The 288,358-nt window shown below is 42.0% G+C and overlaps 1 protein-coding gene and 1 non-coding gene across 2 annotated transcripts; one reads left to right on the top strand and one right to left on the bottom strand.

Moving 5' to 3' along the window:
* The first annotated feature begins 55,922 nt into the window (after positions 1 to 55,922).
* PIP4K2A (phosphatidylinositol-5-phosphate 4-kinase type 2 alpha) lies at positions 55,923 to 234,133 on the top strand. The gene is made up of 10 exons (XM_061126188.1): positions 55,923 to 56,240; positions 162,491 to 162,588; positions 164,250 to 164,346; positions 180,394 to 180,546; positions 194,831 to 194,977; positions 199,640 to 199,678; positions 220,379 to 220,492; positions 227,630 to 227,870; positions 229,293 to 229,396; positions 231,926 to 234,133. The coding sequence occupies exons 1-10, from the start codon at positions 56,097 to 56,099 to the stop codon at positions 232,004 to 232,006; spliced, it is 1,218 nt and encodes a 405-aa protein (XP_060982171.1). The 5' UTR covers positions 55,923 to 56,096; the 3' UTR covers positions 232,007 to 234,133.
* Positions 136,735 to 136,807, bottom strand: TRNAG-CCC (transfer RNA glycine (anticodon CCC)). The gene has a single exon. It is a non-coding gene; the product is annotated as a tRNA-Gly (tRNA).
* Positions 234,134 to 288,358: the final 54,225 nt, after the last annotated feature.

Genomic DNA, 288,358 nt, shown 5'->3' with positions numbered 1-288,358 from the left:
AAGTGCTCTGAGCATGTTTAAGGTAAGCTGGGTTAAGCCTTGGCGTCCTAGAGAGTAGATTAAGTGCATTTTCAACTTTCGGTCATGATCAGTTTATTGGGACGTGACTCCATTGTAAGTTGGGGAGGATCTGTACATTTTATGTGCCAGATAATGCATTAGCTACATTACATGCCTATCGAGAGGATTCATATACTCATAAGGGGAGTATAGTCTCCCTTATGAGTTCCCCTAATGGGGAACTATAGTCTCCCATTTTACAGAGGAAATACTAAGGTGTCAAAAGGCTGAGAATTAATAAATAATTTATAAATTATTAAATTAATAAATAATGGTCAGTCTGTCTGACTCCACACCCTTCTGACTCAACCACTGTATTATACTGCCTCTTTTGCTCCTAAGTATCTGGATAATTATATATATACATATATATATGTATATATATATAAACTATATAAGTATCTTGGGAGGGGGAAATTTCCTTCTCTACCCTTCTTGAGTTTTTGTGGCTGGACTAATAATAAAATTCATACAAGACAGATTAACAGGAGAAAAAAACAAATTTTCATTTGTGCAAACGGAGGCCTCAGGGCAATAAGACTTCTCAGGTGGTCCAATGGTTATGAATCTGCCTGCCAATGCATGGTACCTGGGTTCAATCCCAGTCCAGAGAGATTCCACATGCCTTGGAGCAACTAAGCCCACAGGCTCTAAGGCCTGTGCTCCACAACAAGAGAAGCCCTCACACCACATGTAGAGAGTAGCCCCAGCTCACCACAGCTAGCAAAAGCCTGTACACAGCAACAAAGACCCATACAGTCAAAAACAAATAATAAATAAATGTATGTATATATAATATATATACTTATTATATATTAGTATATATTAAAGTGGTCAAAGCAGGCAGCTTTTATACTTTTTAGACAAAGGAACAATAAATTTGTGAGAAATTAACAAAGAAGCTTAGATTTTGGGTGCCCAAGGAGTGAAGAATTTAAACAGAGTTTGGGCTTGGGGTCATAAATTAAAGAAGTGATTTAATTTGTTTATACAGGCTTCTTGGTCTGAATTCCCCTCTCTGGAAATAAGGGTGTCCTTGCTCCACAAGATGCTGGGAGAGCACCTTTCTTATGGGAGATCAATTTCCTGCTTTCAGGGAGACAGCAAGGAGGGTCAGAGTGTCCCTCTTGCATTAGTCATTTTTAAAGTAATTTAATTCAAAATAATCAATATACTATTGTGGCATATTTTGGGGCAGCCCACCCTGAGCTCCAATAAGTGCAACATTTGATATTACTAATTTTGAAGTATTTTTCAGTTGCCAAATCCATATTCTAAGAAACATTTATAGATTTACTAAATGTGCTTTCCCAAGAAGGCCTGTCCTTCTAAGATGACATCTTTTGTACACGCGTGGACTAAGTGCCCTTCTGAAACATGAAATAGTGATCTCAGGCTGTGCTATAGTCAAGAATGTTTCTGTCCCTTCAAAATTCATACCTTAAAATCCTAGCCCCTAACTTAATGCTCTTAAGAGGTGGGGCCTTTGGGAGGTGGTTAGCTCACGACAGTGGAACCCTCACAAATGGGATTTATACCCTTATAAAACAGGCCCCGCCCCCTAATACCATCACATTGGGGGTTAAGTTTCAACATAGGAATTTTGAGTGGAAACATTCCGTTCATAAAACAGTGTTTTGCATGCTTCATGCTAAGTTGCTTCAGTCGTGTCCGACTTTTTGCAACCCTGTGGACCCTAGCCCACCAGGCTCCTCTGTCCTTGGGATTCTCCAGGCAAGAATACTGGAGTGGGTTGCCTTGCTCACCTTCAGGGGATCTTCCCAACCCAGGATCAAACCTGCGTCTCTTATGTCTCACATTGGTAGGCAGGTTCTTTACCAGTAGTGCCACTTGGGAAGCCCCATAACATGGTGTTATTAGATAGTAAATTTTCCTTCTTTTTAAAGAGAAGAAAACAAAAATAACTTCTTAGGGATCTTCCCAATTATTTCTTTTAATTGATAGGCTATAAAATTATTAATATTGGAACATCTTTTGAAAAATCTTCACTAGTATTTAGACTGAAGACCTCATCTCTCTTTCACTGCTTTATTTTCTGAAATCACAAGAACTTGCTCAGACATTTTATTAAAGTGTATGCTCATAATTTGGAAAAGGTAATGGCACCCCACTCTGGTACTCTTGCCTGGAAAATCCCATGGATGGAGGAGCCTGATAGGCTGCAGTCCATGGAGTTGCTAAGAGTCGGACACGACTGAGTGACTTCACTTTCACTTTTCACTTCCATGTATTGGAGAAGGAAATGGCAACCCACTCCAGTGTTCTTGCTTGGAAAATCCCAGGGACAGGGGAGCCTGGTGGGCTGCCGTCTATGGGGTTGTACAGAGTCGGACATGACTGAAGTCACTTAGCGGCGGCAGCAGCAGCATGCTCATAATTTGACTTGAGCAAACCAAATGAAAAAAAGGTATTTTTAAAGCAACTAGGGAAATTAATTATGGACTGACTCACATGATGCCAAAGAATTATTGTTACTTTATAAGGTATGAGAATGGCATTGCTTTTTGTTTTGTTTTTTTTAACTCCATAGTTTTTGGAGACAGATACTGATGTATGTAGGGGTAAAATGACAGATCTGGGTGTTTCTTCAAGTTATTTCAGCAAACCGAAAAAGTAAAAGAGAAAAGGGAGAGAGGAAGCAAACATGTTGGTCTTGATAATTATTTAATGTGGTTGTAAGGAGACATTTGTGATTATTTGAACTTTTTCATAATAAAGATGAATATCCCTGTGTGTGTGCCAAGTCCTCCAGGGGATCTTCCCGAGCAGAGATCAAACCTGAGCCTTTACCCCTAGCACCACTTGGAAAGCCCAGAGATGAATATAATCATGTGTAATTATTCAAATCCTATTGTCAGGTGCCACTATGTTTTTTCTATTATTAGCTTTATGGACTTGAATGATTTCCTCTTCTATAAAAATGAGGTGAGGGACTTCCCTGGTGGTCCAGGGGCTAAGATTCCAAACTCCCAATGCAGGGGGCCCAGGTTCCATCCCTGGTGGAAGAACTAGATCCCTCATACCACAGCTAAGACCCAGCACAGCCAAATAAATAAAAGTATTTTAAAATAAAAAAATTAAAGTGTTGCTCAGAAATTAATTTTTAAGAAGTTCTGAATCCTTTAAAAGTTTTATTAAAATTTTTGCAATAAGTGTATTTTATTAATGTTTATGCAACTAAAGTAGAGCTTATTATGTTGCACTGGAAAAATCCTTCAGCCTGTATCACAATTAAATTGATTAAATTTCTTCTTAATTTAATACAATTTTATGAAATTCCTTTGAAATTGTGATACTGAAAATTTAGAAATTTTTCTATAGCAAAAAAGGTTTCTCTATTACTATAAATTATTAGTAATTTTTACAGGTGTATTCACTCTTTTACTGGTATACTATGTTAAGATTCTTAATGAAATAATAAAGAATAATGTCTAAATTAGAGAAAAAATTTTTGAAGGATGTGATGAATCAGAGTTGAAAGGGACATGTTAAGGAGAAAAATTATCCAGAAGGCATGTTTTTTCCTAGCTTATTTCTCAGATCATCCTATTGATTATTGAGTGTAAACACAGCGTCATAAAAGGTACTCATTTTTTTTTTTAATTCACAGAAGAACCAATATGTTGTCTATACTTTTGCCACATGGACATTTTAAAAATTTCAATTAAGACCTAACATTTATCTTCACTAGCACACTCATGTGCCCAGACCCTTTTAAAGGGCATTGGAACAATTTCATAAGTTAAATCCTGTCAAAAATAACCTATCAAGCAGATGACAAAAGGAACCCTTGCTTTGAAGCTTGGGGGAAAAAATTGCCTTTCACTCTGAAAAATCATCTGTCTTTAGGATCTGTTTCATGTTTCTTCAAACGTTTCATGTCAACCTCCCTCAGAGCAAAATTTGAGATGAAACTGAGTAATTTATTGTCATGCTTTAAACATATTATATTTATTCTTCCCTTTGATACCTTTTTTCTCTGAGGTCCTTGGAAACATTGAGATCACAATGAATTGACTCTTCCTGTGGGTATTAGGAAAGGGAACAGGATTAGCAGTAAGTGAGAAGATGGCGGGAATAGGAGGTGGTAGACCAAGAATGGGGAGAGTGGAAGGTAAAGTTTCTAGGCCTAAAAATAGAAGGTCAACCCAGAAGAGTACAATTACAGATACCAACAGGGGTATGGTCTTTGCATCTTCAAGAAACCAAGCCAAGTCCAATAGTCTGTTTCAAACCAGACAAGGGAGGAAAAGGCCTATTTAATGGTTGTCACGAACTGTGGTCAGTAGGTTCTTTCCATGTTTATCTTATGTTATCCTCATGACAACCCCGTGAAATAGCTGCATATACAAACAGAGACTGAGACTCAAAGCTCTTAAGTGACCTTTGTGCCACAGTAGAACTCTGTCTGCTCATTCTAAAGCCTGTGATTCTCTCCCAGCAGAAATCACCTTGCTGCAACATCAAAGTCCTATTCTGTCTATGACTTGTCATTTTACTCAATTGTCATCCCAAATCAATCAACAGAGTATGAAAGAATGGGTGTAAGAAAAACCTGAAAACTGAAGTCTTTTAAGCCAGTAAGTTAAAGAAAATCAATGAAGAAATGCATCCAAATGGAGTGGAGACAAATGTCAGTAAATTTAGTCAGATGCTTTAAATGACCCATTTATTACCCAAATTCATGGTTCCTTTTCTTTGCTTGGATCACAGGGCCCTTGGAGAGTCTGAGGACAGCTATGAAGCTGCGTGTTCCTACAAACTTTCATAGGACTTAAGGACCACCACTTAAGTTTATTTGGGTTAATAGCCCTATTTTATATTATTCAGAGTGTAAAATTCATTTAAATATGATAATGTTTATGCATACAAATGAAGGACTTTGCAGATACTTTTATGTGCTCTGCAACGCAAATTGCCTGAAGCTTGACTACTAGTAATTGTACAGCTTTTGAATGGACCATTGGTGACTGGCCTAATTTTGGACCCATCAATGTCAAGTGTTATTTGAGATTTGAACCATAAATTGATCCATCTTAAGGAAACTGCATTAGAAGGGAGCCATCTAAGAAGGCTGCCTTTGGTATATAAAAATAGTATCATACCCTCAAAGTTCTAGGGGAATATACCCAAGAGTGAATGTGAATTCAGTTGTTAATTTCATCTTCACCTGTTAGATCAAGTGACATCCTAATTATTTCATGTAAATTAGTACATGACAGGGCAGGCCTGACCCAAGAGTCTAAAACCAGACATCGATAGCCCCCAGGCATTGAATGTACTAGTTGGCTTTCTCCCAAAGGAGAAGGAAGTTGTGAGAGGAATAGGAACTTCACTGCCCACCACCACCTCTCTTCCCCAAAAAGTGAGAAGCAGCTAAAAAAGCACAGGAGAAAAGTAAGACAGCAGATTGAGACAACAAGACAGCCTCCACGCACAAATTTTTTTAAAAAGGATGGTGGTGGAACTTCCATGGTGGTCCAGTGGATTAAGAATCCATCTTGAAATGCAGAGGACGCAGGTTTGATTCCTGATTGCGAACTAAGATGCCACATGCATTGGAGCAGGTAAGCTGGCACTCTGCCATTGGAGAGTCCATGCTCCACAACAAAAGATCCCACATGATCCTGTGTGCACAACCATGACCTGATGCAGCCAAATAAACAGCTTAATAATTAATTAATTTAAAAAAATACCCTCTTGCACTGTTGGTGGGAATACAGTGATTATGGAGAACAGTATGGAGATTCATTAAAAAAAAAAAGACAAAACTAGGAATAAAACTACCATGTGACCCAGCAATACCCTGAGAAAAACCATAATTCTAAGAGACACATGTACCCTGATGTTCATTGCAACACTGTCTACAATAGCCTGGACATGGAATCAACCTAGATGTCCATCAACAGATGAATAAACACAGAAGTTGTGGTACATATATACAATGAAATATTACTTGGCCATAAAAAGGAACGAATTTGAGTCAGTCAAACTGAGGTGGACAAACCTAAAGCCTGTTACACAGAGTAAAGTAAGTCAGAAAGAGAAAAACAAATATTGCATATTAATGCGTATAAATGGAATCTAGAAAAATGGTACTGATGAACCTATTTGCAGGGCAGGAATAGAGATGCAGACATAAAGAAAGGACTTGTGGACACGGCAGGGAAGGAGAGGATGAGAGTAAATATATACACTACCCTGGGTAACATAGATAACTAATGGGAAGTTGCTGAATAACACAGGGAGCTCAGCCTGGTGCTGTTTTGACCTAGAGGGGTGGGAGGGAGGCTCAAGAGGGAGAAGATCTATGTGTACATACAGCTGATTCACGTTGTTGTATGTGAGTCTGTTGTATGTAACTCTGGGAGTTGGCAATGGACAGGGAGGCCCGGTATGCTGCAGTTCGTGGGGTCGCAAAGAGTCGGACACGACTGAGTGACTGAACTGAACCGACAGCAGAAACTAACACGACACTGTAAAGCAGTTATCCCCCAATTTTAAGAACAAGTAAGGGAAGAAAAGGATGGTGGTGAATAAGGTGGGGCTTGTCAAACAGCTCTACAGTCATCATACGCATTCTTAGGTTAGAAAAACTCCAAAAACTGGTTTACAAACACAGCACTTGAGGAAAATGAAACTAGCAAGTTAAGTTAGTTTACCTTCATTCACTGTTATTACTTAGCTTTCCGTATTTTTACACAAAGCCTCTAGTATTTAATAGTACTACCAGCCGGGTAGTTTCTAGCTTTGACTCTGCCACCGGTTTGCTCTGAAAACTCAAGAACTTCTTTTACAGGACTCTTCCAGTTTCTCTAGTTGTTCTGAGAGTCTGTAGTCTGCTGCAGATACATATGGAAAATTTTCCAGTGATACAACAAAAACAGGAAATAGGAAACTGCTGGGCCAATTCAGATGAAGATTATTCTCTGCCCCTCCCTGCCTGAACTAAGGGGACAACCAGAAGTTGGTTGGTGCCAGTGGGAGTGGGGTGGGGGCGGGAGGGCGGGAAATGGATGTGTGAATGGGTCATTTTTTCCCATCTAAACTAAAAATTAAAGCCTTGAGACAAATTCTCAAAGTAGGCAGTTTATTCCCGGCACCACTCGACTCTCTGCCTCTCTGTCCTGACTTTGGAACCCCTGGCTGCATCTTTTCTCCAATTCTTCCTACCACCCACCCCCATGAAAAGCATGGGGGCACTTTGCAGACTCAGCAAGCCCAAGCCCTCTGAAGTCTTCCAGAACGGCAGCAAACTTGGTACCCTGTATTTTTTAGATACTTTTAAGACAAGCAACCTTCTTGAGCCCATTTACATCAAGATATGAATGACTTAGACTCTTGTAACATTCAAAGGTATTTGCGTTTTTAAACACTATGGTTTAGACAGTAAAGAATCTGTCCACAATGCAGGAGACCCTGGTTCAATCCCTGGGTCAGGAAGATCCCCTGGAGAAGGAAATGGCAACCCACTTCAGTATTCTTGCCTGGGAAATCCCACAGACAGAGGAGCCTGGCAGGCTACCATCCATAGTGTCATAAAGAGTGGGACTCGACTGAGCGATTAACACTTTCACTTTTTACTTTCATCCTAGAGAGGAAGAGAGAGACAGACAGACAAGAGCAAGCCAGCTTTTCAACAGGTACGATGTCAGGAAAAGCCTTTAGTTTGAGAGAGATCTGAGCACATGAATGTACCAGAGCTGAAGTATTAGATTCCTATACCTGCTTCACAGGGCTCCTTTTCTGAAACTGGAAAAACTAAATGCTCCTTCCTGACCCCCCCTCCCCACTGCTTGACAACTGAGGCTCCATTGGGTAGATAAAGAATAAACATTTGCCATTGTCTGTTATTTATAAGTTAGGAAATGTTTATAAGTGTTCTAAAATTTCACTTCCAAAATTGTGACTAATAATTGCTTTCTCAAACAGCATGTTAACATTCAAACAGCAACTCAAAGAGTGGAAAAGCATACCTCTTTGAGTCATTTTGCTCTTACACTGTTTCTGGTCTTCTGAAATAGTCAAAGGTGGAAGAGGGAAAAACACAGAAATTAAAAGAAATTCTTGGTGTATGATTAGTTAAGAATTGACGAGTGCACAATTTGGGAAATCACCCAAATTGCAATGTTTCTATGTCCCCTTGAGATTTATAAAAGTGATTTGGAAGCACATATGTGTGTGCTCAAGTCACTTCAGTCGTATTCCGACTCTTTGCGACCCTATGGATTGTAACCTGTCTGGCTCCTCTGTCCGTGGGATCCTCCAGCCAAGAATATTGGAGTGGGTTGGCATGCCCTCCTCCAGGGGATCTTCCCAACCCAGGAATTAGATCTGCGCCTCCTGCACTGCAGGCAGATTCTTTACTGCTGAGCCACCAGGGAAGCCCTGTGTATACGTATACATGTTTGTGTATATATCCAGACACACATCTAAGTCTACATGTTTTATCATCCAAATTATCCCACTCATATTAATGGATAACATAATTTTGTGATCCTTTGCATTAGAATACAAACATTTAAAAACTATTGGTCACAGAAGATGAAAGCAGCAAATATGCTTAACATTGGGCTGAAATGAAAAATTCTAGCTTGCATCCTTACCACACAGTTCTATTAACATCCAGACTTTTAAACTATTATGTAAATAACTGTCAACAGAAATAAAATATGTGATTAATATTGCTCATGGCCTATTTTGAGATCTGATTCTATCTGTAGTCTAGCAAAGGTTATTTCTATTATAGGCCATAGGCATAATAACCAGAATATCAAACACATACACTGTGTTTCCAAATATTTGGAATTGTCTTAATCTGAACTTTTAAAGGGCCCTTCTCTACTGGATCAGCAAAAAGTCAAGTTGCTAGACAGGAAGACTGTTTAGGTGGTAGAAACTTCATTAAAAACTTAAGAGAAAGCAATATAGTTTTTTTATTATTATTATTGTTTTTTTGGTAAGATCTCATCCTCAATGATAGAAACTACATTAAAGAGATTTATAAATTGTTACTAGTATGAGAACATTTTTCTTACAAAAGGGCAAAGAAAAGTAGAAAAAGTCCCTAGGCTTCCCCTTGTCTATGATAAGCTTTTTTTTTTTTTTTCTTTTTTTCTAGTTATGTAACCTTCCCCTTGACATTGGGCTAGATCACCATTTAGTACAGTGACACCACCCCCAACCTTTTTGGCACCAGGGATCAGTTTCATGGAAGACAATTTTTCCACAGGCTGGGAGTGGGGGCGGGGTGGGAATAGGGGAAGGTGATGGTTATGGTGCACTTTATTTCTATTAATATTTTTTTAATCTTTTAAATTTTTTATTATGTGCTTTTTTTTTATATTTGGCTGCACTGGGTTTTTGTTGCTTTGCATGGACTTTCTGTGATTGCAGTGATCAGGGGCTGCTCTTCACTGTGGTGCTCGGGCTTGTCTTACAGGCTGTAGGCACTTGGGCTTCATTCCTTGCAGCACACAGGCTCAGTAGTGTGGTGCATGGGCTTAGTTGCCCCATGGCATGTGGAATCTTCCTAGACCAGGGATTGAACCCATGCCCCCTGCATTGGCAGGCAGATTCTTATCCACTGAGCCACCAGAGAAGTCCTATTTCTATTATTATTACATCAGCTCCATCTCAGGCCATCAGGCATTAGATCCCAGAGGTTGGTGACCCCTGATTTAATGAGCATATAGCCCCCTATCCAGCAGTCTGAGGTGCTCTGAAGTTCACACTGGCAGCACTAGGAAGACACATGTTTTCTCTGCACAATCTAGACCCAGATTGGATCAAGGGTGGCAGCATCCAGTAGGAGTAAGCATCTGGAGTCAGAGATGGCTGAATTCAGATCCTGCTTTTTCCACTCATGAGCTGTGTGACCAAATGCACTTCCCTGAACCTCGGTTTTCTCATCTGTATAATGGGGATAAGAGCCTGGGTTGCGTGTTTGTTAATATGCATGGTGCACCTAACATATAGCAGTAGGGTGGCTGTCGTTCTTGGAATGGCATGATATGATATAATGATACAAGCTCTCTAGTCTACCCTAATCCACTCTCTATAATCTGTGAGGATTTCATGGCCTTTGTGCATAGGACCATTCTGGGTGAACTGTCACATGACAGAATAACTGAAGTGCCCTTCATAGGCTCTTCAAAGAGTCAGCACAATGAATAGAAATGGGACAATGTAATATTAAGTTTGAACTGTCACCTAATAAATTACTTTTAAATGCTAGCAAAGTGGTGTAGCAAAGAGTATGGAATCTGTGCCCTCTTGTTTGGCTCCCATTAGAAGTTCTGGATTTAAACCCAATTCCATCCACTACCAGCAGAGTAACATGGAACAAGTTCCTTTACATTTTAAAACTTCAGTTTCCTCATGTGCAAACAAGCCTGCTGTGAGCATTCAAATAAAATAGTGTAGATAAAAGAGCTGTGTAAGCATAGAGTTCTAAACACACATGATTACCTTTGAACCAAAAATTAGCCATTCCACAATGATATTCAAACCTTGCTATAAAATTACTCCCTAATCACAGAAGTTAATATAAGCCAGATCTTTCTCAAAGCTCATCAAAGATAATTGATGTAAAGAAGTATCTCATTGACCCCATTTTAAGGGGCTATGGAATATGGATTAGGATTGTTGTATAGGAAGGGTCTTCTTATTTACTGTGCTATGTGACACAAGTCTTTTTCATATTTGAATTTTAAAAGTAATTAGTACAAGCCCAATAATGAACTCATTGAATATGACTGCTAGTTAAAATGATTGCCTTTTTAAAAATGCTTTTTTCTTCATTTCAAAAAGCATATGTATGTATATATCTACATACACACAATTTTGGAAAAACACTTTAGAAGTTACAAATAAGCAAAAATTTTTAATCATTTGAAATCTCACTACTCAGAGGGTAACCATATTAATATTTTAAGTTATAGATTTCATATCTTTTGATATATATAAAAGTTTTTAGAGAGAGAAATATAGATATAAGCTATAGAGATCATTAAAATGTTGTCTGAACTTTATCTCATAATATGACTTTTTTGTTCAATAATTCAACCCAAATATTTCCATACCATTGCATTTCCATTTTAGTAGTTTTCTAATATTTCATTGAGGGCACAGCCCACAATTATTCAGCTTGAACTACACTGTGAAATGTTTTGTTTATTGTCATTTCTTTCTGTTTTGAACAGCAATGTCATAAACATTCTTACAGCTATATTTTTCTTACCTAGTCTTGGTTATTTCTGTAGAAGAAATTGTGAAAAAAAGAAATTACTGATTCAAAGTGTGTGTGAAATATTACAGCTTCTGGCAAGTATTGCTAAATTCCCCTTCTGAAGTAATATGCCAAACTGATGCCTTCATTAGTGTTTTATTAGAGTGCCTATTTCCTCCTATTCTCTCTCTCTCTCATTTTTTTTTTTTTTTTACTATTACTGTATATTTTTATAACATACTCATTGAAGAATGCTTCAGTTCAGTTCAGTCACTCAGTCATGTCTGACTCTTCGCGACCCCATGGACCACAGCACACCAGGCCTCCCTGTCCATCACCAACTCCCAGAGTTTACTCAAACTCATGTCCATTGAATCGGTGATGCCATCCAACCATCTCATACTTTGTCATCGGCCCCTTCTCCTGCTGCCTTCAATCTTTCCCAGCATCAGGGTCTTTTCAAATGAGTCAGCTCAAGCATAAGTAAACAGAAAAGATTAAAATTTTTATAATCTCAAGTACATGATTAACCACTGTTAACATTTTGCCATATATCTTTTTAGTCTTTATAAATATTTATACTTACATTTATGTTTCAGTGTGTATATTGTGACTTTTTATTTCTTTGGTGTATTTATTTTTCTTGTGAATTCATAAAAGCCCTCTTACGAAATACAAGTTACAGTTTTTTTTTTCCTGTTTTTTTAATCCTCTGAATTTTGTTCATGGTATATCTTGATGTACACTGAGTTTTTATTTTCATTATCCATGTCTATCCTTTAACCTTTTGTGTTATGCTAGAAAGGCCTTCTATATCTGATAAAAGTTTCTTTTTTGCTATTTCTTTTTTTTGAGTTAGCTTCTTAATCCACCTGGAATCAATTTGACATCTAGTGTGAGGCTGAGAAGCATCAACAGGCAACCCACTCCAGTATTCTGGCCTGGAGAATCCCAAGGACAGAGGAGCCTGGCGGGCTACAGTCCATGGGGTCTCACACAGTCGGACACAACTGAAGCGACTTAGCACAGTGAGGCTGAAAATCAGTTTTTTTCTTAAATAGCTAGCCAATTGCTGTAATACATTGATTTTTTAAATTTTAATCATCCTTTTGTGATCAGTGGAAAGGTCTTCATCTTCCTTGGACTTTTATGCTGTGTTACTTTGTTTAGCTGAGCTTTCTGGCTAGTACTGTGACAATACCACTGGTTTAATTATTTCAGCTTCATCATAAAATTGTCTGCAGGAACATAGCAAATTTTGCCTTATTTCTCCTTGGGAATTTTTCTTAGCTTTGCTAGAATGCTAGTATTACCAATATAATAATTGCCTTTAGAAAATATTTTGACAGCATGTTTAGAGCCTTATGATGTCACACTAATAGAGAAAACCTTTTTTTCTAATTAGAAATAAGTGTGTAATGTATGCTTTGTCCTCTGTCCTCTACTGTGCCCTGTGTGTGATGCTGACGGACACCTAGGTCTTTTGTGTTACAGTTTCTTCATGTCGTTGTCTCCCCTCCAGGATGACCCTCTTGTGGGAAAGAGATTTTGCTTTGTTTCTGGTCATGAGTTCCCCACCACCTGGTACTTCTCACATTGTAGGTAATCAAAAATTTTTTATAAGCTTGCTGAATAAATAAATATCTAAGTAGAATACATCACTTGAAAATATTTCATTACTGTCTAAGAGAGCTAACTTTGTATCATAAACTCCACTTCTATTTCCTTCCTTTAAAAAAATAGATGTAAACACACACACACACATACTCCAAGAATTATACAGAAACAGAACTGAGGGCCTCAGGGAGTCACTCCAACTTCCCAAGTGAAAAAAAAAACAAAGGCAGAGGGAAACAGAACTTCCAAAATATGTGGGAAACCAATTCCATGTGGAAAATAGCCATTTTTATATTTTCCCTGATAATTTGCATCATTTGTTTTCATGAAGATAGAAAATAAAGCAAGGAAAATCTGATCTCTTTGTTGTAACTTAACTGCTGATGACGCTTCAGTTGCATCAGCTCTGCTCAGCCGGTGTTCTGCCAACCCCAAGACACTTATTGCCTCATGTTGGTACATGCAGTGTTGGCACTAATTGGCTCATCGCTTCCTTACTCTTCTTCAGTGGTTCTTACAATTTCTTTATCAGTAACTCTAATTTTTGAAAATTATTTTTAAAGAAATGATTCTACCCATTTTCCATCTAAGCATTTCTTCTCAATCCCACCCTCCATCCATCAAGTGGAATTCCAAATAGTAGGAGCATAGAATAATTTAGCATTTCATTTTCTTCAATAACTAATCATTACACATCTATGATTAATACATATTAGAGAATTATGCAATTAAAAGTCAGGATTCTGTCCATAGTTTGAAATTCACCAAAATAAATGATGGATAATATCAAACAGAATTTACCTACAAAGTACAAAAGGTTTTTTGCAACTCAGAAACTTTTTAAAGCTTTGATACTTAGATTTTTTTGTTTGAAATACCATGTTATACATAAAACCAGCACTTAGATAGTGTTTACCATGTGCCAAAAATTGTTCTAAGTGCTTTTCTCATCCTAATGACTAATGCTAAAAATGAATCCTAAGATGCCTATACTGTCATTATCCCAATTTTACAGATGAGAAAATTGAAGTACAGAGAGATTAAATAACCTGCCCAAGGGCACACAGCTAGTAAGCATAGGCCTGGGGTTCAAATCTAGGTAGTCAGGTTGAGCTTAACCATTACACTATTTACCAGTTCTGGCTTTAAAATACAGAAACATTCAGAGACCATGAAAGCAGGGACTGTGATGTGAAATTACTGCATGGTCGGCCTGAAGGTGGTCATGAAACATGACCGATAAATTTGGAAATTAGAGTACCTGAAACTCAGAGCTAAAACTTTTTCTATCTTAATCTAGTGTTTTACTGAGAATAAAAGTAATAGGTTGGAAATTGGGAATAATCGAGAAAATAAAAATAGATACATATTCAAATGTATGAGTTTTTGAGGTATATTTGGAATAATAAAGACAGAAATGCCGCAGAACATCATCAGTGAACTCAGTGTTCTTGAGTTTATTCAAAGAAATGTGATGGGAGATGGATGGCAGAATGCAAGAACAGCTGTCAATGTGTGTAACACACACCCAGAAAATATCCCGGGCCACATTCAATAAAGCTCAGACTTTAAATGCAACATGATGTGTCTGCTCTACAAGGCTTGACCTCATCGACAGCAAATCAGACTCGGTCTGAATTACGACAGATGGCCAGCCTAATGAAGGCAGTGCCAACGGGAGGGAACATGTTAGATTAAGTGTGGTGAAGAAGAGCCAAGAATGTTAAATGAACACCGTCAATCGATGGGTCTGATGATCACCAGGATTTGTGACTATTTTAAAACTTAAAAATACTTTCAATGTTACTAAATCTATATACAATAGAATTTGCCCATCTGTAAAGAAATTACCAAATTTTTTAAGTAATTATATGTGGAATATAGGTATAAAAATGTATAATTTATAAAAAAGTACATTGGACTTTACACTATATTTTATTAGCTATGGCTGAGAAGTTTCTGGAGATTATTAGAACACTGGGAATTGTGTCAAAGACTTTTTCACACAGGTGAGCAGCGAATCCAGTGGTTGACTGATAATTGCCTTTCAGATTTGGGTTTATCCTTTGCTTCCAAATTTTTATTATGTGCTAACATTACAGAAATTCTTTCTGAAGAACTTCAAAATGAAGCCAAAGATATTTTTCTTTGTCTTCTAAACCTGAAGCAATATTCTGTTGTTTATCATCTGAATGAAATGATGAATATTTTTAAAGTCATTTAGAAGAGAACTGATGAATAATGCCAAAGTAACCTCAAAGAGTTTCAAAGTGAAATAAACCCTTTCAAAGGAAAAGAAAAATTCTAAGAAAAATAGATAATGGCTATTTGTATCAAATATTTTTTTACTTCCTAAGAAGAATAGAAAAAAATATTAGTCATAACTAAGAACTGAGTTCTCTATTATGGAATTTAAATATTTTTAGAAAGCAATTATAGTGACATGCAATAAGTTCTAGTTTCACTACTTAAATGGAGTGAGCCATGAAATATAGCAATAACCAGACATGGATAACTATTTTACAAGCATGAGGCAAATATGATCCTAGAACTTCAACTTGAACGCAGCTACCAAAAGCTCAATTTCAGCTGCCATAGTATCAGCCTAAATGATCCTGGCTGGTTATTTAACATAATCTTTGTTATAGTGCTTTTGTGCCTGCTCAGAGTTATTATTTATTGCTTTGATTTAGCCAGTCACCAAAGCAGATGCAGCCCATTTTTAAAGCTTTTCTTCCTTAAGACCTATTTTGAAGATTTACAGTACAGTCGAGGAAATGAAAGTATTTCCATAAGGGTGGCGGTGGGGATGTCAGATTAGGGAAGTCCATGGCTACAGGCAGAAAGCTTTTGAAAGTTGTCACTAGGAGCTGGTGCTTTATCCTTAGAGTACTTTGGGATAGTGATATTGTCAGATAGGCATTTAAACAAAAGCACTCTGACAGCTGTCTAAAAAATGTATTGGGGGGAAAATAAAACTAGAGGCAAAGAGGTAAATGAGGAGACCAGAAATAGAGCAAGAAAGACATGATGAGGGAATGGAAGGCATTCAAGAGAAGCGCAAATGTTAGGCAGCTCCTAACAGTTGGAGACATAAGCTGAAGAGGAAATAACTTCCGAGTATTTAAGTGCATCGTTGTAAGGAAGAGTACAAAAGCCATTATTTCTGTGTACCCTCAAATAGTTTCAAAATCACTGGTTGCCAGGGGTTGGGAGGGGAGAGAGGATGAAGAGGTAGAGAACAGAGGGTTTGTAGGGCAGTGAAAATGCTTCGGATGATATTATAATGATGGACACACGTCAGTACATCTTTGTCCAAGCCCACGGAATATACAGCACCAAGAATGAACCCTAACGTAAACTATAGACTTTGGGTGATTATGTTGTGTCAGTGTAGTCTTATCAATTGTGGAAAACATGCTACACTGGTTAGGGGAGTATTGATAATGGGGGAGGCTATGCGTGTGTGGGGGTAGAGGGCATAAAGAATCTTGCTGTAAGCCTTAAATGACTTTTCAAAACACAGATTCTAAGGACTTCCCTGGCAGTCCAGTGGTTAAGACTCCATGCTTCCAATTCAGGGGGGCACAGTTTGATCCCTGATCGGGGAACTAGGATCCCACATGCCATGTGGCACAGTCAAAAAACAAAAATAAATAAATAAATAAAGAATAAATCCTAAAGCAAATTTTAAAAAAATTTTTAATTAATCATGATGCTCTTTAGACTTTATAGGTATGAAAATACATAATTTGCAAAAAAAAAGAAAAAAACCTAGCCATCACCTTTGATAAGCCCTTAGAAACCTTCGATTTGCAATAACATATCAGTTAGCAACAGGGACTTCCCTTGTGGTCCAGTGGTTAAGAATCTGCCTGGGGCAACACTGAGGTCCAGTCACCATCCACCATCCTAGCATGCACTGATATGATCTCTGACCTGATTGCTGCAACACTTTCCCTGTTCTATTCTGGCCCCCTTGAATCTGTTTTCTGTACTTCAGACAAATTCCAAAACCCACATCTAGCTATGCATCCTTCCTGCTAAAAACCCTCTTGCGTCCTTCCATTGCTTGTAGAGTCAAGACTCAAGCCCTTAACACAGTCTCCCAGGTGTGCACAGCCCCACCCCTACCCACTCAGCCCCAAGCTGTTTCTGATCCATCCCCACCATCTTCTTTCCATCCCAGGATCTACCGTGCTCCTGCTCACTCGGCTCATCACAGGACAGGTCAATAAATCCTGGAGACGAGGAGTTGAAGCAAGGGATATGGCTTTATTCCAAAAGTCTACTGACCAAGAAGATGGCAGGCTAACTTCCCGAAATAACTATCTCGTTGGAGTCTGGATGCCAGGTTCTTTTATAGAACAGAGAGAGAGGGGATGGGGAACTAAAGTCAAAATGCAAAAAGAATAGAGGGAGAAGCAATGAACTTTGCAAAACATCTCCAGAAATAGTCAGCCTTTGGAAGAGATGTGTTCATCTCTTCTTTTCATAGGTGGGCCAGGTCCTCTGAGGCAGCCATTATGTATATTTATAATAACAACAGCAGCAAAAAGCAAGTCAAAGATACAGCTCCAATATGGAGTCAAAATTGGTTCATCTCTGCAACACTCCCTCCACTCCCCGGGATTTGCACATGTGGTCCTCTGTCTATAATATAAAGCTCTTTGCCTGGTTAATTTCTATCCATCTGTATCAGCCAGCCATTATGGCTGATAAATACTTCAAAATTCAGCCTCTTAAAACCACAAATACTTGATCGTGGCTCAGATCATTGGGTCAGCTGATGGTTCAGCTGCTCTGGGCCGGGCTGGACTGATCTCAGCTGGCTCGCATCTGTGTGTCTGTGCTTGCTTAACAGGTCAGCCGGGGCCTGGCTGGTCTTGGGTGGCCTCATTCACATGTCTGGCGGTTAGCTGGTTGTTCGTTAAAAGGTCAGGGTTGACTGGGCCAGGTGTCTCTTAATATCCAGGAGCCTAGCTCAGCTTATTCATACAGTGATGTTGGAATTTTTAGAGGGTGAACCATGAACCCCCTTAAGGCCTAAGTTCAGAAATGACTCACCGTCATTTCTTCCTCTTTCTATCGGCTAAGAAGCATCACAGAGTCAGCTCAGATAAAGACAGTTATGGAAAAAATTCTCCTGATGGCAGGAGTTGCAAGTCACCTTGCAAAAGGACAGAAATAATTGGGACAATTTTGCAATCATCTACCACATTATCTTTTAGATATTGGCTCTGGCTAAGCTTCCTTGGGGGGAAAGCCCAGATTAAATCACACCATTACAAGCTCGCTCCAGGAACCACTGCTTCACTGCATTTGTCACAGTTGGAATTTCACATGTATTTGTGTGATTTTTTTTTTTTTTTTTTTTTTTTTTTTTGCTTAAGATCTGTTTCTCCCCATCTCTACCCTGCTTCTGCCTAGGCTTAGAGACCAACGTCCATTTGTGCTCCCCATGATGTCCCAGCATCTAGCACACAGAAGGTACTCAATAAATATTTGATTAATGAATTATTTTATTTCTCATTGTGCTCATTTTAGAACAGATTCCCTGTCTCCTAATAAAATGCTTTAAAAATGTGATCTTTTGCTTATTTGGGGGAGAAAGCCAGAGGGCATTGAGTCCTGTCCACAGCAGGACCCCTCCCCCAAGTGATAATGTGAGAATTATCACCCTTTGGGGGCATGTAGTCCAAAAAGAAAGAACTGCATGGGAAGCCACTGGGGGCTACAAAGTAGTTTCAGAACTTAGTATATTAAGACTCTCAGGTCTCGTTTAGGCAACACACATGCATGGACACGTGTGCGTACACACACACTGGAAAAGCAGCAGGTTATTGAGAAAAGAAAATTAGTTTGACACGCCCAGAGAACATCCAGGAATCTAACACTTGGCAGAGAGCTCAAGATCAGGGAGGATGTTGGTGAGTTTACAGTGTGGACACTGGTGGTAACTGCAGCTGGCAAAGTGGATGAATTTGGGCGGGGAAAGAGAAGAAGGCTAAGGATGGATCCCAAAAGACGATAATATTTAAGAGGCAAGAGGAACAAGCAAGGAGCATGAGAGACACTCAGAGAAATGAAAGCAGAACTAAGAAACAACCAGTATCAGAAGTTAAAGGAGGAAAGAGCCTCAAGAAGGAAGTGGCCTCTAGCTCCAAATGCAGTTGAGAGGTCACGAAGATAAGACGCAAGAAAAACTGGTTTCCAAATGACAACTCCTTTAAGGTTATGAATTCTTTTCCTTCAAAGGATTATTTGCACTGATGTTTATATTCTAAAAATCTTAAATGTTGTGTAAGTTGCAAGAAGACAATTTATAATCATTGCAATTCACATACTGTCATTTTGTGGACAGATTTCTACTTTTGGTGATGAGATAAGCCCTGTTCAAATTCCTTTCCCCTTCCCCCCATGCTGTTTTGCCTCTCATTTATACACATAGGTGAAATAAGTTATTTTGGAAATGTTCATGGCCCCCATGGCAGTAAAAACTACTGGTATAGCATAAGGATAATTTATTCCCATATTCCACTTCAATTAAATATCATTGTGGCAAAATGTCTCTAAGAACACATTTTTTTCATTTATTTTTATTAGTTGGAGGCTAATTACTTTACAATATTGTAGTGGTTTTTGTCATACATTGACATGAATCAGCCATGGATTTACATATGTTCCCCATCCCGATCCCCCCTCCCGCCTCCCTCCCCATTCTGTCCCTCTGGGTCTTCCCAGTGCGCCAGCCCTGAGCACTTGCTCATGCATCCAACCTGGGCTGGTGATCTGTTTCACCCTTGATAGTATACTTGTTTCAATGCTATTCTCTCAGAACATCCCACCCTTGCCTTCTCCCACAGAGTCCAAAAGTCTGTTCTGTACATCTGTGTCTCTTTTTCTGTTTTGCATATAGGGTTATCTTTATCATCTTTTTAAATTCCATATATATGCGTTAGTATACTGTATTGGTCTTTATCTTTCTGGTTTACTTCACTCTGTATAAGGGGCTCCAGCTTCATCCATCTCATTAGAACTGATTCAAATGAATTCTTTTTAATGGCCAAGTAATATTCCATGGTGTATATGTACCACAGCTTCCTTATCCATTTGTCTGCTGATGGGCATCTAGGTTGCTTCCATGTCCTGGCTATTATAAACAGTGCTGTGATGAACATTGGGGTGCACATGTCTCTTTCAATTCTGGTTTCCTCAGTGTGTATGCCAAGAAGTGGGATTGCTGGGTCATATGGCAGTTCTATTTCCAGTTTTTTTAAGGAATCTCCACACTGTTCTCCATAGTGGCTGTGCTAGTTTGCATTCCCACCAACAGTGTAAGAGGGTTCCCTTTTCTCCACACCCTCTCCAGCATTTATTGCTTGTAGACTTTTGGATAGCAGCCATCCTGACTGGCGTGTAATGGTACCTCATTGTGGTTTTGATTTGCATTTCTCTGATAATGAGTGATGTTGAGCATCTCTTCATGTGTTTGTTAGCCATCTGTATGTCTTCTTTGGAGAAATGTCTGTTTAGTTCTTTGGCCCATTTTTTGATTGGGTCATTTATTTTTCTGGAATTGAGCTGCAGGAGTTGCTTGTATATTTTTGAGATTAATCCTTTGTCTGTTGCTTCATTTGCTATTATTTTCTCCCATTCTGAAGGCTGTCTTTTCACCTTGCTTATAGTTTCCTTTGTAGTGCAAAAGCTTTTAAGTTTCATTAGGTCCCATTTGTGTATTTTTACTTTTATTTCCAATATTCTGGGAGGTGGGTCATAGAGGATCCTGCTGTGATTTATGTCGGAGAGTGTTTTGCCTATGTTCTCGTCTAGGAGTTTTATAATTTCTGGTCTAACATTTAGATCTTTAAGTTGTTTTTTTTTTTTTTTTTAGTTTATTTTTGTGTATGGTGTTAGAAAGTGGGAGACTTTAATACCCCCACTCACACCTATGGATAGATCAACTAAACAGAAAATTAACAAGGAAACACAAACTTTAAATGACACAACGGTCCAGCTGGACCTAATTGATATCTATAGGACATTTCACCCCAAAACAATCAATTTCACCTTTTTCTAAAGTGCACACGGAACCTTCTCCAGAATAGATCACATCCTGGGCCATAAATCTAGCCTTGGTAAATTAAAAAAAATTGAAATCATTCCAGTCATCTTTTCTGACCACAATGCAGTAAGATTAGATCTCAATTACAGGAAAAAAACTATTAAAAATTCCAACATATGGAGGCTAAATAACATGCTTCTGAATAACCAACAAATCATAGAAGAAATCAAAAAAGAAATAAAAATATGCATAGAAACGAATGCAAATGAAAACACAACAACCCAAAACCTATGGGACACTGTAAAAGCAGTGTTAAGGGGAAGGTTCATAGCATTACAGGCTTACCTCAAGAAACAAGAAAAAAGCCAAATAAATAACCTAACTCTACACCTAAAGCAACTAGAGAAGGAAGAAATGAAGAACCCCAGGGTTAGTAGAAGGAAAGAAATCTTAAAAATTAGGGCAGAAATAAATGCAAAAGAAACAAAAGAGACCATAGCAAAAATCAACAAAGCTAAAAGCTGGTTTTTTGAAAAGGTAAATAAAATTGACAAACCGTTAGCCAGACTCATCAAGAAACAAAGGGAGAAGAACCAAATCAACAAAATTAGAAATGAAAATGGAGAGATCACAACAGACAACTCTGAAATACAAAGGATCATAAGAGACTACTACCAGCAGCTCTATGCCAATAAAATGGACAACTTGGAAGAAATGGACAAATTCTTAGAAAAGTATAACTCTCCAAAACTGAACCAGGAAGAAATAGAAGATCTTAACAGACCCATCACAAGCACAGAAATTGAAACTGTAATCAGAAATCTTCCAGCAAACAAAAGCCCAGGACCAGATGGCTTCACAGCTGAATTCTACCAAAAATTTAGAGAAGAGATAACACCTATCTTACTCAAACTCTTCCAGAAAATTGCACAAGAAGGCAAACTTCCAAACTCATTCTATGAGGCCACCATCACCCTAATACCAAAACCAGACAAAGATGTCACACACACAAAAAAAAGAAAACTGCAGGCCAATATCACTGATGAACATAGATGCAAAAATCCTTAACAAAATTCTAGCAAACAGAATCCAACAACATATTAAAAAGATCATACATCATGACCAAGTGGGCTTTATCCCAGGAATGCAAGGATTCTTTAATATCCACAAATCAATCAATGTAATACACCACATTAACAAATTGAAAGACTTGGTTTTTTTTAAGAAAAGCGAGACTGTTTAATAAAGCAAATAGGACATGTCCCGTTTCTACCACCAAGTGAGAAGTCTCCTGCCAAACCTGATTAAAATTCACTCATTTGTTTAATAAATGTTGGCTGCTGCCTGTCAACTGAAAAATGTATAGAATGTTTCCCTAAGTTCTGTCTTTTCAGAGAATTGCAGTACAATCCATGAAAAGAGAGGAAACAGTAAGCAAGAAATACTGAACATTCCAAGTATTAAGGAAGCCCATGTCTTCCTTTGTAGAAAGGTTTCTAATGTTGAGCTAATCGGAAGCACAATTGTTCAGCAACTTTTTTTTTAAAAAGGCTTTTTAGAAGTTTTATCAAAAGGTTTTCAGGTGGGACTTCCCTGGTGATCCAGTGGCTAAGACTCCATGCCCCCAGTGCAGGGGGCCCGGGTTTGATCCCTAATCAGGGAACTGGATCCCACAAGCCAAAACTAAGACCCGGTGCAGCCAAATAAATAAATAAGTTTTCAGATCTATTATTTCATTTTATTATATTTTTAAGTAGTATTGAGCTGTAACAAAATGAGACATGTAGTAAAAGGGAAATAGCCAGACTTCCATCTACGATCGGGTAGCTACACAAAAATTTTTCCAATAATTGAGCCTCTAACTAGACTTTGATATTTCTACTCTTAGAGAGACCTGGGTTTTGGTTTTGGCATAAATTTATTCCTGAAAAAAATTTTTAATTTCACTGTTGAAATAAAACAGTGATTTTGTTCCCCAGAACATCTATCCTATAAGGAAACTGAGCCTTCAAAAGATTAAGTGATTTGTCTAAAATTGCAAAGAGTAGAGACAAAATTAAGATTAGCCCCAAGTCTTCTACCTCCTGGTTTCCTCACTCACCAAGTAAGTGTTTATGCAAACCTGTGTGCTCAGTCGTGTCCAACTCTCTGCAACCCCATAGACTATATATAGCCTGCCAGGCTCCTCTGTTCATGGGATTTTCCAGGCAAGAAACTGGAGTGGGTTGCCATTTCTTCTTCCGGGGGATCTTCCCAACCCAGGGATCCAATTCAGGTCTTCTGCGTCTCCTGCATAGCAGGCAGGTTCTTTACTGCTGACCCTCTGGGGGAGCCCCATAAGTATTTATAGTAATATGTAAGTAAATTTAATAAATCAAACATTATTTTAATCTAGTAGGATAACATTATCTAAGAAGAATAACTTTTTAAACAAAGAAGACTTTTACAATGTTGCTATCTTGTTCTTGAGGTTGTTGTTACTTATTTTAACAATGTATATCAGTAAGAGATTACACAGTATTTGTATTTCAAAGAATTTATTAGAAAACATTTCAATATTTACACTCAACCAGAGATTCTGATAATATTATCTCGCAATGAAAATGTTAATGAGAACGATGGTAAATAATACTTCCTATCCATGTAATGTGAATCTTTAGAGAATGGATAGATTGTGAAAGCAGCCATGGATTCTTCCCTCCCTGCATGCATACCCTTGTGAGGTGACTTTATAGATTCTCCAGATGGGACGATGGAGTCTGTTTCTCCACTCTTTTACTCTGGGGTTGGCCATGTGTCTTGCTCCGGGCAATGTAACATCAACAAATGTGATGCAAGTGGAGACTTGAAAAGCACTTGTACCTTAGATTCAGCTCTCTTTCACTGCCTGGGGGCTCCACAGCCTTGTGGAAAAGCCTGGGATATTCTACTGGTGAGTGAGATTCTAGGTGGTGTGACTCCCAGCTAAGAGATGAGCCTCCAAGACTACCGAGCTCCCAGCATATCGGGATACTGACCACAGATCCATGCGTGAATCCAGCCAAGACCAGTAGAACTGAACTCAGTGCAAATTACTGATCAACAGACTTGTGAGCTAATTGAAGCCACTAAGTTGTGGGGTGGTTTCTCACCCAGCAAAACCTAACTCATACAGGGAAAGAGAACAGAAATCATCAGAGATAAATTAATGCTTGGTAAACAAGGCTAAATTGGAAAGAAAAGCATTTTATCCTTTTTATATGACACAGGAAACTAAAGCACAGTGAAGTCCCACAACTTTCTCAAAGGTTTTATTTCTTTATTTATTTTGTCACCCTGTACAGCATGTGGAATCTTAGTTCTCCAACCAGGGATCACATCTGTGACCCCTGCATTGGAAGCACAGAGTAATGACCTCTGGACCACCAGAGAAGTCCCCGCGTTTTTAATATAATAAAGATTCAGTTCATTTCAGTCACTCAGTCCTGTCCGACTCTTTGCGACCCCATGGACTACAGCATGACAGGCTTCCCTGTCCATTACCAACTCCCGGAGCTTGCTCAAACTCATGTCCATCAAGTTGGTGACGCCATCCAACCATTTCATCCTCTGTCATCCCCTTCTCCTCCCACCTTCAATCTTTCCCAGCATCAGGGTCTTTTCAGATGAGTCAGTTCTTCACATCAGGTGGCCAGAGTATTGGAGTTTCAGCTTCAGCATCAGTCCTTCCAGTGAATATTCAGGACTGATTTCCTTTAGGATGGACTGGTTGGATCTCCTTGCAGTCCAAGGGGCTCTCAAGAGTTTTCTCCAACACTACAGTTCAAAGGATCAATTCTTCAGTGCTCAGCTTTCTTTATAGTCCAACTCTCACATCCATACATGATTACTGGAAAAACCAAAGCTTTGACTAGACGGACCTTTGTTGGCAAAGTAATGTCTCTGCTTTGTAATATGCTGTCTAGGTTGGTCATAGCTTTTCTTCCAAGGAGCAAGGGTCTTTTAATTCCATATCTGCAGTCACCATCTGCAGTGATTTTGGAGCCCAAAAAAATAAAGTCTGACACTGCTTCCATTGTTTCCCCATCTATTTGCTATGAAGTTATGGGACCAGATGCCATGATCTTAGTTTTTTGAATATTGAGTTTTAAGCCAACTTTTTCACTCTCTTTCACTTTCATCAAGATGCTGTTTAGTTCTTTGCTTTCTGTCATGAGGGTGGTGTCATCTGCATATTTGAGGTTATTGATATTTCTCCTGGCAATCTTGGTTCTAGCTTGTGCTTCATCCAGCCTGGCATTTCCCATGATGTACTCTGCATATAAGTTAAATAAGCAGGGTGACAATATACTGCCTTGACATACTCCTTTCCCAATTTAGAACCAGTCCATTGTTCCATGTCCAGTTCTAACTGTTGCTTCTTGATGTCTCAGGAGGCAGGTCAGGTGGTCTGGTATTCCCATCTCTTGAAGAATTTTCCACAGTTTGTTGTTATCCACACAGTCAAAGGCTTTGGCATAGTCAATAAAGCAGAAGTAAATGTTTTTCTGGAACTCTCTTGCTTTTTCAATGATCCATGGGATGTTGGCAATTTGATCTCTGGTTCCTCTGCCTTTTCTAAATCCAGCTTGAACATCTGAAAGTTCACAGTTCACATACTGTTGAGGCCTGGCTTGATAAAGTTTATAATAAAGATTATGGAACAAAAAAAGCAAAATAGCTTATATACCAGCTGTGTTCCCATTACTATTCTGTAATTGTTTCAGATCACCTCCAGTATCTCCTCTGTTAAGTGTATTGATTATGTAAATTTAATTCCCTACATTTTAACTTATTTTCTAATCTATTTACTTCTAAGATTTTTTTCAAGTTTTCTTTTATATTAAAGCAGTTCTTACTTATGTTTTTGAGAAATAAAATGCTACAAGTACAGCAACTTTTTCTTATCCTATTTATCTCTGTTTCTTTTGACTCAGGGAACCCAAAAAGGGGCTTGGTAACAACCATTTATCTTAACAATTATCCTTACTACAATGGTGAATATCCCTCTTTTTATATTTTTATTTACCTATATATATATATCTACATAAATAATATATAGGATTATTTTATATATTTTTTAAATATATAAACTATAGGAGAGAAAAAAACACAAACTTTTCTTCTGTCTTCCTAGGTTTTGACTCAGCTCAGTTCAGTCCCTCAGTTGTGTCCGACTCTGCAACCCCATGAATCGCAGCATGCCAGGCCTCCCCGTCCATCACCAACTCCCAGAGTTTACTCAAACTCATGTCCATCGAGTCGGTGATGCCATCCAGCCATCTCATCCTCTGTCGTCCCCTTCTTCTCCTGCCCCCAATCCCTCCCAGCATCAGGGTCTTTTCCAATGAGTCAACCCTTCGCATGAGGTGGCCAAAGTATTGGAGTTTCAGCTTCAGCATCAGTCCTTCCAGTGAACACCCAGGACTGATCTCCTTTAGGATGGACTGGTTGGATCTCCTTGCAGTCCAAGGGACTCTCAAGAGTCTTCACCAACACCACAGTTCAAAAGCACCAATTCTTCGGCGCTCAGCTTTCTTCACAGTCCAACTCTCACATCCATACATGACCACTGGAAAAACCATAGCCTTGACCAGACGGACCTTTGTTGGCAAAGTAATGTCTCTGCTTTTTAATATGCTACCTAGGTTGGTCATAACTTCCCTTCCAAGGAGTAAGCGTCTTTTAATTTCATGGCTGAAATCACCATCTGCAGTGATTTTGTAGCCCAAAAAAATAAAGTCTGACACCACTTCCACTGTTTCCCCATCTATTTCCCATGAAGTGATGGGACCAGATGCCGTGATCTTAGTTTTCTGAGTGTTGAGCTTTAACCCAACTTTTTCACTCTCCTCTTTTACTTTCATCAAGAGACTTTTTAGTTCCTCTTCACTTTCTGCCATAAGGGTGGTGTCGTCTGCATATCTGAGGTTATTGATATTTCTCCTGGCAATCTTATTCCAGCTTGTGCTTCTTTCAGCCCAGCCTTTCTCATGATGTACTCTGCATATAAGTTAAATAAGCAGGGTGACAATATGCAGCCTTGACGTACTCCTTTTCCTATTTGGAACCAGTCTGTTGTTCCATGTCCAGTTCTAACTGTTGCTTCCTGACCTGCATACAGGTTTCTCAAGAGGCAGGTCAGGTGTTCTCGTATTCCCATGTCTTTCAGAATTTTCCACAGTTTATTGTGATCCACACAGTCAGAGGCTTTGGCATAGTCAATAAAGCAGAAATAGATGTTTTTCTGGAACTCTCTTGCTTTTTCAATGATCCAGCAGATGTTAGCAATTTGACCTCTGGTTCCTCTGCCTTTTCTAAAACTAGCTTGAACATCTGGAAGTTCACAGTTCACGTATTGCTGAAGCCTGGCTTGGAGAATTTTGAGCATTACATTACTAGCGTGTGAGCTGAGTGCAATTGTGTGGTAGCTTGAGCATTCTTTCGGATTGCCTTTCTTAGGGATTGGAATGAAAACGGACCTTTTCCAGTCCTGTGGCCACTGCTGAGTTTTCCAAATTTGCTGGCATATTGAGTGTAGCACTTTCACAGAATCATCTTTCAGGATTTGAAATAGCTCAACTAGAATTCCATCACCTCCACTAGCTTTGTTTGTTGTGATGCTTTCTAAGGCCCACCTGACTTCACAGGTTTTTCTAGTCAAAGGTTTTGACTGCTACTGCTGCTAAGTCACTTCAGTCGTGTCCAACTCTGTGCGACCCCATCCCTGGGATCCTGCAGGCAAGAACACTGGAGTGGGTTGCCATTTCCTTCTCCAATGCATAAAAGTGAAAGTGAAGTCGCTCAGTCATGTCACACTCTTTGCGACCCCATGGACTACAGCCTACCAGGCTCCTCTGTCCATGGGATTTTTCCAGGCAAGAGTACTGGAGTGGGGTGCCATTGCCTTCTCTGAAGGTTTTGACTCAGTCCTAGCAAATTAAACTGGCAAAAATAGATCAACAAGAGAAAAAGCAATTTAGAAACTTAGTGATGAGAAATTTGAAGTGCTATTAGAACATGGGGATTATATGGCATCTTAACAAATAATAATACATTTGTGGAGAAAATTGATAAGACAAAGGAAAAGGGGTTTAGGCTTTTAGACCTGGAAAACTTTGGGAATGTAAATATATGGGGAAACGAATGGAAGACAGGGCTTCCCTGATAGCTTAGTTGGTAAAGAATCTGCCTGCAATTCAGGAGACCCTGGTTCAATCCCTGAGTTGGAAAGATCCACTGGAGAAGGGATAGGCTACCCACTCCAGTATTCTGGCCTCGAGAATCCCATGGACAGAGGAGCCTGGCCTCGTGGGCTACAGTTCATAGGGTCACAAAGAGTCTGACACGACTGAGGCAACTAAGTACAGCATAGCACAGTGTTTATTTGAAAGTTGCTAAGAGAGTAAATCTTAAAAGTTTTTATACCAGAAAAGAATTATATCTATGTGGAATGACAGATATTAATTAAACTTTAGTCATTTCACTATATATACATATATCAAATCATTGTGTTGTACACTCCTTAAACTAATACAGTGTTATATGTCAATTGTATCTCAATGAAATAAGAAGTTGCTCAGAATAATAAACTAGCAACAAGAGTTTTCCTCTTCCTGGTACTGGAAAGAGAGACTCCTCTACAAACAGATTGTATGTCCTGCTTTTAGCAGACATGGGGAAGGCAGAGAGCCTTTTTTTCCCCGTCTATGTTTGCTGCTGCTTTCTTCCTTTTTTTTTTTTTTTTAAGATTTATTTTTATTATTTTTTTATTTTTTGGCTGTGCTGAGTCTTCATTGCTGCGAGGACTTTCTTTAGTTGTGGGGAATGGTGGCTACTCTTGATTGCAATGCACGGGCTTTTTGTTGCCATGGCTTCTCTTGTTGCAGAGCACGGGCTCTAGGCACATGGGCTTCAGTCTGAGGGGCTCTAGAGTTCAGGCTCCCTAGTAGTGGTGCCTGGGTTTGCTTGCTCTGTGGCATGTGGGATCTTCTCCAACCAGGAATTGAACCCATGTCACCTGCATTGATAGGCTGACTCTAAATCACTGGACCACCAGGAAAGTCCAACTGTTTCTTAATTTATTTAAATGTATATCTTTTTGAGATATTTTCTAAATTCAAAAAGCAGTGAAACTATATCCCTCTATTTTTTTCCAGCTTTACTGAGCCATATTTTACAAGGGATATATCCATTTAAATACATAAGACCAAGTTCATTCAGTTTAGCTACTGTGAAATCTTCAGTTCAGTGATCCATTCTCCTACTGAGAAAATTTAAATTGCTTCTAGTTTCTTGCCATTACAGTAATTCTTCGGTGTACACCTTTGTGTGCACTTCTATGAAAGTGAAAGTCACTCAGTCGTGTCCAACTGTTTTCCACCCTATAGACTATACAGTCCATGGATTTCTCCAGGCCAGAATACTGGAATGGGTAGCCTTTCCCTTCTCTGGGGGATCTTCCAAACCCAGGGATCGAACCCAAGTCTCCTACATTGCAAGTGGATTCTTTACCAGCTGAGCAACTAGGGAAGGAATATGTAATAGCATTTACCAGAGAAGTTCAATTGCTGAGGCACAGGAAATTTAGGTCATCAGCTTCCCTAAATATTGTCAGATTGTGCTAAGAAGTTACCCTAATTTACATTCCACCAATTTACATTGACAGAAATGCAGTGGATAAGATTTCCGATTTCCTCACATCGTGACTAATTCTTTGCATAATTAGATTTTTTAATTGGTGCCAACCTGATGGATGAGATATAGAACGGTTTAGTTCAGAATAGATTTCTAGGTTGATAGTTAACTTTTACTCAGTAACCTGTTGTCACATGGCAGCTGATGTTGCAACTGAGAGACAGATATCAGCTTAACTGTCATCCTTTTTAGGTGACATTTCTGTATCTTTAATCTTTGTCTTTGACATTAGGGAGTTAACTATAACATGCTTAGGTGCTGATGTTTTAATTCATTCTAGTCTAGACTAGGTGTCTTTCTTACATTCAGTTCAGTTCAGTCGACCAGTCATGTCTGACTCTTTGCAACCCAGGCCCTTGAATCGCAGCACGCCAGGCCTCCCCGTCCATCACCAACTCCCAGAGTTTACTCAAACTCATGTCCATCGAGTCGGTGATGCCATCCAGCTATCTCATCCCCTGTCGTCCCCTTCTTCTCCTGCCCCCAATCCTTCCCAGCATCAAGGTCTTTTCCAATGAGTCAACCCTTCGCATGAGGTGGCCAAAGTATTGGAGTTTCAGCTTCAGCATCAGTCCTTCCAGTGAACACCCAGGACTGATCTCCTTTAGGATGGACTGGTTGGATCTCCTTGCAGTCCAAGGGACTCTCAAGAGTCTTCTCCAACACCACAGTTCAAAAGCACCAATTCTTCGGCGCTCAGCTTTCTTCACAGTCCAACTCTCACATCCATACATGACCACTGGAAAAACCATAGCCTTGACCAGACGGACCTTTGTTGGCAAAGTAATGTCTCTGCTTTTTAATATGCTACCTAGGTTGGTCATAACTTCCCTTCCAAGGAGTAAGCGTCTTTTAATTTCATGGCTGAAATCACCATCTGCAGTGATTTTGGAGCCCAAAAAAATAAAGTCTGACACCACTTCCACTGTTTCCCCATCTATTTCCCATGAAGTGATGGGACCAGATGCCGTGATCTTAGTTTTCTGAGTGTTGAGCTTTCAGCCAACTTTTTCACTCTCCTCTTTTACTTTCATCAAGAGACTTTTTAGTTCCTCTTCACTTTCTGCCATAAGGGTGGTGTCGTCTGCATATCTGAGGTTATTGATATTTCTCCTGGCAATCTTATTCCAGCTTGTGCTTCTTTCAGCCCAGCCTTTCTCATGATGTACTCTGCATATAAGTTAAATAAGCAGGGTGACAATATGCAGCCTTGACGTACTCCTTTTCCTATTTGGAACCAGTCTGTTGTTCCATGTCCAGTTCTAACTGTTGCTTCCTGACCTGCATACAGGTTTCTCAAGAGGCAGGTCAGGTGTTCTCGTATTCCCATGTCTTTCAGAATTTTCCACAGTTTATTGTGATCCACACAGTCAGAGGCTTTGGCATAGTCAATAAAGCAGAAATAGATGTTTTTCTGGAACTCTCTTGCTTTTTCAATGATCCAGCAGATGTTAGCAATTTGACCTCTGGTTCCTCTGCCTTTTCTAAAACCAGCTTGAACATCTGGAAGTTCACGGTTCACGTATTGCTGAAGCCTGGCTTGGAGAATTTTGAGCATTACTTTACTAGCGTGTGAGATGAGTGCAATTGTGTGGTAGTTTGAGCATTCTTTGGCATTGCCTTTCTTTGGGATTGGAATGAAAACTGACCTTTTCCAGTCCTGTGGGCACTGCTGAGTTTTCCAAATTTGCTGGCATATTGAGTGTAGCACTTTCACAGCCTCATCTTTCAGGATTTGAAATAACTCAACTGGAATTCCATCACCTCCACTAGCTTTGTTTGTAGTGATGCTTTCTAAGGCCCACTTGACTTCACATTCCAAGATGTCTGGCTCTAGGTGAGCGATCACACCATTGTGATTATCTGGGTCATGAAGATCTTTTTTGTACAGTTCTTCTGTATATTCTTGCCACCTCTTCTTAATATCTTCTGCTTCTGTTAGATCCATACCATTTCTGTCCTTTATCGAACCCATCTTTGCATGAAATATTCCCTTGGTACCTCTGTTTCTCTTGGAGAGATCTCTAATCTTTCCCATTCTGTTGTTTTCCTCTATTTCTTTGCATTGATCGCTGAGGAAGGCTTTCTTATCTCTGCTTGCTATTCTTTGGAACTCTACATTCAGATGGGAATATCTTTCCTTTTCTCCTTTACTTTTTGCTTCTCTTCTTTTCACAGCTATTTGTAAGGACTCCTCATATGACCATTTTGCCTTTTTGCATTTCTTTTCCATGGGGATGGCCTTGATCTCTGTTTCTTGTACAATGTCATGAACCTCCGTCCATTGTTCATCAGGCACTCTGTCTATCAGATCTAGTCCCTTAAATCTATTTCTCACTTCCACTGTATATTCATAAGGGATTTGATTCAGGTCATACCTGAATGGTCTAGTGGTTTTTCCTACTTTCTTCAATTTCAGTCTAAACTTGGCAATAAGGAGTTCATGATCTGAGCACTGTCAGCTCCTGGTCTTGTTTTTGCTCACTGTATAGAGCTTCTCCATCTTTGGCTGCAAAGAATATAAACAATCTGATTTCGGTGTTGACCTTCTGGTGATGTCCATGTGTAGAGGCTTCTCTTGTGTTGTTTGAAGAGGGTGTTTGCTATGACCGGTGCATTCTGTTGGCAAAACTCTATTAGCCTTTGCCTTGCTTCATTCCGTACTCCAAGGCCAAATTTGCCTGTTACTCCAGGTGTTTCTTGACTTCCTACTTTTGCATTCAAGTCCCCTATAATGAAAAGGACATCTTTTTTAGGTGTTAGTTATAAAAGGTCTTGTAGGTCTTCATAGAACCCTTCAACTTCAGCTTCTTCAGCATTACTGGTTGGGGCATAGGCTTGGATTACTTTGATATTGAATGGTTTGCTTTGGAAATGAACAGAGATCATTCTGTCATTTTGAGATTGCATCCAAGTACTGCATTTCAGTCTCTTTTGTTGACCATGATGGCTACTCCATTTCTTCTAAGGGATTCCTACCCACAGTAGTAGATATAATGGTCATCTGAGTTAAACTCACCCATTCTAGTCCATTTTAGTTCGCTGATTCCTAGAATGTCAACATTCACTCTTGCCATCTCCTGTTTGACCACTTCCAATTTGCCGTGATTCATGGACCTAACATTCCAGGTTCCTATGCAACGTTGCTCTTAACAGCATCGGACCTTGCTTCTATCACCAGTCCCATCCACAGCTGGCTATTGTTTTTGCTTTGGATCCATCCCTTCAATCTTTCTGGAGTTATTTCTCCACTGATCTCCAGTAGCATATTGGGCACCTACGGACCTGGGGAGTTCCACTTTCAGTATCCTATCATTTTGCCTTTTCATAGTGTTCATGGGGTTCTCAAGGCAAGAATACTGAAGGGATTGGTTCGCCACTCCCTTCTCCAGTGGACCACATTTTGTCAGACCTCTCCAGCATGACCCGTCTGTCTTGGGTGGCCCCACACGGCATGGGTTAACTCATTTCATTGAGTTAGACAAGGCTGTGGTCCACGTGATCAGATTGGCTAGTTTTCTGTGATTGTGGTTTCAGTGTGTCTGTCCTCTGATGCCCTCTCGCAACACCTACCATCTTACTTGGGTTTCTCTTACCTTGGACGTGGGGTATCTCTACGGCTGCTCCAGCAAAGTGCAGCTGCTGCTCCTTACCTTGGACAAGGGGTACCTCCTCACGGCTGCCCCTCCTGACCTTGAACGTGGAATAGCTCCTCTCAGCCCTCCTGTGCCCGCATAGCCGCCGCTCCTTGGACGTGGGGTTGCTTCTCTTGGCTGCCACCCCTGACCTCGGGCGTGGGGTAGCTCCTCTCAGCCGCTGCCCTAGAGCCTTTATAACTTACCATGATTGAAAATTCTCAATCATTATCCTTTAAAAGATTGTCTTCTGGTTTCTCTTTCCAGCAATTTGGTAAAATTTGGTGGAATCATCCAGGTACAGAACCCTTTTTAAAAAATAAGTAATTCTTTCTTTATTTGGTTGCTTTGGTTCTTAGTTGTAGCACTCAGGATCTTTGTTGAGCAGGTGGGGTCTAGTTCCCTGACTAGAAATCGAACCTGGGCCCCCTGCATTGGGAGTGCAGAGTCTTAGCCCCTGGACCACCATGGAAGTGCCAGAATCCTTTTTAAGTGATGGATAAAATATAGGGAAAAGTATATTTCAAAAAGATGTATCTCTGCTGTGGAGAAAGTAAGGGAAAACAATCAGGCTGTAAAGCACTTGAACGCACTATTTCAAATCACTCAAACCAGCAGTTAACCTGAGGGCATTTGCAGATCCCTGATGGCCCAGAATCCCAAGGCCAAGCAGAGTAAAGGCCAAGCAGGCGGAGTCGAGGATACCCATGAAAGTCAGAACCTTCACCTAAAAATGATTTTGTAAGTGGATTAACTAGAAAAGATATACCTTGAAAAAAAAGAGTATTTGCCTGTGTTGGTCTTGACTCTAGGTGAGGTAATAAGAGGGGACTGACAAGTCTATAGCGTTTTAGCCACTGTGTGTACTCACCCACCTTGGGGAGCCAGAGTCCTGTTATTTGTATGGCAAAAAAAAAGGTCCAAGTTGCATCCTCTCTAGAGGAACATACTTTAAATGTAGATCCCAAGGAATGCCAAAGTATTAATACGAAGTTTCAAACATACAGTTCTGTTAACACCTTGAGTTTAGCCCATTGAAATCCATTTCAGACTTCTGACTGCCATAATCGTAAGATAATAAATTTTGTTGTTTTAAGTTGCGTTTGTCATACACCTTACATGCCTAATCCAGGCTCTCTTGGAGGGTTCCCTGGTTTGGGGGTGGGATGAAGTAGCCCCCTGACATGTCACAGTGTTCTGTCCAATTTACTGTAATTTGCACAGCATCAACAGGAAACTAAAAGCCTGGCAAAAAGCCTTAAGTTTTCCCATGGACACAGTATTGTAGATGTGCAGAAAATAGCCTGCCCAGTACTTACTGAGATGCATGGCAAACTTCTTTGCCCCTTCCTTAACCAGGCAGAGGGGCCCAGTTCTTTCTAATGGCCTTTCCACAAGTGGGGCTGACTTTTGAGCTCAGGTTTATACACACAACTCAGTTCTAGTTTTCAAACCTGTGCAGTACCCAGGTCATGAGCCCTCGGATTTGCAACCCCTAGCACAGGGGTCACCAATCCCCAGGCCACGGACCGGTACCTGTCTGCTGCCTGTTAGGAAACTGGCTGCACAGCAGGAGGTGAGTGGTGTGCTAGGTGAACAAAGCTTCATCTGCTGCATCACTGTCTGAACCATTCTTTCCCCCACCCCCCACCTGCGGGAAAACTGTCGTCCACCAAACCAGTCCTTAGTGCCAAAAAGGTTGGGAACCACTGCCTTAGCAGACCTGATGGGGAAAAGATTTCCATTAGGAAACAGGGCCAACAGGTCATCATTCCCATCGACTTCTAGCACTTCATTCTTTATTTCTGGCATCTTAAGATCTCAATTAAAAATACTTTTGTTATTTCATTTCCAAATAATATTTAATCAAAAGGACATTCAAAGTAAAATTACCAACTTTTTAGAAAAGAGAAGAAAATGAGGAAACTGTAAACCTGTGAGATGCAGGCAGAGTGGTGATTAGAAAAAAATGGTATGTACAATTTTTTTTTTTGGCCGCACCCCTCAGCTTGTGGGATTTTAGTTCCCCAACCAGGGATGGAACCCAGACCCTTAGCAGTGAGAGCGTGGAGTCCCAACCACTGACCCACCAGGGAACTTTGGAAAAAATTTATGGACATAAAGGTATATGTTAGAAAAGAAGAAAGATTAGAAATCAATAAGACATATCAATCATTCAATTTAAGAATCTAGAAAAAAGAATAAAATAATCCACAGAAAGTAAGAAATTTAAAAACTAAAATTAAAACTATAAGATTAGCTTAATCAATAAAACCTTTTTTGAAAGGAAAAATAAAACACCTGGAATTTTGTCAAATAAGGTAAAAAAAAAAAGCAAAAATGTAGCTTGAAATTGTCATAACAGGAGATTACTATGTAGACATTTATAGCAATAAAATATAAAACCTAAGTGGTTAATTTTCTAGAACAATGTATATTATCAAAATTGAGCACAGAAGATAGAAACCTGAATAGGAAAATAAATAACTACCCCAAAACCCTGAAATAGACCCTAGGACAAAAGGGTTTTGAGTGGCTTCTGCTATACCATAAATGAACAGATGGCTCATATTTTTTTTTTTATTTATATAAATATGATAGGCAAAACAGGTAAAGTTTCAAATGTGTCTGTTACCAAAACTATGTAAGATTTATTAATAGAATATTATCATAAACAATTTCACCTATGAACATAGGTATAATAAATTGTTAGTAACTAAACAAGCAGATTGTTACATGCATAGTATAATACATCAATGAAAGAAAAAAAAAATGGATTCCATTGACAAAAGGGAGGGAAATAAGCAAAACACTTAGAAGTAAACGTAACAAGAAATTTATAAGTCCTATATGAAGAAAATTATAAAATTTTACTAAAGGTAATTTTTAAAAATGTTTATTTGGTTGTGCCAGATCTTAGTTACAGAATGTGGTATCTAGTTCCCTGATCAGGGATCAAACTCAGGCCCCCTGCCTTGGGAGCATGAAGTCTTAGTCACTGGATGACCAGGGAAGTTCCTAAATGTAATTGTTTTTAAATCTTAAAAAGAAAGAGACAGAGAGGTGTTCTTCATTGTGAAGTCTCAATGTTTTAAAGTTGTAATATTTCAGTTTAGTCTATACATTAAATGTAATCAATAAGACAAGTTTATTTTCAAGTTCATGAGAACGAGAAAATGCTTAAGTACAGATAACAGATTACTGGAATTGCAGAATCAAAAAATATTCCCATTTAAGTGAAAATTTTAATCCTAGGATGTATGTCCATTTACATCAGCCTATAGAGAAGAGTCTACTAAGTATTATATATGATGTTGGACATTACCTCTTACCATGAACACAAATCCAGAGAAATCAAAGAGCTTTAGACATTTCTTTAAAAAACATAGAACTATTCAAAGAAAATATAAATATTTCTATAGTCATGTATGGATGTGAAAGTTGGACCATAAAGGAGGCTGGGTGTCAAAGAATTGATGCTTTTGAACTGTGGTGCTGGAGAAGACTCTTGAGAGTCCCTTGGACAACAAGAAAATCAAACCAGTCAATCCTGAAGAAAATGAATTCTGAATATTCATTGGAAGGACTGATGCTGAAGCTGAAGCTCCAATACTGTGGCCACCTGATGTGAAGAGCCGACTCATTTGAAAAGACCCTGATGCTGGGAAAGATTGAAGGCAGGAGGAGAAGGGGACGACAGAGGATGAGGTGGTTGGATGGCATCACCGACTCAATGGACATGGGTTTGAGCAAGTTCAGGGAGATAGTGAAGGACAGAGAAGCCTGGAACGCTTCAGTCCATGGGGTCACAAGGAGTCAAACACGACTTATTGACTGAACAATTCAAAGAAAATATAAATATTTCTATAATCTTGGAGAAGAGAAATGGACAAATTTGATTATCTAAAAATGTAATAGGTCTTCAAAATAAATGACCTCTTAATGTTGAAAACCAGCAGGGGACTGAGATAAAATATTTACAACACGTGTACTGTTTAAAGGATTAACATCCAGAATAAAGTACCACTACCAATCAATAAAAAAATTCCAGAAAGACTATGAACAGGCAATTCAAAAATTAATAAATATAGTCAGTGTAATGTGTGCCATGCTATGTCCTAGTCCTGAAGGATTTATATCCCCAGCTGCTGAGAGGGCTGCTGGCTGACTGCCTTCAGCTGTCTGTCTCTCTGGGAATGAGCCTCAGTGGAAAAGAGTGGTCTCATGAAAGGGCATGTGCCTTCCCAGGGCAGCCTCTATTCAAGGACTGGGGGCACATGGCTGGCCACTGTGCACTAACTCAGGACAACTCCAAAGGGCCATCCTGGCGTCAGAGATCACCAAGAGTTCAGCTGAGGTTGTACAGCCCAACTTGTCCCTCTGCCTCATCCCGCCTTCCTCCTTTCCCCCATGTACCAGTGCCAAGTCACTCAGTTGTGTCCGACTCTTTGTGACCCCATGGACTGTAGCCCACCAGGCTCCCTGTCCATAGGATTCTCCAGGCAAGAATACTGGAGTGGATATTCCCCCATGGAAGGTAATCAAAAGAGCACTCCCTAATAACTTTCTGCTCCCTGATCTCCATCTCAGCATCAGCTTCCTAGGACTCAACCTGCAACAGTCAATGAACATGGAAAGATGTCTTGCTCCAGTTCTAATTCATTCAAGACATGAAAAAAAATTAAATCAAAAATCCTATTTTGCTCATTAGATTAGCAACATTTTTAAAAACACAGTGTCTAGGGTCAGTGAGGGTGTGGGAGAAAGAACAATTCATACACCATCAGAAAGTATATTATCTTTGTAAAGCAATTGGCTATAACTTGTTATTTCTACCTTGTAGGTACCTATCTTAGAGAGATTCTAGTACATTCATATAAAAAGATATATATATGTAAATATTTCTTTGAAACATTGATAGTTTGGGATGAACACATGCCTTTTAGAAAGAGATGGGCAAAAACCCTTTTGGTGCAGCTGGGAGATTTTCTCAGAGTAGGAGAGCAGCAGAATCAGTCCTGCTGTGGGCCAGAAGTCCCAGATCAGAGATCTAGGCCTCGATGACTGGGTGTGTCCTGGGAGGCTGAGAGCCTCACAGAGAACAACCACGAAGGGCCCTGGGCATGGAGCAGGGCTGACCGCTTGAGGCTCCAGGTGGCAGGACGAGGACGCCCAAAGCCCCAGGGATTCTCTTAGGGAGGCTGAGTGGCTGAGGGGAGAAGGGCAGAAGCAAAGGGAACTAGAGTCAAGCTGGGAAGTTTCCTGAACCCAAAGGCCTGAGTAGAAGAACTGTGGTCTTGTAGAGGTCATCCTGGTGGATCCTAGGAGAAGGGGCCTCCCAGAATCCATCAATGGTCTCTATCACCAGGCCACAACACAGAAGCCCCCTGTCCCCATCCCAGGTCACTTCTAGGCAGAGGGCCACCAACTTTCACTGAGGATTTGCCTAACAGCGATGGAGAATAACTCAGAGTTGACCAAGTTTATCTAGAAGGAATTCGACCAAGTTCTCTGCTGTTCAGCTAAGAACTGAGCTAAAAGCTCAATGAAGTACACAATGGACTAAAAAAAAAAAAAAAAGGCAGTTTTGTATCCATGAGATTTGTGATAATGAGATGAGCCTGTTACTAAAATAAGGAAAGATCTCCACGGCATTGTGTCAAGTAGAAAGGAAGCAAGTCATAAAACAATATGTAAGGAATGGTCTCCTTTACTTAGTCTCCCCTACCTTTATCCTCAGTTTTGCTTCTTGCTGTTTCAGTTACTTATGGTCAACCTGGGTCCAAAAATGTTAAATGGAAAATTCCAGAAATAAACAATTCATATGTTTGAAAGTGTGCACTGTTCTGAGTATCATGATGAAATCTTGTGCCATCCCCCTCTGTCCAGCCCAGGACGGGAATCATCCCTTTGTCCAGCATATCTAGCCATCCCGATTATCAGATGGACTGTTGCACATAGCAGTGCTTGTGTTCAAGGACCCATATTTCACTTGATCATGTCCCAAAGAGCAGGATAGTGATGCTGACAATTTGGATTATGCCAAGGAGAAGCTGCTAAGTGCTTCCTGTAAGTGAGAAGGTGATCATTCTCAACTTAATAAGAAAAGAAAAAATATCATATGACCAAGTTGCTACAATCTACAGTAAGAACAAATCCACCCATGAAATTGTGAAGAAGAAAAAAGAAATTCATGCTAGTTTTGCTGTTGCACCTCAGACTTTAAATAAGGACTCAGTGGGTGATAAGTGCTTAGTTAAGGTGGTAAAGGCATTATATTTGTACAATAATATTTTTTGAGAGAAAGCACCGCCACATAACTTTTATTATAGCATATGGTTATAATTGTACTATTTCATTTTTATTTATTTACTTACCTATTTATTTATTTCAAGTTCCTATTGCTCCATATCCTTACCAGCATTGGGTCTGTCAGTGGTCCCAAATTTTGATCATTCTAATAGGTGTGCAGTGGTATATTATTATTGTTTTAATGTGCATTTTCCTGATGACATTTGCTATGAGGCATCTTTTTATATGCTTAATTGCCATTTGTATATCTTCTTTAGTAAGGTGTCTGTTAAGGCCTTTGGCCCATTTTTAACTTGGGTGTCTATTTTCTTACTGATGAGTTTTAAGAGTTCTTTATGTAATTGGATAACAGTCTTTTATCAAATGTGCCATTTGCAAATATTTTCTCTCTTAAACTGCTTTTCTCTCCAGGTTTGTTGAGATATAATTGACATACAGCATTGTAAAAGTTTAAGATATACAGCATTATGATTTGGCTTATATACATCATGAACTGATAACTACAGTAAGTTTAGTGAACATCTATCATCTCATATATACACGAAATTAAAGAAATAGAAAAAGCTTTTTTCTTTGTGATGAGAACTCTTAGGATTTACTCTCTTAATGGTCCTATAAAATGTTTTTTAGTTGCTAAGTCATGTCTGACTCTTTGCGACTCCATGGCCTGCAGCACACCAGGCTTCCTTGTCCCTTACTATCTCCCAGAGTTTGCCCAAGTTCATACAGCAGCATTAATTATATTTATCATGTTGTACCTTACATCTCCAGTACTTATAACTGGAAGTTTGTACCTTTTAGCCACTTTCATCCAATTCTCTCTCCTCCCACCCCCCCCACCTCTGGTAACCACAAATCTGATCTCCTTTTTCTATGAGTTTGTTTGTTTGTTGAAGTATAATTGACTTACGAAATCATGTTAGTTCCTGGTACACAATTTGATAATTGTGTTCCAGTGATTTGATAACTTGATAATTATCTATTTGATTTGATAATTCTATACATTCCAAATTGATCACCATAATAAGTCTAGATTCAATCTGTCACTATACAAATAAATTGCATAGTTACCGCATTCCCTACACTGTACATTTCAGATCTGTGACACATTTATTTTGCAACTGTAATTTCTATTGTACTATTAGTTATTGTTCCTAATCCCTTACTGTGCCTGATTTATAAATCAAACTTCATCATTGTAATGTATGTGTAGGAAGAAGCACAGCATATACAGGGTTCAGTACTCTCTGAGAATTTGAGCATCCTCTGGGGGCTTTGGAACACACCCCCCAGCATAAGGGCACATCACTGTAAACAGAAGAGAGCAGAAGGAAGTGGGAGGGGGAAGGGCATAAGGGAAGGATGGAGAAGGAGAGAGAAGGGGAGAGGGGTAGAGGGGTGGGAGGGGGACTTTCTCCTTTTAGTTCATGACTTTCTGTATATCTTAAACTTTTTACAGGACTGAACTTAACTACTTTTTGTGTAACTACAACAATGAAATGAAAAGATGCAGTGATTATGTTGCATTTTTTTTTCTTTTTTACTCAAGTACCATAATTTCAGTACCACCCAGTTTCCTCTCCTTCCTCTACCTGCACAGTCTGATCCAATGGTCTTCCTCTGTGTACCCCTTGGTCTTGCTATAGTGCATGTATAGTGTTGGAAATGATTGGTTCATGGAATTATCTTCTCTACTAAGCTCTGAGCTCCTCAGGGCAAGGATGCATCTTAGATCTGCTTGTGCCCAGAATCTTCTAGGACCTCAACACATAAGGAAATGGCAGCCCACTCCAGTATTCTTGCCTGGAGAATCCCAGGAACAGAGGTGATTGGTGGTCTGCTGTCTATGGGGTCTCACAGAGTCCGACACGACTGAAGCGACTTAGCAGCAGCAATACATATGTGATGTATGAATGAGGAAAAAAATGATCATAGACCTATTTCTGGCTTCAGATTAAGTTTTTTTTTAATCAAGTTTTATTTTTATCAAGTTTTAAAATACTACTATTATGATCTACTTAAAATTTGAATGTGAAAGCTAAAGCAGAAAAAGCCTAAATGAAGACTGGAAAAGCAGGATTCTTTATTGAAACTTAGTTCTCTGCCAGCTCTCTAAGTGCACACCATGTCATATTTAAGATGAAAGCATGAATAAAGGGCATAGATATTATGATTGATCATCACTCTCCTATCATTAAAATTCAGGCCTGGAATTTTATGTAATAATGATTTCATCAATAGCCTTATTTTAGTACAATGTTTAAATGTTAGCTGGCACAAAAATATTTAGGGGAATTAAAAGGTACTACTCTTCTGCATCTAAGCAACCCAGGAAGTCCAACCCCACCTCTCTCAAATTTAAGAGACATGACTAAGGCCCACTGGTGGTGACAGAACAGACACTAGATTATGATGGCAGAAATTAACCAGCACTGTATAGGCACCCAAAACTGAAACAGTGAGAAAACTCAGGCATAGAGAATTCTGAATCTTTATACAGGTGACAGAGAAGGTTCAATAGATTTGCAGACTTCTCTATAACTCTCAGGGGCACAATCGGGTGTGAAAATGGAGGCTCCCGGGTTTGGGAGAAGGGATGTGAGAACATAGATGTGTCTAAGGGATGCCCATACAGTGCACCTCCCAACTCAGTGCTCTGGGCCTGCTTCTGCTTGTGCAGGAAGCAGGAACAGCTAAGTTCAGGAACTGAGAGTGGCAAGGAGGAAGTGGAAACAGCCTGGGCAGGACTTGGGAATCTCTTAGGAACCCCTTGTTCCTCTTCCCCACTTCAGTTCTTCCCCACGGGGGCTGGAAGACTAGACCTGCCCAGAGTTAACCAGCTCAGACCCAGGGTAGGAAGGCTTTTGTCCTTTGTTGACTCTCAAGGCTACTGTTTTCTATCTTCCGTTTGATCCTCAAGAGCAGCAAAGACCATGGGAAGCATCCCATCTCTGACTATTGGACACAGCAGTACGAAGGCAGCTGTGATCATTTCCCGTATGGTGATTTCGGGTTGCATTTCTTTGAATGAGTTTCAGACATACACATCAACTCTTTCTCTAGGTTTTCTTTAGTGTAGCATCAATACAGCAGATATTAGATGTGAGAATCAAAAATACGTTCATTAAAGCAGACTTTAGGGTGCCTCTTCATGAAGAGCAGTAAGCACTCAAACCAGGGTGCCCTTTGGTTGTTCAGTTCAGTTCAGTTCAGTCACTCAGTCATGTCCGACTCTTTTTGACCCCATGAATCGCAGCATGCCAGGCCTCCCTGTTCATCATCAACTCCGGAGTTTACTCAAACTCATGTCCATATAGTCGGTGATGCCATCCAGCCATCTCATCCTCTGTCGTCCCCTTCTCCTCCTGCCCCCAATCCCTCCCAGCATCAGGGTCTTTTCCAACGAGTCAACTCTTCGCATGAGGTGGCCAAAGTACTGGAGTTTCAGCCTCAGCATCAGTCCTTCCAATGAACACCCAGGACTGATCTCCTTTAGGTTGGATCTCCTTGCAGTCCAAGGGACTCTCAAGAGTCTTCTCCAACACCACAGTTCAAAAGCATCAATTCTTCGGCACTTAGCTTTCTTCACAGTCCAACTCTCACATCCATACATGACCACTGGAAAAACCATAGCCTTGACTAGACAGACGTTTGTTGGCAAAGTAATGTCTCTGCTTTTTAATATGCTGTCTAGGTTGGTCATAACTTTCCTTCCAAGGAGCAAGCATCTTTTAATTTCATGGCTGCAATCATTTTTGGTTGTAGGAATGATTAAAAAAAAAAAAAGCAAATGAGGCAGTGACTGAGATCTTCCACTAAATTCCCCTTTAAGCAGCGAGGCCAAGTCAGCACTTTCTCCATACTTACTGATGATAAAACACGACTGCCCCTCTTTGATGATTTGCCCAGTTTTCCTTATCTTTATTGTCAAGACATTAGTCCAGGGACTTCCCTGGTGGTCCAGTGGTTGGGACTCCATGCTTCCAATGCATGGAGGCATGGGTTCAACCCCTGGTTGGGGAAATGAGATCCCACAGGCCACATTGTATGGCCAAAAATATACATATACATATACATAGATTGAAGTATAAAATAAACATTCAATAGAGAGGATCAACAAGACAAAAGTTAATTAAATCCAAATCCTAATAAAAGTAGAAACATCAGGGCTGGAAAATGGAACATGCCTAAAGATGCTGCCAACATTAAAAAGATACTGTGAAACTCATCAAGTCTACATTAAAGTGTACAACAAATCAATCATACCTCAATAAAGTGTTTTGTTTTCTTTTTTTTAAGATGTTTAGTCCATTCTTTTACAAGTGGTTGACCAGTTTTCCCAGCACAACTTGTTAAAGAGGTTGTCTTTTTTCCATTGTATATTCTTGCTTCCCTTGTCGAAGATAAGGTGTCCATAGGTACGTGGATTTATCTCTGGGCTTTCTATTTCGTTCCATTGATCTATATTTCTGTCTTTGTGCCAGTACCATACTGTCTTGATGACTGTGGCTTTGTAGTAGAGCCTGAAGTCAGGCAGATTGATTCCTCTTGTTCCATTCTTCTTTCTCAAGATTGCTTTGGCTATTTGAGGTTTTTTGTATTTCCATTCAATTGTGAAATTATTTGTTCTAGTTCTGTGAAAAATACTGTTGGTAGCTTGATAGGGATTGCATTGAATCTATAGATTGCTTTGGATCGTATACTCATTTTCCCAATATTGATTCTTCCAATCCATGAACACGGTATATTTCTCCATCTATTTGTGTCCTCTTTGATGTCTTTCATCAGTGTTTTATGGTTTTCTATATATAGGTCTTTTGTTTCTTTAGGTAGATATACTCCTATGTATTTTATTCTTTTTGTTACAGTGGTGAATGGTATTGTTTCCTTATTTTCTCTTTCTGTTTTCTCATTGTTAGTGTATAGGAATGCAAGGGATTTCTGTGTGTTAATTTTATATCCTGCAACTTTACTATGCATTGATTAGCTCTAGTAATTTTCTGGTAGAGTCTTTAGGGTTTTCTATGTAGAGGACCATGTCGTCTGCAAACAGTGAGAGTTTTACTTCTTCTTTTCCTATCTGGATTCCTTTTATTTCTTTTAACACCATACACAAAAATAAACTCACAATGGATTAAAGATCTAAATGGAAGACAAGAAACTATAAAACTCCTAGAGGAGAACATAGGCAAAACACTCTCTGACATAAATCACAGCAGGATCCTCTATGACCCACCTCCCAGAATATTGGAAATAAAAGCAAAAACAAATGGGACCTAATTAAACTTAAAAGCTTTTGCACAACAAAGGAAACTATAAGCAAGGTGAAAAGACAGCCTTCAGAATGGGAGAAAATAATAGCAAATGAAGCAACAGACAAAGGATTAATCTCAAAAATATACAAGCAACTCCTGCAGCTCAATTCCAGAAAAATAAATGACCCAATCAAAAAATGGGCCAAAGAACTAAACAGACATTTCTCCAAAGAAGACATACAGATGGCTAACAAACACATGAAGAGATGCTCAACATCACTCATTACTAGAGAAATGCAAATCAAAACCACAATGAGGTACCATTACACGCCAGTCAGGATGGCTGCTACCCAAAAGTCTACAAGCCATAAATGCTGGAGAGGGTGTGGAGAAAAGGGAACCCTCTTACACTGCTGGTGGGAATGCAAACTAGTACAGCCACTATGGAGAACAGTGTGGAGATTCCTTAAAAAACTGGAAATAGAACTGCCATATGACCCAGGAATCCCACTTCTTGGCATACACACTGAGGAAACCAGATCTGAAAGAGACACGTGTACCCCAATGTTCATCGCAGCACTGTTTATAATAGCCAGGACATGGAAGCAACCTAGATGCCCATCAGCAGACAAATGGATAAGGAAGCTGTGGTACATATACACAATGGAATATTACTTGGCCATTAAAAAGAATTCATTTGAATCAGTTCTAATGAGATGGATGAAACTGGAGCCCCTTATACAGAGTGAAGTAAGCCAGAAAGATAAAGACCAATACAGTATACTAACGCATATATATGGAATTTAAAAAGATGGTAACGATAACCCTATATGCAAAACAGAAAAAGAGACACAGATGTACAGAATAGACTTCAGGACTCTGTGGGAGAAGGCGAGGGTGTGATGTTCTGAGAGAAAAGCATTGAAACAAGTATACTATCAAGGGTGAAACAGACCACCAGCCCAGGTTGGATGCATGAGACAAGTGCTCAGGGCTGGTGCACTGGGAAGACCCAGAGGGATGGGATGGGGAGGGAGGTGGGAGGGGGGATCGGGATGGGGAACACATGTAAATCCATGGCTGATTCATGTCAATGTATGGCAAAAACTACTACAATATTGTAAAGTAATTAGCCTCCAACTAATAAAAATAAATGAAAAAAGGAAAAAGAAAGCTGTGGTACGTATAAACAATGTAATATTACTCAGCCATTAAAAAGAATTCATTTGAATCAGTTCTAATGAGATGGATGAAACTGGAGCCTATTATACAGAGTGAAGTAAGCCAGGAAGATAAAGACCAATACAGTATACTAACGCATATATATGGAACTTAAAAAGATGGTAACGATAACCCTATATGCAGGACAGAAAAAGATACAGATGTATAGAACAGACTTTTGGATTCTGTGGGAGAAGGCGAGGGTGGGATGATCTGAGAGAATAGCATTGAAACATGTATGTTATCAAGTGTGAAACAGATCGCCAGCCCAGGTTGGATGCATGAGACAAGTGCTCAGAGCTAGTGCACTGGGAAGACCCAGGGGGTTGGGATGGGGAGGGAGGTGGGAGGAGGGGTCGGGATGGGGAACACGTGTAGATCCATGGCTGATTCATGTCAATGTATGACAAAAACCACTACAATATTGTAAAGTAATTAGCCTCCAACTAATAAAAATAAACGAAAAAATAAATAAATAAAATAAAAAATAAAGATGTTAGTCCAAGCTCCCATCATCTGTTCCCTGGGTTTTCCTATAATAGTTATCTCAGTTGTCTCCTTACTTTGACATTTATGATCCTTCAATCTATTGGAGCCACGGAAATCTTTTTTATAAACAAATCCTCAGCTTCCCAAGGGCTCCCATTACACTGAGAATAGAATTCAAATCCTTGCCAGGGTCTCAGTGTTGAGGAGCCCTGCCAGCCTCGCTAGGCCTCCTTTGCATCCTAGAACAGGGCTTCTCAGGCTGATGGCCCCTCTGTCCAGGTTGCTCTTCACCCCACTCTTTCCTCATCTTTCAGGCTTAAGTATCTTTTCCTTGGAGAGGATGCCCCCGACACTCTGCCTATGTTCCATAAAGGTCCCGGGTTTATTACCTTCAGACCCTTCACCACAATCTGTAATTGTCAGGTTTTCTGTTAACTTGCTTCTACTCTATCCTCTTGGACTGTAAACTCTATGAGGGAAGAAGTCATATGTAGTTCCTACAGTGGTACCTGGCACTTAGTATGTACAATCAATAGATAGTAGTTTCATGAATGCATTTTTTCTGAAGTGTCAGTGAAAAAATAAATGAGAATACCAACCGTCTTTAACAATGGTCAGACTTAACTCGTGCCCCAGCCATAAGGGACTGGGGCAAGCTCATAGGCAGCCTGCAGGGTTTGCTACCTTCATAGTAGGGTCCTTGCCGGCCTCCCCACAGCTGGGGTCCCCTTGCTTTCTGCCTCTGGACACTATGGACTTTTCCCTTAGCCAGGACTGAAAACTCAGGCTAAAATCTGATTCTTCTGGTCTTTTCATTCAGCCTTGACTCCTGAAGGTCACACTGACTGAGTGGCCCAGAGTTATCGACAAAGAATGGAAACTTCCTGCCTCCCCAAACTTAAGTGTCAGGCATCCTTAATTTTTGGATGCTCTACCCACTCATGGTATCAAGCATACTAAAATGAACTCATATCTCACATTTAATACAATACTAATACAATTCTCTTGCTGTAAAATGTGTTAAAAAATATTTATAATTTTGCTCTTAGAATCTTGGGCTATGACTGACATATTTGACTGGCTATTTAGTATCTTTTGAATCAACCATTAGGTATACTTGTAACATGAAACTAAACTCACAAATAGCTTCTGTCATGTGATTTTTATATAAAATTTAATAAACTTGATAGTATTATGTTATGCATGGTGCACAGTTAATAAAAATCTTTATTAGAATATTAATTTTGCAGTTTCCTTTTGGAGTCCATATTTTTTCCCAGTTTCATATTTCTTTTTTAAATTAATTTTTAAAAGTTACTTTATTTTAGGCTGTGCTGGGTTTTCATTACTATGTGCAGGCTTTCTCTAGTTGCAGTGTCACGGGCTACTCTTCATCACGGTGAGCAGGTCTCTCATTGCAGTGGTTTCTCTTATTGCAGAGCATGGGTTCCAGGGCACACAGGCTCAGTACTTGTGGTGGTACACTGGCTTAGTTGACCCATGGCTTGTGGGATCTTTCTAGACCAGGGATCAAACTTGTGTCCCCTGCATTGGCAGGAGGATTCTTAACCACTGGACTACTAGGGAAGTCCAACTTCTTAAAAAGAATAAAAATTCATTGACCCTACGCATTGGGAATTGGATGTCTAATACAAAGAAAAAACATTATACTATTTTCCACATATTTGTAGCCTTCTTTTCTCTTAAGGAGTCTTCATGAAGTCAGGAAGGAGCTTCCCTTCCTCCTGCATGTAGAAAAATGGCCTGTTCCACTAAGACTTATTTTAACAATAACTGTAATAAATAGCAAGGAGTAACTTACAAAGCTGTTCTTTTACAGAATTTAGGCTACTATGTTAAATGCCATTACTGTGTTATTTATTTAATGAGGGAAGATGGTTACATCTTTTAAAATTATTATAAAGACATGCAAATTTTAGAGAACGCAGACATATACTTTAAAAATCATCCAAACTGCACCATACACACACACACATACACAACACACACAGTATGATGTATTTTCTTCTAGTGTTTTTAAAAAATATTTATTTATTTGGTTGTGCTGGGTCTTATTTGTGGCATGCAAACTCTTAGTTGCTTCTTCTAGTATTTTACATGTATACATATACAAACTCATTTTATAATCTTAAAACCATACCTATAAATAATTTCCACTCCACTTTTTCACTTACTTTAATATCATAATTATTTTCTGTCATTACATTTTCTGTGAAATTATCATTTTTATTGGTTGCACTGTAGTCTGCCATATGGATCTGCTCTAATTCATTTCATTGCTCTGTCAATGTTGTAAATTACTACTTCCGTTATAAATGTGTACACAATAAAGATATGTTGCTATCAGAGGTTGATTACTCTCCTCCACTCCACTTCCTGTTCCTGACTACAGTTCTCATCTTCTGCTTGGGGAGTGGAATGAAAGGTGAGGCAGGCTGAGAAGTGGTCACCCTAGTGTTGGCTTTTTTATATTCTGTCTTCTCCCAATTCAATCTGCCCAAGTCAGGCCAACAGAAGAGCTGCCAACCAAGAGGAAGATTCCTGGAATTGCTGCCCCTGTCCTGGAAGTTCCAGCCAGCTGCAGAAGCCAGAAGAATCACCACTAATATTTAAAATGGGTGGACAACCCCTGCCAGCTGGTGCCAAACCACAGCCAGTCAAGGAGGGGTTTGGATGCCACAGCCAGACCCCCAGAACTCCCAGATGGCAAGCTGTGCTGCATCATGTCAACACCCTCCCCCTGAAAATAACTCATATGTTGCAGTTGAATTCTTGGATCTCATTTGCTCAGCTGGCATTTTGGCTGGGTTTGACTGTATATGCACTTTAGTAATAGTCTTCCAAAATAATACCATTTTGAATGGCAAGACTCTGGATATCACTACAGAGGATCAAAGGGCATTGTCCCACATTCTGCTCTGATCTCTTCATAGAGCAGTGGAACGAATAACAGCTTCCAAATAGCACTAAGGAAGGTAATGAATTCCTTTTCTCAAGGAAAGATTCTAATTGGAATTATTCAACTGAGGATATGTATTTTGATTAAAAAGGTAATAAAATAAAATAAATCAGAGCATCTACACTATTTCAGCTTCCATTTCTGGTATTGCATACTTTCAGTCAGTTCAGTTGCTCAGTCGTATCCGACTCTTTGCAACCTCATGGACTGCAGCACGCCAGGCTTCCCTGTCCATCACCAACTCCCGGAGCTTACTCAAACTCATGTCCATTGAGTTGGTGATGTCATCCAACCATCTCATCTTCTGTCATCCCCTTCTCCTCCTGCCTTCAATCTTTCCCAGCATCAGGGTCTTTTCCAATGAGTCAGTTCTTTGCATCAGGTGGCCAAAAGTATTGGAGTTTCAGCTTCAGTGTCAGTCCTTCCAGTGACTATTCAGGACTGATTTCCTTTAGGATTGACTGGTTGGATCTCCTGGCAGTCCAAGGGACTCTCAAGAGTTTTCTCCAACAGCATAATTCAAAAGCATCAATTCTTCCATGCAGAGCCTTCTTTATGGTCCAACTCACACATCCATACATGACTACAGGAAAAACCATAGCTTTGACTAGACGGACCTTTGTTGGCAGAGTAATGTCTCTGCTTTTTAATATGCTGTCTAGGTTTGTCATAGCTTTTCTTCCATGGAGCAAGCATCTTTTAATTTCATGGCTGCAGTCACCATCTGCAGTGATTTTGGAGCCCAAGAAAATAAAGTCTGTCACTGTTTCTACTGCATACTTTAGTCAACCTAATATTTTCACTACACTCTTCTAGGATAGTAAATAAACTTGGTTACAGTAAAAGAAAGTTTTTGTTTTTTTAAAGAACAACAATCAGAAGCAAGTCAGTATTGAGAAACTTTCCATCTTCCCAACGTTTCCTTCCTTCTTCTCCATGAACTTGGCTGCTGGAGTATTTCTGGCACCAACAGCCCAACAGGCCAAATGCAAGGAGATGGGAACAGCCTTCCCCTTGACTGACATGACCACATGTCCATCCAAAATAGAACTTCCTTCCTCTTCTTTCTCTAGCCCCACCCCTCATCAAGACCACTGTGGAATGCTGATGGTTAGGTGCTTCCCTCTTTGACTATAAAAGCAGCCTGAATTAGGTGCTGAACCAAAGACACATTATTGTTTCCTTATCACACAAACTCCAAAGGAAAACAGTGATCAAACTGCTAGGTTGTTAAGTCCACATGACTTTACTGTCATTGGAGATGAGTCCAATTGTCCAATGGTTTGGACGTTCTTTAGTCATGCCCTTCCTGTGAACTGGGATGAGGACTGACCTTTTCCAGTCCTGTGGCCACTGCTGGGTTTTCCAGATTTTGATAGCATCATCTTTTAGGGTTTTGAATAGCTCTACTGGAATTCCATCACATCCACTAGGTTTATTGACCGCAGTGCTTCCTAAGGCCTACTTGACTTCACACTACACTATGTCTGGCTCTGGGTGATTGACCACACCATTGTGGTTATCCGTTTCATTAAGATCTTTTTTTGTACAGTTTTTTTGTGTATTCTTTCCATCTCTTCTTGATCTCTTCTACTTCTAGTAGGTCTCTACATTTCTGTCCTTTATAGTGCCCATCTTTGGGCAAAATGTTCCCTTGATATTTTCAATTTTCCTGAAGAGATCTCTAGTCTTTCCCCTTCTGTTGCTTTCCTCTATTTTTATGCATTGCTTATTGAAGAAGTCCTTCTTGTCTCTCCTTGCTAATCTTTGGAACTCTGCATTTAGTTGGATGTACCTTTCCCTCCAGTATTTTGGTCACCTGATGCAAATAGCTGACTCTTTGGAAAAGTCCCTGATGCTGGAAAGATTGAGGGCAGAAGTAGAAGAGGGCATCAGAAGATGAGATGGTTGGATGGCATCACCAAGGCCATGGACATGAACTTGGGCGAACTTTGGGAGATGGTAAGGGACAGGGAGGTTTGGGGTGCTGCAGTCCATGGGGTCACAAAGAGTTGGACACGACTAGGTGACTGAACAACAACAACTAAGTCCACATAAAGTAGTATCTAACCCTCAAGTTTAAACATTATGTCTACTGCTAAGTCACTTCAGTCGTGTCTGACTCTGTGAGACCCCATAGATGGCAGCCCACCAGGCTCCCCCGTCCCTGGGATTCTCCAGGCAAGAACACTGGAGTGGGTTGCCATTTCCTTCTCCAATGCATGAAAGTGAAAAGGGAAAGTGAAGTCGCTCAGTCGTGTCCGACTCTTAGCGAACCCATGGACTGCAGCCTAGCAGGCTCCTCCATCCATGGGATTTTCCAGGCAAGAGTACTGGAGTGGGGTGCCATTGCCTTCTCTGACATTATGTCTAACCTAATCTAATTTCCCAATAAGGTATTTCTTTCTTTCTGTAATAAACTGTATTTAGTTTAGATGTGTTTTGTTTTGCTTTTGTTTTGGTTGCACCCTGTGGCCTACAGGACCCTAGTTCCTCTACCAGGGATGGAACCTGTGCCCCCCACATTGGGAGCAGAGTCTCAACCACAGGATCATCAGGGAAGTCCCCAGTAAAGTATTTCTAAGTGGAACACTCCATACACCCTTTGTGGGTATAGACTCTTGTAACTTTGACGTGAGAGATGAAAATTTCTTTTTCATCCATTCACCAAAACTTGGCCATAGGTGCCAAGAAAAAGCCAGTATGTTAGGTTCATTGGAAGATTACAGGGTAAGTATAACATGGACCCTGCCTTCAGAGTCTGTTGTCTCCCCCACCAGTCAGGAAATCACTTAAACCTCTCTAGATCTCCATTGTCTAATGTAGATAATTTGAGAACTGGGGTAGGTACTTTCTGAGGTCATTTCCGTGACTTGAGAACTCTGACACCGCACACATCCTCCACAGAGTAAAAAGGTCGTGTGAAAGGTCATTGGCAAAAGTCAACTCATGACCTATTTACAAATGACAGTACCTTAAATGCCATTCAAAGTGAGTTGTTACCAAAAACTCTGTTCCTTAATGATACTATACTAAAACTTAAAAGTTTCTAAGACAATAAATCTTAAAGGTTCTCATAACACACACACACACACCCACACACAAGTGGTAATTATGTGTGATGTATGTGTTAACTGAATATATGGTGGTAGTCATTTCACAGTGTAGATGTGTATCAAATCATTGAGTTGTTCACCTCAAACTTACCCCATGTTATATGTCAATTATATCTTAATAAAGTTGGGGAAAAATTCTGTCCTTTAAAAACTACAAGCCTCCTCACTGTGCTATATAGAGTGGCTCGGGAGGTAAAGAATCTGCCTGCAATTCAGGAGACCATGATTCAATCCCTGGACCTGGAAGATCCTTTGGAGAAGGGAATGGCTACCCACTCCAGTATTCTTGCCTGGAGAATTTCATGGACAGAGAAGGCTGGTGGGCTATAGCCCATGGGGTCGCAAAGAGTAGAACTCAGCTGAGCGACTAACACCTTCCTCATTATGCTATCCGAAAATATCACGTGGACCTACATCTTCATACCTATGCCACTGTCTGCCCCTAACAGGGATGACCCCTGCGCACCCATCCAGACCTTGCTGCCCTCCTGAGTGAGACCTCAGCTGACAGTGGTCACAAGTATCCATCTTTCCTTCTTGTAGGTTCATTCAATACTTTGTCATCACTAAATTCAGCTTTTAAGCCTTCACAGCGAGCCTATCATCTTGCATTATTAATATACAGTTAAATCCAATAGACCCATCATAGAACAAAGTGCTGTGGAAGCACTGAGGTCGAATGGATTAATTTCAACTGGGAGGACGGTGAGGCACCAGGGAAGAGATAATATTAGAGCACAGTTGTTTTCATGAATAGGATTTGGTAAAGGGGTTAATGTGGAATGGTGATGAGAGGCAATAATCGATGATGATTCTAAGCTTTCATGACTGGGTCGATGATAATTTGTTAAACAAATGAACTTCTAGCTGGAGTAACTCAGTGACATGAATGCCATTTTCAATACAATAGAAAAATGAACCAATATATGAGATGGAGGACAATGTTTGACTTGGTTTTAGACAATTTTTTAGGTGTCTGTGGGCAACTGACGTAGAGATATTCAACCAGGTACTTCTCTGAGGCCGGGGGAGAGTTTATGGGTTATTCACAGGAACTCTCTGTTCCCTCTTTGTTGTATACAGTGCTGCGTTAACAAAGAGTGCTTTGCAGAGCCACTGTCTCAGCGGCTCAGAGAGGTTAACTGTTTTGCTCAACTGGTGGCAAAACTGGGCAACACTACCTCTTCTCACTGAAAATTTAGGGTTTTTGTTTGTTTGTTTGTTTAACCACTAAGAGAGATGAGGGTTGAGGCCAAGGAAGCAGATTACATTTTGGACAATAGTATGAAACAAGAGAGAAAGAATAAAAGGACTTTAGGGCAACCCTTATGTTGAAGGAATAGTCAAAGAAAAAAGGAGCAAGTGAAGGCGACCACATGACCTGTCACTTCCTACCCCATGAGGCTCATCAAGCTCCTTAAGGGATGGGGTCTGTCATCCTTTCTTTCCCTGAAAGCAGGTTACGAGAGTGCATAGTGGAAACTGCTATACTTGAGAGGAGTAATAATGACAGTAGACATTAATGACATATAATGACTCTCCAAGTGGGCTGAGTAAGGTAAGTGCCTAGGACAGTATGATAACTAGGGAAGATGCAGGGACAGTGGGTTTTTAGACATGCTTGGAATGGCAGCTTCCTGAGATGGGTCATTAAGAAGGGTTAAATTTAGGTATATGTGGATGAAGACAATGAAAATATTTCTTGGAAGGTGGTGGTGTTCAATCCCTCAGTTGTGTCCAATTCTTTGCGACCCAATGGACTGCAGCAAGCCAGTCTTACCTGTCCTTCACCATCTCCCCGAGATTGCTCAAACTCATGTCCATTGAGTCAGTGACGCCATCTTGTCCTCTGTTGCCTCCTTCTCCTCCTGCCTTCTGTCTTTCCCAGGATCAGGGTCTTTTCTAATGGGTTGACTCTTCGCATCAGGTGGCCAAAGTGTTGGAGCTTCAGCATCAGTCCTTCTAATGAATATTCAGGACTGATTTCCTTTAGGATTGACTGGTTTGATCTCCTTACAGTCCAAGGGACTGTCAAGGGTCTTCTCCAACACCACAGTTCAAAAGCATCAATTCTTCCACACAAAGCCTTCTTTATGGTCCAACTCTCACATCCATACGTGACTACTGGAAAAACCATAGCTTTGACTAGACAGACCTTTTTCAGAAAAGTAATGTCTCTGCTTTTTAATGTGCCGTCCAGGTTGGTCCTAGCCTTTCTTCCAAGGAGCAAGTGTCTTAATTTCATGGCTGCAGTCACCAAATGCAGTGATTTTGGAGCCCAAGAAAGTAAAGTCCGTCACTGTTTCCATTGTTTCCCCACCTATTTGCCATGAAGTGATGGGGCCGGATGCCATGATCTCAGTTTTTTGAATGAGTGGAATGGATAAAAGGAAGGGGTATAGGAAACAGTGCAGAGGATTTGAGGTCGAAGGTGAAATTCAGGGTGTGATTCTCCTGGTCAGACTCAGGGCTCTGGATGAGGAATGCTGGGTCCTGTCTAAGAGACGGTGTTAGTGGTGCTGGGAATGACAGCGCAGCAGCTTAGACGGGAGTCCCGCTTCTGCAGGCTTGTGGGAAGGCCCAAGTTCGGGGTCCAAAAGGCCCGATGGGTAAAGGCACAGGAGGATCAATAAGGTCACTGCAGGGCCACTTTGGGAGGCGGCCAACGCTGTGCTCTCTCCCTCGGTGCTAGGGAAGCCCTGGTCTCCACAGCGTTCCAGGTCTCATTAGCTTTCCCCATTCCCGGCACGGGTCAGCGGCGCTGCACGGAGCCTCATTTCTTCGCCTGACAACCGCCTCTGGGGTGCTCCTGTCCTCTGATCTCCCCACTCTCCCCACCCTTTCCCCTTTTCTCCAGGACTCCGCGCGGGAGTCCTCACGCTCCCCGCGTCGCACGCCCACCCCGCGGCCTCCTCGGCCCGCGGGGAGCTACCGCCCCGAGCTCGCCTGCTCCCCCGGGGCTGCCGGGCCGCTGCTGCCGAGCCGGAGCGCGAGGGCGCAGCTTAACGGTCCCGCGGCCGCGCCCCGCCTGGCGGCGCCGCAGCTGCTGCCCGCGCACCCGCCCCCTGCGTCATGACGCCGGCGCCCAACGCGGAAGCCGCTCGCGGCGCGCCTGGTCCAGCCGCGGGCTGAGCGCCGAGCCGCGGGCGGGCGGGCGCGGGAGCCGAGCCGGGGCGCGAGCCGAGCGCAGCCTTCTTCGCCAGCCGGGCCGAGCGGGCACCGCGGGCTGAGCGGGACGAGCGCACCGGCGGGCGGAGCGGGGACACGGCGCGCCCGGGCCGCCGCCGAAGGGGATGCGGCTGCCTCCCCGGGCCGGCGTGTAGAGAGGGCGGGTCCCCGGCCTCGGGAGCGCGGCGGTGGAGGGGACAGAGGCGGCGGCCATGGCGACCCCCAGCAACCTGGGGTCCTCCGTCCTGGCGAGCAAGACCAAGACCAAGAAGAAGCACTTCGTCGCGCAGAAAGTGAAGCTCTTTCGGGCCAGCGATCCGCTGCTCAGCGTCCTGATGTGGGGGGTAAACCACTCGGTAAGGGCTCGGGCTGCGGCGCGCAGTCCCTTTCCTCCTCCTCTTCCTCCTCGCTCCCCTCCTCCTCTCGCTGCAGCTGCTGCGGGGCGGGGAGCCCGAGCCGGGCCCCGGCCCTCCGGCTACTAGCCCTCCGGGACTGCCCGTTCGCCGCGGCGCTTGGGTGCCCCCAGCCCCGCGCGCTTCGCGCCCTCCCCTCGGGGCCGCCCGGGCGCGCCTCCGGGATCCCCTTGGGACCCTAGGGCCGGATGCGGGACGCGAGGGTCCAATTTGCATTTGAGCTCTGCGGCGAGTACCGGTATCGCTCCGTCCGTCCGCTCTCCGGCCGATCTGTCCCCGCAGCCCGGGAACTGGGAAGTTTGTGTGAGGCACGACTCCGCCGGGGCTGTCACCCCCGGCGGCGGGGGCTTCTGGGGCCAGAGTGCAGGCGATCCCTTCCTCTGCGGGGGCGGCCCGGTCCTCCGCTGTCGGGCAGGTGTACCTGTCCGAGGCTGGGAGTGTCTGGATCCTCCCGGCACGAGGGACGGGGGCGAGAATACTGGAGATCGCGGAGCTTTGGGCAGCGGCTTAATGCTTAGGTCCTTTCCCCCCACCTTTAAAGGAGATATTGTTGGAGACAAGGAATCTTTCTGGCAAAGAAAACGGCAATGTAAATATGGCACTGGCGTTTAGCATCTTTTCCTACTCCCCTCCTGTCTCGCCCTGCCTCTGTGCCTGCTGAAGAGCTGCTTGGCGGGGCGTCTTGCTCCGCACATCTCCTCCCCCACTTTGGGGAGCCAGGCCGAAGTCGCCGCCTGCGGAAGGGCGGCCTGGGGATGACCGCAGGAGAAGGGTCTCGGCGGGCGCGGTGGAAGGCGGTCTTGAGTTGACCGCACCGGTTTGGGAGGTTTATTTCAAAAGCTGGAGGAGACGGCCTGGGAAGGTTGGCTTGGAAAGGTTAGCCTAACACACAAGCCAAGGTGCTGAAGATGCGCGGCTGCGGTCTATGCGGACTGCGGTCTGAGGGTCCCAAATAACCTCCTGCTGATCTTAACAGCGAGAAACTCTTGCAGTTTTAATCACCTTAGGATCCAGAAACCCGATAGGAGCTGTTGGCTGAGCCGTGAAAGTTTAAATGAGCCAGTGAATTTTGACCATGACCTCCCCACTGCAGTCAATCGGCGTCTGGGGATAAGTGTATGTAAGCTTGTCTTCCGTACTTTTGATTTCGATGGATGTCTATGGGCCCTTTACACCATAATAGAAATGACGAAAAACGATGCTGGCCTTTTAAAAGAACATTCTCAATGTAATGAACTTAGTTGAAGTGGTTCAAAAACATCGTATTTGTATTTTTCTTCCCCTAGCTGAGCTGGGGAAAAGGTGAAACTGTATTAGAATTGATTGATTGTGTTTGCAAAGAGTGACTGTTTTTGAGAAGGTGGAGACATGATTATTTCTATCAAGCCTAATGCCTGATCCACTGAAGTTCATTTTAACTTCCTCACAACTTCTTTAGCCGGCTTTTGCAACAGCAGACACTAGGACATCATCCTCCACCCCCCCCCCCCCCCCAATTTTATTACAGTAAATAAAATGTTATTTTTCCTATGTAATACATGTACAGTTCAGAGTTGTTTTAAATTTGTTAAGCTTTTTAAAATTATGTTGTTGTTAGTTGCTTTATTTTAAAAAATGTTAGTTCTGTATGTATGGATACTTTTATCTCCTTTGAAGTGCTGGTGTTTTGATCAGGAGAGTGTTTGTGTCTGATGGTTTAACTTACTGAACTAGTAGCGATAACATGCCACTGAAAGAGCCTGTTCTCTGGGAATTTAGTCCAACTCCAGTTTACTTTAGGAAACTTGTAATTGTGTGTGTGTTACTGTAACCACTTCTGTTGGTACTTTGTATTTTTGAATTGCTACATTTGTTTTAGAATTTCTTGCTAATTGGAAATGTTTTGAAACTATGTAAAGTATGTAAAAATAATGTGTGATTTGTAGATAGTGCATTTTCTTTTGCTTTCAAGAAAGTTTGCAAGTCTAAGTGTAGTCATCCAGACAAGTCAAGTTTCCGTAGTATGAAATATAACCATGTTATTCATTCAACAAATATATATCATCAGGCATTTTATGGTAGTTTCTGTGCAAAAGACTGATAAAAATGCTCCTCGTGTTTTTGTTCAGATATCTTTTTTTTTTTTTTTTTTTTTTGAGGGCTTCTGAGTTGACATAAGAAAGGTCTGTTTCACAGCCTTCTTTTTAAAAATGTTTCTTTTTTTTTTTTTTTTTAAAGAAAGGAAGTGTATATAAAGATGAAATCTAAGCACTCAGATGCCATGTGTTTCTGGTTGATTTCATTTTAGGTAACAAAGTCTTAGATAAATGTTTTCATATGACCTTGTATGCACCAAATTCTACAGTATAGTATGAGAATAAATTTGTCAGTTGTATTGTGTATGAATGGAGACTTTTGGGAAAGCCTAGCGGAGCAGGAAGAGATCATTCAAATCAGTCCTTCTCTATATTTCTTCTTTTTTTTTAAATATAATTTTATTCATTTATTTTATTTTATTTTTGGCTGTGCTGAGTCTTCATTGCTTTGTGCGGGCTTTCTCTAGTTGTGTTGAGTGGGAGTTACTCTTCATTGGGGTGAGTGGGCTGCTCATTGTAGTGGCTTCTCATCTCATAGAGCACAGACTTGAGGCACTCGGGCTCAGTAGTTCCAGCTTGTACGCCCTAGAGCACTGGCTCAGTGGTTGTGGTACATGGGTTTAGTTGCTCCTGGCATCTGGAATCTTCCCGGACTAGTGATCAAACCCATGTCCCCTCATTGGCAGGTGGTTTCTTATCCACTGCACCACCAGGGAAGTCCCCTTCTGTACATTTATAATGTGATCAAAATTAGTGGGAAAAGATGTCAAGAAGATTGCAATTTCTTGCTTTTACAATTTGTATTTGGAGCACTAAAGGGGAAACTATTACTCTGTAGTCATCTGCTACATTGAGAATCTACATTATAGGCATCTTATAATGTTGGGAATCATCTGCATACCACAGTAAAATGCTCATTGGATCTGTGTTCGCATTCTTTTTCTAACTCTGTTGACCTTGGGCCTATTAACTATTTTTGCGTAGATATTTGTTCTGTGTGAAGTAAGGTTATTGAACTGGATAATTTCCAACTTTTCCCCCTAACTTCAGGATTCAACTACTTTTACAGTCAGTTAGGTTCCTAACATTGAGTTAGGGTCCCCAGACTAGAAAGAGTAATAATACACGACGAAAGAATAATGATAGAGTTGGACTACTATAGAAAGAGTAATGATACATAACAATAGTTACATGACTATTATAACCTTGCAAATGCAACCACTCTCAGGGAATTTTCAAGGCCATGGCTAGAAGCTAGGAAATCTGTGGTGACGGCAAGAGATGTGTGAACTAAGAGTTTGTGGGATTGATTGTAGTTGGACTGCATTGCAGTCTGTTATGTCCAAGTCTATTTGATCGAAATGTAGAAACTTGAAATTAAGGTGGAAAATTTCAAGTCCATTGTGGTGCTAATTATCAGTGACAAGAATAAGCTTGACTTTATGTGGTTAATTTGATATGTTACTGCTTTCTGACTTAGAATACCCATCAGTGAATGGACCACTGCCAATTTTTATTTTAAGTATTTTAAGTGGAGAATATAATCGAATACATAAAGGAAAAGACGACTTAAGAAGGCAATTTTGTCTTGTTACATTTGGAATTAAACTAAAAATGATCAGGCAGTTAGCTTCTTACAATATTTTTAATAGTGTGTGGAACATATAGAATGATAGGAGCCAGGGCTTGTTTTAAATAGGTATTCTAAAAGATTTTTATGGGAGTGAAATAGCTTTTTAGAAATGAGTATTTAAAAGCCATTTAAATATCTACAGGAAGAGCTTTTGGACAGAAAAAGTTTAGAGGATGTAAAACTTGCTTAAAACAAATGCAGTGTTTAGAAGTAATCAACATTAATGTTAATGTTTGGGGTTTTTTTCCTTTTTTTCTTTTTTCTTTTTCGGTTGAAAGCCATGGAAATGTGGATGAAAACAGGCCAAATTCTGAAATATTAGAAGGGTTTTGGAAATCACAGTGGAAGGATGAGTTGGTAAGCAAACCAGGAGAGCAGGGCTAGGCTGGGCATTGTGAATGATTGGAGCCAGTACTTGGGTACTCTTGGGACTTTTCTGTCTGTTTTGGTTTTGTTCTTGCTCAAAGCTGTCAGGTTTCCTCCATGAGCAGAGAACTAATGCTTCTGGAATCTCACTGTTTGTAATCTTCCCCTCCCCGCAAAGGGGTTTTCTCTCTCTGATTCTGTTAATAAAAATCCCATGGAAGGATTCTGACTGGTCCAGCTTCCGTCAGTGGTGGCATTTCTTGGATCGAGCAGTTGTGAAAAGGTGACAGCTCTTGTTCATTGGGGTTGAGGAAGAACAGTTCCCCAAAGAACGGGCAGGCAGCATCAGGCAGCTGCCCATCCCAGTACTAGAGCTGAGGGATCGTCTTGGTGCCCAGGCACCATGTTTTGTGTGTTTTGGCAAATACGCCGTTTTCTGAGCTGAGCATTGTAGCCTTTGTTATGTTCTCATCAAGATCCTAGACTTGCAATGATATTGGAGAAATAGTGATGCCTTTTAGGTTCATGGGTTTCTATTTGGGCACCAAAGAAGATAAAAGAAGGAAACTAGCGTTTAAAAGTGAAGTGAATAACTGTGAAATGTTGACTAAATTGAATGGAATGAGGCAATTAAATGAAAACCATAACAAGTTAGACAATAGGTGAAACCCAGTGAATGGAACCCAAATAACCATTCAGTGAAGAACTAGTCTCAGACAATTGTTTTTCCCCCTTCCCTTTACTTTATAGAGAAAAGAATAATGCCAGGCACATACATGCAAATGTATTATTAGGGAAATATTTTTATACCCGCTAAAACTTGGGATTATATCCTGAGAACAGAATACATTTTCTTCTCCATTTATTGACTACCTTAGAGTGAACTTGAGTATTCAGAATGATGCTCTTGGCAAGACAGTGATCTCCTCTTTCTATGACAGGATTGTCTGCTATGTTTTTGCTACAGCAAGAATTGTAATAAACAAACAAAACCTACCTTATGTTGATTAGAAAATGTGGTCAACCAGAGTGGTTAATTCTGCCAACATACCTTTGGAAGTACAAATTTTGGAATTTAAGGGAATTGGGACAATTTGGCCAAATGTCTTGTGCTCAGACAGATTAGGTTCAAATCCTGCCTCAGTTTACTCATTCTTACGATGGAGATGATGATGGCTATCTCACAGGATTATTTGGGGTCAAGTAAGATAATGTATTTGAAGCCAAGCACTATAATTGGCACATGATAAGAATTCAGTAATTGTACCTTAAAAATGAACAAATTCAAATGCCGTTAGGCCGGTAGCATATTAATCAGCATTAGACAAGTACCTCTCAAAAATTTGTTGTGTGTTTGAATCATCTGAGGACATTTAAAAACTGCCTCCTAGCTTATTTCCCCATATATACTTTTATTCACCTTTCAGTTTGTGTGTGTGTGTGTGCGCGTGCGCGCGCCATGGACCGTCCCACCCCCCACCCCCACCCCCAACCATAGCAGTCAAATGAAGGCTGTGGATCCCTTCTCAGAATAATGTTTTTGAACAAACGAATGAAAATGGATAGGGTACATCCTACCCTTCACAGATCTGCTGAATTCTATCCATGGACCACTTCAGGGGTTTGGAGAACCCAGTTAAGAACCATTCCATTAGTAAGTTGAGGGTGCTGTGGGGTGGGAAGCCAGGAGAGCATGCAGCAGGTAGGAAGAATCGTACATGGTGGGAACAGGCAAGTGTGAATGAATTCCCTGCTGAGATCATAGTGCTAGGAGGTGGTGGGATTCAGCCCTATACACTTCACCACCATGGAGATGTGCTGCTGGGCCGGGGCCAGAACTTACTAATTTCTTGCCCTCTTTAGTGATCTTTTCTTTCCTTCTTTAGCCTTAAAGGCTTTGACTAGGTATTGGCTATTCATAAGGTGGAAAACAATTTTTCTTTTACAGAAAGTCATTACTTATATTCGAAGCATCTAAGAAGAGAGCATATGGAAAATTTATTCATGAAAAATCTTACAGGAAGTTTTAAAACAGGTTTCCCTATCAAGTGCTCCAGAGCCACCTATGGGTGGTGGCCACTGAGTTGGAGAAAGACTTTTTTTTTGGCCATCGTTGTCTCACTTTGTATTGGACAATGCTCCCTACTCTGGGGCGCCCCTTCTTGGCACCATCATTTTTTTTTTTCTTGTTTTCCTTCACTCCTTAGGTGCCTCATGGGCACCTCTCCCCCTCAGTCTCTCCATGTTGAGATGCCCCAGGACTCTGTTCAGTGTCTGCTTCTAGATCTTCAGAATGTGTTTCATCTGTATGACCTTATTTAGTCCTGTGACTTCCCATGCTGATAACTGAGAAGCGTGTATCTTCCCTTCTGACCGCCCTGCCAGTTCCATATTCAGTGTCTTATTCGATGTCTTCACTTGAATACCTAATGGGCACTTCAGATGCGTCCCCACCAGGGCCCTTGGTTTCCTCCCCCTGCCCTGTCCTACCTGCCCTGATCCAGTTTCTTCCTCGTCTCAGTCAATAGACACCATCTACCCAAGTGCTCAAGCCCCAAACCCAGGAACCAACCTCGATCCTTCTCTTTGCCTCACCCCCCCCTCACGACTCCCATCTCCGAGTCCTGACTCTGCACACTTCTCTCTCCCCAGATGAATCCTCTTCCTCTAGAACACACAGGAGGCTTCAGGTCTGCCTGTGGTCACCCTGCCCTGTCTCAATCCAGTTCTCAACAGCGGTGGCAGGTCACTCATCTTTCTGAGACGTCAACGATGTCCTGTCACTTCTTCACTGAAAACCTTCCAGAGGCTGCCCTATGCACATTTAACTGGATCACTTGGCTGTATACCTGAAACTTACAAAACATTATAAAGCAGTTATACTTCAATAAAAAATAAAAACAAACTTGAAGAGGAAAAGAAAACTGAACACTTTTCAAGTGGCTTGGAGGTCTTACCTGCCTTGCCCCAGCTTTCCCCTATGCCTTCTCCCTTCTGGCCACACTGGTCTTTTTCTTTCCTTAAAAAAACCAAGCTCAGAGCAGCCCCCCTGCCCCCCCGCCGCTCCCCCCCCCCACCCCCCCACCGCTCCCCCCCCCCCCCCCCCCCCAGCTTCCACACTGTGTTTCTTCTTCGTCTGGAATGTTTTTCCTTGGGTCTCTGAATGGCGGGCCCCTGCTCCTCATTTTACTTTCTCAGCTAAAGGCTTGCCTTCTCCTAGGGCCTCTGTGACCTCATCTAGAGAAGTCTCTCTGTTCTCACACGGCTCTTAGTCTTTCCGTGACACTTGACACTGTGGGAAATGGAGTTATTTACGTGTTTATTATTTCTCTCCCCCAACTGGACTGTGAAGCTGTTAACATCAGTTCTCCAACAGCTGAAACTTGGTCTTGTCACTGCTCCCTCCCCGCATCCAGAACGGTGCTTGTATGTAGTAGGCGCCCAGTAAGTACTGTGGAATGAAGAGTGGAGCCACTGAGTGTTCCACAGGGGTATCAGAAGCCCTTCCGCATTGGATTTTCATCAGCACACAAGCTCTGTTTTTGCTAGGACTGAGCAGAGTGTTTAGAGCAGTTTGCTGAGTGGGTTGAGCAATGCCTGGGGGAGTGGGGGAGGCCTGCCTGCAAGCTGGTGATAAGAGATGTGGGGTAACCACAAGCTGATGACAAATCAAGGAGCCTGTGTCCACAGCTGCCAGGGAGAACTTTGCCTTGTGAATATGGTGGAGAAGGTTCCGAGTCAACAGCCTCTCTCCCAGAACGTCACCAAGTCAACTGTGTTGAAGACTACGGAAGCATTGCTGAGCAGTCTGAGACCCTGATGTGTAGAAGAGTGCACTGCAGGGTCATGTCTGGTCTAACCCATGTGGTGGGAGTCTGTTAATGCAGGAGTCCCCAGCCTCCAGGATCGTTAATAATGCCTGGTGATCTGAGGTGGAGCTAATATAATAATAATAGAAATAAAGTGCACAATAAATGTAATATGCTTGAATCATCCTGAAACCACCCCCTTGCCCCCCATCCTGCCTCACCTCATGGAAAAAAGTATCTTCAACAAAACCAATCCCTGGTCCCAAAAACCTTGGGGGCTATTTTGTTAATGTCTTCCGGTATGCCTCTAAAAGATCTTGCATTCAGAAGCATGCCAACCGTATGTGAAACTGAAGACTCTACAAACGTTATGGAATCAGTGATGATCCCTGTGCCTCGGATCTTTTTGGGTATCTTTCTACAGTGTTACGTTTCTGCTGGTTCTTCGTCATGGTGCCCGCTTCCCATGTTTGCTTGGTAATTGTCGCCACGAGCTGCTCATTTCCTGTGGACAACATTTGGGGAGGATTTTTGAGTCTTAGGGTGAAAGTGTGTCCCTCTAATGAGGATCGTTTCTTGTTGCCAGGTGGCTAGGAGCACTCCGGACCAAGGCCATTTTAAACTAAACTCAGAGGTTGGGATTTTTTGGACTTGCTGGTGATATATGTTTGGGCTGTAGTCCCATGGGGGTAGAATGGGTTTATTGTGGGATCACCTTTCCCCTGAGGCTGTAACCCTTTTGGATCCTGGCCTTATGGAGAGAGGATTTCCTGTTAGATCCCCACTTTGGGTGGGCTCTAGGCGCTGACTTCTGTTTCTCTTCACCCATGGGACCATGAAAGCCTTCAGAGTGCAGTGGCTCCCATGGGAGCTGACAGCTCTCGCATCCTATGTTCACTCAGATTTTGGCAAGATAACTCCTGCCTCCTCAGCGCTTTGATGCCTTTAAGATGTTTTAAAAATATATTTTATTCAGAATGTTTAGTTGTTTTCAGTGGCAGATAGTTCCACCTTATCAGCAGATATGGAAATCAGCATCAAAGTTTCTGAAGAGAGGGAAGGACAGGGTACAAGCGAGGGTGAAGTCTGAGACCCCAGGGTGCTTGGGTGCTGCTCTGTCCACCCCAGGGGTCAGTCAACGAGGAACTCAGTGCCACCAGAGGAGACCCTGAGAAAGTCATTGCTGTCCTCCAGGTACGAGGCAGCCAGAGTCTGAACCAGGGCAGTTCCCTGGTGGGCGAGAGAGGGTGTCTTCAGAGATGTTTGGGAGGTTGACTTGGCTGGATTTGGTAACTGCGTGAGGGAATGGATAGGAAGGCACTGAGGGTGACCCCGGGTTTTCTAGTTTGGGTACCTAAATCATTCTCTTCCATTCATTCTCCATTACATTAATGGTTACTTTTGGGCTATTAGCCAAAAAGAATCCATATCATCTGCACTTAGATTGCTCTTTTGTAGAAATGATTATATTTGCAATTTTGATGTTTACATAAACCTTTACAGTTTATAGGTAAATCTAGTATTTGACAGATAATTCAGCATTTGACATCTTCAATCTAAATAAATTCTACCTCCACAACTAGGAGATGTGGTTTCATGGTCTACTTTTAACTAATATGTACTCCATTTTGTAAAAAGTGTCACTTTAATATCTAAAGTTCTTCTACTAATAACGTGTAATTGGTCTAGGGTACTTTTTTTTTTTTCTTTTGAGGTGTTTTCTTTAAGGCCTTAGAGGAAGAAGTATGAAAAAGACAGGTTTTTTGCTTGTAAGGAGTTCATAGGCCTACTGGGAAGATAGGCATGTAATTATGTAAACAAGGTGCTAAATTGGTGAATTAATAAAACTGCCTTCAAAGTTCATTTGGTTGTAAATGACAGTCACACAAATCAGCTTAGCTAGAGGAAAAAACAGGGAGGGGTGATGGGGTAGCTCCTGGAACCACAGGGCCCTGAGAGCCACACATAGACAAGGATCCAAAGTGTCTGCTTCCTCACTTTCTCTCAAATCTTTGCAAGACTTTTCCTGAATCTTTTCTCTAACAACATTGTCTTTTCTCAGCTGCTTTGTACAAGCCTACCCCACACAGCAGCTATGCTTATTTGCCCCCAGGTGCAAGTCCATTCAGATGGCATTTAGTCACCCTGCACCTAATTTCAGATTTCTTAACAGTGAAAAAAAGGGGGAGTGACAAAGAAGAGAGTCAGTGACCATCGGAGCAGCTGGCTGGGGTCTCCCACGGCACAGGTTTGGCACCTAGATGGAGGGACAGTGACAATTCTCAAACCTTGGAGTCTTTCTGGGTGCACCTCTCCCCGGTTGTGTGCACAGAGCTACAGATGACAAAGGCTTCATAAACTACCCTGGGAGAGTTAGTGCTACTGGAGTTGGATTTTGAAAACTGTATTGGAGTTCTCCTGGTAAAGAGGCTGTAGAGGACAGTTACAGGCAGACTAAGAAGGGTGTTGCTGCTGTTGTTTAGTCTAAGTCGTGTCTGACTGCTTGCGACCCCGTGGATGAGGCTCCTCTCTTCATGGGATTCTCCAGGCAAGAATACTGAGGTGAGTTGCTATTCCCCTCTCCAGGGGATCTTCCTGACCCAGGGATCGAATCGGGATCTCCTATATTGCAGGCACATTCTTTACTGTCTGAGAAGCGTGTACAAGAGCATAAAGCGCCTGTGTCATTTTAGGGACCTGCTGAACCTTTCTTCAGGTGCTGTTATGCTTCCCATCATCTAGTTTTACAGTTTTGTTTCCATTTTCTCGCATGCATTCCTGTTTAAATTCCTTACTGTTTGCATTGATTCTTTTGAGCTTGGTTATATTCAGATCCTGCCTGCAAGTTGCTGGACACCCTAACAATCAGAGCTTAGTGCTGTTTGTAATCGTAAAAACATAGTTTGTTTTTGTTTCCACCTGCACATTGAGGAAAGCATTATGTATTGTACTAATGGACCCAAGATGAGAGGCCTGATGGCACTGCCATCACGTAACCTGCACAGAGATGCCCGCGTGGGAGGGGTGGTACTGCTGCCCGCATGCCCTCGCAGCCAAGGGCTGCAGCAGTCAGAGCCAGGCTCACTTTTTGTAATTTGCCTGCACAGAAAAAGCTCATCTTCTGATGTACACAGAGGTGGCCTGTGTGCCAGCAGCCTCCCTGCTTTTCTCAGGTCAGGCATCCCAAATTTCATGTCGAATTCCTAAGGAATTCCTGGAGGAAGCCTTCAGGTGGTGATTAGGCTGGACAGAAGAAAAGAAACCAGGGCTTCCTTTACAGATTTAAATCTACCCCAGAAAAGGCACAATTACGCAGGCTTTTCTGCTGGGTGCAAGCTTGCATTATGCAAATTAGTTTGCACAAGTTGGGCCGATGGGGAGTGATGACCTTTGAGGCAGAAATTGGTCTGTACCCAGTTGTTCTTTGGGCACATTACTGTTTAATGCCTCCAGGTAACAGGATGCAAAAATACCTGACAGGACCAAAGGCAGCAGGCCAGAGACACTCTGTCCCCTGGTCCTTGCTCTTTGCTTGAGGCGGGTGGCCAGATCCTTGGCCTTGGAAGAATGAATTTCATGGTTCTGTCCGGTTTTCGTGCATTTGGTTCTAGTCTGTATAGACTCAGTGGTTCCTTACATTCTTTCCACCACGTGATCGTCACAATTGACTTTTTAAAGATAAAGTCCTTTCTGTATTTCATAGAAATTAAGCACTTCTGAAGATGGGCATGAAAGGCTTTTAGCAGTTTATTTTTTTAAACGTTCTACAGGTTTTGAGTGGCCTGCCTAAAATCCGTATTTAGTGTGTAAATAGAATCTAAAGCTTTTCAGGAATGCATCTATCAAAGTATAAATAGAAACATTTGTCCTTATAGTTTATCTTGCATACCTGCATGCCCAGATTGGAATCCCCCTACTCCCAAACACAAACACCATCATTGTCATTGTTTCATTTCCGGGGATAACCAGGTGTGGATGGTGTTGGAAGCCTTGCAGACTAAGTTATTCCTAGTCTTAAAAAACTTGAAGACACTGATCCAAATAAGCAGAAACTCAATTTCTTTACTGTTGAATTTTCCTGAGTAATTCTCCTCCAGCCCCACCACATTTCCCCCGCTGTCTGTCACAGTCCCGGGTATCTGGGGTGTTCATGCATCTTTCACAAATCTGCCCTGACTCCTGAAGTTTCCATGCTCCCAAATGACTGGTTCTACTGTGCTGCTAATCAGCTTTATCTTTTCTAAAATATGCTCTAGCTTTTTTTCTGTGCCCAGGAGCCTGAGAAGAAACTTTCTTTCCAACTGACCCCCTCCCTCATAGAACCAAGACCCCAGGCTTTTACTCCATTAGGAATTGAAATATGTTTCCCCATCAAAACAGCCAGTCAGCCACCTTCCAAATGAATGCTTGGAACATTGAAACTCAACCCATTCGTAAAGTAGATTCTGCTTGCACACGGCTGAAAAGTTCAAATGCTCTGGCATAGAAAAAACTGTTCAGAACAATTATGATAAATCCAGATGGCACTTTTTTTTTTTTTCTTGAGTACCTTGAGCCAAAGTAGGAGGACAGGAGAAAATTTAAGAGACATTTTAAATGAAGAATATAAGTTAGGATAAGCTAGTATATGCATTTGACTTATTCACTTTTCTTTTGTAATTTTAGCATCAGATATTCACAAATTTAAAACATGTCAGTAAAGATTTGATCCAGTAAATAGGCCATAGTGAATATTTTTATTTTGTGTTATATAGAACTCTTTTTTCCTTATGTCTGTTTAGGTGAACTAGAGTTGTTCATGGTTTCAGTGGAACTTAAATTCTAATAAGAGGAGAGATGTGTGTATGTATGTATATTTGTGTATGTATGGTATGTCTTCTGTTTGAAAAATACTGACAAATATGGTGAAGAATTAACATGATCATTTTATCCAAAAGCAATCATTATATATCTTTTTGAAAAATCTCTTTGAGATTATACTGTCTATATATTTTCTCATATCACTGTGTTCTTCACAGTGACAATTTTTAATGACTGCCTAATGAAGTTTTAATAGTCTATACATTGGTTCCAGTTCTTTACTACCATAAATAATGCTGCAGTCAACATCTCTTTATATAAAACTTCTTCCTATATTGGATGATCTCCTTAGATTCCCCTTTGAGGGAGTTGATGAGAGGGTATGAATATATTAAAGCTCTTGGTCCATTTTGCCAGGGTGCTTCCTGCGAAGCCTGCCCTAGTTTATAGTCCCAGCAATGTGGGTGAGAGCCCTTTCCCACATCTCCTACTCTGAGTATTTCTAAGTTGAGCAGAAAAAGACTAGAGTAAAATGATACAATTTTCTTTATATATGTCTTTTTAAGAGGATGCTTTAAACTCATTTCAAACTCTGTTTAGAGGAGTTTTGTTGTTGTTGTTCAGCTGCTAAGTCGTGTCGGACTCTTTGCAACCCGTGGACTGTATTCGTGTCAGACTTGACCTATGGGTGATTCAAATGCATCTGTTCAGAAGGTGTCATGGATGTCCACCGGAGTCCACAATCTGTATGTGTGTGTGTGTGACCCGTCTGTAGTCCTGTCATTGGCTCACAGCTTGGGTCTGTGTGCATCCGCTCTGCTCTGCCCCACCTCATCTGATGTAAACATATCAGTCACCTGTGCTGATCTTCCAGCCAACCTGCCACCTGGCCAGGCCTGAGAGGGAAGGTTGAAGCTTCACTTGGTTTAAATTGTGAGCGTCCAGCTCCCTTCTGTTTAGATAACTGGGATTTAGAAAGGAGAAATCGAGGTAGTTTTTCCTTTCAGCAGAAGTGAGTGAGTATACTGTGTATTTTCATAACATAATAAAATTCCCTGTTTTATTTAATTAACTCTTTTACACAATAGAAAAACTAACATTTCCCTTTTACTGAAGGAGAATTCCTGAGAACATTGAAGAAAGCTGAAGAAACAAAGGCAGAACTCTTAGAAAGAAAGAAAAGCTTCAAAGCCAGAGCCACCCAGATCACCGTGATTTCCACTTCATGTGGATGTGTTTTATTGTGACAGTAGCAACTACAGTTGCCAATTTTCGGGCAGCCTAAATTACTATTTCAGATGGATGCAGGCTTTGAAATTAGCCCCTGGAGAATACATTTGTTTAAAAATTGAGCCTTAATTGAATTTTTTTAAAGCTTGAATTAAATAGAAAATTAAGGGCTTTTTATGAGAGATGGTAATATATATTTAACTTGAGTGATCAATTACCTAAGAGAAATATTTCTATCCTATTACTATTTTAAAATATTAAATGCTTGACACAAAAAGGAGAAGATATTCTATCTTATTAAAGAAGTCTCTTTAATTCATGTGTTAGGGGTCACAAACTATTCTGAATAGGCTTTGGGATGTGTGTTGAATGAGAACCTAGTCAGTATGACTTCAGTTAAATAAACAATATCAATTTTTCATTAATTCAAAATGAGAACTTTTAGAATTATGAATATAAAATTTTTTATACCCCTTCTGTTCTAAAGAGAATACATTGTTTCCTCATGTGAAAAGTTTCTGTAAGAGTTCAAAAAAGTTTTAGTGCACAGTAATATTTTGAATGGAATTGTTATCTTCCACTTAGCCAGAATGGCCAAAAATACTATTGTAAAACAAATTCATTCCCATTTCTGAATCTCCAAAGCAAAAGACCAGTTAAGAATTCATTTCAACTTGGTTATTTATAAGAAGAAAAAACTTTTCTGATGGTATGTAGAATAGTCCTAAATAACAACTTAAAAGCTAGAAATATTTACTTGAAACTATTGGATACACTAACTGAGAAGACATCTAGCCTATGTTTCCTTTAAAAAAAAAAAAAACAAGACAAAGATCTTTCATAGTAAGACACAAACTGGAAATAATATGACTATTCATTAGTGTGAAACTTGGGCTAAATGAAGTAAGATGTATCTGCATATTGAAATATGTTGTAACTGTTAAACATATTTATGGAGATGAATGAAGTGCTATAGAGAAGTGCATATTGAGTAAGAAAGTAGCCAGTGAGTTTTAAAAATATTCAGTTCAGTTCAGTAGCTCAGCTGTGTCTGACTCTTTGCGACCCCATGAACACATGAGCATACCAGGCCTTCCTGTCCATCACCAACTCCCGGAGTTTACCCAAACTCATGTCCATTGAGTTGGTGACGCCATCCAACCATCTCATCCTCTGTTGTCCCTCTCTTCTCCCACCCGCAATCTTTCCCAGCATCAGGGTCTTTTCAAAAGAGTCAGCTCTTTGCATCAGGTGGCCAAAGTATTGGAGTTTCAGCTTCAACGTCAATCCTTCCAATGAACACCCAGGACTGATCTCCTTTAGGATGGACTGGTTGGATCTCCTTGCAGTCCAAGGGACTCTCAAGAGTCTTCTCCAACACCACAGTTCAAAAGCATCAATTTGGCGCTCAGCTTTCCTTATAGTCCAGCTCTCACATCCATATATGACTACTGGAAAAACCATAGCCTTGACTAGATGGACCTTTGTTGACAAAGTAATGTCTCTGCTTTTTAATATGCTGTCTAGGTTGGTCATAACTTTCCTTCCAAGGAGTAAGCATCTTTTAGTTTTATGGCTGGAATCACTATCTGCAGTGATTTTGGAGCCCCCAAAAATAAAGTCAGACACTGTTTCCACTGTTTCCCCATCTATTTGCCATGAAGTGATGGGACTGGATGCCATGATCTTAGTTTTCTGAATGTTGAGCTTTAAGCCAACTTTTTCACTCTGCTCTTTCACTTTCATCAAGAGGCTCTTTAGTCCTTCTTCACTTTCTGCCATAAGGGTGGTGTCATCTGCATGTCTGAGGTTATTGCTATTTCTTCCGGCAATCTTGATTCCAGCTTGTGCTTCTTTCAGCCCAGCCTTTCTCATGATGTACTCTGCATGTAAGTTAAATAAACAGGGTGACAATACACAGCCTTGACATAATCCTTTCCCAATTTGGAACCAGTCTGTTGTTCCATGTCCTAACTAACAGTTCTAACTGTTGCTTCCTGACCTGCATATAGACTTCTCAGGAGGCAGGTCAGGTGGTCTGGTATTCCCATCTCTGTCAGAATTTTCCGCAGTTTATTGTGATCCACACAGTCAAAGGCTTTGGCATAGTCAATAAAGCAGAAATAGATGTTTTTCCGGAACTCTCTTGCTTTTTCGATGATCTAGCGGATGTTGGCAATTTGATCTCTGGCTCCTCTGCCTTTTCTAAAACCAGCTTGTACATCTGGAAGTTCACAGTTCACATATTGCTGAAACCTGGCTTGGAGAATTTTGAGCATTACTTTACTAGCATGTGAGGTGAGTGCAATTGGGCGATAGTTTGAGCATTCTTTGGCATTGCCTTTCTTTGAGATTGGAATGAAAACTGACCTTTTCCAGTCCTGTGGCCACTGCTGAGTTTTCCAAATTTGCTGGCATATTGAGTGCAGCACTTTCACAGCCTCATCTTTCAGGATTTGAAATAGCTCAACTGGAATTCCATCACCTCCACTAGCTTTGTTCGTAGGGATGCTTCCTAAGGCCTACTTGACTTCACATTCCAGGATGTCTGGCTCTAGGTGAGTGATCACACCATCGTGGTTATCTGGGTCATGAAGACCTTTTTTGTACAGTTCTTCTGTGTATTCTTGCCACCTCTTCTTAATATCTTCTGCTTCTGTTAGGTCCCTACCCTTTCTGTCCTTTTCTTTTTTTTAACTTTTTTAGCCACATTGCCCAGCATGTTTGATCTTAGTTCCCCTACCTTGGATTGAATTTAATCTTTTTGTGTCTGTGATTACTTATATCTTTTTATAGCTTGATTTTCTCACCCCCTCCATGCATTGCAATGCTTTCGTGGTTGGGAAAACCAGACTTGTACTAAGGTGTGATGGGTGGAAAAAAAAGTTTTACATCTTGAATTTGATAAGGCAGAAATAACTTGTAAATTTTTGTTTATGAAATATATATACTTCCTTGATACAAGAGATTGTTTTCTTTGGGTAGCCATCTCAGGAAATCCTTTGATTAAAGGCATTACTGACTATATTGAAGAAATGATTAAATAAATAATCATTCTAAAAGTTGTTACTTTTTGTGAACTTAGAATAAACAAAGATAATCTGGGATGGTTACCACATATTTAATAGGTGTCCAAATTTTTATTCTGGATCACATCAGTGAAAAAAATCTGAGCACATGCCCTCCATATTTGAATTTTTATTTATACATTTCATATGTGTACTACTGCATCATTTTATGTTTTATAATATGCAGATGTTTTAAAAGGTTGCACTAAAGATAAAATAAATTTTAACAGATAAGAACTTGCTCCAGTTAAAAATAACATTAACATGTTGTGTTTTTTTTTTAATGAAGGTACTATGGATGAATTTATATTATTGTTTTTAAAAATCTTGGTGAATACTTTGCAGTAAAGCAATTTGAAAGTCTGTTCCTACATTCAACTTATTTTGCTGTTTGTTTTTAAAACTTAGAATAGCTGAAAAAAGAAAAAAAATGTTACTTTACAAATGTTTATTGATCCAAATGGATGAAAAACATTATTGAAGAATTTTATTATCTAGTGATTTTCATTTTCAAACCATCTACCAGCTATGCAAGAGTTTCGGTTAAAATCTATCTGATAAATTTCTATGTTCATAGGTATTAGAGTTTACATTAATAAAGATGGGGGAGTTCAAAATAAAAAACCTCTTCATATTTATTGAAAATGTTATGAGAGTTTGGAAAGTATTTCTAAGTTTTCTGTAGATACAGAAACACATCTCTTTTCAAAATGTGTTCTCCACAGCATGTTTGTTTCTTTCCAAAAGGCAGCTATTTTCTTGCACTAGTTAAAAAAACCTCATCTTTACCTTGAAGGGATTGATTTAGTAACCTCACTAATAAAGAAAAATCTGCCAGCCCACTTGTGATCATAGAATAGGGCAATAAATTTAAACAGATTCTTCTATGTATTTTGCCATACAGTAACTATAACACCTCTATTTTGTACAAAATATTTTTATGGTCACTCTTCACCTCAGTGCTTAAAGGTTTGTGTGGTTTTTTTTTAACAAAACCACAAAGATGACATCCTACTGTAAATAAACCAAATGCTTAACACAGGGCCCTCTAACATGAAAACCCAAATGAGGGTGCTGATGTTGATATAAGATGCATTTCTTTCCTTTTAAGGTAAAAAGAACCATAAACTGATGCTCTGGTCTTTTTTTTTCCTTGCACCAGTAGGTTGTCTGCTCACTCCTCCCCCATACACATGCCTTAGGAGAGTCTTAGAGTCCCTTATGTGAATGAAGGAATGGAGGGGACTCCAGATTTACTTCTCTTTCATTAGATTCTTTTCATTTCTTAGATTCCATCTCAAAAATCATAAAATGTTAGAACCAGATAGAACTTGTGACTTTTTTCCCCCTAGTGACAAGGAATTTAGTCTTGACTCCAGTTCTGAAATGCTTTCAGGAGCTCTTCCTTTCCAGTAATTATTAGAAATGTGACAAAGAAAGCTCACTCATTTCTGAGACATTACAGATGTGCTGCTTTGAAGTGTGTTCTCAAGCCACTTACAAAAGCCCTGTGGGTCCACTGTTTGCTGAGAACTAGGTTTCCCTTCTGTCAGGAGCTCACAACTGAAAACACAGGAAATAGCATCCAACAGTCGAAGTCATGGACAAGCCCCCTCATCCTTTGTAGCACTGAGTGGGGCACACATCAGTAAGGAACAGTTCTACGTCCCAGGTGGCACTCGTGGTAAAGAACCTGCCTGCCAATGCAGAAGGCATAAGAGGTGTGGGTTCAATCCCTGGGTCAGGAAGATGCCCTGGAGAAGGAATGGCAACCCACTCCAGTATTCTTGCCTGGAGAATCCCATGGACAGAGGAGCCTGGTGCTACTATCCATAGGGCTGCAAAGAGTTGGACATGACTGAAGCAGCTTAGCATACACTATACTGTATTAGACTACTTGTATTTTGCACAGATGATGGTGTAGGGACTTATATTTGATGATGAAAAGAAAAGTAAGGAGTAAAAAAAATTTAAAAACTCAGTATCCAAAAAGTTCTGTAAGTCCTTCTGGAGGAAATAAAAGCCCAGCACCCTCTTTCTCCTGTGACGATGCATCTACACAGAAATACACTGAGACAGAAATCAGTCCTCCTGAGAAGGAAGAGAACGTGCGAGAGAATAAGAAGAAACTTGGGGTGAGGAGAACAGGACTTCCCCGCTGGTGCAGTGGTTAAGAATCTGCCTGCCAACACAGGGAACATGGGTTCGATCCCTGGTCTAGGAAGATCCCTCATGCCACGAGGCAGCTAAGCCTGTGCACCACAACTGCTGAGCCCATGTACCTAAAACCTGGACTTAGATTCAGTGAAAGAATCACTTAAGGATTTGTCCATATGTCTGTCTACAACCCCCTCCCTGCTTCTCCTTTCTGGGCAAGGTTTTCCTTCTAGGAGAGTTCACAAGGCTGGGCTTGCTGGAACCCTTCCAGGGGCTGCTGAGGTGGGCACCGCTGAGCTCGGGGTCTGCAACGAAGAGTAGCCCCCCAGCTCGCCGCAACCAAAGAAAGTCCACGTGCAGCAACAAAGACAAACATAGCCAAAAATAAATAAATAAAAATATTTTTAAAAATCCTATTGAAAAAAGAAGAAAAAGAAACCTTGGGTTCTGTCATATACAGATGTGAAGAAAAAAGTGACGGATCTAGAAAAGCACTCCCGGTTTTTGACTTCTGAGCTCCCAGGAAACAGTGCAGGAGGGAAGATGACAAGGACGCAGGAGGGCACGAGCTTCATGTCACCGGGCTGAGGGCAGGTTGGCCAGAAGACCTCTGGGATAGGCGGAATCAGAGCCACCGTCCTGAATGCTGCTAGTGAACAGTGTCGTGGGCAGTGTGGACAGCTGCTGTGACCTGGGCACGCACACAGAGCACCTTTCGTGGTGGTCACAGGGGAATGCCTGTGTGTGTTTCATCTGAGGGATCGGTGACATTGCAGACCAGTTGGCTTGTTGACATTTCTAGGTGTGTGAAAGGGGAAGGGCTCTGGGTGGAGAGACCTGAAGCACGTTGGGGAGGGAAGGGGGAAGGAAGGACCCGGAGCTCAGGGGGGTCCCTGTCCCAGCAGTCCCCGGAAAGGTTCCTGCAAGCCCAGCTTTGTGAACTCTCCTAGAAGGAAAACCTTGCCCAGAAAGGAGAAGAGGGTGGGCTGTAGACAGATATATACATGAATCCTCAAGTGATTCCTTTCTTGAATCTAAGTCTTGATTGTAATTGATTATTTGGAGATGTATGATAAATTATAACAAAACCAGATCTTTTGCTCTGGATTCCGGGTACGCACATATGTAAGGAACTGAATGGAAATAGGAATAATGCCTCAGCTTTTGTGAGTAAAACACTTCATGCTTTTGGAGACTGTGCAGTTTTCCCATCATATGCCAGCCGTACAACAGAAAGTGTATATATAAGTAAATGCTATAAGGTGGTTTTTAACTTTGCTCATGATATTTGAGACTGTGTATAGGTTGATTTGGTGCAGTCCTTCATCTTAAGTATGTACAGAATCCTTTTCCCTATTGATAGCACATTTTAACTCTTTTGTGTTATGTGATCAACTTCAAATTTTTCTATTCAAATTGCTTCCTTAATGTAGTCAGAAAATTTTCTTAAGAATATTTCATATTATTTTAATTTTGGTGGGCCCATTTACTCATCTCTAATAGGATATGAACTGTATTCATTTTCAAATTTAAAATATTAAAATGGTATAAACCTACTCATTACCACACTGACCTTTATTCATGGATTAAAACCGAAAGAAGAGCTGCTGGCGCTTCAATTATTGATTGGCTCTTTAGGATAACTGCCAGGAAGAAAACAGTCCTTTTTTACACCTGTTAATATCACTTTTCAAGTCTCTGAAAGGAACCCAGGAGTTCAGTGTCCTCTCCCTCCATTCCTTTGTGGGGTTTGATTAAGATATAAAACTATGTATAAAATAGATAACTAATAAGAACATATTGGGGACTCTACTTAATGCTCTGTGGTGACCTGAATGTGAAGGAAGTCCAAAAGGGAGTTACATGCATGTGTGTATGTATGTGTGTGTATATATATATATGAAAGTGAAAGTCACTCAGTCGTATTTGACTCTCTGCAGCCCCATGGACTATAGCCCACCAGGCTCCTCTCTCCCTGGAATTCTCCAGGCAAGAATACTGGAGTGGGTAGCCATTCCCTTTTCCAGGGGATCTTCCTGACTCAGGGATCGAACCCGCACCTCCCACATTGCAGGCAGATTCTTTACCATCTGAGCCACCAGGGAAGCCCATGTATATGTGTGTGTATGTGTATGGCTGATTCATTTTGCTGTACATAGAAACTAACACGATATTGTAAGGTAACTATACTCCAATAAAAATTAATGCTCAAAAAAAGATGTAATACTTGGAGCTGATTAGATTTCCTGCAGTAGATAAAAACAACTGTCTAGGAGTTCAAGTTGTCCAAGGATGATGCAGTCAGCTGCCTGGGAAATAATGAGTTTCTTATTCCTGAAATTCTCTGACTCTCTGCTAGGTCAGCACATTTCAAAGTTTTATCCATGGTGCTAGACAAGACGCGTAAACATTCACACCCAGAGCAACTCCCACAGGCAGACCGGACTTGGGCAGCCTTCCTGATCCCCTAGTTCTAAGCCTACCTCTCGTCCCTCGGTCAAGAATGAGGCAGAGAGATACAATGGTCTTGAGTCTACTTACGATCATATATAAAAAGTAATTTATTACAAAACCATGTTACAAAATTCTTGTTGGTGTCAGATGACCAAGAACACAGTTGCTGACTGAGTACTGACAAGTTACCAACGTTGGAGCTGACAATGGCTACGCAAGGTCTGTCTTTATCCAGGAGTGCCAGCCCCAGGTGGGTGATAGGATTAGGTAGCTTTTAACTTTCTTTTTTCTTTTTCATTAAAGTATAGTTGATTTACATTATTACATTAGTTTCAGGTGTACAACATAGTGACTCAATATTTTTCAAGATTATACTCCATTTCAAGTTAATATATAAAACATTGGCTCTATTCCCTGTTCCCTAACAATCTGTCCTTGTGTCTAATTTTATATATTGTTGTTTGTACAACTTTTAGCTTTCTTGACCCTGGGGCTTCAATTCTGTGTCATGACCAAAAATTCACAAGGAAAATTTTATTTTAATGACTCACTTGTCTTCTGAAATTTATTACAGTTGACATTATGATTCAGAGACATAGACTGATGTCCTCACCCATTCCGCCTGTGTACCTGTGTAGCAGTAAATACTTGACCCAATATTAAGAATAAAATCACTGGGTAAATAAAAGAAGGTCAATTGAAAGATAGGCACAGATACTTTGTTAAACCCCTCTTAAAAATTACAGACATAAAATCTCTTATGCTATGTAATTATACACTTTTCATTTTCATTCTACATCATTTAACACTCTCAAATGAAAGCAGAACCTTAAGAATCAAAATCCTTTGGAAAATGTAAACCTTAGTATTCCAGAAAAAAACATACCCATGGCTGATCTGCCATAGTTGACATGAAATGACAAGATTGTCACCAGTAATGAGGGCTTTTTTCTTGGCATCTGTCACACAAGCATGAAAGTAATCCATCCTAACCCAGTGTTTTACTAGGCTGGACACTTGCCGAAACAGCCGACAATACGAGCCGTCAAGCAGCTGTATATGTTGGGCTAAAAAGAAACAGCTGCAAGCAAGATGGGTGTAAGAAATGCTCAAAGGACCCACCAGAGCACAACTTGAAATGATTTGGCTGGGTGGTGAAATGCTGGGAAACAGCAGTAATAGACTGGGCTTTTTCTCAGACGTTTTCCAAAACTTGAGGGTACTTTATAAGTGGTCCCTCTGCCATCTGCCTAAGGCATCATAACAGTTTTCAGCAGGTGTCTCTGCTTCCACGGATGATGCCCCAGTGACTCTGGTGTCTGTGGACCAGGGAGCTCATTGATAACAGGAGCTTGAGCTGATAGCATGTATTGGGAGGGAGCTTCCAGTTTTCTGATAGCTATAAACGGTGTTTCACTAATATAGTTTCCTTTTGAGGTAAGAAGTACCTTTAAAGGGATAAGGAGAGCTGGTAGATATATATAAACATATATACATATATATGATTATAATATATATTATTGTAAGCATATGCACACAAAAGAGTATAATGACACAAGCAAGTATCGTTCAAAGAATAATCGTAAACACACTGGATGTGAGCTGGGGCAGGAGGGTAGGCACAGAGAGAGACACTTTAAAAGTTTTTAAAATAGTCTTTGATTCCATTTATACGAGGTACCTAGAGTAGTCAAATTCATAGTCAGAAAGTACATCAGTAGATGCCAGGAGCCAGGCATGGGAGTGTGGGGGGAGGGAAAATGGGGACATAGTGTTTAATTTACAAGGAAAAAAAAAAAAGTTTTTCAACAACTTTGTCTGGCAGAAGATGTGAAGGGTCTAGCTGTGAGAGATGGAACAGGGGCGGGACAAAGGATATTAGTGTTAAGACCACATATGTTGATGCTGTTTTTTAATAAAAGAAGACCCGGTCTGTGCTATCTTTGAGATGGCCTGAATGTACATTTTGAGATTAAGCATTTACAGATAGGAAAACAGCAGACTAATGGGCAAAATGAAGCAAAAGATGATCTGCCCCAGATCTGAAACTGAAGGAAGGAGTGGGCCAGCCAGTCTGCTACCGCGTGCGTGTACAGAAAATGGTAAAGTAGTGCATTTAGAACCACCACAAAGAAAGAGTCTACACTATACAAAGCAAGTTACTGGGCTCCACGCTTGTAGTTCAGGATCATTCAGACTATTTCTCGTGGGTGTTTGGCTAATGTGCTGCCTGATGTAGCTGATGACAGCCAGGAAACACGGGGTGGTTCTAGGACAGTTATAAATACTTGAAGATCTTATGCTTTGAACCATAAGCATGCTTACGTGTGTGTGCGTGTGCACTGTTTGGTAGAGGGCTACAGAGAACTGGAAAGGGTTAAGAGGAATAACTAAAAGACATTCCAAGCCAGGAGAAAAAATTAAAAAGTACTCTTCAGTCTGGAAAGACAAAGCTGTGCTTGCAAACCTAAACAAAAACCTAGGCTCAACTGACTTCTTTCCCAGCCCCTGCAGAAATGAACAAAACTTTACTTGTTGATACGTGAGGAAGGTTTGTGATAAAAGAAAATAACCTCTGTTTTAACATTTACGAAGCAGCTGTACCTCTGTCACTGGTTTGACCTTTGCACAGCCCTGAGAGGTGAGGGCATGGGTCATCATTCATGTCTGATGGTTGAGAAAACAGCCCAGAGAGCCAGTTGGCTGAGTGGACACTATTGGGGTGAGTCAGGAGCAAACCCGGCTCTGACTCAGGCCCCAGGCACTGGTCCCACCTCTGTGTTTGAAAAAACTCAGTGTCAATATGCTCCCTGTGTGAAGTCTGTCTCTTCAATGACTTAAAATGGGACAGCAAACTCTAGGCAATGAAGTACAAGTGTAAAACGTGACTTGTATTAAGATCCTAAAGGAAAGCCTTGACTGTAGTGGTATTAGCAGCACTTTGGAAAGTCCAGGGCATAGACAGTGACCTGTCATCTCTTAGCTCCCCTGGTGAGAAGCTGGGGACTGAATAGGATAAGGTTACTGACTTGTTCCAATATAAAGTCTCATTTTTATTTGTACTGTACTATCATGTAAAATAAACTTCCCCTCCCCACCCCTTCCCCTGCCTTAATATCAGAGATGGCCTTTGCTAGGCAAAAAAAAAAAAAAGCTGAAGGATCCAAAAGATCAGTCTTGTGTGAAAAAAGGACCACAGGTAACAGGGGAGATGATGAGATGCTGCGTGTTTCCTGGGGCGGGGGTGATGCCGGTGTTTTCAGAGGCAGATCATGCATATTTAAAGATTATCAGACCATCTGTGCCTCTTCAGATGCCTGGTGAGAGGACCAAGTGTTCCGAGCAAGGGTTAATGTGGTCCATTGACCCCAGTGAACATCAAGTTAGAGTCGTCCCTCCCTGAATAAAGACTAAGAGCCAAATTCAAGTATGAGGAGTTTGCAAATTAGGCTTAACATCAGAGCAGATACTCTTAGCATCTTAGAGGCTGTCTTTCTCTCTGTCCTTATCAGCTTGGTGCAGCTACCACCACCACCACCAATACTGTTGTCTGTTCCTTTTGTATGTTTTTAGCTAAACTGAGAGGTGTCTTGTTGCCTGCACTTTTTTTTAAGGTTCCCGGATACTGTTAATGTGATCATCAACATTTTTTTCCAATTGAATAAAACACTACACTAGGAATAAAATGATCAGAATACGTAGTTTTCTAGTTCTTAGGTAGCTGGCATTTTCTAGTATGTGGGCTTACCTGAGATTGGAAGGCTGGCAGAGGAAACAAACAGCATTTTCTGTTGTCAGTAACAAAACAAAATTGAAGTAATAAGAAAAGTCGAACAGAAGGTAAAGTGGCTCTTCAGTAGAGCAGTTTGAGGGCCTTGAGAAATTTAGTAGCTGCAGGTTGAATGTTCTACACAGGAAACGCATGTGGCTGTGTGTGTGAGGTACTCAGCAGAGTATTTCCTCTTTGGGCATTTTTATTACAGCTTTTGAATTAACTCTAGCCCAGGGATTGGCAAAGTATAGCTTGTGGGCCAGATCAGGCCCCATTCCTGTTTTGTATGGCCCTTGAGCCAAGCATGGTTTCTACATAAAACCCAAGAATGGTTTTTTAAAAAATTAAAAGAATATTTCATGATGGGTGGAAATGGTATGACATTCAAATTCCAGTTGTCCATAGATGAGTTTTACTGGAACACAGGTACACTCGTTTTGTTTGTGTACTGCCTGTAACTGCTGTTGTGTTAGAATTAGGCCGAGTTGACTAGTCAAAACAGAGCCCGTATGACCTACACAGCCTAGAATACTATATGTCCCCATTGTAGTCAAATATTATTAAGGTCAGAAAGTAGAGTTTTTTGCTCTTTTTTTTTTTTCTGTGATTTTTTTGGAATAGTTAAGTTTCAGCAAGCAATGTGATTTTTATCAGATGAAGGGGCCAGCGTGTTTTCAGTAGAGTGCATCTCTTATAAGAACAGCAAAAAACAGGAACCAGATAGCCTTTCGCCAAACACAAAGGTTGTCTGTTGTGTTTCTTGCTCGAGGGTTGACTCTTTTAGAAATGGGTTTCTTCTGGGTGTGTCTCCAAGCTGCCTACAGGTGGGTCCCCCAAGTCTCTCCCATTCTTGCGTCACTGCTTCTCTCCTTGCAAGCCAGGGTCTGCTGCTCTTCCCTCTGAACCTGGCCCTTCTCACTCGCTATGACCAGTGGGATACGGGGTTTGTGATGCCGGCTGCCTGCAGCCCAGTTTCACCCTCTTGATTATCAGCTAACCAGGAAAAGAGGTCTCAGCTGGACTTCTCCCATGATGAAGAGGGACGTGGTGAAGGAAGGCCCTCCAGCTGACAGCCGTCACCAAGACGCGGAAGTCAGAGTGGGGTCACCTTAGGGTGTTGAGATGAGCCCTCCTTGAACTGTGAGCTGACAAAGCTGGTGCTTTTAGGCCACTGTGCTTTGGAGTGCTTTGTTATGCAGTATTAGCCCATGGAAAAAGTCAGGGCATATATGTAGGCTTTTTACTATGAAAGATGAAAGGAAAAAAATATTCTCTAATGTAAGATACTAATAAAGGTTCTGTAGTTAACTACAATTGCATGCTTGAGTTCCTGGTATGTGTGGGTTCGTCTGAAAAAGTAAATAACTGTTTTTATGGCTGTAAAAATAATGTATACTTGTTGGAGAAAATTTAGAAAAAGGATAGAAAATCCTAAAGCGTGATAATTAAATTACTCACCATTCTGCCATCTAGAGAGAAAATCCCTATTCCAGCTTTTTTTTTTTTTTTACAAACATATTCTTATTTTATAAAATTATATGTTGTTTTGTACTCTGCTCTATTTCTGTAATATTATACCACCATTAAAGTACTTCAAAAACATGACTTTTAATGACCACAGCAGCCTGTTTAAATGTTATGAAAAATTCACAGAACTCAAAGGTATTTACTATAATATCTTCATTTTCTTTTCTAGATTTGCTAGAGAATTTTTTTCTTAAACAGCTATACTGAGCTATAATTCCCGTACCATACAAATGTACAACCTAAATACCATTTAAAGTGTACAGTTCAGTGTCTTTTAGGATATTCACAGGATTCTGTAATCATTAGCACAATCTAATTTTAGAACTTTTTATCTCCTCTAAAAGAAACACAACCTCATCACCCTCCCCATCCCCACCCCCAGCCCTTGTTGTTCAGTCGCTAAGTCATGACCGACTCTTTGCAACCCCGTGGCCTGTAGTGCACCAGGTTCCACTGCCCTGCACTATCTCCCAGAGTTTGCTTGGATTCATGTCCAGTGAGTCAGTGATGCTGTCTGACCATCTCATCCTCCATCGTCCCCATCTCCTCCTGTCCTCAGTCTTTCCCAGCATCAGGGTCTTTTCTAATGAGTTGGCTTTTCACATCAGGCGGCCAAAGTATTGGAGCTTCAACTTCAGCAACAGTCCTTCCAATGAATATTCAGGGTGGATTTCCTTTAGGGTTGACTGGCTTGATGACTTTGCAGTCCAAGGGACTCTCGAGAGTCTTCTCTAGCATTACAACTCAAAAGCATCCATTCTTCGGTGCTCAGTCTTCTTCCCCAGCCCTAGGCAACCAGGAATCTCCTTCCTGTCTATACATTTATATAGCCTTTTGTGACTGGCTTCTTTCATTTAGCATAATGTTTTCAAGCTTCATCTATGTTGTAGCCTATTCCTTCTTCTGGTCAAATAATATAGCTTTGTATAGATACATCACATTTTATTTATCCATTCATCAATTGATGGTATTTGGATTGTTTCCACTTTTGGGCTATTATGAGTAACACCGCTATGAACATTCATATACAAATTGATGTGTGAACATATGTTTCTGTTCTCAGGTATTAATCTAGAAGTGGAATTTTGGGATCATGATGGTAACTGTCTAACTTTCTGAGGAATTGCCAAACTGTTTTCCAAGGCAGTTGTATCATTTTGCATTCTTGCCACCAACGTACGAGGTTTCTAATTTCACTACCTCTTTCCCAACACTTAATACCATATTTTTGATTACACACAGTGGGTGTGCAGTGGTATCTCATTGTGATTTTGATTCATACTTCCCTAATGGCTAATGATGTTAAGCATCTTTTGGTGAGATTATTGGCCATTTTTATATCTCTCTTTTTTTTAGAAATCTCTATTCAGACATTTTGCCCATCTTTCAATTAGGTTGTCTTTTTATTACTAAGTTGTAACAATTCTTCTGAATAAGTCCCTTATCAGAGATGTACTTTGCAAATCTTATCTCAAATTTTGTGGGTTTTCTTTCCTTTTCTTGATAGCATTGTTTGCAGCATTAATATTTTCAATTTTGATATTAATCTGACTTACCTGTTTTTTGTTGTTGTTGCTTCTGCCTTTGGTGTCCTATCTAAGAAATGATTGCCTTCTAAGAAATGATTACCTAAACCAAGGTTACACAGATTTTAGAGAATTTTATTCAGTTATTTTCAACTTACAGCTAGTACTGCCAAAACTTTTGTTTTTTGTTTTTAATGCTTACCCCTTTCAGATCAATACATATGAAGCACATTCTTTTTAACTGCTGCATAATATTCTATGGTGGATGAATAGACTATTTTCCATAAAGCAAGAGAGTGAAATTAATGCAGAAAGGTTTGGAAATAGCCACTAAGAAAAGTATCTCAGTGTGCCCCATCTTCCATTTGGATTTATTTGGGGGGATCACATGAAGATACACACACACCAGAGTATGTCCATGAATAAACTGATGGGAGTGCCCTGGGAAAGTGGAGCCCATGCAGCTTCTTTGCTGAGGTTCTGTAATTGGTATTGAAGTTCTTCTGTATTGTTGAAAGGGGGGTTGGCAGGGCTAAGAAGGATGTACCTGATGTTTTTCAGGCACTTGTGACAAAATGAAAATATTTTAAAAATGAAAGTCAAGCAATTAAAGTCAAATATAATTTTTTGGTATCATTTATTCCTACCAGTTTAAAAGGAATGAAAAACCTAGAGGAGTCTGAACTAGTGTTCTAGCCCTGTAAAATCTATTTTAACATAATTACTGGTCAGCTTTTCATTTTAAAGAACTAGAGTGGCAGGGCATGTTTTAGTGTTTTTAGATTCTTTCATGAGTCCTTAGTGGCCTATCATATTTGACTGTATGATGGAACATACTCGGCCTCCTTTTAATAAATCTTCATATCAAAAAATAAATAAATAAATCTTCATATCATTGTTCTTATTTAGACTCCCATGACAGGGCCATTTTGACACCTTAGTGACTGACTGAGTTATATTCTAGCTTCATTAAAATTTTTTTCTGATGGTTTTAGGATCTCTGTTTGGGATGGTTTTAGGATTCCCTGTTACATACGAGTTAAACTAAGTAAATAATTTGTAGTCAACTGGCAACTAGAGGTGATTTTGAGGGTATTTTTTTAAAAAACTTTCTATTAATGGAAACTGTAAGACTTTTCCAAAGTAGAGAACAGTGTGCTGAAGCCCCATGAATCTATTCCTTATCTCTAGCATTTAGCTTCTCAGACCCAGTTCTGTCTTACTGTTCTGTGTATTTCATCCCACGTGGCAGCCCTTAGGGCTGAACATGTGAGCTATGGCAAGTCCAAGGTGAGAAGCACTTGTGTGTAAAACACCACCTACAGCCCCTGTGGACATTCTGCCCCTCCTCCCTGAGGCTCCTCAGGGAATCCCTCCCTGCCCCCGTGTCTGAATAAACATCCCCCCAACCCTGTTCCCTGTAAACCCCTGGTTTGTTTCCTTTATAACCAAAACTTGACAACTGGTCGTTAGTTAATTATTTGCTTGCCTGGTTAAGTTTCAGTCTGACTTCCCACCACAGTGTAACTCCCAGGAGAGGTCGGCCTGGCGTGGACTCGCTGGTGACTCGCCAGTGACTACCTGGTGAGTGAGCACACCCGCCACGGCGGGAATGTGCAATCCAGGTAGCTGCCACACCTCCTATTTTGCAAAAACGTAATTGTCGTCTCCTTTACTATCTTGATGTGAAATTCACAGATTATAGAAACTGTCAACACACGTAATTATTTTTAAAAGTGAACAGAATGCTCTAACTAGAATGCCAAAGAGAAATGTAAGTGATTTGCAATAAAATAAGGTACTTTTCTTTTTCTGTTTCTGGTATTGTCAGTGTGACTTGTATCAGACAAACCTTCTGCCAGATATAGTTCTGAACTCTGGTTAATACCCTTATAATATACATATACATGTGTGTGCATACACACAGTAATGACAGTCCTGAATTGCTTGGTCCTTCAGTTACTTGCAGTCTCCCTTAAAGAGTTACCAAAGAGGCCCGTCATGTCTGAGTCCCTTATACAAAAGCATAACCCTCTTCCCCCCATCCTCTTACTTCAGCTTTCCCCCCGTCACTTAGTACCATCTGACATTCTCTTTTTTAATTTAAAAAATGTTTTTATCTGTCTCCTCAACTGAGAAGCTCCATGAAGGCAAGAGATTTTTCTCTTTTGTTCACCATATACCCCCCCACACCTAGAACAGTGCCTGCAATGTAGTAGGTGCTCAGTCCATTTTCATTGAACAGATGAGTCCTTTCCTTCTTGCTCTGTGATTTTTCAGCAAGAAGGGCCTGTGAATAGCTGGACTGTGGGCAACTGTCCAGAAACCATGTGCCCCTTATCAGCCCATTTCTGAGCCCTCTGGGTAAGGTCTCATCTTTGTCCTGGACTTTGGGAAGTCTCTTTCAAAGTGAAATAATGTATCATATGGAGACTCACTTGCTATTTTTCCTGCTACATTCAGACTTTTATAGAATACCTCTCTTGATCTGGCAGTGTGTGCATTCAGTGCCTTTTGGTTGAGGAAGTGAGTCAGATGGCTGAGAGGTGATCAGTTTGATGTCTGACCTGTAGATTCTGATTCAGACTTACTAGTCCTTGACATCTAGGAGCCATCACATCGCCTGTTGGGAACAATACCTTGTTAGTGGAAAGTTCTGTTGGTGCTAGTTTCTGAAAGAGGGGGATATGTTTTGATTAGTTTAGATGCGAACTTAACCTTTATTTGCTTTTTTTGGCTGTACTGGGTCTTCATTTCTCTATTTGCAGGAAGCGGGGGCTACTCTCCAGTTGTGGTGTGCAGGCTTCTCAGTGCGGTGGTTTCTCTTGTTACAGAGCGTGCTCTCTAGGGCACACAGGCTTCAGTAATTGTGGTGCATGGGCTTAGCTGCCCTGTGGCTTGTGGAGTCTTCCCAGACCAGGGATCGAATCCATGTCCCCTGCATTGGCAGGTGGATTCTTAACCACTGGACCACCAGGGAAGTCCCTTTATTTGCTATTGAATGCCACTTAGTCAAGAATTTTATCAAGTGGAAGAAACTTTGGTGAAATGAAAGCACATATTGTCTGGAGCATAGTCTTTGAGCTGATACTGTCGGTGAAACAAGACATTGGGAAAGTGCTGTACACTGAACCTCAGGAGGAAAGAGGAAAGGCGTGAAGAGGAGGAGGGGCCCAACTGCACACGGGCGTGTCACAGAGCGTGGGGCTGGAGTGGTGGCGTGAGGTGCCACAGTCCGCCCATCTGCTCGTGAATGGTAGGTGGGAATACTGACCAGCGTTCTCAGAGTATTTAAGTAAAAGATCTTGTAAAATAAATCGTGCTATTTTACCAAAATGGAAATCAGTTTCCTTCTTCCAAGTCTTGAAATAAAGAGCATTCGAGGATGATGACCAAGACTTTAACACTGCTGGCCTTCTCTCTCTTCTCTGGATAGCATGTAGGATGGACATGATAGCCCATCTATGACATTATAGTTCTCTTGTCATAAGAAACGTACTACAGTGACCATTTAAGGGAACCCTCCTGTTTGTTACTTATGATGGCTTGTTTATTGCCCTTCCTTCTTTGCTGTTTTTTTCCTAAGAATTAAAGCAAAGGTGTCGGGCAAATAATTAATTGTCATGGTGGCTCTTATACAAGAAGTTCATTTGCCCGTTACTTTCTCCACTCTTGTATTAGTACTAATGTTCCCAATAACCAGTGTATCAATCAACATTGTATGAATAATAAACAATGTAAATTGTAAGAATGAAGGACCAGAAAGACATCTCATACCAATGATGACCATCCTGAGCTGTGTTCTCTTGAGGCAATTAAATAAGTTCTCTTTGATTAATGGTTATAACCTTGGCTATCTTTGAACAGCCCAAGTAAAGCGTAAAACAAAATGTCTTAATAAAACTGGTTGGTTGTCCCAATAAAATTTTGTCCTGCTACAAGGAATCTATAATTATAAAATTACATTTTCAGAAAATATTTGCATCCGTCCATTGTCAGCTGAGGCTTAGAGTAAGAACTGCACCCAGCTTAGTGACTGGCACAAAGTAGATGTATAGTAAGTATTTGTTGAACACATAACTGAATGTTGAAAGAACAGAATTTGAGTAGTAAAAGCAACTAACCTCCCCTTCTTTTGCTTCCAAGTCTGTCTACCTGTCTGTCTGTCTCTCTTTGCCGTAGCATGATTCTTGGGAGTAGAGGTGTATGAGAAACATGGAAACTGCTTTTAATTAATTAGCTTTTTTGGCTGCACCTGGATGCAGCGTCCTGGATCTCAGTTCCCCAGCCAGGGATGGAGCCTGCACCCCTTGCAGTGAAAGCACAGAGTCCGTGAAAGCTCTGGACTGCCAGGAAAGTCCCAGAAACAACTTTTAAAGGGACAGTTCACCAAAAGAAAGCGATATGAGATGAAAGGGATTGCTAGGGAGACTAATGTTGATACAGATGTCAAGGCTAGTTAATGTTTTATAAATACCCACCACGAGCAAGACAGTATCTCAGTGGCTTGAAGATGTTAGGGAAAGTGAAAGTCCACGTCCCTGTGGTTAAATGTTTGGCTGTCAGCATGCACAAAAGAGACATGACACCACATTAGACACAGGAAGAAGCAGAAGTAAAGACTCTGTGTTGAACCAAGAGGGTGGAGTAGAGAAGGCTTGCTTGCACAGCACATTTCTGCAGAAAATAAGCTGGTCTTATAGTTGGTGAGATGACTTTTCATTTGGCTGTACTATTCCTCTGGGATGGCTCTGTGAATTCAATAAAACAAAGCTAAAGAAAAACCTATTCTGTTTGAGGGAATATATAATTAACCCATAGAAATTAGTGCCATCCAGTATATTACTGAGGAAAAAGGATTAAATACTGGTATGAATAAAAATAGTGTCTATTATTGTTCTCCCTGGGATAAAATTACAGAGACTGTCAATCATCCTGCGTAAGGGTCTAGTTTATTATTGGCTGGGTTGGGAACAGTGCCTTCTGTCTCCCTATTACATAATAGTCCACAATTAGGTGAATAGTGGGGTTCCCCGCCCCCCCCCCATCTTTTCTTAAGGGTCTGGTGTGAGGTGCTACAGGAACAGAAAAGGCAGTTGTGGTTGTTTTGGGATTGTGTTCGGTATATGGTTCTGTGCTGTTAGAATGATTTGTATACCTTTTAAAATTTCTTTGTGGGTACTGCATGCTACTTTTGAGTTTAGTATGCCCTCGACTTGAAACAAGACCCCCAGACCAGAACTGGGACACCAGGTTCTAGTTCCAGGTCTGCTTTTGACTTTTGTGGGTCATTTTAGTTGATTGGTGAACACTGATTGCATTTTCTAGCATTACTTTTTTTCTGTGAAAACAAAGGAATGGAACCCAGTTCCTGCCCTTAAAAAATCTGTTTAGCTGAAGGCTCATCCACATACACATAGTGATGATGTGTATGAACTATTATTTTGTGACATAGGGAAGGAACCCATACCATCCTTGATGGGGAGCAGTGAGGAATATTTCCTGAAGGAGGTGATGTCTAAGTTCGTTTGAAGTTTCCACGCTGGGGGAATCAAGTGATTTGTAGGGCATTTGGGCTAGGATCTTCCGGTCTTGCTCTGCCCTGGTACCTACACCTGGAACTTCTCAAGTTGAGAACCATCCATACTGTTGCTATTCTCTGAGCTATGACCTCCTTTCCAGCAGAAGCTTTGCCTCTTTCCACCACTAACCTTGTTCTAACTCAGTGGAGATGGATTATCCAGCCGGAGTTGTCCTTTCTTCTTCTTTCATAACAATTTCCACTTTAGAAAGGTTTCTTTTTTTTTTTTTAATCAGTTATGCAAATATACCTTCCCTTCCCTCTTTTTTTTTTTTTTTTTGATCGTCAACCTCTCATCTTTTACTTTTTATTTTTTCTCTCTGTGTACCAAAAAGATCTCCCCTACTTATAGCTGAAAAACATTTGTTAACACTTTTGTTACCCATCAGAGAATTTCAGAACAATACATTTTGAACTAAAATGAGACTTAAGCAGAGTCCTCTATCTTCAGAGCTCTTGAAAGCTCCATGAGTGCATGCATGCATGCTAAGTTGCTTCACTCGTGTCCAACTCTTTGTGACCCCATGGACTGTAGCCCGCCAGGCGCCTCTGTCCATGGGATTCTCCAGGCAAGAATGCTGGAGTAAGTTGCCATGCCCTCCTCCAGGAGATCTTCCCGACTCAAGGATGGAACCCATGTCTCTTACATCTCCTGCATTGCCAGGCAAGTTTTTTACCACTGAGCCACATGGGAAGCCCCGAAAGCTCCCTAGAAATGTTTAAATCATCTTTCTCTCTAGTTAAACATGTTTTTCCTAAATAAATGTAAACTGATAATTTTCTATATAATATTAGTGTATTATCAACTAACAAGAAAAGAGTGGGTATTGAAACCAGGAATGCTTCACTAAAAATGAATATATAGAACAGATAATACAGTTAACAGAAGCTAAACTTGAAGATACATCCCCAAAGTAGGCTATTAAATTTTTGCTATTAAATTATCTCATTCATTTGCTTTATAAAAATAGCCCAAACTATGTTTTTGCTTCAAACACCAAGAGGAGTAAAAATTTCTTACATAATTTCCGTTAATGTTTTGTTTTTGTTTAATGTCGAGTGTTGATGGTAGAATGGGTATTGCAAAGGAAATTATTTTCTGATATTTTTCTGCCCTGAAGCTGATATAACAGTATTTCATTTACAGATGAATTTCACTTGCATAGACTCTTGTGGACTAGTTTAGAAAACCAACTTCTGTTTGTGACATTAAATTTTAGAGAAAATGTATTCTGAATTGGGAGCTACCTAACTTGTAAACCAACAAAAGGCTTTCACTTTCTACCATATTGAATGCAATCCAGAAACATCTAGTTCCTCCAGCAGAAGGAAAGCTTTTTTTTTTTTTTGCTAATTAGCCAGGAAAGCCTAATTTTCATTGAAATCAACCCATTGTCTTTTAATTAGTGATAGTTGCTGATGAAAAAACACCTATCGAGAAACTTTCAGAGAACTTTGAAAATTTTTAATGCAGAGATTTTAAAAGAACAATTTAAAAATATTACTAATGTAAGTCCACTGACAACTTGAGGATTTTCCATGGCTGAGAGTCATATCAATTCATGAAGGCATGACCTACTTTTAAAATATTTCAGAGGGGTTTTAAAACTGATGTTCAAAGTTTTCTTTCCAGTGTTCTTTTTACAAGTGAGGAAAAGTGTCTGAAATACACATTATTTTCTAATTAAGAAATACAAGTAAAGGATTCAGTTTTAGAAGAGAGTTTTAATCATATAACCCACCCATATTAATGTTCTGGTGTGAAAATGTGTGTTCAGGGAAACACATGTAACATGAGAATTCATTCCTTTGTTAGGTGTTAATTGTTTTTATGACCGTTAGTTTTATAAATGATCCTTTGTTTGTTGAAGAATGATTAAAACCACATCGATGTGACTTTCTCACTTAAAACTTTTGGATGAAAGCCAACACACTCAAAGCCAAAGAGCTTATAGTGAGATCTTAAGGTATTTGCTGCCATAATTGTAATTTCGTTTTCTGTGAAATAATCACACAGTATTTCAAGAGTAGTATGCTGTATTTGAATACACACATCAAAATTTTCTTTTTCCTGTATGGGAAATTTAATTTAAGGCCACCTAATGGAATGAAATTGAACTCTATAGTTATTTTATTTTCCTTGCTACTTGATGGAGATCTTGCTCTTTCAAGCATTGTATGAAACCATTAGTACCCACATTCTTACTTGGTAAAATAAGGTGTTTTACATGATGTGGAAAATATTATTCTGAGTCTGATGAAGCATTTCTGTACCAGTCACACGTTATTATTTTTTTTTTAATTAATACAAAGTTACAGTCTGAGGGTTAGAAATATTAGTATTTTTTCTTCTCCTTTTATTCAGTATAATTATTAATATTGTCAAAGTCTTTGTTTTTTAATTGTAGATGATGTTTAATTTCTTTTTTTTAAACTTTTTATTTTATATCAGAGTATAGCCAATGTTGTGGTAGTTTCTGGTGAACAGCCAAGGGACTCAACCGTACGTATACCTGTATCCATTCTCCCCCACACTCCTCTCTCATCCAGGCTGCCACTTAACATTGAGCAGAGTTCCCTGTGCTATTCAGTAGATCCTTGTTGATTATCCATTTTAAATATAGCAGTGTGTACACGTCCATCCCGAACTCCCTAACTATCCCTTACCAGCATCCTACCCCTTCCCCCCAACCATAAATTCCTTATCTAAGTCAAAGTCTTATACTTTTTTAAAAAAATAAGTTTTCCTAAAGCAAGTAGTGAATTGTATCCACCTGCCCTTTTTACAAAAGCCTCCTTGGTGGCTCAGGCAGTAAACAGTCCACTTGCATTGTGGGAGACCCAGGTTCGATCCCTGGGTCAGGGAAGATCCCCTGGAGAAGGGAATGGCAACCCACTCCAGCCCTTTTTACGTACGGCCCATAGAATGGCATCAGCCAATGATGAGCTTTCTTGTAGAGGTGAACGCTGGTTATTCTGATGCTGTACTGGCGTATCACCCACCCATCAGTATAGAACTTTTAAAACCTTTTTGAAAGCTAATGGGAAAACGTGTATTTGGGGAGCAAAGGAGTGCAAGCGACCACTTGAGAAGTTCTGTTTCAGCTGGGGCTTAAACTCCATGTTAGGGCCTGTAGAAAAGTAAGTGCCCGGAAACAGTGCAGTAAGCCCTTAGGTCCTTAAGAAGAACCGCGGCTGGGGTTCTGTGGTGGCTAAAGCAAGCATTTGATGATAAATCAGCTGCAAGATGTTGGCAGAAGACTGTGTTGGCCTTTGGGTTTGGAGTTGCCTTCTGAGTAGAATTTTAGAGCTGCTCCTTGTCTCTCTCTAAGTATTTGGTTATATCTTTTTGGACTGATAGAATTTCAAATCAGACTTCCTCAATGAATGCTTCCCTGCTGCATAAAAAAGCTACCCTTAGGTAAATTGGGGAAAGAGGCTTTGAAAGGTCCTGGTTTCCTTTATGACTCTGGTCAATGTATTTTAAAGTCTTTATAGCAGTCTGCATTTTTCAGATGTTCATTTTGAAATCAATGGTAGAAAATTTTATATTATTTTCTGTGTTCCTTAAGTAGTATAAATAATTAGATACAAGTATTAATGGGAAGCAAAGTGTTAAAAATAGCACAAATCATTAGGATTTGGGGAGAATGATTAAAATGTGGTCAGTGGGAATTTAGTTTTTTTCCTCAGGATATAAATGATAAATCAATCTTCACATGGTCAGGTTTATTAGAAACCTGTCTCAAACATTATAAGAGAATGTTACATGTTTATAGTCTTTCTGGAAAATAATCTAGAGATATCTATCAACATTAAAAGTGTATATTTATCAAAGGCATGCTCCTAGTCTTGATCATCCCTCCCCTAGAAATAAAAGCACTGGGTAGGAAGGTTTTATAAATCAAATACATTTTGGCATCACTGTATATTGTATCAAAATACTGGAAACAAAAAGTGAATAACCTTCAGTAGTGGAATGGACAAATAAATTGTAATACATTCATACTCTGGGATATTAGGTAGCCATTAAAAGTGAGTTAGACCAGTAGGGTGAACTCTGGGATGTATTTTAGGGAATGGAAGTGTCAGCAAAGTATATGTAATAAGAGTCTTCATTTTAAAAACACAAAGTATTTCTCTGCATTGCTTTAAAAAAAAAAAAGATCTTTTTTTTTTTTCTTCTCTGCTTTTCTTTGCTTTGTCATATCTTCCAACGAGGCCATCAACATTGGCTGTGAGGTTTGGGAGGGGCCAGAAGGTTAGGGGGAAAAAGTGAAGTTTTTCTTTTCTTTTCTGATAAGACAGATACATAGTCAGTTGTTTAAGTAAAAGTAGACATGTGTGTTGTTGTTTATTTGCTAAGTTGTGTCCGACTCTTTATGGCCCTGTGACTGTAGCCTGCCAGGCTCCTCTAATGGGATTTCCCAGGCAAGAATACTAGAGTGAGTTGCCGCTTCCTTCTCCAGGGGATCTTCCTGACCCAGGGATCGAACCCTCATCTCCTGCATTGACAGGCAGATTCTTTATATTGCTGAGCCAGTATAAACCCAAAACCTTTAATGAAATGTGCTACCTTTCAAAGAAATGCAGAAATACATTTCTTTACAAATGAAAATAATCTGTGGCCCTGGGATAGTAATTTGTGTATATCACAAAGCTGTTTCCTCTTGTGTTAGACCTGTGACATTATTAGTACTAAAAACTAAAAAGGAAAAATTTCAGAATTGTAGCATTTTTGTTTAAAAACACATAGACACCAAACCAAAAACAGAACAACTGATGGATATAGCCACATAAAAATGAAACTGTTTTATAATCAGTGCTTATTATAGGAAAATCAAAAGAAAAGATGGAGCAAGTTTGGCAGCCACAAAGGCACACTGGTCTGTGTGTCTGTGATCAAGAAAAAGAGATTCAGTGGGAAATAACATAAATATGAATAAGAAAAACCACAGATAAAGAAACATAAATAACCAATAAACTTGAAAGCGTTCAACTACAATGCATGTGTGTGTAGTTACTCAGTTGTGTCCGTCTCTTCACGACCCTTTGGACAGTAGCCCACCAGGCTCCTCTGTCCAGGGGATTCTCCAGGCAAGAATACTGGAGTGGGTTGCCATGCCCTTCTCCAGTATACAATGTATACATACACACAAATATGCATATCTCTGACCCAGTAATTCCACTCCTAGAAATTCATCATTATTTAGCTAATTAGAAACATCTTTCAAAAAACAATATGATGATATTTATTATGCAGCTTTGTTTATAATGGCCAACTATGCAGATTATAAATGCACAGTAAGAATAGTTAAATTATGATACGACTATACAATCGAGTCTTATTAATACTAATGATGTAACTGTATTTATATGGAAAATTAGTAAAAAATATTACAAAATAATATATATTATTATTTCCATTTTTATAATATATATATATATCTAGAGAGAGCATTGCCTGGAAAAAAGTCTGGAGGAGTATATATCAAAACATAATGACATTCCTGGGATGATGGATTTTTTTATCTTCTTCTCTTTGTATTTCTTTTTTTTTTTTAGCGTTCTGAGATAACCTCCAACTTTTGATGAAATGGGGTACCTACATACAAATATATATCTCAGTTTTCAAATATAGTATGTAATATGGTCACTTTCTACAATGAACATGTATTACTTTTGTAATTAAAATGACTTTGTTCATTTTAAGATTAAGAAAACGCCAAACAGAAATCCACCCACATGGAAAATAAACAGTTCAAAGTTAGAGGAGAGGAAGGTCAAAGTAGTAAACATTTATTAAGCACCAACTGTGTGCTAGTTCTTTGTATACATTATTTCAGTTAAGCATTCTTTTATTTACTAACTTAGCAAATACATATTAAACACCTACTGTTGTGTTACAGTCACAACAAACAGACCTCTTTGCAGAACCCGACTCGGAAATATATCCTTGGAGATCACGCAGCTTGTTAACTGGAAAGCCAAGGACTTCTATCCAACTAGAAGTGCCAGGATCCTCTCAATTTACGGCTGACCCAAATCTGGAATGGTCAATCTACCAGTGATCCTGGACTTTTGGTAGGACTAACAGAATATGCGTCCTGATTATAGGCCGATCCCAGAATGCTGGGAGTTTACCAGCTCCTCTCCTCCTCTCCCCATCCTGGACAACGTATTCTGGATGTTGGAGAACCGCGTGTGGGCTGTACTCCGGGCCAGAACTTCCTCCATGTGTGCATCCCACTCCATGTCCAAGCATGCAGATTCCTAGCATTGTCAGATGGCCAGATTTGAATCACTGTCATTAGATGTCCCTGCCACTGGCTTTTAGCCATTTCTCCTCCCCCACCTCCCGGCCCGAGTGCAGATATGTGTTGTTATTTGCTCAGTCATGTCCGTGCTCTTTGCAGCCCCATGGACTGCAGCCCGCCAGGCTCCTCTGTCCGTGGAATTCTCCAGGCAAGAATACTGGAGTGGGTTGCCATTCCCTTCTCTAGGAGATCTTCCCAATCCAGGAATCAAATCTGGGTCTCCCACAGTGCAGGCAAATTCTTTACAGTCTGAGCCACCAGGGAAGCCCCTACTCCGTTACTATTATTTCTCCATTTCTTGTTGGGGTGCTGTGCATTTCTAAGCCATTCAAGTGGTCATCAGATCAACCAAAGATTCCTTATACATCACTTGACTTCACATCTTGTCAAATAAGCTTTTAATCTAGCTCAGGAGTTTATTTTTCTCCTGGATAAACAATGATGTGCCTTGCATATTAAAGGGCAAAGCTGAACACTGGAGTCCAGAATCCTTAATTACATGCAAAATGTTTTCAACTGCATCTCCTGGCATGCTCACAAGTATCAAGTTGAGGTTGCCTTTTGGAAACCTTGTGGCATAGCATTTCAGAAATCCTCTTCAGCCTTTGGCAGAATCTCACTGCGATGTGGAAACCAAATCAGAGAGAACCCTTCTGATCTTACAAAAGGCTCCTGGTTCTCTGGGTTATATTTAGAGAAGTGGATGAAGTAAGGGTCTGGAGTATGGGAAGAGAGGAGATAGAGCTGATGGAACAATGCAGTCTGATAGAAAAACCAGATCAACCAATTTCATCTGTGTATAAAAATGAAAGTGTGGAAGAGGAGATAAGAAGTAGTGCAGACCTGACATTGACCCAGTATTGATCTGGTGCCTCGACTAGATCCGTCTTCATTTCTGCTCCCTCCAGTGTAATACATGGTTCCTTACTGGGGTTTTCTTGTTGTCACGCCTCATGCCCAACTTTTCAGAATCAGATGCTGTATCTATGAAAGAATTAAAAAAAAATAATTTTATTTATGTATTTTTTGGCTCTGCTGGGTCTTCTTTGATCTGAGACCTTTCCTCTAGTTGCAGCAAGTGGAGGCTACTCTCTAGTTGCGGTACTCGGGCTTCTCACTGCCGTGGCTTCTCTAGTAGCGAGCATGGGCTCCAGGGCACGTGGGCTTCAGTCGCTGTGGCGCGTGGGCTCAGTAATTGCTGCTCCCAGGGTCTAGAGCACAGGGATGCGTAGTTGTGATGCACAGGCTTAGGTGCTCAGCAGCATGTGCAATCCTCCTGGACCAGGGATCGAACCTGTGTCTCCTGCACTGGCAGATGGACTCTTCACCACTGAGTCACCAGGGGAGCCCAGTTATTAGGAATTTTTATTCTCATACACCATGAGCTCCATTCTGGCCTCTGACTGAATTGCAGAGGAGTCTTGTCACATCCCATCCCCTTTCCTCATCTTCCCCAATGTTTGTCTGTGCTTTTCCTCTTGTGACTAGTTCTGTCATTTCAGCCTCTTCTTTCTAGTCCTCATTCTAGATTCTGCTTCAAGTATCTGCTCAGAAATACCAAAATAAAAATATACTTGTTTATTGACTGATTCATTCAGAGAGCACCTGTTAGGTACATACTGCCTATTACCAGATATTGAGAAAGGGGGAAAATAGCACTAAAAAGCAAGTCCTTTGCCCTCAAGGAGCTTATGGTTTAATTTAAAAGCTTATGGTATAATTTAACTTAAAGGTTTAAATTAAAGGAGTGTGAGGGGAGGGATAGTTATTGAGTTTGGGATGGACACATACACACTGCTGTATTTAACATAGATAACCAACAAGGACCTACTGTGTAGCACAGGCAACTCTGCTCAACGTTATGTAGCAACCTAAGTGGGAAGCTGAAACTCCAGTACTTTGGCCACCTGGTGCAAAGAACTGACTCATTTGAAAAGACCCTGATGCTGGGAAAAATTGAAGGCACGAGGAGAAGGGGACGACAGAGGATGAGATGGTTGGATGGCATCACCTACTTGATGGACATGGGTTTGAGTGAGCTCTGGGAGTTGCTGATGGACAGGGAAGCCTGGTGTGCTACAGTCTGTGGGGTCTCAGAGTTGGACATGACTAAGCAACTGAACTGAACTGAAATGGGAAGGAATTTGAAAAAGAATAAATACATGTGTATGCATAACTGAATCACTTTGCTATACACCTGAAACTGTCACAACAGTGTTCATCAACTAAAAGCACATATAGATTTAGGCCGCAGATGTAGATGATTAGAATGAGGTGCAAAGAAAAGTGTTCTAGAATATGAAGGGCAGTGGGCTGGCTGCTTGCAAACCAGCAAGGGAGCAGCTGGAGAGGGAGAGAGGGCTAAGTGTCTGAGGGCATTCTGTGAGCCTTGAGCTCGTGTCCAGCTGTGATCTCCTCACCCCGTTGGTGGGATTTTTCCCTTTCTGGAAAGGAATCCCTTTACTGTCCAGGCACACTGCTTCTCTGTTTCCTCCTTTGTGTCATCAGCCCTGCTCCTCCAGTGTTAGGACACATTGCTGTTATAGTCTGCTCCCTCTTACCTTCTGATTGAAACTTGGATTATAATGGCCTCTTCTCAAGGCTTCGTGTTTGGTTCTACCTCTGGGATGGGGCGTGTCTGGAGACGGGAGGGCATCCTTGACAGTGGGGTTCCATAGCCCACTTCAGAACAGGTAATATTGCTTGTCTTTGTTCTCAGGTATTAAGAGCATCCATACAGATAGGTATAGCCTAATATACACAAATCCAAATGAAAAACAAGATGAGTTTGGAGAATAACTAGGTATCTTTCATGGGAAAACTCCATCTGATTCATCTTAGGTGCTTGCACATAACAAATGATTTTGTCATGTTATGGTTTGCAACTGGAGACAGAAACAAAGGGTCTGTGAAGTCGCTCAGCTGTGTCTGACTCTTTGCAATCCCGTGGACTGTAGCCTACCAGGCTGCTCCGTCCATGAGATTCTCCAGGCAAGAATACTGGAGTGGGTTGCCATTTCCTTCTCAATGGGATCTTCCCGACCCAAGGATCGAACCCGGGTCTCCTGCATTGCAGGCAGATGCTTTACCCTTAGAGCCACCAGGGAAGCTTTTTTTTTTTTTTTTTTTTTAAACAAAGGTTCTAAGTTGTATAAAACACTCAAGTCGTTAACAGTGTAGATTAGCTGACATTGGCGTCCGGATTCCATGGCATGTTTTTTGCTTTAAAAAAATCCTGCAAATTTTCTTGAATTATAGAGGGGCTGTCAAGTATATTTAAATGTTTATTGTTGTCAGGAGTTTGGAGGATGTCCAGACTATTAAAGAAAAATGTAAGGAAATGCTGTCTGAAATTAAGATTAAAATTCATGGAAATCATTAGCAAGATGAATTCAAGGTATAAATCTCCTTACTTTCAGGAATAGGTCTTTTGTACAAAATGAGGCAGGCCTGTATTCGGTGTGGGTTGAATGGGATCCTGTGAGTCATAAAGCATATAGATCACCTAGATTCTTTTCTCTCATCTGCCTTCCTGTCTGCCTTAAAAAAGAAAATTGAATATTCAGGTGAACATTTGTTGAACACTGAATATGTGCCCTGCTTTGTAGCAGGGAGTGGATGCTGAGGATGTAGGGATAAGTGAAACCGTGTTCATGCTGTCAAGGAGCCCACATCTTGCAGGGCAGACAGTCATGGAAACAGCAAAGCTTGTGAGGTGTGATAAGGACACAGCATGTGCTCTTTGCAGCTGGGAGGGGCTGAGCTCTGCTGTGGGTGGACAGTGTGTGGGTTGGGAGGGTGAGCTTCAGAAGACAGGGACGATTCAGCTGCATGAGATCTCCGGCTCTACCACAGCCCGTCACATGAGAGCAGCTTCTAGAAAGATCCCCAGCAGATCTGTCATGGTTTTCTGTCCAGTTTTGTCCATAATTGAATCATTTTGTGGCTAAAAAGTGTGGAGTGACGTTTATTATATGTTTGAGTATGTTGGGTTATGGGCTTCCCTGGTGGCTCAGCAATAAAGAATCCGATTGCAATTCAGGAGCCACAGGAAACATGGGTTCGATCCCAGGGTCAGGAAAATCCCCTGGAGAAGGGTATGGCAACCCACTCCAGTATTCTTGCCTAGAGAATCCCATGGACAGAGGAGCCTAGCTGGCTACAGTCCATGGGGTCTCAAAGAGTGGGACATGACTGAAGCCACTTAGCAAGTATGCATATTGGGTGATACATGCTTAAGAAGAAAATAAGAAATCATGGACACCTGGTTAAAGCTAGATTTCTCAAACTGAATTCAACTGTTGGAATGAGAAGGAGCCAGGACACTCACCCAGCCCAGCCTCCTTGGGAGCAGAGGCCCGAGGGCTGGTGAGGGCTGGTGGCGGGTCTGGCCCTCTCCAGATCACTGAGATTCTGGTTGGTGCACATTCCACAGCGCTGAGCTGCCCCAGGCAGCCTCTGGGAACCTGGAGAGCTGCTCTGGGGCTTTCTGGAGCCCTTATCAAAAGGATCCGAAGAACTATGGGTTTTTTTGCAGGATTAAATACGACCTTGTGATCTTGGGCAAGTTATTTATCTTTTCTGAACTGGATTTCCTCTTCTTTCAAATGGAGACAAAAATTCATATCTAATGGAATTGTTCCGCAGACATTATGAGATAATATATGTAAAATGCCTAAGATATTACTGGGTTTAGGATAGCAGCTTAGAGTTAATTAAAAAGGAAGACATTCTCATTTGCATTCCTTTGAGATCTTTTGCTACATAGCAACTATATAACCCCTGTGGGTTGATGAGATAGAGGAGAGTTGGTAAAAATCTGCTGAAAGAAGCTTCTCTTTTTTTTCAAACAGATAGGTATGGAATTTCTTCTAATTGTGGTTCTTGAATTTGAGTTATTTTATCTGTCTCACTGTATTTTGACCTTTCTGTGGTTTGTACCAACTATCCTTGTTTTTCTTCCCTTCAACATAAATTTTATAAAGTTCTCAGATTCCTATTTGTATGCAAAGCATGAATGTACCATGGCTGATTTCTCCACCAGAGCATGGACTTCAAGTGTTAGTGATGGTATTTTGTTGCAATTCCTTCCAGGAAAAAAGAAAATCTTTCCTTGCACTTTATGTCACATTCAACACTTGGAGTCATTTTTCAGAACTTGTTGCATTTTCTAACCTGCAATATTTTTCTAAAATGATTTATATTGTGGCATGACATTTTGTTGCCACGTGTGCAACTTAGAGCAAACCTTTGAAAGTCTAATTCTGAAAAGATCAACAAACATTGACAGAAAACAGTTTCCCTCTGGGGTGAGTCAAGTATCAATATTTTTGCATTTCACTCATAGCTGATTGCTTAGAAAACAATTACATGTTTCTTTTTCTGGCTGTACTTTTGGTGCCACATATTTCTGTAGTACTGACCTCAGGATGGTTTGTAACCCCCAAAATAGGTTGATCCCTTTTGTAAGTCCATTGACAATGATCTCCCAGTAGTACCAGCTTGTGGGATTTCTCAGTTGGCACTAGTGGTAAAGAACCCCGCCCGCCAATGGAGGAGATGTAAGAGATGTGGGTTCCAGCCCCTGGGTTGGGAAGATTGCCTGGAGGAGAGCATGGCAACTCACTCCAGGATTCTTGCCTGGAGAATCCCATGGACAGAGGAGCCTGGCAGGCTATGGTCCATAGGGTTGCAAAGATTCAGACATGACTGAAGCGACTTAGCATGCACATCAGCTTATATCCATCAAAGAAAAGTAAAAGATGCTGGTTCCGAAAGTTAGCATGATTGCAGCCATTTAAAAAGTCATAGTGGGCCTTCCCTGGTGGTCCAGGGCTTAAGAGTCCTCCTTGCAATGCAGAGGATGCAAGTTTGATCACTGGTCAGGGAACTAAGATCCTACATGCTCTGGAGCAGCTGAGCTCACACTTGGGCCCAAATTGCTGAGCCTGAGGGCCATAACTAGAGAGTCTGAAGGTCCTGCATGCTGCAACTAAGACTGGGCACAGACCAAAAAGAAACATAAAAACATAGTAATAGTAATATTTCCATCTACCCTCTCCTATCTCATGCCTAGGCTTTTAGCTCTGCAGGTTGACAGGCCAGCTATGCTATATACCTTTCAAAGAGTCATATCTGGTAAAGAACACATTTCCGAAATTCAAGTCTTCTTTTCCTTGGTGGGCATATTCTGTTAGAACACATTTACGTAAAGAACAAAGAACAGGATGATTTAGTTCTAGAGATCTGTTGTACACCTCTGTGCCTGTAAATTAACGATACTGTATTATACACTTAAAAATTGGGTAGATCTCAAAAAAAAAAAAAAAAAATTGGGTAGATCTCACGTTAGGTGTTCCTTCCACAACAAGAAAAGAAAGGAAGAAGGACACAATGTTTAGCACTGTAGACTCTAAATTAGTTTTAGTTTTTAGCCTTTTTTTGGGTTTGTTTCTGTAAAAATAGTCTTTTTAGTGATGTGATGGGCCTTTTTCTTTGCTTTGCAGTGTGGAGATTGAAGTCAGTCTTTTGAGGGAGTTTCCTGGTGGTCCAGTGGTTAGGAGTCCCTGCTCTCACTGCCAAGGATGTGGGTTCAATCCTTGCTCAGGGAACTAAGATCCTGAAAGTGGAGTGACCAATAATAATAATAATAAAGACATCCTTTTGGAATCCTTCAGGTGAAGAGAGAAATCTGAAATTGCTCTTGGAGGAATTGTTATAGCCACACAAAAGTAAAAAAGAAAATTTAAAAAGTTCCTTGAAAAGGCAAATATTAGTCCATTTAAATTTGGAGGTGTTGGTGGAAGACTGGTGCTTTGCTCCTAAAAAAATCACTCATCACCCTAAATGATTTTGGGTTATTCTCACCTGTTCTTCCTGGATGTCCAGAGGGATGGGCAGAGGACAGGAAGCATTACCATCAGCATTGCCTCCACCAGCACGCTGCGGTGGGAATGATACTCAGGAGAGTGTCTCATTCCATTTGGAAGCCTGAGTTCCAAAAAGTAACAAACAGATGTTTGATGCGCCCATCGCAGTATTACGTGCTGGGACAGAAACAAAGTAAAATAAAACATGATCCGAATGTGTCCATTAAACAGGGAACACCATTCTCGATATCGTTGGTAACCAAAGGACACTTATTTGGGCTCAGGGAGTTTGAAATCCAATCGGTAAATCATTTAGGACTCAAGACTGGTTTTAATAGCTCAAGTTGGCTTGGTCAAGAAAGGAACTTACTGACCCACATGTACAAAATCCAGGTGTCATTCCACCTCAAGGCTCCCAGGGTTTCCCATTCCCTGCCATTTCCTTTTTGTCTCAACGTCACTCGCTTGGCATTTGCTTTATCTTCACCCTCGTGGTGGCAAGATAGCTTGAATTACTCCAGCTCTACATTTTTCATCATTGAATCCAACAGGAAAGCGTCTCTTACCTTCATACAAGGTTGAATAAAAGTCTTGGGCCTGACTGTCACTGGTTCAGACTGAGTCCTGATTCTGACCCTGATGGAGTTCACATATTCCACTTCCCGGGCTGGGCTGGGGATCAGAGAGGGGCTGGTTTCCCCAGGTAAGGACACAGGATGTCGTCACCAGGAGCTGAATAGGTGCTGAGTGGTGAGAACAGCAGGTGTTCATCACTCGGGGCCAGGACTAATCCAAGAGGAAAAGAAAAATAACACGACATTGAACACTTAGGGGTGGTTCTGTCATTATTTCATTAAATGTGCTATAGAAGTTGAGAGTAGCACAAAGTGAGAGCTCGAGTGATGAGGGCAGGAGCGCTTCTTAGAGCAGATGCACATGAACTTGGTCCTTAGGATGGGCAGGATGCTCAGTGTGACTCTCCCAAGACTCTGATGAGGCCGATGGCAGGGATGTTCGTGTGGTCAGAACTGATGATGTCCCTGCCAGTCCTTTGCGAGTCTCCAGGGGAACCAGGCAACACTCCGTAACAAACCCAGCCCTTAGCCTGGTAAACAGACTGAGAAACCAAACCCTCCACCTGAGCTGAGCACAGGTGTGACAAAACACAGGAATCAACAATATTTTTTTGAGAAAGGAAAAAATAATGAGTTATGGTTCAGATGCATGTTAGAATATTTTCTAGCCATCTAGTCACCTTTACCTTTCAACAAATAGTTGCTGAGTACCTATAAACCAAAATATTTTGAAGAATTTTTTTTTTTTTTTTTTTTTAATTTGGCTACCTCGGATCTTAGTCGTGGCATGGGGGATCTTTTCCTTGTGGCGCACAGACTCTCCAGCTGTGGCTCAAGGGCCCAGTAGTTGCTGCACAAGGCTTGGTTGCTCCAAGGCGTATGGGATCCTGGTTCCCTGGACCCATATCCCCTGCATTGCAAGGTGGATTCTTAACCCACTGGACCACCAGGGAAGTCCCCTATTTTGAAGAATTTTTAAAGGAGAAAAAGTAGGCTGCAGAATGGCTTACTGTAGGGGCTCAGCCATCTGCAAACAACTGAAACCAAAAAACCTAGAAGAAATCCATCACAATGGTATGTGGTTGCCTCTGTTCTTGAGAGCCCCCTGTATTGTCAAAACAAATAAAACAGACTGAAACAAATAAAACAGACTGCACAGCTGTGAACTGATCGGCTAAATCAAGAGACAGTGGTGGCGTCTGAAAACACGGAGCCTCAGGCTTCTGCAGAGATAGAGCAGGAAGCACCGTGGTTGTGAAATTCAGGGCAGCGGTCACAGGCAGGCCCTCCACTTCATGGGCGACTCCAGCCTGGAGGATGGCGTCCAGATGTGCAGACACGATGCAGTGTTAGCGGGCAGTGCCTGACCCGTAGGTTTAAGAACTCCTCTCCCCTAGAAACCTAGGGAGCTCTGCTGCCTCAGTGTTGTTCAGTTACCAAGTTGAGTCCAACTCTTTGTGACCCCATGGACTGCAGCATGCCAGGCTTCCCTGTCCTTCCCAATCTCCTGGAGTTCGCGCAAACTCATGTCCATTGACTCAGTGATGCCATCCAACCATCTCATCCTCTCTTGTCCCCTTCTGCTGCCCTCAGTCTTTCCCAGCATCAGGTCTTTTCCTCAGTGTTGGGTCTGATTATTTTTCCACCTGGTAGTTCCCCAAGACCTCCATCACTTATCTTGCATGTGCCCCATCTCCTCCTTCTCAGGAGGTACTTTTTCCTCCATCCACTCATTTCTTTCCCCGGCCTTTTCCTCAGTGAAGCTCCAGACCCACTCCTGTCAGATCCTTCCTCTTTGGCTTTAATTTGAAGTGTCACAGGCTTAACCTTTCCTAGTTTTCAAAACAGTCCCACACAGCACATCAGATACTTTGTGAAATAGCTGGATGGAGTTCTAACCCCTATTTCAAAGTGTGAGGAGAGGGTCAAGGGGTTTGCACCCTCCTGGAATTACCTAAGCAGGTCATGTGGCTCCAGATGACATTACTTTCTGTGACACTGGGCTGATTCAGACTTTGGGGAATGCCTTCAGCTCACCAACAGCAGGACCGGATTCTCTGCTGGAAATTACATGATGCCCACCCTTGCATCTCTTTATAACTTACCTTGCTTTGAAGGCTTTGCTTCTCAGAGGCAGCTGAACTGTTCAGTCTAGCTAAACCATCTTCCCTCCCACCATCCTTTTGTTCTTCTTGTTTTTGTTAAATCAATTTTTTTTATTGAGGTGAAATTCACAAAACATAAAATTAGTCATTTCAAAATATACAATTCAGTGGCATTCAGTGTATTCACAATGTCATACAAACAGCACCTCTATTTAGTTCTAAATTTTTTTCATCTCCCCCAAATAAGACTATATCCAGTAAGCCATCATTCCCCTCAGCCCCTGACAACTAACCACTCTGTTTTCTGTCTCTGTGGATTTGACATTCTGGACATTTCATATAAATAAAATCATATGTGATCTCTTGGTGCACATGTAATTTTTATTAATTTCATAAATGTTGCTCAATTGCCTCCATAGCGGTTGTACCCATTTTTTTCATTTTTTTCATCTAATCTATTTAATTTAAAAAAAAAAATTTTACTGGAGTACAGTTGCTTTACAGTGCTGTGTTTCTATTGTACAGCAAAGTGACCACCACCTTTTAAATTATAAAATCTTAGTCCATGTCGAGAATGCCTTTCACAGGCGTAGTTGTTACTTGTTGTTTAGTCGCTAAGTCGTGTCTGACTGTTTGACGACCCCATGGACTGTAGCCCACCAGGCTCCTCTGTCCATGGGATTTCCCAGGCAAGAATACTGCAGTGGGTTGCCGTTTCCTTCTCCAGGGTATCTTCTCCACCCAGGAATTGAACCCAAGTCTCCTGCATTGGCCGGTGGATTCTTTACCACTTAGCCATCAGAGAAGCCCTATGTAGCTGTTAATAGAATTCTCTAATTTGTAAGTTTTTATACTTTGTGATTGGAACCATTTGGCCACTCTAAGGCTCTGCATTTCTCCATTTTCCCCCCTCACCTTCACACTGTAAATTCTTGGAAAGTGAGGGCTGTGTTTTCCATTTCCTTAATGGTTGATGTTTCTCCTAGGGGAAGTTCAAGAAGTGCTGAGTGACTGACCGGCTGACCTTGAGGAAATAAAATCATTTTCATCCTTCAGAAACATTTTCATGGCATTTCTGGAAATAATTATGAGATTAAATTTTCCTGAAAAATTTACTGAAACATCTGTTTTCCAAAATTGAATTGGAAATAGGATGGCCTTGGGCATCTTTGCCCAGCAGAAAGTCATTTACCATTCCAGAACCCCCGAGCTGGGGGGTTTCCTTTCTTGCCCGTTATTAAAATCTATGGCCCTTGGCAAGAAGGGACACTGATGCGCTTGCCAAAAACCCTCCCTTTACAGAATGTACAGTCACTTCAGAGGCTACAGCTGCTTGGTCTTGGCATTAATACTGACCTACATATTATTCTCACCTACAGTTATTCAGATTGCAGACTTTCACCAAAGTCTCCACTAACTTTGGGAGTGTCACACTGATATCTGTTGGAGCAGCTGTGGGAACCTCAGAGCACTGCCTCCCAGCAGGACTCTTTAACCCGACCGAGGAGGTGTCTGTACAGGTTTCCCCTCTGCCCATCTCTGACCACTGGATGTTAGGAGCTGCTGATGGGCACACAGTATCTTCCCCCTTTCTCTCTGTCTCAGGGCAGCGTGCAGTTTATCTGCCGAACTGAGCCACTAAGAAAAGGTGATGATCAGTGGATGGAATGCGGAGTGTGTTGGTGCTAACAGCTCACCTCCCCAGTGACACTGGCCCGTGCAGAGAAGACAGGAGCTAGAAGTTTGAGAGTCAGTTTTCTCTGTCAGCCTGGCTCAGGGTCTCAGGGGACCCCCTCACTGTGACTGGGTGGGGAGAACAAAGAGGAAGTGGCTTTGCTTTGCAGAACATCATCTGCCCGCCTTCCGCTCCTTCTCTCCCGCACGTCTGAGGCTAAAGGAAGGACGCACCTCCCTTTCCTTACCTTCTTATCTGCTTTTCCTCCTCAGATTTATCCTTGGAGTCGCCCTGAGTTTCATTCACATCCAGTAAGATTCATACCCCCAGGCATGGCCTTTCTCATCAACATTTTAAAAGCAGCAGTGAAGTAAGGCATAGAGCAGTATTTTCCACTGAGAATTATTTGTTCAATGTTCATTGAACCAAATATCATTTTCTCTTTCCCTGTGTTGCACATAGTACATAGAACCTGAGTTAAGACTGAACTTAGATACAGTAATTGACTTTTTCTTTTCTAAAACAAAATTTTTGTCAGAGTATAGTTGATTTACAATGTTGTGTTAATTTCTGCTCTACAGCGAAGTGGTTCAGTTATATGTGTGTGTATGTGTGTGTGTATACACACATATGTGCATTCTTTTTCATATTCTTGTCCTTTATGGTTTATCACAGGATATTGAATACAGTTCCCTGAGCTCTGCAGCAGGACCTTGCTGTTTATCCATCCTCTGTGTAATAGTTTGTATCTGCCAGCCCCAGACTCCCAGTCCATCCCTCCCTAACCCTGCCTTCCCCTTGGCAACCACAGATCTGTTCTCTCTGTGAGTCTCTTTCTGTTTCATAGATAAGTTCGTTCATCCCATATTTAGATTCCACATATAAGTGATATCATATGGTATTTATCTTTCTCTTTTTCATGGCATACCATGAGTCATATACCTAAACGAGAGACTATACTTTTGAGACCAGAAATCCAGATTATTAACAAAATCCAGCTCAAATATGGCCTCACACTGATAGATCACTGTGTCCTGATATATCACGGTGCCTGTTTCCATTTTATAGTAGAGAAAACTGAGGCTGGGAAAAAAAAAAAAGAGTGACCTGACAGCCACACATTGACACCCACTAATAAACTCCTCCTCTGGATCATCAGGTCAGGTGCCTATCACCTGAGACGTCCCCAAGGGATAACTTAAAGTGAGACCGGGGGTGCTCTTTTCAGCTTCCTGCAGCCAATACTGGGGACCCTTTGTGACCAGGTGGGTGGGGAGGGTGGTGTAAATGACCTTAAGGGAAACACAGAAAAGAGGAGACTGGTTGCTGAAGAAAAGATGTACTTAAGCATTTTGTTCCGGGCCAGCCCTCCCTCCTACACTGCATAAGGGGTCATGTTTTGTTCCTCTGATCAAGTTAATCCTGTGTTCCGTTGTATAGCCACGGGGTCCTTGGCCAGACAAGGTACCAGACGCAACATGGCGCTTGCGTACAAAAGAAATGACAATTTGGCTCGTATTTCGGCTCAGAATATTTTCTCTCATTCAACAGTGACTCCTGTCACTGGCCTTTTTATGTGGAGCATGAATCATTTGATAGCCAAGTTAATATTTTCAAAATGTGGACCTAACAAAGAAACTTTTCTTGAATCGAAAAATTATAGTCAAAGGAGAAAGAAACTTAGAGACATCTTAGATTAATCTGATAGTAGAATACGGGAAAATGTTAAATTATTCATAAGTTGCTTGATAACTGGTGAATAAATGCATGACGGAACATTTAGAATTTGGCAAAGCCTTCTAGAGAATCCATTAAATAAACGCATGCATGCTCAATCTCGCATTTGCAAGAATTTATGGAGAAATTTTCTGAAAAAAATGGATGACATATAAGCTAAACTCCAATTAGCGCTATGAATGAAAATGTTCCAGTGCCTATGTTAGTGTTTTTTCTTTTTAAATCAGGGTTTTCTGACTTGTAAAAATGAGACTTTTGAGGGAAGTCAGGTCGAGTGCTTCTTGATGGCAAGGTATTAATATCAAAAATGTGCTGTTGCCCCCAAGCAAATATCTCTGGGCTACATTCTCATGATCAGAAACATCTCTCTGCTTTCTGATTTCAAGAATGTGTATCTCCAGCTTTTGTTGGCCACATTCATTTCTCATAGACATTGTGGTCTGGCAGAAGCACTTCTTGCTAGTTAGTCTTGGAGTAGGTTTTAAATCATTACATTCAATTATATTTGTTGCCTTGAAGCATGGGGGAGAAAACACGCCTGTTTCAGACCACAAAGAACAAGAAATTTTTGTAATGTTTGATTGTGGTTAATCAGTTTTCTGTTCTTCCTGGAGATAAACTGCACTGGAAACAAAAACAAACAAAGAAAAACAACAGATAAGTGTTTCAGGGTCCCCTCCCATAAACTCTGAAAGATGTATGAAAGAAAAGAATCAACCCAAATTAATAAGTGTTTTTCAATCTGCAGGGAAAATACTTAGAAAAGGCAGAGAGTTCATTGTCTGGAACAAGTGGTTAAAGACTTTCAAAGATATTCATAAAAATTTGAATGAGAGGAATAATGAAGAGAAGCTGTTCCATGGAAGAAATTTCTGTGGTATTATTTCCTCTTCTTTGATACAATGATAACCTGCCTGCTTGCATGCATGCTAAGTTGCTTCAGTCATGTCTGACACTGAGACCCTGTGGACTGTAGCCCACCACACTCCTCCGTCCGTGGAATTCTCCAGGCAAGAATACTGGAGTGGGTTGCCATGCCCTTCTCCAGGGGATCTTCCTGACCCAGGAATCGAACCCATGTCTCTTATGACTCCTACATTGGCATCCAGGTTCTTTACCACTGGTGCCACCTGGGAAGCCCAGAAATAACCTAAGGGGCGTTTAATGTCTGCTAACAGCAGACAGATAGGATGACTGCATTATATGTTGATTTACCCCTTAATTTAAATGAGTGTTAGTTGTTGTGTTGTCTGAGTATTTTCTATACATAGTATCACCCATTATTTGTTGCCTAATTTTTTTTTTCTTTTTACTTTATTCAGTATATTTTAAGATACAGCCTTTGCAGAGAAAGAGAAAGCAAACTGTATCTATAAACACACAGAAGGGTCTGTTAATATCCTGCAGAGGCTTCGTAACTGGCAGAAAGATGTCAGACTGGGACATCCCAGGATGGCACTGAGGGGGAAGAGATCAAATTTGACGACCCTTGGAAGATGGGTAAATGTAGGAAGGGATTCAAGAGGGTTTTTAAATAAGAATGATTCACCGTGAAGAAAAGATATGGTTGAAATGTTCCCCTGGATATTTTTATCTTCTAAATGTTTTTCTTGGAACATGAATAATTCTTAATTATTTTTCTCACACTGTTTTTGTTTTGTTGCTCTCAGCCCTTTGTTTCCAGGGCTGACTTTGCCGTGCTGCTCATGGGGGATTTACTGCACAAAATCCCAGAGGGTCACTCCGCATGTACTTGCTGTCAGTGGCATATTTTCATACGGTTACTCACTGTGGCTTAATTTGCCAACTTCCTCCAGGGACCCAATGCACAGAACGTCTTCACAGTCCCGTCCTCCGTGACCTTTCTGGGCGGTTCCCTGGTTACTTGGAACACAGATGCCGTGGCTGATTGTGGGAAGAACCATTCTCACACCAGTCACTTCTTTTTTTCCCCCCTATCGTTGAAGACACGCTGAATACTTGCCACTTTTTTGTTTCCGTTATTGTCCTTCATATTGTCTAGATCATGTGGGTCTCAGGTGGGGTTTGAGAGGGGATGTCTCAAGCATGAAATCTCAGGAGTGTATATTTATCCTTAATGAAAACCTCCTGATGTTCCTTTCATTTTCTTGTCTGTATCCCTGCCTCTGTCTCCATCCCAAAACCCTTGCACAATATAATGGCGCCTCTACTTTATGACCAAACAGGAAAACACACTCAGTGTTTAGACACTGAATAATCTGGAATAGAATAATTATCCAGATAATTATTTAGAATGTGATTCTCCTTCCCTGTGGGTGCTGCTGAGTGGCAGGCGTTCGTGGACACACATACACACTCTCAGAGTTTGGGAAATAATGAGAAGAATAATGATGATGGGGGTTATGAAACCTTGTGTTTTGTGTATGTTCATTTATTTATTTATTTATTTTGGCCATGCCTGGAGGCTTGTGGAGTGTTAGTTCCCTAACCAGAGATTGAACCAGAGCCCTCAGCAGTGAAACCTTAGAGTCCTAACCACTGGACCATCAGGGAATTCCCAAAATCTTGTATTTTTGTAATTCTACTTTTGCCAGAGAGCCATAGAGCCTCTTTTAGAAAGTGGGTTTCAATCCTGGTTTGAAAAAACATTGTAGTGTAAGTCAACAATATTACCATATTGCTTATTTATTTTAAGGAGAGAAAACCTCTATGAGCGTCAGCCGAGTTGACAACCCGGTCAGCTTTCACACACACACACACACACACACACACACCCTTTTTTTTCCTGCTGATTCTTTTCTGTAAGGAGACTCAGTCTATATACATTGCAGTCAGTAGTTAAAGAATATATCAACCAATATATCTTGAGAATGATCTTGCTAGATAATCCTCATCTTTCTTTGATGTGTGCATCTAACCCTGGGATTGGTCCCACTCTGCAGGGTGGGTTGTAAAGAGGAGCTTCCTAGAGATTCTTCTAGGGAGACTGCGTTGGCTCCCACCCCTCCCCGGGTTCAAAAGGGGAGGAAAATGTGTCCCTCGTAAGTTAGAAACTCAGTGTAGAGACAGTAGCTTTTACTCTGATAAACAGATGGCATTCCCAACGATTATTCTCTGCAGAAGTAAGGGTGGTCTTGATTTCCTGTCGCCCAAACTCCTCTGCTTCCTGTCTGTCAGAGCCCGAGGCTGTTTGTAAGAAAAATGTGTGTACTTAACCCACCACGTATTAAATAATGAAAGATACCCAGAAGCAAAATGCAAGCAAAATATAGTTCTTAGTTAAGTTCTTTTGCGTGAGGTGGAAGAATAAAAACACAGTATCAGACAGTCTGAATTATTTTTTTTAATTAAAAAAAATTGTATTGAAGTAGATTTACAAGGTTGTGTTAATTTCCTCTGTACAACAAAGTGACTCAGTTACACACACACACACACACACACACTCGTATATATATTCTTTATCTTATCCTTTTCCATTATGGTTTATCATAGGATATTGAATATAGTTCCCTGTGCTATACAGTAGGACCTTGTTGTTTGTCGAATTATTTTAAAAGTAAGAATAGAACTGGAACTCCAAGAAAATCGTAACCCTCCCTGCTCTTGGCTCTTTCTCCAGCTACATTTGGGGACAAGCCCTGTCTTCACTGAGAGAAATGTCATGACCCTAGAGATGGAGCCCTCATGACCAAAGAGCCAGCCTGCAGAAAGCAGAGAAGTGGTTTCTTCACAGTGCCTATGGACAGCTGGCCTTCAGATGTGTCCTGTTTGTTGATCTGCTGTGCGCTGCCAGGGCTTTCGATTTCCAAGGGGAGCTGATCATGAAATTAAAAGCGTTTTACCTGGGTTAATGATTTCCCTAAGTATTACACCCAGCTTACCCCATTCTAGCTGAGCAGAAAGAGGGCTCCGTCGCCAGGATACTAGGGTGCTTTCTGGAGGCCAGAGCCTGCAGCGTGGTGGGGACCAGTGCTGCCCTCACTGTGAGGACCTATTTCATCTTCTGCTTCAGCCTCCTCCAGGCCGGATTGTGGAGGACGATGATGGCCTCCATCCTTTATATCCTGTCAGTCAGCTGTGGGGAGAGGCCAGGGTGAAGGTCCCCAGTCCAACTCAGGAAAGAAGATTCAGTGCACCTGCGTGGGGCTGGGGCCAGCCCTAGCCCGGGCAGCTTTGGAAGGGAGTAGAGAACTCTGATGACCAGGGCGTAGGGTCCCAGCGTATAGACTCCTGGGCTTCCCAGGTGACTCAGGGGTAAAGAACCTGCCTGCCAATGCTGGGGACACAGGAGATGTGGGTTCGATCCCTGGGTCAGGAAGATCCCCAGGGGGAGGAAATGGCAACCCACTCCAGTATTCTTACCTGGAGAATCCCATGGACAGAGGAGCCTGGTGGGCTACAGTCCACGGGGGTCTCAAAGAGTCGGACATGACTGAGCAACTGAGCACGGATGTAGAATCCTTACTCCTGTGATAACCTAGGTGGGTGTGGGGAGGGATGTGAGTGGTGAGCAGGGCATTCAAAAGAGAGGGTTGAGTGTGTGTTAAATGAGTAAATATGAGATTTCTGGAAGAGAACATCCTCACTTAATGCCAATGTCACCACCTTAATGTGATCTCTGAGGATCCATTTCTGAGACAGACTGTGTTTTCGTGATAGAATGGCCTTGGTAATCTCAGGACCACTTCAAAAGGGCTGTAGGCAAAAGCAGAGGCCTCTGGGCAGCGGGAGCCTTTGGGAGAAAGCCTCTTTCTCCCAGCTTTCCCACAGATGCCCTGAGCCTGTTTTTTCATTTATAAAATGAGGTGGAGGGGTGGATAAGGGGGTCTTGTAGGGTACTAGGTACCCTCCGAGTCTAAAACTGGTTTTCTGCCTGCAGCATCATTTGTCATAGAATATAATAAATTTTACCATAAGATTTGACGATAAATTTTAAAAACACTGCTGTCCTACAAGCATATATTCCACTTGTTTATTGATGAGGTTTGATCATATAAGACAGAGGCGTTAAAATATTTTTTTCAAAATGGAATGTGAAACATATTATGTATTTTTTTCCCCCAAGTCTTTCTCTTGCTTCTTAGAACTGTGTATTGCCATTTTGCTTGATCATTTTCCCCTATATCACATCGGGCTCCACATCTTTGCTACATGTTTATATCAAGAATTAGATATCGTTCTCTTTCATCTAACAACTGCTTGTCCTCTATCTCAGCCTCACTTTGTTTCCACTTTGCATAAGGGAATACAAAACCAAGCCATGTTTAAGCAACTTAGTTTCAATCACTGGGGTCTAGATTCCATTTTCCCACAGGCTGAGAAGAAGGTAAATAAATTGGATCTAGCAAGAAGCCTGAATATTAGGATGTGCCCATAATTGTCTTTTTCAGCAGAACTCCATGAAGAGGGCTGTCAAGTCCCCAAGGGAGCGCCCAGGTCACTGGGAGCGCTGCCTTATTACACAGCATCAGCGTAATCCACTCCCGGGGCCCTTTGTGGGGTAGGGGGTCCCTATCTGCCCGCCACAGCTGCCATCCTGCCAGCCAATTCTGCTGCCCCTTAAACCCTTTCAGTGTAATTTTTTATTCCCAAGAAAAAGACGTATTGGCCAACAAGCTGACAGATCTACGACTTGAATCTCATTTTGCCCCACCCCCAGACCAGGATGCTCTTGTGTCTGTAGAAAGAGCTCTTGATTGTTGCCAAGGCTTCTTTTGGTCCTAAAATACCTAGTGCTGCTACCCAGGGAGAGACTGAAGTCGTGAATTTCCCAGAGGTAGCACCGTCGTCATTCTTCCATGATTTATGAGTCCCCATTGTGTTAAGCCAAACAAACATTTTCTTTCAGTATTCTAGAACTAATAAAAAAAAAATCCAGTGAGCTTCATGTAAAGGATTGTGTTTTAATAAAAGTGGTAATTCAAAACACCTGTTTAACTCGTGGCTCTCAATTCTAATCAAAGCTCTGTTAATCCTTTGCATGGGAGATCTTGATTTTTCTTTTGCTTTTTCTTTAAAAAAAAAAAAAAGATGACATACCCATTTGATTGAAATTTGATTCCTCTCAGTAAAACTGCCAGTTTTAATTAAGTTAGAAAATTGGAATACGACTGTGAGTTGGATGAAATTCAGCATAATAATTTCCTTCTCGTGTTCTGCTTGGAGAGACTATGGATTTGTACAGATGAAGACATTACACATCTAATTGTTTCCTCCTCTATGAATTAAATACAACTTTTTATTTCTTTTAAAGATTATTTCTTTTTGGCCGTACGAGGTCTTCACTGCTGCATGCAGGCTCTCTCTATTTGTGGGGACACAGGATTCTCACTGCGATGGCTTCTCTTGTTGTGGAGCTTGGACTCTAGGGCGTGGGCTCAGTAGTTGTGGCACACAGGCTTAGTTGCCCCTCGGCATGTGGAATCTTCTCAGACCAGGAATTGAACCTGTGTCCCCTGCATTGGCAGGCGGATTCTTAACCACTGGACCACCAGGGAAGTCCCAACTTTTTGGTTTTGTTGATAGTCATAAAAGTTCTTTTATGTGTATTGAAGTAACAGATCACTAAAAAAGATGTTTAGTTTTAGGCTATAGGTACTACTTTTTGTAGCTATAGCAAATAAGGGTTTTGACTGGGAAGATTAAAGCAGTTTTGGGTTGTGAAAAATGATGTGCTAATTTTAAAGACATTTTAGACAGGTTATTCGTCTGTGATGGTGTACACTTTGTTTTTTCTAATTTGCATTCTTGAGTGTATTATCTGCTTTCCCCCGCTGTTCATTTCCCAGTCTGTTTGGACTTGATAAAAGTTGAGGATATACATACTTCTTTTAAAAAAAAAGTTCTTCGTCATGACTCTTGAATGGTACAAGTAAGAGAAATGCATTTATTTCGTGCCTCTCAATTAGTTAAAGTCTTAATTCTTTTAAAAACCTCTGTTGATTTCTCTTAAATATAAACAGGGGAGACCTGGGGGGTGTTTTTGGCAAGCTGAGCTGTGATGTCTCTGAACACTTTTTGGTTTGCTTACTTTCATGGTAAAAGCTGACAATGACCTAAATGTGCTTCAGGTGTCATTTCCTGGTCTCAATGGATTATCTGTATTTGGCTTTTAGTTTACTTTTATTTTTTTCCTCTGAAATCTTTGATTTGGGGGGTGTCCTCTTACTGAGGCTCCCCCTCCTTCCTGATCACATGTTTGAATTGTTTTTCCTCTCAGTGTAATCAGACTGTTTATTTTTGAAGAATAGTTCATGTACAACGTTGTGTTTCTGGTGTGCAGCAAAGTGACTCAGATACGTATGTGTTATTGCAAGATACTGAATATAGTTCCCTGTGCTTTCTAGTCGTCACTGGCATTTATCTATTTTATGTATAAAGTGTGTATCTCTTAATTCCATGCTTCCAGTTTACCCCTCCTGACACACACTCACACCTTTCTCCTTTGGTGAGTGTAAGTTTATTTTTTTCTGTATATTAATCAAACTACTTTGATTTTGCTCCCTCCAGTTGAAGGTATGGGCTAGTACCTCTGGCTCTGGCATCAAGAATATATTAATGCCTTCCAGCTTAACCATCCCATTAGTCACAGCACACCCTCAGAGTGTTGTTAACAAAAATACTTTATTTATTTTAACCAGGTGCCAGAGAGCAGTCAAGATTTTAAAATGTGGATAGTGACAAGAAAGATTCTTACTTGGGTATACTACTGCTAATCTTTGAGAGAAAAACTGTAATAAATATTCCAAGACACAGTGATTTGTAAACCATCTCCTTCTTTGAATTTCAGGGTCCCCCAAATTCCTTTAAAACGAAAACCAAAAAAGTGTGTCAGAGAATTTATTGTGATTGAATATAGAATTATATAATAGAAAAGTGTCCTTTCTATTAATAGAACATAATAGAAAAGTGTCCTTCCTCCCCTTAAAAAAAAAAAATCCTGTTCACTTAGGGAAATGGTAGAAGACAATTTCTATTTTAAATGTTTGCTTTTTAATACTTATTTACTTACTTGGCTGTGTTGGGTCTTAGTTGCAGCATGCGGAATCTTGCTGCAGAACTTGGACTCTAGAGCTTGTGGGAGATGGGTAGTTGCCTGGTGGGTTTTGTTGCCCCAGGGCATGTGGGATCTTAGTTCCCTGACTGAGTCCTCTGCAATGGAAGGCCCATTCTTAACCTCTGGACCATAGAGAAGTCCTTAAATGTTTATTTTGAAAAATATTTAGATGGATCAAGAGAAAGGAGAGGAAAAAAGAAAAGGGAAGGAGAGACAGGGGATGTGGTGGACTCTTCCTGCCCTTCCTTTTGATTTCACTCTGGAATATGGGATACTTTCAAGACATTCTTTAAGGATAATTGAAAGCAGGAGATCAGGAAAATTGATTCTTGGAGAAGGGAGGAGAGAAGTTACTGAGAGAGGTCGTAAGTTTAAGTCAAATTAATCAAAGGCCATGGCCACCCATATATTGTTGTTGGTGCTATTCAGCCTCTCAGTCATGTCCTACTTTTTGTGACCCCAGGGGCCCCACCCCAGGCTTCCCTGCCCTTCACTGTCTCCCAGAGTTTACTCAAATTCATGTTTATTGAGTTAGTGATGCCATCCAACCTTCTCATCTTCTGTCATCCCTTTCTCCTCCTGCCTTCAGTCTTTCCCAGCATCAGGGTCTTTTCTTATGAGTTGGCTCTTCTCATCAGGGGGCCAAAGTATTGGAGCTTCAGCTTCAGCATCAGTCCTTCCAATGAATATTCAGAACTGATTTCCTTTAGGATGGACTGGTTTGATCTCCTTGCAGTCCAAGGGACTCTCAAGAGTCTTCTCCAACACCACAGTTCAAAAGCATCAATTCTTCAGTGCTCAACCTTTCTGGTTCATCTCTCACAGCCGTACATGACTATTGGGAAAACCGTAGCTTTGCCTTTAGGGACCTTTATCAGCAAAGTAACGTCTCTGCTTTTTAATATGCTCTCTAGGTTTGGCATAGCTTTTCTTCCAAGGAGCAAGCACTTTTTAATTTCATGGCTGCAGTCACCCTCTGCAGTGATTTTAGAGCCCAAGAAAATAAACACATATATAGAAACTGTATATAAAGCTATATATAGCTATAAAGAAACTGTAAAGAAATTATTCAAAGGAAAGAGACAATGTAGTAGAGACAATGGAGTTCATTTAATATGATGTGCTTTTAATATTCCTCCACTGTAGCTCAGCTGGTAAAGAATCCACCTGCCATGCAGGAGACCCCAGTTCATTTTCTGGGTTGGAGAGATCCCCTGGAGAAGGGATAGGCTGCCCACTCCAGTATTCGTGGGCTTTCCTGGTGATTCAGACGGTAAAGAATCTGCCTGCAACGTGGAAGACCTGGGTTCAATCCTTGGGTTGGGAAGATCCCCTGGAGGAGGGCGTGGTAACTCACTCCAGTATTCTTGCCTGGAGAATCCCCATGGACAGAGGAGTCTGGTGAACTGCAGTCCACGGGTCCCAAAGAGTCAGACATGACTGAGCAGCTAAGCACAGCACACCGAACTTTTTTATTATATCGTGTTTTTAAAATCAAGACCTAATGCTTTTTATTTTAATATTAACGTATTCTCAACAAGTACAGTCAACCAGGAAGATGAAACCTCATTCAAAAACCCGAGTTATTACTCAAAATGCAACCCTCCTGAAGCCCCACTGGGGGATCATTAGTGCAAATTCCACTGAAGGTTTTGGTCCCCGGGGACTGTTCAGGAGAGGGGTGAGGAGAGAATAAGGCAGCCAAGTTGCAGAGCACTGGGTCTCCAAAGGGCAGGTTTTCTGGAGGTGATGTTTGTGGATCCATCACCAAACCACCTTCTCGCTTATTTTCAGATTATCCATTCATGTCCTCCTGTGAATGAGGAATGCCTGTTTCAAAGTGCACTGCAAAACCCTCTCAGTAAAAAGCGCCCCGCATCCTGGCAGCCGGCGCACATCAAGGCTGACTGTTGCAGCAGCGTGGTTTGCGATCGCTCCGGGTGCTGGTGGCGGCCGGGGTCCTGGGCTTGTCTCAGCCCCGTGGTTACTGCCACCCTCTCGCCTTTGCAGTTCATGCTCCTTCCCTGGATGATTCCATCCAATCATTGCACCTGACTTGACAGAGAGGAGAAGACCATGCACCTCGTGTGCCCTAGGACATGGGAAAGGCTGGCTTTCTTGAAGACAGTGAGTCTGACCTGTGCCAAGAGTGCGGTTACGACCAGGCTGGTCTGTATGGCCCAGAGCACTTCGGGCTGAAGGGTGGCAGTTCTGCATTCTGGTTTTGACGCGAGGAGTAATTAGTTTGCGGTTCTTTAGAAATGAATCACTTCTTTGGTTTTAATTCCGTCTTTTGGTCACCTCTAGGGCCTTTCTGCTCTTAAATTCTTAAATCTGTATTTGTAGATTATTAGGGGTGGAAACAACAGGTGGGAAAGTAACAGTTTAAAAAGAGCCATCTGGGAATTCCCTGGCGGTCCCTTGGTGAGGACTCGGCTCTTTCACCGTCCAGGGCATGTGTTCCATCCCTGGACGGGGAACGAAGGTCCTGCAAGTCCTGTGGCACAGCCAAAAAATAAAAATAATAATAAAAATTAAAAAAGAGCCATCAGGAAAAGGTGCTCAGAGGGATGAGCCCCTATCTCAAATCACGGGGCCATTTTCAATTTTCTGTGGGTAGAGAGTCAACTTTTCACTCTGAACCTCAGTCTTCTTGCACATTTGCTTTCTTGTTTCCCCACATGTCTATGCTTCGCCCCCATGTTTAAAATGTTCTGCAGCACTTAGTTATTGCTGTACAATAAATCACGCCATAACTTAACGGCTTAAAAACAACAACTCTATATCTGGTCGTGATTCTGCAGTTAGGGCCAACCTCTGCTGGGCAATGCTTCTCGTCTCAGGTGGCTGGCCCTGGGGGGCCCGCGAGGGCTGGCTGACCCCCGATGGTTCATCTCGGGGGTCTAGCAGTCAGCTAAGTCTGTTACGTGCCAGCAGCAGCCCAGAAGGAGAAGCCCAGGACCCAGAAACCTGTCTTGTCAGGCTTGCACCCATCGTCTTGTCTCCTCTGCTGAGGTCCCACTAGCTGGTGCATGGCCAAAACCAGAGTCTACGTAAGGGTGTGGATGCGGGAGATGGGATTCACTGGGGATACCAGTATGCAGTCTCCCACACATTTATCCCCTTGTATTTTGGAAGTCTTACTTCAGATTTGAAGTACACGTCTGTATTCCTTGTTCTAGATATTAGTGAGTTTTCACAAAGTAACAGTGTAGTTTCTGCTTAACAGATTATTGACCAGAGACGTAGCAATAGAGAGAGTGATACAATTAACACCACCGTGGGAAGTTGTTAGAGCTTCAAATTGATCTAGGGTCCATTATACAACAATGATTGTCATTATCATCCACATTTTGCTCCATTAGGTTTTTGTTCCAACCTTGTTGGAATATTATAAACGTAAAATTTTCAAAAACGATGCACTGCAAAATTTTGAGTGAAGAATTTATCAGTGAATTTTATGCAGATACTTTCTGTCATTGTCTGAGCAATGTATATACTAGTGTCTCAGAGGGTAATCATTCTTCAGAATATAGTTCTGATTCAGACAATGTGAAGATCAGACCAACCAAAAGACAAAAAACCTTAGTGATTGATTCTGATACGGAAAGTGAAAATGAAACTCACGGTGCTAGAGGATGCTCCTCCGCTTCTACAGACGAGTGGATGGAAGACAACATTTCACGAAAATTAGAAGATGTTACAGGTGTGTCAGGTGCAACCATTGAATGTAATAACCAGCAAAGTGTTAGTTGAATAACAGAATTTATTTCTGGCCAACCAAAATAAAAATTGCTGACCATGGGCATTAGTTTCTGCTGAAGTCTCCCAGTCAATATTGACAACATATATGCTCTGCAGTGACATGGGGAGGGGCTTAATGAATGATTTGTGATGGTAGGGGTCGCTGTCTGCACGCTTGAGTGGGGCCCGGAGGGAACGTGGCCTGCTCCTTCTGGTTCCTCTGTCTCTATAAATACTCCTTTTCAGACTCCTTGGCCAAGTCCTCTTCCTGAGGATTCTTTGACCATGCTCTTTTTTCCCTCTGTCTGAGCCCCTTTGCAACATCATCAGTTTCTACAATGGCAGCTCTTCCTAAGGCTTAATGACTCTCTCTCTGCAGGTTTACTTCGAAACATTTTTGGCCTCAGAACCGCATTTGTAGCTGCGTGTTAGACTTCTCCACATGAATAATCTGCACACACCCAAAATAAGACATCTTCTATGTACCCCAAATCTACTTCTCTTTCTGTATTTCCTATTTTCGGTAGTGACTTCACTGTTCTAGTCTCAAAGGCCCAAAATCTCTTGGGCGTTCTGAGCTCCCCGCCTTCCCCCTTCCCTTCTGGGTTCCCCCCACCACATCCTGTGCCCCAGCCCGTTGACTCGGGCCCACACTGTGGCCTCCAGACTTCATCGTCCCTCCAAATTCCAGTCCACACAGCAAGGAGCTAAATCCCTAGATGCTGCTGCTAAGTCACTTCAGTCATGTCTGACTCTGTGCGACCCTATGGACAGCAGCCCACCAGGCTCCTCCATCCACAGGATTCTCCAGGCAAGAATACTGGAGTGGGTTGCCATTTCCTTCTCCAAAATCCCTAGATGACCCTCGTCTAATAAGCCCCAACTCAAGACCTTCTATAACACCACCTCACTGCCCTCAGAACAAATACCAGCCCTGCCCACCTGGCACTCAGAGTCTTGTCAGTTGATCCCTTGAAGTCCTCCATGTCCCTGGTAGTCCAGTGGTTAAGACTCCACACTTCCACTGCAAGGGGTGGAGGTTCGATCTCTGGTCAGGGAACCAACATCCCGCGTGCTGCCTCACCCCACCCAAGATCCATGCCTTTTCCCAAGTTAGTAACACATTTTCTTATCCAAACCCAAGTCCTTTCCCTCCTCCAAAGTCTATCTCCAATATCTCCTTAAACTCCACGGATAACACTCTCTTCCTGCTAGATGCTAGCACTTAAAAAAAAAAAATCATAGACTATATATTTTAGAAATGTTTTAGATTCAGAACAAAACTGAAGGAAAGGTGCAGAGAGTTCTCAGCCCACCCCCCACCACCATCAACATCCTGCACCAGGCAGTCTGTCTGTTCCAATTGATGAACCAACATTGACACCTCATTACCAGCCAGAGTCCGTAGTTTACATTAGGGTTCAGTTCTGCATTGTACATTTTATGGGCTTTGACAAATGTATGATGACACTTCTCCACCATTAATTATCATCCAGAGTATTTTTCCTGCCCCCCGAACCTCGTGTGCTCTACTTATTCCTCCCTCTCTCCCCTGAAAGCTGCTGGCAGTTTTCACTCATCTTACATGTCTGTTTTCATCACTTGGTTTTGAACCCTGCTCATCTTAGTCTTGGGCTTCCCAGATGATACTAGTGGTAAAGAACCCACCTGCCAAGGCAGGAATCATAAGAGACACAGGTTTAATCCCTAGATAGGGAAGATCCCCTGAAAGAGGGCATGGCAGTGCACTCCAGTATTTATGCCTGGAGAATCCCATGGACAGAGGAGCCTTGTGGGCTGTGGTCTATAGCGTTGCAAAGAGTCAGACACGACTGAAGCGACTTCACACACACACACACACACACACACACACACACACGTTAGGTCTTCACTACATAGGTCTCTAAAAAATATGGATACATAGATTACATGTTTAAAATCTCACTTAGGAACTTCCCTGGCAGTCCAGTGGTTAAGACTTTGGCTTCCAGTGCGGGGGGGTGTGGGTTTGATCCCTGGTCAGGGAGCTAGGATCCCACATGCCTCACAGCCCCCCACAAAAAACCCAAAACAGAAAACAGAAAAAAAATTTGTAACAAATTCAATAAAGACTTTTAAAAAATAAAATCTCACTTAAAGAGCAGTAAATATCTCCTATGGAAGGTCTGGATTATACTCAAGTTAGAATTGTTTGGTGGGGCGGGGCTGGTGGGGGGACATAGCATCGATTTTAAGAGGTTGCTTTTGGAATGAACCTTAACAGTTAGGGAAACATTCCTCAGCTTAGTTCAGATCAACCATTATTTGATGAAATCAAAGATGACTTTTGCTTCATGTAGCTGTTGTCTGTGCTCCTTCCTAAATGGTTCCTCCATAGACTGAAAAAAATCTATGCTTCCTAAAAAACTTTGCACTGTACTGAACGGAGAGACAGCGAGTTGGGAGGTAGGAAAGAACACTTCAGTGAATCCTTCTTTAGAGCCGTCTCCTTTTCTAATGTAGAATAACTCCCTCTTGATTCATTTTCTAAATTTGGACTTTATAAGGATGCTCTTTCATTTTAATTAAAAAGCAAGTCCATGCCAAACAGGTTAGCAGGAAGGGACCACAGAGCATGATACTGTTGCAGAGAGCTCAACAAAATCGCATACGGTTCTAAAGTTGTGTGAACACCTCTGTCAGCAAGTGTCTGCATGTTCTGCAGATCTGCAACCACTAAGGAAATGAAGGTACACGGTAAACAAGAGGTGCTATAGGAAAGGAAGGGGAGACACCAGAGAAAGACATCGTCACGGTTTCTCAGAACACAAGGTGTGATGAACCGTTGTCTTAGGTTTCCTAATGCTCTTGAAGGAAATGGGCAGCGCTACTTCTGGAATACAGTCCTGTTTTGATCATGCCTCCTCCTCCCACCCCCCATCCTCTGGGGCTGGCTTCTTTGGTCCAGGCTGTAATTTGTGGCCAGATGTCTTCCAGGCGCTCAGGGTTGCCTCGGACTCTCAGCTGCAGTGCATCTGCTCTGTGGAATGTCAGCTATAGTTTCTCACTTCAGTTGCAGGCTCATCAAGTCTCTAAGCCAAATAAGCATTTCTCCCCCCACCCCCCAGGTTTACTGAGATATAATTGACATATAGCACTGTATAAGTTTCAGATGACTTGACTTAGATCATGAAGTGAATATCATAAGTTTTGTGACATTCATCATCTCATATAGATAAAAAATTAAAGAAATAGAGAAAAGTTTTTTCTTGTGATGAGAACTCTTAAGATTTACTCTCTTGACAACTTTCATTTATAGCATACAACAGTGTTAATTGTATGTATCATGTTGTACATTACATCCCTAGTATGTATTTGTATGAATAATCACATTTTGATGTAACCACATTTGTTTTAAATGAAAGTCAGCAAAGATTTACTAAGGGTTTTCTCTGGGACAGCACCCTAGGGATATTGATGACGGTGACAGCCAGGCGCACTGACCAAGTGCCAGGCAGTGTTGTGGACTCAGTGCGTGCTCCCAGCAGCCCCAAGCACATAGGCTCTGCTCCAAACACTGCATCCGAGATGCCTTGAAAGATACACTGCCTTCGTCTCCGTGTGGAACTTTGACTTCCTATGGCCAGTCGCCTCCAGGCTGGGGCAAGGGTTTGAGAAAACAAAGCGACCCTCAAGTGCTTAGGATCCACGTTTGTTGTCTTGCTTCTTCAGTTGTCACTTGGATGAAGTGTTGTTGGAATGTCAAATTATGAACTTCTGGGTGTGGCATCATGGAATGACAACCCAGTTGAGAAGGATTCAGCACCATCCGGGAGGGGGATGTAGCCCCCCTCCCCTGCTGGGCTCTTGGGGGCTGCACTCAGAATAAAATTGACAGAAGACAGATTGACCAGAGAGACAGAAACGATTGACCAGAGAAACAGAAGCATCTTTTAATTCATGGGCACAGAGATCTCATGGAAATGGGACCTTAGAAGTGGGGCCAAAGCAGGCAGATTTTACATGTTGTAGACAAATAGATTTTTGAGGAATTGATGGGACAAAGAGACTTAGGTTTGGAGAACCCAATTAGTGAAGAATTTAGGCAGAGTTTGGGCTTGTCAATTAAAGAAATAACCAGGCTTGTTTATTTAGGCTTCTGGCATGAATCCCCTGTCTTTGATGATAAGGGTGACTATCTATCTCTAAATGCAGAGAAGGCACCTTTCACGTGAAATTGATTTCTTGCTTCCAAGGAGACAGGAGAGTCAGAGTGTCCCTCCTCCTTTTATGTATATATGTATATAATTTTATTTATTTACTTATTTATGGCTGTGCTGGGTCTTCATTGCTGCGTGGGCTCTCCCCTAGTTTCGAGGAGTAGGGGTTCCCGTCTAGTTGCGGTGCGTGGGCTTTTCATTGTGGTGGCTTCTCTTTTTGTGGAGCACGGGCTCTCAGACCGGAAGACTTCAGTAGTTGCAGCATGTGAGCTCAGCAGCTGAGGCTCCTGGATTCTAGAGCACAGGTTCAGTAGCTGTGGCACATGGGCTTAGTTGCTCCGTGGCGTGTGGGGTTTCCCAGATCAGGGATCGAACCCGTGACTCCTGCCTTGACAGGTGGATTCTTTACCACTGAGCCACCAGGGAAGCCTGGAGTATCCCTCTTAGGCTGGCTGTTTCTTAATTAACTTTAGTTCAAAATAATCACTCTGCCACAGAGGCACATTTGGGGATGGGCTACCCAACAGCTCCCCTTCCCCCTTGGGCTTCTTGCCCCTATGTCCCTCTGTACCCCAGCTCCCCTCTTCTCCCTATGTCCTTTCCCGCAGGCTCAGAGCAGCACCCAGAAGAAGGTGGCATTGTATTTTCCCTCTCAGACCAGGCAAAGCTGGGGGTTCATCCATGAAGAATTTTTACCGTGGGTGACAGGGTAAACCAGAAAGAGCAGAAAGTTGTAAAAGCTTAAAGTGGACAATTGTCCTTTACGTGAGTGTTTGGTTTGCTTCATTTAGTGGTCATCTGCCCCTTAGGCAGTTTTCCTCTGGTTACTTTAAGTAACTGGACAGGTTTGTTTATTTTTTTCTTTTATAATTTATGTCCTTTTTATTTATTTATGAGTATGAGACAAGCGGCAGTTGACTGCCATGGCTGAGTGCCCAGGTTCTGGAGCCGCTCTGACCAGGTGAATAGAATCAGGCCACGCTGTGTAGCGGTCACGATGACCTTGAGCCAGTCACTGAGCTGCTTGCAGCCTCAGTTTTCTTATTTGTTTAGGGCTGGGGAGTGGAACAGTCCTGTTCATTTCACAGGGTTGTTAAAACGGTTACCTAAGAAAGACTGTAAAGCATTTTGCAGATACCTGACTCATTTGTTTATTATTGTTTAGTCTCTGAGTTGTGTCCAATGGGCTATAGCCCACCAGGCTCCCCTGTCCATGGGATTCTTCCCGGGCAAGAACACTGGAGTGGGTTGCCATTTCCTTCTCCAGGGAATCTTCCCAGACCAGGAATCGAACCCACATCTCCTGCATTGGCAGGTGGATTCTTTACCACTGAGCCAGCAGGAAAGCCTCTAGTTAAGTCCTACATAAATGTCAGCCTTGAGGATGTGTTGTTATTGTTAATTTTTAGAAATGATGAATGCCGAAGACAATAACGTGCTGCATAGATAGAAAACTAACTAAATAAAGAAAAATAGAAAATAAAACCCAGCTACTTTCCGAAAGTAAGGCATTCCCCCCCTCCTTGACTGGGAATTAGTCATAAAACTTGATAATGTAACAGAGTCTAGAATATTTCATGTCCTATTCCCCTTATCTTTTTCCCCATAATTTTAATTTTTAAAAAGTAAGCCTTAAAGATTCATTCATTCATTCAGCACTGAGCCTGGTGCCTAGGCTGTAGGTATATATCCTACCCCTGAGGGTTATGCTTCTTGCTCATAGAGTAGAACAGATGGTACTCTTTTCCCTATGGGGCATGAGAGAAATATTCCAGTTAATACTATATAAGATGCATATGTGGCATCAGTAAACTTCAGTTGCTCCGTCATGTCCAACTCTCTGTGACCCCATGGACTGCAGCACGCCAGGCTTCCTTGTCCATCACCAAGTCCCGGAGCTTACTCAAACTCATGTCCATCAAGTCAGTGATGCCATCCAACGATATCATCCTCTGTCGTCCCCTTCTCCTCCCGCCTTCAGTCTTTCCCAACATCAGGGTCTTTTCCAATGAGTCAGTTCTGCGCATCAGATGGCTAAAGTATTGGAGCTTCAGCCTCAGCATCAGTCCTTCCAATGAACATTCAGGACTAATTTCCTTTAGTATGGACTGGTTGGATCTCCTTCCAGTCCAAGTGACTCTCAAGAGTCTTCTCCACACCACAGTTCAAAAGCATCAAATCTTCAGCCCTCAGCTTTCTTTATAGTCCAACTCTCACATCCATACATGAATACTGGAAAAACTGTAGTTATGACTAGACGGACCTTTGTTAGTAAAGTAATGTCTCTGCTTTTTAATATGCTGGTCATAGCTTTTCTTCCAAGGAGCAAGCATCTTTTAATTTCATGGCTGCAGTCACCATCTGCAGTGATTTTGGAGCCCCCCAAAATAAAGTCTGACACTGTTTCCTTTGTTTTCCCATCTATTTGCAATGAAGTGATGGAACCAGATGCCATGATCTTAGTTTTTTGAATGTTGAGTTCTAAGCCAACTTTTTCACTCTCTTCTTTCACTTTCATCAAGAGGCTCTTTAGTTCTTCGCTTTCTGCCATAAGGGTGGTGTCATCTGCATATCTGAGGTTATTGATATTTCTCCGGGCAATCTTGATTCCAGCTTGTGCTTCATCAAGCCCAGCATTTCTCATGATGTACTCTGCATATAAGTTAAATAAGCAGGGTGACAATATACAGCCTTGACATATTCCTTTCCCCAATTTGGAACCAGTCTGTTGTTCCATGTCCAGTTCTAACTGTTGCTTCTTGACCTGCATACAGATTTCACAGGAGGCAGATCAGGTTGTCTGGTATTCCCTGTTGTTGAAGAATTTTCCACAGTTTGTTGTGATCCACACAGTCAAAGGCTTTGGTGTAGTAAATAAAGCAGAAGTAGATGTTTTTCTGGAATTCTCTTGCTTTTTTGATGATCCAGTGGATGTTGGCAATTTAATCTGTGGTTCCTCTGCCTTTTCTAAATCTAGCTTGAACATCTGGAATTTCATGATTCATGTACTGTTGAAGCCTGGCTTGGAGAATTTTGAGCATTACTTTACTAGCGTGTGAGATGAGTGCAATTGTGCAGTACTTTGAACATTCTTTGGCCTTGCCCTTCTTTGGAACTGGAGTGAAAACTGACCTTTTCAAGTCCTGTGGCCATTGCTGAGTTTTCCAAATTTGCTGGCATATTGAGTGCAGCACTTTCACAACATCATCTTTTAGGATTTGAAATAGCTCAACTGGAATTCCATCACATCCACTAGATTTGTTCATAGTGATGTCCTAAGGCCCACTTGACTTCACATTCCAAGATGTCTGGTTCTAGGTGAGTGATCACACCATCGTGGTTATCTGGGTCATGAAGTTCTTTTTTGTATAGTTCTTCTGTGTATACTTGCCATCTCTTCTTAATATGTTCTGCTTCTGTTGGGTCCATACCATTTCTGCCCTTTATTGAGCCCATCTTTGCATGAAATGTTCCCTTGGTATCTCTAATTTTCTTGAAGAGATCTCTAGTCTTTCCCATTCTATTGTTTTCTTCTTTCTTTGCACTGATCACTGAGGAAGGCTTCCTTATCTCCTTGCTATTCTTTAGAACTCTGAACTCAAATGGGTATATCTTTCCTTTTCTCCTTTGCCTTTAGCTTCTCTTCTTTTCTCAGCTATTTGTAAGGTCTCGTCAGACAACCACTTTGCCTTTTTACATTTCTTTTTCTTGGGGATGGTCTTGATCACTGCCTCCTGTACAATGTCACGAACCTCCGTCCATAGTTCTTCAGACACTCTGTCTATCAGATCTAATCCCTTGAATCTATTTCTCACTTCCACTGTATAATTGTAAGGGATTTGATTTAGGTCATACCTGAATGGTCTAGTGGTTTCCCCTCCTTTCTTCAATTTCAGTCTGAATTTGGCAATAAGGAGTTCAAGATCTGAGCCACAGTCAGCTCCCAGTCTTGTTTTTGCTGACTGTATAGAACTTCTCCATCTTTGGCTGCAGAGAATATAATCAATCTGATTTTCGTATTGACCATCTGGTGATGTCCATGTGTAGAGTCTTCTCTTGTGTTGTTGGAAGAGTGTGTTTGCTATGACCAGTGCCTTCTCTTGGCAAAACTCTGTTAGCCTTTGCCCTGCTTCATTTTGTACTCCAAGGCCAAATTTGCCTGTTACTCCACGTGTCTCTTGACTTCCTGCTTTTGCATTCCAATCCCCTATAATGAAAAAGACATCTTTTTTGAGTGTTAGTTCAGGAAGGTCTTGTAGCAGGTCTTCATAGAACTGTTTAACTTCAGCTTCTTCGGCATTAGTGGTTGGGGCATAGACTTTCATTACTGTGATATTGAATGGTTTGCCTTGGAAACGAACAGAGATCATTCTGTCATTTTTGAGATTGCATCCAAGTACTGCATTTCAGACTCTTCTGTTGGCCGTGATGTCTATTCCATTTCTTCTAAGAGATTCTTTCCCACAGTAGTAGATATAATAGTCATCTGAGTTAAATTCACCCATTCCAGTCCATTTTAGTTCACTGATTCCTAAACTGTCGATGTTCACTCTTGCAATCTCCTGTTTGACCACTTCCAATTTGCCTTGATTCATGGACCTAACATTCTAGGTTACTTTGCAATATTGTTCTTTACAGCATCTGTCTTTACTTCCATCATCAGTCACATCCACAACTGGGTGTTGTTTTTGCTGTGGCTCTGTCTCTTCATTCTTTCTGAGTTATTTTTCCACTGATCTCCAGTAGCATATTGGACACCTACCAACCTGCAGAGTTCATCTTTCAGTGTCCTATCTTTTTGCCTTTTCATACTCTTCATGGGGTTCTCAAGGCAAGAATGCTGAAGTGGTTTGCCATTCCCTTCTCCAGTGGACAGAGTTTTGTCAGAACTCTCCACCATGACCCGTCCGTCTTGGGTGGCCCTACATGGCATGGGTCATAGTTTCATTGCGTTAGACAAGGCTGTGGTCCATGTGATCAAATTGGTTAGTTTTCTGTGATTGTGGTTTTCATTCTGTCTGCCCTCTGATGGAGAATGATAAGAGGCTTCTGGAAGCTTCCTGATGTGAGAGACTGCCTCAGGGGGAAATTGGGTCTTATTCTGATGGGCAGGGCCATAAATCTTTAATCCAGTTTTCTGTTGATGGGTGGGTCTGTGTTCCCTCCCTGTTGTTTGACCTGAGGCTAAACTATGGTGGAGGTAATGAAGATAATTGTGTTTAGAATCTCACCTCCTTCAAAAAAAAGGTGCCCCCTGCATGCACTGCCCCCAACCCTGCAGCAGGCCACCACCAACCCACACCTCCACCAGAGACTTCTGGACACTCACGACACATCTGGGTCAGTCTCTTGTGGGGTCACTGCTCCTTTTCCCTGGGTCCTGGTGTGCACAAGGTTTTGCTTGTGCCCTCGAGCAGTCTGTTTCCTCAGTCCTGTGTAAGTTCTGGGGGCTCTATGGTGGGGTTAATGGCGACCTCCTCCAAGAGAGCTTATGCTATACCCAGGTCTACTGCTTCCAGAGCCCCTGCCCTGGGTGCAGTCCACTGCAGCAGTCCACTGCTGACCCATACCACCACGGGAGACACTCAGACACAGTTCTGGCTCGGTCTCTGTGGGGTCTCTGGGTCCTGGTATGCACAAGATTTGTTTGAGCCCCCCAAGCATCTCTGGCCGATTTGGGGTTTGATTCTAAACATGATTTCGCCCCTCCTATGGTCTTGCTGGGGCTTCTCCTTTGTTCTTGGACATGGGTTATCTTTTTTTGGTGGGATGCAATGTTCTCCTGTTGACAGTTGTTCAGCAGCAAGTGGAGTTCTCACAGGAGAAGATGAGCACACATCCTTCTACTCCGCCGTCTTGGATACAGCTTGGCTTTGTGGCAGAGGGCTGCAAATTGACATGTAAGACCAAGTTAATTTCAGTGAACAGAGTACAGATGATTGGATAGAGAAACAATGATGGATGCTCTCTACTAAAAACACAATTTTAACTTTGTTTTAAATTTTTATTTTGAAATAATTTTAAACATATAAAAATGTGACAAAAAATAATATAATGAATTCCCATATACCTTTCATTTAGATGTTACCATCATACATAGCCAAGAATACATTAATAAAATCAGAACATTAGCACTGATGCAATATTCTTATGAACTGATAGATCTTATTCACATTCCCCCAGTTGTCCCATTTATTTTGGTTTCCTTTCTGGTTCCAGGATCACATGTTGCATTTGGTTATTTTATCACCTTAGCCTCCCTTCATCTGGACCAGTTTCTCTGTCTTTATATATCTCTCTGGATCTTTGCACTTTTGATGAAGAACACTGACTGGTTGTTTTATGGAACGGCTTCAGTTAGGGTTTGTGTCCTAATGATTAGGTTTAGATTGTGTGTTTTTTATCAGAGTGGGGTCCACCTCAGTGCATCATATCAGAGGACACATGATGTTGATTTATCTCATTAGTGGTGATTTTGACTTTGACCTCTTGATTATAGTGATATCAGCTTCCTCCACCCTATGGTTATCTTTCCCTTTGTTCTTTTTTTTTTTTTCCCCCCATTTATTTTTATTAGTTGGAGGCTAATTACTTTACAATATTGTAGTGGTTTTTGCCATACATTGACATGAATCAGCCATGGATTTACATGTGTTCCCCATCCCGATCCCCCCTCCCACCTCCCTCTCCATCCCATCCCTCTGGGTCTTCCCAGTGCACCAGCCCTGAGCACTTGTCTCATGCATCCAACCTGGGCTGGTGATCTGTTTCACCCTTGATAGTATACTTGTTTCAATGCTATTCTCTCAGAACATCCCACCCTCGCCTTCTCCCACAGAGTCCAAAAGTCTGTTCTGTACATCTGTGTCTCTTTTTCTGTTTTGCATATAGGGTTATCGTTACCATCTTTTTAAATTCCATCTATATGCGTTAGTATACTGTATTGGTCTTTATCTTTCTGGCTTACTTCACTCTGTATGATGGGCTCCAGTTTCATCCATCTCATTAGAACTGATTCAAATGAATTCTTTTTAATGGCCAAGTAATATTCCACTGTGTATATGTACCACAGCTTCCTTATCCATTCATCTGCTGATGGGCATCTAGGTTGCTTCCATGTCCTGGCAATTATAAACAGTTCTTAATAAGTTTGTCTTTGTTATTAATAAGTATTTTATGGGGAGATACTTGGAGACTATGTAAATATCCTTTTCCTCACCATATTTTTGCTCATTAATTTTAGCATCCATTGATCATTCTTGCCTGAAATAGTTATTACTGTAAATATTTGCCAATTGGCAATTTTAAAATATTGCCATAATTCCTTTTACATTTATTAGTTGGAATTCTATTGTAAGGAATCACTTCCTCTCCTCTTCTGTCTGTCTCAGCACAAACTCATAGGTTCTTATTCTATGGATTATAATCTATTATTACCATTATTTATAAAAAGGTTATTTATTAAAATCTATTTGGGAGCTGCTGCTGCTGCTGCTGCTAAGTCACTTCAGTCGTGTCTGACTCTGTACAGCCCCATAGACAGCAGCCTACCAGGCTCCTCCGTCCATGGGATTTTCCAGGCAAGAGTACTGGAGTTGGGTGCCATTGCCTTCTCCGCTATTTGGGAGAGGGATTATCAATACCAAGTGCAAGTGAATGTCTGTAGGACCACACCATGGTCTTACTGGGCTGCCTTCTGGGCAGCATACATGACTTGGCTCCTGACCTGTGAGAAGCTGGCATCTTAGTTCCTGCCAACGTTCCTACCATTCACTGGTATTTACTCTTATAAAAAGAGGGAGAGAGTTGATGTGTTAAACTTGGCCCAAGTCTTCTGGCTTAACTGGGATGGAGGGCAGAGGAAGGTGAGAGGACTCAGAACTCAGGTAGGGCCCAGTAACTGGCAGGTGATGAGTCAGACCTCAAATTTGCACATCCCGTTTGAGTTTTGGTGGGTGTTGTGGTTTCTGAAACTAAGACTTGTAGAACATGAGTTTTCTGTTAGTCATTTTGAGTTTCTTACTCTCCTCTCTGGCTCACTCTAAAATGTTGCTGATAATCACACACTTGCCAGTGTTTTAAAAAAGAACACCCCGGTCACTGGTGTAAAGTGAACAAATACAGCAGTTCTAGAAGCTGCTGACTCGGTGGACTCACATGGATAAGGTAAAGCAGTTTCGCTATCAGAGCCCCATTCCATGTTATCAAGATCGACTCCATCCTTTCAGACTTTTAACAGTCATTTAGTAAATCTGTATTTTAATATCTAATAACAATGTGTGACATATTCCAAAATGACTATGAGATGGAGCACTTGAAGCAATCTTTGTAGCATCAGAGTGTATGATACAGTCTGTCAGGACTCTCAGTGTTAGTGTTCTTTGTCGTAGGGTTAGAGGAAAGAACATAAGCTGCATAATTAAACCATTAGGGCAATCATCAGGGTACTGTAAGTCATTGTTACAATTGGCAGTTGGTGGAGGAAGTGGCATGGTATCGTTAACAGCTTCCTATCAAACAAGAAGGCAGTCTGTCCTCTAGACTCGATTCATGCTGTGGCCTCTGGTTGGAAACCTACTTCTAGTGGGCAGGCGATTAGTCAGGAGGAACCTGCTTATCAAGTACAGAGCATCGTGTACATGGTCCAATCAATTGAAAGGTCAGACTTTTGGGGAGAACATCTGTCTCAGTCCATCTGGGCTTCTAGATCATAACACCATAGACCGCATCTTTTAAACAGCAAACATTTATTTCTCGTGTTCTGGAGGCTGAAGTCCAAGATCAAGGTACAAGCATAGTCACATTTGGGTGAGGGCCCTCTTTCTGGTTCATAGCTGGCTTCTCTCTCTGTGTCCTCACTTGGCAGAAGGGTGTGGCCATCTCTATGGGTCTCTCATAAGGGCAGCAGTCTCATCCATGAGGACTTGTGCACCTCCAAAGGTTCCTCTACTACCATCATATTTAGGAATTAAGATGTCAACATATGAATTTTGAGGGGACACAAACATTCAGACTATAGCAATACCTAACACCTCTGTTTTTCATCATTTAGTGAAAGTAAAATATCTTTTTTAAATCCCACTTTGAAACAAATCTTTCAGAAAGGAAGGTTTTCCCCCCACTCTCTAGAACTGAGCATATTTATCGCTATCAGGGGGCTTCCCAGGTGGCTCAGTGGTAAAGAATCTGCCTGCCAATGTAGGAGACTCAGGAGATGCAGGTTCAATCCCTGGGTCAGAAAGATCCCCTGGAGGAGGAAATGGCAACCCACTCCAGTATTCTTGCCTAGAGCATCCCATGGACAGAGGAGCATGGCCGGCTGCAATTCAGGGAGTCACAAAGAGTTGGACTCTGAGTGGCATACACACACACAAACACACACACACACACACACTGCTATCAGTAATTACAGGCTCTGTCATCTTTGTTGTGAAGTAATACTTTACATAGGAGTTATGTGTCCTTCCAGAGTATTTTTAAAAAGGTAAGAGAAAATAGTAAGACTGGATTAACAAATCAACAATTTGGAAAATGTCATTTTCTAAAGCTTTGGTGAGGGTAAGCCTATCTTCTCAGTGAAAATTGTAAACCACCTCAAATATCATATCTGGCTATTTTATTATTTGTATTTATCTTCAGTGCTGTTTACATATTCTCTAAAAGTCACCCTTGCTTTTTGAAATAAATCATAGTGTTTTTCTTTTATTTATTTTTTAAAATGTTTATTGATGTATTTAGCTGTGTTGGTCTCAGTTTTGGCAGGTGGGATCTACTTCCTTGACCAGGGCTCAAACCCAGGCCCCTTGTGTTGGGAGTGCGGAGTCCTAGCCACTGGGCTGACAGGGGAGGGCCCTGTGTTTTTTTTTTTTTAAAACGGGCAGCCTATTTTATAGTTAATTTGGTTGATATTTTGCTTTCCTTGAAATTAAAAGTCATCCGCTTCTAGCTTACTGCATCATTTGGAATATCACTGTCCTTGTCTTCGAGTCATTCTGGGTCTCGGTAGCTCTTTATGAATTCACGTTTTTGAAGAACACAATAGGTAACATTTAACCCCATGTAAGTAAGGTCTTACAAAGCATACTTATAGTATCTGGTTTCTTTTTTCTTTCTTTTTTCCCCCTAGGGCTTTCCATAGTGTTTATTTAGAGATGGTGAGATTAAAGGTGCCTGTGTATTGAAACAATACGTTCTTAAGCTTTATTGAGCTAAGTCTGCTTACTGTTCTGTTCAGTTTGATAGGCTGTGAACAAATTACATGGGAGTGGAAGAAAGGCTTTGTCAGTATGAGGAGTTATTGTTTCCTTAGTGTAGAGCAGCGCTTTAAAGCGCTCAGGGTATCATTGTTTTTGTGGTTTCTGGGCCTTCGGATGGTGTCAGAGGTTTGATGATTTTAGTAAGGAATATGGACATTCTTTGTAAATTTGAAATGCTATGCAAATGTACAAAAACAAACATCATCTTCTCAAGAATAGCTCAGCTGGTAGAATTAAGGGCCACTCCCTAGATGTTTTCGGCTTCCCTGGTGGCTCAAAGGTAAATATAGTGTTGGGGAATATTTCATTTATTTTATTTAATACCAGTCAGTTAATCTTACCATAAGTCATCTTGCATGCTATCAGCCCAAATGTTGGTAACTTGGTAAATAGGAATTTAGTTATTGGTTTTGTAGCTTTTGGTGTTCTGAGTGATTGATAGAAATATCAGGATTTATCTTTGTTAGATAAAATATAGTCAAGTCCCTTTTAAGTTTATAAGCGAAGGATTTAGCTTACAATTTGTTTCACAACTGTTTCTTGTCGTTGGTCCCTTTGGTGGGCAGGAATATACAAAGATGAATAAAATCTAGTTCCTACTCTTAACATGCTAATAATCTATTAGGGAAAAAAAAGATAACTATAGGCCAGTTTTTCTTATCATAAGAAATTTTGTTTTATTCTTTTCTTACAGCAAATGCCTAGAGTCTCCTAGTCTCCTTGGTTTGTCTTTAGATAAGGGGTCATTAGTACTCTGGAATAATTGCTATCAATGAATATCATGGGGATTCTTTTTGAAAAAATATGTATTTACTTTATTCTATTTTATTTATTTGGTTGCACTGAGTCTTAGTTTCAGCATGCGAGATCTTTCTGTCTTTGTTGCAGAATGTGGAATCTTTAGTTGCAGCACATGGGATCCAGTTCCCTGACCAGGGATTGAACCCAGGCCCCCTGCATTGGGAGTGCAGAGTCTTAGCCACTGGACCACCAGGGAAGTCCCTCACAGGGATTCTTAAATTCAACAATAAAATGCCTTGTTTATAGTTAAAGGGCAGCTGTAGAAGCACAATTTGTCATGTATCATAGTAGGGCTTTACATGACTTTCCTTCTTTTTGTCCACATATTTGACTTTAGTTTAAAAAATGCAGGTTTATTTCAAATATTTTCAGTTCTCACATCCTTGATGGGCAGAAAAAGGCAGTGTGGTAGCTTTTGACTGCCTTCCTGTTCATGGTCTACCACAGAGAACCTGATTTTTGTTTTCATTTTTATCTTGAATTGGTAGCCGTGAGCATCAGTAAAAGCTTTCATTCTTCACTTTCAAAGGTATAACTGGTTCCTGTGTGTCACCACTGAACATTTCTATCAGGTCGAAATGACTTATTCGTGACCAAAAGTGTCCTTTCCTGCTACTGAGTTGTTGTTTTGTGTCCAACTCTTTGCAACCCCATGGACGGCAGCACAGCAGTCTTCTCTGTCCTTCAGTATTTCCCAGAGTTGGCTAGATTCATGTCCATTGAATCGGTGATGCTATCTAACCATCTCATCCTCTGTCACTCCCTTCTTCTTTTGTCCTCAGTCTTCCCCAGCATCAGGGTCTTTTCCAGTGAGTCAGTTCTTCACATCAGGAGCCCAAAGTATTGGCAGTTCAGCTTCAGCACCGGTCCTTCCAATGAATATTCAGGGCTGATTTCCTTTAGGATTGACTGGTTTGATCTCCATGCTGTCCAAGGGACTCAAGAGTCTTCTATAGCACCACAGTTTGAACGAATCAATTCTTCAGTTCTCAGCCTTCTTTATAGTTCAATTTTCACATCCATACATGCTACTGGAAAAACTGTAACTTTGACTATATGGACCTTGGTTGGCAAAGTTTAATGTCTCTGCTTTTTAACAGGCTGTCTAGGTTTATCACTGCTTTCCTTCCAAGGAGCTACTGTCTTTTAATTTCATGTCAATAGTCACTATCTGCAGTTATTTTGGAGCCCAAGAAAATAAAATATGTACTGCTTCCACTTTTTCCCCTTCTATTTTCCATGAAGGAATGGGACCAAATGCCATAATCTTAATTTTTGGAATGTTGAGTTTTAAGCCAGTTTTTTCACTCTCCTCTTTCACTCTCATCTAGAGACTCTTTAGTTCCTCTTCACTTTTTGCCATTGGAGTGTTGTCATCTACATATCTGAGGTTGTTGATATTTCTCCCCACAACCTTGGTTCCAGCTTGTGCTTCATCCAGCATGATATACTCTGCATAGAACTTAAATAAGCAGAGTGACAAGATAGCCTTGTTGTACTCCTTTCTCAGTTTTGAACCAATCCATTGCTCCATGTCTGGATCTAATTATTGCTTCTTGACCCACATACAGTTTTCTCAGGGGACAGATAAGGTGGTCTGGTATTCCAGTCTCTTTAAAAATTTTCCACAGTTTGTTGTGGTCCATACAGTCATAGGCTTTAGCATAATCAATGAAGCAGAAGTAGATGCTTTTCCGGAGTTCTCTTGCTTTCTGTATGATTCAGTGAATGTTGGCAATTTGATCTCTGGTTTCTTTGCTTTTTCTAAATCCAGCTTGTGCATCTGAAAGTTCTTGGTTCATATACTGCTGAAGCCTAGCTTGAATTATTTAAACATAACCTTACTTGCATGTGAAATGAGCTCAGTTGTATGGTAGTTTGAACATTCTTTGGCATTGCCCTTCTTTGGGATTGGAACAAAAACTGCTACTGAAGAACACAGGCAAATTGAAGTCCTTTGGCCTCTCCCGATATACTGAGATGACATGTGACAAAAGAAGAATAAAAGTAGACCATGAGAAAAGTTAATAATTAACAGCAAAACAATAAAATTTTGGGCTTCCTCTACTAGAAATAAAAAATATTCATAATTCTTGTCGAATTTCACACAGTATCTCCTTAAACAGGTTCAGGAGTAGAAAAACACAAATCATCAGAAATATACTTACTCAGAGCTGACAATGCATCAATTTGGAGTTATCTGTAAGTCACATTTCTCTTTTGTAAGTATGCCTTCTACCTGAGAGGTGGCTGATAAACTTTGTTCAGCTCTTTAAATCATATTTTCAAAGGCAAGTGTGCTTCAGACACTGAACCTTTAGGCTTCATGATCAAAGAGGAAGATGTATCTGAATGCAAAAGTGGACTCTTGAAGTTAAGGGAAAAAAGACATTCCTGAGAAAATATTAAGATGTTAACACACTATTTGAGACCTGCCTTACCTCACACCTCACCTTTAGGGGAGGCCTGCATCCTGTGTCGTCCCTGGGAATGGACTTGTAATGCTGGCACAGGAGAGGGTTAAATGCTCAGTCACAGGCTATTCCTTATCACAGTGAATACTAGTAGCTTCAAACGATTGAGAAAAAAAGATGATTGAAATATAATGATGGACAACTCCCCCGCATTCCAGTGGTTAGGACCCCATGCTTTCATCTCACTGCTTTGGGCCTGAGTTCAATCCCTGGTCAGGGAACTAAGATCCCACAAGCTCACCTTCTGGCCAAATTTTAAAAATCAAAAAAGAAATATAATGAGGAAAGAAACATTTGGATCTTTTGTAACAGCTGAGAATACAGTTTCCTGTGCAGCCTTTTAGAAGTTTCCAGGTTTAAAATCCAGTGAGAAGTGCCTGAGTTAAATCTGGTGTGTTGCAACCTTGATTCATCTCTATAGCTTATTAATATTATTTGATCCAATTAGGAATTAAGATTCTCTGTCATCTAATCTCTGGTGGTTTTTGCTTATCTGTTTTTATAGCTGGTAGAATACATAGACTGTAGTGGGAGGAGGTGGGGAAAGGAGAGATTCATTTATGCAAAACTTATGTGATGGTGAGTGCTCTTTTTCCTAAAATAATGAAAACAAACAGCATTGTTTGTTCTTTTGATAACTTGTGAATTAGTATTTCTGGATAAGAGATCTATACTCATTGGTGTGACATCTTTTTCAAAATTAATGAATTATGAAATGGTGACAGTTCTTTTTTAAAAACAGGTTTTTAAAAGTGCTTGTTATTTGCATTGTTTGTAAAGTACTTGAGGACATTTACTTGTGAGTATATATGCATCTAAGTAAAGGATTTAAAAGATCCTTTCAGCCATGACAAAGAAATTAGACCAGCTAAAGACTATTTTTTAAACCACACCCCTGTGCCTTACAGCAAAATAGAAAATAAACTCGTATATGTACAAAAAAGTGATTTTCTACATTTCAGTGTGATGGAAATGTAGGAATTTTAACTGAAATCTAAGTTGAGCTTATCCTTAAATTTCAGAAACATTGTCAGTGACAAAAGAAACTTATGTAAGAAATGTAGTTTGGTATGTCTCAGAAACAATCTCCTCTTGTTCTGAATAAAATAGCTTTGGACTATTGTTTGCTAAACAATTATTTCTCTTTTGGACAAAACTTGAGTTGCCTGTTGGCTTTCATTTTTTAGAAAGTGCATTTATACATGCTTGAAATAATCTTTTAGACTAAAGAATGTAACTCACCAGGAAAACATGACTAATTCAGCACATCAGATAAAAAGGCTCAGAAACAAGTCACTCTAAAGTTTTGGAACAAAATGTATTTTGGAAGTGGGGGAGGGAAGGAGAAATTAACCTAGAAGATTATGATAGAAGATTAGATACTAAAATTGCAGTTAATCCCTTACAATCATTTGATATAAATTTATATTCCCAACTTTCAGTGGGCTTCCCTTGTAGCTCAGTCAGTAAAGAGTCTGTCTGCAATGTTGGAGACCCAGGTTTGATACCTAGGTCGGGAAGATCCCCTGTACAAGGAAATGGCAACCCAACCCAGTATTCTTGCCTGGAGAATCCCATGGACAGAGAAGCCTGGCAGGCTATGATCCATGGGGTCGCAGGAGTTGGGCACGACTTAGTGACTAAACAACTACCAACAACAACTTTCAAAAGTTGACTCCTGGCATGCCACCTCCCACCTGTATTAACCTGGTACGTCCTCCGGTAGACCCACAGAATGGAACTCAGCCAGACCCCTGCTTCCTTGTAAACTATGGGGCCACAGGGGAACTGAAGTGTCATCTCTTTCCATAGGGCACCCCCTTCAGGACTGCAGTGTCCAATGTCAGAACTGTGTGTGTGATGTTGATGCAAACATAGGGCTTATTAGCACAGAGAAGTCGGTAACTCTGCCTTTTCTCATGATCTAAGGGAGGCTGTTTAATGTCTCTGCTGAGCTATTTATTTCTCATCTGCCCAGTGAGAATAATCCTACATCATTTTTATGAGGGAAATAGCAGGTATAACAGAAAGTACTGGGGGTAGGGACAGTTTTTAAAATCGCTGTTGTCCTGGCTAAATGAATGCTGTATGATATGCCCACCTCGGGTGGCATGAATATGTGAGGATTAAGTTTCTTCCTCAGTAGTGACCACTAAGGGCTTCCCACGTGGCACTAGTGGTAAAGAACCCACCTGCCACTGCAGGAGTCATAGAAGACATGGGTTTGATCCTGGGGTCCGGAAGATTCCCTGAAGGAGGGCATGGCAACCCACTCCAATGTTCTTGCCTGGAGAATTCCCATGGGCAGAGGAGCCTGGCAGGCTACAGTCCATGGGGCTCTCAAAGAGTTGGACACAAATGAAGCGACTTAGCATGCGCATGCACGCACGCGCACACACACACGCACACACACACCACTAAATGCTCTGAGCAGCAGAGGCTGGGGGTAGTGTTGGGGGAGCAGATGGGGACAGGATTCCTGTTGAGGTTTGACAGGCAACAACAAAATTCTGTAATGTAATTATCCTTCAGTTAAAAAATAAATAAAATTCAAAAAGATACCTGGGGACTTTTTAATTCTCCAAAATAAAACACACAGCCAAATTCCTGTTTGCTACCACAGGGCTAACAGATAGGGTATAATGCATACATTTTGAAAAATTCCCCATAGAAAGATAGACTCCAGTTATTTTTGATCACACATCATGTCGGTGAAATTTAAGCATGCTAATGTGTATGAAAAATGGTAAGATTAAATATTTTAAAATAATTTTAATACTATAAAAGTCTTTTGCCCTCATTACAAATGATGATTACAGATATTTTCTTGGGTTCCAAAATCACTGCAGATGGCGACTGCAGCCATGAAATTAAAAGATGCTTGCTCCTTGGAAGAAAAACTATGACCAACCTAGACAGCATATTAAAAAGCAGAGACATTACTTTGCCAGCAAAGATCCATCTAGTCAAAGCTATGGTTTTTCCAGTAGTCATGTATGGATGTGAGAGTTGGACCATCAAGAAGGCTTTGCACAGAAGAATTGATGCTTTTGAACTGTGGTGTTAGAGAAGACTCTTTAGAGTTCCTTGGACTGCAAGGAGATCCAACCAGTCCATCCTAAAGGAAATCAGTCTTGAATATTCATTGGAAGGACTGATGCTGAAGCTGAAGCTCCAATACTTTGACTACCTGATGCGAAGAATTGACTTATTGGAAAAGACCCTGAAGCTAGGAAAGATTGAAGGCAGGAGGAGAAGGGGGAGTTGGTGATGGACAGGGAAGCGTGGCATGCTGCAGTCCATGGGGTCACAAAGAGTCCGATATGACCGAGCGACTGAACTGAACAAATGATTAATTTTTTAGTGAGAGCAGTATGCTTTGTGTATTTGAAGAAAATTTTGTTTTAATATTGATTTTTTTAAAGCTACTTCTAAGATTCTATATATTTTGATTCTTGAATTTTTAAAAAAATTTATTTTACATTGGAGTTTATAGTTGATTAGAGCTTCCCTGGTGACTCGATGGTAAAAAATCCACCTGCCAATGCAGGAAACAATGGTTTGATCCCTGGGTCTGAAAGATCCCCTGGAGAAGAAAATGGCAACCCACTGCAGTATTCTTGCCTGGGAAATCCCATGAAAAGAGGAGCCTGGCGTCCATGGGGCCTCGAAAGAGTCGGACATGACTGAGCAACTGAACAATGACAACATATAGTTGATTAACAATGTTATGTTAGTTCCAAGTGTACAGCAAGTGAAGTAGTGATTCAGTTATATATATACGTGTATCTATTCTTTTGCAAATTCTTTTCCCACTTAAATTATTGCAGAATATTGAGCAGAATTCTCTGTGCTATATATAGTAGGTCCTTGTTAGTTACCTGTTTTAAACATAGCAATGTGTACATGTCAATCCCAAACTCCCAATCTATCCCTCCCCACTGATTCTTGGTTTTAATGGCTTTTGTTTACTGGCTGAAAACTATACTCACAAAGATTTATAAATGTAAGTAGAAAAAGTGTATCAGTGGCCACTTTTACTAAATCCTCATATGCCTCTTCTTAGCTCATCCTGCCAGTTTCAGTTGACTTAACAAAACTTTTAGTTCACTTTCAGATGGTAAATTTTGGTGGTGGTTTAGTCGCTAAGTCATGTCCAACTCTTGCAATCCCATGGACTCTAGCTTACCAGGCTCCTCTGTCCACGGGATTCTCCAGGCAAAAATACTGGAGTGGGTAGCCATTTCCTTCTCCAGAGGATCTTCCCAACCCAGGAATCGAACCCACATCTCCTGCACTGCAGGCAGATTCTTTACCGACTAAGCTATGAGGGAAGCCCTCATAAATTTTAGTTTTCCTGAAAACTTCTACGTTTACCGGAAGTTATTGTTGTTTTTAAAGTTTCCACAACTGGATTCAAAACCCAGTAACAAATGAGCTTTGAAACTCCTTGGCAAGATTTCTAACAGGCGAGACTATTCTATTTCTGAGTGTTTGGATGTGCTGATATAGGAGTTTTCAGATGACACAGTTACATTGTTTTTGGCTAAAGGTCACAAAACAGGGGATGCATTCCCCAACATCTGTTTTCTTAGAATCCTCTCTTTTCAAAGCTTTGGTTTCTCTTAAAAAATAATGATTTTCTTACATGATGTTGGGTCTCACCTCTGCTTTGAAAGGAAGCTTAACATGTGTTTGTTTGTTTGTTTTGCTGCTCAGTAGCATGCTACTGACAGTCACCTCCGATCCCTGCAAAGGTCCGCGAATTTGGAACACTTGTGTTTTTGCAAAGGAGAATTACATGCCTTATGTTTTACATTCCACAACGTTTGAAGTACTTGGGCTCTTCTTCCATCTCAGCCATACACAGTAGTTCTTTGAATATATGGGATAATTTAGCAAATACATGATTCTAGAAACATGATAGAATCCTCTTCACTTTGATGCAACTATAAAGCCAGTCACCTAGGCTACATAATTTCTTCTCAACCTCAAGTCTTCAAGTATTAACCAGTGTTTTCTATGTGTCTGCCAGCAGTATTCACTGACAAAGAAACTCATTTGAATTTGGTGCCATATTGGTTTTTCATGTACTTTTGGCTATTTTTACTTTAAGTGGGAATAATGAGTGGTATGAGGTTTTTGATAGCTCAGTTGGTAAAGAATCCACCTGCAATGCGGGAGACCTGGGTTCCATCCCTGGGTTGGGAAGATCCCCTGGAGAAAGGAAGAGCTACCCACTCTGGTATTCTGGCCTGGAGAATTCCATGGACTCTGTAGTCCATGGGGTTGCAAAGAGTCGGACAGGACTGAGCAACTTTCATTCATTCATTCGTTTGGTTTTTAGTCCTTGGCTGTTAAAGGAACCTAGAAAGAAGTGTCTATATGTTAATCATTAAATTATTAACACTTTGGGGAGTCCTAAACTGGTAATTTAGTATTACATGATGCTGAACATCACTGAAAAAACTATAGCTGTTCGATTTTGTTTGAGTTCTTAGTTTTTAAATGACGTGCCCATTTTGATAGCTGTCCTGCATCCGTCAGCAGCTAATGTCTGAGGGTACAGTGTCCTAAGACTCAGGGAAGTGTACTCATATCAGTTAACCAAAATGGATGGGAGTCCATATTTTAAAGTCTTCTCAGTAATTTCAGTTGTTCTTGAACTATTCTTGTCTTATCCAACTAAATCATCAGTTCTTTGAAAGGATGTATTAATACTAGAAGCACAGCTGTTAGCACCGCTGTATTCTTCTTAACTGGTGCTTATGTTTTTAATATTAGCTTCACTTGGTGATTTCTTTTCAGGTATCCTGTTAAGCACAGGTACATTTTTCAAGGATTGATTTATTAATAGCTTAGTCAAATCCAGATGGTATCTTCTGTAAATCTACCCAGGTGGGGACATGTAAAATGCAAGCATTATAACACACCAGGTATAGACAAAGCTGGGGGTATTTTCCACTGCCAATCCCTCTAAGACATGGGTTCCTACTGTTTCTTCAGGTTATCTCCCCTACAGTATAGAGCTAGGACTGTTTGACATATGAACTGCTGAGGCCATATGTCAAACTGTATAATAAGTTTTGCAAAGTTTAATTTTCTTAGATATATGATAGATAGAAATAGAAACGCTCCTACCTCCTTGCAGAGGAACAGGTACTCCTTACTGGGAACCATTAACTTGAAGTTATATGATATGCCTCTGAGGTAGATACTTCTTGAGTGCTTTGGTTTTCACCTCCATCATTATTATGACAATAAATGTATGAAGAACTTTACCTCCACCTCCACCCCAGCTGCTCCTCCAGCTTTTAGATACTTCCTGAAAGTTTCATATACAAATATATGTATACATAACATTAAAAAAAAAAACTGAAGTGGGAATGTATTAAAGACATCTTGCTATTTTCACTTCATATTGTTTCTTAAAGAATTTTTCATAGTAGCACACACAGATATACATAATAATAATTTCCCCTGGTATTTAACCCTGTATTTCTAGGTAATAGGCCTATGCTGTTGTTTATGAATTTGTCAATTATAGATATCACCTGTTGAGTTTCTGCCCTGATCTATGATGTTATATAGTTTTACTACACCTTTTCATGCCTCCTTTTGGCTAAAATAATATACAGCTTTTGGTTAAAGTAATAAATGTTCACCTTACTATGCTGCAGGGTTTTTTGGTTTGTTTTTTTTTTTTTTTTTTTTTTGACCACACTTTGAGGCTTATGGGATCCTAGTTCTCCGACCAGGGATTGAACCTGTGCCCCCTGCAACGGAAGCACGGGGTCCTAACCCCTGGACTGCCAAGGAAGTCTCTGCCTCAGTTGCTTTGACTACTTCATGAAGTACTGAATTTGGTGATTTAATATTATGTGATGTTGACTATCACTAAAAATTATAGACTTCATTCAGTCCTTTTCTTCCATGTTAGAAGCTTTCCTCCCGCATCTGCTGGTTCACTGTCATCCATGCAGATTTCAGAATGAGACGTGGGAAAACAGATCCCGAGCTCTGGGCACATGGGGTGCTCAACCTGCTGGGCTTTCACCTGAAGGCAGGTGGGGCGGGCCAGCCCGTCTCTGGGGCCTTTCCTCCTGAAAGGTGTGCCCCAGTTGTCCCCGCAGGGAGCGGCCCCCAGCTGCCAGTGTGCCTGGGGCGGAGAGGAGGGTAAGGGCTGCGGACCCAGGGCTGAGGGTGGAGATCACTCCTCCAGTCCCCTGCCCGGCCGTGCCCTGGGCCTGCCGTTCCCAGCTCTGAAGCCCCATGGCTTTGGTTCTCTAAGGAATCCATCTGGTGTCGGGGGTTGGGGGGAGAGCAGTGGCTGGCAGTAAGCACTGTGCTGTCTATTACCTGAAGCCCAGGTGCCAGGCCTCTGCAATGGGGAGGGCAAAGTGGCCACGGTGCTGAGGAGCATCTTTTTCTCCTCTTTTATTAGTTAATAACCATCTTTTTTTTTTTTTTTTTGTCTCTTAAAGATTCGTTGAAATTTCTCCTCTTCTATTATCTGGGCTACAGTTTTCATTGTCATGCCTTTTTTTTTTTTTTTCCTTCATCTCAAGCTTCCTTGATTGTCATTTTAGCAGAGTTTCTGGAAGGGAAGGAGATAAAAATGCATGGTCAATTCATCATTTGACACAGGAATCTGGGAAAGTTATATAAACTGCATAAGGGTAACCTTCGTCACATTGTTCTTCCTTGTGCATGAAAACTAGCTGCCCCTCTGTTCTGCTGATGGAAAGGAAAGCACAGGTTCAACTCTACCTGAATCAGGAATTCAGTGCTTCCCTTCTGGAATCTTAATATAGGTCCCAACTGCTAAAAAAAAAAAAAAAAAATTCCTCTTTAAGTAAACAAAAATGCTGAACTATATGTGTTCATCTCCTTCTCCGTCATCTGGTAGGCATGGCGATCTCTTGTTGATTTTTCAGCAGATGTGGTCCCATGGGTGTGCTGGGGAGATGGCCATCTTCCATACTGGACTCCTCCCTGTCTTCTCCGTAGCCAGCCAGGCCCCGCTCCTGGAGGGCTGTGGGATTTAGGGCCTCCTGCCAGAATTGCTGGCAGCATTGAGTCCTCCAGTGCCCTATGGAAGCCTCTCCTTCACAATCCACCCGGGGGACTCTCTGTTTATAGTGACCTCATTGTAGGATGAATATACAGAAAGCCATCAGGAAGTATTCAACTTTTGTGGCACATTAGATCTCTGACTGTGAAAAGTAAAGTCTGTTCGTTTGTAACTTGGAAGGTCAGTGTGGTGTCTTCGCTGCTAGCATTCATGCCCCTCAGAGGAAGGAGGTCTGTATTCATTCTCCACTAAGTGTTGGGGTGTTGTAGTTGGATGTCTCCAGTGGTAAGTGTCAGAAACCTAACTCCTGCTGGCTTAGAGGGTGGACTGATGTGTATATCTGAGAAGGATGGCAGGGCTAGACTGGCCTTAAGATCCACTGGGTCATCTCCACGTGGCTTTTGTCTCTCTTTTCCCAACCTTCCTGTGTGTCCACCTTGATGCCCCTCTGGAGACATAATCACTGGCAGTTCCAGGCGTACGTCTCTGTTCAGCATCCCTTCCACGCCTTTATGTTGATTTCAGGGAGGGCCCAAGATCCTGCCAGGTCCTTGATTATAATATTGGAGTTGTGGCCTCGCTTTCTGTGTTGTCTCCACCCTCCTGCACCCATATTAACACCACACTTCACGAGATCATCTGTTTCTTACAGGAATTAAGAGAATCTCTTCAGACAGTTGTTTCATGATTCATTTCTATTTGGGAGACTGTCTTCTGCATGCCAGGCACTGGAGCTCAGGGCTGTCTGAAACACGGGAATGAGCAAAGACATCAGGCCCAAGACTGTAGGGAACGGTGGGGCCTGTTCCCAACTAGAGGGTACATCTCCACCGCTACTCAGCAGTGGTGAGTGGTGCCAGGCAGGATGCCAGGGCTTTCCATTTTTCAAAGGAGCCAGAAATCTAAATCCGTATGTAAATTTTCTCCAGTCTGAAAAAAAATTGGTAATTAATTCAGGCATTTTCTAAATCACAGCCTAGGCTAAACAATATATCATTTGCAATCTCTTTATCTTCTCCAGTCTCCCCCCCCCCCCCCCAACACCTTTTTTTTTTAAGTATAAAGCAAAATCAAGAGAGCTGGAGCAATTCGCCCAAGGGTAGGCTGTGATGAAGTAGCACAAGCATCAGGGCTCTGGCTCTGTCTCCTGCCTCCAAACACAGCGTCCTTCTGAATGGACCACTTTCACATTGTTCTCATCACCAGATTTTTCTTAAATTTTCTTTAAAGCCTGCATTACCTTTGTAGCAGCCCATAAATCTTTGGTTTATTTCAATCATTTCTTGTCAGATTCTTTGGGAGGTAAAATTTTCATGCGACTTCATTCTTTTGGTTGAAGTTGGCCACAGGCCAGCCAGTGAGAAACACCATCAGAAGTGTCTGATTGAGCTTGAAGATACCCCAGGTTGACAGATGGTCTACAGTAGAGTATATGTCTGTGTTGCAAATTAAAGATTTGAAGCAAGAGTTTAAGTACTCCTGACGATGTTTTAATTTTAAGTCAAGTAGCCATTAATCAAAAGATTGATTTAATGATCCTTGTTCAACAGAAAAACCCCCTTAAGGGTATTAACTTGGGCTTTTGAGTGTTATCAATGCTGGAACCGCAGGTCTTTGTGCTCAGATTCTCATCTCCATCCAGTTTTGCTATCAGAACACTTTTATTTGGCTCATCAAAATAAAACATTCCTTTTCTAGACATCTGAAGGTAGCTCACATGTCTAAAGAAGTGTTTAATTAAAATATACTTGTTTTGTCTTATCTGCAGACAGAAAGATACTAACTTTTAAAATACGGTCTTAGAAAACGAGTGTGATGGAGCAGGTGTTGAAAGTTGACCTCTTGCCTCAAGACAGATAAAAATACAATTCACAAACATTTCAACTGCCTGTTTTTTCCTGCCTCTATAATTGGTTCTAATTTACCATGTCTGCCCCTCTGAAACCTCAGAACTTTCAAATTGCTCTTCAATTTACAATCTAAGTTGTAGTGAGAGCCACACCACTCCGAGAGCAGGCTTTGTGCTAGAATCATCGAGACATCAGCTTTGAAAATTCTGCATTATTTCAGCCTATATTCGTTACAAGATTACAAAATTGTTTCCAAATAAGAGCCAATATTCGTTAATATATGTATTTTAAAATATGGAATAAGAAAATAGATATCAGATAGTAAAAAGCAGATACAATTTTTAGGTGATCTTCCCTACCACCACAAACTTGCTAAGAAAATCAGTAGAAAACAGTAAGAAAAAAAGGTATACTGCCTCTATCATATTCTTTGTTATTAGAAGGTTAGGTTGCTACCACCATCATAAAATAAGAACTTAAGTATATAAATTGGGGCAGTATCCCCATTTTACAAATAAGTTGATGTAATTCAAACAGTTCTTAGAAAGCTTGTTTAGAAGGTACTTGAACGGGGTGGTTATAGGTATTGCACTAATTTGGACAAATCGGTATACTACAGGCAGTCTACCTAATTTCTTTCTTTGAAAAAAAAAAAATCTTTATTTTTTAACTAGATGTTTTTTATTTATTTATTATTTATTTATTTTGGCCATACCAAGAGGCATGCAGGATCTTAGTTCCCCAACCAGGGATCAAATCCATGCCACCCCTACCCCCTTCTCCCCCGCCTGCGGTGTAAGTGTGGAGTCCTAACCACTGGACTACCAGAGAAGTCCCTACCTAATTTCTTAAAGTTTATTAACCCTCAATGTTATTATATCTCTTTGCTTCCTGGCTCCCCACAAGCTCTCACTCCCTACCCTTTCCAGAAATAGTGAGGTCTGGACAAGAGCATGAAGAGACTTGTAGAATCTTGGTGACCTATTCTGGGTCACATTATGGAAAATATTTTCTTAGAAGTGTGCCTGAGGCCATTTTGTACATCTTTGGGGGAGAACCAGGGAAAGTTCCAGTTCACATTTAAACAGCCCCTGCACTAGACTGTCCAGCTGTGATTTGTCCCAGTCGATCCTGGAACACCCTTAACTCTTATCTCATGGTGGTAGTAATTTTCATTTTTGACTCATTCACTTTCTAAGGCCAATGAACTCTAGGGCAGAAATGTGCAGAGTAAATTATTGGGTGGGAGGAATCCTATGCTTATCAACCAGAGAGTCACAAAGGAATTTTTTTTAAAGGATGAGTCCAGTAAGTGGAAAGAATGTATTTTCAGACACTGATATGAGAGGAGGGGGGAAAAGAGGCTGTTTTGTTTTTTCATCATGAATGGTGAATTTGTATCCCTTTTTTTTAAGTTGTAAAGTCAGGATCCTTTTGTAGAAGCTGAAGCAATTGCAAAACTTGTTAAGTGTTGGGGATCTGGTATGACATAATTATTGTTTGGTTTCCCTAAGAAATTAATTAAAGTTAAAATAGTATCCAAAATTACATTCGTGTCGAATCACGCACTGCAGTTCTTTTACCCCTTGGGTCTTTACTGATCTTGAATTCTGTGTGCTTATCTGGCCTGTTCTCATTGTTCAGCCTATCCTCTTGATTGTTATTATAGTCGAATTGTGTTTTAAAATATGCATTCATATTTAAGTGGTAAGAAATGTTCGGGAGATAAACTAAGCCCTTTTCAATCTGTGTCTTGAGATTTTGAGGAGGAATAAATAGGCCTTTTAAGATAACTCCCACTCTTGTCATGTCCAACTTGCCCCAGTCTGGGATGTGTTCTGCCCACCAGCATGCATACCTCCATACCCAGCACCATGCACTGTGGCTTCATGTTCTGGGTACCTCTTATTTCATCTGAATATGGCATAATTTGTGGTAAATTGTCTATTATAATCAGATTAAATATCTCAGTGTCTATACTACATGTGTGAGATTTCCTCATCTGTGTTTTTTCAGTCCTTTTTGTTTAAGCTTGCCTGAAAGAAAACCAATAGAATTCTGTATTCATCTGGGGACACAGACAGTATTTAGAGTAAAGTACATCTAAATTAAAGAAGTGTCATTAATAATGCCTCACACTTTGTAAACATATTCTTGACTCCAAAAAAAAAGCCTTATAAATTAGTGAAGTTGATGTTTTAAATGTCTCAGTGTGAAAAGGCTGTGTGGGGACATGTCTGAATGCCTTTACTTTAGAACCATTACCAGCTGGGTCTCACTGATTTATTTCTTGTCCAGTAGTTGTTTATTATTCTCATTTTTGCAGCTTACCTACAACTTGGTTTTCTTGCCAGTATGAATTCAGTGTTATATCTGTAGGAATGACACCCACTGCAATCAGCAGATTTAACCTACATAACAAATAAAACATACTTTATAGTGTTGGAGGTAACTTGAGTGGGATAGAAATTTGAATGTTTTGCTGAAGAGAGTGATCAAGATACCTTTTCCGAGTTGGGTCATATGGTATATTACAAAAGGAAAAGTCACACGACTTTTACTGTACCATGGGTTAATCATATTTTTCATGAGAGAAAACTCAGCCATTTGCTTTAATACATAATTGCTTGAGAAATTGATTTTGTATCCTTTAAGGATACTCTTTAGGATTTGTTAAGGTTTAATGGAACTTTGAGGAATATTTATTTTCCTTTCTTTTTTTAATTGAAGTATAGTTGGTTTACAATATTTCCCTTTTTTTGGAAATGATAGGGAATGTCAGAGAAGTGAACTTCTCAGAAATACAGGTCTTTCCAAATTTAGATTGCACTTATTAAAATTACAGCTGAGGTTAATTGTAGATTGTGGTGCATATTCAATTAAACATGCATTTAATCATTTATTCTAAACATCTATGTAATTACTCCTTAGAGGAAATAAAGGAAAAGACTCCTTTAGAAGCTTTTAACACAGTGAAGACTTGAATTGCGGGTGGACAGCTTTGTTGCTTGCTCAGAGGCCGTCAGAATCTCCAAAGGATCTTAGGGTCTGCCAGCCTTGCTCTCTGACTTGCATATTTGAGGTAACTTATGTGAGTTGCCTGACTGAAGAGGGTTTAGGCAGGACTAGTACCTCATCTCAGTAAGCCTCAATTTTCTTATCTGGAAAATGGAGACAATACTGACAGCACCCACTCCATTTGGTTGAAGATTGGGTGAGCTACTGTGTCTAGAGTGCTGAATGTGATGCTTGTCAGATGTCCACAAAGTGTGAGCAGCAAGGTTAATGCCAAATATTAACAGGAATCAAGGTCAAGGGGAGCCTAGACCTCACCACCTCCTCCCATCCTCCTCTGTCCACCCCTTCCATGTCAAGGGTATCTTCCCCCTCTACACACTCCTCCCCACACACACCCCCAACCTCCCTCACCCCCTGCAGAACTGTGACAATCAGGAACATTTGGACACTTTGAACTAAACCTTTTACTCACCCTCCCATCCCTGCTTTGCCCTTGTGTCTATTGAGGTTCACAACAAAGCCGCTTTATTTGATGTCTGATGCTGGACCCCGGCACCGTCCACGCTGATGCCCGATGGCTAAGCAGAAGGTCTGGGCTGGTCCACACCAGCCTGTTTACCACGCTGTGCCTGGCACAGTGTAAACATGAACAAGAGACCCTTCCCAGGGCACCCAGAGACCCAGCCTGCTGCTCCTCTGTGAGGGTATCGGCAATAAACTTTTACGATCACAAGCTTTATAGGACTATGGATGTGACTGTCAGTACAAACAGAAAATGAAAAACTATTTGCCTAAGTGGTTTGACGACTATTAAGTATTTCAGAAGAATAAAGTGATATTACACCTTTGTTGTGAGAGTTTGTTAAATATTAGTTACCCAAAGGAATGTTAAATGTAGCTTTGATAATAGAACTTCAGTTTATTATTTAAGTAACCTAATAAAAGTTTAATAAGTAAACTCCAAAAGTACTTCTATCTCCATAAATTAAAAACTATTTAGATTTCATGATGTGTGCCTCTTCCTGTGGGGGTGTGTTATTTTTTCCTCCAAAATAGTAATGGTTAAACCAAATATTTTTTTATTTCTTTTATAAATACTATATAGCATATATAAATGAAACTATGTGTTTGTGTTTCCAGTATCTATGGAACAGCTATAAAGCAGAAAGAAAAGTATAACTGCTTTGTTAAAATGCTGATGCAAGCTAATGATGATAAACCATTGTCTTCCAGTTTCCAGGTAGGCTATATAAAATGGTTAGACTAGGTAGAATGCCAAACTGAAGATTTTGAAACCCAAGAATATTGTTCTAAAGTCAAGATCACAGTCCATTGCCCTACGTGGAATACAGAAGAAATAGAATCAACCCAACCTTATTCAAGTTGATATAGCTCATTGTCATAATCTGCATCAGCTCATTCATGTGAATCAGAGACAAGAAAATATTATAGTTTGTGTGATGTCACAGCAATAGCTTACAGGAGAGAATTATCCAGGCCTTTCAATGATCAGGCAGTGCTGTAATGAATATATCTGGTAAAACTGATGAAAGACTGGTGAGTCTCTTATATAAAAAAATAAAATATGCTTTTAGAAAAAAGAGGGGCCTCATGGATACACTATTGAAAAGTATCATTTACTAATTAAGAGCTTCCTTTAAGTGGTAGGTCCTGTGGTTTGTGAAGTGTTTGTTTACAAGTCATTAAATCTAGCTACTCAACTGACCAAGGGGTGTGGGGAGAGGATTTGGGGGGAAAGAGAAACCCGAAGGAAATGTGAAGGCATCGTGAAGGAAAGGCAGTCTGGACAAAATGTCCGTGGAGTAGCTGGTAGCTGTCTAATGTTATACAAGTCAGTGTCAAATCCTCCTTGATGATGAAGGCCAGGCTGTATGCTGTCATCTGCAGTGAGGCTTAGACTGGAGGATCACTAAGGGTCTCTCTTAATTTCATCATCTTATTATTTTTTTCATATTTATTTATTCGGCTGCACCAAGTCTTAGTTGGGGCAGGTGGGATCTTTGATCTTCATTCAAGTATGTGGGTTCTTTAGTTGTGGCATGCAGGATCTTTAGTTGTGGCATGTGGGATCTAGTTCCCTGACCAGGGAGGGAACCTGGGCTCCTGCGTTGGGAACTCAGAGTCTTAGCCACTAGACCACCAGGGAAGTCCCAAATTTCATCATCTTTTGATTCTCCATAAGCCAAGCTATAAGCGCAGTTGGCTTTGATTTCTCATCTCTTTTTTCCTCTAATAACGAGGGCCAGGCGTTCCCTCCTTCCTGGGGAACTCCTGGTTTGTGAAGACAGAACTTGTCGAAACATATTGAAATGAAACAGTAGTCATGCCTCTCCATCCTTCAAGAGCCACGCTGGGCTTCACTGCCTCCCAGAAGCCCTTCCGCGCACCTGTCCCAGCTCCCTGCTCTGAGTTCCCGGGACACTTAGTGCCTGGACTCCAGCTTTCCTTCTCTGCTGCTTCGGCCTTCGCTCTGGGTGCTCACGGCTCCATCAGCTGCAGCAGGAGGCTCTCTGTGGTCAGGGAGGAGGGTTTTGTACTGACTTTCCATTTCCGAGTGATTACCCTAGAATTAAGTCCACTGCTCATTCCAGCTAGCGAAAACCTCAAACCCGAAGAAGGCCGGTCCTGCCTAATCAGCACCAGCTCCCTGCAGCCCAGCTCTGGGGAATGTCACTCCTCGGGTTCCCCTGGCGCCCTGTGCACTGTCTATCACTGTGCCCCAAAGCCCAGCGAGTTTCTCCCTTCAGGCGTGTTCTCCCACGTTCTGCAATCACTTTTTCCAGTTCTCTGTGTTCCCTCTAAGCCGCCACATGCCTCCACACTCAGCAGCGCCTCATGGCTCCTCCTCAGAGAAAAAAGGAGCCAGTGGATGGGACCCCCTCTCCGCTCTGGTCAGCTTCTGCCACTTCTTCACGGTCCCCTTTCCCTCTTCTCCTTTTTTTAGCAAAACAATGGGGTGGCCTTCTTTATTGTAAAACACTGTTGGCCACAGATCAGTAGAAAGTTAGTGAATGTAGGGAAAGGGATTGAGGAAAGGAATTGAGAGTTACTGGTTTTTTGGCCTTCTCTTTGTTTTATAAAAGGGGTGGGCAGCGTTTAATTTTTTTTGTGGTGGTGGGGGAAAATTAAAATGAATGTGGAAGTGCTAGCAAAAAATCTGTGATTCCAATAGCAGAATTAGTGAGTGTTACTATTTTGACATTGTTGCTTAGATATACTTTGTATGTACCTGTTGGCCGTTTGGAGGGGCTGCCTCCCCAAAGCCCGTTTCGTTCAGGCAGTCTCAGAGCCCAGTGACCCCATCCTCCCCAGGAAGGAACTTCCCTTCTTTTGACTCAGGCCCTTTCTCCATCCTCACCATCTCTCTCCTTCCAAGCTTCTGAGAAACTAGCCTGGCCCAGGTCGGCCTTCTCCCACCTCCCCTGCTGTCCTCAGTGTCCCGGGCCTGGTTTCCTTTGCTGTCCTCCACCAATCCCCCCACCCCAAGGTCCCCCAACACCTCCGGCTGCCACATTCCAATCACCGCCCTACTCCACTTCTCGGAAGCTGGCGCCGCCCTTCACCCCATTGGCTCCTTCCTGCCCACGAGGTGATGCTGCTTTCGTTCCCTCCCTCGCTGGCCCGTCTTCTCATTCCCCTTCACAGGCTCCTCCTCCTCTTATTCTGTGAACACTTGAGGCTCTTCAAGGCTGCTCCTCAGCCCCCCCACCCTCTCTTCCCGTCCACTCTCCCAGCCCCTCATCCGCCCCATGGAGAAACTGTCTTACACACTGTGTCTGCTTGTGTCCCCTCCTCTCCTCCCCTGGGAATGTCAGATCCACAAGTTAGCCTGCATGCCTGACACGCTTAAGGTGTTTCAAGAGCACATTATTTTTTTATATGTATTTGTTTTTATTTATTTCTTTGGCTGCACCAGGTCTTAGTTGCAGCACACAGGACCTTTAGTTGCAGCATGTGGGATCTAGTCCCCTGACCAGGGATCGAACCCAGGCCCCCTCATTGGGAGTGCGGAGTCTCAGCCACTGGACCACCAGGGAAGTCCCAAGAGCACATTCAATTTAACAGGTTCAAAACTGGACTTTTGCCTTGAAAGGCTCTCTCTCAGTAGATGCTCCATCTCTTGTCCTGTGACACAAGCCCATGTTTACACCCCCTCAGTGTCTCTAGAATCTTCTCCCTTGCCCTCTGCCCCCCGCATCCTCCCTTGAAGCGCCCTGTGGTCTCTCACAGGCCTTTCAGGCTGTTCAGCGCCATCCAGTCACATGCCCTCGGGTTTCTGCATTCACACACAGTAGTCTCCCAGCTCTCCAGTTAACTGTACCTTCTGCCCCCAACTCCACCTCAGGGCCTTGCTCCCTCGGCCCTACTTCCTGGAAAACCGCCCCCCGACCTGCCTCCTCCTGCTCCAGGCTGGCCCCTCCTTCACCTCCACCCCCGCCCTGGTCCTGCCTCTGTCTTGCTTGATCATGGTCTGACGACCTCCCCCCTCCCGACACCTATTGCTGTTGGAACCTGATGGTTCCTGATGGAGCACTTCTTCCATTAATGTATGGGCCTCTCTAGACAGTGTGAAAACAGACAAGGGTCTCTGCACGGCAGCCAGCAGAGTGGATGCTCACATAGAAAGGATGGATGTGGAATACACATCAGTGAGGGAAATTCACAGACTACACATTCCACTGGGGCTGGAAGGTTGTCAGACTTTTACCACATTTTTCATTTTTCAGAGCAGGAATCAGATAGAACAAAAAGGATCCCCAAAGTGTCTCTCTCCCCGCTGGCTTTCCAAAGAGATACTGTTACCAGCACAGACAGCAGCAGCATGAGGAAGGAATGGGAGGATTTCTGTGTTCCTACTTCTAGACTTGGTTTTGCTTTCTCAGAAATTGCTGGAAGCAGAGATGTGATAGGAATCATTATGTTCTCTCCAATTTCTATTTAATTTGGTGAAGGCAATATGAAGTTGGTTGCTCCTTCACTTTTCCTTGTCACCCTATAAATTTCCTTTGCTTTTATTTATTCTCTTCTATTTCCACAAGATATTGAGAAATGGATTTAATTGCTATTCAGCTTCATTCTAACTATGCTTGTCACAAGACTTGGTTTTCAGTTCTGATTCTTTTTTTTTTTTTCCCTCTAAACTTTGACACTCCAGTGCTAGCATCAAGATGTGTAGATTTTAATTTTTCACAAATATACTCTGAGAATTATTTAATATTATAAGTTACTTGAGTAAACTGGGAGAGATTATATGATTATAAATTAGTCTAGTGTCTTGATTAAGTGGAAGTTTCATAAGTTTTTATAGGCCATTACACAAAGGAGATTTTAATAATATAGTCTAAAATGGGCTAAAAGTGATGCCTGATAAAGTTATTGTCATAATTTCATAGGAACAGAATTGTAATTTGGCTTTGCACAGATACAGTTGATACAGCATTATCTCAAGAAAACGATTTACTTGAAAAGGTTATAGAGATCATCAGTTTATATGGGCTCATGATTAAGGTTGTTTGGGGTGAATACAAAGTGGTTATAGGTTATAATCCAGTACAATGCATTTAGGGGATTATTTTTATTATCTTAGAATATAACTATTCTCTAATTATATTTGATCATTCGCTGTTTTAAGCATCTGCTGCTGTTTATACCTGTGGTCCCCCAAATGTGCCAAGGTGCCCAGGGCATTGCAGCAAGTTCCCCAGGAGTGCTCTGGAATATTTTAAAATTCCAAGGGAACCATGATGACCTCAGCATCTGTGAGACACCACGCAAACTACTCATTTGAGGGAGTTCGCAGTTTCAGCTTCATACTGCTTCCTGCAGTACAGTGACAAGCTTCGGGAAACTGGAACCGCAACGGTCATGTCAAAAAAAACAGAAACAAGTACCGCTTGAAAGTCAGTGTGGATCCAGAAATGAGGGTGGTGGTATCCAATCCAAAAATTCATGCAGGGCTCAACATAATATAATTCTATCCATGAGATTTCCCAGGCAAAAATACTGGAGTGGGTTGTCTTTTCCATCTGCAGGGACTCTTCCTGACTCACAGATCAAATTGATGTCCCTTGCATTGGCAGGCCAATTCTTTACCACTAGAGCCACCAGGGAAGACCCATTAAGTATTATGTGGATATAATATATATTTTATAACTATTGCTGATAGCTTGCATGTACATTTTTGTCATAGGGATTTTTTTTTAAAGTATTAAAGTATCTAATTTTTAGAACAAGCAATTCTTCAACATGATTCAAAAATCAAAAAGCATAAAAAGAGGACTTGCCTGGTGGTACAGTGGATAAGAATCTGTCTGCCAAGGTGGGGGACATGGGTTTGATCCCTGGTCCAGGAAGATTCCACGTGCTGAGGAGCAACGAAACCCGTGAGCCACAACTTCTGAGCCTTTGCACTCTAGAGCCCTCAAGCCACAACTACTGAGGCTACTTGCTGTAACTACTGAAACCTATGCACCTAGAGCTCATGCCCTGCAACAAGAGAAGCCACCACAAAGAGAAACCCGAATCCCACACTGAAGAGTAGCCCCCCGCTTGCCAAAACTAGAGAAAGCCCAAGGGCAGTAATGAAGACTCAATTCAACCAAAAATAAATAAATAAAATGAATTGGAAAAAAAAGAAAAGGCATAAAAAGGAACACAGTGAGAAGTCCCCCCATCTTGGTTGATGGCAGCTCCATCTTCTGACTGTTTAGACCAAAGCCTTTTAGACCAAAGTGTCTGACACTCCCCCATCCAGAACTGCAGAAAATCACATTGTCTCTACTTTCAGTAAATACCCACAATCTGATTCCCCATCTGTAACTACACTGTTGTCATCATGGTCAAAACGGGCTATTTCAGGAATTCTCTGGTGGTCCAGTGGTTAAGACTCTAGGCTTCCACTGGTGGGGGCCTGGGTTCCATTCCTGGTCAGAGAACTAAGATCCTGCATGCTATGCCAAAACAACAAGAACGGGAACAACAAATACCAGGCTGTTACTACACTTCCTTGTAACTGGTCTCCCTATTTCCATGCTTGTGCCCCTGCCCCACCCCCATGATCTTTTTAAACCCTGAGTTAATTGATTTCATTGCTTTATCACCCAGAAGCTGCAAGGGCTCCCCTATCTCTCAGAGTAAAAGCCAGAGTCTTTCTAGTGACAAGCAAGGCCCTACAGAAACCACTTCCCCTTACCTGTAACTTCAGCTGTTAACTGTCTCTCCCCTCATTAATCTGTTCCAGCCACACTGGCCTCCTTGTCCCAAGCATTCCAGGCATGTCCCCACCCCAGGGCCTTTGCACTGCCATGTTAGATCTCATCTTCTCCAAACCTTGGCCTACTGGAATCCACCCTATCTTAAATAGTTCAGTGACCCTCACCGTTTACTGATGAGCATTCTCTAGTTTTTCTGTCCTACTCTTTCTCCTTTTTCTATAGCCTTTTAACCTAGTAGATCATTTGTTTCTAACATGGTACTTTACTAAGTTTATGGTTTTATCTTCTGACTCTTCCCACTAAAACAGAAGCTCCAGAGGGCAGGCATCTTAATCTGTTTTGTTCCACCATGTAACCCAAGCTTCTGGAAGAATAATACTTGGCAATAATAGGTGTGCAACAAATACCAAGTGAATGATATTCAATATGTTGTTTAAACCCCTAACTTTCTTCATTTTGTGTCTGTCTGAACTATATCAATAAAAGTGTATGCAAATGTGCCTCTTTAATAACAGATTGCCCATTTTCCCTGAGGTTCTAACAATTTTTGCTCTATATGCTCAGATTAATTAGGTCCTTATACCATAGGAATCTTGTCTTCCTGGCTAACTGAACCTTTTGTCACTGTGTCCAGGCCTTCTTTGTCCTCAGTAATGCTTTTGTCTTAGAGTTATTCATTTATTTGATATTAATAAAACTAGGCTAGCTTTCCAGCAATTTTTAGTACTATTTAATATATTTTTTCTATTCCTTAAGTTTTGATGTATTTGACAACTTATGTTTTAAGTTGTCTCATGCACATCATTTATAGTTTTTAATTCATTTTGACAACGTTTAGTTTTAACTGCTAGTTTATTTATGCCTGTTGTGACTATATATATTTATATATATATATATCCAGATTTATTTCTATCAGTAACTTTCTATTTGTCCCACTTTTGCTGTGCAGAATTTTTTTTTATTCCTGCTTGTGTTTCTTTTTTTTTTAATTGAGTTTTCTTTTCCTAGTCTGTTTTTCTGTTTGGAAGTTATATACTGTGTTTCTTATTCTTTTAATGTTTGCCCTTAAACTTATTGCATAATACTTAAAGTCTACAGTTAATTTCTTACCTCTCCTCCTGAACAGAACATGAGCACTATAACCACTATTCTTTATTTATTTTTAAGTTTTTGACTGTGCCACACAGCATGTGGGATCTTAGTTCCCCGTCCAGGGATCGAACCCATGCTCCCAGAATTGGAAGCTTGGAGTCTTAACCACTGGAGCACCAGAGAAGTCCCTTCTTCATACATTTTATACATAGTCTTAATTTTCTATTCTATATCTGATTGTTCTACTAGCTGAAGTCTTGAACATAATATCAAGTTTTCTGTTAACTCTCATTTCTTTGTGACCCCAAATTTGATTGAACTTCATCTGTGGGAATCCTGAAGAAGGAATGCTTTCTTCCAGGCACCGTTTGCATTTATTTCCGTTGGGCGTTGGGGCCACTTTTGCTTCCTTCAAGAGTTCTAGTTTAGTGCTGAAGTCTTGGGTCGAGCCCCCCCAGCTATCCTTTGACCCAAACTGAAAACTGGCATTTATCCTCACAGAAGCCACTCCTTTCAGGCTTACTTAATGGTTTGCACATGCCCTATGGATTAAACTCACTTTAGGGGAAGGAGTAACGACTTCCTATACTTTCATGAACCCAGCAATGGGTTAACAACTCTGATGTATCAAGAAACTCACTTTGCTTTTTGTTTTTGTAACTAAGAACCCCTGCCATGTATCTTCCATTTACTTTGCAAAGATAACACTTTGCTGACAAAGGTCCATAGAGTCAAAGCTATGGCTTTTCCATTAGTCATGTACAGATGTGAGAGTTGGACCAAAAAATTGATACTTTGGAACTGTGGTGCTGGAGAAGACTCTTAAGAGTCCCTTGGACTGCAAGGAGATCGAACCAGTCAATCCTAAAGAACATCAACCCTGAATATTCATGGGAAGGACTGATGCTGAAGCTCCGATACTTTGGCCACCTGATGCAAAGAGTTGACTCATTGGAAAAGACCTTGATGCTGGGAAAGATTGAAGGCAATGAGAAGAGGGTGGCAGAGGATGAGAGAGTTAGATAGCATCACCGACTCAATGGACATGTATTTGAGCAAACTCCAAGAGATAGTGAAGGACAGGGAAGCCTGCAGTCCTGTGGGGTTGCAAACTTAACGACTGAACCCATAAAACTTTAACATGATTTTTATTACTAGTAACCAGGGAATTATCACTTGGGAGCTAAATGCAGAAATAATTAACCAAGAGAAGTTCAGCTTTTTCAATCAGGTGTCAAAAGCTGTTCCAGCCATTCATGGGAATGTAAACCAAGATGGATTAACCTCTTGTTCTCTCTCTGTAACCACATAGAGATGTGCCTTGGTCTTGACCCCTATCCAGCCCACTTCCCTGTCATCTAACCCCATGGCCATATGTTTCTTTTCTTTTCTTGCTGAAGGTTCCTCTTCTGGTAAATTCATGTCCCACCCTAATATTTATTTCTAAATTAGGTCCCATAAGAAAGGCAAAGCCCGCATGGATGACAATGTTGCCTTTTGAGTACCTCCAAAGTATAAAGAAGTAGTCATAATTCCACAAATTATTTCTTTATGTGGCTATGCTGGGTCTTAGTTGTGGCACCCAGGGTCTTCGATGTTCATTGCAGCAGGTGGGTTCTAGTTCCCTGACCAGGGATCAACCCAGGCCCCCTGCATTGGGAACAGGAAGTCTTAGCCACTGGACAACCAACAAAGGAAGTCCCTCCACAAATATTTATATCAGAAGTTCAAAGGCCCTCTTTCTCAGATAGTATTTACAGAGGGAAGTTGCCCTGGACATGTGATCAGAGGAGCTCTGGGTTGAGACTCTGGAGAGGACATGGGAGGATGGATAGAGAGGAGCCAGGACGGCTGGCTGTGAGGGTTCACCCCCCCAGAACCCCTCTCTTTCCCCTGCCATCCCGGAGGCCGGTGCCAGGCAGGGATGAGCAGGGGAAGTTGGAGCTGGGTGTGAGGTGGGAGACCGTGGTGGTGGCTGAGGAGAGAGTGAGGGAAGCAGCTGCAGGATGGGAACAGGGAGGAAAGTGGTCTGGGAGGTGAGAGCATCCACCAGGTTTCCCTGGTAAAGGAAGTGTTCAAGATAAGTGCTTCCCACCTAGATACTAACGACCTGTGCCATTTATTTTGTTTTCCTAGATCAATGAACTGAGCCACGTTCAAATCCCTGTTATGTTGATGCCAGATGACTTCAAAGCCTATTCGAAGATAAAGGTGGACAATCACCTTTTTAACAAGTAAGTACAAGCACGACCTTTTGTAGAACTGACAGTGGCTGCCAGGAGTATGGTTTTTGTGAATTTCTATAATCACATTATTTTTCAATGGGTGGGAGTAAAGTTTTGCTGATGAAGTTAATCCTGTGATAAACATAACCATCTGTCATTTTCAGAGAAGCAACAGCAGGCCCTCTTGGGTAATATCTTTTTGCCATATGGCATATTGTTCTCTATGAATATCTTATATGTTAAGAGTGATATTCTCATTACAATTTAAATGTTTGAAGCTGTAAATTGCTTGGAATTTTTTTTTTAGCAGCTATAGACCTCAGCTATAGACCTTACACAAAACTCTGATGATGATTCCTTCATGAACAGAAATGACTGCTTCCTAGAACAATAAGGAATTAAGGTGCATTTTTATAAAATGTAATTGGAAGCCATGTTGGGCATTGAGACTATTTCTCCCTCTTTTAAATGTCATTTTAGACATCATTAGGGAGCACCTTCTGTGGCATCACACCGAGAGCCGGACATACAGGGATGGATAAGAAATATCCTGCCCTGCGATTTCCCTGGTGACCCATGGATGGGACTTTGCCTTCCAATGCAAGGGGCACAGGTTCAATCCCTGGTCAGGGAGCTGAGAGTCCTACATGCCTCAAGGCCAAAAAATCAAAACCTAAAAAAAAGAAGCAATATTGTAACAAAATTCGGTAAAGACTGTAAAAATGGTCCACATCAAAAAAAAAAAAAAATCTAGAAAAAAAATTTTTTTTAAAAAGAATACTCTGCCCTCAGGGCGTTCACAGTCAGGCAAGTGATTGAAAATGGACACATGTATAAATTACCATCATTTCCTGTCATATGTACAGAGTACCACGATAAGGGGTGTGTGTATGTGTGCATGTGTGAACAAAAAGGAGGAAGCAATTCTGAATGAGTGGGATGAACCCCAGAGAAATCTCTCTCACCTGAGGATCAACTGTGAAATTTCTTAATAGGGCCATTATTCTAATGTGAAGCTGCTGTGTTAATTATTCTCATAATGCTCTTTAAAGGTTGACCTTTTAAGGGGGATCTTTCCATGTGTATTTAGAATTCTGTATTTACATAAAAGATAAAACAGGTCAAGCCAGGAGTGAGAGAAGGTCTTGTTTTGTAAGCTTTAGTCAGAAGGTAACCTATTAGAGGGCTTCCCTTGTGGCTCAGCTGATAAAGAATCTGACTGCAACGCGGGAGACATGGGCTCAATCCCTGGGTTGGGAAGATCCCCTGGAGAAGGGAAAGGCCACCCACTTCAGTATTCTGGCCTGGAGAAGTCCATGAGGTTGCCAAGAGCCGGACAAGACTGAGGGACTTTCACTTCACTTCCACCTGTTAGAATGTGGGGAGCATCGTTTGTACTCTACTGCCCTCCTTTCACTCTCCAAACCTTTTGCTTCCCTTTCACTGTTTCCCCTGAATGTCTGTCCCTTCTGTCCCCGGGTCTTACTGTGGGTTGTAGCAGCTATAGACCCCAGTTCTCTTACACAAGCGAGTTCGCGTCTCACTTGAAGCCCATCTGTGCCCACTGTGGGTGGGGAGCTCCACGCACGTCATTTGCTGCAGGTGAGCAGGATGGTGGCAGATTCACTGTTCGTACATCTGAACTTTATTCCACAATCTGACTGTTTCAGAGAAAACATGCCGAGCCACTTCAAGTTTAAGGAATACTGCCCCATGGTTTTCCGTAACCTGCGGGAGAGGTTTGGAATCGATGATCAGGATTTCCAGGTGAGTTGCTTTCATAACATTTATTTCAAATGGGTTTCACTCACGCCTTTTGCTCCGTAAAATAGAATTCATGTTTTTTTCATGTCAAGTAATTAGATAATAGTAACTTTCATTTTCTATAAGAATTTTTAAGTGTGCTTTCTGAGATAAAATATTCTTTCGGTTAGGGCCCATTAAACAGTATGATCTCATTGTAATTTCACTGCATTTTTTCTGAGGCCCCCGTAGGGCCCTGTGGTGCAGAATGGTTTGGTGACAGGAGCACCGCTGTCACCAGCCGGAGCCCACCGTCCTCGGGACACTTCTGTGCTTGCGACCTCCTTCTGCTCTTGCGACCCACCATGTGAAGATGTGCCCTGTTGCTTTCCTCCCCACGTTTGCCCAGTTGTCAATTTTGACTTCTAAAATCGAGCTCGTGGGCTGTTGGATCGGCTGATGCACGGTCATTTCTCCTGAAAGTGCACCCGGCATCAGTTAACCTGATTTTCAGAGAGCTGGCCAGATTTGTAAAGGCCAGGGATTTTTCTTAAGGGCAGAAATCTAAGTCAGGAGATACAAGGGCTGCTTCCTGGTCTTTCATGACAGTCCAGTCATTTTATTGTGTGAATACTGACTTATTAAATGTAATTAATTAATTAATTTCCACTTTTTGGCCACACCACGTGGCTTGTGGGATCCTAGTTCCTGGACCAGGGATGGAACCCCGCCCTTGGCAGTCAAAATGTGCAGTCCTAAGGCCTGGACTGCTGAGAATTCCTGTACTGATTTATTTTAAATCTAGTAAACACTTTCTCTCATTTGCCCCAAACCAGAAATTCTAACTTATCCTGCATCACGTGTCCTATTCCCTGGGTGACCTTGCAAGGTGATGATTGACACAGCTCATCCTGTACTTTCTCTTAAAGAATGGGTCCCCAAGGCAAATCAAGCTAATACACTTTCCTATACATCTGTGGCCTCCCCATCCTGTCCCACTATTGAAAGTTTTCAAGAATTTCTCATAGGCTCATTCACGCTTGAGAAACCTTCAAACCACCATGTTTTGAAAAAGGATCCCTAGGTTGGGAAGATCCCCTGGAGGAAGACCCACTCCAAGAATCTTGCCTGGAGAATCCCATGGACAGAGGAGCCTGGCAGGCTAGAGTCCATAGAGTTGCACAGATTTGGACACAACTGAAGCGACTTAGCACACACACACACAACGCTGGCCAGGCTGCGGGTGACATTCCCTCCTCTGTGGACCAGGCCCAAGTGTCCCTGGAGGCCCAGCTTCTGAGCAGAGGCTCCAGGGCGCCCCAGAGAGGGTGGAGGGGAAGCCTGCAGGGAGGATGTGGTCACGAGGTTTGCTTTTAAAAACTGAGGTGGAGCCAGCATTCACGTGTGGGCTTTGTGTGTAAGAGAGAAAGAACTTCAGTCACACTTGGACTTGACATTTACTGCTGCAAAAGCAAGTCACCTTTAAAGAATAAATTTTGGAATAGTAATATATTGGAAGATATATATATATATAGAATATATTTCATATAAAATAAAAAGGAATAATTCTCCATTATGTAAGAAATGTTAACTACATTTCAAGAGGCCATGTGAAAATAAACTGTGTACTTTAAAAAGAATAACAACTGATGACGACTTCCTAAGAAAATCTCCTCTGATTCTCTGATGCTGCATTCAAGTGTTTCTTCCTTTGTCCACCTCCCCCCCCCTTTTATTTTTTTAAATTTTAAATAGCTACACTGGCATGTCACAGAAACTGACTTTCAGGGCCACTGCAACAGGATCTTGTTAGATTCCTCAACTCATTACCACAGTGAAGTCATATTTCTTCTGAGAACCAGCCCTGTTTAAATGAGATCTAAAAGGGACCCATTAGATCCTTAGTTGCTAAAATATTAGGACACTAGGCTGGTTTCCCTCTCTCTTCTCCCTAAAAACAAAACCATGTTGACATTTAAGTAAGGGCAAATAGCTGAGTACAAACTTTGAAGGCAGATTAGGCAACTGGAGGGTGATTCACACGTAACTAATTGGCAAGTCTGTTAGGCTCTTAGTGTGAGAGATCAGTACAGGGGAAAACCAGTGTGAGTGTGATTAATCATTTGAACACCACTCCTTCCCTCAGCCATGTTTGGTGCTTTGGGCATTTAGATTGCTGCTTTCTCTTTGGCAACTGTATTTTTTTTTTTTAAGTGGGTGTTTAAAGTAATTCCCATAAACCAGACATACGCAGTTCCTCCACATCCACGGATTCCACCTACTGCAGGTCGAATTGTGGTTGGTGGAATCTGCGGTTACGGAATCAGCAGGTAAGGAGGGCCGAGAGTTCAGGCCTCCCTCCCCGTTTCTGTGTTCGTTTCTCAACGTCTATACCTCTTAAAATACTTTCAGCCGGGGGCAGGGCCCCTAACTGAAGACAAGATCTTATATGTGAGGCTCAACCCACTTTATTGCCTACTTGGTTTGGAAAAAGGGAGGAACTTGTGCCAACTCTGGCTCTGGGTTGGTGCCTCCGGGCGCCTGCACACACCTAGCCGGGCACGCAGAGGTGCTGCGTGCACGTCGTGGGGGGCAGTGCCTCGTGGGACCCGGACCGGAGGGGAGGTCATGTCAGCTCCTCTGTTGTGCAGTCACTTCTCCCGGGACACTTCATTCGTTGTGGCCAGAAGAGGTGACAGTTATCAATTGTCACCTAGTATCAAGCTGAACTCTCTTTTCCCAGGCTGATTTGGAAACTGGGATCAATGATCCGAAGTCTCGTCGTCTTTTGAGATTTTGGATTGCTCCAGTGGCCCCAGCCCCTCCCTGTTCCCCTGGCCTTGCTGGGTTTATTTTTCTGAAGTGCTTGCTTACTGGACAAAGGACTTTGAAATGTATGTGTAGTAAAGGAGCCCACCGTCCAATTCACATTCAAACCTTCATGTTAAATCAAACACATAAATGTTCGCCACCTGCTTTGCGTTTGTAAATGCGGTTTTGCTGCACCTGAAAATAGGTCAGTGTCCACCCATCTGATCAAAGTAGAACATAGTGATGAAACAACTGACCTCCTCAGCCAGCTTCTAAAACTGAGAAGCTTCCCTGCTGTCTCCATAAACATTTGTTATCTTTCCTTTGGTTTTGAGTCCTTGAATGTCTTTTAAAAAATAGAACTCCTTCCTGCTGTTAAAGTCAAGCAACTGTTCTAGAACACTCATCGTTAACAAGAGTATCACTTACCATACATATGTAAACCTGTGTGTGTGTGTGCGCGCGCGCGTATGTATGCCCAGTGCTTCCAGATTCAGAACCTTCTCCAACTTAGTGCTTGTTAAAATTACTTTGGTTTGTGATATGCTCAGAGTTGATATATATTCTTCTGATCATTGTTGGGACAACGTCTCTCCATGATGATTCTTTTAAGATGTCTTTCAAGAGGAATGCTCCCCCAGAAGCCTCCACTGTTACTGTTGCTATGTTTTTTGTTTCTTTTGATCTCTGCCACATTAAGCTCTAGTCCCCATAGGTGGGTGTTTTCATGCACAATTATCAACTCAGTGTATTTATTTGCACCTACTGTGTGTCGGGCTCTGTGATAGACATAGGGAATGCAGAGGAAGAGAAAGGATGAACAAATTCCTTTTGAAAAACACTTATTACAGGACAGATTCTGTAATGGATGCTGATGAGATTTACAGAAACCCAGATGTCTTGATTGTTAATGTTCTTCAAGAAAGAAGAACAGCATCCCTCTTTGCAGTCTCTGAGTACTGGAGCCTGTTAATGACAGGCCCGGCAAGTCAGCTGGAGACTTCAGTTAAAATTTCTGAGCTGCAGAAGAGGATAGCCCAGTGGAAACCAAAAAGTTAGGCAGGATTGCAATGGTGCAGTTAATGTTAAATACACCACATAATAGAAACCCAGCCCTCTGGCTCTTCGTGAAGGATAATACCAGGCTTGCTTTTCCCCTGCCGAGTCTCCTGAATTAGAATCTCTTATTATTCGCATTTGATGCATTTTCCTCTTTGTATTGGTAACAGAGGATTCTAATTTTAAAATAATTTTAAAAGCTAACGTTTTATTAAACTTTTGATGTTCTTGTTTCCAGTTCAAAAATAAAATTCTCAAGTGTCAAAGACACTAAACTTGGGGAAAAAAATTCTACCATTATCTCTAAAGTCTATCATGGTGTTTGTAGTTTTCCCAAATATAATTGAAACTGTCTGAAGGCGGAAGCTGAGTGTAGCTTGTTTACCAGGGTTGCAGGTACAGGGGTGAGCACCAGCCTGGCTCTGGACAGTTAAGAAACATTTGAGGAAGAAAGGGAGGAAGGGCTGAGGGGATATTCCTGGGAGAAATGAGCCTCTGAACCAAAATGTAGAGGCCAGAGCCAGATGGTGGTGGGCTAGCGGAGCGAAAGAAGGGAGCTGGGAAAAAGACCTCCAATGGATTCTCCAGTCCAAGAGCAGGAGGATTTTTCAAGATTTACTTATTTTTTTTTTGTCTGTGGTGGGTCTTCCTTGCTGCACTAGGCTTTTCTCTATTGTGGTGAGTGGGGGCTGCTTTCTAGTTGCGGTGCAAGGGCTTCTCATTGCGGTGGCTTCTCTTGTTTCGGAGCTGGGCTTGCAGCACATGAGGGCTTAGTTGCTCTGTGGCAACTAAGCAGATCGAGGCGGTTATGTGTAGAATATATCAAAGGGAGGTAGAGAAATTAGGAAGCTACAAAATACCCCAACAAGTGAAGAGGCCTGAACCAGGGCACTTGGCACAGACAGGGTTGAGCTGAGAGCAGCTTCACAGGACGGGGAGAAGGGAAAGCCCAGGATCAAAGGACAGGAGGCGAGGTGTCGGATCCTGAGAAAGCAGGAGCGTGGGGGTGCCAGTCACCAGGGGAGGGAAGTGTGGGCATGGGGGAAGGGAGAGAGGAAGTTGAGTTTTTAGCCTGTGAATGTGGAGGTGCCTGTGTGAGGCTAGTCAGCATGTAGTTGGACGCCCCGGGATTGGGGTCAAGTGCAGAGGCCCAGGTCTGGGGTTGACAGACACAGTGGTTCTCGTACTGTCTCCACTCCAAGTTTGCTGACTAGAGTCAGGTAGGCTCTTTTTTTTATTATTATTATTTTTTTTTTTTAGGTAGGCTCTTTTATTCCTGTGTAACTGTCTGTCATCTCTTGAGTTTGCCCTGCCCGCTCTTTCCCAGTTTCTCCTCGCATGCGTTGGCCTCTCAGCTTAGTTACCGTGAACCTCACAATGAACATTGGACAGAAATTCTGCCTGGGCTGAAAATCAAAGGGCGCCCCTCAGCCCTCAGTTTGGACAGGTCTCTGAATAGACGTTTGGGAAAACTCCCTCCCAGCCCGTCGGCATTCTCAGGTGTTTTTCATGTGCTTTTTCTGTTGCTTCTTAAGTGCTGAACCAATTCCTGCCCCGTCGCAAACTGCCCTACCTGGCAACTCAGGCTGGCTGTGAGCCCTCGTTTTCCGTTCCTGAACTCATGTTGGGTGAAGTCTTGGGATTTTCAGCCGAGCGCTGACCCTCACTTCTGCCCATGGAGCTCCTGTCCAGGTCGGACGCTGCCTCGGACACAGGCCTCTTGTATTTTAGTCTCAGGCAAGTACCAACCCGAGCTTTTTAAAGGCAACCTTATGGCACTCAGACGTTCCTGTAACTCTTTGTCTTTCTCTGCTGGTCATTACCATTCGTTTCTGTGTCCTTTTCTGCTCAGTTGTTTCATTATTAATAAGTGTTCAATTGCACTGCGTCTCACCCACCTCTGCAATGAAAGCCATTCCATGCCTGGGATCACTGCTCAGACTTTCTTTGAAATTCCCCAGGAGGGTAACCCAAGGATTTAAACCCAGTGGGCTTTTAATCCTTGATGATGATGTTCTTGTTTGAGTGTTGGCCTTGCCCTCCCTGATGGGGTCAGAGGACCATCTGCTCATTCAGACCATCAAATGCAAAGCCAGAAGGCAGCCCGATTTGGGCTCTGGCTCCTGGCCCCTGGCCCGTGTGATTTGAGGCATGTAATTATAATTCTGAGTTGTCAATGAGGCAGCGACCGGCTTCCAGGTGGCGGGTCCATGAAACAGGTACCCCAGCTTGGGAGAAAGAACATTTTCCTGGGCGTTGGGAAGCTGGTTTGCATCTTGGCTCTTCAATGACGGTTGCTGTGACTTAATCCATCCACTCGGCCCTGGTAGGTCTCAATTTTCTCATCTGTGAAATGAGGGGAAAGAACGCCACGCTCTGTGAAGCCAGTAGTGACTGTCACTCGGGTCCTTGTGCATGGTATTGCCGCGTCTCCCCTATAAGGTGCTGCCTTTACACATTTGAGCGTGTCAGAATTGATTTTGTATGTGGCTTTCCTGTTGACTAAACAGAAAAACTTCTACACATGCTTTTTAGCAGAAATTATAAGCTCATGTCAAAATGGGGGAGAAAAAAAGCCAAATGTCTATAAGACTGTATGAGTAGTTCAAGAGAATTAAATGTTCAAAATGCTTGGGTATTTAAAAATTGGATAGGGGACCATAATGGTTGGTAAATCACGACATTTTTATGAGAAGTCTAGAAAGATTGGTGGTGAAGATGAACTAATTAAATTGACATTTCCTCCATCCCTCCTGGGGGCCCCAGTGATCCTGGGCCTCCCACTGTGGAAATAAACATCTTCAGTGCAGACTTTTAGAGGCTTGGGGAGGAAGGCAAGCACCATTAATCCCTTTCTTTAGGGAAAGGAGAATGAATTTCCAATTATAAATCTAAGCAGTCCATTCAAGAGTGAGTTTTCATCTCTCATCTTCCTTTATTTCCTGTTGAGTCTGACATGGCACTAGAGCTTCAAACGCCCCTCTTGAGGTTTGAGATTGGGTTTTGCAATGCTACCAGCCAGGGTTTTTGGACTCCTTAATCTATGGAAATTGATAAGAGGCCAAATTCAGGCAAGGCTTTATTGGGACCTCCTGTTGCCACGTGAGAAAGTAAATAACAGGTGCCTTCGCTTGCTCCCTGAGAGCACGTGAGCTGCTCCTTTAAATGGGGGGAGGGTATGGGCAGGACCAGGTCCAGGGGTCGGGCTGGAGGGTTGATTGGGTGGTTTACCCACCCCTTGGTGGTGCTTTGTGCAGGGCGCACGGGCAGTACCCTGGTTTTGCTCCAGATGCCTCGGAAGTGGCAGTTGGGTTTTTGGCCCTTTTGTATCTTGTTCATAAATTGTCAGAACTCCTCACAGTTATTTTTAGTCCCTTATAGTTTCTTTGTGTCTGTCGCTGGAGGAGATGTTTGTTCAGGTGCGGGCACTGCAGCAAAGGGTCCCAGATCCCAGCCCATCTCCTTAAGATACGTGATGTATTTGGCTATGGAAAACAGGAGTGGTGGAAAGTGAGTTTACTTATCTAGTGGCAGGATCATCCTGAAACACAAAGTTATCCTGTTCTTACCTGCCCTGCACCTAATAGCTTTACTCTGGAACTTTAATTTTTGTCAGTCTATTTTATCCCTAGGTCCCCAGCAAGCCTGGCAGCATCCTGAGAAACAGCATGGACTTGCTGTCACATGTTCACTGCACTGGACAGGATAGAGCGTGCCGACAACGCCACCTTGCTTACCCAGACACAGCCCTGGGTCTACCCCCAGGCCCTCAGGGTGATAGGTGTGCTCAGGGGACTTGCAGGGAGAATGTTTGGATCAGTCACAAATGCCTGTGCCCTGGATGATTGTGTTGTATGAAATGTCCAGAACAGGCAGGTCTCTAAGAAAGTAGATGAGTGGTTTACTAGTTGGGCGGGGGTGGTGGGGGGGGGGGGTGCGGTGGCAGGGCAGAGGGCAGGAATGGGACTGACTGCTAATGGGTACAGGGTTTCTTTTTGAGGTTGATGAAAATGTCGTAAAATTCATTGTGGTCATGGTTTAACTGTGTAATCGTACTAAAAACCATTGATTTGTAGGCTTTAAATAGGTGAATTGTCTGGTACATGAATTATATCTCAGTAAAGCCATTAAGGAAGAAGAATGTTTGGAGTTTAAGATTAGTTTATATTTGGCATGAGACCTTTTCCTCCTCCACCATTGATTTTGGCTGCCTTTTTCTTGACGTATGGGGCTGTGTTAAAGTATTTTCATTTATAACAAGTGAATTTAAGGCATTACATAGTTTATAATAAACAGCTATCAAAATGTATAGAAGAAAAGGGTAGCCAGGGAATAAAAGCAATTTGTGTGCATTTATCATTGAAAGTGAAAGTCTTAGTTGCTCAGTCATATCCAACTCTTTGCGACCCCATGGTCTGTCCATGGAATTCAGGCAAGAATACTGGATTGGGTAGCGGTTCCCTTCTCCAGGGAATCTTCCCTACCCAGGGATCGAACCCAGGTCTCCTGCATTGCAGATGGATTCTTTACCTTCTGAGCTACCAGGGAAATCTTATCATTAGATCCCCCCAAACTGAAAGCAAATCATTGTCCATGTCCTGGTTTCTGTAAACTGAAAGCAGAAGCACATTAATGAATCCTCGTAGAAGATCAAGAAGGAAACTTAGAGACAATCAAGTCTGACCATCTGTCTGAGCAGATAATCAAATAACAGAGCAAGGAGTAGGAGGGGCATTGATTGGAGCGGGCCCTCATGGCCCTTAACTTCTCACTGTTTCTCTTTCTACCACACATGCTGAGACCTGAAAACCTAAAGAGGAAAGAAAGGTAATCAAGAAAGGCTGGGAGCCACTACTTGGGCAGACCTTTGCAGATTTCTATTACGTCTGTATTTTCAACATTGAATTAAGCCTTTTAAGGCTCTGCATGGAACTGGATTTTGTGGTGGCCCAGCATGTTCCGTAAATGACTTCCCATATCAGCACCCCAAGACTGCTCTTCCAGACCTCCTCCTTTCCCCTCAAGCTCTCACCCAGCCTGCCCCTGGCCACCCTTCTTGCCCTGATTGCCACCTCAAGGTCATCCGAGGCCAGGCTGTCTGGCTCCCTGACATTCCCTGTCCTGTACCTTCCAGTTGGTTGGCATCTTCAGCCAGTCTGCTTTGCCCCCCTCCTCCTCCTCAGGAAGGGGCCTCCCCAGCTCCCACGCTTGCTCCATCCTGTAGAGGATCAGCCCATTCCTCCGCTGTCCTTCCTGCCCTTTGGTTGGAGAGGATGCCAGAAGCGGAGCAAGGGACCATGTATAACCTTGCAGGGTAGGAATTTTCAACTTGAAGCTTCTTTGTGTAAAATGTTTTAAATTCTCTTTTTCAAACTGCAACTGGTTCTTACGGAGGGCTGTAGAAAGTAAGCCATGAAATGGTATGAGAGTGGCAAGAATGTGGTTCTCGATTTTCACTGGGTACGCAACCAAAGACTTGGCCAAGGTGGAATCAAGAGTTAACTGGAGGACTTTCCTGGCAGGCCAGTGGTTAAGACTCCACTGCTAGGGGCATGGGTTCAGTCCCTGGGTGGGGAACTAAGATCCCATAAACTGAGCAGCCAAAAGAAAAAGGAAAAGCCAACTAGAAGAACCCATTCTATAAGTACTTCATTTTTGACTTACCAACTTACAAAGTAATTTGTTATAATTGAGCTGTATCTCTAAATGTCTTCCAAGTTGAAATTTGCTATTTATAATAATAGCTACCATTAAGGAGTACTACTATTCCAGGCACTGTTATCAAAATTTTTGTCTTGCCTCATTTAACCCCCAGGAAAACTTTTAATGGTGATGATTCTGTCATCATTACCTTTCTACAAGTATGGAAACCGAGACAAGAAGAGCTTCAATAACTTGTCCAAAATCACTCAGTCTTAAAGCTCCAGTGTCTAATACCATGTTATACTGTCTTCTAGCTTCAGTATCCATGATGTTTGGAACTTGAAAGGTCGTCAGACCTCTCCTCATGACAACGTGAATCTGAGAAAATAAGGATAAACTAAATGAGAGTATGAATAAACTAAATGTAACACAGACAGTTTTGACGTTTGGAACCTTCTGATGAGTGCGTACATCAGGGGCTTAGAATGTCTGTTCTTCTGATGGCTTCTAGACTTGTAGAGGATGTTTCAGAAGACCAGTGGAAGGTTTCACTTCCACTTGTATTGTCTTCACAGTATGACTTTGACCTCGAATCCTCACTTTGCTTTGTACTTTACACTTTTGAACTGAGAGGTTCAGAATCTCAATTTTGAGTTTGTAAAATGTCACCTTATTCCAAGAAACTAGAACTCCCTAAGGTTTGTCCATGATGAGGAATTTGTTTTCTAAGGAGAGTGGACCTTTCCAAACCCTAGGCAGATTTTACTGGGTAAATTTCTAATAAAGCCAGATAGGGAGGTAAGGGTGAAGGTTTCCAAGAATAAATATTTAAGTTGGAAATGGGAATTATCTTGACGAAGAATAAACCAACCACAGCCTTGGTGCTTTGGAGGCTTTTGGATGGATGAGATCTTCATCTCAGACCTGGCTTTTTAAACTAGGGGATTAAATGGTGCTTTCAGCTAGAACTTCACTCTTCCACATAAATCTTGTTGTGACTTGCAAATGTTTTCCTTTTATTTTTTTTTTTCCTGTTTGCTTGTTTTAGTATTGTAGAGAGTGACCCAAAGCATCCCCATTGTGAAAGACTATTCCTATTCCGTTCAGCCTTGGCATTCTTGGCATTGTGGTTTTAAGCAGGGAAAGGAGGAGAATGGGACAGTTTTCTAAAGATTAAGCCACTGACCAAGAGAGAAAGCAGACCTCCAGCAATTCTCAGAACATGTGAAGTAATTAAAACAGACATGATGAACTGTGCCACATGGTTGGAAATGTTCACAGGACTGACGTTGTCACCACCATCTACAGGACCGTAGGACACATTACTGAGTGCCAGCCCTGTCTCTGCAGCACAGACTAACTCTCAGCCCAGGGCTCAGCACATACTTCTCCTGTCCTTAAGCCTTGCTTCCAAACACATCTGTCTCAGCTCTTGCTGAGAGAGAAGACAGCCCCGTTTCCTATCCATCTCGGATAAAGCCAAGTAATGATTGTCGTAGGAGAAGTCAGGAGAGGTTTGTACACATGTTAATAAAAGCATAAATTGAGGATTCTGGGCTGCATTAGCATTGAGGCTGTTATTGATGGTATTTTTACACATTTTACTTGGAAAATTTGAAGAACAAAAACAGGTTTGGCCTTGTGCCAGCTGGCTCAGGCGTTATATTATGGTTAGAAGGTGTTTGTCACCGCAGAAAAATATATGGTTAACAGTCCCATCCTAATGCCCTCCAGATGCATGTTCAAACAGGAGGCAGAGGCCTCTGCAAGGCCCTGCATGGACATTGACCCACTCAGGTCTCAAGCAAATGATTTCTGCTCTCTGGGCCTCTGTTTTCTGCTCTGTAAATTGGGTAGTTTGGAACAATCTCCAAGGTTGCCCCCAGCTGTCCTGTTTTGTAACTGTGAGGTTTATTTAAGTATAAGGAGACCCTTTGGAGTCTGGAGGTCACTCCCTGGCTGTTTCTCTCAGGTCTTTCTCCTCTTGGCTTCCCAGACTTGTCCAAGTGTATGGACAATATGAAGCTGTGGTTCGCTCTTACTTTGTGACAAAATAGAGGACACTGAGGAATTTCAGTTTCTAGATAGCAGACTGTTCGGTCTATGTACCATGCCCGCCCTCTCGTTCTCACGAGAAGTCCCGAGAACAGCTGCCGCCTCTGATGCGCTATTTCCGTGCTGCTGTGAGAACTGTTACCGTCTCCCTTCAGCCCTGGCCCGGGCGTCCTGAGCCATTATCGTGCCCCTGCTGAGAGGGCGGTCAGACTCTCCTCTCAATGGACTTTTGTTGGGAGACATCAAGTCACCTTGAGGCCTGGGCTCCCCTGCACGGCCTAGAGCCACGTGCCCTGTCTTCCTGGAAGTACATTTTAGAGCTGTTGGAGGTCCAAGGAGAGACCACCACCCCAGCTTACCTTCCATCACTTTATAGTCCCGGGAACTGATGCTCAAAGAGGCTTACTGCCTTTGGGTATCAAGGGTTGATGATGGAGAGAACATTCTAGGGCCCAGACCAGCACCTGCCTTAGGACTGCCCTCCCCAACACACACTTCTCCCTTATGTCAGAGGTTACAGAAAGTTGACAATCATGGTATTAATTAGTGGCAAAAATTTAGCCTTGTCTTTGTAAATTGCCCCGAAAGGTTGCCTCAGAGGTTTTAGGCAAGAGCCTTAGGTATGTCACTTGGCTCCACTGTATCCCAATTTCATTATGTTCACGCGGGAAAAGGCACCTGGCTCTTTCTATCCCATAGTCATGCTGTGGAAATAAATATGAATATGGATTTTTCCAGGCCTTAAGAGTCATTCTAAGGGCCACACATTTTGTGTAAAATTGCATTTACTCTTCTGGTTGCTTGTCTAAAATTTTCAATAAATTCAACTTACACATTTTTATATTCACAGTGATTATAAAAAGTACATCCCAATTGTTGATAAAGTGTGCTTGTTCCTAATTTCACTGGTTATTAGAAAACTAACAGCCTTAAAAAAATCTTCCACACATTGGAAACAGAAATTGTGGGTTGGGACTACTTATGTGATTATTAAAAGATTAAGACAGAATCAAGATTAGAATTTGTGAAGTTTTATATCCCAGGCCATTATGAGAGGGTCAATATCCTTATACAAAGTCTGTAATAAATAGTCATCAGTGTCTTTGAGACTGAAAGGAAATGCAAAGAATTTGGAAGGAGGTAGCATCTGTGCTAAGGAGTTAATACATTTTTTTAAAATTTATTTTTATTGGAATATGGTTGCTTTATAGCGTTGTTCGTTTCTGCTATGCAATGAAGAGAATCGGCTACATGTATCCATCTATCCCTTTCCTCTTGGGCCTCCCTCCAGCTCTGCCCACCCATCTCACCCCTCTGGGTCATCTCGGAGCTCCGAGCCGAGCTCCCTGTGCGTGCAGGTTCTCACTAGCTGCCCGTTCTGCACTCGGCAGTGTGTATACATCAGTGCCACTCTCCCAGTCCATCCCCCACCCTTCCCCCACTGTGTCCACGTCTGTTCTCTACGTCTGTGTCTCTGTTCCTGCCTTGGAAATAGGTTCATCTGTACCATTTTTCTAGATTCTACATATATGCATAAATCAGAAAGAGAAAAACAAATATCAGGAATGCAATAGGAGGAGTTAGTACATTTTTGATTATGCCTTTTCTAGCCCTTTACTTTGTAAATCCATACACTGAACATAGTATTATTAGACATTTCATTAGTGAATTAATGCACTGAATGCAGTGAATTATTATTCGCTGTAACGTTTTGCATTTTAACCAAACCAGAGCTGGACGGGCTATAGTGGGACTGGTATTCAGGCAGGCATGTTTGTAACTATAACACATTTACGACACTGGACCCACCATTCTCTGCTCCAGACAAATCCCATCGAGCCACGATTCAGGAGACTCTTGGTTCTCACGTGTGGTCTGCAGACCCACCGTATCAGCATCATCTGTGCTTTAGATGCCCCATCCCACACCTGCTGGGTCAGAATCTGCACTATCACGTGATGCCCAGGCAACTCCATCGCCCATTAAAGTCTAAGAAGCACTGACTCAGCAGCCTTCAGTTCTGTTCTCTCCCACTAGTCCGAGATAGAACGTTAATGCTTTCATATTCCGTACACCTAAGAAGACAGTTCATGAAACTGAAGTGAAAGTCACTCAGTCGTGTCCAGCTTTTTGTGACCCCATGGACTATACAGTCCATGAAATTCTCCAGGCCAGAATACTGGAGTGGGTAGCCTTTCCCTTCTCCAGGGGATCTTTCCAACCCAGGGATCAAACCCAGGTCTCCCACATTGCAGGAAGATTCTTTACCAGCTGAGCCACAAGGGAAGCCTGCTGTTCTTTCCTTTGCCGAATATGATTATTGTTTGCTAGCCTCTCTTCCCCCTCAGAAGTTATCCTACATGTATTGTCAGTTTTATAGTTTATAACCCAGTCTGCCTGTCTTTCATTAAGTTGATTATTCCTGCTTTGATTTTTATGCCTGAAAGTAATTTGTAATCTGACAATTCCTAGCGTTCTTGTTTTATCTGGAATAACCTTTTACAAATGAATGTTCAGGAGGAAAAAGACCACTAGCCAAGAGCAGTGATTGCTTTTTTTGGCCAATGTTTAAAACCCCCAAAGAGAGCATTCACCTTGATTTTCTCCCCTTTTATTCTTAGTAGGAAGTGGTATAATGGAGGATTTTTATTTTTCAGGAAAAGAAAAACAATATAAGAATCAAACTCTTGTTAATTTAGCCATTTTCGTCCCCTAAGTCCTCTTCCTACCTCTCAGCCCATCTGATAATTTCAGCTGTCTTCATCGTTTAATACAGCCAGATCCTTCTATTTAAAGGCATTGGGAGTTGCTTTTTGCAAGTTTTCTAATATGCTAAGGAAAGCAATTTCGGTTAATTGGCCAGGGAGGCTCTGCCCTTGCCAGGTGTGCCGGGTGGCATTCAGACCAGGCTGTGCTGTCTCGGGGTCTCAGGATGTAAAGACAGCGACCTCAGGGCCAGGGCAGGTGCTGGGCATGAGAACGCGCTCACCTCCGTCAGCCCGAGCCCAGGCAGCCCCTCCATGAGCTGCTGCAGCTCCGCAGTGTCATTAGACCTCTTAAGGCTCAGTCCTGGATTTCATCTGGAAAAGGAAAGGTTAAGGAAGCTTATATTCTAGAAGGACAGGGAACTCTTCCTGACAGTCATGATGCAGTGATCCCACCTGCCTCTCTGAAGACATCTGCATCCCCCTACCTAGACAGACTTCGGATCACTGGGGCTTTGGACTGCCCACTTGGGAAGAGGAAGGTGGAGTGACTGCCTTTCCCTGTGCGTCCCTCACATGCCGTCCAGTGGGGCTGGGCAGGGAGTGGAAGTCAGTTCTCAGGGGCACCGTGAGCAGGGTGAAGACCAGACTTCCTCAGATGCTGGGGGCTTGCTGACCCCACTAATCCTGTAAACATACTTGGGGGAAAGGAGGAGAGTTCCCCGAGGCTCTGAGAAAAGATATTCAAATGGGAGTCACCTAACAGAGCAGCAGGGACTTAGCTAGTGGGAGTGTGGACAGCCTGAATCTGGAGTGAAATTCTAGATAGTGGAGTGAGATGAAGCCAGGAGAGCCCCTGTTCACAGCAGCCCCTCATCCCCTCCAGGAGATGAACTGCCCTCAACAATGACTGAAGTGGGGTTGGGGGTAGACCAGGTCAGAATCTCCTAGAGCTGTGCTAGAGCACACCTGCCCAGGCCAGGCCCTCCCAGGGCAGCCACAGACCCCAGGGTTTACTAATTGAGTCATTTCCTACTCGAGTAGTTGACTAGTTAAGAACTTGGGTTCGGTGCCAGCCACACTGCAGATGGAATTCTGGATCTTCTGCTTGCTAAAGCTGTGTGACCATGGCTCAGTTATTTTACATCTCTGATCCCCATCTCCTCATGTGTAAAACAACAGTGATATAAATTGATAACATTCCTATGGAACAATTACTGAGTTGGGAGAAGTGCTCTGTGCCTAACTCTTGGCAGAATACCTGTTGTATAAGGAAACACTCAGTGAATGTAAAATGTCCTCCCATGGCTGGAACCTAACTTTATTCAGAAGGAAACCTGAGCTCTTGTTCAACTCAAAAGAACAAGGTAAACAGAGCAACTTTGATTATAATTCTAGACATTAGAGTCACTATATTCATTTCATTTGAAGGACTTGCCATTTGTGTTACAATGAATAGAAAATGTCCTTCTCTTTATCAACTTCTTCCAAACACAGATTTTGTTCTTTTTTAAAACTTTTTATTTTGTAGTGGGGTATAGCCGATTAACAATGTTACGACAGTTATGACAGGGAAGGAGCTCAGCCATACATATACGTGTCCCCAAGTCCCCCTCCCATCTAGGCTGTCACGTAATACTGAGCGAGTTCCCTGTGCTATCAAGTAGGTCCTTGTTAGTTACTGATTTTCAATATAGCAATGCAAACACATATGTTTTTGAAAACTTGTGACAACAAATGACCTGGAAACTGGCCTTTAACTGGTTCTCTTCCTTCCTCCCCCATCGTCCACGGGAAGAATTCCCTGACCCGGAGTGCACCTCTTCCCAATGACTCCCAGGCCCGCAGTGGAGCGAGATTCCACACGTCCTATGACAAGAGGTATATCATCAAGACCATCACGAGTGAAGATGTGGCCGAAATGCACAACATCCTGAAGAAATACCACCAGGTAATGTTTCTTTATTTTTATTTGAAACTCTGAGATGGTCAACATTCGTAATGAATTATCATCAAGGCCCAAGATTTAAATATATAGTTAGGTCATGACGAGAACACATTTGACGCAAAAATTCCCTCTAGCTGTGTTTGTAAAAATTATTGTGTCCAGATTACAGACAGTTAACATTTAGGAATGGTAGATTGTTAGTTATATATGTAACACTTCTAATCTAAACACCCTTCTGTACAGTAGTTTCGACGATTCCCATTCTGATTTTAAAATCACTGAGCTTAAGGGTTGGCAACATTTTGGAAGTTATTTCGCACATGCTGCCGGCAGTGAGGTGTTGACCCCTGAGTATTTAACCAATTACACCTTTTGAGAAAAGTCTCTGATTTTAGAAAACGGGTGTCTGTCTACTTACAACCTCCTTTTCAGAGCCCTCAGCATTGTCCCTTCGTAATCTCCTGGGAGTAGAATGAACTGTCCTGGGGAACGTCCATCTCTTTCTACCATGGGCCCCCCACTGCTCTCTTTCTTGATAAATCCAGCACAGGTGCCCGCAGAGCACACTTGCCGCTGTACTCTAAGCCCTCCGTAAGTGGTGGTGGTCACAGCATCGCCAAGTTCTGCAGCCGTGACCAGTCACAACTATGTCACCGTGAGGAAGTGTAGTCTTAGGGCGTGAATATGGCACTGTTGGTGGCATTTTCGAAGCAGTCACCTTGAGAACTGGTGTTTAAACCACACACTGCAGCACATACCCACACAGGCACACACACATACGGCTGCTGTTAACCAAAAGACGCCTCAAAAGTGTTTATATCATCGCATCAAGTACCAGCCTCGCAAAGTGACTTCTTCAAAGGTGCTGCTTGGTTGGATCTGTGGGCGCTGAGCGTCTGTGAAAGTCAGCTTCCTTCCTCTATGGTCCCGCTTTCTGCTCCAACGTCAGAAATTGTTTCTTGCCAGTTGCTTACTCTGCTCAAATGTGATCGACTGCATTTTGCTCCGAGTGAGGTCAGTGAAACTCTTGAAGCTCCCTACCTCCTGTTTCTGGAAACTTGGAGCTCCCCTGATTTGTATTTTTAAGAACATTAGTCAGCCTCTAAATTCATTTAACATCTATTCAATCTTTATAACACTGATTCCTTTTGAAATCCATTCTACAATACTTGCGCCATTGCCAATTATGAAGGAAATTTTAAAGTGCTGGGGTTAGTACGTATAAGGGTAGACACTCAGGCATTGGCTTCTGAGTGGATGGAATTCGAGGATGCAGCTCTTAACCAGTCACCCCCGCTGGAACTTACTGTCATGCTGGTGCATCTTTTTCTACTTTCTTTAAATTGTCTCAGAACTTTCAAAGCAGTATGGTACCTCAGTGACCGATGAAAACATATTATTATGATAAGTGAGACTGTTCAAATGCAGTGTGACATGCAATTCAGATACCAACTTCTCGATGACATCTCTGAGTTCAGAATTTTTTGACTTTTATAGAAGTCACAGTTTGAAAGATTTCCTCTGGGGTGGTTACTGTAATGAACGTGCAGATTTGACATATCAGCTGTACTACATAAAATGCATTGGGGACCAAAATATAAGTCTATTAACATGCTCCAGGGGCTGTCACAGCCCTAAATATTTCCTTTCACTTCACTGCTACAAAACGGCTATTTTTGTAGTATGTTCTTTATCCAGAAAAAGCTCATTTCTCATTTCTTCATCATCTATGTTTTTCCTCTTGTAAAAAGTCTTTTATTTTTACTTTTGGCTGTGCTGGGTCTTCATTGCCACACACGGGCTTTCTCTAGTTGCGGTGCACCAGCTTCTACCTGTTGTGGCTTCTCTTTTTGTGGAGCTCTAGGCATGCAGGCTTCAGCACTTGTGGTGCACAGGCTTATTTGCCCCCTGTTCCCTGCATTAACAGGTGGATTCTTAACCAGCGGCCCACCAGGGAAGCACAAAACATATTTAAAATATAATGAAAGGGTCTTAGTGCTAACGTTAAAACAGAGTGTTGTGGGTCGATTATTCTTTAAAAACAAAGACACTCATAGAAAAAGGGATCAGATATGAGGCTACCAGAGGCGGGGGAATTGGATGAAGGCAGTCAAAAAAGTACAGATTCCAGTTACAAGGTAAATACTAGGGCTGTAATGTATAATATGATAATATAATTAACACCACTGTATGTTATATATGAAAGTTGTTAGGGAGTAAATCTTAAGAGTTCTCATCACAAGGAAAAAATTTTTCTTTTCTTTTGTAACTGTATGAATGATGGATGTTCACTAAACTGTGATAATCATTTCTTGATGTATGTGAGTCAAATCATTATGCTGTACACCTTGAACTTGTACAGTGCCGTATGTCAATCACATCTCAGTAAAACTGGAAGAAAACAGTCTTTAAATAAATAGAGGGTCTTCGTGACTGAGAATCACCACTGCTAATAAAATTTGTTTAAAGGACAGTAGGTGGAAGGTCAGGAGACCTAGGTCATAGCTGATCACAAACTGGCTAATTCAGGGATCTATGAACCTCAGTTTCTCCATCTGCATTTCATTCATTCATTCCTTTGTGCATGCATTCACTCTTTTTCTTATTGAAGTATGGTTGACTTACAATATTGGATTAGTTTCAGGTGTATGGCATAGTGCTGTGATATTTTTATAAGTTATGTACCACACAAGTTTTTATAATATTATTGACTATATTCCCTGTGCTATGTATTTACTCTTGACATAATTCCATAAAGGAGGTAAGGTGGCCTAGACTACTTTTAGGATTTACCACTAGTCAGAATTTTTTTTCTTACTTCGGTGGGGACTGTCATTTCTTATTTCCTTGCTTTTTATTGCTTTTACCTTCTAATGTGCTTCTGAACCAGCAGTCTGGTCTAGACAAGTCATTAGGCTTGTTCAAATCCTGTTATCAATAGACAGGACAGGCTCTCAGAGAGGGCAGCTCCTACGGAGTACATTGGATGGGCTTTCTGACAGCGTTGGTTATTCTGTGGCTCTTCTTTTTTTCTTTTCTTTCATTGCTCTTTTTTTGAGTTTAAGTAAAATATATCCGGAGGTGCAGCTGTATTCTGGAAGCTTAAAACTACCCTAAGGCCAACCTCTGAAGGAGTAGCACAGTGCGAGGTGTTGAAAGAAATTCCTCCTGATTTTCTGATGAGCCAGCCTCACCAGCAGTGCCCATGCGGCAGGTGGTTCAGAAGGTGAACTCTGGAGCTGACTGCTTTGCCCCCGACCTGCTGCATGACCTTGGGCAAGTTACCTACCTCTCTGTACCCGCTTCTCTGTCCTTAAAATTTGGATGGTAGTGTCTCCTCCATCCTGTGTTGTATGGGCTTCCCAGGTGGTGCTAGTGGTGAAGAATTTGCCTGCAGTGCAGGAAGACTTAAAGAGACTCAGGTTCGATCCCTGGGTCAGGAAGATCCCTGGAGAAGGGCATGGCAACCCACTCCAGTACTCTTGCCTGGAGAATTCCATGGACAGAGGAGGCTGGTGGGCAAGTCTCCATAGGGCCGCAAAGAGTCAGATACGACTGAAATGACCTAGCAGCAGCACTCTCCTTCATCTGGTGTTGTGCTAATTAGGGGGATTGATATTTATAACCTGCTCAGGACAGTGTCTGGTAAATAACAAGTGCTGTGTAAATGATCGAATAAGATCTTTAAGTACTTCTCTTGCACATACTCAGTCGCCAGTGTCCCAGTGTTGAAATCATTCAATCCACTAGGGGGCCTGGTTTCTGGTAGAGTGTGGCACAGATGCAGAAAAATTTGAAGATCCAAACTCTAAGAAGTTAGATTTCTTCCAGGCTCCAGCATCCTGCCATAGTTTTTATCTGCTGCCCAGATCCCACCCTGATTTTCACTGTGTGCTAAGAAAACACAGCATCATCTTTCAGACCAATGGAAAATTTATATTAAGCAGAGCAAACCTTTATGTTCCTTTTCTTTTGTTTTTTTCTCTTTTTTATAGTTGGGAAAATAACCTAGTGTTTTGGTGTAATCTTTAGATTTCTGTCCGGTTAGGACAAACTCGGGTCTTATAGATGATGATTATTGACTGGTTAGCTAAGCAATGTTGCAGCATTCAAAAAGGAAAAAAATGGTCAAGAACCTTCTTGAATGTCTTATTTCTCCTGCGTTGACTGATTTTTTTTTTAACTGATCTAAATCCATTGGAAGTTTTGGAATCATGTAGCTTCTTCAGCTTTAATTAAAATGGAGTCAGTGTCAGTAAAATTTTAAAAATTTTAGAGCCGGGAACACGTTCCAAGGTAGATAATCAAGAAATGCCTATGAAAACAGCATTAAGAATATCTTTTATGTTTTTGAAATGTAGGGTTTAAATTTGTTTTTTTATTTCAAAGTGACTGAACTGACAAATTGACCAAGTAACCTAAAAATCCTTTCTTAACTTTTGTTATCCGGGAGACTGTTGGTAACTTGAGCCGAATCTAGAAGTTATGCCTAAAACTCTGGAATCATTGTTGGAAAAGCTACTTAGTACGTCAAGTTTCAGGATAGGATAAGGGGGTGACTGCTTGACTTTTTTGGATCTTCCTTGGAATACATCTTTCTATCCTCCCACGAAGGACAGTGGTGTTGGCCACAGAGAGAAACTGAGAAAACAGGCCCAAGAAAGCCAAAAGTTAAAACTTAAAAAATTAAGGGTGTGGTGCCAAAAGAGAAGTTAGACCCTCCATCAGCGCTTCCCAAATTACTGATTGGAGATAGAAGCTCGCACAGCTTGTGAGAGTTCACGTTCTGACTCAGTAGATGGGGGTGGACCTGAGACGCTGCATGTCACGGGCTCTCGGGTGATGCTGATGGAGCCCCTGTCAATGGCAGTGCAGGCCCCACCTCCTGGAGCAGGAGAAACATTCCGAGTCTGCTCATTGGTTCCTTTTGTTCTCTGTGGAGGAGAGGCCGATGGAAATGTGAAAAGCACAGTCAAGTTTTACGTGTGAGCAGCTGGAACTGTGAGATTCACAGCAAGTAGCAGCAGAGCCTGTGTCTTCAGGAGCGGCCCACACTCTCAGGCACGCCAGGAGGGGTCCCTGTGGCTCACGGAGCGCCTCTCCAGCTCCACTCTGCAGACGGGGCACCGCTGTCTGCCCCCAGGCTCCAGCAGCTGCACGGCCCACTCGCTGGCACGCGTTTCCTGCAGCACGTGATCTCCAGTTTCTGGAAATCCCGTTGCTCTTTTGTGTTTGAATATGGCCTGTCTGCCCACCTCTCTCCAATGTCTATGGACTGGACATTCTCATTCTGGTCTCCACGGCTCTCACTTTTCCTTTTCCCTTTTCCATCTCCAAACATCTCTGCTCAATTTGGGGTTAATTCCTCAGCTGTGTTGCCCACTCCTCATTCTCTCATCAATTGTTTTAATCCGTGGTCTCCCCTATCCAGTGATTTTTTTTATTTCAAAGATTGTATTTTTTCTTCTAGAAGTTCCGTATTAAAAAATCCACCTGTGCACTCTTGATCATTTTTCATTGTATACTCATTTCTGAAATTGTGTCCTTTTATTTCTTCAAATACTATTATACATAAGTCTTCCAGTTCTATTTCCAGTAGTCCTAACCTCTGCCATTCCTGGGGTCCTGAGTTTGCGGTCTCTTGTGTCTGCTGGCTCTCAGGAGTGACTGACCGGAGCAGAAGGCCCTGCAGAGTGTGAGGTCAGGATACTGATGAGAGAGGGACTCCGGAACAGGGAGAGGAAAGGAGTTGGATTGGGCGGAGTAGGAGGGCAGGCTGCCAGGCAGGCCCTACAGGCCACAGCCAACCGGTGGGGCCCTTCAGGGCCCTCCGCCCAGCACTGCTGTGTTGGGCCCAAGAAACAGGAAGGCGGACCCAGGAGGAGCTGCCACCTGAAGCCCGCTGACCACACTCCACAGCCGGACAGCCCGGCCTCCAGAGCGCATCGCACCGTGATGCTTGGGACCACCCTTCTCTATTTCAGTTGTAGTCACTGAGTAAACACCAACTCCACTTATGGTAAGGTGTTTGCTTTTAGTTGTTTTGGTTTTTTGGACACATCGACTGGCTTGTAACTTAGCTCCCCAACCTGAGCCCTCAGCAGTGAAAGCTCAGAGTTCTAACTATTGGCCCACCAGGGAATTCCCTGATAAGGTGTTTGTTTGTTTGTTTGTTTGTTTTTTCACAAAGTCATTTCATCTCTCATGATGATGTTATGTATGGGTATTTATAATAGCATAATAAACTGAGTTCGGAGCACCAGTGTTGGCATGTAGGTATATTCTGCAATATATCAGTACTAAGAATGTTTGTAAATACTGCAGAGAAATGTTTATTCCCTTTAAGCCTGATTTTTATTAAGTTTAAGAAAAGCAGTAAAATTTTGTACTTACATTAGATTAAATGGAGTCATCCTAACATTCTTTTATGACTCTTGAAACCAAAATATAGTAACTGACATAGACCATTCTCCCAAAATATCAACTCAAGAAATATTTGGATTATTTATTTGTTTGGTTCTTCTGAAACAAACCAATCCTTAGTTTCAGGCTGTTTTTTTCTTCCTTCCCTCCCTCCCTTCCTTCCTTTCTTTCTCTCTCCTTCCCTCCCCACTCCTCTGCCCTGGCCTCATGTAAAGAACATTATTGAAGTGATCTCTAAACACAGGCAGAGGCACAATAAGAATTACAGATAATTTAACCTTTCAAAAACATTAACTGAAGCAAGACTTTACATTGAAGTATTAATTTGATGCTATATTAAATTGTCACTTCAAGCCCCTAAAAAAAAAAAAAAAAAGAGTGAAACATGATAATAACAGCAATTTTCAAGAACTGGAGCCCAGGTTCACACTCTCATGCAGAGATATAAATATTTATCCATTCCAGTACATCACTTAGAATCCTCTCTGCTGAAACCTTCAGTCAGCTGTGAATCTTTTAATGGCATTTCATTTTGCATAAGAAAAAGCAACAGACCGGGGGATTCATAAGACTTGTTATTCTTGTTGAGTACCCAAGAGCAAAGGAAGCTGAGATCCTGTGGCTGTTGCGTTTTATATGTTTTTAAAATTCCAATTTCACCATGTCAGTTTATCATTATAGTTCTGACAAGCTGCTGTACAGAAAAAAAGTTCTAGGGGAGACTAATGAAGAGGTAAAATCTGCCTCTATTGTTGACACCAAGGAGTCATATAAAAGAAGACTGTTTTAAGAGAAGACAGAAAAAAGTAAAAACTCTATGGGTTATAGATGAACATTGCCAGCAAATACAAGTGTCTGAGAAACACTCTTGAAAAAAACCAAAGTCACAGCATGAAAAGTTACAGCCCGAGGTGACACGAGGCATCCAGCTATGAAAATGCTAAAGTGAAAAATACTTAATAAAAAACAGTATTTTTAAAATGCAAACGTAGGTAATGCAGCGAGTTTAACAGAGAATATGGACACTGACTCCAAGAATACTTGGTGATGGTTTTAGTTCTACACAGGAAGCATAAGAATAATAAACAATGATCAGGGTCAGTTTTTTAAAAAATTGGGACTGTTCCGTACGTTATTTAGAAGGTCAGTGTCCGGGCTGAACTGCAAACATCTGTCAGTTCAGGTGCCAGACAAGACCTTCCCTGAAGGATAGGAGAGAATGTGCCCTAGGGACCGAGTGGTGGAGATAACCGGCCGGCTTTGGGCCACAGGTAGGAGGGCCTCTGGGAAAGGGCGGGAGCTGAGGCGCCACGGAAAGGAAGGCTCTGCAGGCTTGTGTGTTCACGGCTGGTCCTCTCCCGAAAGGACTCATCCCTCTGTCTGTGGGTGCCCTCAATTCCTGGTCCTCACGAGGATGACCAGTGCTGCTGTGTTTGGCCCATTAGTGTCCTCTTACGTCCCTTGGGGCCTCAGAGTGGCAGAGGACAGACGTCCACAGACTCACCTGACCCCTAGAGAAGAGTCTCCCGGGCAGCACTAGGGCACAGCGCCTGTCAGAAGTCAACTGAGATATTAAAGTGGCAGATAGGGAACACTGTCCTCTGCCCGTGAGGAAGGACTGCCTTGTGGCCACGTCAGGACGCTGATGGAAAGTGAAAGAAATATCCTCCCCTTTCTATTATTTTTTGGCTTGGGCTGTGCTGCGAGGCTTGTGGGATCTTAGTTCCCCGACCAAGGATCCAGACCGGGCCCCGGCAGTGGGAGCACCAAGTCCCAACCACTGAACCAGCAGAGAATTCCTCTACACCTTTTTAAAGAGTGAGCCTCGGGATTAAGTCACTGTTTGTCCATGCTTGTAGTCCCTATTTCTCCATTCTTCCAACAAGAATTGGAAACTAAGCATGTAAAAGGGAGGCAGCAAAGATTCATCATTAGGTTGTCTTGTGATCGGATCAGCAATGTTAGAAAGAAATTAATAGATGCTGAGGCTGTTTTTAACTATTAAAATAAGGGGTGCTCATACCAAAAAAAAAAAAAAGCCATCATGAGACTGTAGTGCCCCAGTACACATTTTTCAAATAATTTCTGAAGCATTTATTTACAGGTTCTTTTGTTAATTTGTCAGTGATTAAGCTTTTGAAGGGGAAGTGCTCGGAGTTCTGATCCTAAAAGCAACATAAGTGAGAATTATAACTTTTAGTGTCTTCTGTATTTACGAAAGTATTATCATACTTTATATTAAAAGATGCACACACATAAACACTATTCATTTTTGGAAAGTCTGTTCTGTGGAGATGTGCTTTAAATGGGCAGTTCCTAGCCCGCATTTAAATAGAACCCACTTCTCAGGGAGCACGTCAGCACACATCAGGTGAGGCCTGCCTCCCTCACCCTTTCCTGCCTGCCTGCCTCTCCCACCCCTCACCCCAGGGTCTTGATTTACTTTGGCTCCTGCTTGAGTCAGCGCTGTCCCCCCAGCTCCGTTTCCCTGATCTTCACACCCTTCACAAAGCCCCTGCCCTCTAAGTACTGTTATTGCGCCTCTTCTCCAAACGCAGAGACACAGAGAGGTCGACTAATTCCCAAAGGTCACACAGCTAGTGCTCATGGTGCTGGCCCAGGAAGGCTCAAGCAGTGTGATTGTGGCCCTGTGTTTGCAGTCTCCCTAGATGTGGGATAACCTCCAGGAGTTGGTGGGGTGGGGGAGCCCTCTGAGACGTGCCCACTGGTGTTAGGGTGTGTGCACAGCGCTTAGTGGGTCCGCAGGTGGAGAACCCAAGGGGATTACTATCTGGGCCTCCCTGCGTCAGCTCCCACGTGCAGTGACCCTCACGCTCCACTTCTGTGGGCCGCCAGCCCAGGTGCTCACAGACCCAGTGGGACGTCCTCCACTGAAATGAAACAGGGTCTTCTTTTCCCAGGGCTCCCACCCAGAAACTCAATTCATGGGGGAGGTTTTCGCTCCTGCAGTTTGGTGTGGGAGTGCTTTCTAAACCTTTGGGGCCAACTGCTGCTTGTCAGTACTGGAATCTAACATGATAGGCTTTCTGGGGTTGTGGTTTTGTACATGATTATAAACTCAGGGGTTTTAAGTTTTTTAAATCTGTGTTGCAAGGTGTTCAATGAAGCCTCATAGGTGAGCCTTGCTTTTGAGTATAAGAATATGTAGAAACTTGCTGATAAGGTGAATCAAATTTGATCTATGTTTTAAATATGTTTTATTTAATCTTAAAGATAGAGGAGTTGCAGAATATAACGTGTCCGTGTGTTTCTCCCTGGGGTGGGGGTTGGGGGGGAAGCGCACCAGTGATTTCCCGTGTAGTAGTCAGGTGCCTTTCACATTCGTCAGTACAGATAGTGGTATCTATGCTGATCTGGGCATTCTGTGGCTCTGTACAGAGATTTGGATCAAAGAGACGTGTTCTGCCAGCAGGAATTTTAAAAGATAGGCCATGATGACACTAAACTGAGCAGAGCAGCACAAGGCGTGGGGTGCAGGGGGAGGGAGTTGAATGGCCAGACTGAAGCCTGTGTGCCCCCCAGGGCAGGGGGCAAGTCGCGTGGGCCCTCAGATCACCTCTGCAGAGGCTCCCTCTGGGTAGATCTCAGCTCACGTCTGCGAGTCAGTCTGGAGCACAGAGGAGACGGGCTGACATTGAGATTCCTTACCAGAGTTCTGCATGTAAAGAGTAACCGCGATCACCGTCCTCTCGGGTAGGAGAAAGAGCAGCACAGAACACAGGCATTGTGTGAGGTGTGCTGACACCCTGCTACCTGTAATCCTCACCCTAACCTTCTTGGTAGGAATTACGGTGCTTGTTTTCTAGAAAATGACATTGAAACATAGGGTGGTTTAGTAAGCTGCCCAAGATCCCACTGCTGGTAAATGGAGGCACCGTGATGCCCCTGCATATCATCTCTCTGGCTCCAGAACCTCCATCCTTCCTGCTGAACTTATGTGGCTAGACTCCCTCCGCCTCCATGCGGCCAAGGCCCAGCCAGCCAGCCCTCTTCAGAGGCACCAGACAACCACTCCTTTTATGTCTTTACATCAGACGTGAGAAATCTTCCTTTCAGCCAAGAGCTCTTTACCACCTGTTTTGTATTAGCAAAACTCAAGTTTATTGTTTTTTGAAAGGCGAGAAATAGAAAAGTTTCCTCTCATCTGACTTCAGATTAAGAACAAGTTGGGGGTGAAACTCTACTCAGAAAAAGCCATCGTATTGAAATATGTAGCTCAATTATGGTAAGTTTTTTTTTTTAAGGGCAGAAGCATCTTTAAAATCTTCTGAACTTTGGGTAGGAAAAATCAAACTCCTACACTGATGCTGTACTTCTTTTCTTTAATGATAAAAATTAAAGGCTTTAAAAAAAAGTCTTAAGATGGCTTCTTATTATCAGAGTTGATTATTGCAGTGTCTACCACTAAAGTGTGTGACAGGGCATTCTGATTACTTACTTTTATAAAAGTGCATTGTACAACTGAAAAATTTGAGGAATGTTTTTTTTTTAAATGAAGGAGTTACCTTAAATGTCACCATTACCATGGTGACTATTCTTCCAGCCATCTGTCTGTAAACAGGCACAGTAAGTACAATTTTTACAAGTAGGTACAATTGATGCTAAGTTATTCTAGTGATTTCACACATGTCACAGGCATAAAAGAACCTTTTTTAAATGTTCTTTCCCGCTCATTTTAAAGAAAGGAAAACCTAACTTTGGAAATTACAGTGGGACCCAGTTTGTAAGGATGTCTTTTGAAAAGTGTCTCCATCTGGTGGCCATTTAGAGTATGGTCATTGAAGAGTGATAGACACATGTTGTGTTTTTGCAACTCTCTTGAAAATGGTGTCAGTGCTGGGACTGACTTGTCCAGTGATGAATCCAATGTGGGGCCAGAGTGTGTCCATCTGTCTGTAGAGCTTCACACCACTGCTCTGGTGGGCAATTTATTATTTCTTTCACTGACATGAATTTTTTATTCAATGTCACTTGTAAATCTACAAGGTAATCATTTTAACATATCCAAAAAGTATTAATTTTTTTCATAAATTATTTTTTAAATTTTATTGAAGTAAAGTTGATTTACATATGAATATATATATGTATATATATATATATATATACACACACACACACATAAAATCTTGAAACTGAGCCTCCTGTGTCTCCTGATTGGCAGTTGAATTCTTTACCATTGGGCCACCAGGGAAGCCCATATATATATTTTTTCACATTCTTTTCCATTATAGTTTGTCACAGAATATCAAATATAGTTCCCCGTGCTATACAGCAGGACCTTGTTTATCCATCTTATATGTAATAGTTTGCATTTAGTAATCCCAAACTACGATTCTTTCCTTCCTCTATCCATCCCCCCACTCAGCAACCACAAGTCTGCTCTTTTGTAGATGATTTGTATTATATTTCACATTCCACAAAGAAGCAATATCAACAGAATTTGTCTTTCTCCTTCTGACTGACTTTGCTTAGTATGATAATCTCTAGGTCCATCCATGTTGCTGCAAGTGGCATTATTTCATTCTTTTTTATGACTGAGTAAATATTCCACTGTATATTCGTTCCACATCAGCTTCATCCATTTATCTGTTGAGAGACATTTACGTTGTTTCCATGCCTTGGCTATTGTGAATAGTGCTGCTGTGAACACAGGGGTGCATGTATCTTAATGAATTATATAGTTTTGTCTTTGTCTGGATATACACGCAATACGTAGTGGGACTGCTGGATCATGTGCTAATTCTAGTTTTAGTTTTCTGAGGAACTTCCATACCCTTTTCCACAGTAACTTCACCAACTTACGTTCCCACCAACAGTGTAGGCGGGTTCCCTTTTCTCCACAGCCTCTCTACCATTTGTTATTTGTAGATTTTTTAATGTAATGGCCATTCTGACCAGCATGAGGTGGCACCTCAGTGTCATTTTGATTTGCATTTCTCTAATAATTAATGTTTAGTAGCAAAAATGGCAGTGATGTCAGATTAGTACTATACTGAAAAACAATTTTAAAAAACTGTGAAAGTCAGTTATATTCTAGTTGATTTTCACTTATGAAAGACCCGTTTGCAGAGCTGAACCCAGATGTATTATTTCCGAGGTCAGAGTTCTAAATTTGTCCTTCTATTTTTCCATATATTTAAAGTACTTAGTAGTGTGTCTTTTAAAAGTAATATTGCATCTTTAGTGAGAATAACTACAAGATAAAATGTTGTAAGTTACACACAGAAACCAGTGTTGATATTACATAAAAGGTAGAAATCTAAGTAGAAAACTCTCTCTACTTAAAGAGAAGTTATTTAAGTAGTGGAAATGATTTGTTCAGAGTCGCTCAGTCATGTCCGATGCTTTGAGACCCCATGGACTGCAACACACCAGGCTTCCCTGTCCTTCACCATCTCCTGAAGCTTGCTAAAACCTCATGTCCATGGAGTCGGTGATGCCATCCAACTAACTCATCCTCTGTCATCCCCTTCTACTCCTGCCTTCAATCTTTCCCAGCATCAGAGTCTTACTTTAAAATGTTTCCCCAAAATAAGTGCAGTTAACAATAAAGTGTGATCAAGGATTTTCATGATAAGGCCTTGAGAGGTTGAAATAATATGTCTAAGAAAGGAAAAGAAGAAATGTTCAAAAGTTTACATCACATTATGCAGCATTGTGAATAAAAATTTTAAAAGTTTGTGCTCTTTACTGTTTTTCATTTTTTAAGGAAACACCCTTATTATGGCAGTTACAATTTATATTTAAACACACCTAGATTGGATGTTATGGGTTGTTTTTTAATGCTCTTTATACTTTAGGATGAAGGGCCTCCGGTGGGGAGTCAGTGGTAAAGAATCTGTCTGCCAATGCAGGATACGTGGGATTAGTTCCTAGGTTGGGAAGATCCCCTGGAGGAGGAAATGGCAACCTACTCCAGTATTCTTGCCTGGATGAAATCCCATGGACAGAGAGGAGCCTGGTGGGCTGTTACAATTCATGGGGTTGCAGAGTCAGAAATGACTGGGCACATACACACATACAATAATTTGTGATTTGAGCATCTTTTCATGTGCCTGGTGGCCATCTGTGTTTTCTTTGGAGAAATGTCTACTTATGTGTTCTGTTTTTTTCGATTGGGTTTATTTTGTTGAGTTGTATGTGCTATTTGTATATTTTAGAAATTAAGCCCCTGTCGATCGCATCGTTTGCAAATATTTTCTCCCATTCCATAGGTTGTGTTTTCATTTTGTTTATGGTTTCCTTGGCTGTGCAAAAAGCATGTAAGTTTAATTAACTCCCATTTGTTTTTATTTCTATTGCTCTGGGAGACTATCTGGTAGCAATTTAAACATTAGAGTCTCAATAGGAAACAGAAAACCAAGAGCCTGACTCTCCCAGCTTCTAACACTGAGCTCTCGCCACAGTTTCCTCTATAGTCTCGACTTTAACACTATCAAAGGCGTTGATCATAGTGGCCAGGTGATGCTGCCTGAACCTCGTAAAGTCATCATCAAGGCTTCTAGGAAGGAAGATGGAGAACCCAGGCCATGATTTCACTTTAAAGGAGTTATAGAAAGGACTAGTCACTTGTCCTCTCTCCTCGTGCCATTATATACAAATTAGTTGGGAAAGTTAAGAAAAAAGTGTCTCTGGAGATAGATTTTCTTATCTGTCTGCATGGTGCACTCAGACCTGGTCTTCAGGTGTATAAACATGGTCATTTTCTGTAAATAAGACATTAATGGTTGTATAAACCACTATCACTTTGTAAAACACCACAGGCAGAGGAGTTATTTTATATCTGAACAAATGGCATTTGACTGGATCATTTCCCCCCTTTTTTTCTTTCTTTCCTATGCAGTATATAGTGGAATGTCATGGGATCACCCTTCTTCCCCAGTTCCTGGGCATGTACCGGCTTAATGTGGATGGAGTTGAAATATATGTGATTGTTACAAGAAATGTGTTCAGCCACCGTTTATCTGTATATAGGAAATACGACTTAAAGGTAAGATTTTTATTTTTTTGTTCATTAAGCTTGTTCATCCATGTTGTGTGTAACTGATCAGGCTGAGCACTTAAGAGGCACCCAGAGCTCAAAGCACTAGGCAACCAGTAGTGCACTTCGTGTTAAGTGAGGATCTGGTGGCTTAGACGGTAAAGCATTCACCTGTGATGTGGGAGACCTGCGTTTGGTCCCTGGGTTGGGAAAATCCCCTGGAGAAGGAAATGGCAATCCACTCCAGTACTCTTGCCAGGAAAATCCCCCAGATGGAGGAACCTGGTAAGCTATAGTCGATGGGATTGCAAAGAATTGGACACAATTGAGCAACTTCATTTTCTTTCTTTCTTTCTTATTGTACCTATGAGAGATACCACATCTAATTTATTGAGCTAGTATGTATTGAACACCAGCTATATGCCATGCCCTGCTTTTAAGTGCTGGGAACAGTGTGATGAACAAAACGGACCAAACCTGCCCTCAACGAGCTGACATTCTGGTGGGCAAAGACAGATAAGTCAGTCACATGGTGTGCTAGGAACTGATCCGTGCCGTGGACAGAAGAAAAGACACGAAGGATGGGGAAAGGATACAGTTTGGAATAGGGTGTCAGGAGGTGAGGGACAGGTTGTTTCAAAGATTTGGAGTGGGAGGTAGATCACTGGAAATTCTGATTGTGGAGTGAGGGGCTCTGACTTCTGAGGTCACTGATGTAGACAATGTCCGGGTCAGAGGCTGGCATACTATGACCTGCCCGCATGGCAAGTTCAACTTGGCCATTTTTGTTAATAGCTTTATTGGAGTCCCACTATGCCTGTGGTTTCTGTATCATGTGTGGTTGCACTATAATAGCAGAGTTGAGTAGTTACCATAGAGACCATTTTGGACCGCAAAGCGCAAAACACTTACCCTCTGACCCTTTCCAGAGAAAGTCTGCCAACCTCTGGTCTTCATCAGTCAGTCTCAAATTTTTTTATCTCAGACTCCTTCACACTCTTAAAAGAGGACCCCCAAAAGCTGCATATGTAGGTTAATACTAATACTTAATGTTAGAAATGAGAAAAAATTTTAAACTTAGTTTTTTTAAAATAGTAAAACTATTAATGTTAGCATATCTTTATGGAAAGTATCTTTCAAATCAAAATGTTTAGTGGGACAGGTGGCATTGTTTTACATCTTTGCAAACCTCTGTGATGTCTGCCTTGGTGAGAGAGCGGAGACATCCCGTCTGCTTCTGCTGTCCATCTATTGCATGTTACTTGAAGTGTATGAAAAAAATCAGACCTTACACAAATATGTAGCTGGAAAAAGGGAGGGGTTTTTAAAATAACTTTTTCAGAAATTTGTGGGTGTTTTTCTTTGATGGCACATCTAGGCCTGACAAGTGCTAATTTCTCAAAGCTGAGTTACAATGTGGAATCTGAAATCACATCAGTGAACTTTTTAAAACCCATCAGTCTGTCTGCATGCATTGATCTGAATACATCATGCTTCCGTCATTTTGAACAATGGGTTAACCAAGTTATGAGCTCTTCCAAATACTAACACATTTCATTAAACAGTATCAGGAAGCCACATTAATATCGCCACCTGCCTCATTAGAAAAGCCTTTCTATATTAAGAAGCTGTCAAGCTCAGGGTGGTGGATACAAGTTTTTTGAAGTTTTCATTTTCACTTGAAAGCTTAAATTTTATCAGTGGGTTACCTGTGAAATGACAGCACAGAGCTGAGCCAGCAACTTTGTTCCTCTTTGAGCAAGTGCCTGTCAGATGCCCAGAATGGAATAAACAGGTTCCAGTTGTCCTTTCATGTAGAAATGATTTCTGGAAAAAAGTGGCTAGTTCAGCTCATAACTCAAAACCATCACCAAGATAACTGTCCTTAAACATACCTGCTTTATAAACAAAAGAGCTTTGGGCATACTCCTTACACAGAATATTGAGAAGGTACGTCATCCAGGGTCAGGATTTAACAAAACAGATGCCATTGCTTCCTCGAGGATGTTCGTATATCGTATGATATCTCTACTAATACCATTTGGTGCCACTGCTGGATCTGTGTAAGCTGCCAACAGTTTTCCCCACGGTTGTTTTTGCAGTATCCGTGTAAATGTCAAGGCAAAGATTGTCTCCGCATTATTATAAAGATACTTTTGACCTTGCAGCACCCCTGGGTGCTGAACTATGCTTTGCGAAATGTTGGTCTAAGGGAGGGGAGATGTTCCAGGCTTATCTCTTACCTCGAGTCTGCTCTTACCTCCAAGTCGTAGCTGTTTTGTTCCCTGGAAATCCCAGCAACCCTGCAGGTCTCTTTGGAACCATCTCTCTCACAAGGCCCTCTAAAAGTGTTACTAGCTCATCCTGTTGAGTACTAGAGGTCTGTCTGTTGGTCTGACTCTCCCACGTCAGGAGCCCCATGTCCCAGTGTTACTGTGTGTTAGCTGTGTGCGAGATGCTGAACCTGTAGGGGCCACAGTTCCTTCATCTGTAGAACAGAGATGGTTTTAACCTCCCTTGCTGGGTTGTTGAGAGGATTAATATGATATGTTTGTGTCACGTCCAGCATAATGCATACAAGAAGAGGTGGATGAATTTTCGTTCTCATCCATTCTATTAGTAAGTTTCTTAAAGACAACTGGTCCCACTTTATCCCCTGAAGTGCTTCAAATAGTGCCTCATTCAAGCAGACATATAGGAAGCATACCTTGATGTTAATTACAGACTGGATATTATGGTTTTAATTTAACCTTGGATGTCCTGATTTCATCTCCCTTTTTAGCTTAGAGAATAAACTCTGTTCTCACCAGTACTTGTCATCGTAAGGGAACCTGGGCACCTGGCATCATTTCATGGCTCAAACTCGTGACTTTGACTGACTTCTGTAATTTTGTTTTTTTAATCCTGAATGAATTTAAATCTGGATGAGTTTTTCCAGGCTAATGATCTGCATTTACATAGAGATGAGGCATCACTGAGAATCAGAAGCAGAGTAAATTATATTGTAAGGAGGGAAAAAATACACAGAGACTAAAAACTTAGTTAAAGATACAAAAATAATTCCCTCCCTTTGCCCATTAGCATAGGAACTGCTCAGGTATTACAAACGCAGTAGCCAGGTATTGTAAGTATTTAATACTCGAGTATTCACCCCTCCCTTCTTTTAAAATAAGGGAACATTGTTTATTAGCAGTCAGTGTGTAAAGGAAGATATTGTGGCCGGAAATCAAGACCCTATAAAGGAAGGAAAACAAACCACTGCAAGCGACAGCTGCTGGGCTCGGCTGGCCAGAGGGCTTTCCTTCAGGGACACCTCACAGGGTTCATCCTCACTTGCTGGGTCAGCTTTGTGCTTCTCCAACATGTCCCCAAGAAGCTTCGAGCATGGTCCTGGGCTGGCCCAGCAGGGTCTTTTAGATCCACCAGACCTGGGAACACTGAGCGTGGGGATGATGATGAACTGGCACCGGGGAGCCCCTGGCTCAGGCCTGGCCCCTTCCCCCCGTATGAGGAGTCTCTCCATCTGTGAACGACAGGTGACGCACGTCCTAACTAGTGCCTGAGCTGCTTGAAGGCAAGCTGGTCATAGAGTAAAAACATTAAGAGTGGCCAATCTAGAAGCTACTTTAACATTTCCCAAGTCACATACACATTCTCTGAATGACTGGCGAATGCAAGTATTCCAGGCCAGTAAGTGTGTATTTAACTGACAAGTAAGCAGCTCGCGCCACTGACCTCTGGTCATGGTTTGGGTGTCCGGTGCTGGGCCGTGATCCTTCCCCAGCCATTTACTCAGCAAACACGGGCGCTGCTGTGTGAGACACTGTGACGGTCACCAAGGAGCACGGAGAAGGGATGCTCACTGTTGTTTATTATTATCAAAGTTAGGAACTTACTGGCCATGCATTTCCTAATCTTTCTTTTGCATTAAGATCTTTCACAGAGGACAGTCTCTGTCCTTGAACTCTACCCTAAAGCCCTGCCACTCCATCAGCATCTCAGACAGACTTGGTCGTCTGTCACAACACAGAACCGGGGGCATTATTTGAAAACCAGTGCAGTAGAGTAGAACTGCTGCAACCAAAGCCGCGTTTTCCTCTGCTTATACCTTTTGTGCTCACCCTAGAGGCACCAAAGGGGTGCGAGTAGATGTGTGTTTGACGGGACCTCCAACGTGAAAGGGGCCAGGAAGTCCCCACTGGGTCTTAGGGTGAGTGAGGAGGTCAGTTTGTCAGGAACCCTGAGCCAGGGAGACGGGCTGTCAGGGGCCAGGGTGCCCCACCTGCAGGACGCAGTGTGGGAGATAGGCCCTCGGTGCCCAGCGGTCGCTGCAGCCAAGTGATGGCCCACTGTACTTTGAAGGCCCTCAAACCAACCATCTCCGGTGGCGTGAGGAGGAGAGTGTGGTCCAACCCCGCGTTTGGAAAGGCATCGTTCATGTGACTGGCGGGTCTTCTGATTCCCACCAGGAGGACAGGAACCAGGGAAAAGACGGCACAGGTGGCAAAGGGTTGGAGACAGAGACCCCTACAGAGGCGCCACGCACCCTCACTCGGGGAGGGCACAGGGCAGTCTGCGCTCGGCTGTCTCGGAGCTCTGCCCCGGGACGTTTGCACGTTTCACGTGAAGCCGGTGCCTCGCACGTGCTTATTTTCATCATCTCTGTTTCAGGGTTCTACGGTGGCCAGGGAAGCAAGTGACAAAGAAAAGGTAAGTGCCTGGCGTCTCTCACCCTGATCCTCGGCATGGGCCCAGCACCTCTTAGTTCTGTCTTCCCCTCCTCCCCTGTGATTCCTGTTTCCCCTCAGCTATGGTAGGAAGCTCGTCGTCGACCTGAGGAACACTCTCCTCCAGTTCTCTCCCTCAGGTTAGCTGCGCTGTTGAACAGTGAGGTAGTTATTAGTTCGAAGTGTGGGTGAAATATTTTTCCATCAGCATGATCTTGAAAACACAGCCATCATCGTGATCCAGACTAACAGGTACAGCTCGGCACCTGGGTCCTAACCCCACTTTACGGCTGACAGGCCAGGTGTGACCCTGAGTCAGCTGCCGTGCCTCCCTGAGCCCCCGTTTTCTCACCTGTAAAATGACGGTGTTGAGCTTCATATTCACCTGTAAAATGTTGGCTTAATGAGCTTCAAACATCCTTTCCAACTATAAAATGTTAAGACCCATTAGAATATTGTTTGTGTATAAGGACTTAGGGACAGACGAGGAGACTCCTTACCTTTCTTTGAGACACTGGACTTTAGGTAATACTTGAACCACATTTTGTTGATTATGCAGGACTCTAGACAGATTCAGCGGGAATCAGGTTAAGAATTTGGGAAGTGGCTTTCTGTGCCTAAACCTAAGCAGCGCGAAATCGGGACGTGTTTACATGAACGGTGCCTCTCTAATCTCAGCTATTCCTCATCATGCTGAGGTGCCTTTTCTTGACCAAACCTTTTGGAAGCTGGGCTCAAGGTTTTTGTTTCTAAATTAAATTCTTTCAGGCTGGCGTCATTCAGTTTGGGTTTAAATTTTACAGATTTGAAAATCTTTTACTTATTCATCCAGAAGTTTGTGAACATCTGTGGTTACTGTCCTAGCTTCAGGGGCTAAAATAATGAACCACACAGACATGTCCAACAAAGCGACACACACATTAAATAGGAACTGACCATATCAAGTGATAAGTGCTTTGATAGGAAACACGTAGCAAGGGGACCTAAATCTGGCTTGGTGGTCTGGGAAGAGCTGATTGGAAACCTGAAGGATGGGTAGGAGTTAGCTAGAGGAAGAGGCAAGAAAGAGCAGTGTGAGCAAGGGCACACAGACGGGCAGCGCTTGGTGCTTTTGCTGGAGGATGAGGTGAGGCCACCTTGCAGGACCACCTGGAGAGGCTGCTGAAACAACCCAGAACAGATGGCGGCCTGACCTGGGGTGGTAGAAGATAGAGACGATAGAGAGAGATTTAAGAAGAAGAATCCACAGGCCTCAAGAGATTGAACAAGGCAGGTGAATGGTACCAGAGAGTGTATGTGGAGGGAGGGTGGCAACTCCTAGGTTCCTGGTTTGGACAGTGGGGTGGGTGGGAAAAGGGAGCAGATGGAGTAGTTGGAATTGTCATCTCAGCACCAGAACAGACGTCCAGTCGGCATGAGAGGCTGCAGAGAGGACTTCAGCTGGGAAAGGGGGCTTGGGAACCTCCTGGGAAGGATGACCAAAGACAGGGCAGCATTGATAAGGTCATGCAGGACTAGCCTAACATGAGACAGGAGACATTCACTCAAGCCCAGGAAGTACAGGGAGTCCTGTACAAGATAAACCCAAGGAGAAACATGCCGAGACACACGGTAACCAAACCAACAGAAATTACAAAGAGAAAATATTAAAAGCATCAAGGGAAAAGCAACAATTAACACCTGAGGGAACCCCCATAAGGTTATCAGCTGATTTTTCAGCAGAAACTGCACACCAGAAGGGATCCAGCAATGTTCTCACTCAGATTTGATAGAGAAATCAAAAACTTCACAGACAAGCAAAAACTAAGAGAATTCAGCACCATCAAATGAGCTTTACAGCAAATCTTAAAGGAATCTCTAGGCAGAAGAGAAAAGGCAACTAGAAAAGGAAAATTATGAATGAGAAACCTCACTAGTAAAGGCAACCATATGGTAAAGGTAGGAAATCATCCACACACAAATATGATATCAAAACCAGCAACTATAGAAGAGAGGGCTACAATGCAGGATATTGGACAGCACTAGAAATTAAGGGACAAGCAAGTTAAAACAATCTTGTTTTTATATGTAGACTGCTATATCAAAACTTCATGGAGACTGCAAACCAAAACTCTACAATAGATACACAAAAAAAGAAAAAGCAATCCAAACACAACACTAAAGATAGTCATCAAATCATAACAGAAGTGAACAAAAGGGGAAGGGAGAAAAAAGACCTACAAAAACAAATCCAAAGCTATTAACAAATTGAAAATAAGAACATACATATTACCTTAGGGACTTCCCCAGCAGTCCAGCGGTTAAGGCTCCACCTTCCAATGCAGGGGACATAGGTTTGATCCCCAGTTGGGGAACTAAGGTCCACATGCTTCAGGGTGCAGCCAAAAATTAAAAATAGTAATAATTACCTTAAATGTAAATGGATTAAATGATTCCACCAAAAGACATAGACTGGCTGAATGGATACAAAAACAATATCCATACAAATGCTGTCTGTAAGAGATGCACTTCAGGTCTAGGAACACACAGAGACTGGAAGTGAGAATGGACAAAGGTATTTCATGCAAATGGAAATCAAAAAGAAAGGTAAGATAGTAATACTCATATCACATAAAATAGACTTTAAAATAAAGACTATCATCACAAGAGACAAGAAAAGACACTACATAATGATCAAGGGATCAATCCAAGAAGAAGATATAACAATTGTAAATACATGTATACCCAACATAAGAGCATCTCAATATACATAATAGCCATATAAGGGGAAACTGACAGTAACACAATAATACTAGAGGACTTTAACACCCTATTCTCATCAATGGACAGATAGATCATCCAGACAGAAAATCAGCAAGAAAACACAGGCCTTAAATAACACATTAGACTTAATTGATATTTATAGGACATGCCGTCTGAAAGCAGCAGAATGCACTTTCTTTTCAAGTACATGTGGAATATTCTCCAGGATAGATCACATCTTGGGCCACAAGTCAAGCCTTGGTAAAGCTAAAAAAAAATTGAAATCAGGTATCTTCTCTGATCACAATGTTATGAGATTAAAAATCAAACACAGGCAAATAACTGCTAAAAAAAAAACCAAAACATATGAACACATGGAAGCTAAATGATATATTACTAAACAACCAATGGATCACTGAAGAAATCAAAGAGGAAATAAAAAAAATACCTCTAGATAAATGACAACAAAAACACCACAATCCAAAACCTACAGGATGCAGTGAAAGCAGTTCTAACAGGGAAGTTTATAGTAATTCAATCTTGCCTCAGGAAACAAGAGAAATCTCAAACAACCTAACCTCTTACCTAAAACAATGAGAAAAAGAGGAACAAATAAAACCCAAAGTTAGAAGAAGAAAAGAAATCATAAAGATCAGAGCAGAAATAAAAACAATAGAAAAGATCAGTGAAACTGAAAGCTGGTTCTTTGAAAAGATAAACAAAATTGATAAACTTTAAGAAGAGAAAGGGAAAGGGCTCAAATCAATAAAACTAAAACTGAAAAAGGAGAAGTTACAACTGATATCACAGAAATACAAAGAATCATAAGAAATACAAAGAATCATAGACAACTTATATGCCAATAAAATGGACAGCCTAAAGGAAATGGACAAATTCTTAGAAAGGTACAACCTTTCAAGACTGAACCAGGAAGAAATAGAAAATATGAGCAGACCAGTCACAAGTATAGAAATTGAAACAGATTTTTATTTTTTTTTAATTTTTTTTCCATTTATTTTTATTAGTTGGAGACTAATTACTTTACAATATTGTAGTGGTTTTTGCCATACACTGACATGAATCAGCCGTGGATTTACATATGTTCCCCATCCCGATCCCCCCTCCCACCTCCCTCTCCATCCCATCCCTCTGGGTCTTCCCAGTGCACCAGCCCTGAGCACTTGTCTCATGCATCCAACCTGGGCTGGTGATCTGTGAAACAGATTTTTAAACTCCCAACAAACTAAAATCCAGAGCCAAATAGCTTCACATACATTTAGAGAAGAGTTAACACCTATCTTTCTAAAACTCTTCCAGAAAATTGCAGAAGGAACACTCCAAGTCCATTCTCTGAGGCCATCACTCTGATACCAAAACCAAACATGCCACAAAAAAAAAAGAAAATTACAGGCCAGTATAACTGATGAACATAGATGCAAAAATATTCAACAGAATACTAGCAAACCAAATCCAACCATACATTAAAAGGATCATCCACCATGATCAAGTGGGATTTATTCCAAGGATGCAGGGATTCTTCAATATCTCCAAATCAATCGGTGTGATACGTCACATTAAAAGACTGAAGAATAAAACCATATGATCATCTCAATAGATGTAGAAAAAGCTGTTGACAAAATTCAGCAGCCATTTATGATTTTAAAATGGGCATTGATGGAAATTAACATAATATAATAAAGGCCATATATGACAAATTCTAATTTCTTCAAGAAAATTAGATTCACCAAGGGAACATTTCATGCAAAGATGGACACAATAAAGGACAGGCACTGTATGGACCTAACAGAAGCAGAAGATATTAAGACAAGGCGGCAAGAATACACAGAAGAACTGTATAAAAAAAATCTTAATGACCCAGATAACGATGATGGTGTGATCACTCACTTAGAGCCAGATATCCTGAATTGTGAAGTCAAGTGGGCCTTAGGAAGCATCACTAAAACAAGCTACATCACTACGCAAGAGGTGATGGAATTCCAGCTGAGCTTTTTCAAATCCTAAAAGATGATGCTGTGAAAGTGCTGCATTCACTATGCCAGAAAATTTGGAAAACTCAGCAGTGGCCACAGGACTGGAAAAGGTCAGTTTTCACTTGAATCCCAAAGAAAGGCAAAGCCAAAGAGTGTTCAGACTACTGCACAATTGCACTCATCTCACACACTAGCAAAGTAATGCATAAAATTCTCCAAGCCAAGCTTCAACAGTACGTGAACTGAGAACTTCCAGATGTTCAAGCTGGATCAGAAAAGGCAGAGGAACCAGAGATCAAATTGCTGACATCCACTGGATCATAGAAAAAGCAAGAGAAGTCCAGAAAAACATCTGCTTTATTGACTACGCCAAAGCCTTTGACTGTATGGATCACAACAAATGGTGGAAAATTAAAGAGATGGGAATACCAGACCACCTTACCTGCCTCCTGAGAAATCTGTATGCATGTCAAGAAGCAACTGTTAGAACTAAACATGGGACAACAGACTGGTTCCAAATTGGGAAAGGAGTATGTCAAGGCTGTATATTGTCCCCCTGCTTATTTAACTTATATGCAGAGTATATCATGTAAAATGCCAGACTGGATAATGCACAAGCTGCAATCAGGACTATAGGAAGAAATACCAATAACCTCAGATATGCAGATGATACCACCCTTATGGCAGAAAGTGAAGAAGAACTAAAGAGCCTGTTGATGAAAGTGAAAGAGGAGAGTGAAAAAGCTGGCTTAAAACTCAACATTCAGAAAACTAAGATCATGGCATCTGGTCCCATCACTTCATGGCAAATAGATGGGGAAATAATGGAAACATTGACAGACTTTATTTTCTTGGGCTCCAAAATCACTGCAGATGGTGACTGCAGCCATGAAATTAAAAGGCGCTTGCTCCTTGAAAGAAAAGCTATGACCAACCTAGACAGCATATTAAAAAGCAGAGACATTACTTTACTGATAGATCTCTGTAGAATCAAAGCTGTGGTTTTTCCAGTAGTCATGTATGGATGTGAAAGTTGGACCATAAAGAAAGCTAAGCACCAAAGAATTGATGCTTTTGAACTGTGGTGTTGGAGAAGACTCTTGAGAGTCCCTTGGACAGCGGAGATCCAACCAGTCCATCCTAAAGGAAATCAGTCCTGAATATTCTTTGGAAGGACTGATGCTGACGCTGAAACTCCAATTCTTTGGTCACCTAATGTGAAGAACTGACTCATTTGAAAAGACCTTGATGCTGGGAAAGATTGAAGGCAGGAGGAGAGGGGGACGACCGAGGATGAGATGGTTGGATGGCATCACCGACTTGATGGACATGAGTTTGAGCAAGCTCTGGGAGTTGGTGATGGACAGCCCAGCATGCTGCAGTCCATGGGGTCGCAAAGAGTCGGACATGACCAAGCAACTGAACTGATGACAAACTCACAGCTACCATTCTTGACAGTGAAAAGCTGAAAGCATTCCAAGATCAAGAACAAGACAAGGATGCCCACTATTGCCACTTTTATTCAACATAGTTTTGGAAGTCCTAGCCATAGCAATCAGAAGAAAAAAAAAAAGAAAAGTAATCCAAATTGGAAAAAAAGTAAAAACTGTCACTGCTTGCAGATAACATATTACAGAAAATCCTAAAGATGCTGCCAGAAAACCACTAGAGCTCATCAATAAATTCAGTCAAGTTGCAGGATACAAAAGTAATAACAGAAATCTCTTGCAATCCTATATACTGTCAACAAAAGAACAGAATTTAAGGAAACAATCCCATTTACCATAACATCAAAAAGAATAAAATACCCAGGAATAAGCCTACCTAAGGAGGCCAAAGACCTGTAATCTGAAAACTATAAGACTGATGAAAGAAACCTAAGATGATACAAACAGGTATACCATATTCTTGGATTGGAACTCTTACAGGAAAACATAGGTAGAACACTCTGACATAAATTGTAGCAATATATTTTTTGATCCACCTCCTAGAGTAATGATAATAATAACAAAAATGAAAATGGGACCTAATTAAACTTAAAAGCTCTTGCACAGTAAAGGAAACCATAAACAAAACAAAAAGACAACCCTCAGAATGGGAGGAAATACTTGCAAACAAAGTAACTGACAAGGGATTAATTGCCAATGTATACAAACAGCTCATGCAGCTCTATTAAAAAGAAAAAAAAAATCAAAAACAGGGCAGAAGATGTAAATAGACATTTCTCCAAAGAAGATATACACAGATGACCAAAAAGAACATGATGAGATGCTCAACATCACTAATTATCAGAGAAATGCAAATCAAAACTATAGTGAAGCATCACCTCACACCAGTCAGAATGGCCACCATCGAAAAGTCTATAAACAGTAAATGCTGGAGGGGGTGTGTAGAGGAGGGAGTCCTCCCGCACCGTTGCTGTGAATGTAAATTGTTTTAACCACTATGAACAAGGAACTTTATGCAGGTTTGTTAAAAAACTAAAAATAGAACTACCATATGATCCAGCAATCCCATTCCTTGGCATATATTCAGAGAAAACCATAATTCAAAAAAATATATGCACCCCAGTGTTCACTGGAGTGCTAGTTATAGTAACTAAGATGAAATCAACCTAAATGTCCATCCACAGATGACTGGATAAAGCAGATGTGGTACATATATACAGTGGAACATTACTCAGCCATAAAAAAGACCAAAATAATGCCATTTACAGCAATGTGGATGGACCTAGAGATTATGGTAAGTGAAGTAAGTCAGAAAGAAAAAGACAAATACCATGTGTTATCACTCATGTGGAATCTAATTTTTTTAAGTGATATAAATGAACTTATTTACAAAACAGAAACAGACTTATAGATTTCAGAAGCAAACTTAACAGTTACCAAAGGGGAAATGTGGGGAGGGATTTATTAGAAGCTTGGAATTAACATACACACACTACTGTATATAAAATAGATAACTGTTAATAACAAGGACCTACAATATAGCACAGAGAACTACTCAATATTCTATGTGGGGAAAGAATCTGAAAAAGAATGACTATAACTGAATCACCGTGCCATAGTCCTGAAACTAACACAACATTGCATATCAGCTGTACTCCACTAAAGTTTTTTTTTTAATAAATAAAAATTAAGAAGTGAGGCAGAGAAAGGAAACGGTGGCTCCTTTGACAGTTTATATTTTTACTGTGCACCAGTGACTGTATTTTCACACTTCCAACCTCTGTGTAAATCACCCTGAAGGCACCAGCTTTGACCCAAAGCAGCAGAAATGACGGACTGTTGGCTTCTGTGTTGCTATGTAAACGTTTCTTCCAGGTGCCGAAGACTCAAGTGGGTGTTTAAGTTTCAGTCCATGAGAAACTTAGAGACTCACTATTATTGGGATCTTCTCCTAGGAGAAAATAATCTGGACTGTTTAAAGGACCACACACCAGCGTTGAAAGAAGGCTTTCTCAGCATCATCAAAAGAAGCCAGCCCCCAAGGAAGCCGTGGATATGATGCCGTGCGCTACACACAGGGACTGCTCTGCTTTTACTTTGTCCCCAAGTCTCTGGTGACTACAGCCAGCGGTCTCTGCACCGCCACCCCAATTTTGATCTCTTCAGGTTCTGGCTCCAAGGGCTCGGTTGGTCCGCTCTGACAATAACCAGTGCCAAGAAAGGCAGTTACGGCCAACGGGGTGATTGCCTCAGAATTCCAAATCCTAGAACAAGAACGCATGTGAAGGAAAGCCACAGGATTTGACATGGCCGTGACGGTTCATCACCATCTGTCTGTCCCTCCCCATCTCTGCCTCTAGGACCACACGCTTCCCAGACACCCCTGGCACTCACCACAGCCCCACTCCCTGCCTCACCAGAAACGTTCAGCCTTTTATTGGTGTAGGTTTCTGTGAAAAGATAGGAAATTACCGAATGTGTTTAATAGAAACCCAGTTTTCTGAGGATGCTTCTTATCATACATTGAATATATGCAAACTATTCCTCAAAACATCTCCCCGGAGGTGGACGTCAGAGACAAGAGGGACCTTGAGAGTCCGGTTTCCCCACCTGACATGTGACAGACCTGAGACTGTGGAGCCTCTCTTCTCAGGCTGCCTCACAGCTGGTGGCAGAGGCAAAACCTTACCTGGGCGGGGGGGTGGTGAGGGGTGTGTTTTTTTCTCTTAATCTCAGTGTACTGGGATTTAGAAAGGTATGTAACAGTAAGCAATGTTTGTTGAGCGTATACTACATGCCAGACCTGTTTTCAGTTTTACACAAATTTGGTCATGTCATCCTGACCACTACCTTTGAGACGGGGGCTCTTGTTACTTGCTTTGTGTAAATGAAGTTACTTGACAGACAAGCTCTAACCTGCCCCACAGTTCTGACAGGACAAGGCCGGGCTTCCGGTCTTAGTGCACATCCTAACCTTCTAAATGTTTAGGACTCCCTTTTAAAAAAAAAAAAAGAAAAAGGGATTTATTATCAAAAATTCATATTAATCCTATGACGATGAAAAGGGAAACATTTTACCACATTTCACTGACGAAAGCATGTAACTCAAAACAACATGGTACTAAGACAGTTCATTGTCTTGATTTAAAAGTTTAAAAAGTAATGAAATGACTTCAAACCACGTTGGCAAAAAAAACCAATTCATATTTCCTCCATTTGAGAAGTATAGTTACTTCTGTAAATATAGTCTGTATTACCGTATCTTACATCATATAAACATTAAGACTGTTTATACAACAGCCCCAAGGCTTTCTGCTCCTTTCTGGGCTTGGGGCTCCTGATAGCTCTTCCTCCAGGAGCAGTAGCTCCAAAATGCCATCCACCCTCCCTTCTAGCTTAGAGGCGCTCACTGGGAAAGGCTTAAAGACATAGGATGTGAAAGTAATTAAAATTGGTAATTGATGGAGACTGTGTGTGCTTTGACAAGAGAACATCATGCCTCTCTGATAAGGTAGTTTGTTTATAAAAGCTAGCAACAACCAAAGTAATATTTACTAAACTGTAATACATAAAGATAAATGAATCAATAGAGTTGAAGTCTTTAAAAGTTTGGATTTTTAAACTCAAAAAAAATTTCTTTGGTTTCTTTTTTCTGTCAATTTTCAGGTTTTCTTTCCATGATCAGTAAATATTTTTGACTCTTCTGAACAGCATGCTCTTTATAAAATAAAACCATAAATTATCATAATAATCACTTATCTCTGGTTAGAAATAATTGGAAAAGGCTGAAAATATTTTCTACATTCTAGCCTTTTATAAACAAAATCAAATGGCTTGCAAGAATATTTTCATTGCAGTCATATAATCATTTGCTACAAAATTGCAAAGAACAATTTTCATGGAGAATCTCCACTGACATGGCTTAATTAGTAATCTGGATTCCTAATTTTTCTTTCATTTGCATCACTGTAGTTGTTTTAATTTCCCGTACTTTTCACTTGTTGATGACAAGTTTTCAAACTGTCACTTCAAATATTTCATGATATAGGTGCAGACAAGTCTCATCTCTACGATTTGAACTTGACACGTAATTAGTGCGATCTGCATTAGCATAATAATGAATATGGAACTGAAGGAAATAAAGAAGCTATTTTCCAACAATAATGGAATCACTTTCATGGCAACAAGTATCAGAACATGCATGTACAGATGTCTTGAATTTTTTTTAAAAAAAAGCAGAATGGTGCTTTTAAAAAAAAAAAAAAAAAAACGCTGTCAGATTCTGACAGCTGCTATGACTTGTTTTATTCTTTAACTCTTTTCTTTATTAATGGAAGGGCATCTTCCACTCATGGCTCCAGCAGTTTTGCCCCCTCTAAATGAGACAGAAATGCGGATCTCCCCGGTGGTCCATCTTTTCACAGCTGCGCTGCAATTCCAGTGTGACATCAAATTAGTAATTATAGCTGAGCAGACCGCTTTTTACAAATGACAGTCTTAGCATGCTGCCAGCAAGCAAGCTACCCAGCAGGGAATCTGGACAAGTAAAAGAAAACATAACTGGACTCACTTGATTTCTGGGGGATTTGACCTGACTCTTTAAAACGCCCATGTTCTTGAGAGAGAGAGTGAGTGAGTCCTGGGGATTTACACAAATATGCATTTTGTTCATCGTTCTGCACAGTTCTTCTCAAAACTCATGTCTGGTTTTATTAAGTAAAGCCAAGCCTGTGTAATGGAGTCATTGGGTCACAATAAGAAGATTCCTTTTAACATCTAACCTTCTCCCTGGAACCTATTTGAAAGAAAACAGCTGCCCTGCAATTGGCATTTGTATAACTATATTGGCAATAATCACTGTTGACACCTTGATAATGGGCTACAAAAGGCCGCCTGGTCGATTCTTAGGAATTGTGAATTGTGCTAGCAATTAAGTGACTGTCACCATCTCTGACATTGTTCCTATTATTGACTGAAGGTTCAGCAAAATTCATCATTAATACCCTCACACACACACACAAAAAAAAAGCTTTCCTAAACCAGTTTTCAGCATTTCTTCTGTGATCTTTAACTTGTAACAAATTATAATTAATTACCACCTCCAGCTGGTTCTTTGGGATGAGTGAAAGGCAAGGTAACAAAGACACTAAGCTCAGAGCAGAAGGAACAGAAACAGCAGTGCATTCTTCTGGGAATCTTCCTTTGCTATCAGTTAAAAAGTGCTTCCTTTTCCATGTCAGTGAATGACCAGTTAAAGGGAGGTTATCAAGGTTTTCAGGTCCTCAACTCAGCTAATGCTTTAACCTTCTGTAAAATTTCTTCTCTCTCCAGATGAAAGTGAATTATTCCCTTTGCCAGCCAGAGCTAGATACGCCTATCCCAGCACCCAAAGTGCAGAGGAAATTTTCCCATCGGGCAGAAGCAGGGCCATCTGCCTGTCTCCTGGCCCTGAAATGCTGTATTAATGTAAAAGGGGGCTCGGAAGGGAAAGGCACCAAACCAGAGCCTTCGCCAATCTGAGTCCCAACCCCTGCTCTGGCACTAATGGAAGTCTGGGGATAAATCATTTGACTTCATCTTCATTTGTAAAATTAAAGGATCTCATTGGTCTTCATGCTTTATTGTTTGCAAGCATCTCTTGTTTCAGGTGACTCTTTCCCTCCTGCAAAGGTGCACTGCAGCCCACTTGACAATCACCAAAGTCCTGTCTGCTCTGGCCATGAGTTATGGTGATTGCTACTACTAATGGAAAAAATGTTCTGAATTGTTACATAAGTCTGCAGATGTCTGAGCAAAGGCTTAAGAACTCTATAATGTAAACCATGGGGGTTATTCTGGGAAGTGGAGTTTTAAAATTTGATTCCTTTGGAATTTGGTAAGAGTGGCATGTGAAGAGGAAAGATAACATGCAGTATGATTCCTGGGAGCTTCTCCCAGATGACAGCATTAGAGTGCTCAGGCCAGTCTGGCTTATGGCAGTGTATAAACACAGCTTCACTGAATGCACTCAACTCAGATTATCCCAAGCACACAGAAGCAGTGCTGTTAGATGTGGGAATTTCTGACAACTTATGCAGTTGATTCTAGAAAGAGTTGGAGCAGAGACTCAACTTCCAAAATGTAATATGGCTTGAATTTAAGCCAACCTGCTGCAGATGTATAATAAAACAATGACGTTCTAATGTTCACTCAGTTCAGTTCAGTTGCTCAGTCATGTCTGACGCTTTGCGACCCCATGAATCGCAGCACGCTAGGCCTCCCTGTCCATCATCAACTCCCGGAGTCTACCCAAACCCATGTCCATCAAGTCGGTGATGCCATCCAGCCATTTCATCCTCCACCGTCCCCTTCTCCTGCCCCCAGTCCTTCCCAGCATTAGGGTCTTTTCCAATGAGTCAGCTCTTTGCATGAGGTGGCCAAAGTATTGGTTTCAGCTTCAACATCAGTCCTTCCAATGAACACTCAGGACTGATCTCCTTTAGGACGAACTGGGTGGATCTTCTTGCAGTCCAAGGGACTCTCAAGAGTCTTCTCCAACACCACGGTTCAAAAGTATCAATTAGGATCATTAATGTTCACTAGACTGGTATTAAACCAAAAACTATACAATTTGGCAAACTCCGTGCATTTTCAGACTCTGACATTTCTTAGATTATCACCATCAACATCCAAGTCATAGAATCTGCCAATCAGATGGAAACACTGTATGGCTTGCACATGCTTCACCTGTCACATCCCAGCTCACAGAGGAAAGCCAAGCCATCACCATGCCACTTAAACGGCCCTTCTGAGAAGTCTGACAATGTTAGGAAAGGAGTAAGTTTCACTTTCTTAATATCAGCTTTTAGGGAAAATAAATAACCAACAGCTGGGTCCTGCCAGCCTTAACAATTCTAAATTGTAGAATTATGACAGGGCTTATCTGGTTTTGTGCTTCTTAGTTGCAGTGCTATTTCTCCAAGTATTTTGAGGTATATTCTCTTTCTACATTTACACAAAGAGGTTCAAAACAAAAATTATGTGAGACTTTCATATCCAGATGCTGGTCACAAATATATACATTCTCAGCATGGAAATAACTAGGTATTAATGACATGTTGGATCATTTCCCAAGCTATGAATTTGTGTAGACGTTCCGCTTATGTTTTTAAAGGTTATATGTACTTTTTTGTGAGAAAACACCTGTCATCTTTGCTACTTCTGTTTGAACTTTACGCATATTCACTAATTTGCCTTTCCATGTATCAAATTTGTGACTTCAATGTTTTGAGAAGCAGAACTGATTTTATTATAAAATCTTTAACCTCTCTTACTACCCCCAAATTGATACCACATATGTGATGTTATTCAGGCAAATTATCTTTATCCCAGCTCCAATGTAAGGATTAGCTAAAAAGTCTCTCCCTTACAGAAATATTTCTGGAGTATATCTTCAGCCCTACAGACTCTGATTCTTATGAAGTTACTTCAGCAAGCCTGATGAAAGGGGGTTTATTCTTTCTTTGCAAGTTTATTTTCATTTAGGTGAGCTTGGACTACCAAGTAAATCAGAAGCATCAGCAGTCCCTAACTTGAGACAATAACTAGTACATATTTTTTATGCTGTGAGTTCAGCTCCAAGTGTAATAGGGTCTATCAAAGGGACACCGGACAGCAATTCTGGACACCAAGGCTTACAATTAGACTTTTTAAAAACAGGTTGCCAAATGAGCACGTTGAACAAAAATTCATTTCTTTCTGAAATACAAGTCCTTTAATCACGGGGTGCTATGCTATGCATCATCCTTTTCATTGAAACCTTCTGGTGCCAGAACCCTGTTTGCATTAAACGCTCGAGTGTGACAGAAGTACATTCCATCTCCCTGTTAGGGTTCCATCCTGAAATGTGTCTGTATTATATAAATTTTGGCTCTGAGCATTTTAAGTACATGTATTTTTTAATTTTTCTGTTAGTAGCAATTTAATAGACTCTTTGTAAAACTTAATTGTAGAATGATGTTAAAAGCCAGTATATTTTCATTTGAATTCTGTATTTGAAGTTTTTGTCTGTAAATACAGATTTTAAATATTTGATTTTAAAAATGTTTGCGTCATCCAAAAGATATTTTAGTGACATTAAGAAGCTAATGAAAATTTCCATGTAATTTCTGGCTTTACTAATAACTCTTAACACATCCAATATTATTAAACTCCACACGAATGACAGCAATCATGCACCAAGTTACAGAATCCAATGAAATATAACATATTGCTAACAAGTTAACTTCTATCTGAAACAAATAGAAAATTTAAATCCTTTTAGTAAGCATATTTTTGTTTTTGGAGAATGTGCAAAATTCAGTAATTTAAAATTTTAAAGTTTATTAAAAGTGCTAAATACTTTTATATTAGAAGCAAATGCAAAGTGCAAATGCCTTGCACTTTCTAAACCTCTTTCTACCATCCTAATGGAAAGAAGCAGAGCCCCCTGCTCCCAGGATCCATCATTTGTCCCTGGCCACCGCCTTCTGCTGAGCTGGCTACAGAGGCACAGTTCTAAAAACAAAGCTCTGGACTTTGTAGCTCTTAGTTCTGAATATTTTTCCCTTTTTTTAATCTCAAACTGCTGGCCAAGTGTGTCCTGAGAAATCATTTACATCATTTATTGGATCCTAGGGAATACTTACATATTCAGAAGTGTTTATACATTTAGAATACTGTCCACACATTGATTCTCTTTAAGCCCTGATGCACATAAAGCATCTTTGACAATGACCAATATTGTTAATAGTGTGTTTCTTACTATTTAAGAATTTGGACTTGCTGAGTGACAACCTATAATACTGTGCTTTGAAAGAAACCAAAAACTGGCACTTTCCTTGTGGTCCAGTCGTTAAGACTCAGTGCTTTCACTGCCGAGGGCCTGGATTTGATCCCTGGTCAGAGAACTACAATCCCACAAGCCGCCTAGCATGGCCAAAAATAAATAAATAAGAGACTTTTCACCCAATAGTGTAGTTACAAAAAGCAAAGGAGGGAATGTTTATAATGAAACAGTTTTCTTTTTACAGCTCACAGCAAAAAAAAAAAAAACCCACTTTAGAAACTGTTCCCAAGGAGCTTGCTACTCTCTAGTTTTTTGGGGTTGTTTTCTGGCTACTGAGATTGCAATTAGTGAATTTTTGCTTTAAGTCAGCAAAATCGCATTTACTAAATTACCCAATATTATCATTTACTCGCTGAGAAAAATGAAACCCATGAAAAATTAAGAGAAACGTCTGTCTTTGGCCATATATATATAACTATTTTATTCCATATTAATAAATGACATAAAATATACTTTATTACTCTAAAATTTTAACTTACCCAGTTACTGTAAAGCAACATTTTATTCTCACTTGGATTTCAGTGAAGCTTTCTGGCCAGGGAGAGCTTTTGCAGTGATCAGAGGTCTTTCTGGCCAAGAGAATGCAGTCAAGGTTTGGAGGGCAGCCAGGGCAGGGGCGTACCCAGCCTCTAGTGTACTGTGTGTGACACAGTGAAGTGAAACAGCCTTGAGAACATTACAGGAGGTGTTTGTGCCTAATGAGAAAACCTGAAAACACAGGCAGATTTCAACATGGCTTGGATTACTGATATCCCAAATTTAAAGAGCCTATTTCTTCTAGAAAATCAGGAAGGATAGAAGAGATGGATAAGTCTATATTCTTCATTAGCAGGAAACACTTTGTAACAACATTGGTCATGGTCAAAACTGATGGGCAACTAAGACGCAAACTAATACCTAGTTCTCACTGCCAAGCACTGTGTGTTGCCTGTCTTTTCATTCATTTCCTGTCTTTTCATTATCCTACTGGATAAGTGTTATTAATATTCCATTATATAGACGAGGAAACTGAAGCTTGGACGGATTGAGCAGCTGGGTCTAAACACCCCAGCTGTTATAAAAGTGTTAAATATGCCAACTTTTTATTCTAAATCTTGCTCTGGATTTATCGGTGATGAACTTTTCTCTAGATTCACACCCCATACTTGAGAACATGACCAGCAAACAACATTTATATGTAACTCTCCACGTGGCAAGCAGAGCCCTAAGCTTTTTAACAGTACAAATGAGTGTAATACTCACAAAAGTGTTGTCTGCTAATCCCCATTGAAAGATGAGGAAGCCAAGCCACAGAGAAGGTTAAGTAACTCGCTCAAGTCACACAGCTAATAACTGGAGGAGCCAAGATACAACCCAGGTGGCGCGGTTTCAACCTGTGCTCAAAAGCGCATGCTTCAGTCTGTGTCCCAAGTAGAAACCTGGGCCATACTGACTCTAGCTGTAGGCGATCACCTGCCAGGAAAGTACCAGGAATTTTCACTGTGCCAATTTCATCCACACAACGAAAGCAGGATAGCTCGCTGACCGGGAGACCCGTGTCGCTCTGCTTATGCCTTTAGCTGTGTTTGTTCATTTACACTTCACATCAGATGTGAAGAGATGAATGCCATTTTGAGTCCAGCCCACCCCAGTACAGTCACTTCCTGCAAAAGGGATATAGATGTGAGCTGTGCTGGCCTTGGTTTTACACACCTCACTCCCCTGGCCAGGGAGGGCAGTGTAGGAAGAGCAGGACACCTTGTCCTCCTTGGCATTGCCACTTTTAAGCACCATGTGAGGTATTGGAGGCTCCCAGTCTACACAAGGACTAGCTGGGAGAATTTTAACGCAGAGCTAATAAATGAAGACTTAACCTACAACCACTTCAAAAAAGGTGACTGACCGCTAGCTGGGAGCCAGCCTCCAAGTCCACAGTTCACAAGTGTTTCTGAGCTGATGTCTTTAGCCCTAGTGATTTCCTCCGCCCTCTAGCTAGTTCTGCATTGAGTTAGAAAGGCTATGAAAGATGCCCATTAAAAAGCCAGACCCAGAGACTTCAATGCTTTCAAAGCTCCCCTAAGTGCAAATAATCTGGTGCTGCAAAGCAAGGGGTGGGATCGGTTGCTGCCCACAGTTATTTATGTGCTTCTCTGTGGACATCACCTTTGTGGGCAGTGTTAACACCAAGAGTTTATGATATTCATTAATTCACAGCAAAATAGTTTCCCTCACGTTAAAAAAAAAAAAAAAAGGTGCATCTTTAATATAAATGCTGCTCATTATTAGAAGGATATATTGAAATTTATAAGAAGTCAAGCACCAGGGTTTTCTGGAGGGTGTCTTGTTCTCAGGCGACTTCAGTTTTGTCATTCAGCTGTTAGTAGAAAACAGTGAAGCTCCATTTTTAAAGAAAATATTTTCTCTCAACCTATAATACAGTTTTAAATCCATACCAGTTACTGAATGCTCCCAGCAATGACAACGACAATAAGTGCCACTCACCTCACTATTTAAACGTCACACAAGTTTTGGCCAAAATCTCAGTCATTCTGCTACACATGGAGTTGTGCTGAGGAGGACATGGCAACCCACTCTGGTACTCTTGCTCGGAGAATCCCATGGGCAGAGGGGCCTGGTAGGTTACAGTCTGTAGGGTCACACAGAGTTGGACACGACTGAAATGACTTAGCATGCACACACAGAATTCTGCTAAGAGTCAGGCAGCCCAGGTTCCCATATCAGCTCGGGAACTGGCTTACCAGCTCCACTTAGCAAGCTGGGAGACCTTAGCTGTGTTATCTCACTTAAGTCAGTTCCTCTATCTGTAAAATGAGGACGGTGAGAATTAGGGTGGTTTTGAAGAGTAAATGAGATGATGCACTTTAATAAATGGATGCACATCAAGGGCTCAGCAGGGTCTCCCCTTCTGCATGTAACCAGATGGCCTGCAGAGGTCCAGGAACTGGCCCTGGCTAGTAAGGGGGAGGATTAAGGCTAGGAACCTCAGAATTCATGTTTCTAAACCCTGGTGCTCCTAAGCACTCTGCCATCCTGCTGACACCGGGCGGGGGGGGGGGGGGGGGCGGTGGGGTGGGGTGGACATCTGTGGATCAGCATTGGGTTCCTCTAACCACTGCCCTAAGGATCCACCTACACCTCTTGAGCCTTTCCGTAAGCCCTTAAGTCTCTTAACCAATCTGGTTGCCCTCTTTTGAACTTGATCCAATCTAAATACATCCCTAGTGCCTGGAAATTTCACAAGTAAGCCTAGTAATATAGTACAGTGTGTCCAGAGTTTTATGAGGTAGGATTATATTCTCCCTGTCACATGAGGTAATTCTGCTGGGGTGACCCTAAAATGGCATTGATTCGTCTCCATGAGTGTGACTGGTACCCCCAGCACAGACTGTATGTCATTTACTGCCTTGTCCGTAGTCTGTCAGCCCTGCCTTCAGGTTTCTTGCTCACAAACAAGAATCCCTCTCCTGTTCTTTGCTTACACTCATAAAATGAGTTGTGGAGTTTAGGCAGATCTGAATCCTTAATGCCCCCCGAACACACACACAGCCATCCCCTAAATATAAACAAATATTGCCCATGTTGTCTACTTAGGGAATCGTGATCCTTTTGCATCTCCTATGTTTGTATGTAGATCTGGCTTCAGCGCTTTCTGAAGCACTCCAGTTTTTTACCTTTCCTGATGCTTAGCTTCTCACAGGCCTCTGAGTTTGTTAAAACTTCAGATCTTCACATGTCATTCACTGTGCGATTTCACTGTTTCAGTTCCAAGAAAATAATTTAGGGTCTGTGTAATTGACTCAAACATTTAATAATCTTCACATTGAGAGTTTTCTTTCACATTTTACATTTTTAAATGATGAATGACCAACTTAGGCAGTTAATCCATCTGGACCCTGGTGAGTTTTTGTGATGAAGGATATTTCATTTCTTTAAACTGACTCAGCAAAAAAGTGTTTGAAAGTAGATCAGTCCTCAGGAGCCACATTATTTATCTGTGTGCCTCACACACTGCCGTGTTCTTTTGCTCTCAGTGTCTCTCATACAAAATTAAAGACTCCTTTAAGGATAGAAGTGTTCACCTATTCATTTTTACACTCCTGTACATGACAGTCATTCAGCAACCATTTATTGAATGGAATCTTTGGATTCCTGAGCTTTGCAAAGATAATCAATTTGGCAGTAGTTATATCAAAATCAAAACTCACAAAACTGCAGATTTTCTCAAAGTTAAAATCAGTAGCAAAGCTACCGATTTAGAACTGCATAATACACATGCGTGTGTCTCTATCGATAGACATGAGTAGTTTACACACATGTGTATACCTTACAAAATGGGAAGAAAAAGTGAGAAGTTCAGAGATTTGGAAGGTGGTTCAGCTTCCCTGGTGGCTCAGATGGTCAAGAATCTGCCTGCAATGCAGGAGACCCTGGTTTGACCCTAGGTTGGGAAGATCCCCCGGAGAAGGGAAAGACAACCCACTCCAGTATTCTTGCCTGGAGAATTATTCCGTGGACAGAGAAGCCTGGCGGCGCGACTGAGCAACTAACTCTTTCACGTTGTTTTTCGGTAGACGTATGTACCCAGTGAGTTTTTTATACCTCTGAATGAGGGGAGGCAGTGTGGAGACCAGGATGGAGAATATTTTCTTTCCTTGGGTTTTTCCCCCAATTTGGTTCACACTTAGGGAAAGGAGGCATTCATTAGTATACTAAGGCAAGGTATTATGTTCAATTCCTTTCAACTGGAAGAAATAAGAGGAGTGGTTGTTTTTTTACAAGGTCAGTCAAAAGGAGGGAGGAGGGGTTTTGAACCCTCCCAGAATGCAGGTTGCACAAAGGTGAATAATACACACTACTTTAAAGCTAGGTTGTTTTTGTTTTTTTGCTTGCGACCCATGTTTTGATAATCATGCATTCTTTGTGTTGGTCAGCATAAGTATAGTTTAGTTGCCAGCTCACTACCATCCTATTTAGTTTTAAAGGGTAGGCATCTCATCTTTATATGCTTTATGTCAGAAGACATTTTTCTTCAATATTATCCAAATGAAAAGAGGATTTCCTTCTTGGAGTGGTGTGCCGGAAGGTTTAGAAGGGCAGATGGCTAACCTCTGGCTGCATATTCTCCCCAACTTAGATTTATACATGATTGTGGATGGTGCTTTTCTGAGCAAGATAACATTTTATCTCTAACATGAACCCAGAAAAGGCTACCCCAAAAGAGTGTGTGTTGGGGGAGGGGGTGGGTGAGGAGTTGGGTTGAACCAGTAAGAAAATTGAGGGTTCCTGACAGAGAATTTCAAGAATACTAATTCTATACTTAGAAGACTTCTTGTGAATCTAAGAAAGCCTTCAGGTTCATTCTTAGGAAACCATGAAATCTGTTACAAAAGCCTCATAATATGGAGTATGTCTGACCCTCCATTCCTAGTGGGAATGCTTCCAGTGGTCATAGCTCACTGGCGCCCCCTTGCGGCACGCAAGCCACCTCACATGTTGTTGCCTTGGGTAAGACCCCTCAGGGAGCAGGGCAACTCAGCCTCGGGGTGGAAACTTAACCTCTGGGATTGGAGAGCATAGGAGTCCTTTAAATTTTAGTCAAGCTCCTTCCTTATTCTTTCTCTCTCTCTTTTTTTTAGGCCAAAGAACTGCCAACTCTAAAGGATAATGATTTCATTAATGAGGGTCAAAAGATTTATATTGATGACAACAACAAAAAGGTATTCCTGGAAAAGCTGAAGAAGGATGTAGAGGTAAGGGAAAAAAAAAAACACACCAATATAAGGGATGGCCCCTTGTACGAATGTCAACACTACTGGGTTTTTAGAAGCTTTTAAAACCATCTATTTGTATCTGAAACCAAGACAAAAATATATATTGTACATTAGCCAAAGCAGATATAAACAGGTGTAGCTTATATGTCAGCTGATTTAAAAGAGAAGTATGCCGATTCAGCAGCTCCCTCCTTCAGAGGACAAACGCAAGCAGGCACATGGTGTCTTCTGCTGGCGTCCCCTCCCCCAGGTTCCCATCTTCTTTGTTGTGGGGGTAGCCTGTGCGGGGTTACAGCCCCTTCAGACCCACTGCCTTTCCCCGCCCCCCGGCAACCGGGGCCCGGGTGGAGGGGACTGACTGTATTTTGTCAAAGACCAGATCATGTTGACAAGTGTATGGTAACTATTTGAATTTGGGGTTTTCCCCATCTGAACCACATCTGGGTGTTAGAAAATACTAGCCTCTATGAAGTCAGTATCACTGGGCATGTTAAGTCAGCCTTGCACGGTATGGGAACAGCATGGGCAGTTTAGGACACCAGGGTCAAGGGGGATGTTGTGAGAAATAAAATACTATGTGGAAATGGCCTTCTAGTCTATAAAGGAGTTCTCTTTGTAAATATTGTTTTAAGTATTAAAAATACACCTTTCCCTATTTCTTTTATTTATTGTAAAGGCAGTGCAGTTCTCCCAATGAACTTCCTTATATAAATCTACTAGAAATAAATTCAGGAAAAAAGTTCTTTTTTGAAGTTTGTTAGGTTACAAAACAGTGCAAAGAGAGTTCTAATTTAGACAGTTACTAAGCTACAGTATTCTTAGCTGTTACTTTTGTTCATGTGTGCATTTTTTGTTTTTGTTTTAACTTGGAAATATAGTTTCCCACATACCAGTACAGATCTGCTACTTAGAAAGGCTTTGTGAAAAGATTCTTTCTTGTGTCATTAAAGACAAAATGACTTGGGAATTCCCTGGCCGTCCAGTGGTTAGACCTCAGTGCCTTCACCACCAGGGCCCGGGTTCAATCACTGGTCAGGGAACTAAGACCTGGCAAGCAGTGCAGCATGGCCAAAAAAAATTAAAACAAAACCAAAAATGACTTAAGCCAAGAACAAACAAATGTCATGGATTAGATTATATCCCCCATGAGGGCAGAAGCAGTATTATAATTTTCTTTTTAATCTCCTAACATCTTTCATTTAAAGACACATAGACTGACCAAATTAATTCATGATTATTTTTAGGTTATAAGTTACTTTAAGAAATTTTTTTTGCATTTTAACCTACATCACATATATGATTTGGTTAGAACCTAGATATTGGTTATTTGTAAAGAGGACCCAGTGTCTTGTTAAAAAATAGTTTTTCTCCAGTTTCTCATTATTCAGCATTTATTTTTCCTCAGTTGTCAGCAGTTTTTATTAAAATGCATATTAGTTAAGTATTTCCCTTTTACTTTGGGGTCAACTTTATCTGATAACTAAGTGCCATAGGCAGACATACTATTTGGGAGTTTTATTCATTATCCTGAAAGGCTTTGATCCTGAGAAGTAATACTGCTTTAGCAGTTATAGTAAATAGCCCTTAGGGATATCTCATCTGCTTGCAAAAATGTTTTTTATCTTTTTTTCCCTCTCAGCTGTATATCACTCTGATTTTTAGACTCCAGAAATAATGTAACTGAAGCCATTCAAAATCACACAAGGGTTCTCTTTGCCTTTTCATTGTCTCTAATAGTGTCGTTGATTAGAAGATTCGGTTACTTTTAATCCCATCCATGGCTCTCCCACTTAGCTGTTTTGTTAAAATGGAGGCAGGGCATAAAGCATTCTTTCATTTTAATAAAATTCTCAATGGTTGGTAAGTGTCTAGTTTTGAAAATCATGCAGAAGCATTATTAATTTTTTAAGCAGGTAATTATGGTAAAGTAGCTTGACATCTGATAGAATGTAATCTAGTTTCATTTTCCATCAGTTCCATGCTTGCTAATTTAGCTGGCTGGCCAGGATGGGGTTGGGGGGGCGGGGTGGTAACTTAATGCTTTAAGTAAAAAATGAATTCATTACAGCTCCAATATTTCTGTAAGAAAATAAGAACCTAGCCAGCTTTTCTCTGCATTTGAAATTCTGTTCTATTTATATACCGGGCAAAGTACATTGTTAGTTCTAATAGTTTACAAATGAGCATATATGAGCCCTTTTTCCCCAAAGAAAGCACTTGATGGAGAATGGAAGGTCACTTTTGCCCTCTGACTCGCTTCTTGTCAGCTTTGACCGTGACTGTGGAGGGCTGGTCCTCATCTCTCATTGGCTCACACTGGGATCCAAATTTCACACGAGAGACTACGCTTTGTGTCCCATGGCATCCACCCCATCACAGGCCATCTCATGCCTCACATTTTTTGGGGGGAGTGGGGTGGAGGGGAGGGAGCAGCTTTCAAATCACCCATGACATTTTCCACAGAACTAAAACAAATAATCCTCTAAAATCTATATGGAACCTTTAACAATTCAGAATTGCCAAAGCAATCCTGAGGAAAATGCACAATACTACAAAGCTTGTTGTTCAGTCACCAAGTCGTGCCCGACTCTTCACGACCCCATGGAGAGCAGAACCTCAGGCTTCCCTGTCCCTCACCATCTCCCGGAGTTTGCCCAAGTTCATGTCCATTGAATCCAAAGCTACAGTAATCCAAACAGTGTATTACTGGCAAAAAAACAGACATATGAATCAATGGAATAGAACAGAGAGCCCAGGGGGAAAAACCAACACACCTACGGTCAAAGGAGACAAGAATATAAAACGGGAGAAAGATCATCTGCTCCGCAAGCGGTGCTGGGAAAGTTGGACAGCGCATGTAAATCACCGAAGTTAGAACACAGCATCACACCATGCATAAAAATAAACTCAAAGTGGCTTAACAACTTAAAGATAGGACCATAAAACTCCTAGAAGAGATCATAGGCAAAACATTCTCTGACATAAATAGTACCAATGTTTTCTTAGTCAGCCTCCCAAGGCAATAGAAATAAAAAAACAAATGAGACCTAATCAAACCTACAAGCTTTTGCAAAGCCAAGGAAACCATAAACAAAATGAAAAGACAGCATACAGAATGAGAGACAATATTTGGAAATGATGCGAACAACAAGGGCTTAATTTCCAAAATATACAATCAGTTCATACAACAACAAAAAAACAAACAACCCAATCGAAAAACGGGCAGAAGATCTAAATAGACACTTCTCCAAAGACATACAGAAAGAGTTTACTAACAGCTCTTTAGCCACACAGTTTTCAATAAGTGTTTGCTTGTAACAGGGCTCGTAAAGGGAATACTAGCTCAGATTTGGCATAATAAGGAATGAATTATGAGGGAAGCAGGTTAAGTGGGATATTCTGAGGGACAAAGAAGCTGATCAAGGTCTGGCAGACAGTTATTAAGAAGCTGGCAAGCAGGGGAAGCTAAAGATTACAAAGATTTTTAAATCTCCATGGTTTGAAATTTTATATACTTAAAAATCACTAATTTGAGTTAGAAGCTTAAAGGGATGAGCAGCAAACAGCAAATGTGTTTAAGTTCCAAATATTAGCTGTAGGTACACCCTCCAGGCAGCCCTGAATCCCTCTTCTTGGGGCCTGTCATCTTCAGCCCACAGTAGTTTCAAGATGCCCTACAGTGACTTTCTCCAGCAAGAATCTCAGGTCTACTGCATATTGTGTTTCCCTCTACTTTAGAAGAGATTTTAAATGATGTTTTGTGATAAGAGCTGGGGCATCAATACAAGCTGTTCAACATGTCTCCCCTCTTGGCGCATGTCACCTGAACCTGTATGTTTAAGTTACATACTTGATGGAAAAAAGGCTTTTGCCGCAATAACAACAGGGACAGTTATAAAAACCACTTCCACTGTTACATGCAAGGCACTTTTCATTGCCCCCACTACATTCTCTCTAATCCTTTCTCCGCCCCTGTGAGTTTGGTGGGGATGTCCCATTTTATAATTAGAATAACTGAGGTTCAGAGTAGTGAATTCATCATCAGACACAGAGCGAATAGGTTCATCAATACCATTTTTCATGGAGTAGAGGTGAGGATGTAGAGAACAGACTTGTGGACACAGATGGGAATAGAGAGGGTGGGAGGAATTGAAAGCTTAGCGTTGACATACATTCACTACCATGTGTAAGACACACAGCTAGTGGGAAGCCGCTGTAGGGCGCAGGGAGCTCAGGTCGGTGGCATGGGGGGGTGAGAGGGAGGCAGGCTCAAGAGGGAGGAGATATATGTATACATATGGCTGATTCATGATGTTATACAGCAGAAACTAACATTGTAAAGCAGTGATACTCCATAAAAAAAAAAAAAAATTCCGTAAAAGATGGAGCAAGTAACCTAAGATTTAATTGCCCATCTGGCTCCAAAACTTACGTTTTATTTAAGATAAGCTGATACTTGAGTGGGTCACCCTGATCAGCAAAAGCTATATGTTTAACCCCTCTGCTGTCCTTGGTCTTCTCCATTTGTCTCAGACACAGATTTGAAGACTTACATAATCCCCATTTCTTATATAATCCCCACTTGGGGCTGCAACTCACCTCCTCAGTCTTGGGTATGTCAGAACAACTTACCAGTTTCATCTCACTGATAGTTTAGTGGGTGATGCCGGAGCCTAACTTCACTTTTATTATTGAATACAAATGACCAAGCAGTGGGCAGACCACAGATCAGAGAGACCCAGGAAAGGAGCTCTGGGCAGAGCTGAGGTTGTGAGTAGCACAGGTGCCAGGGGAAGATGTGGGCCTGCAGGCTCACCCTGCTTCCTGGGGCAGTACAGCCCAGGCTGTCACCCTTCGGCTGCCTGACCTCTGGCACGCTGATTACAGGCAGCCACTTCTGTACTCTCCAAAATACTTGAAAGTGGATTTGTACCTCATGCATCTGGAAGTCAAACGGACCTCTATGTACAGAGAGACTGCTCTGCAGAGCAAAGATATGTTGTAAATGACCTCATTTTGCTTCCAACGGGAAGGTTTTTTGTTGTTGCTTTATTCTTTTTATTTGGTTTAGGGGGTTGTTTCTCTTAGAGAAACCTCAGGGGAAGTTAGAAGAAAGGGGGACAGGGGAAGTAGCAGCAGGCAGCCCATTCACTTGTTCAGTAAATATCGAGTAGCTACATCACTTACCTGGGAGTCAGGAGGGCAGCGATGGCGTCACTGAACCAGGTTTGTTTGTGCCCAACATGGAGCCAGCCAGACGCCGAGATGCCGAGGTCTGCAGCAGAGGGTTTATTCGCAGGGCAGTCAAGCAGGAAGAGCAAATCTCCAGTCGGCGTCCCCAAGCCAGGGGCTCGCTTGAGGAGGTGTTTACCGGCGGAGCGGCAGGGCGGTCTGAGGCGTGGAGCGTGAGCAAAGATTGGGAAAAGGTGCGGGAATCCTCGTTCGGCGCAGGCGTAAACCAGGCTACTGACCTCTGCACGATCCAAGGGTGGAGCTGGACATCCTCGCACGTGTGAAAGGACCCTCACGCATGCCCAGTTGGAGGGTCGGCGGGTCTATCCAGCCTTAACCCGCTCAGCTCGAACTCGACAGAGCTGATTCCTAGCTCCTGAAAAAGAACCAGCCAGACAACGTTGTTCAGGCTACATGTCCCTTGGAGGACCTGCGAGTCTTAAACGGCCTTGATTAGTGAAGGCAGGTGAGATGATCTGATTAATCATAATGCAGTTTCAAGGGTAAAAACTGCCACAGCCCCTGCCCCCAGGGGCGTGCAGTGTTTGGGGGAGATAGAGAAGTTTCTCAAATAATTTAATAAAACAAAAGAAAAAAAAATGAAAGTGTTAGTCACTCAGTGTTGTCCAATTCTGGATCCCAAGGACCGTCGCCCTCCAGACTCCTCTGTTCACGGAATTCAAGCGTGCAGCTAAGCCTGGTGTCCTTAGGGTAAAGTGTGCAGGGCACACGTGCCCAGGCAGGAATTGCGACAGGCTTGCGGGAGCAAGGGCCCTGCAGCTGAGACCTGAGTCTCGTGGGAGGTAAAGGGGCACAGTGAGCTGGTCAGAGGCCAGAACAGGATGCAAGGTGGCCTGAGGGGTGATGACACCAAACTATCTAGGTCCCATGGACCACGTGAGATTTTGTTTCTACCCTTTGAGAAATGAGACCCCATCGAAAGGCATGACAAGATCAAATGCTTCCCTTGACAGAGGACCAGAAGGGGAAGTCCCGACAACATGCAGTCCTTGCCACTTCTCAGGGACCTTCCAAGGGCCAGAGGAAGCAGGGAGGGGGAGAAGGGGGCTTGTGCCTTGTCACCCTACAAGCTGAGCAGGACCAGGCCCGGCCAAGCCCCACCCACCCTGCACCCACTACACACACATGCCAGATGGCAACATCTCCAGCTGTGCCCACACCTCTGGAGGGCATCCAGGGTGGGCACAGGGGGTGAGGGGAACAGGCCAGAGAGAGCTCCTGGATAAAAGGGCACGGGAGAGGGTGATGGAGGAGCCTCCCCGGCTCCCACTCCGATCAGGACACCCCCGAGCAGGACTGAAGGAGGGTGTTGTTCACCAGAACAGTGACAGAGGCATTTGCTGGTTGATTGGGACATTGGTGCCTTTGCTTATTCGTGATGGACAGCTTAATACTCAGCTTCACTGAGTATGCTGCATTTCAAAGTGCTTTCACAAGCCAGATCTGAGAGGCTCCCCTGGCAGCGACGCGGGAGGTCCCTGGGTTCACCATTAGCCGGTCTTAATTGTTGGGAGAAACCTTTTCTTCCCTGTGTGTCCTCCTTGCCAGTCATGCTCTCTGCACTTTGGTGCAGTCCTCGTCGATGTGATGCACGCATCCCTCTCAGCTTCCAGCCTTGCAGTTCAGGGAAGCGGTCCTGGCTCTGAGCCAGCCCCGAGTGGGAGGCTACAGCTCCGCCCGAGAAGCTGCCTGGGAGGAGGCTGCCCCGTAGGAGAGGCTCCTGGCCCACTTGCAGGAAGTCCTCTTCTCGCCTCTGCCGCTCCAGGGCTCCCAGCCTTCTACTTGCACTTCTGTGAGCTTGCTCTCTTTAAATCTGGGGCTGTGTTTAAGGCATAAATAATCGTGTCACTTCCTCCCCTCCAGTTTCTTGCCCAGTTGAAGCTCATGGACTACAGCCTGCTGGTGGGAATCCATGACGTGGAGAGAGCCGAGCAGGAGGAGGTGGAGTGTGAGGAGGACGGGGAGGAGGAGGGGGAGAGCGACGGTGCCCACCCTGTGGGGACCCCTCCCGACAGCCCCGGGAACACGCTCAACAGCTCGCCGCCCCTGGCTCCGGGCGAGTTTGATCCAAACATTGATGTCTATGGAATTAAATGCCATGAAAGTAAGTGGAGACACCATCCACTTTTTTTTTTTTTACCATTGGTTTGATTTTTTTTTTTTTTTCATTGTTAATCTACTGGTAATCATCAACCCAGTTAAAAGCATGCTGTCCTGTAAGACTCCTTCTCAAGAGTCCCAATCAGTTGATTTCGGGACAGAGTATATTAAAGGTAACTGTAATCTCTGGTTTTGAAATGTAATGTGATGAAATCCTTGAACTGTGGGATGTTGAAGGGAACAGGTGAAAACCACACGACAGTGTGCTGTGTACATACAACACCCATGTGCATATGCTTGTGTCAATGTCTGTACCATATATAAGAAATATTTTTAAATACTTTTTTATTAGCCATCTCTCTTTTATGTGGATCTCAAGTCACAAGTCTGTCTGAACTAGCCACACACATGGTCCACGCCAGACCTCCTGTGGACATCAGGTAGGGCAAGTATCCTTCCTTCTCGGGAAAGGAAGCTGAGGCTAGCCCAGGTGTGGGAAGAGCATCTCCGATCTGCTGCTGCATATCTGTCCTCTGCTCATCCCCCTTTAAGGGGTCTGTGGCTCTCTTCATGAAAGTGAGATTGATTCTAATCCTCAAAATCTGGGTGATTGGATATTTATAGGAATATTACATGCTATGTTAGCTACTTATACATGAAAAAATTTGAGATAAACGAAGGCCTCTGGGGTTTTTTTAATAATAAAAATTACTCAGTGGGTCATCATTTTTAAAAAAAAAAAAAAATCTCATGGCATAGCAGCCAGGTTGAGTTTGAGTTCTGCTTTTTATTTTGCTCACCAAAATGGTTTCTTCAACACAGGAAATTAGAGTCAAGTATACTTGAACAATAGTTCATAACTGAAACAGCAGCTTATTTGTGGAAATATGTAGAAGACGGGTATTGTAGATGATGTATGCCTTTATCCAGTTCTGATACTAGAGCCAATGAGCATTAGGAACAGTTACAGGTAACAGTAGAAAGTGTAAGCATAATTACTTCTATTGGGTTGGCCAAAAAGTTAGTTCAGATTTTTCCATAGCATCTCATGGAAAAACTGGAATGAACTTTTTAGCCAAGACAATTCTTGTTTTAAACAGTATTTCTTTAAAAAACATTTTTCTTTATACCAAAGTAATATACAATCACTAAAGAAAATGCAGATTAATAAAAAACATACAGTCTCACCCTTGGACCTCTGCTGGTAATATCCTGGGGTTATATTCTCTTTTTTACTTTTTAATTTGAGAGAGAATTGGGAATAGAAAGTTAAGCTGTTTCCTGGGGATGCACAAGACTTTCTAACAGCCTCCACCGCCTTTGTTTTCAGACCCTGACTCCCTCAGCCCTTCCTCCCGCAGCAGTTCACACTGTCCCAGGTGTTGTCACCATCTGTCCCACAATCGTATCTCTCATCCCTTTACAGATTCGCCTCGGAAGGAGGTGTACTTTATGGCAATCATTGACATTCTGACTCATTACGATGCGAAAAAGAAAGCTGCCCACGCTGCAAAAACTGTTAAACACGGCGTAAGTATCTCCACCTGGTTTCCCTCTCTGCTCCCTGCTTCCTGTGGTGCAGGGGCCAGAGCAGGTCCACTCCTTTCCTAGGAGCTGCCCGGTCCCTTCCATGGCTGCACTCCAACGCAGAGTCAGAGCTCCCAAGGCCCCTGGCAAGTCACAGCCCCTGCGCGGCTCTTCTGCTACCCACTGGGGTTATTAACAGACACATGCATCATGAGAATATTACACAAGTTCTTTTTTTGTTTGAAAAATGCTTCAAAGACAAAAGTGCTGAATGACGACAGCTGTTTTAATATGAAGTGCTTAGAACTGAAGCATTTAGTCTCTGCTTAAGATGCTTCTAAGATACACAGTATCTCTTTCTGCACAGTGGACTGTATTTTTTTCTATTACAGAAGGTTTTTGAGTGCAAGATCAAAGTTTAGTGATACGAGTCCCTTGCTTTTATTGTCCGTGCCTGGAATTCTCACTGTTTCCGGCATATGGTAACTTGTGGAATCCCGTGACAAGCCTTGATAAGGATAACTAGTGTGCTCCTTATCAGGTGAAGGAGCTGAGCATTTACGGAGTAACTTGCCAGGATCAGGTCACTAGGCAGGGTAGAGAGGACTGCTCCCCGGGCCCAGCCCCACCCCCCAGTAAACCAGTGAGGCCCACTTTGCCGGTTGGACTTCCCCAGTTGTGAGTCTCCACTGTGCCTGCACTGTAGGACCTCATTTTGGCTTTCCAGGTGTGCTGAAAAGGCCCAAAGCCCAGCACGTGGGGATGAACGTATGCTCTGGCTCTCTCACACTTCCCCAGTGCATAGTCAACCAAGATCCACCAGAACATCAACATCTATGAAAGGCTCTTTTTCTTTATTTTAAAATCAAACAGGCTGTCATTTCAGCAGTGGAACCAGCCCAACACCATATCCCATTTGCCACAGAAATATTTCAGTCACATTGCCAACTAGTTACGGTCTTCCAGCTTTGTGCGGTGCCCCGACCAGGACCTCACCCTACCCACTGAACACGCTGGAAATCCTCTGTCAGAGAGGAGGGTACACGGCAGTTCTCACACGAGGGTGTGCACCGCAGCCTTCTGAGAACCATTTTAAAGTCTCTGCCAGCCAGATGCACCACCCCTTGCCCGGATTCCAAGTCCAGTTCAGGAGGCTGGTGGGGGAGGTTGTCTCTGAAAGGCTCCGGTAGCCCCGATGCTCGTCTCTGGTTGAAGAGCCTGGCCCTACTGCAGGGACGGGACTGGGCCCGCGTCCCTGCCTCACCTCTCCAGTCGTGTGACCTGGAGGAGACGCCCTGGCGCCCCAGTTCCCCCAGCGGCTGACAGGGCCCTAACGCCCTGCTGAGGAGGTTTTGTGGTCAGTGGGGAGAGGCTCTGTTTGTTCCCACCCTTCCTCAAACCTGTAGGATATTCTAGACCAGGTGAAACTGGAAATGTGCCAGGGCAGACATGGCTCCACCTGCTCCCCTGTATGTCACCAGCTCAGCTCCATGATACGGCACCCAGCCTAAAATCGGGTGCAGTCTGCAAGAACAAGACATTACTCTGCAAAGGAACATTGTGTCTACCTGCTGCTGGGAACCGGTCTCTGCCTTCAAAACCGGGGCTCCTCTGTGGAGATCCCAGCGGCCCAGCCCAGGCATGGAAATTACAGCTTCCCCGTGAGCTGCGGGTATCAAAATAGCACCCAGTGACTTGGTAAAAATTCTGGTCCTGCCCTTCGCAGCTCTGAAAGCTGGCCAGTAACTTCCGAGGGTCTTCTGGTCTGCACTGTGCTCGTCACAGGAAACCCCACTGAGCCGCTTCGAGGGGCCGGCTTCCCAGCTCCGGGCAGGCCTCTGTGAAGGGGGACAGTGGCACCCCGTGCCTGCGCTGCGAGGACCAGCCCTGGCCCCTCAGGGGAAGTGCAGTCACAGCTGACACCGCCCCTGCCATTGCCGCTCCTTACTCCTGAGCACCCAGCTACTTTGGTCCTAAAAAATGAACACGGTCCTTGTGTCCTCGTCACCAGAGTTTCCCTTTGGCCAAACGCTGCCGTTTGTGTCATTCTCAAGGTGTCTCCCGTCTGCTCTCCTGAGAAACAGAAGTGTTGTCCCCGTGGCTTCTGAATGGAGGCCACACAGATGCCACATATGACAGGAACATCTCAAACGTGGTTGGATTTTTTTTTTTTGGTGGCAGCAGTCACAGTGTATGTGACACCAGCCTCTGTTTTTCCTGAGACTCTGCCTCATTTTCACACCCAGATGCTTTTTTTTTTCCATTTATTTTTACTAGTTGGAGGCTAACTACTTTACAATATTGTAGTGGTTTTTGCCATACATTGACATGAATCAGCCATGGATTTACATCACACCCAGATTCTTAACAGTCTTGGTTATTCAGACCCATATCCAAGATATTCTGAGTTACGAGAGAGGCTGCACAGGTTTGAAAATGGCTGGCTTCATATTCAGCTACAGTGGAAGCTGCTGTAGGTGTGATTAAGTAATTCTAACAGTATCACTGTTCCTCTTCTCCCACACTGCCCAGGCTGGTGCGGAGATCTCCACCGTGAACCCAGAACAGTATTCCAAGCGCTTTTTGGACTTTATTGGCCACATCTTGACGTAACATCCTGCACAACTGTAGACGGACGTCAGCATGGGAAGGATAGAGGTGGCTTCAGCGCAGGAAAAATGAACACCAAACTCAGTGAAGCACACCTCCTCGTTTACATCTTCAGGCCAAGATGACTGACTTGGGGGCTACTCGCTTTAATAGCTACCTGATATTTCCCAGCATCATTCTAGCTATTTCTGACGTGTGTGTGTCTGTGCGTGTGTGCATCTTAAAAATTGATTGATTAATGGAAACTGACCAGCTTTGGTTAGTGTGTGTTTGGGGCAACAAACCTCTGATTACAGCTGTGGACAAATGAATGAATGAGTGAGTGAGTGAGCGAGCACAAGAGGGGGGGAGGGGGAGAAGGCAATGCATGTCAGACCAACCAGGTTGGCACCACACGATAAACTGTGGATCAGTTTATTTTCTGGAGTTGAAAGATGTGAGACAGTATTCGTAATAATAATGAAGATAATAATAATGATGATAATAATAATGATGGTGATTAAGAGGAAAAAAAAACTTACTGCAGATGTTACACTTCTACCACGCACGCTGACACTCCTTAATAGTTTGTACCCGGGCGCTGGACGGAGGAGGCTGGCATCTCCCGTGCCTCCTGGTTTAGGTGTCGGGACTCCCCGTGTCCGGGGACAAACGCCCCTCCTCCAGCAGGAAGCTGATGCCCCTAGTGACTCTCTCTGTACATTTTCACCTCAGTAAATATGTCCAGGAAAACTGCTTACTTCTCTTTTCTTGCCTGGAGCTTCTTCACTGATAACACTCTTTCGTTGCAATACAGGAATTAATGCTACAAAATAAAAATAAAAGCTTATCTGAAAAGTGCATAGTTTTGGGCAATGGTATCTACATCTCCCATGGTGGGAAGGTGAGCAAAGCATTTAGAACTCTCAATCCTCCTGTTGAACAGTGGTATTTTGTTATAAATTTGCCCTTTAACTGAAATCCTCAATATTACTGTTTACATTATTAGGAAAACAGGGATATTTTTGAATCTAAAAATTTAATGTACAGCACGTGATTTTTGAAGTTTACATGTAAAGTCATTTTACAGTATAGGTGAAATAATGTTTGTCATATTTTGAAATGTATCCTGCAGTCACGTTTTGGGGTGAATGTTTTATTCAAAGTACCAGGTAGGCAGTCTTTTACAGTAAAAGGAAAAGGGTTGTTTTCCTCCAGATGTACATTTATCAGTCTAATGATTTTTTTATTTTTAAAGAAAATGTTTAACCCAGATCTGGTTATGTAAGTTCATTGCCCTAAACTGTGCTGACTGTGTCTAATCAAGTTATAGATTTCCCACATCGATCATATATTTACCAACTTCCTGGCATTTTCTGAAAGGCGTCAAGCTAAAATATTAGACTTGCTTAGGAATATGTTATCAACTTATACACTGTGCTAAAGCTGTGCCTTTGAAATTCTTTGTTTAAAATGTGAGATGACTTTTGTAGGCAGGTTCAGGAAAGAAAAAAAAATCCACCTTTTAATAATTACTTGCAACTCAACAAATAGTCCCGCCATACTGCCTCTTCCAGTAACTTTACTTCAGGGCTTATCAAGTCTGCAACTGTGCCCAAGGTATTTAGGTTTACTTCAGAAAATACGGGGTGACAGCAGCCGGAATCTGGGGAGCAAGGCCATTCTACCACATCCTACTGACTTCACTCAGAATTTTTATCCTCAGCAGACGACGTTGACAGCACTGTGATCTGGTTAACCAAATCTGTATTTCATGTGTCTAAATTAATTGAAATGGTGATTTAATATGCCCCCACCCCCACCCCGCCATTCATTCTGGCATCGAGTCCCTTTCAGTACTCTGAAGTTAGGCTGTAGTTTCTTTAATCCAGGATTACAAATGTGAGACCCTGAAGTAAAGAGAAGGTACCCACACATTATTTGAGTAACTGTTTCCTTTGTGACCCATCTGTGTATGCTTTTAGAAGTTTACAAAATGCTTTATTTTTATCTGTAACAGTCTCTGTCATCCACCCTGTTGATCAAATCTTCGGACAGAGTGAGGAAGTTCGCCTTGTATCTTCTAGTGCTAACAGTACACTCCAGTTATGAGCCGGGCTTTACAAAATAAAGCACTTTGATGACTCACAAGGTGGAGTCTTTGTGCTTCTCTCTCAATTGTGTGTCTCTTTATTGCAAACAAAATTTAAATACTCAGTACGAAGAGTGTCTATAGCTGATCCTGAAGAAGTAAAACTAAAATTGAATCTTTTCACAAACAGGAGCTTTGCCTTCAACCTGTGAACTATTTCACTAGTAAATAATAGAAACGTGACATGATACACGTGACAAAATTGACTTACTGAAAGATGGACAGAGAAAGAAATCTCTTAAGTGAATACCCTTTAAAGTTACACAGTTTTATTTTTTAAATCTACCAACCATAGTTCTGTGGGTCATTCAGCATTTTTTGAAACTTTACTGGAATGCCATTGGTGGCTTCTAAAAAGCTAGAAGGCTTTTTAGAGCGTTCCCTTGTCATTGTGCCAGGTGAGCAAACACAGTTAAGCTCGAGTAGCACTTGTTTTGAAAATGTGTAATTGTTCTAATGGGAGAGATGTCAGGGGATCATTTGAGCATCATGCACTTTTCACATCTGCTGTGTGCACGCTGGTTTTCATGGAACATCAGCTGAAAACGGAAGACTGCACCCCAATTAACTGCACTGGTAGGAACATACCAGGCACACCCTCACACAATGTGGGGGAGCTCAACACGCTGCGGGGCACACTGGCCAGGACCTGCTGACCTCACATCACTCTCCTTCCCTTACATTCAACAACCCAGGAGCCACAGCCCTTCTGATGCCCACTACCCAGGACCACAGGCATCCTCCATGTATTTTTCAAGATAATGTGCCACATTTATTGTAGTATTTATGTATTTCCTGACCATTTAGTATGTAAAACTGTGCTACTGTTTGTATTGATAGGCTCCTTTTTCACCAGCGTATCAGTAATAATGACACTTTTGGGTGTTGTGCCCCCAATCTCATTATTCCCATGAGCTCTGTGGTTTTTACTGTGTAATTTTGCATAGAGCAGGGATTTTTAGGAACATATATGCTACATTACAGGGGAGCTGACTGTGGTCAGCAGGGAGCTTAAATTCCATTTTCTCTGCGGAACAGAGACATTCATTTTCATTTTGGTTATTTAATTTCATGGGCAGAATTCACATTAGTCCCAGAAAATTGGTTATTGCTAATTCACAGAAAGACCAGAGTTGGTCTGAAGCATTAATCCTTCATGCAGCACTTTTGGAAATAGTGGTTAAGGCTAAATGCAAGAGATTAGGAACTGTATGTAATAATAAAGAAGTGGTAAGGCATATAATATATAAATGTAAAAAATGAAGTAGGGGAGTGGGAAGAAGGCAAGGCTGAGAGGTTTAAGTCCTAGAGTTCTTAGCATCTGTGGACTTGACGCCCCAGGACCACTGCACACGGCCTCTCCAGAAATTCTGTCGTCAGCACAAAACAATGGTTATAGTGTGTGTCGTGCATATGTGCAGCCTTCTCCAGCTCTCAAATTCACGCCCCGTCTCTTCCTCTCTCCCTATCTTAAACAGCACTCTATTCAGCTCCAGTCATGTGACTGCTATGTTAAAAACAGAAAAGTTACCCTCTGAAGGGCAGAAGCCTGCTGCGCCTTTTGGAGTCCCGCACACCAGCGTTACCCGACTCCCCTGCTCACCCCGGCCCAGCCTGCAGCCCCTCCTCACACACGACTGGCATGGCCCTGTAACCAGCCTGGCACAGTGCAGTGGCCTGGAAGGCCGGCGGAGTGTCTGGAAAAGTCGAGTTGACAAGTTCTCCTGAGTGATTATTGAAAGTTCCTTCATAAACGGAAACCCCATCATCTAAACCAAATGTCCTTCAGAAGTTCAGTCCTGTTTTTGCGATTCTATGAAAAATCCTGCCAAAGGGCTGTTAACATGCCATAGTCAGTGATTTTCTCACTCTTAAACACTTGTATTTAGTTTAATTTCATAAGAGAGGGACAAAGGTTAGAATTTCTCCAAAGCCACTGTGAGATGTCTGTGTTTCATGGAATCCTGCCCGTGCTGCTGGGGGAGGGGTCCCAGAAGAGGAAACCTTGGCCCAGAGAAGCAAAGGGGCTTGTCCAAGGTCACAAGAGGGTTCATGGCAAAGCCAGGGCTCAGGCCTGGTTCTGTGGCAACTCAAGGCTGAAAGCTGAAAGCATGAGTGAGGGACCTGGTACCCCTGCGGCTCGACCTCAGCCACTCCTCTGTAATTCTTGACCCATCCCTTCTGCTACTTCTGGAGAGGACTGCTGAGTATGCACCCTCCAGAATTTTAGAGCAAATGGTCCACATATTTCATTTTATGAGAGTCAACCTATATTATTCCATTTTCCTATCATTTTCTCTACAGCATTTTATATTGTCACTTGACTTTTTAAATCAAAGGATCTCACTAGAGAATATAAAAATATCCCTAGACCTACTGAATGGCATTCTCTGGAGGTGGAAAATCTATAACTTAAATGCTTCCCAGGTGCTTCTGATGAATGGTCCCCATTTGGAAAACACTCTTAAGCAATTAACCCCTCCCACTAAACTAAGCACCAAATTTTAAATATTTTTTGTAACATGCTTCCCTCCCCCTCCTTCCTACCTCTCCTCTTCCCCCTTTTTCTGTTTTGTAATATAAGAACAAGCCAGCTTCTTACTGCTGATCAGAGCAGCAGTCCGCCAACCACAGCCTAAGGGCCAAATCCAGGTCACCACATGAGTTTTGTAAATAAAATTTTATTGAAACACAGCCATGCCCATTCATTCACTTATTTTCTATGGCTGCGTTCAAATCACAGTGGCAGTTTGTAGAGTTGTGACCAAGACTGATGACCCACAAGGCCTAAAATTTTACTACGTAGCCCTTTTCAGAGAAAGTTCACCGATCCCTGAAAGAGAGCCTTATTTCAGTATCACAAAATAGTTTCTGCAATGGACTTGAGCTACAATTGCTGTTTTATCTGCAGAGATCTTTCACCTCTCACTGTGAGACACTGAGATTTCTTTCATTCTTTTAGTAAAAGCTGTTGTGACCACTGTCCTTGGTTTTTACTGAAGGCACACAAATTGAAGAAAGTAGGGAAAACCACTAAACCATTCAGGTATGACCTAAATCAAATCCCTTATGATTATACAGTGGAAGTGAAAAATAGATTTAAGGGACTAGATCTGATAGACAGAGTGCCTGATGAACTATGGACAGAGGTTCGTGACATTGTACAGGAGATAGGGATCAAGACCATCCCCAAGAAAAAGAAATGCAAAAAGGCAAGGCAAAATGGCTGACTGAGAAGGCCTTACAAATAGCTGTGAAAATAAGAGAAGCAAAAAGCAAAGGAGAAAAGGCAAGATATACCCATTTGAATGCAGAGTTCCAAAGAATAGCAAGGAGAGAGAAGAACACCTTCCTCAGTGATCAGTGCAAAAAAATAGAGGAAAACAATAGAATGGGAAAGACTAGAGATCTCTTCAAGAAAATTAGAGATACCAAGGGAACATTTCATGCAAAGATGGGCACAATAAAGGACAGAAATGGTATGGACCTAACAGAAGCAGAAGATATTAAGAAGAGGTAGCAAAAATACACAGAAGAACTGTACAAAAAAGATCTTCATGACCCAGATAATCACAATGGAGTGATCACTCACCTAGAGCCAGACATCCTGGAATTCAAAGTCAAGTGGGCCTTAGGAAGCATCACTATAAACAAAGCTAGTGGTGGTAATGGAACTCCAGTTGAGCTATTTCAAATCCTGAAAGATGATGCTGTGAAAGTGCTGCACTCAATATGCCAGCAAATTTGGAAAACTCAGCAGTGGCCACAGGACTGGAAAAGGCCAGTTTTCATTCCAATCCCAAAGAAAGGCAATCCCAAAGAATGCTCGAACTACCACACAATTACACTCATCTCACACGCTAGTAAAGTAATGCTCAAAATTCTCCAAGCCAGGCTTCAGCAATACATGAACCGTAAACTTCCAGATGTTCAAGCTGGTTTTAGAAAAGGCAGAGGAACCAGAGATCAAATTGCCAATATCCACTGGATCATCGAAAAAACAAGAGAGTTCCAGAAAAACATCTATTTCTGGTTTACTGACTATGCCAAAGCCTCTGACTGTGTGGATGACAATAAACTGTGGAAAATTCTGAAAGACATGGGAATACCAGACCACCTGACCTGCCTCTTGAGAAACCTATATGCAGGTCAGGAAGCAACAGTTAGAACTGGACATGGAACAACAGACTGGTTCCAAATAGGAAAAGGAGTACATCAAGGCTGTATATTGTCACCCTGCTTATTTAACTTATATGCAGAGTACATCATGAGAAACTCTGGGCTGGATGAAGCACAAACTGTAATCAAGATTGCTGGGAGAAATATCAATAACCTCAGATATGCAGATGACACCATCCTTATGGCAGAAAGTGAAGAAGGACTAAAGAGCCTCTTGATGAAAGTGAAAGAGGAGAGTGAAAAAGTTGGCTTAAAGCTCAACATAGAGAAAACTAAGATCATGGCATCTGGTCCCATCACTTCATGGCAAATAAATGGGGAAACGGTGGCTGACTTTATTTTTGGGGGCTCCAAAATCACTGCAGATGGTGACTGCAGCCATGAAATTAAAAGACGCTTACTCCTTGGAAGGAAAGTTATGACCAACCTAGACAGCATATTAAAAAGCAGAGACATTACTTTGCCAACAAAGGCCCGTCTAGTCGAGGCTATGGTTTTTCCAGTGGTCATGTATGGATGTGAAAGTTGGACTATAAAGAAAGCTGAGCACCGAAGAATTGATGCTTTTGAACTGCAGTGTTGGAGAAGACTCTTGAGAGTCCCTTGGACTGCAAGGAGATCCAACCAGTCCATCCTAAAGGAGATCAGTCTTGAGTGTTCATTGGAAGGACTGATGCTGAAGCTGAAACTCTGATACTTTGGCCACCTGATGTGAAGTGCTTACTCATTGGAAAAGACCCTGATGCTCGGAAAGATTGAAGGCGGGAGGAGAAGGGGACGACAGAGGATGAGATGGTTGGATGGCATCACCGACTCAATGGACATGAGTCTGGGTAAACTCCGGGAGTTGGTGATGGACAGGGAGGCCTGGTGTGCTGCGGTCCATGGGGTCCCAAAGAATCGGACACGACTGAGCGACTGAACTGAACTGAACTAACTGACACTGCCTTTTGATTTTTAGTAAATTGCTGTGATTATTTAAATTAACATCATAGTTGCCGGTGGAGCTGTCTGAGAGACCCATTTATAAAAAGGTCATAACTTTAAGTCATTCGATCAGTTTGTTAAAGTCTTGTGAAAAAAGAGGCCTAAGTTCTTCAACATATGTGATATTTCCTTAAGAAACAACTTTAATATCTTTATATATACTTAAAAATATTTTTTGGTCTCACACAGTATTAGATAAAGGTTCTGTGGCAACAAATATGTGCTATTTTTACTTGATTTTACTAAAGCTGATAGTACTAAATTATAAGAATTTGGTTGGACTCTGTTTACCTAGTTGTTTTTTCCCCTTAAGCTTCTTGGTGGCTTGGGGTGGCCTGTGGATTCAGTGCTTTAAATGACCTCAGATAGTTTCCCCCAAAATTCCAGAAAGGAGCTTCTTCTTGCTTTGGTTGTACTTATATAATCCCAAAACAGGATTTGACCAGACAAAATAAGGGAGATTTCCATTTAAATTCTGATAAATGAACCTGATAGCTCAACAGTAAAGAACCCACCTGCCAATGCAGGATATGCAGATTCAATAACTGGGTTGGGAAGATTCCCTGGAGAAGGAAATGAAAACCCACTCTAGCCTTCTTGCCTGGGAAATCCCATGGACAGAGGGTCCTGGCAGACTCCATTCCATGGGGCTGCGAAGAGTCGGACACAACACATTTAACTTACACACAGAGCACACCTTGTGAGATGCCGGGCAGGGTGAATCACAAGCTGGATGCAAGATTGCTGAGAGAAATATCAACAACTCTAGAATGCAGATGACATCACTCTGATGGCAGAAAAAGAGGAGGAACTAAAGAGCTTCTTGATGAGGGTGAAAGAGGAGATTGAAAGAGCTGGCTTGAAACTCAGCATTCAAAAAACTAAGATAATGGCATCTGGTTCCATCACTTCATGGCAAATAGATGGGGAAACAATGGAAAAGTGAGAGACTTTATTTCTTTTGGCTCCAAAATCACTGCAGATGGTGACTACAGCCGTAAAATTAAAAGACACTTTCTCCTTGGAAGAAAAGCTATGACAAGCCTAGACAACATTTTAAAAAGCAGAGACATCACTTTGCTGACAAAAATCTGCCTAGCCAAAGCTATGGTTTTTCTAGTTGTCACATACAGATGTGAGAGTTGGACGATAGAGAAGGCTGAACGCTGAAAAATTGATGCTTCGAAATGTGGTGCTGTAGAAGATTCTTGAGAGTCCCTTGGTCAGCAAGGAGATAAAAGCAGTCAGTCCTGAAGGAAATCAACCCTGAATATTCATTGGCAGGACTGTTGCTGAAGCTCCAACACTATGGCCACATGATGTGACGAGCTGACTCATTGGAAAAGACCCTGTTGCTGGGAAAGACTGAAGGCAAAGGGAGAAGTGGACAGCAGAGGATCAGATGGTTAGATAGCATGACCAACTCAATCGACAGGAATTTGAGCAAACTCTGGGAGATAGTAGAGAACAGAGATACCTGGCATGCTGCAGTCTACAGGGTCGCAGAGAGTCAGACATGACTTAGTGACTGAACAACAACAACTCATTCTTCTCCCACCATATCCCCACCCTTGATTTTGGAGTTGATTTCCTGAAAATGAGCAGGTCTTTCTAAGTCTCTGAAATAAATGAATAATCAGAGTGCATAGAACATGTTTCTGCAGTGAATGCAGATGCAGTGCTGGGCATGGAAACCAAAACATCCTCACACTGTCAAACACAAAGTCCCCAAAAACAAACACTGAGTGTTTAACACTGCAACAATTTTTTTATTTAATATTTTCCTACACGGACTTTACTTAGTTTTTAACTAAACAAAATGCCATAAACTGAGCACTCCCTCTTTTGACCAAAACAAGAAGCAGCAAACAATGCTAAAAATACACAAATGAATTGTCAAAACTGATCACAGCTCTAGAGACCAACCTCAGGGGCATCTGCAATTCACTGACGGGCCTCACATCCACTGTTTCCATGTGGGTGGAGGATATATATGCCATCAATGTGTAGACACTATCAGTTTTTTCCAGTCTTCTTGACTATTCTAAATAATGTTATGTAAAATGGTGTTTACATCATCGGTGTGATGAAACTTAGTAATTTTGATGAAGTCTTTCTATAACTCAGGTGTTCACATTATGCTTACAGTTCATAAAGCATTTTCCTTCACTTTCTCTCGTTTAAAGCTCACACCCATGGTTTTGCTATTATTGCTATTCTCCTTTCAGAACAGCTGAGAACACTAAGGCTCAGACAGGTTGGTAAGCTCTGAGGTACTGAGTCACAGAGCCAGGTGGTCTTTGCGTTTGCACTGCATCCCATCATCGCTACTTTCAAGTTTCCCAAACTATTAGAAGTCCTCTTCAATTTCCTTCCAGTCAGTGCATGTGGATTCAAACTGCTTCCTACACCTTTATACTTCATCTGATTTGGGCAGTCATGGTTGGCTTGCCTTGTTTATATTAACAGTTCTTGAAACCTGTGGCCTTCTGAGACTCACTCCCATGGCTTCCCCAGAGATATGATAAAAACAATCAAACACTAATCCAGGTGTTGCTGTGAAGGTAATTTGTAGATGGGATTTAAGTCTATAATCAATTTACTTCAAGAAAGATTATTATAGACAACCCAGGTGGGCCTGATTCAATTAAGCTGAAAGGCCTTAAGGGCAGAACTTAAGTTTCCCAGAAGAAGAAATTGTATCTGTAGACAGCAGCTTCAGTTCATGCCTAAGAACTCTAGCCCATCCTGCCTGAAACTCTGCCCTGTGAGTTGTGGACTTAGCTAAACAGTTCCCACAATCACATAAACCAATGCTTGCAATAAATTTAATATATAGCTCCTACTATATATTTTTTCTAGTGGAAGATCAGATCTGATACAAATCTTCCAGAGCTTTTTCAATAACAATGGGAAGAAGCACTTCTGGAATGGTGGGATGAAAACCTCTGAAAATCTACTCCTCCATGAAAGCATCAGGACTAGCAGAAATAGTCATACTCTACTTTTTCTGGACATTAGCCAAAAAGCATGCAGCAATCTGAAGAGTCTTTATTCAAAAAAATAATTGAATTTTGGAAAGAACAGTGAACTTTTTGAGTTTCATCTTGGTTTATATAAACATTAAACGAGGTCCTTTGAGCTGAATTGAGAGTGAAGTCAGCAAGATGGTGGCATAGGAAGCCCCAGAACTTCCTCCCCAACAAACACACCAATTCATCAGCAGTTCACAGACAAAGTTGCTTTATGAAAAATTCAGAAACTAACTGAAAAGCTCCCGCACCTGGGAGAACCCAAAACTAGATGCAACAAAAGTCAGCAGGGAGATTCAGGGCTCCCTCTTGCTGGAGTCCCTGCACCCCGCACAGCACCAAGAGATCAGGGAGAGACCCCCTCACCCCCTGCTTAATGCAGGGGAAGGAAGGGGTCGGCTTACACATCCAACTCCTCAGCTCTTACAAGCAACCTCCTCAGAGGACTAGCTGAGGAGGTTTTTTTGGCCATGAGGCTTGCAGGATCTTAGTTCCCCCATCAGGGGCTGAATCAGGCCCACAACAGTGAAAGCCTCAAGTCCTAACCACTGGATCAACAGCAAACTCCTGACTAGCTCTGCTTGCCAGTCCTGGAGCTCTGACAGGTCTGGAACAGTTTAGCTGCCTGGGGAAAAACAGACATGGGGGCTTGGGCTGGCAGACGCCACAGACCTGCCCCCTGCCTAGCAGAGACTGAGTAGAGGAGAAACCCCAGAGGTCAGCACCCTCTAGGGAGGGAAAGAGTTCATCTGTGTGTCCACAGACCCAACTTCTCCAGGACTGCCCAAAGCACTAGCATCAGTCTTGATCTCTGACAGGTGCACACAGCCTAGCTGCCTGGCAGAGAACAGAGACAATGGTTTGGACTGACAGATGCCGTAGCACCCCCCTCCCCAGCCCCTACTGTTGGCAAAAACAACAGCAAGTTGTTTCACCCTGAAGAGGGAAAGAGTTAGTAGAGACCCCTCAGAATCTCTAACTGGGCTGACTGATGGGAGTTTTCTCCTGTACAAGACTAGCCCATGAAGACTGGAAGAGGCGCCTGTTTTGTCCAATGTACAGATACCAACACAGAAAGTCAAGGAAAATGAACAATCAGGCAAAAATATTCAAAACAAAGGAACAAGACTTGTATCAAGAATTCATCAAGAACTCTTACAACTCAACTTATTAATAAAAGAGACAAATTTTTAAACAAGGAAAGAATTAGAACAGGCATTTCTTCAGAGAAGATACAGAAATGGTCAATAAGCATTTTGAAAGATGCTCAATATCATTAGTTATGAGGGAAATGCAAATCAAAGCCGCAATTTACTTCACCCCTGACTAGGATGGATATAGTAAAAAAAAAAAAAAAAAAAAAAGACAGAAAACAGCAAGCATTGGTGAAGATGTGGAGGAATTGGAACACTCAAAACACTGCTGGTGGAAATGTAAAATGGAGCAGCCACCTTGGAAAATAGTCGGGCACAGCTCCTCAAATGGTTAAGCATAGGTTACCATGTGACTCAGGAATTGTAGGTAAATACCCAGGAGAAGGGCTGCATTTCTTCTGGAAGCCCCAGGGAAGAATCCATTCCCTGCTTTTCCAGTGTCTAGAGGTTGCCTGCATTGTGGGCTTGTGGCCTCCTCTTTCATCTTCAAAGCCAGCAGGGTAGCATCTTCAAATCAATCTCTCATTCTCCTTCTTCCTCTCTCCTTCTCTTCCCCTCCTTCCCTCTCTCTCTCTCTGACTCTGCTTCTGTCATCAAATCTCCTTTATTAAATTAGTTAGTGGTCCCTTCCATACTCTTTTCCCAAAGGACCAGAATTTTGATTAACAGATTTGATGTACTATTTTTGTTTTCACTCTCAACATAATCTCTGCACTTATCTTTTATCTTTTGTGCTTTCACTTAGCTAACTTTATTGTTCCTTTTTTCCTAGATTTCTGAATTTGGATCTAATTCATTTATTTTCATTCAAAATGTTTACTTGATATAGGTGTTTAGGGCTATGAATTTTTTTCTGATCACTGCTTGCTTCTTAAAATAGAAATATATGCTCTCGATTTATAGCCTTTTCATTATCATAATGTTTCAGAAATTCTGTAGTGTTTTTCGTACTTCCTATTCAACCCAAGAGTTGTCTAACAGAATTTTTTTTTCATTTCCAGGTGGAAAAGTTTTTGCTGTTGTTTTTAGTTTCATTTTTAATTTCTAGCTTTCTTGTATTGTGTTCAGAAACTGTTACTAATATTTAACTTTGATGAAGCCTATCTATGATTTCTTTATGCCCTAAAATATAATATTTTTTCAAGAACATTAATAAGTACTTTAAAAGCAGGTGGTTCATCTAGTCAAAGCTATGGTTTTTCCAGTGGTCATGTGTGGATGTGAGAGTTGGACTATAAAGAAAGCTGAGCACTGAAGAATTGATGCTTTTGAACTGTGGTGCTGAAGAAGACTCAAGAGTTCCTTGGACTGCAAGGAGATCCAACCAGTCCATCCTAAAGGAGATCAGTCCTGGGTGTGCACTGGAAGGACTTATGTTGAAACTGAAACTTCAATACTTTGGCCACCTGATGCAAAGAGCTGACTCATTTGAAAAGACCCTGATGCTGGGAAAGACTGAAGGCGGAGGAGAAGGGGACGACAGAGAATGAGACAGTTGGATGGTATCACTGACTCGACACACAGGAGTTTGAGTAAGCTCCGGGAGTTGGTCATGGACAGGGAACCCTGGCGTGCTGCAGTCCAAGGGGTCACAAAGAGTCAGATACGACTGAGCAACTTAACTGAACTGACATTCTACATTAACAGGGAGTAATGTTTGATATGGGCTTGCCTGGTGGCTCAGTGGTAAAGAATCCGCCTGTCAACGCAAGAGACGTGGGTTCTATCCCTGGATCCCGAAGATCCCCTGGAAAAGGAAATGGCAACCCGCTCCAGTATTCTTGCCTAGGAAATCCTATGGACAGAGAAGCCTGGCGGACTACAGTCCGTGGGATCGCGAATGAGTCGAATAGGGCTTGGCGACTAAACAACAATAAAGCGTCTGTTATACATCCAAAGGATGCTAAGACTCAGCATGCACAATCCATTCTTTCGGGGGTACAGCAGAATTGTAGTCCACAATAACTGCAGGTCCCAGTTTTTGTTGCTTTGCTCAAGTTTACAAACACTTTCAGATGACCAATAGCCCCCACCGCCATCCCACACTATCACCCTTAGCTTCAGTCAGGTTGGCTCTGCTATTAAATCAGTGGCAAAGTCTTCACTCACCTCTCTGATGACTTACAGTTCGAATTTTCCCATAGTCTTTAACGTCACAATCCTGCCCAGTGTGCATGACCCCTACACAGTTTGTGCCCCAGAGCAGGCTCAGGGTGGCACTGAGCTTCCAGCCCAGCAGCAGGCAGCTTCCCCGTCAGGCCGCCATCCCCCCTAGACTGACCTTTGACCCGGCGTGCCCTTGCGTCAGTGCCCGCGCATGCTCGCTCGATCCTTTAAAAGGCATCTTTTGACTCCCATTAGTTGCACAGCAACATACGAGCTTACTCTGCTTTCCTGTCTTCTCTTCCCATCTTGAGTTGCACTCTACTTTTTCAGACCATACATATGTTTCTGTATTATTCTTATACCCATAACTTTTATTTTAGCCATGGATTTGCAACTAAATATAGGACATGCTCACCCTCAGTCCATTTACACACATTTGCTCAATCATCTCTAATTAGGTGAATCTCATCCTATTGAGCCTCAGGTGAGTCCCAGGGCTGACAACTTAATTGCAGCTTCATGAGGGCTTTAGGCAGAAGTACCCAGATAAACTGCTGCTGGATTCCTAACCCACAGAATCTGTGAGGTCCCACAGAATTGCTATTTTAAGCTGCTAAATTTGGGGGTAATTTGTTATACAACAATAGATACCAAATATCCCAGGACATCTCAAGGTTGATCATACCAGGTTCATTTTGAGTGTGCCCCTGTTGTTCCCTTTTTTTAAAATGTGGTAAAATAACATTACATAAAATTTTCCATCTTAGTCATTTTTAAGTGTAGAGTTCAGTAGCGTTAAGTAAATTCACATGACATTCACACTGTTGTCCACCCTCCAGACTCTTCATCTCACAAAACTGAAACTCTCTACCTATGAAGCAGCAGCTGGGATATCCCTCCCCTCCGTGGCAACTACCCTTTCACTTCCTATGAATTTGACTACTCTGGATTCTTCATATTAGTGGGATCATAAAGTATTTCTTTTTCTGTTGACTGGCCTATCTCACTTAACATAATGTCCTCACGTTCACCCATGTTTCAGCATATGTCAGGATTTCCTTCCCTTTTAAATAGAGTATTCCACTGTATGTATATACCACATTTTATTCATTCATTCATTCATTGACAGAGTTGGGTTGCTTCCATCTTTTGGCTACTGTAAATAATGCTACGAACGTGGGTGCCAGTAGCTCCTTTTAATAGATTCGGGGTTTGTTGGTTTTTCCCAGGAAGTTTTCTTCCATTTTAATTTTAAATATCAGTTTAGTTCCACTGCTTTGATCTTCTGCAAGGTCTCCAAGTATGAAAATACTGGACCAACTTAGCCCTCCATTTCAACCACTTTTTCTGTAATCCATTTCACATCTTTATTTACCTAGTTTTCTATCTCTTGATTTTTCTCTATTTTTCTTCAATATCCTTTATTAAAATTTCACTAGAAGCTATTCTTCCTTGGGTATTTTGTAATTGAACCTTCATTTCTGAGAAGATTTTTTCTTTTCCTATTGCTTTTCTGAGTTCCATATTCCCTTGTCTTATTTCTTACCTTTGTTCTTTTCATTTTTGCGCTTCATTTTTGTATTTCTGGTTCAAGATGTTTCATCAGATCCCCACGCTGTCTGAACATATTTTGAAGTATTACATTATAGTTTTCTTCAGCTTCACAGTCGTTCTGGAGAGAATTTTCACTGTCAGACTACTGTAAGTTCTGTAATTTTACAATAGTTTTGTATGGATGTGGTCTGGCCTTATTTATTTTCTTGCGTTTCTTTAACAGGGTGGGAGGAGGCATTGGCATGCCTTTTGTTTCTGCAGGATTCTTAATTTCCTCCTCTTGTTTCTTTCTTTTCCTCACTACCACATCTCCAATAAGTACCTTCCTTCCCTATGTAGTTAAGTCTCCCCCAGAAGCAGTGCTTCTCCAAGAGGCAACTTCCTTTCCTACACTCTTTCAAGCTGCTTTCCTGTAGCCAGTGCTATGAATTCCCGAGTCCTGACTTGCTTTCAGTATTTTGCATTGGACTTTCCCAGGAAGTTTTATAGACGTAACTTTATAGAGGTAACTTTTCTGTCTTATGTACCCCTCTGCTCTCTTTTTTTAAATTGAGTCTCTTAAGCTTCCTTTCCTCCACTGTCCACACCCAAAGGTTTGCAGTGGTGAGTGGATGAGGTGATGATGGGAGCTAGTGGAATTTGGAGTTTTCTGTAGGTCATTTGAGCATGATGATACTCTCTGTCTTCTCACACTGCTGGAGAGGTGGGTCATGTGTGGTTTTATCTTCTCTCCTTATTGGATTTATAGATATTTGGGGAGGGGAAATGGAAAGATTCAGAATTAAGCAGCCACCATTGTCCTCCATACCTGAAAGTTCTAACTGAGCTTTGGTTTCCCTTGGAGGTTGGACCTGGGTCCTCTGCTCACTGTGTAAAACCAATTCTAGTCAACCTCGGCTACTTTCATGACTCCAGTACAGTTTTATCAACTGTACATCATTAACTCCCACATATAATCTCCTACCCAAAACTTGAGCCAATTGTCTAATCATCCTCTATATCTGAACTTTTCAAAGGCCCTTAATTTACAGATTCTGAAAGTACCAAACTACAATCATGCTATTATCTTCCCCAAACCCAGGCTTCTTTTGGTGTTTCCTATCTTACTCCCTCCATTTAGGTATATAAGCCAAAGTCTCAGGAGTCATTCCTTCCCAACCTCAGGTGCATCACCCCTGCCACATCCAGTAATACCACATCCTCCTCATTCTCCCTCCTTAATGTCCCTCAAATTCAGCTACTTCCTCCAAATCCATCCACCCTGTTTAAGCTCCAGGCTTCATCCAGTTGTTCAATCCACAAATCTGGGAACCTCTGTTATGTCTTTCCCTTACTACCGTATTCCACTAATTAGCAGATCCTGCTGGCTTTTCCATCTCAATCTCTCATTCCATTAACTTCTCTGTTGCCACTGCTACCCATCATCCCTCCCTGAGCATCCTTTTACTAAAAGTTATATTCTCTTCTTCCTAAAAGGTAAATTGAAGCATGTCATTCATATATATAAAAACTTTCAGTGGCTCTCATTGTACTTAGAATAATATGCCCTCCTCACATTGCCTGCCATGCCTTAGATCATATTGCCCCTGCCTGGGTTTTTTGCTTTTTTCCTTAAAACTTATTGTCTTATTCCTTCAAAAGAATGATTTCTTATTAAAGTATAATTGACATGTAACATTAATTTGATTTCAGGTGTACAAAATAATGATTCAATACTTGTATACACTGTATCAATATTCTATACACTGTATTCAATACATGTATACACCCTGAAATGATCACCACAGTAAATCTAGTTACCAACCATCTCCTTACATAGTTACAGATTCTTTTTTTCTTGTGGTGAGAACTTTTAAGATACTCTCTTCCCAATTTTCAAATATACAGTACAGTATGGTTAACTTCATTGTTGTTTAGTCACTAAGTCATGTCCAACTCTTTCCACCCCATTGTCTAAAGCCCTCCAGGCTCCTCTGTCCATGGGATTTCCCAAGCAATAATACTGGAGTGGGTTGCCATTTCCTTCTCCTGAGGATCTTTCTGACCCAGGATTCAAACCCCTGTCTCCTGCTTGGCAGGCACATTCGTTACCACTGAGCCTTCAAGGAAACCTGTGATTAACTTTAGTCACCAGCAATTTGTTCTCAGACTGATTTAAGGATTGATTTCTCGGAGCCTCCTCTGGAGTGAGGCATGCGGTAAGTGTCTGTGCTTCAAAGGGCTCTCACAGAAGGCGGTGGGACCAGAGCTGTCCACACAGCAGTCCAAACACACGGTAAATTCTCCTTTCTCCTGGTGGCTGCGAGCCTAGATATGTCTGCTTGTGCACTAAGCAGATAGGGTGATGCATGGCAGCTTTTAAAGCACTTTTGTTTACAGAGAAAGTTGTGGATTCACCTTGAGCTAAATTCTCACTTCCACATTCTCCACACTCTCAAGTAGATTTTGTAAGTCTGGTAATACCTAGGTGCTGATTGGCTGGGCCTTCTTATGGCTGAATTAAATCACACTTGTCAGGGATGGTACCAGATGTAGATTCACCTCCTCATTATTCTTTGAATGAATGTCAGTTCAGCATTTATAACTTTTCTTGTGAAAAAATAGAATGTGAATCCCCATCCCGCCCCTTTCTCCTTTTTTATTTCTTCACTTATTTTCATGTATTTGTTATTCCCCAGTCAGAATTCTCACAGAGGCAAAAACAATTGTGACATGTGAATCAGATGTCAACAATAAGCCCTGAGTTTGTGCAGGGAGCAGCCTTCACAGTCAGCAAAGGAAGGGAGAGGTCTTTGTGGGCAGACAAGTTCCCAGACGCTTATAAAATCAGGCCTGAGACTTAGAAAGTGTGCCAAGAAACAAGATCTCTGGATGAATGGAAAAGGCCTCCAGGATTTGATGATACAGAATTGGCATCGTAAACTCTCATCTAACAAATTGTATGGAGCTCCTGCTATGTGCTAAGCTTCGTGTGAGCCACTGATGATGTAAAAGTAAATGAGCTAAATCAAAAGGCCTTCAGGCTAGCATAAACGATAACTGCAATGTTCTGCCAGCGCAGGAGGGCTAGGGCTCCCCAGGAGATCGGACTGTGTCCTGGATGCCATTGTGCTAAGGGTCTGGGCCCCTGTTCTTTGCTCTCTGCCTGTGGGTAGATCTGTGTCTCTCTTGCACATTCTGCAAGTGTGTCTCCCTTGAACACTCTGTGACTGGACAGCTCAATGTTCTTCTTTCATATCCCATCATGAGAAGAGCATAGACTTTAAAATCACTCAGATTCGAGATGAAATCTCAGCTCTACAGCATGACCCCAGGCAGGCTTCTGAGCTTCCAATGCCACGTTTATAGAAAGTGGATGAGCTGCAGCTCACGTGGCTGCTTTGTGATGAAGGGAGATAACCTACATTATGCACTAGTTTTAGAACCTAGCACATAGTAGATGCATGTGTTCCCCACATCACTCAGGACTCTGGGTATTCATTGGATATTCCTAATTTATTAAGTAGAAGGAATTAATGGAATCCCCTTCCATATAGTCATCTAACATTGACAAATAAATACCATATGGGTGGATGGTTGGAAGAGATCTGTCTGCATCCTGTCCTCATCCATGGTTTTCATTCCTTTTTATTTCTGAATCAAGTTATCAGAAAATGGCTCTTCCCTCTATTTGTTCTTCCTTTCAAACTTCCTTCCTTAGGTATTCTTATGCTATCTCAGAGCAAGGTCACCCATGTCTAACATGTCAGAACAAGGATAATGTTTGGGAGTTATGATTTGATGTGTAGGTACGGTAAAGTAGGTTTCAAGGTAGTAGTAACAAATGGGTCACCAAACAGGATCAGATTTTGCCCTAAATGAAGTGCTATCTTTTCAGGCAGCTATAGAAAGCAACACAGTGAGGGACTTCCCTGGTGATCCAGTGGCTAAGAATCTTCCTTTCAATGCAGGGGATGCAGGTTCAATCCCTGGTTGGGGAACTAAGATCCCACATGCCACTGAGCAACTTAGCCTGCACACTACAGCTACGAAACCCACATGCTCCAGAGCCCGTGTGCCACAACGAGAGAGGCCCAGTACCGCCACTGAGACCCAACACAGCCAAGTAAATAAATAAATATACATATATTTTAAAAAGGCAATGCAGTGATAAGAGGGTTATAACTGCATAGAACTGGGTACCTGCCTCAGAGCCCAGGCTTGGGCAGGAAGGAAGGGGAAACAAAGGTGAGGAAGGAGGCTGACTCTTCACCCCAATTCTATGAGAATTTCCTCCCAAGGTGGCATGACAGACTCTCACCTGCAACAGAAAAACACCTTTTGCAGGACCTGGTGTCCACACAGCTCTGATGGGTTTTCTGCTGGGATGAGAATTTTATCTGAAGGCATTGTGATAACATGTTAGACATGTTTTTCTTCACCTTCACTTTCCCTCGTCATCACCTAGCTCCTTGCTCAAGTCCTCCTGAAACCTTCCTTTTTGTCTAATGGCTTCCAGTCTGATTTCCAGTCTGATTTTTCTCTACAGGTAAAATGTACACAGACTGTCTGTCAGGGTGTTCTTTAGAGGATCTATGATGCAACTCAGGAAAAAAAAAAAAAAAGCTTTATTGGAGTAGAAATTTGGATAAAGCATGATGATGGGGATGTTTTCATCTTGAGAAGTCAGAGGGATGGTGTTGGTGAGTGAGAATAATTCTTTGCTTCTTGGATGTTGTAACTAAGTGAACCTTAGATGCTTTACTACATTTAAAATGCTAAATAATGAAAACTTTCCAAAATGTTTTTGAAGAGCAATGAAAATGTTTTAAAAGTATAAGAAAAAAATAAAAAAAGATGTCCAGCTCATTACATTGTAAATATAGGCAAAGTCACAGAGAGAAACTCAATGACATAAATCCCCAAATCTAAGTTGTCTGTGGCTTAAATCAGAGGATGCTTCTCGCTTCTAGAGGATCTCATTCTCAGAGCCGCCAGCAGCCACTGAGGAATCCCACTTAGCAAAGGTCAAACCCATCAACCAAGGTCAACACTGTGGTGGCCCCTCCAGCAAAATTCTGTCAAAACTTTAAGCACAGATTGGATAATAGCATGTTTCATAATCTAAAAGCAAGAATAAAAATGTAAGTAAAATAAATTCCTATTTATCAAGAATCAAAGGTATCTGAAAACAAGGGTTGGCAGGATGCCTCTGTTGAACTATGAGATGATAAATGATGACCAGACACCGCTCTGTCCTAAAGAGCTTTATGGAGAGTCACATCAATCATGGCTGGATTGGTTTGTGTGGTGTGAGTATTATTAGGGCCTCTGAACCCTTTTTTGAAATTAAGTGGTTCATTTAGGGCATATTAATCAACTTAATCAGAAGTCCCCATTTCCCAATGATCCAAGGTGGTGTGGGGTGGGAGGGGAGATCTACAAGGATAAGCACTGATTGACCTTCTTTGTAATCACAAAACCTTTCACTCCATCCATCCCATCCAGGAAAACAAATCCCTACAGATATCTGCATCACATCCCAGGAACTCTGGGGTGCCTGCAATTCCTTGATCTACCCAACACCTCCACTGACCCATTTGTCCTTTTCTCCTTCTCCTCTGTTTCCATTCACCTGTTGGTCCAGTCATTTGTGCCAGAAATTGTAAAATAAAGCCAATTTTACAATTTGTTTTCCCCAAACTTCTCATAGGTGCACAAATTGACTGTTAAACGCTCCAGACTGAGACCTGTCCTCAAACGCATGACTTTCTCTGAGACATATGGAGGCTTTGATGAAACAAAGTATTCATTTACACCCTGCTTCTCAAAAGTCTTGTTTTCACGGTGATTTCATGCTCAGAACCAAAGGCAGACGTCACCTGATTTGACTGTCCACGTGGGTCTCATATATTCACCTTCTGGTACTCAATCATCATTCCGCTGCTCAGAGCCTATTTCTGAGACAGAGGCTGCTTAGATATTACAACTCTTTCAAGTACCTTTTCAAAAATAAATCTACCAGAGAGTTTCACTTTCCCTTCATAAATCCTCAAATTAGGGGAAAAAAAGAATTCATTATGGAGGAAATCTGAAATAATAGGATTACCTTCTAAGCAATTAAATACTTAACAGTGTTTTCACTCTGTGGATGCGAAACCCAGCCAGATGTCTCTTTCACACAGAACAATGTTTTAACAACGTGAGGGCAACTTCTTTTGATGAGTACGCTTTAGTAGAGCTTTAACATGGCTCTTTATTTGCAAATAGTTAAGTGTAACCTGTATAAATGTTCACGCAGTTGCAAACCTTGTCTTTACTTATTTTTTTTTTAAACTTTGTCAGGAATCTCCTCTTTCTAACAGCAGCTGATGCTTTCTTCTCTAAATGATAACACTATTTTTAATTTTTTTTAATCAGTAAAAAACACATCCACATTCATCTCCCCTTGCTTTGCCAGGACTGCAGGTGCTTGTCAACACACACTGGCTCTACTTTGCGTCTTTAAGTTAGTCTGTCTCCCCCTGATTCTTAATACATGTTGACTTGGAGAAACCAGTCAAGTCATTTTAAGGCATTTCAAAAATGTAACATGCCATCACAGGGCAAATAAATCATCATGATGAGTATGGAAAGAGTGATACTGTTTACCACTGAGTCCATTGCCCTGATGTGAGGGGAGAGACGGGCTGGGGGTGACTGGAGGTGAGGGGCAGGGTGCTTGGCAAGGCCATACTGCTCCTTCAGGAAAATCACCTCGATTTTTTTCTTTTTTTGGCCACACCACGTGGCATGTGTGATCTTAGTGCTTCAGCCAGGGATAGAACCCACGTCTCTTGCAGAAGAAGAGTCTTAACCACTGAACCACCACAGAAGTCGCACATTCTAGCATTTTTTTGCATTTAACTGCAATGGGACTGCCAATAGTCAATAACTGTTTCATAATGATTTCTATTGACATGCGTGTTTCTAAATCTGGCCTGAAACAGCCTGTGGCACTGGGACTAATTTCAGAAATAATCTGAAAAGGGTCTTGATATGTAGGGGGATCTGATATGTCTTGATAGTACTTAAGCCAGCTCTTCTGACTTTTACTTGAAACTCTAAAGCCTCCTAATGCCCGCTGGAAAGGTGGTTCCCCCTGATTTGCAAAAAATGAACAAGGCATGGAAGGTGAAGGACGCCTCCAGCCACTCAAGAATCCTGGGGCTACACTGACGGTTAGAATTTGATGGATCTGATTCTGAGTTTTTACATCTTGCTAGGTGAACATTCTCCCTCTCTTTAGGCCAATAAGTCACAGTAACCCAGGAATTGATGTTGCTATTCCAATCTAATCATAAAGGTCATTTTCAGTAATGGGAAAAGGACACATTTGCATATATCACTGGCAGTCCATTGTCCTGTGAATACCGCCACGAGCTAAACAAAGGCTTCCTTTCGAAGGGTAATCACGAGGGAACTTCAGAATTCTCATCTGTCTCCACGGTCCTGAATATATGGCCCACGTCACAGTGTAAAAATACAACTGTCAGCCCACGGCAAGTTTGTGTTACTCTAAATGCCACAGGAAGCGTCTGTGTGTATGTGTGTGTCTTATCAAAGCCATTACTTACTATAGACCAACATTTTTTCCTTATGACCCTCTCTATAATTCCTGATTTTAAAAGGAGGAGAAACAGAAAGACTGGTGTAGGCAGAAATGTGTGGGGGAAAATACATACATTTGCATGTATGTATTGATTATTGCAAACTGCAGGGTTGACCTGGGTTGGGTTTTTTAAGCAACTTCTCCTAGTTAGCAGAAAACAACTCCTGACAGAGGAGAAGATAAACATCACTGACAAACACCACAAACAACTTCTGTCTCTTTTCAGCTTTAGCTGTGATGCACTGAAGAGCCTTCCTTCCCTGAGGCTGGGACCGCTAGACACTGCATGTATTCATCTTCCTTTCAAGGTTTCCTCACTCAGCATCTTTCCTAACATCTATTTCCTCCCAGTCCCCAGGCCAGTCTTCAGATTCAGGAAAGGACTGGATTGGCTGCTGGCACTGGAAACTTTTCTCCATGAATGACTTTTATATGGTTTTGGCAGACACGTATAATATCAGCAGAGAGAGAGATCCCACTGGCAGGAGAAAATAAAACTTTAACATAAGTGTAATGGCCTGAGTGGTGTTTTACATGTTCTGTCTGCTCAAGATTTATGTTAAAATCAACCTTGCAAAAGAGGTTTTTTAAAAGTCTATCAAGCTGCCAAAATTTAAACAGCTCTTTCTTTCCTATCCAATGACAGTTGGTTTAACAACCTAAATGACCTGGTACGAACTGGAGTTTCCCAGCAGTCAGAGACCTTGCAGGCCTGGTCTAATTTCACCAGGCAATTTTTCATTTGCTTTGTAAATGTCTGAGTCCTTTTATCCTTTCTCTCTCTCTCCTCACTCCTCCTCCCTCCTCTCTACTCCTTTCGCTCTTAATCTATCCTCTTTCTGACCCAAGGGAAGTAATAGCAATTAATCGAAAGGCATTGAAATCAATGTTTTAATTTGGAGACCACATTTGGAAATGCTCTTTCTTCACCCTAAACCCCTCAGACATCTCTGCCAGGCCCTCGTGTTGCCATGATCACTCCTACACCACTAATTGCTGATGGTTTTTTCCCTGAGTTACTGGCCATCACTATTCACGCACACCCTTCCCCAGCACTGCCAGGGGGTGGGGGTGAGAAGAAAGGTACAGGTCTCCGCAATGCAGCTCTTTACATCCAGGAAGAAGAAACACCTCTGCCTCTGCATAACTAAGCAACGTTTACATCTCCCTTAGTTGCCTAATTAATCCTGCAACAGACACCTTTTCAATCTCTGTCTCTGACAGTCTTACAGGAAAAACTATTTTCTGCCTAGGAAGTTCCTTCATATGGTTTGAGAATATACTTACCTCAAACGAGGACTGGGTGTCTAATAAGAAACCAGTCTAACAACAAACCAGGAATGTTTTCTTTCTTTTTTTTCTTTTTAATATATTCATCATGGAAATGCCACCTGCTTCCAAGAAGAAGCTGAGCCAGCGGAACCAGGCGGGCAGGTAATGAGTTTTCATGCTGACACGGAACCTCAGATGCCCAATAAGTGACGAAGGGCTACAGGCTGCAGAGGGAAAATGCAAAAGCACTTCAATAACCACCTTCAAGGCAGAGAAGGAGGTTGGCCAGCTGTTTTCCATTGAGTGAGGCCAGAGGAGAGAGAGAGAGAGAAGCTGAGCTAGTGACGTTGAGAGAAAGGACAGACTTGCCAGGAAACCCAGGTTTGGGCTTGAGGCTGGGCTGCCTGGCTCGGGAACTACAAGGACCAGATGAGGCCCCTCTGGACGAAGGGTTCTGTGCAAGGACTCTGAACCCCTGCCCAGACTAGGACGCCTCTCCAGTTGATTTGAATTTACAGCGTTTTCTAATTGCTCCAACAGTTTATAAACAAAAGGCATGGTGACAGCCATCAGAATGAGAGAATATGCTGCTCTGGCTGACAGCTCTGGTCCCTCAGTCACACCAGCCACGCACTGTTTCCAGATGTCTGAACAAGCAATAAAGCCCACACTGCTTTACAGCGTGGGAGGGGTCATCATAGAATCTTCCACACATGGGACTTTCAGGTGGGGATTTCTTAGTGTGAGATACAGTTGTTCCCTGAGAATATGGCAGGTTGGGAGAGGAAGCCTGTGTCCTGTGAGGACAGATCAGAAATGCAATGATGGGGCTTCTCTGGTGGTCAAGTGGTAAAGAATCTGCCTGCCAGTGCAGGAGACTCGGGTTTGATCTCTGGTCCGGGAGGATCCCACATGCCTCAGAGCAACTAAACCTGTGTGCCACAATTTTTCAGCCAGTGCCGTAGAGCCTGGAGTCACAACTGCTGAGCCCATGTGCTGCATCTACTGAAGCCCATGCACCCTAGAGCCTGTGCTCAGCCACAAGAGAAGCCACCACAATGAAAGCTCATGTACCACAACTGGAGAGTAGCCCCCACTTGCCACAACTAGAGAAACATCCTGAGCAGCAGTGAAGACCTAGCGTAGCCAAAAATAATAAATTAATAAATAAAATTATTATTTTTTAAAATCCAATGATGCGGAGGTTACCATTTGTTTTCTCATGGGGACTGACTCCTGCTCCAGCCCCTGGCCTTCACCCAACTTCTACTGAGGTATCTGTGAGCTGCTGAGCAGAACTTTGCCCAAGTCCTCCTTTCAAGAACCAGCTGACCTAAGTCCTGAGTAACAAGATGAGATTTGTGCTCCAGGAAGATGCTCTGACAGCATCGGTGACTGTAATGTCTAGTGCTGGGGCTGTGTGCAGTGCCCTCCACTGGGAAGGAAGTGGTCCCTGTGGCTTCTACGACACATATACCAAAAGGCAAGGCTCCTACCTTGTGGCAGAATTATCTATAATGAGCATGTTTTTCTTTTATACTCAGAAAAGTTCTCTTTTTAAAGCAAAAATATCACCAAAAAGATGAGACTAGCATCAAATTTCAAAGGAATGTTAAGGACCAGGACTAGCCCCATCACTCTCTCTGCACCGTTAGACAGTGGAGCTCTGGAAAATCACTCCTGGGATGTCTGTGATAGCACCATCGGCAGCACCTACCATGCTGGCAGCCACCTTGAGGACATCGGGCAACCTCCTCACGTGGTGTTTCAGCCTGCTGGCTCTCATCTGGCACACTGGTCCTCACATGCTGGAGGTTTGGCAACTGCGGTTAAGTGGGCAACGGGCAGCGGGAGTGAAATCAGACAGAAACAAAAATCAAGATACAGAAGGCTGAATCTGTGCAAACTGAGTGCAGAGCAAACCACAGGGACAAGCTCGACTCGGGGGCTTACGAGAGTCAGAAGTGGTGACTGAGGAGTGAGTCAACACCAGACGACTCTCCCCACCCAGGCCTGGAGAATCCAAAGGTCACTGCAGAGCTGAAGGTCAAAAACAAATGAGTAATCAGGGACACAGAAACACCTTGATTTGGGCAAATCCTGATTCAAATATGGACTTCCCTGGTGGCTCAGACTGTAAAGAATCTGCCTGCCATGCAGGAGACCTGGATTCGATCCCCAGGTCGGGAAGATCCCCTGGAGAAGGGAATGGCAATCCACTCCAGTATTCTTGCCTGGAAAATTCCATGGACAGAGGAGCCTGACAGGCTTATAGTCCACAGAGTCCCAAAGAGTTGGACACGACTGAGTGACTAATACTACACTGATTCAAATATGAAACCTTTCATACTCTTTTTTTCGGCTATACCTCGAGGCATGCAGGATCTTAGTCCCCAGTCAGGAATAGAACCCATGACCCCTGCATTGGGAGCTCAGTATCTTAACGACTGGACCACCAGGGAAGTCCCATAAAACCTTTTATACTCTTCCTACTGTTGGGAGAAGGTGAAATACTTGCTACAGTTTAGCAATCTGAGCTGCCAAGCAGATCTTGACATCTAACCAATCATTTTGATGGAGTCATTCATTCAACTAATACTTTCTGCTGTGGGCTGAATGCTTGTATCTCAGCTAAAATTCATATGTTGAAACCTAATCCCCACTGTGATGGTATTTGAAGGTGAGGTCTTTAGGAAATGATTAGGTCATGAGGGTGGAGCCCCCAGAAAGCTTCCTCACCCCTTCCTCCGAATTAGGTTACAGTGAGAACCTGGAAGTGGGCTCTCAGCAAACACCAAATCTGCCAACACCTTGATCTTGGACTTGCCAGCCTCCAAAAGTGTAAGAAATAAACTCCTGTTGTTTATAAATCAACAAGAATACAGTATTTGTGATAGCAGCCTGAGCATATCAGAACACTTACTGAGCACCTATCATGTGGCAGGGACCCTGCCTGGTGCTGCAGATAGAGAACAAGAAAAACAAGCTGCTAACATACATTATGTCAGTACTTGGATGCTACCTTGGAAAAAGTAATTCACCATTTTCAAACAGTTGGAGCATATTCAAATTGTGCATTTAGCAATGGAGGTGCCACATTTATAGAAAATCTAAGTTGTACCAGGTCTTACTGTTGGAAAATGATTCAGTCAATGGGATGTCCTACTGGCATCCTGGGTAAGCAACTTGGGAGAAGGGGGAGCACCACATGAAATTTTCATTACAGTCCCCTTCTCTGTGACTCAGTGTTCTGTCAGTATCTGAACTGGAATTTCCTAAAAAATTAGCTTGTCAAATAACACAACTTAGAGAAATCTCTTCAGATTTTAATATAATTTGGCCTCCCTCATTCTGGTCTACTGTGATGGTTGCGTATCAGTGATGGTGATGGTCTGAGACTCACCTTAGGAGTCAATGAGAATCAATAGCATTACCAGTGCTTCTAGATACATCTGGAGATTTTAGAGAAGTGATACTCTAATCACCAGGTTTTCAAGGTTAGGTGAAATCCTTCCTTTGTGCCTTTTCAAGAGACCAGATACCCTTTCTTCCATGACATTTGCCTCATGTGTGCTCAGTTGTGTCCAACCCTTGGTGACCCCAAGGGCTATAGCCAGCCCACCAGGCCCCTCTGTCCATGGGATTTCCCAGGCAAGAATACTGGAGTGGGTTGCCATTTCCTCCTCCAAGGGATCTTCCAGACCCAGGGATCGAACCCTCATCTCTTATATCTCCTGCATTAGCAGGCAGATTCTTTACCACTGAGCCACCTGGCTTCCTTGGTGCTACCATGTTGAAAATTTACACTTACCTGCATGGTTATTTAATTAATGTCTCTCACTCTGTCGATGTATGAGTCACGAGGGTAGATACCACGGCTGTTTTCTCTCACGATCTTATCCCCTGAATCTAATGTAGTGCCTGGAACAATGTGAGTCCTCCATAGAGACCTGTGAAAGTGTGAAGGGTTGGGTGGGGTAGGGGCAGAGTGAGGAGGGACAGGAAACCGGAGAGAGGCGGAGAAGCTTGTTCTGAAGCTGCAGGGCAGTGCACGTTTCCCAGCTGGAGAGGTTTGTTTTGTGTTACTGAATTAAGCTGAAACTGTTCCTCTGAGCTCTCTGCCCAGAAAGGTTCCCAGGGAGATTTGGCCAGGAGAAATTTGCACTGGATTTGGAAGCAGAAGGGAAGTGGCAGGACATGCCAAAGGTCAGGATAGGACAGCAGGGGCCCTGCAACGCCTGCCTATGACCTGCTGCCTCACCAGTCAGGGCGGAGCAGTCTCTGCAGCTCCCACTGAGCTCCAGCAGCTCCCGCCTCATTCCTGAGACCTGGGTCCTCGGTATCAGCTTCTCTGCAGGCCTCCTGAGACTCAAGGTTTTGTTCAGTGAGAGAAAATGCAGATTCCAGAACCCTGTGGATTCCATTCGGTCCCCAGTCTCCTCCATTTGCCTCCAGGTTTTCTTCCGCACTGCCATCCCTGCCCACCTCACAGACAGCCGTCAGCTAATTCCTATCATAAATCCTTTCTTCCAAATCACTCTCAGTGCCGATTGCTTCCCCGAGAGCCCCAGTCACACCGTCAGCGCAGTTTGAGCCTTTTCTTTTTGGGGGCAGTTTTTCCTATAAATTAAGTGCTTTCATGACGGATATTTATAATCATCCATAGCATTAGCTACCAATTACTGTGTGCCCGGCTGAGAAACCCACCCTCTATCATGCAGCTGAGTCAAGGATTGGAGCCTGGATCTGTCAGCCCCTAATGCCTGTATTCTTTCTGTCATGCCTTTTGTATTAGTAAGGCTTTATTTTTAAATTGGACATTTGTCACGCTTGAATTTCACCCATGAGCCATAGTAAGCTGATGTTTCTTTTGAGCTAAAAAAAAAAAAAACCAAAATGTAGGGCTGTGCTTAGTAAATAGGGCTGCCCTGAGACACCAGGTGCCCTCTCTTCGGCACTAAGAGGATCAATATTCTATTTGCGTGTCATTTTTAAGTGTGAGATGTCATGAATGGGGGACCTGAGGAAGTCTGACTTTCCAGAAGTGAATTCGGGGAATCCTTCGAGGGCCATGGGGCACTTACATCCATCACAGTGCTTCTCACAATGCAGGGCACACTCTGCTCACCACCACTTTCTTGGGAATGGCAGTTCCGTCAACTTCATGTTGCTTCTTCCATACCTACCACCACACCCAGCAAACAAACAAATAAATGCCTGTTCTTGAACAGATGGGTTGAGCAAGTTTCATTTATTCCACCCAGCATTTCATTCCACCACTGTACTCTTTTCTTTCTCTCATCACTGTTCTATCAGTCTCTTGGAATATTTTGACATATTTTTAGCCTGGCAATCCTTACTTCCCCATTAGGTTGATTAAATGATGATATGCTTAGCACCTAGGGCCAGATTTGGGAAGCCTGTATGACACAGAAATGAGCTGCATCTGCCCTAGCTGACTCATGTCTGCCATGAGCCAAACCCTAAATTACATGAAATGATGTTATCGGAGTTAATTCTCAAATATATTTTACTTCCCATAAAAGACTCTCATGACAGACACTCCTTCTCATAGGTGGAAATCTACATAACCTCAAAATACCCTCAAAATTAAAGGGAAACTTTCGTACAGTCAAATGACAAATAGCATTACGAGATTTCACTCCTCTTCCAGTCTGCAGGGATGGGCCCGGAAAAGAATGCAGTGTGTCAGTTAGCAATCTGTTTCCAAAGTGACACATGGTTTTTCTGACAGGCTCTGTCATCTGGCTACTGGTGACAGGTTTTGTTTTTTTTTTTAAGGAAGTTAAACTGTGACTGTCCATGGTTGCTGGCCATTTGGAATTTGACAGTGAATTTGCTGATTTATTTTTCATATAAAACATTTATCCAGTCTTTATGAACCATGGACTTTGCTTCTATCGGACCAGCCCCTTTGGAGGATTAACAAACTAGCAGTGATTTTTGGTAGATCCTTTCCACCTGCCAAGGTCTTGCTGTTTTCAGGGAACTTGACACACCATGTATCTATTCAGCTCTTTTCACCTTTGTGATTGCTCAAAAACAGTAAGTGGTGTTCCTACATTCAGCAAATATTTATTAGGAACCAGAAAGAACACAAAAGCAGTGGAGGAGAGGGGGCCTGCCCTGGTCATGAAGGGAAAAATAGTTCAGGAGGAGCATGTGGTGAAAGCCTGAGTGATTCAGGAGGGTTGCCTGGAGGAGGTGGGTCAGGTTTCTTTGAGCCCTAGGAAGCTGCAAGGTTTTAGAGACCAGTGGGGACTGATGACCAGAGGCCTAGAGCAATATATGTGCTACAATTTTAAATTAAAGAGTGATGGCTTAGTAAGGAAACAGGCAACAACAGGGTTGTTGATCTAAATAATATGATCTAAAAATAGATCCACAGCCTCAATCAGAGACAGAAAAGGCCATCGAGTGACTTTAGCTGACACTTGCCTTGACTTCCCCAATTTCAACCATCTTACCTTTATTTCATTCTCAGTATTCTTTTGAAGGAGAACTTGTCAGAGACCTAAAGGGATTCCAGATTCAAACCTGGGTTTAGGCCAAGTGGGGCCAACCCCAGCTCCACTGCCACCAGCTTGAGACAGATAAGCCATGTAAGGCTCAGCTCTCTGAGCCAGCTCTCTGGTGCTTAAAATCAGGGTCATAACACTTACCTGGACAGATTGTTCAGAATACTTAATGAAATTGCATTTTATTTAATAACAAAGCTGCAGCCACAATGGCATGGTTTGATTCCTCTAGCACAGGAAGTACTAGTGTCAGGGGTTTCTTTCAGTGAGGGTGTGCAACAGGCATGTACTAAATGTTTACCGAATGAGTAAAGGCTACTAACAGTTAGATCAATGTGCCATTCACTTTCATATTCCAGTGACACTTGAGCTTGTTTTGAAGAATACCTGTGACAGAAAAGTAAAGTTAGATAAGTGCTCTTATCTAACACTTGACCTCAGGGAAGTAAATAGTTCTGGTCTTCTACCCAAATTGCCAAGCACTGCTGATGAGCATGAGAATCTAGAATGCAACAACTATATTGAAATAAGTATTTGGCTGCTAAATTCAAACCTGAAGAATTATAAGTTACTCCCTTTCTCCTCTCATTGTTCTTATATATATATATAAATTTTATATATAAAATATAAAAATAAATATAAATTTATTACAATGTTGTTTCTGTTTTGTTTTGGTTTTTTGGTCGAGAGGCTTGTGGATCTTAGGTCCCTGACCAGGGATCAAACCCACACCCCCTGCATTGGAAAGTGGTCTTTCTCCAGGGAAGCCCCTCTCATAGGGTTTTTCTGGGTCTTTACAATAAATGGCTACCTCTCTCTTCACATAGGAAGAAGATTAGGTGAGTTTTTTAAAAAAATATAAACAATCCATTGGTTTAAAGTAAATTGGCTTTCTTTAAAAGGAAGATGTACCATCCACCAGAGGACATAGGTTCCAACTCCTATTTCTCAAAGAAGGGCTTTGTAAGCTGCTTTGATAGGCGAATGTTGAGATTTTTAAGGAGACATTTCAAGCCTCAGGTATACAGTCAGCTCATTTACACATGTCAAGAAGAAAAGTACCTGTAGTGATGTCAAAATTGAAAAAGGAAAGCCAAAGGATAAATAGATGATAGAGTGCAGCATATCAGAATGAGAGGGGGTGGGGTCAAGGAACACTGCCAGTGAACCCGTCTCAGTACGATTCCTTGGTATTTTGGACACCACCTGGGTCAAATTAACTTCATGGTTCAAGGATATCCTGTTTTCTGAAGCTACTGTGCTTTGAACAATTTTGTAGCATCTGTTGGAAGTAAAATATAACCTGTACCAACTCACTTGAATTTTTTTTTTTTAACTTTGCCTCAGCAAGCCCGTCAGATGTTCTAAGGGTACGTAACCCATTATCGGGCTCAGAGCTTTGATGAAAGCTGATGGCCTCCAAGAGAAATGAGAGGCCCCTGCTTCTGGCCACTTTTCTGGAAAGGAAGAGTGTCTGGGCAAATGTTAACAGTAGCCATGAAGTGAATGGCCAGTACTGCCTAACGGCCCACCAAGTGCAGGCACTGCCCTAAAAACGTTTTATTTCCTGACTTCTTTTTATACTTAGATTTGTTCCCTGCATACTTGCAGCAAAAAACAAAAAAACCAACAAACAAAAGAACCTTTCATGATGGCCACAGATACAGATTCTCCTACATTAAAAAGAAAGAAGAGAGGGATTATAATTCATTCCTGGTGCTAGCCCTGGCTACAAGCCAGTTGTTAGTGTTACTCTTCAGGACTCTGGAGAAGTGAGAATAATCCAGGGGTGAACCTTTACAAAACAAGGGCTTTGTGTGCGGTGGGGGCGGGGAGTGAGGGGGAATTTGGCAGAGGAGAGTAACACCTTCTAGTCAGGCTACTTCTTTCCACCCCATGGGTGTGTACTTGGGCCTGGTAACTACCTGTGTGCAGATTTGTTAACAAAAAAGAAAGAAAGAAAGAAAAAAATAAAAAATCTCTATGAATGAGTCTTAAAAGATTAAGTGTTGGGGGAGGGGAGAGAGGTTGCTTGCTAAAATGCACATATTTAAGGTATATAGGCAGAGATCATATTAAATTAGGAAAAATAACTGATATACATGGTATTTCCGCCTCAGAAAGCCTATGTGATTAGGGGAGAATAGTCATGTGTAGTCCCCACAGGCTGTCTGACTACCTAGTAAGATGACAAAAAATTTTTCTTTTCCATTTCAGGAAAGTACAGGGAGAGGGAAGTGAGGACTCAATCTGCGTTAACACTGTCTACTCTTTCAGATTGCTCATGTTGATCCAGATGAAATATTGTTTCTGTTCTTTGCTTTAAAATGTTTTCAGAACTAAAAAACATAAAAATCAGAGATGCCTATGCTGGTTTCTATTAAAATAAATATAAGTTTATTATTTTTAAAGAAAAACACAGAGGCTACATAAGCTTACTTGTTACATGATTCTATTTAAGAACTTCTGATTTCAGGGACAGAAAATGCAGAAGTATGTTTCATTTCCCCCCGAAGCTTGAGCTTAATCTGTTAGAGTTGAGGAAGCTTACCCCTAATTAACTTCAAATGATCAACTTCAATTAGTTTTGATAAATAATGCTGTGTAATCAAATCACCACCGAGTCATCTGGCAGTGTTGCAAAATTGATCATTTTAAATTGATCATTTAAATCATGGAATTACTCTCTTTAAATGTAGTCTACAAAAAAAAAAAAATCACAAAATCAGCCACAGGCTTGGACAATATTTTAATCACCTCTGAAAGATGAGGATTAGTATGGATAAAATAAAAAAGATCCTTCAAGTTCATTTAAAAAATTGACCCCTGTAAATAAACAGGCAAAGAATATCAACCACAATTTACATGCAAGAGGAAAGACAAATTAGCAAATGTTTCAAAAATATTTCTGCCCTCATTTTGTAATCAAAGAAATACACATTAAAACAACCCCACAGTCTGACTTTACACCTGCCCGGGAGCATCTTTTTTAAAGTAATTAACAACATCCAAGGTTAACAAAGTGGAGGTGAGGGTGATTCTCTTTGCTGAAAGGATGATACACCCCTGCAACCCCTTCAGAGAGCCATAAGGATTCTTTTCTTGCCTGGAAACTGATCAATAAAAGACGACAGCCAGCCGCCCGGCAGCCTGACTGTCACAGAGTGACTGAGCGCCCGTGGGAGGAGGGTGTCCCAGCTGACTGAATCCTAGCTCAGCCCCTTCTTATATCTGCCGCCTCCCCTCAGTGCCTCAGACTCCAAGTCCCTGGAAGAAGACTAGTAAGACCTATCTTCCGAGGCTTCTGTAAGCCTGAAGTGAAATCACATAAACTTTATTTTAAAGGATCATAGGTTTTATTTATTTGTTGGCCATGTTGTGAGGGATACAGGATCTTAGTTTCTAAGTCCAGGAATCAAACTCGTGCCCTCTGCTGTGGAAGTCCTAACCACTGGACAGCCAGGGAAGTCCCTCATATTTATTCTAAAGTGCATGTTTTCTTAGTATGAAGTCTAAGAAATCATGAGATGTTTATAAAATATTAAATAATATATAAAATAATACATTTACTCATTGAAATTCTTCATGTGAATGCAGTGTTCAAAAATAAAACAGATGTATAAGGGTAGGGTTATGGTTAACTAAACATGATTTTAATGTTGTCATGTTTCTATTTATAAAACTAAACTGTGTACTACAATCAGGGCACACCGGAGAACAATTCCACACTTTGGCATATACTTAAAAGTTTCCCTGATGGCTCAGACAGTAATCTGCCTGCAATGTGGGAGACCCAGGTTAGAACCCCTGGGTCAGGAAGATCCCCTGGAGAAGGGAATGGCAAACCACTCCAGTCTTCTTGCCTGGAAAATCCCATGGACAGAGGAGCCTGGTGGGTTACCATCCATGGGGTCGCAGAGTTGGATGTGACTGAATGACTTAACACTTTCACTTCACTTTCATTTTAGCATATTAAACCAACCAAATGTACTTTGCAGAGAAGAAAAACTACTAAATCACTTCCCTAACCAGTCATTTACATCTACTTAGATCAAAATATTTCCACTTTAAGAGAATTTCTGTATTTCTATTAAACTAGGACTTTAGAAGTTGACTCACTCTGGCATAGATACAGATAAGATTATTCAGAAGAAGCAAAGAGAAAATCTTAAGAGGTACTGTGACTAAACACAGAGGCATAGAAAAAATCTTGGAGTTATACATTGTTTGGAGTTATTAGTAACTTCTTGGTCTAACTAGTCTTTCAAAAATTTTATTATGCTAATAGCCAAAAGCACGAGAATATGATACCATATGCTTTTTGGCAAATAAGTATTCTGAGAATATTATTAGTTAACTAACCAGTCCCCCTAGATTTCAGCTTATTGATCGATCCGTAAAAAGGAGCTGGTCATATCCATACATCAGGATTATCTGGAAAATAAATAAAACAACATATGTAAAGAATGTAGCACCATGTCTGGCACTCAGAAAACAGCTTTTCCTTATCTTCCCCCAATCCTACCTATTCATTTTCTCTGAGAAAAGATAGCATGCCCTATCTAACTCTATGTGAGAATAAATGAAATAATATGCCCCAAAAAAGTGCTCTGAAAAATAAAGCACTCTAAAAACACAGACTACTATTACTAAAAAAAAAAAAAAATGTCTGTAGGATTAGGGAAAATACACGTGTCTAAAAATGTTTTGAACTACAGCAAAGTGTTTAATAATCACTGAAACAATAGCTTGAGGGTCAAATAATTCTCTCTGAAAATCTTTCATTGGCATTGATAAAAAGCTGTGTGTATATTAATCTAAGCATTCCTTTTCATTCTCTTTTTATTGTTTTCAACGCATTATTTTACTTTTGGTTTTATTCTGTTCACATCTCATTTCTCTGCTTTATTACATCGATTTCAGTTAGCTTTATCCCTGCTGCTGCTCTCATTTCCTCTGATTTAAGAGAAAGATAAATAAGAAGGCAGTGCTGTGACAAGCCAGACTGAAGCTTGAGTCAAAAGGAAATGTCAGTCATACTGTTTTTATTGAAAAATTTTATCATTTGTTCATTGTGGATTTTTTTGTGTGTTGATGTTGATTTTTTTTAAATATTGCATTAAAATATTTATCTTGACCACTGAGTTTTCTGGCATCTCCTGAAATTCTGTGCACAAGGCACATAGCTCATTCACCTTGCCCTCATCCCAGGCCTGCAAAAATGGCAGAGGGAGGTCAGAATCCTAGAAGTTGTGCAAACAGAATAGACGCAGTAGCCAAATGCCTATACACAAGGGAACCTCACTTGATTCTTCTACTCAGGAAGAAACCTGCATATGGACCATTCCACTTTCTGTCTTGCCAAAGACAGGAAGAAAGAGCAAAAGAGAAAAAAGATGTCTGAAATTTTTTAAAAACACACATCCCTTTCTAGAGAAATCCACTCCAACGTCCTAAATTCAGTCTCTTGGCTGAATTTAGGATTTGGATTTGTTATGACAGAAGAAGAGGCAGAAAAGCATCTTTGTGCCACGCTGAGGGTTAGCTCATGGATGGAAGGGTTTCTAAACTCTGATTTGCTGGGAGAGGATGAGAACAATTTAGGGGAAATGCGTTGAAACGTGAACAAATAGTACAAGGTGTCATGGAGGGAAAACCCTGGAAGAAAGTGTCTGGGTAAGACTGCCTCCTTTTGATTGTGAAGCTGGCAGGCATGTTTATGCTTTTCTCCTTCCAAGGGCACAAGAGAGCACAGTGAGTCACTGGGTTCTATCTGGGGCAGCTGGCCCAGCCTGGGATCTTTCTAACAAGCGAGCCAGCCTTCCATTCCGTATTTCGAGATAAGGCCCCAAGTGCCAAGAGGAAATACCTAAAATGAGAGACTGTGTGTGAATATGCTTTGTAGACTAAATACACGCAATTGTGTAAAAGGCACTGTCATCACTGACTCAAGGAGCCATGGATGTTGGATGGCTGGTAACAAGTATTTTCTTTGAACACTTTGGCTCAGCTGGATTGGGAGTCATTCGGGACATAGGTTACAAGAGGAACGAATGGCAACAAATCATCGCATTTAACCACTTGCCACCTTCCTCAGCCTGTGGCTCAGCCACAGGAATCTCAGCTCCAAGGGTGAAGGGGCAGGGAGGAAAGAGGAGAAAGAAAACTTAAAATGCGTTCTTGATAAGAGAGTGAAGAATTAACTTTCCAAATGAAGCCACTTGGCATTAGTGACCACAGCTTCGATGAAACTAGCTAAACCTGTCTGATTGATGACTCAGCATTAATTCACAGGGGAACAAGATTTAGTCAGATCCCGACTCTGAGCTTTTACCAGCACTGTTACAGAACAACTCTGTGCCTCAGTTTTCTCACCTGTAAAGTGGGTAGAGCCATATGGCCGTAGGGTTGTTGTGGAGGTGAAATGAGTCAGTACATGTTAAGTGCTTAACACAGTTGCCAAGTAATTTGACTCACTGCTTTGGTGAACAGCAGCTGTGTTGTAATTTTCATACATTTATAAGTAGTTTTACAAACATCTTCAAATGCTTTGTTAACCTCAGCCCTATCCATCAAAGACTGCCATTTTCTTTCTTCCAATACACCTTCCTACGTCATGCCAGTATTCTTCATGCCACTGGACTGAGGACATGAGGAATCCTAAGTAGCAAGTCTGAAAATCCAAGCAAAAAAGAGAAAGATTCAATTCTTTTAGATCCCAGTCTCATTTTCTTGAAACCTAACCAAGTGAGAGATGTAGATCAGATTGGCTGATCTACACCTGATCAGAGGTGTCGATCAGATTGGCTGTTCAGGACTGGGAATGGTGGGTGTACCCAGGTATATAAAACTCAGGAGACATTAAGGTCTGAGGTTGTTGAATGTCTAATGCTATTAAACATCACACCCTGAAGCTTCTGAGGTGAAAAAAAAGTCCCAGTCCTTGGCCTGTACTGACGAACAAACAAGGCCAGCTGCTGGGCCCAGTGTCCACTGAGTCAAGCAAGTGTGGAGGGGAGGGAAGAGGAGAAAAAGGGGGACTTATCACCACCTGGGCAAAAGGCCCTGTCTTTGTAAAAAGAGGCTTCTTCCTACCAGGGGAACGTTCTCCAACTGGAAGGCCACATCCTGTGGAAAGGCCTGGCTCCCCCTTGTCTTTGGCACTGTTGCCTGGATTGCACCCTGGTTCTTATGAGGAGCCCGCTAATCTCTCTACCTCTAAGATGGTATGTTTGCCAAACAGAAGTAAAAGTGAAAGTGGAAGTCGCATCCGACTCCATGGAATTCTCCAGGCCAGAATACTGGAGTGGGTAGCCATTCCCTTCTCCAGGGGATCTTCCCAACCCAGGAATTGAACCCAGGTCTCCCACATTGCAGCCAGGTTCTTTACCAGCTGAGCCACCAGCGAAGCCCAAGGATATACTGATATATTGAAGCCAAACTGTGTTTGCCAAACAGGGAGGAGATGCAGTTCCAATTCCAGGATGAAATACTGATTAGAGTTCACAGTGTCTATTGCTGACTTCAAAGTGACAGGTCTGGTAGCAAGAGCCCAAGGTCAGACTCACAAGAACCCAGTTCTCTCCATGCGGCCGTGGCCTCAGTGCTTAACTTCTCTGTGCTTCAGTCTCTTCATCTGGGGATATGAATAACAAGGAGTTGTTACAAGGAAGTGGCAAGAACATTATTGACTCTAAAGCCCTACAAAGAGGAAGGTGTTACATTGTGACTCCTGTCAAAGCTCCAGGGGTTGAGGGAGGATCACGCCACAGAGCTCTTGTCTGGTCCAGTCTGGCACCTCGAAGTGGCTCAGCCGGTGGTGACAGACCCAGCAGCGTTCTGGGCCCTACTCTAGTGTTGCATCACCCCAGAAGGAACCAGGTCAGGCTGAGCCAGCACAATTCAAAAACTGCTTCCAGACTTGTACTGCCAGAGAGGACTTAGAGTTGTGGGTAGGGTTTCAGAGAGACAAGTTGGTACATGACTTTGATCTTCAGCAAGCTACAAAGTTTAACACAAAATATAAAAAGGGCAGATGTGTGAGATGTGTGGGCGGGTAGGAGAGCAGGGGTGAGAGAGAAGAGATATTCCATTAGCAAAGAACAATGTCCCAACAACCAGCTAAGCCTGGTGAAACCCTTCTTGGTGGAGATGAAAGAGTTTTCAAGACAATCAGAGAAATACTGCTACTATCAGATTTCTAGATGCTTCCTGGGCTCTAGAGACAGGAGGTCCTTAACCGCTGCCCACCTGCCACCACTGCCTGTCTCCACCCACCATGGCAGAAATAAGAGTTCAGCAGAATGAGTTACTTCTTGCAACCTCTAAGCCTGATTCTAAACAGGGAACTCAAGCCAAATTTCTCTTTAGAGAAGGCCAACTGCATGTGGTCTTCACAGAGCTCTGTCTTTTTTAATTCGACACTGGATGGGTGCAGGAATGATAATAAAAACCCATGCCAGTCCAGATGCCCACTGCTGCCCCCTCTCTTTGTCTGGCAGCTCAGTGCCCTCCTCATTACCTCCTCCCCCAGGCTCACTCTCCCAAACAGGTGACCTGGGTGCCAGCTGGTGAAAGCAGAGAGGGGGAAAATGCAAAACCACAGTGTTAATGGTGGTAGCACTGATGCCTTGCCCTGACCACCAAAACTGAACCCTCCCCAACTCTGAGCCTGAGTTAACTACTTGCTGTGGACTCTGGAGCCCACGTTCCTGCTACAGGAAACTGATTTGATCAGCAAAAAACCCAATCTTGCCTCTGGAGTGACTTGGAGAAACTGCCTACTCTTCAAATAGACTTAGCATGCACGAACATCCGACCTCTTGTTTATTTATTTAATTTTTTTATCATTGCAGTGGACACAAAACTTGGTGACAACCACAGGTCACCCTAATCTAACCGACACTCTGGGTTGAATAGTGAGCGTCTCTTAACTGGGCCTCCCTGATGGCTTTGCATTTTTAATTAAAATAAAATGGGTACTAGCTTAACTGTTGGGTTTGTTTTACCTAAATCCTTATTTTGCATTCTGAACTTTCCTCTTGATGCAATTTAAATGGGAATGAACCGAGTAAATGACCATTAATAATTTCAAATATTCATAAACTCGCTAGGAAGTGGACAGCACCTCTCTGTCATGGGCAGCTCTTTGCTGGCACACAACTATTCGAATAAGCGGCAATGAGAAGACGAAATAACGAGGCAGCTCGTCTTGGCCTTCGACGGTGTCTTAGAAACCTGAAGGAGTGATTAGGTCGATGCGCAGATGGCCAGGCCTCCTCGCGACTCCGACGGACCCGGCCTCCTCGCGACAGGGTGTCGGGCCTCCACCGCTTTTCCGAGAGGAGCGCGGTAGAGCTCCTCCGGCGTCCCGGGCGCTTGGGTTCCGCAGGGCCTTCACCCGGCTGATGGTTCCCGCCCCTGGAGAGTGAAGAGGCCTTCTTTCGGCTCTGCCAGCCCTGGGGACACTCAGTGGAGGCGCGGGCCTGAGTGTAGGGCTGCGCCGTCGAAGTCCGCGGGCCGGGAAGCAAAAGCCCTCACCCCGGGCCTTTTTCTGGCGACTCCCTGGGCACGGCCATCCGCGAGCCCGCTGCCTGTAGTCCTGAGCAATGGGCCCAGCCAGCGAGGGGCTGGACATCCCGGGCTTCGCGCAGAAAGCCCATTTCTCAGCATCCGGGGCGCTCTGGGAGTGTGCACGGCACATGGCGCCCGTCCAAGCACTCGCCCCAGCCTCCGACCCTGGGGAGCGCCCGCTGAGCCACGGAGCAGCGGCTCCCCAGCAGGTCGGCACCGCTTCACCGCGCGTGCGGCTCCTTAGGGATGCAGGGAGGAGCGCAGCGGGCTGCTGGGCACCGGATGGCCGGGACGACGATCGGGAGCGCCCGGGACGCTGGGACTGTTCTCCCGGACGCCACGGGGCCGAGCCCTTCCGCAGCCCGCAGGTCTCGCCCAGGACCCGGGCCGGAGCCGCCACTGGTGCCTTCGGGTCAAACCCGGAGCAGCTGCCCCCAGTTCTTTCAAATCCCTCACACTATTGCTTAAGTAGCAGGAGGTCGGGGGTAGAGTGAGGAGGGGATAGAGGCCAAGTCCCCTGGTAGCAGGGAGACAAATAGGGCGCACTAGGCGGCCGGGGATGAGGCGAACGAAGAGGCGCCAGCTCCAATCTCTCCAGGGGTGATTTTAACACGCCGAGAGGTGCAGCATATGGTTTGCATGTTGGGCGGAGGATTCAAAGAACGACTTTGCGCAGAGGGAGTCTCCTGACACCAAAACCTAGCATTCCCGACTTCGTGGGGTCTGAGTGGCAGGAGACTGAATTTTTAGTCGAGTTGCAATTAAAGGGAGATAATTATGCCCCGGCCTCTCAGCTTATTAGTATTTATAGCCTGGAGCGACAAGACCTTCGCTCCCTGGAGGCGGATTTTTCAACCCCAGGCACGGAACCCGGATGTCTCCGCAGACATGGGCTTCGCCAGTGACCCAAGAGGAGAAAGTGCGGTGTGTAAAATAGAGCTCGTCCGCTTTCTGCGTTTCTCCTAATTAAGTAAACCGTGGAAGTTGAGCCTGGGTGTGGATGCGCCCCGCGGGTACCGCTGCCAGTGCTTCCCGAAGCGGCCGGGCCAGCACCTCGCAACGCCTCCGGTCTAGCCCTCGGCCCGGCACCCGGCAGCGCGGGTTTCAGGAGCCCAGTTGTTGTTTATTGTCTATTAATTAATTACGCAAACAATACCCTCCTGCAATAAGTTTCTAGCCACTGGGACAGGCAGGGTGTCAGGAACATGTTCCAATAACTAGGACTCAGGGTAAATGTCTTTTATGCTCCCTCCCTCCTCTTACAGAGCCCGAGGGGCGAGTGGTGGTAGTAGTCAACGCCGCTTGGCTTTGGGATGGTTCTGCAAAAATGCCCACGTCGGGGTTCTGTCTGCATCTGCGGGGCGCCGCGCTGCGTTCCTCCTCCTGGCGTGGTCCTAGGGCGTCGGCGAAGCGAAAGGGGCTCTCTAGGCCCCGCGTCACAACCCGGGCCTGGGCGACGAGCCGGAGTGGCGAAGAAGCAAGGGCTGCTCGGGCCGATCCCGCAGGGGCCTCCACCCGGGGCGTCGGGCTCGACCAGCAGGCTGAAGCGTTGCAAAGAGTCCTTCACGCAGTGTCTGATTTCTGTTTTCCCCGCAAGGCTGACGGGGACCGGGAGGATGCGCGTCTATCCGCTGGCGTGGGGGGTCGCGGGGGGAGGGGCGGCGTCAGCGCGGCCCATTCTCAGGTAATAAACGCTGGGTTCCTCTGGGGCGCCGCCGCGTTCCCATGGCAACGCAGCGCCTCGCAGCTGCCCCGGAGTCTCGGCTGCAGGAGGCTGCGCTGCAAATGGAGCTCTTCGCTGTGGCCGCCGCGGCAGCCAGCCTCTTCCTGCTCTTGGTATTCCTCGTCTTCGTCTCAGTCTACGTCGGCTCTGGGCCTCTCCACCAGTCTCTGTCCCAGAACTGTTAAATGCAAAAAGAAATCTGTCGTTGCAAGGGGTGCTCCTAATGGAGCTGCACACCACAAAGGAAGGTACCTGCTACATCCTACGGGTCCCGAAGCGGTCCTCGCCTCTGCACCCCGGCCCAGATGCGGCGACGCAAGACATGGCTTCACAGTCCATCGGCCCTGGGGGCTGGTTAGCACAGACATCAATCAATAAGGAAGACTCACTGGGTATTAAAAGGGTGATCAACAGGCTCTTATTATAATGATAATGGATTGTAGCATAAAGACATATTTATCAGAGACGTGGAAGGCACTGTAAGCAAGTTTTCTTCACACACCATCTCTTTATATACACACACTCACACCTGAGAGGAAAATGTTTTTGGCAGGCACGAGATGGATTTTTCTATTTACCCACATAAAGACTGTGTAACTCTTGAGTGGTGGAGTTAAACAGGATGGAACAGTGGCACTACAATATTTACAATGAGGAATCTGCTACTTCAAAGATAAAAGCTATACTGGTTATTCAGTCCATTGCCATTTTTATGTGTACAACCTTTTTTAATAGGTTAGCCCAGTTAAAAAACAATAATGGTAATGATGAAAATCTTCAGTTTTATTATGGGAAAGTAAATATGATAGAAGGGTATTCAATGCTAATGTCCAGTAAATAAAAACACTTGCTTTTTGTGGCTAATTTACACTTACTGCTTGAAATAATGTATACCAATATTGTTTTTGTTTTCTTGACATTCCAGCAGGGTCTTGGGTGACTGCCATATTATCCATTCCCTACCCCTTCTTATCCTGCTTTTTTCTATCTTTAAAATAAGTTTAAAATTTTTTAGAATAGTTTAGGCTTGTTGAAAAGTGGCAGAGCTTTCCTGTTCCCAGTTTGTTTCCCCTATTGTTAACATCTTGCATTAATGAGGTACTTTCGTCACAACTAATGAACCAAAACTACTATATTATTATAAACTAAACTACATACTTCATTGGAATATCATTCAAAATTTTTCTTTTTTCTGTTCTTAGATCCCCCATGATATCACATTACATTTAATTCTCATGTCTCCTTAGGCAGTGACAGGTTGTCAGACTGTCCTTGTTTTTGATGACCTTGAGAGTTTGAGGATCTGTTTAAATTGTGGTATAATTTACAGATAGTGAAATGCACAGACTCCAAGTTATAGTGTTATGAATTTTGATAACTGCATATACCTTATATAATCCACATTTGCATAGAAAACATCAGTCATATTTGAAATGTCACAAAAAAATGGTTTCGATGTATTTGTATAGCTTCTCCCACAAAGATACACAATAAACTAAAAATTTCCCCAAATATTTCAATTCCAACTTGATATTTAAAATTTTTCAGTTCCAAAGAATATTAAAGAGCTATTAACCTACTGTTATCTTAATGAGCTGTTGATCTCTTAGTTCAACAATCTTAATTGATGCTACTCATCGTTCTTTATTCTAGAACATTTTCTTCTCTATGGAGAGTAGTCTAGGCATGCTCCTTAAGAAACCAGACAAATTGGGGGATGAGTCAATCTGAGGACGCTTACAGGGATGGCTTAGTAATTTTAAAAAGCAGAGTCTTCATTTTTAAGTTCTTAATACTGAGGTGATGATTAACACACTCATTCATGCACAGCTATTGGGGGAACTGTTTTTAAATACATTTCAGCAATTTTGTCATAGCTCACTGATTCTAATTATATTTTAAAAGTGTTTCACACTTCCTTAAGTCCTTAAGAATTTGACACATGGTAGAACCCTCAAACATATATATTTTAAGTGATATGAAGTAACTTAGAACTTCATAGAAAGGTCTTATACCCTTGTGAACATGGACACTATAACCCAGAATGTGTAACAGGTACATTCACAGATGAGTGAAGCACTCAATCATAGGCATACCTCATTTCATTGCACTTTGCTTTACTGCATTCCACAGATTGCAATTTTTTTCTTTCTTTAATAAATCGAAGGTTTGTGGCAACCCTGTATTGAACAAGTCTATCTGTGCCATTTTTCCAAAAGCCTTTGCTCACTTCATGTCTCTGTATCATATTTTGGTAATTCTCACAATATTTCAAACTTTTTTATGATTATGTCTGTTATGATGATATGTGATCCATAGTTTTTGATGTGTTACTACTATGACCTGCTAAAGGCTCAGATGATGGTTAGCATTTTTTAGCAATAAAGTACTTTTAACTAGGTGTGTACATTTTTTAAACATAATGCTATTGTACAGTTAACAGATTACAGTATAGTATAAACATAACTTTTATATGCACTGGGGAAATGAAAATGTGTATGACTCGCTGGATCACATTATTTGCTCTATTACAGTGGTACAGAAATGAACCTGCAATATCTCTGAGGTACACCTGCAATAGAATCTTATTTCCTCTCATTTCTGTGGTGTTTCATGCTAGCAGTTTCAGTGGATCATATTTTTATGGCTAGTAATATAGAGGAATGGACATCAGAGAATACGTAAAACTTAAAGGCCATGTTTCTCCTCATTACTATTCACTATTTATGCAGGACTATTTTTAAGAACCCCAGTAGGGTTGCAGCCCTGACCACATTTAGTTGAAGGTGGTCATGTCAGATGATGCTTCTGTCAGTAATTCCAGAAGCTGCCTTTCAGAAGAAATTTTTGGATATTATAGCTTTTAAAGTCAGGCCATTTTGTGTCAACACAATTCAGGCCCCATGTTATCTTTCCCAGTCTACAAGTAAAAGTCAAGCCAACAAGGGCAGAAGACTGTTCAAAAGGTATGGGTAGCAGTAAGCAGATGACAAAAGAAGAGGCAAAGATCTGTGTAACTAGCATGAGTATATTTTCCACCCATTCTAAAGAAAAAAAATCTCAGTTCCTACCCAAACCAACTAATATCAACAAATAGCCTCCAGAAAGATAATTCTGGGGAAGAAGAGAATGAATTTTTTTGGAGAAGTAATGCCCTTTTAACGAAGCCTACCTTTATGTATAGCTAAGAAAAGACAATGTTAAACAAGTTAGCATCTGTGATATTTGATTATTTGCCTGAATTTGGATAAGTTGTGACTATCAGAAAGGATGTCAGAAAGTCTGTTTTTCTACATGCTCACAAATTGTATTTCAGCAGCAGTCACTCAGGCTGAGTGTTGGCTGAGCAGAACCATGGAATCCTGTGTGCACTGGGTCAGGCAGCAGTGACTGACAAATGTGGCCTCTGAGATTAGACAGCCAGGTCTGTATCTAGTGCCACCACTGACCTGCAGGTGACCTTAAGCATGTCACTTAACTGTCCCCTCCACTGTAAAACAGGATATTAATATCAACTTTATAAAATTGTTGTGAGGGTTAAATGACATATGAACATAACACTCAGAATAGGGAGCACATAGGAATCATTTAATAAGTGATAAATATTATCATTATTTTTACTGTTATTAATTTTTGAATAGCTGCCACAGCCAGGTAATATACTGCAATTTTCAGTAATGTAAAAATCAGATATGTTAGTACATGAAGCCTGAAGATCGAATCCCTAGGTTTGAGCCTGTTTGACCTATTGTAATTAACAAGCTCTTATTTCTGGCCTATAATATTGATTTTCCTAAATGCTGTTGATTTTGCTGTGTTCTTTTTCATTATCACAAAAGAGATACAAATGAAAAGGAAATATAACTCCTGGCATGCCTTCCCCAAGCCCCAATTGGATAAGTTGTGTGATCACATAGCAATCCTGACAGGATTCCCCCAGGAACACTGAAGACAGGACACCTGCAAAGTCTCCTCCACTTTCTCAACAGTTTAATGAGTAACGACCATATGTCAGCTCTGTTCGGAGCTGACTATTCATAAACAGATACAGTCCCCACCCTCAAGAAGCTTACAGTTCACGGGGGCAAGATACAAAAGTAAACATGCAATTAGCAGACAGGATGAGTGCTATGATAGAGGGGGGCACAAGCAGAGAGTGAGCTTACCTGAGCCCAGACAGAGGGGCACAGGCAGCAAGGCCCAGAGAAGATACCTAAAGTGGGTGTTGAGGAAAAATGTCACACTGATCCAGGTGAGCAATGAGGAACGCTGAGCTGAGAAGGATGGAGAGCAGGGATGAGGCTCCAGAGGAAGAAGAGACAAAGCCTGGCTATCAATTGGATATGGGGAGTGAGGGAGAGGAGAGGGGAAAGGAAGACCCCAGGTTTCCATTTGGGGGACTGGATGGATGGTAGAGTGTTGATCTAGGGTAACTCTGGAGAAAGAGCAGGTTTGAGGAGGAAGATGTCTTGTCTGATCTCAGGTACAAAAGTTTGAAGTGTCCAGGAGACATGAACTTGGAGATGTCCAGTCTACAGATGGATACCTGGGCGATACCTGACTTGGAAGCATGATGAAAGTCTGATTTCCAGGTGTTCTAGAGTGTCCTATATGGTCATCCCTATAATCTTAGCGTCTGAGCCACCAGGGAAGCCCCATAATCTTAACCCTCTTAGGTCAGGGAAATTTCCTGTAAAAAGTAGACCTACAGTTTTCATCTATAGGAAAATAGCATTCACTCTGTAGAACATCACTTTATAACTAAATTGAACACATTTTCCAATCCTACAACAAAGTATGTGCAGAATTATAGTTAGTTCCCTCATTTAGCATAAGACATTTATTATTAAATGTCTCAAGGAGTTTAAGAATTGTGAAAATGGATTACAGTAAACACATTTCACTCCTGCCAGTTTCTTTGCTTATTCTAGAATACTAAGAGCCAAAGTGAACAAAGAAATCACTCTTACTGACTCAGATGGCCTGATTAGGGTGGGTGTTGAGGGAGAGAGGAACCTATAGCCTAGAACAGAGATGATGTGACATGGCACGTGAGAGCTTGGGCATCAGAGTGAGAGGGGAAAACTGAGTCCTGGCAGGCTTTACTATTTCCTAGTGGGCAAGATCATACCTCCAAGCCTCAGTTTCTTCCTCTAAATATTGGACACAACATTAGTGCTTTTCTTACTTATTATGAAGATTCAACCAGGTAATCCATGTCATAGCCTTAGCACAAATACCTGCAACATAGAATGTCTCAATAAATTTAGCTATTTATTATGGATGACCCACTTAACTATCCTGGGGCCACATTTTATTTAGAATAAGTTGATATCTGTTGGGTTATTTACTTCTCAAAGTCTGGTTTCTTTCAACAGGCCATCTTAGAATTTGCTGTTTATTGTTCATAGAATCGTGCCTGCATTTAGAATAAATGATACTAGAAGGAATGGCCTTACTGACTTCAGGGACTTTACTTTTACAACAATAAAAACAGATATAAAGTTTTAGGCATCATTTCTTAGGTAAATTGAGACCATGCTCCACACTTCTCCTGAGCTCTCACGGCAACAGCAACAAAAAGCTTTTTCCCTGTCAGATGAAGACCATGCTTTCTGACTTTTGGTTTAGTTGACTTTTCCATCCACTCTCTCACCATCTCTGAAAAAGGCCTGAAGGTTGAACTCTGCAGACTGGAAAGTGAAGCCTGTGCTTGTGTCAGTGACTTGCTGCAGCACTGGGAGCTTTGGTTAAACACAAGTATAAACGCTGCTTCTCTGAGCTCTGAAACTGACCACTACAACTCTGCTTCAAAAGAAAGCACAATTAACAATTTTGTTAAAGTTGGCATTTGGCAATAAGGACGTATGGCCAACGTCCCTGCCAGCTCAGACCTAGGAGGAAGACGTCTGGGAACAAGGCCAGTTAAAGGCTGGGCCGGGTGGGAGGACTACTACTCTGCATCCGGGCCAGGGCCTTTCCACTGTGAGAAGGGCTCAGGAGAGCGCCCTGGGCGCAGGGTCCAGGAGGAGTGTGGTTCTCAAGTTCGAGCATTCTGTCCTCAAACTCTTTGGCAGCAATGCATCATGCAGGGTCTGTGAGGGTGCAGCAGACAAGCTTCCCCTCCTTCTCACATGAGACTGACACTGTGTCTTCTGCAGCTCCCAACTTTTCTTATAAAGTCAGTATACAAATCTTGTATTGCCTGGTTATTGTCCTTGAGTTAAAAAAGAACTCCAGGAAAAGGAAGGAGAAGAACTAGCCAGGACGATCTGCAAATAGTGTAGAGCACCAGGATGTGATTAGCATTATCAGCAGTTGCAGGTTAAACAGCTGCATGGATGCCTTTGAAGGTATTTTCTCAAGATGCAGATGTGAGTTTGGGCTGTAACATCCCTAGAGAAGACCCAGAGCAGGAGGAAGAATAGGAGGAAATGGCAGCTTCTCGGTGAAAACCAGCTCTTCAGGTTGCGTCTCCCTGATGTCCCAGAGCCTTTTCTCCATTGTCTGTATCCCGGCTATAAAGCATGATGAATTCTCAGCATGAAATAGTGATTTTCAATGTTGAATACATTCACTTTGTGAGAGATGAAGATGGGGAGGCACTGGGACGGCTGACGTTCCAGGATGTGGCCATAGGCTTCACTCAAGAGGAGTGGGAATGCCTGGACCTCGGTCAGCGGGAATTGTATAGGGATGTGACGTTAGAGAACTACAGGAACCTGGCCTCCTTGGCTGTGTCGTCTCACAACACCCATGCTTTGATGTCAAAGAATCCAAGGTGAGAAAATTTAATCCAAAAGGCAAACCTAGGAACATATGAAAGAGCTCACCTTGGAAATGAACATTTAATGAAAGACCAGGAATATACGGGGGTCTGTGAAAGACCTAGAAGATGTTTATACGGACATAAAGGAACTGAGACAGTTTCACATAATGCGGACATTACTGCCAAAAGAAATGAGCAATGTGAGTCAAATTGGGGAAAACACCCATTTCAGTTATCAACATCTGCAGAGATGTGTATCTTTTCAAGCAAAGGCTTAAATCATGTTTTGAAACATACACGTTCTCTGAAGGGGAATGTGGAAAATCTGGAAAGTCATCCAGTCTCTACTGCAAATACTCATTCAAACCACTCTGAACACAGGCTTCAATTACACATATATTCAAGCACGTCTGAAAACCAGAAATTTAAAAATGATGGGGAAAACTCACAATATAATCAATTTGAGGGAAAAAAAAAAAAAAAAGAACTCCAGAGTAAACTGAGGGGTGTGAGGTTAGGAAGTAAAGAGTGCTGGAATCTGGCATAACATCCATGACTATTTTTGAGGCAGAAGAGTAAATATATAACAAATAAGTATTTGTTGAACACTGAATCACTGCCTAAATACATGTCTGTTATTTCCTAAGCATGATAATATATGAAAACGCATATTTTTGACAGGTCAAAGTGAATCACATCAAAGTAAGCAAAGAAGTCACTCTGGGCTGGAATTTCAGATCCTTTAATAATGAGTTGTGTACACACACACACACACACACACCACTCAGTATCAAGAATACCATTTACATGCCAATCAAAACTACAGTGAGGTACCACCTCATACCAGTCAGAATAGCCATCATCAAAAAGTTTACAAAAAACAAATGCTGAAAGCGTGTGGAGAAAAGGGAATCCTCCTATGCTGCTGGTGAGAATGTAAAGCCAGTACAGAAAAAACTAAAAACAGAACTGCCATATGATCCTGCAGTCCAACTCCCGGGTATATATGCAGAGAAAACTGTAATTCAAAGACATATATGCACCCCTATGTTCACAGCAGCACTACTCACAATAGCCAAAAAAATGGAAACAGCCTAAATGTCCATCAACAGATGAATGGACAGAGAAGATGTGGTTTATATTCCAAATATACAATGGAATACTATTCAGTCATTGAAAAGAACGAAATTATGCCATTTTCAGCAACACAGATGCAACTAGAGATTATCATACTAAGTAAGTCAGAAAGAGAAAGACAAATGCCATATGATATCACTTATATGCAGAATCTAAAATATGACACAAATGAACCTATCTATGAAACAAAAATAGCCTCATAAACATAGAGAACAAACTTGGGGTTGTCAAGGGGGAGAGGGCTGGAGAAGTTGGGGTTAGCAGATGTAAGCTATTATATATGGAATGGATAAACAACAAAGTCCTACTGTATAGCATAGAGAACTATATCCAGTATCCTATGATAAACCATAATGGAAAATAACTTTAGAAAAAAATATATATGGGTATAACTGAAATCACGTTGTTGTACAGCAGAAACCAACACATTGTAAATCAACTATACTTCAGTAAAATAAATTGAAAAATAAATTTAAAAAGAATATCATTTATAGGATCTTTCTTGACAAAAATGCAGAAAGTAGGTGATGGGTATCATATATACTAAATGTTAAATTGCTTCCTGGTTTTATACTAAGCAAAAAGAGTAAACCAAATTACCAGACTTCTTATTTTTCATACAATTGATTGCCTAGGATTATTTCTATTTCTTAGGAAACAGCTTGAACTATATAAGCTACACAATTACATTTTTTAAAAAATCATTTTCAGTATAATCCCAGCAACATCACATGAGACACTTTTAGTATTTGCTGTCCCCTGGAATAAAATACACACAGAAGCACAAGCTTGTGTGAGAAGGGGAAGTGCCAAGTCAATGCACAACTTTAGTATTGGTATTAGTCCACTGTATACAGTAATTATATTTTTTAAACCAAAGCCTGGCATCTTATCTGGTAGATACACATGAGAGTAATAGGGCAAATATTTAAAACCAGAACAGCCTCAGAAAGTTTGGATGGTCATTTTACTGAATTATTAAGCATGAGGAAAGTATTTGGGGATAATTTGGACATGCCTGTACATTCTGTTACTATTGATTTTAATTGTACCTTTTCAGTTCTTGTTCTGTATACCTGCCTGTTTCTTAGAAACCTAAAATAACTACTAGTAGTGGCAATTCAACTTAAGAATCTTAAACCTTAAAATAGTAAATGTTAAACTGCAGATAACATACTGCTAGTTTTTCCCCAAGATAAACTCCAAAGACTATGTCTACAAAGGCGCTGGAAAACTGTGTATTGAATGATGTCAATGTGGGCAGACATAGTGGAAAATCAAATAGGAACATCTTTCCCTTTGATTTAAAAATCTGTATTTTCTCTGAATTATGTGGCTAATTTTATTTATTCTGAATTTCAGTTACTGCCAGATATGTCACTATTTGCTTGATTTGAGGGAAATATTAAAAGAACTCAGAGAATCATAATACCTGGAAAATTTTAGTTACTGAGTACTTAACTATGTGCAAGCTTTGGTACTCGGACACAAAAAAAGAACAAACAGCCAAATCACCTTATGGCAGATTAGTTACTGGCCTCAAGAAGTCTCTGAGAAAACAGAATAGTAGTAAGGAGATGGTGGCAATGCAAGGTGGGACGGTTTTGACGTGCCAGGAGCTGAGGTCAGCAACTCGCCCTGGCCCTCTGAAGCACATCCAATAAGTGGCTGAGTGACAACACCCAGCATGGTGCCTGCCTCACTGCTCTGCTTCTCAGGGACCAAACCTTCCAAGAGTCTCCACTGAAGGATACTGCTCAGGATTCAACAGAATGTATGTCACAGTTGAAAATATACTTCATGGGGATAAAGATAGGTAGTCATCTTCAGGAAGAGTCTAAACTCACAGCAATCTGTTTCTGCTCAGGAAGTTTTTTACTTTTTTTTTAAAACTGGAGTATCGTTGATTTACATTGTTGTGTCAGCTTCAGGTATACAGCAAAGTGAATCAGTATTGTTGTTGCTCAGTGGCTAAGTTGAGCCCAACCCTTTGCGACCACACGCACTGTAGTACACCAGGCTCCTCTATCCTCTACTATCTCCCTGTGTGTGTGTGTGTATATGTGTGCGTGCACGTGCACACGCACACACTCAGTCGTGTCTGATTCTTTGCAACTGGATGGACTAGAGCCCACCGAAGTATGCTCAAATTCATGTCCAGAATCAGTTACATATATATACATATAATCCACTCTTTTTTATGTTCTTTTCCCATGTAGGCCATTATAGAATATTGAGTAGAGTTGCCCGTGCTATACTGTAGGTCCTTACCAGCCATCTACTTCATATACAGTGGTGTGTATATGTTAATCCCAATACTCAATAAAGTTTTAATGTCAAGTCTTAAGAGAAGGTATGAGAGTGCAAAGCACCAGAAAGCAGGCACTGGACAAGCTACAAACTGTAAGCTAAATATGCATTCTTTGAATTAAAAATGATGTATTTGCTCATTTACCTATTTCAAGTGTTTGATATTAGCCACGTTACTAAGCTCTCTGTGCCTCTTTTTCCTCATCTTCAAAATGGGATATTATTAATATCTACCTCACAGGGTTACTGTGAGGATTAAATGAAATAATTCATGTAAAAGACTTGGAACATTGCCTGCTACATAGTGCTATTATATTTTAAGCCAAAATAAAAATAGTGTCTGAAGTAGAGATGTTAATAAAAGGGAATAGATGCAATTTAAACCATTTGATTTGGGAGAAAGGCAGAATTTGTGTTCTAAGTTTCCTTTATTTTTATCTTTTACTTATTATTCATGTGAGAATTATTTACTTATTATTATTCATGTGAGAATCCTGGTGGTCCCACAGTTAAGAATCCTCTCTTCCACTGCAGGCAGGTCTGGTTCAACTCCTAGTCAAGGAGCTAAGATCTAGCATGTCTCACGGTGTGGTCAAAAAAAAAATAGGGTCCTTACCTCTTAGAGATTCAAACTGAGGTGTTAGTGGATGAAATTATATGATAGCTGGGATTTGTTTAAAAAACAAGACAGTGAGTTAGGGCTGGAGAAGGAAGGAGGATAGAAATGAAACAAGATTGGCCATATGTTAATGGCTATTAAAGATGGCAATAGACACGTAAAGCTTCATTACACTTACCTCTACTTCTGTATATGTTCAAATCAACACTAAATTTTTTTAAAATAATAAAGTCAGGATTTGTAGCTACAATCTGCTCTTATGTATAAATTCTCTGGTGGAGACTAAATGTTCAATTTTTCTTTTCAAACTAGGCAAGCATGAATTTATGTCAACCTGATGCAGGAATCATGTTGCTACGGCAATTCTTCATCACATTAAATGATCATAGAGTCAAAATGGCAGCAGGTTTTCTCCAGGGGATGACCTGAGTATTGGAGAGAGAAAGCCATTCCAAAGACCCCTCCCAGCCACCCTCATGCCTTCAGAGAGCCTCCATCTCCCACTTACCATAAGGGATCAAGGAGTATAGATGTCAACTGAGTTGACATTAGAACAAGGAAACCATCAGGTGGTCAGGATCTATGGACATCATTAAGTTCATGGCCCCGCCCTCAGAAGACTTTCTCTATGACATTCCATATGTGACCTGAACAGCCACATGAGGACAGAGGGACCCCAGGTAAGCAGCAGGAGGGTTCATTCCATGACACAGAACAGGCCATCTCAGCTTTGCTCCTTGGAGAGATTGGCTATGGTCCCCACCTCTCAATCTGTTTGCAAGAAACTGTGGGCAAGCTGTATTACCTCTGTGTGTACATTTCCTCACTGTGGTTCCCTCAAGGTTGTGATGACAATGAAATAAGACAAAATATGAAGAAAAGCCCTGAAGAATATATGGATGATTGCTACTGATGAGAATGGGGGGAATTATAAAGCCACTTAAATCATTGCTTTTTCCCCCTTCTCTTCTTCCTTTCCTCTCTCCTTCCTTTCTCCTCTTCTTTCTGTCTTAAAAAGTCTACAAACCAGCCTGAGATTTCTAGCATGTTCCTTGGAGACAGTTTCCTCATATTTTTAACAACTAGTTTAAGTTCCTGGGTGTTAGTAAGCACCTAATACATGGCACACTAGTCTTTGGATTCAATCACCCATCAAATTCCCTGCTAAGGCCTCTCACACTAACTCACAGTGCTGTCTCTCTCCTTCAATCTCCCCCCAGCCAATCAAATCCAATGCTTGTCATGTATGCTATTATGCTGCATCTCTGAAAATTGCCTACACTGTACAACCTGGAAAGCTAGTTACCTGGAATTTCATCTATTAACAATCAAGAAATCATCTTTATTACAGAAGCAATGAAATGTTTATTTTGGCTGAGTCAACATGGAAGATTTGTTTTTTGTTTTTTTCATGTTTTCCCAACACTTGGTGCTGGCTGCAAGAAACCTCCCACATCCTGCTTGGCATCAGGGATTCAAAACATTTTTAAAGTGATGGAACGTCTGTGCTGGTGTGTATTTTAATATCGCTCCATGGATTTGAACAGGCGGTTTTTCAAGAGGCTGCTTCTGTTCTCTGGTTTTTCATTATTATTATTATTTCAGGTAGAAATGCTGACAAATGTAAACTCAAAGCCCTTTATTTTTTTTTCTTTCCACTCTTGAATATGGTCTTTCCCAATCCTGTCCTCAGTTTTCAGAATGTGTGATGCTTGTCAGGCCTTTGAATGGTGTGTTAATTATAAATTGATTGAGCATGTCTTCATTTAGTTACCGCAGCATGCTGGCTGTGGGGAGGGAGGCACATTCTCCTGAGAGCTCCTCACGGGGCAGAGGCCCCTGAGCGGAGACAGGCTGAGCCCTGAAATGCAGCACACACAGCAGGGAGCCTGCAGGAGGGAGAATGTGGACCAGAGTCTCCAGTGAATCCAAAGGGCAACAGGGACCCACTTTAAGTCCTAGAGCAGTGACACGAGAGCCTGTTGAGAGCCATCATCTTGTGGTCTCCTTGTGACTTAGGTTAAGTCTATATCAGATCATAAAGTAATCCGCTTGATGGCTGGGCAGTCAAATGGCAAATAATGGTCTAGATAGGGCTCACTTCTAAGATGTGTCAGTATTAGACAAAGGAACTAACACACTGTGAACACACTCAACCCAATTATTTAAAAAAAGCAGTGGAACACCTCCCTCATTTCTAGGAAAAATATATCAAGGATTTGTTGAGGATTAATCTGGAATTAAAGAACTTTCTGAAGAAGATCACTGTCTCCTAGTCATATTTGCCATCATCTTGGAAAACAGACAAAATATTGAAATTCATGCAACACTTTGCAAAATCTTGTACAAAGAAGAGGAAGCCTTTGCACAAAAGAAGGTTGAACTCCAACTCACAAAATACCTACAGAGGTGTGAAAAAGATATAAGACCCATCATCCAAACAGATTATTCATGCACTCTAAATGTAGGACTTAGGTCCCAGACCCACCATTTAGGAGTAAAAATGGTGTCAAATCAACAGTCAAAACCTCCTATTTCTCCAGACACAGTATCATTTGCTCAGCAGGGGCCCAGTCTTCCCCTCAGATCCCTAAATTCCCCCAGACGTTTTCAGGACTTTGGGGTGGGGGAGGGACTGCTGGGGGGGATGGGAGTTGCCTCTCTGGGTTGCCTTGTCAGTTGTACAATTTTCCTTCTCTTCTGCCTTCATGGCAGCTGTGGTGCGTGGCTGGCGTGCAGGAAGCTGGGAGCTGCAGGGCCGGCTCAGTCCACAAGTGGTTCCCTGAAGCTCTGTGTTAAGTGTGCTTCCCACTTCATGACTGCTGACATTGCCTTTTTTGCTCTCTGTGTTCCATGGAAATTTCAGTGAAATAGTTCTTCATTTTATCCCTTCCTATCATCCACTGTAGGGATTCCCAGGTGGCGCCATGGTAAAGAATCCGCTACCAATGCTGGAGATGCAGGAGACTCAGGTTTGATCCCTGGGTCGGGAAGATCCCCTTGGGGAGGAAATGGCAACCCACTCCAGTATTCTTGCCTGGGAAATCCCAGGAACATATGAGCCTGGCAGACTACAGTCCATGGAGTAGCAAAGAGTTTGACATAACTGAGCGACTGGCCACACATCATCCACTGTAATTTTTATAAGCAAGGGTTTTGATGCCAGACAGACTTGGAATTTGAGCCCCAGACACCCTTCTCTCCCTCTTCATGGTCTAGGACAAGACCACTGTAGACCACAAGAGTGGCCACTGAGCCTCAGTTTTTCCAGCTGTAAAATGGGGATGATAATAGTGACTCTGTAACTGAGATATCCTCAGGGCTAAACTAATCGATCCATGTAAAATGCTAATCCTGTGCCTGATCCTGATCAGACTCTCAGTAAACATGACCTGTTTCTCTCCATGTTGCTATAGCTGCTATTGCTATAGCTGTTGTTCAGACGACAGTCCTCTTCATGCAGGCATTCAGCCATCAGTCCAGGGGGCCAGGAAGAGAATGATTTGCATGGCCCACACTATGTTATTGGAAAAACCCAGCCCCATAAAGCACCCAACGCAGTGCCTGGCACGTGGCATCTGCTCAGCAAGGCTGATTTCCCCTGTGGAAATGGTCCTTCTGTTCTTTTCACATGTATCTG

Source organism: Dama dama, chromosome 23 (assembly GCF_033118175.1).
Source record: "Dama dama isolate Ldn47 chromosome 23, ASM3311817v1, whole genome shotgun sequence".
NCBI classification, from domain to species: Eukaryota; Metazoa; Chordata; class Mammalia; order Artiodactyla; family Cervidae; genus Dama; species Dama dama.
This window is presented reverse-complemented; position numbering and strand designations above follow the sequence as displayed.

What these genes read in the sequence shown, in the direction of transcription:
- PIP4K2A (XM_061126188.1), top strand. Translation starts at nt 56,097, where the DNA reads ATGGCGACCCCCAGCAACCTGGGGTCCTCCGTCCTGGCGAGCAAGACC. An exon ending in TGGAATTAAATGCCATGAAA is followed by an intron (nt 227,871 to 229,292) that starts GTAAGTGGAGAC and finishes ATCCCTTTACAG; the next exon opens with ATTCGCCTCGGAAGGAGGTG. An exon ending in CAAAAACTGTTAAACACGGC is followed by an intron (nt 229,397 to 231,925) that starts GTAAGTATCTCC and finishes CACACTGCCCAG; the next exon opens with GCTGGTGCGGAGATCTCCAC.